The sequence below is a fragment of the Hyaloscypha bicolor genome (assembly GCF_002865645.1).
Source record: "Hyaloscypha bicolor E unplaced genomic scaffold K444scaffold_182, whole genome shotgun sequence".
NCBI lineage: Eukaryota > Fungi > Ascomycota > Leotiomycetes > Helotiales > Hyaloscyphaceae > Hyaloscypha > Hyaloscypha bicolor.
Genome location: NW_020194684.1, coordinates 6,184,550 through 6,452,322, shown reverse-complemented (window position 1 = coordinate 6,452,322; position 267,773 = coordinate 6,184,550). Strand labels below are relative to the sequence as shown.

The following is a 267,773-nucleotide window of genomic DNA, read 5'->3' as shown; positions in this document are numbered from 1 at the left end:
TTTCGATGCCGAACGTGAGGGAGTGAAGTCCGACAAGAATTGTTGAAGCTTCACTGACGATCTTTCCTCATTCTTTCCTGCCATACCCTCACCATGGCTCCCGATTCGAGAAGGCGCAGCAGCCAGGCTACTCCCGCTGAAATATCTCTTGTCCATAATCTGAAGAACTGTTTCGTTAATCTCCCATCCTCTCTGTGTTCACTCCTGGTCAATGTAAACACGGTACGTTCTCTCTCTCTCTTTGCCGACGCGCTTTGCTGACTTCTCTATAGCTAGCACAAAATATCATCATAGAATTGAACTATCGAATTCCACCTCCCCAAAATTCCAATCAAACAAATGGCGCGCCAACACAAAGGTCCATCTACGTGGGATGGACGGGGATGCAAAGCAAGAACAAGCCAGCCCCAGTGGTCAGCAGAGACGGCATAAGTGGCACAAGAGGAAATGCATCTGGTCGACAGCAAGATGTGCCGTTGATTGAGATTGATGCTACATTTGCGCATGCACTGGGACTCTCTGATGGGCAAAAAGTAACGGCGAACATACACGTCGACCCTCCCGTTGCGCACACTGTCAATATTGAGCCTTTGACACCGGAAGACTGGGAGATTATGGAATTGCATGCGACCTTCCTAGAGATTAACCTTGTTAATCAAATCCGAGCTCTGCCAAATCCAAATTACACCCCTTCGAATGCCCCCAAACCTCCGCCACACCCCCTGACACTTCACCTGTCACCAACCTCGACTGCCAACATTATCGTCACATCACTTGTCCCCGAACTCTCCTCGACATCCCCATTCGCGAAACTGTCTCCTGATGCGGAGGTGATCGTTGCCCCCAAAGCAAGGTCAAAACCATCACGAAGTTCGGGAGAGAATCGTAGTGTGTCCTCACGGAAGAGTGCTGGAGGGCGGAGTGGCGTAAGCACAGTGCGCCGAAGAAGTGGTCGTGAAGAGCCAAGACCAGTCATGTTCTTTAGAGGCCTCGATCGAAGTATCTGCGCCGAGTGGTTTGATGACACCAAGGATGCACAAGACCATGGTTTGAAGGTTTGGGTTGACCGGGATGTATTACTTTCCAAAGCCCTGAAAGGATTGACTTGGGCTTCTGTTACTGTGGTCAAACCAGCAAGCTTGCAGGTTCCAATTGACCCCCAGAAACTTCAACAAGAGCTGGAGAAAATGGGCGAAGCTGGAAAAGCTGCGACCAAAGTAGTGGCACGGTTGATGCCATGGGATGACCCGCCAGATAGCCAGCATATCGCACTTTCGTCAGCACTGTGTGCTTCGATGGGCAGTGAAGGGCTTGTTGGTGGTGTTGTGAAGCTAGAGCCAGCCCCTCAACAGGTTTCGAAAGCGCCATCCCCTCCAAAGGATCCTGCTCAACCATCAGCAAAGTCTTCTACCCAGGTTGTCAAAATTTATCCCTTTGAGTCAGGTACCGGGAAGAAATCTGAGGGCCTGACATTTGGTGGAGAATCAAAAGCGGAACGCGAAGAGGCTAGCAGGCGAGTCCTGAAAATGTTCGGCAATGGGATTCTAGATGGACCTCTTACTGATGGCTTCATTCTGGGAGAACTGAGTACTCCTGACCGTTTATCAACCTGGGAAGGTGGAATCCTTCGATTTGATCATCCACCACCAGATTCCGCAAAGCCAACTTGTAATTGGTTTCTAGGCTCAGAACGGAAGTTCACAATTGAATTTCAGGGTACTATTCCGCGTCCCTGGTCCATCTCGAAAGGCAATACAGTCGACGATCCCTTACCAGAACAAGCTCCAGTCCTAGTGGGGATTGACGATTTGATCAACCAACTACAGTCACATTTATCGCACATGTCCTCGGTACTGCTCACCGGAGCTCTAGGTTCTGGCAAGAGCTCTGTTACATATCTCCTAGCGCATCGTCTTCAGTCTGAGATGCTCTTCCATACTACATATTTTTCATGCCGAAAGTTGGTTACAGATGAGACTCGGGTGTCAACGATCAAGGAGACATTTACTCGTGTTTTCATGAGTGCCTCTTGGGGTGCGAGGCTCGGTGGGAAATCAATGGTCATATTGGATGATTTAGATAAGATATGTCCGGTCGAGACAGAGCTTGAGGTTAGCGAAAATGGTCGCAGCAGGCAGATCAGCGAATGTCTTTGCGCTCTTGTTAGGCAGTACTGTGGCAGAGACAGTGGTGTCGTACTACTTGTAACTGCTCAAGCCAAAGAGTCTGTTCACAATGTGATTGTTGGTGGTCACGTTGTCCGGGAGATAATTGGCTTGAAAGCGCCTAACAAGGAAGCAAGAAGGCGAGTAATGGAGATGGTAGTGAAGCAAAATATGGCGCATCCGGAAGTTCATGATAAGAGTGCATATGGCAGTCGTCCAGCAACAGCAGATGGCAGTGCTAGTGAAGGAGAGGATGGAGGATGGATGGAGGGAGCTAGTGTGGCCAGCCATCCAGCATCTACTAGCAAGGACGGATTCGTTGTCTCTCCCGATCTCGACTTTCTCGACCTGGCTGGTGAAACTGACGGGTACATGCCAGGTGACCTGGTATTGCTCGTTGCTCGTGCTCGGAGCGAAGCATTAATTCGCTCAGTCTCACAATCACCAAAGAACGTCGAATCGACGAACGTGCAGCTCAGCCGCAACGACTTCGCCAGCGCTCTTACAGGCTTCACACCCGCATCTCTTCGCAACGTCACACTTCAAACAAGCACTACAACCTTCTCCTCCATCGGCGGCCTTCACGCCACCCGAAAAATTCTCCTCGAAACCCTTCAATACCCTACCACCTACGCCCCCATCTTTGCCCAATGCCCTCTCCGCCTCCGCTCCGGCCTCCTCCTCTACGGCTATCCCGGCTGCGGGAAAACACTCCTTGCATCCGCAGTAGCAGGCGAATGCGGCCTAAACTTCATATCAGTCAAAGGCCCCGAAATCCTTAACAAATACATTGGCGCTTCTGAGAAGTCTGTCCGTGATCTCTTCGATCGTGCCGAAGCCGCCAGGCCCTGCATACTCTTCTTCGATGAATTCGACTCCATAGCCCCGAAGCGAGGGCACGACAGTACCGGTGTCACGGATCGGGTTGTTAACCAATTGCTCACGCAAATGGATGGAGCAGAAGGACTGTCGGGTGTGTACGTGCTGGCTGCTACGAGTAGACCGGATCTCATCGACCCCGCCCTTCTCCGTCCCGGCCGCCTCGATAAATCTCTGATCTGTGATCTACCTGATCTTGAGGATAGAGTTGATATCTTGCGTGCTCTAGGCACGAAACTAAAGCTTAGCCAAGAAGTGATGATGAATTTAGAGGAGATTGCAAGCAGAACGGAGGGTTATAGTGGTGCTGATTTACAAGCGTTGGTGTACAATGCACATTTGGAGGCAATTCACGATGTGCTTGGTGATCATGAGCAAAATGGTGTTAGAACTGCAAAACGCACGAGTGGCACAACTCCAACCGGCACGAAACAATTCATCCAATTCCGCTATGGAGAAGAGGAGGAGCGTCTGGACTCTGAAGCGAGATCAAGAACGGGACATAATAAGGCCAAACTGCTCGCTGAGAAGGCAGAGATCTCCGCCAAGCTTGCAGAGATTAAGGCTGCGAAGAAGAGGGCCAAGGCCGAGTTGAAGGGTGGGAAAGTGGAGGAGAAGGTGAACGAAGAGAAGGAGCAGCAAGAGGTGGTTATTGAGTGGCGGCATGTGGAGGGGAGCTTGAAGAGCACGAGGGCTAGTATTAGCGTACAGGAGAGGAAGAGACTAGAGAGCATTTATCGCGAGTTTGTGGTGGGGAGGAATGGGGAGATGAAGAGTGGAGAGGGGAATAGGGAGGTTGGTGGGAGAACGAGCTTAATGTAGAAGAGACAAAAGTAGAAATGGCAATTGCATCTGTGGTTGGATATGAGACCTTCAATTCATTTGTTGGGACGTTTCTATTTCCTGCTTTGCGTCTTCGCCGTACTACGGGCGCAATTTGAAAAACTACACCAAGCCTTCAATGCGGACGGAACTACCACCATTTTCCCTTTTCCTGTTATTTGCGATATGGGAGCGCCGTGCTCTATGGATGGCAAGGATCGTGCTTTTATTGTTGGTGAGAGTGGTTTTGCGAATTGCACCTAAATTATATGGAACAACGGGCGAAAAAAAAAAAGGAGAAAAGATTGGGGGCTTTGAAATTGGCAGCTGGGAAAGAAAGGTATAAATTGACCTTCTGGGTGGAAGACTCGGAATGGCTGAGTTTCAGGTGTTATTTGGAGTAAGGCTTATTGAATCATTGGACCTGGTGTTCTTTTTGAGATTGTTTCAGGCACCTTTCTTGTTCATTCTACCGAAGCCCTTAACCCCTGTACTGCCAAAACCCCGATTTTTCATGACACTTGCGCATTTGCGCATTGCACATTGCACATTCGCACATTACACTCAGCTTTTGAAATTTTGAAATAAAGTAATTATTTAAATTCCTATTAATTCACTTAATCCTTTATTAAATCCTTAATAAATTTTATATAGGCTATTTTTAGAAATTCTTATATAAGTAATTAAATTTAATATTTTATTAAATAAGGGAAGAAAAATTCGAGGGCGTACGAGCCTTGAAAGCGCACGAGCCATTGCGGCCGTTTTGCGGCCGTTACGGCCGCTTCGCTTAAATCTTACTAGGGCCTTCCCAAAAATCTTTCTCTTATATATTAAGCTTATTAAAGCTCTTATTACTTTTATAATTATAAAAATTATTATTAATATATATATAAGAATTTGAATGACTTTAAAAAGTTAAGAATTATAAAAGTTATACTTAAAGATCTCAAGAACTTAAAAAATAGCCCCAAATTTCTAAGCGAGAAAATAATATTAAAGGAAGAACTTCAAAATTTTACAAATCAAAAAATTCTGATTAGAAGAATTCTGATTAATCTAAATTAAAGAGAATAATTAGAAAAGTATATAAGCTATTTGTAAGCTTATAAATATCTTATACTATAAGTAATTTATTATATAAGAAGTAAAAAGTAAGGAGAAAGTCAAGTGCAATGTACGCAATTAATGTCATTTGCAATGTCATTTCGGGGTTTTGGCAGGAGCATCGCTATCGGCCTCGGTATTGGACAGAAGGGAGGTCCATATTCGATGAGATTACCAACGACATTGATTAGCCAGCCTACCGACAGCCTTCTAACCAGTCCAAATTTTTGGTTCCATGACTGCTCATGCTAATCCCGACCCGTTTGAACACTTCTCTCTCCATCCTGGATATGTCTTTGGACTAAGATACCATCCGTCATATACCGTTCTCTCACGTATCACCTTGGTAAAGGCTAATGATGTGCTAATCCGATGTCCCATGACATAATGACCGACGTTCTGGAATGTCACGATCCCGGAGGGTCAACCGAATCTGACTCTGTCGCAACGTCTTTCACGCCGAGCTCGGAACGATCAGAAGTGGGACTCACTCAAGGATAAGATCTACAGCACATATATGACGGAGATTCTAGCCTTCAAGACACATTGAGAGCTATTCAAGATCACCACGGATTCAAAATTGCTTTAACATAGCCCTCCACGCAGTGTTCATCCCTTTTATTTCAACCCTTCCGACATAAATAGTAGTGCTCTCAGGTTTCCAAGTTCAATCACCTATAACTATATCAAAAGAGTGAAACTTTGCACCCTGTCTTTACAGAACAAGTAACGTGCCAATTTTCCTTCCAGGGAGAGTTATCACGCGACTCTACGCCTTGGAACTCCTGTAGGAGTCGCACGGTCGTGTATGCGATCTCCGTTAGGGCGAACTGCTGCCCTAAGCAGATTCGGGGGCCGCCGTTAAAGGGAAGATAGCCCCATCTGGGATCAATTAGCCTCTTCCAAGACCTGTTCAAGGGAAACGTTTGTGTACTGAATAGGCAACACGTTATGGACCAATCAAAACTTACCCAGGTCGAAGAGCGTCGTCCTCCCACCTTTCTGGTCTGAACACATCTGCATCTGCTCCAAATATGTCTTGGCGTCTATGCATAGCAAAATAATTAAAGATTACTAGTTGCCCTTTCTCAACGAAGACAGGAGAGGAACCGTCTGGCCCTCCTCCGACCGGTAGAATAGTATCTTGTACCGCTGTGCGCATATTCGTTGGAAGTGAGGGATAGAGGCGGAGAGCTATTGTTATATTGTTATTTCTATTCAACAATACTAATTAAACAGTGTTGATGAATCTTACATTCCTGAATTGTGTTTTGCAGATATCGCATCTTTTTCAGCTGTACAAAGTCTGGCCTCTGCCCGGCTAGTTCTGCTACCTCTGCTTGCAGTTTCTGGACAATTTCGGGGCGTTTTGCAAGTGTGAACCACAGTGAAGTCAGTGCCACAGCAGTTGTCTCGCGGCCAGCCACGAGTATGCCGAGAAGTTCTCCACGAATCCGTGGTACATCGTAAGTCTCTTTGACAAGTTCCTGGAGCAGAGAATATTTCCCACTTCCTGGAAACTTTTCGTTCTCGAGAGATGTATTCGATGTTGATGATTGATGCTCCTTGATAGCCTGATGAATGTAACTATCAATCCAGGTGTGGCATAGCCGAGATGCCTCTAGGTACTCCTTTTTAGATTGACGGAGGGGAACAAATGGTAGTAAGAATTCGTCGACAATGAGACGCCCAGCGTCGTCGAAAAGCTTTGAGACGTCGTGATCTAGATACAAATCCTGCCCTGTCAATAGCTCGATGCTGGTGTTCAAGGTGAACGAAAAGAATAGGGGCTCAAGATCGATTTCTGAGCCGTCTTTAGGGAGGACGGATAACATACGGCCAAAGTGTTTTTCGAATGTTGATGATTCGGCATCGATAAATTGGGTTTTGGCCAAGTTCGGTCGGATCATGGCTCTAGAATGCTGCCAATCTGAACCAGTTAAGGTGAATATGGACTTTGATAGAAAAGGCTTTAGTGCGTTCGTGCGTCTTGATCCGAAAGAGTAGCTTGCGAAGTCCGTTGAAAGAATTGATTTCAGGTTCTCTGGTTCAATTGTGCTTAAAGAACGACTTCCACCAAGGCGAAGGGAATATGTGTTGCCATATTTTTGATACCGGGACAAGAGTTCGGGTAGCAAATTATGATTTTTTTGACTGATATAGTTTCTCCATGCAACGTCGAGTCCAAAAACCGGATCCTTATTGGGATATCTAGGTGGTTCCTCGCATCCGTGCTCCTTTTTCAGGAGGCGTCTCTGACGGTAGAGGACCGACCAGGCGTAAAACTTCCATGAAAGTAAGAGCAGAGAAAAAGTGGCTGTCACCAGAATGTAAACTCCGGAAAGTACCATGGACGGCAGGAAATTCTTGCTTTGCTGCATAATCGAAACCAGCACCTGGGGAGGAAGAATATCGTTGTAAAGTTTAGAAAATTTCAAGCCTTTGTCAATGGGGAGACTTGGCAGTATCCACTCTATTTGTACAAAAGTCCGGAGTAATTACCACAGCTTCTATCTTTAGGTATACCAAGTCCTTCGTTGGTCCCAGTTTGATAAGGAGGTGGGTTGGCTTACTGTCGAGCTGACCAGGGCCACGCATCTTAAAACGGCTCCTCAGTACTATCCTCAGAAGCGCTAATATTAGCAACGAGCCACGTTGGTTGACAGGTTGACAGCGGCGCAGCAAGGCGCGGCTTTCCATTAATAGAATGCTTGGCTGCTCCTTATTCCTTTGCCTCGGAATCTTTGCCCGGCTCCTCTAGATGACCATAAGACTATTCTTGTTCGTGCATCTCGTCTGTGGGATAGTGGTTAGTCAGTTCGTAGCTTCGCACTCCATCCAGTAGACATTAATATCTGATTACATATAACTATCTTCTGGGAAACGATCATGGAAATGACAAATTCTAAGAGTATCATCAGGGATGGGTCGAGTATCTGTCTAAATAATGCAATGTAGGACACCGGATTGTGGTATTTTACAGTATATTTAACCATGTCATCCAAATCAACCCATTATATAATAGAATGTTATAGTCTTTGAGCAACCTCTAGAATCTAGCGATACAACAGGTTAAACTGGCCATCCCGAGGATGTATGGAAAGTACACATTATGGGAGAAGCCGGCTTGATGTTCAATTCAACCCTCAATGCTTTTTCTGTTTCTCCAGGATCAGGTACCGAGATACTTTCGAACACCTGAAAGAGACGGCACAGTGTGTATTGGAGCTGAATGAGGGAGAAGTTTCGCCCAAGGCAGACACGGGGTCCGTGGTTAAATGGCAGATAATGCCACTTAAAGGGTTGCCATGTCTCCCAGCGCCCCGGCCTGAAAACATGTGCGTCTTCACCGAAGAAACCAATATTACGATGAAGAGAGACCACGGAGTAGACTAAAGAGCAGTTAGCCTTTGATATTAGCATCAAGTGGAGACTAGGATAGCGGACTTATTTGGGTGCCTTTTAGAATTCCTATAGGATCCTGACCTGAGGAACCACCACCCATGGGAAGACATGTATCTTCAAGAGCCGCGCGTACATTGAAACCGACTGTGAAAGATTTCATTAGCTTAATCCAACCTAAACATTGCGTGGGAAGTTCTTGGGGAAGTGCTGTGAATTTGTGATGTATAAAGTGATTAGGAAATCATACGTGGGGGATATAATCGCAACGTCTCTTGGATTATGTTCTTCAAATAGGTCATTTTCTGGATATCTTTGGGCGTGGGAAGCCTCTCAAGCCCTACACTACAATTCGGGGATCAGCATCGCATCTGATATGAGTGCTTGAGAAAGCGAAGATGCTTACTGGGTTACAATTTCGGCTCTTAGTTTTCGAACTATCTCTGGGTTGAGAGCTAACTCGTGCAAGGCCCATGCAAGAGTCAGTCCAAAGGGGTCCTGTCATCATAGTTAGTGCCCATCGGTTGTCAGATAGATAATCTGCTTTATACTTTGCCCGCGAGTAGAACCGCAATTATTTGATCCCTCATTTCCTAAACAGTTAACATATATTAGCAATTATAAGAGAGATGCTGCCTACCTTCGCATTCCTACACTTGGAGTGTAATGAATCAACCAGTCTGCTACTTTGAGCTTCTTTCCCCAAAGTGCTATAAATCGGCATCGCCATAATTCTTTCAACTTGAAGTGCTAGATACTTCTCCACTTCGATCATAGCCCCCGAGAGAAACACAGTGGGCATTATAGATCCGATCCATCTTCAAAATAAAGTTTTAGTAATAAACGTCAGGACTAGAATTGAAACTCACCCAAAACAAGTTCTGATGGTATTGTAGGCTTGTAGCTTATCCATTGCTTCTCCGAACAGAAATTTTTCAGTTTCCAAGGTATTTGCTGACTTTTCTAAAAAGATGTCGGAAACTACATCTAGGGCGAACCTCGAAGACAGATTGCTGACATTTACTATTTTTTTTGCTGAAAGCTTATCTAGCAACTTTTGGACATGGAGCTCAGTGCGTTCGAAGTCCGAGTCCCAGCCTTTTGAAAGCTTTTTGCAGGTCAGGTTAACTTCTCGACTGCGAAATTACCGACATCAGACGGCGGGAAGAGATGGTATGACCTACGTGAGGGCGAAGTAACCTCTGTGAACTCCGCCATACCTGCCCATCAGCTGAAAGCTTGAATTAGTAACAATTCTTTTAAGCAGAAGTATTTTTGTAGAAGCATACTTGCAAAAATTGAGTCACCCATTAGATTATTCCAAGTCCTATGTAGATTTTCCCCCTTTCCGTATTCTTTGAACTTCAAGATAGTTAGCTATGCATAAATAAGTAAATGGGAAGTAAAGGTGTATACCTTGGTGCTCATAATTGCCTCGAAATTCTGAGGTTCATCGGTAACTACTAGACGCATTCCTAGTATATTAAAATCAAGGGTGTGGCCGAAGCGGCCCTGGAGGTCGCTACAGTATTCCACGAGCCCGTCACAAAACCAGTTTTTGATCAAGCCGAACACAATATGTATGCCTAAAACAGATAATTCAAGGTTAGTCGCAGACCGACTGTCCAAGGCAAACAGCAACTAACCAAAAGGAAGTCCGGGCACAGTTGCTCCTCTACCGCCGAGAGTTTTCAGCCTTTGTTGAGTGTTTTGCCAGCTTCGAATATACCAGCCAACTAGAATAAAACCACAAACCAGAATGAGATCGAGTGAAAAATTCATGACGGGTGTATAACTCGCTTCTCGTAGAATAGGAAACTTTAAATTTAAAGTTTCTGAAGAAGCTCCGAGATACGAATGTTAGAATAACAGAATTTTGTTCATTCAGACTACGATAGCTCGGAGCTGAGAACTATTAAATTCACAAGTCTGCTAATAATAGACGCATGCTTCATTGATTATGAAAACCTCGAGATATGCAACCAATAGGATTTATTTATAAATGGGATTGAATCCTTGTTTAAGACATAAGAAAATAGTTCTCTGTTTTGGGAGGCATGCCGAGGCTGACCAACTGTCACAAGTTTTATATTCATTGATTACAATTTCAAGGTAATTAAAGCAGCTCTAGGAAGCGAGATCAGCTATGGATCACAACGTATTCCAAATCTTTTTAGTGCAGGACGGGCCGCACCAGTCAAACGCATTAAGTATTGAAGTAGCTGCAACTCGTTCCAGATTTGGATCGGCATAGCGATCCACCAGGATGCAATCCGTTTCTGCAGTCTAAGAAACCCAACTAATGGGAACCCGAGTCTTTGATCTTTGGTGGCATTGACTAATGCTCAGTCAGCCTTCTTTGCTCAGCTCACTCAAATCCGGCGTAAGCAAGGGTCTGGAGTAAGCGAGTGTCTGGCGTAAGCAAGTGTTTATTCTGCCCTAAATACTTTTCTGATAAGCAATACCAACTTTTGCTATAATTAATTACACCCTTGAGTATTCTAAAGCACAGAGAGAACCAGTGAATTAGGCCAATACCTAAGTTATCTACACCTAGTTTTTATGTAGAAATTTCTAGAAGTCTAAATCCTCAAGCGTGTGGAAACATATTCAGGACAAAAGTATGCGGCTATTACTCGCGTTGGCCAACGGAGGATTTTCGCCATTACACTTTCTCCACACCACTCATCTGACTGATTCCGCAGAGTTTGGTATACCTCGTCACCGGGGTAATAGTTACGCCAATCTTTCTAGAGACTTCTTCTCAGTAAGGGGGATTCGACGAATAGAATTAGTGGATATAGAGAAATACTACCTTATTCAGTAACCTCCAAATGTGGAGTTTTTGGAATTATTACCCCGATGAATATAGGATTTATTATTCATGAGAACTCAAAATCTTTAGCTTGAGAAATAATAATTTCTACTTTTTGATGTACTGTATATCCCGAATTGAATTTTATTTTGTCAAGAACAAGCAGGTAGCTTCTGGGCTACTCCAGAATTCATCATGTATTAAAATAGCCTTAATATTGTTTTAGGCACTAGGAGATGGATTAATCCAAGTAGCGGTAAGACCAGTCGCGCATGTCAGGGAATTTATTGCTCCACCATAAATGAACAAAGCTCCATGGATAATTTGTAAAGTTCCAGCCGGTTTTCTGATCGACGTAGTACTAAAATGACTTGCAGTTAGTACGTCATCCCTTGAACTGCTAATGACAAGCTGCGGTAGAGGAAATTGAGAAACCTACCGTGGCACAATTATCTGCATAAACACGCGACTTCAATGCGGTTTGAACGTCGTTAACCCATTTTTGTTCAGCCTCGGACTTCACTTCTACTTCAATGGCATGTCTTTCCAAAACTGGTTTGACAGCCTTTACAATGAGGTCGATAGTGCTTCTACTTGTTAGCAATGGTCGCAAGAGTGTGACTTAGTCCTTGCCTCTCGATCGAAAACACCGAAGAGCTGTGCCCGCTAACGGAGTTGGGTCCAGATAACAAAAAGAAATTTGGAAAGCCAGCTAAGGCCGTTGTCTTATAAGCTTCAATGCCCCCAAAGGTTTTCCAATGGCTGACGAGAGTTTCACCACGTCGACCGACCACGCTCATTTCATAGAAGAAGGAGTTGAAGCCATTAGCAACGATCTGGATATTTTAGTATCAGTGGTCAACTATATGCGAGTGAAAACTGGGAATTCATACGATAATGTCTGCCGGGTAATCTTTTCCCGAACTTGTCACCAAGCCGCATCTCTTTAAAGAAATAATTCTGTCATCGGTGAGATGAACATTCTGCCTGTGTAACGATTCCAGATAGCCTGGATCTAAGATTTTTCTCTTGGATTATTTAGTAATCACCCACTCTCAGATTTTCATGATGTACCTTGCATCCAAGGGCGTACTTTGGGATCAAAAGATTCCAATACTCGGCTGCAAACTTAATCAGCGAAGACACCTTATAAAAATTGTTTCCTCTATTTACCTGGTGCAGATCGTTGAACATAAGTATTAGCCTTTGCTCGAACTCGTGATCTCGGCTGCTGTGTAGTTTGACCAAGAGAGAAAGATTGGAAAGTCATTTCCAGATATGCAAATACAAGAAATCGAAGAAGCTTTAATAAGATTGGAATATATTGAAACATTGACTTCCCAATGGAGCCAAAACGCCACCGATCCATGGGCTTAGGAACGTAATATTGAGGTGTCTAACGCGTGGAATGAACAAAAAGTTCTGCAAGTTGAGGTGAAGCATACTGACTCTCATGAAGTGGTATACGTTCTTTGCTTCATCTGCAATGGCGGGGACGATCTGTGAGCCGGAACCTAACAAAATATTAGTCTTACTATCTCGTCACATATCTCTCATCGCAGGTGAAATACATACAACCGTTGCCGATGACGATTATGTCCTTGTCTTTGACACTGATATCGGACCTCCACTGTGCACTATGCACGATCTGTCCATGAAATTCACCTCGGCCAGGAATCTCGAATGAATTTGGTACAACCAAACGACCAACGGCGGAGATGAGGACTTTACAATGGTGCTCAATAATTTCGCCAGTATGACTCACTTGAAGTTTCAAGAGCCAGGTTCCGGTCTTCTCCTGCCACTTTGCGCTTTCACAAGAGATGTTGTATCTGATGCTTGAACAGATGTTAAAGTCTACAGCAAGCCTTTGGAGATAGGACAGAATTTCGTCTTGATCTGGAAATAGTTTTGAGAAGTTCGAATTTGGTGCGAATGACAGACTGTACAATACGGCCGGAACATCGACACCACATCCAGGGTCTATTGAGGTCAGCAATGGAAGATTTATTTAGACAGCGGAGTGATATGCCCACATGTGTTTGAGCGCCAAGTTCCTCCAAGTCCGGACGCGCGTTCAAAGATCATAAAATCAGTGAAATTTAGTTTTTTCTTCAGTTGACACGCAATTCCCAGTCCTGAGAATCCTGCACCAATTATTGCTACAGTTGTGAAAGGCACTGAATTCGCCATTTCGCATGATCTATTCAGTATTTCGCAAGCAAATTGTAAGTAGTAAATGCAAAGGATTTTCAATCAACAGAAGTGTCTAACATCAAAAGTCAGGAAGATGGATCAGCCACATACTGGAATTCTTGCATGTTATCGCGCCGAGATTTTCACTAGAATAGAATCTAAGGGTTTTCTCCTACATGTAAGCTTACAGGGGCGCGGTGACACCCTAAGAATAGTAATTCTACCCTAGTATGATTTCGCGTTACTGCGTTTGTGACAAATACGATCAAAAACAAGGTTTTAGTTATGGACGTAAGACTGAACAGGAAGCACACGGAGCATGCAGTAAATTGTTACAGAATTGGACACTCTGTGGGATCGATTCTGTCTTACATCATCGATATAAGGAATAATGGGTAGGAGGGTAGCATTGTAGCGTCATTCGGTAGCGAGAGGCTTACTAACCAACATCCCTGTATCTAATTATAGGTTCTGACCACATCAGGGCTGTAATCAAAAATTCAGGAAACTGTCGCGGACGGCGTTTTCGATGTCCATGTATAGGTACGGTAATTCTATGCCGGAATTAGCCTAAGCCATTTCAGTCTACATGTTCTTCTGGAACAAGGAGTACTCATGTAGATCAACAGAAATCGCTCATGCTCATTGGAGCGAATGCCGTCTCGGACGTTTACTAGAGCAGACATCTTATGAGAGGATGCATCTGACATGCACTACAAGACATATCCCTCATCATCAGAGCATTTCGCTAGAGGTACTGCAATGTTGCCCTCCTCATCCACATAGTACTAATCCTCGAGTGATCTACCAACACGCTATTTTCCTAGGTAAGCCAGCTTTGATATTTGAAAAACGGACCAGGTATGTACTTTACAATTTGTGGTGCCAACAATAGTCGACTAACCATGAATTCTACACAGGGAGAGACTACGTGGAAAGGTCGAACTATCTAAGCGACTCATTAGTACCGAGATTTGCCATGTCAAAACCACAGACAAGGACCTTCTTATTCTGCATGCTTGGAATTTGTTGTTGGAATTTCAATGCGGCCATCGAAGCAACTGCATTCTCGGTATCTCTGCCAGTAAGTTTGTCCCTTCATCAAGTTTACAAACATTAGCACGTCTTCAAATATGGGTAGTGCCGCACAATTGTGTGACAGCTCACCTCGAACATTCATATCTTTCGAACAGTCAGATACCTTTCAACTGCCTTTGCTAGAATGCGAATTTCTTTTACTTATTATTCGTTTACAGAGCATAGTGAAAGATGTCCATTCGACCAACATCCAAGGTTTTTGGGCCGTTACCGCTTATCAGGTCTGCTCAACCGTGCTTCAACCAACCTCAGCTTCTGCGTCCGGAATATTCGGCAGAAAAACGATTGTCCTCCTTGGAATAATACTCTTTACAATTGGTGCGCTCCTGGCAAGTCTTGCTCAAGATGTCACTCTCTTGATTGTGGGACGTTGTATACAAGGTTCTGGCGGTGGGACTCTGATGACGATGACTTTTGTCGTTTTAACAGATCTTGTTTCACTTAAAGAACGTGGAAAGTGGGTCGGCCTTCTAAGTATGGTTTGGCTTGTTGGTGCTGTCCTTGGACCTATAATCGGAGGTGTCTTTTCTGAGAAAGTGTCATGGGTATGTTGTGACTTTCGAAATTGCCTGTACGTATCAAACTAACTGTTGGTGAAGCGCTGGATCTTTTGGGTATCGATAATGCTCAGTGCAATCAGCCTCACGCTAGTAATCTCATTTCTTCGTATTGATGAAAAGCCCAAAGACTTTCGCCATACCATCGAAGACATCGACTGGTTCGGTGCCTTCCTGTTCGTTTCGTCTCTGACGAGTTTTCTAGTTCCAATTTCTTGGGCAAGCAGACCCGATCCCATTACAGAGCAGACACTAATGGAGACCACAGGGCGGAATATCTTATTCGTGGAACAATGTCAGAACTCTGGTACCCCTCATTTTGGGACTTTTGGGGCTTGTAGGTTGGTGCTTTTTCGAACAGCTTCTAGCCACGAAGCCCATGGTACGATTGGGAGTTCTAGGAAACAGGACGGCTGCAGTCACATATTTTGGAATTCTGATCCACGGAATGGCAGTAGGTTCGTCCTATCGTTGAAATATCCAGTATAGCTAATTCTACGCAGAGTTTCATCTCGATATATTATCTTCCGCTCTATTTCCAGACTGCATTGAATTTTTCGCCGATCAAAGCCGGTGTCGCCTTGCTCCCCCTTTGTTTGGCGTCTGGCTTATCAGCCGTAATTGTTGGAAATACCATCGCACGTATAGGTCTGTATCGCTGGGCTATCTTTGGTGGCTGGGCACTCTTCATTTTCGGCACTGGTCTCCTCCAGCTTTTAAACATCGGAACCTCGACACCTAGCTGGATCTTTCTTCTCGTAGTTAGTGGCCTCGGTTCGGGTATGCTATACACGTCTCTATCATCACCAGCACAGGCCAGTGCTCGTGATGAGGACATGGCTACTGCTGCTGGCTTAGTTCCATTCTTTCGTTCCCTGGGGCAAGCTTTGGGGATCGTTGTCGGAGATGCAATCTTCCAAAATCAAATGGAGAGGAGCTTATCCCAAGATCCAGAGTTTAGTGACAGCTCACTCACATTTGCCAAAAATGCGCTTGCCCTTACCCAGACAATCAAAAGCCTTCCTCTTGATAGCCCGACAAGATTACATATTGTCGAAAGTTTTGTCCATTCTTTGAGAGTGGTCTGGTGGACAACGTTAGGTCTCGCAGTATTGACCGGGTTGCTCTCCCTCCTTACCAAAGGCTTGACATTGAATCGGGTACCTATTGAGGGTCGGGCAGTTTTGGAAGGAAAGAAAGGATCTGAAATGGTAGGGATATTGTCATCAACTCCCACGAAGGATGTTGAGAATCAACAAGAGTCTTCTTAGTCGAAGACTGCATATGTATATAATTGAAGTATTACAAGTAGAAGGATGGCAGTTTAGGTATTTTATCCGGTATCTCATCCATCATTTTTGTAAGCAGAAAAACGTGGTTCTTTTGCTTTTTAGCATTTACATATGCCTTAACAACAGCGCTCACTTCCCTCTGTGCTATGGTATGCTCTCACAGCTTTTTAGGCTGTAAATCGTCGATCTAGAGCATCGAATAGCACAAAGAGAACTGCTGCTTATAAGAAAAGACGACGATATATGGACGTATATAAAAATAACGGGACGGTGGGTGGGAGAATCGAATCGATTACGAAACGCAAAGAAGGTCGAATCGAAAATAAGATGGACGAGGAACTAGGAAGAGGAAGGAGAACGGTGGAAGCTCTGCGGTAGAGATTTCAAGCCAATCTTGCTTTCATCAGATTGATCTATATAAAACAACCCATTTATTGTGTCTAATGGTATTACTTTCAAAGACAAAGACTACAACAACTCGAAATTGGTAGGGAGTGCGATTGAGATTCTGCACAAGTTTCCACCCCAAAACCTATCTTAAAGGACGCCCGCCCTTACACATGCCCGGGCACCTGCGGTGTATCTCCGGGGAGAGACATTTCTACTATAATCTCAGACGATAAGTGATCCCACTAAAGTCTACTTCTGTCTTCGGACCTGAGTAGTTGCCGCTCTAACCTGAGCTAAGCCATAAGTCCTGAGCACGTTGATGAGTCAGCTAGATCACGTTCAGGGGGTTCACTTTTTGGCTCCCTCGAGGATCAGTTACAGTTTCCATATTATTTATATATAAAATTTTGCAAATCCTGTTGCCTGTAACACAGCCACCTCTTTGAGCCTATTAAGATATCTTGATGGTTTCCGTTCTGGCTCCCTTGTCTCACTTATCAAGCGTCCTTGCAGGAGCCGATTTGGATCCCTTCTGGTCCACTCGTCTCACCTCGCCTAACCACCTGTATATTAGGCCTCTTACAGGTATTATTCGCTCCTTATTTTATATATATCACACCCACACCGCACCTTCGTGCAACACTTCCTATACATGACATCTCCATTTAGCATTCCGAGTCAGCCTTCTGAGGCTGAATCCAACACTTCAAGGCAGACTTCAGGTTTATAGTTAAACAGCGAGCGACGACTTAACTACTCGAACAATCAATTGGCTATAACCCTGCAATTTGGAGCAACTAAAGAGACATTCGGAAATATTTGGGACGTTATTTATTATCCATAAGATTATAAAAAACTTCTGAGCACTTTAAAAATATCTCAAGTTTTTCGTGTTTTAACAGGGGTAAAAGTGGGCGTTGGGCCGGTATACCCTTCTCTAGCCGCTCCCAGCTTGGGCATAAGTGCAGCACTGCTTCTGGCTTCCATCGCTGCTCTTTCTTTCTTTCTCGAAAATCCTTCGTCACTCCCTCCCCCACACTTCAATTTTCTTTAGTGCCCTACCCTACCCTCGAACTCCGACCACTGTCGCCGTCATACTCTCCCGGGCTCCCCTTAACTCGACGCTCCTCTGCGGTCATACGATATTTTTATCTAAATAAGCGCGCGGCTGAGACCCACACTGACCTTGCATTGCCCTCTCAAGCCAGTTCGAAACGCAGGCATATTTACATTTACAAGGAAACGGATAAGACTCAACCAAATATTTTAAAGCTTAGGTAGCTTTAGTTTGCCATCCACATGATAAGTTTGATCTTTGGTGATAAGAAGACTCAGACTGCGTTCAGGCACAGTCTCCAGTCCCCCGTCAATACAAAAAAGGTCCTCTATGCCGCCTGAGAACTCCATTAGTAAAAGATCAAGATTATGGTTCTGGTGGAAGTCATAGAGCCAATTAGGTGAGTCTCTGATCCTACTCTCCAAATTCCAAGTGCCTGTCTGCTCACTACTCACATAGCACCATCTGCATTAAACCCAATAGCTGCAGGGAATATATTCAGCTTCTAGTACAATAAACCGCTATAGCACAAAATCAAAGGTATATCTATAGAACTCCTCTTGCTTATCCGAGCCTTTTTCGCAACACGAAAACATCTTTCGTACAAGTTCAGAAGAGAAATATCCTATCACATTTGATATCACCTTTTTTCCAGGTTCAAATTCTTACTCTTTACTAGCCCCTGGCGTCTCCTCGGTTGTTTCGAGAACAATGACTTCGAGGCATAATGACGGACTTTGTCGTACGTGTGCCAAGTTTAACTTTCGCGCTCTCGAAGAAGGTCGTACGAAACGAACGGAACGAGAAACGGAATTTGACGAATTCTGGGATTTACTTCCAGTGTTAAACTAGAATAATTGACCATTATGCCGACTCCTTATTAGTTGCTTTCGGAATGACGACACCTTTGATTTCGCAGAAGCTGGGAAGTTTGACCTCATATGCGGTGTATATGCTGGCCACGAGTTCCAAGTCTCTGTAGCTCAAAAAGAAGGAGTCAAGAGATCGAGTTATAGTATTCAAGTATGTGGAGACAAGAACAGCCAGATTCAGGAGCATTTGGACAAAATTAGGCCAAGAACTTTCGATGTGGGAGAACTCGAGTCCTGGCTGAACAGGTGCAATAACGGACATCGGCAATACAGCACTAGAGACGATTTTCTGGCTTTACCAAGCGGCTTTCGACTCATTGACGTCAAAAGAGGCTGCGTTATTACAGCTAAATCAGACCCCATATACTGCGCCTTAAGCTACGTCTGGGGCGGTGAGAATCAGGTGACTTTAAATAAGCAGAATCTTATAAGATTGGAAAAAGAAGGCGCACTTTTTGGCAACGACTTCCTCTTACCGAAATCAATACGAAGATAACGGCATAAAGTATCGGGAATACAGAGCATTATTTTATGAAGGCCACTAAATGCCCTGTAAGGTCTTACTTTAATCTCCCTGTAGCTCTCCTTATTCCATGTAAGCCCCTATAAGCTTACTAAAAGTGCCCTGAAGGCTTAATATGGGCTTATGCAGCTTGATGGGGGGGAAATGAGCGATGATTAATCATCTGAGCGGATATAAATACCCGCAAACCCCCGCAAGTCATGGATGAGAAGGCTAATAAACAGAAGAGGGAAGGAGGCAAAGGAAACTGGCTAAAGGGATTGGAAGAAGGCTTATGGTAGGGCCCCTGGAGGAATACGGAAGGTATGGAAGCATAACGAGGAGACTGGTGCCTTTGTTGTGAAGAATGGACGAGGAGGGATTAATTAGTATTAATACCAAAAGAGGATCTTGATTAAGAAGCTCTTGCCCTTCGCAAGGGAATACTAAAAGGATCGTCCCAATATCCTTATACAAGAGAATAATACAGGACCTCACAAGTTACATTACTAGGGAAAGGTTTATAATCTATGGAAGATTATAAAGATAGGAACTTATCTGATCTCAATGTAATCGAGAAAGCCTGGTTTTGGATAAAAAAGGAGACTATTAAGCGGGGACCTACTAGCGATAGGAAGAAGTTGAGAGTGAGGTGGGAGAAATGCTGGGAAGACCTTCCCCAGAGCAAGATTCAAGAGTGGATTGCAGTAATTCCTGATTATATAAAGGAGATAATACGTTTGGAGGGGGGGAATAAGTAGAAAGAAGGTAGAAAGAAGGGTCAAGAGAAGATGGCTAATTAGATAGTTATTTTTATAGATAGAATCGAACTGATCAAAAAATAATCGAAATCGGAGGTTTAGCGAGGTAAGCCACATTTCAGGGGACCCTTACAGGGCTTGCAGGGGACTAGGACTAGCTACAGGAAGATTAAAGTAAGACCTTACAGGGCATTTAGTGGCCTTCATAAAATAATGCTCTGTATTCCCGATACTTTATGCCGTTATCTTCGTAACGGATGCTATCAAGCTCTGCCAAGATCTCAGCCAGAACTATCTCCGGGTGGACTGTTTGTGCATTCTTCAAGACGGAGAAGAGGACAAACATAATCAAATTAGCTCGATGGACGTAGTGTATAATTTAGCACTCTTGACGATCGTCGCTGCGGCTGGAGATGGCGCGAATGCCGGCTTGCGTCCTTTTAACTCTCCTCGATTTGTTCACCGCCGTTCGTCAATACGAGCGATTGGTCAATCGGACCTAAGCGAGGAGCCCGATTCGCTAATAAAAGAGCCCGATTTTAAAATAATTTATAACTTTTTAATAAAGGATAAAGGCCAAAGTTTAATTAAATAAAAAGGATTAATACTTATAAGAGACTTAAATAGTTTTTTCTTAGATTAAATTCTATTAAAGATTAAAAGATATATATAATTTTATATTTTTAAATTAAAATTATAATAAAAAGGTTTTAGAGTTCTAATAAAAGGCTAAAGCTAATATTATTTAATTAATATAATTAACTTAACTATTTTTAATAATTTGCATTAATAGGATTTTAATAATTTATGGGGTTTAAAATATTTTAGTATTTTAAAAATTTGCTCGTATTCGATCTCGTATTTATAAACCGGAGTTCGCTTAAGCAAGCGATTAAGCAATCGGGGCCCGCGATTGGGCAATGGGGACCCCGATTGACCAATCGCTCGTATTGACGAACGGGGGGTAACAGATTTAATTCCCACCTTTCATTCCATGTCGAGACTATCTCAGGCATTTACTTTGTCTCTTGTCTAAGCCCTCAAATCGCTACAGAAATCATTGCAGAATCAAAATGGGCCAGTCGTGGGTGGACCCTTCAAGAGTATATACTATCGAAGAGAATGGTCGTATTTACAGGAAGATATGTTTTCTTTCACTGTAAAGAAGCATTATGGGCTGAAGATTTTGGTTTACAATTTTTAAGTTTCCGTGATAACTGGCCCGGTTAGGACCTTCCGTTGTATCAATTTTGAACAGCAGCACAAGGGTCTTCAGGTCAATATCTAGGAAATTACTCTCAGCTCGTTGCTTAGTATGTTCGTCGGGTTCTCACTAAAGAGGAGGACATTTTGTATGCTTTTCTTGGAATTCTCCGTCGTCTTGAGGACATTATCGGCACTCATTTATGGGGCATGCCATCGAAAGAGTTCGGATCAACGCTACTGTGGTCGGCCAATCCGTCGTTCCCAATCAAGAGAAGACCCTTGTTCCCAAGCTAGTCCTAGGCAGGTTGGAATTATACCAGTGACTTTCCACACGCAGGGATTATTCGCGATGGTATCTATTATCAAATTGGTTCGTGGTATGACCATAGTTCCATTCTAACATGCTACAATATTAGAGATGACACTAAAGTCCAATGTTTTGAGCAAAATTCTATTGGCCGGGTTACTTCAATGCGCCTCAGGGCGATAGAAGAAGGAAGACTATCCTCCACGTCCGAGATATTAATCGAGAAAGCGATTAAGGGCCATTTCACTCCACCAAAGAATTATGAGCATCTTCTGGACTCATACATTTCTCTCAAAGACCGCTCAGGGCCACCACTTTCTCATTATGTGTTCTTTTGGACTAGCTGCGACACCTTGTTTGTAGATCGACAACCTAAATACGATAGGAAGGGTAATTCAAGTATCGGGGAATTTACCGTTCGTCTATAACCAGAGAGCTACCAGCCAATCGGGTTCGTTCGCCTGGATTCCGAATGGCGAGAAAAGCAGCCTGAAATGTTAGAGTTCGCTGTCACGACTGTGGCGTTTTATGGTGTGCATTTTGGGGTCACTCGAATCGTCGTAAAATTTGGACTTATGCTTGTAATGAGCTGTACTAACACTAAGCCGGAGGCCTATACTAGGGTAACAGCCTTTCAAGGGAGAGTGGAGCAGGAAGATTGGATTAAATCGAGACCACAACAGCGTCTTCTGGCTCTTATCTAATGTTTATTATTCTTAAGCGCTTGATGATAAATATAACTCAAGTGCTTAGCTCGCTTACTCGATGTATCATGGTACTAAGAGGCCTGCAGATGTGATAGCCAATTGTAATTGAGGTCCCAAAAGTAAATGAGATGACTATCACAGTGCTCGGAGTAGTGTGAAGTCAAAGAAATATTCGGACTGTGTGAGAATCCTCGAACGGCGGCTCCTTGCCCTATTCTGTGATGAACCGTCAAAGACCAAACTCCAAACGTTGGAACCTGCCGTTATGTTGCGCTTACCTATTAAAATAGGCAAACATATAGAGTTGAGCTGCGTTTTAAGGACCTCCAAAATCGGCGTTAGTGCGACGAACTCAATCTGAACCCCATGGTAGTTACCCTGACCTGTAGGTACAACCGATGACGAGGAGAGAAAGAGGCAGTTCTATTAAAGAACCAAAGCTAGAGGGGAAGGGAGAAGGCAAGTCCTTGGAGTTATCGCGACCAACGTATATCCCTAGACTTGTTAAAGGTCTGATTTGAGGCTAGGCTATTGCCTTTACGGGTGGTCCGTGAAGGTTGTTGATTTCAGGCTATAAGGTCACGTGCAACATATAATAAGAGGGTAAAAATCAACTGAATCGATGGCTACTGACAGTGGGAAGTAGCCTGTATTATGGGCCCTGACTACGCTATCGCTCGGCTTCACATGCAGTAAATACATGTCGCAACCGCTATTCAGCTCCCTGTACAGCTGAACCCTTAGCTGTATTCGGGATTTCTAGTGACTTATTTACCACGCTTGACACCCTATAACCCAAGCTCTTCAAGGCTGATTCAGCGGTATTTTTTTTTTTTAGCGTACGTACAGTGGCAAAGGCCACTGTAGCTTAACTAAGCTTCAGTATCCTTGACTTCGGCACTAACAATACAACAAGGGCTGGTACAGTACAATCTGTAATCATGTGACCTTGGAGCATGCCCGTGACATAGAGCAGAAGAAGAGAGAAAGGGAGATAAGCTGTTGTTTATATACATAACCCTAGTTATGTACGGCGCTCACAGGCCCCTCTAGCGCTTCCAGGTCGTGTGAAAGTCACGTGGCGGTATGAAGCGTCACAAATACTACGATAGATATAGTGACTGAAGATGGATATTTCTTAGCGCTTGAGGCTCAACTTTCTGCCTTAGGAGAGGACGTGGAATCCAAGGAATTCTTTTAATTAAAAGCACGAATCAACTACTTAGAAAGTTTTTTTTTTTTAAAGGGCTGGTTTGTGAAGAAACTTTGATATAATCTTATTCTAGTATGCTGAACCTCGGTATGACAGGCCGGAGTATTCTAATTTTAGTGCTAGAATTTGGAGTACTTCGCTCTAGAGTAAGAGTAAGGCACGTATGTCGCCTTGCAGTACGCTTACATGTAATAAGTTAAGGGCGAGTACTCGGAGGTATAGTCTTACAAAACATGCTCGCAGCTATAGTGCTAAAAGTGTACCATGCTGTATTTTTAGGAGGGATCCCGTTTAGGTTCCCTAGGAACCGTGTTAGATGCGGAATGGAAAAATTGTCGTCTGAGATTACCTTAAGTAGAATATAAGTAGAATGTAAGTAGAATGTAAGTAGGGGCCACTACTCTACTCTACTCTATTCATTTCCCACACTGTTCAGACGGGAACTAATTGCTGCATTGTAAATACCTGCAATTCCGACCATCAAGCAAAAGCAGAAAAGTTCATGCAGACCCAGTGCGGTCCAATTGGTCTCGTAAACGCGCAGAGACACTCGATGCCGCACTGCTTCGGTGATATGTATTGAAACATGTCCGAACACCGCGAGCCACCTAATGACACACTGCGGAAACGAGGCCGCAAGTCGTCCTTTAACCTCCGGCTGCATGCTCAGAGGAATAAGTCCATAGCTTCAAATGGCAGTAAGATGGCTTGCCCATTGCACAAGCTGCCTCCTGAGCTGCGAGAGGGGGTCTTCTCACGCCCATGATCCCAACCCCACTTTCGGACGCCGCAAACATCCGGGAGGTGATTCTGAAGTTCAAGGGCGGCGAGAACATTATGAATATTCACTTCCTCCTTCCATTCGTTACCTATGGCAGCACCACATATTCCTCGAACTATTTCCTGGTCTCTTTCCACACACGGGAGGGGGGTAGAACTGAGTGTTCCTCAGCCATATTTCCGGCAGGGAGATTGGTCCCCTCTGTATTATGACTGAGAAGAGAAATATTTCGATGGTATCAAAATGGCGAACGATCGGCTTTGCGTACAAACCAAGTTGTCAACGGTACCAGCATTGCAGATTCGAGAAGGCGATTGGAAGGAAGAGGAAGAGTGGCAAGTAATGAACTTACGCGAAGAGTGGTTTTGGCTAGCAGAGGAAGGGTCGTTCTTGAAGGAACCGAGGGTGCCCGCCTACGAAGTAGACAAAACTTTCTTCTGAAATTCGGACGATTGAAGGGAAGAAAATAGTAGAAGCTTATACGGCGACAATCTGTGAGGCACTGCCCCGGTCTACTCAAGAAATCTTCCTTGTCCACATAGATTCACAATGACTGTATGTCTATCACACATGGTTCTTCATCGCTGACGGAAATCACGCACTAGCAGCCTCCGACTCAATCTCCGCCATCGACTTCACAACCCCACCATCATGCCCAGTATTCTCCCAAACATCCCTAAATGCCTCCAAAGCATCGGTATTCCTCTTCGTCTGCTCGAGCGTCCTCTGCCCAATATCCCTACTCAACACCAACCTGCTATACCCCTCCTTTCCCACCCCTCTCCCCGTTCCCGTCACTACCTCAAAGATCCCCTGACAGCCCTTCTCAACATCATTCGGCGCCTTGAACTCCCCATTCGTCCTAAAAACATCCACCATCTTCTCCACAACCGTGCCCTTGTAGTTCACACTCGCATCTTTCTCCGTCATCGTCACCGCATTCATCATGTTCGTCGTAAAAGCACCCGGTTGGACAATCAAAACCCTGATTCCAAACGGCGATAGCTCTTTCGCAAAACCTTGAGATGCACCTTCAAGTGCCCATTTTGAGGCCCCATACATTCCCATCGCGGGGCTGGGATCCACGCCCGCACCGCTGGAAATATTGACTATGATACCACTTCGGCGGGCTCGCATTTGAGGCAGCACTCTCTGAATCAATCTTACTGGACCAAAGAAATTCGTTTCCATAACCAGTTTTGCCTCTTGCTCACTGCCATTCAATTAGCCCCTACTCAGCTCTCTTTCCCACCAATCCACTTTTCGAACTCACCTAAAGTCCTCCAACGCCCCCAAAATCGATATCCCAGCATTGTTAACCAAGACGTCAATGCGCCCCCATTTCTTAGTCCCCTCATCCACGATTTTTTGCATGTTTTCTTTGCCGGAGGTTAGATCTAGAGGAAGCCATATTCCGCCTAGCGCTTCGACTTTCTTGACAAGGGATGTGGATTTAGAAGGTGTTCGGGAGGTGGCGATTACGTGGTGGCCTGCCTTGAGGACGAGGAGGGCCAGGGACTTGCCGAATCCGGCGGAGCAGCCGGTTATGAGCCAGACAAGGGGTTTGGTTTGGGATGTCATTCTGAGGGTCAATGCGCTGGTAGGTTAAGGGGGTATGGGGTTGGAGGGAATGTTTATAGTGCGCGGAGAAAAGGGAGCGGGAACGGAGAATCGGAAATAGGGGGGGGAGCTCCGAGTTGGTGATTGCATGCCGTGCAGAGGTTGCTTTTCGGAAGGTCGGGAATAACTGTGGTAACTGCAGGTCTACTGACGGGATTTGTGGGCCGTGTGGTGGTGTTTGATTTTGTGTACAACAAACCCTTCTTTTCTACGGAGGTGTATGACTTTTCTACCATTCTCAAAAAGTGTCAAAATTCAGTTGTGAGAATGATTATAATTCGGGAACGGAGTTAAGATGACGAGGAGTTTGTTGAAGTCAAACTTGCAGATCTTCCTTGGGGTCGGCCGCCACTAAAAGTCGCTGAGCGACCAATAACTCGCTAAACTCAGGGTTGTCGCTTAACTTTCAGGGGGTTGGGCCACTCAACCAACGTGACAACTTTGAGTACTGCAGCGCTATAAATCAAATGCCTTTTCGCAAATCCAATGTGCCGAGGCTTTCCCGTGTCGTGCGCACACATTTTCTGATATGGATCTTATTATTGTCGAAGATTCCAGTACATCAGAGAAGTGGCAGCAAGAACAGCGGCAGCTTGCCACAATTTGTTCGAACGACCCGCAAAGAAAGGACAGGGAGCTCCGCACTTTCTCTTCGGCTACTCAAACATGGATGCTAGCCCCCATTTCCTCGAATCTCTTACTATCAGACTAAGATTATTCAAAAGTACTCAGACGTAACACTCGTCGAACCCTAAATCTCGGGCGAGAAACGAAACGGGTCACTTGAGACTGTGCTTATTTCGTCGGAAATCGTTCGACGCAGGGAGAGAGCGCAAGAGCAATCAATGTATTCCCTGATATGCATCGTGTCCAATAAACATTCTGCACAAAGAGTGGAGGTGCATATCACGTGTGTTTCACGTGCCTATGATCAACCTCCCATCGTACCTCCAACCTTCTCATCCGCCATATGGCAGTTGAGTCGTTAATTATTCCTCTGCACCAAACAGCGCCCAGCGGCGCGGTTTTGAGTAATGCGGCGTAGAATTTATGCGATCAAGAACATAAAGAAGAGATGTTGACCTTCGTGGTTCATTTTCGTTTTCCTCCAAGATAATCTCATCCAAGATCGGGATCTCAATTTTTTCTAGAATCCTCACGTTAGTTCCTTCTTCAGATTGGCTCACCTATTACCAGGACAATACACTGGTCGCTTTTCTGAGGGACATGAGAACTGAGGGACATGAGATCCATCCTTCGCAATAATGCCACTGAATGTACGCCATCGGCAGAGAGTATCGTTCGGCTCCACTCCCCCTTATCTTGCTCTGAATTGCAGAGTTGACCTCTCACCGTCTGCTCACACAAATATCACCGGCTTGAGCAGGGCCGGCTGGGCACCTTATCTGCCGTTAAAATATCGAAACAAGGCGACTTATGCATAGCATTGTGGAAATTCTTAATCGCGTTTTGGCTGTGTCGCACAAGAGTCGGGGGAATTCGCTTGGCATCCGTGTACGAATTTTCAGCCAACAACCATCACAGAACATGATCCGTTCACTGCTGCCCCCACTAAACGATCTCCAGATAAATACCCTCGCCAAGATAGAAAATGCTTAACTTGGTTCCTGGGAGTCTCGCCTCTGTTCCAATGGCATGGCTGCTGATAGCTGGCAGCAATATCATTGACCAGGTCGAGTAGTAGTTCTAAGCCCCGTACTCTGCAACCAACCTCACACCGGGATTTTTTAATGTTCAGCTTGCGAGTTATGCACTCTCTAATATTTGCTGTCTTTACTAAGGTTTGGTATGGGAGCCCCTGTGGTTCGTTATCTTTGACGGGACTGCGGAAGTAAGATTCCTTTTCTTGGAATTGGGCACTCTCATGTTGTTTATGAACTCGCCTTTCTCTTGTACCCCTCAGATGAGCCTGCGGAGGCCAGCACTACAGCAGCAATGTCTGGGACACGACCAGGCCGCAAGCCGGCACGCGCTGTGACCATGGATTTGCAGATGTCAGCGGCGACTACATCGTTGGAGAAGATTATGTTGGGAACTGAAAGTCTTGTCAGGTACAAGACTCGGGATTCAGAGAGAGCCGCTGAACCGTTGGTTGCGAATATGGAGACTATTGCCTTGAAGGCACTTCACGTCGACGATGATTCTTCATTGAATCCTTGGACGTTCAGAATGCTCTTCCTAGGTACCGAAGGCTATTGTTGAAGCCCTGCCAGAGTTCTACTGATTGTACTACTAGGTTTTGGCCTTTCTGGATTTGGATCTGCCTTAGCCACAATATTCCTGTTCAAACCACAATCTGTAGCTGTGTCTGTTATCTTCTTAACAGTTATCAGCTATGTCATTGGCAACGCAATGTCCCTTGGTCTCCCGAGACGTGGGCTCATTGGTCGATGGTTCAACCCACACAGCTTCAACTCGAAGGAACACTTGGCAATTGTGATCATGTCTTCGTCCGCATCCTCAGCAGCATATGCCACCGAGGTTTTGGCCACGCAGAAGCTATACTATAACATTGTTCCAAATGCAGTTGTTGCGATTTTACTTCTCCTGTCGTCGCAGTTGCTTGGATACGGCATGGCCGGAGTGCTTCGCAAGAGTTTGGTATACCCTACAAAAATGTTGTGGCCCAGCATTTTACCCCTAAGTTCTCTTATCGAGACCCTGCACCGAGATAAGAGTGAGATGAGGAAGAAATTCAATTTTTTCTGGATCGTCTTTGGTGTTGTCGCTGTTTGGGAACTATTCCCCCAGTATGTCATGCCAGTTTTGACCGGTGTGAGCTTCTTCTGTCTAGCAAACCGAGAAAGCTTAGTCTTCACAAACATCTTTGGTGGATCTAGTGGAAACGAGGGGCTCGGGTTATTGGCCTTCAGCTTTGATTGGCAATACGTGGGTACATCGGCGTTCTTCACCCCTCTGATCACCCTCACGAACGCCTTTGTTGGATTTGTCCTGTGCACCGGAATGTACATTTGGATGTACTACGGCAACCTCTGGAACGCTTTGGACTTTCCATTCTTGAGCCAAGCACTCTTCTCCCAGGCCTCCAACGCGACACAATTCGTCGTCTTCAACCAGAGCGCCATCCTGGATGCCTACAATGAGCTTGACCCATCAATACTTGACGTGATCGGACTTCCATTCTTTGCTACAACTAACGCATCGTTCCTTCTGACCACCAATCTCGGTATTACTGCAACGATCATTCACATTCTTCTGTGGAACGGCGACATCGTTGGCAAGACGTTCAAGCTCCCAAAATGGTCCACCGCAAAGAACTTTCGGCCGAAGATGATGTTTTGGGAGAAGAGTCCTCAAAGCCTCGGAATGGAAAGACTTGACGACGAGAAAGAAGAGTTGGACCCCCATTACAAACAAATGCTCGCATACAAAGAAGTCCCATCCTGGTGGTACCTCCTCATCTTGGGCCTGTCAATGGCCACCGCTTTGTTCTGCATCTACAACTTGAAGTCCACCTTACCCTGGTGGGGATTCTTGGTTGCCTGCGCTCTCTCATTCGGCAGTACTTTGTTCTTCGGTGCCCTGACTGGACTCATCGGCTTCGGCGTGCCCATCACTGGGCTAGTTCAGCTCATCGGTGGCTATCTTCATCCTGGCAAGCCAGTCGCTAACATGTACTTTGTCCTCTTCGGAGCCAATGCTCAGTCTCAAGCTCTGTTCTTGGTCGAAAATCTGAAGCTTGGTCAATACGGCAAGCTTAGCCCAAGATGTACCTTCATGGTCCAAATCATGGGAACGGTGTTCGGCGCCATCATCAACTACGTTCTGATGAGCTCTATTACAACCAATCAGCGCGAGATTCTTCTCTCTATCCAAGGAACCAACATCTGGTCCGGGCAAGTTATCCAATCGTTCAACTCAAACGTAAGTCACTCGTTTCCAACCATGTTTCGCTCCTTTCCTCCACGATAACTAACAACTCTAAGGCAATCGCTTTCGGAGGCCTATCAAGCTACCTCTTCAGCATCGGCCGTCAATACCAATGGATCATTCTCGCCCTCCCCATCGGCTTCTTCCTCCCGCTCCCTTTTTACTTCGCCCACCGTGCCTTCCCAAAAGTCGGCTTCAACTACGTCGTCACACCCGTTATCTCCTGGTATCTCGGTTACCTCTCAGTGGGCATCAACTCCTCCGTCATGGTCGCCTTCGGTCTCGGGTTCTACGTGCAGTTCTACGTCCGCAGACGCCACCCTGAATGGTTCTTGAAATATAATTATATTTTGAGTGCAGCCATCGGTGGAGGAACGGAACTGTTAGTCTTTTGTTGAATTGGTACTAGCTTACTAGTCCTTCCAGTACCAGGTTCAACTACTAATATTAGCTTCGCCACTCTCATTTATAATGGTTTACTATGGAAGCCTATGGAATAGCTCACTATGGAAGCTCAGGGAACGCTCACTAATATATATGAGTCATCTGATTTATAATATACTAGAGGAAATCGCCACCTACTAGTGGGTATATAAGAACTGTACTTTAGATTCCTTCCTCTCCTTTTTTTTTACTCTTTACTCTCCTGTATCTAGTCATTCTACAGATTGTCAAACTCCAATATATCGATTTTCCATCAATAAATCGATTACTTTTCAATATCTTTGTTACGACTTTTGCAGTGCAGGGTGCAAGTGGAAAGGCGGTTCCGTTCCCTCCGTATTGGGGGAATAATTTCCAGACGGGGAACTTTGATTATTGCGCTTCGAACCCTGCATTGGGTTGAAGGTGTAAAGTGGGTATTTTTGAGGTGGTGGGGTGCAGGTGTTGTGGCGTTGAGGAGTGGCGTGGGGGAATTGTTCCCATTGTATTTGTACATTATATACTGCCAAGTGTCACTACCGTTCTGACGTGTCATGCCACATTGTCTCCCTACTTCAGGCGACTTTTGCCATGAGGTTATTCCCAATTTCATATCTTCCTAATCGAGTCCACTCCAAATGCGTTGGAAGCGATTGCTGAGGAGCACGTGACAAACACCCCTATTCGCTCGCTTAACTCGAACTCCGTACTTAGCGGTAAGACGGATGGTGTTTAGGTTATAAACTCCGTGCTGACTCCCAAATACTCCACCCCGCTAGGAATTGCCCATGGTCTCTCGGCCGAGCAAATACAGGTTGAGCATATCGCTTCGCGGAATTAAGGAGAAGACCGAGTCGTTGTCCTTGTTTGGTAACACATTGAGGCCAATGAACATTCTTAAATCCAGGAAAGTCGCTCATTGAGGTAGTCGGTAAAGGGCGACGCGGGCAGCGCAGGCGGCACATTCAACGTATTCGTCAATCTAGAGGGTTCAAGATTGATATCTAGAGATTGTGAACTCCGTACTTCGGAATAAGCCCACTCACTGTCATCCACGGCTGGTATTATAAATTGACCATCCCTTAGAGCATGGGTTATCAGATCTTCTTATCAGATCATTCCCAAATTCCTAGGAAGTCTATCTTTGTACCTCGATTTTTCTCCCCTAACCGAAGGCCAACGCCCGTTCCCACACTCGGTGTCACTCCTATAAACATTATCAACAGCCTCACTCCCAACACCAGCACCACCAAAATGGCCTCCCCCGCAACCGGCCACCTCCGTAAAGCAGGCAAAATCGACGCACAGGCGCAATCCAGCCTCCTCAAACCCAATCCCCAACTCGACCACGCACTCTCCAACTCCATTGCGAATGGCCTGCCGCCAATCACTATATCCGCCCTGCAAGGCCAATACCTAGCCATTCAATGCCAGCTCATCGGCGCCAAATCCGTGCTCGAGATTGGGACCCTAGGAGGTTATTCCACAATCTGGTTCGCCAGCACCGGCGCCAGAGTAACCAGCATCGAGATTAACACCAAGCACCGCTCTGTCGCACTAGAGAACACCAAGGGCCTTGATGTGGAAATCATTCTGGGTGCCGCACTAGATGTTTTGCCGAAGTTGGCAAGGGAGGGAAGGAAGTTTGATCTAGTGTTTATTGATGCAGATTGGGAGGAGCAGTGGGAGTATTTCCAGTGGGCGGTCAAGTTGACGAGGTTGAATGGGTGCATTTATGTCGATAATGTGGTGAGGGAGTTGTTGGAGCATGAGAATGTGGGAGAGAGTGAGAGTTTGGTTACGAAGGTGGGGAGGGAGGAAAGCGTTACTGCTACGCTTGTGTCGACGGTTTCTAGTCATAAAACGAAGGTGGATGAGATGTTTGATGGATTTATGTTGGCCGTTGTCAATGGCGATAAGTAGTTTTTTTTATGAGTTTACTTGGGAAGTGAGAGCGCAAAGAGAGCAACTCCTTTCATAATCAGAAACAGAATTTTGGGGAATAAATGCCCCCAGAAGTGATGTCTTGAAGAATTCCAGTTCTTGATATCAGTAAAACTTTTGGTTAATCTGCAAGAACGGCTACCACTACTCGGCGTACAACTGAGTTCCAGATAATGCCAATGTAGAATAGGTTCTGGTATATTTATCTGTTCCCCTGGTACATCAATACGAGCCGTTAATCAATTGGACCTAAGCGAGGAGCCTGATTCGCTAATTAAAAAGCCTAATTTTAAAACAATATATAACTTTCTAATAAAGAATAAAAGCCAAAATTTAATTAAATAAAAATATTAATACTTACGAGAAACTTAAATAAATTTTTCTTAGATTAAAATCTATTAAAGACAAAAAGATTTATATAATTATATATTTAACAAAGAAACTATTTGTTATAATAAAACATTGTTATTGTATTGTAATAATAATATATAGATTGATGAAGAGGAAAGAGAGGTGTGGCATGAGTGGCCAAAGCTTAAATACAGGAATGTAGTCACGTGAGCCTGCACGTGACCACTAGCACGCAGTTGCCATGCAACACTATTTTATAATTAAAATTATTTAGAGTTATAATAAAAGGTTTTAGCTAAGATCATCTAATAATATAATTAACTAAACTATTTCTAATAAATCCTACTAATAGAATTTTAATAATTTATTATTTTGAAAATACCACAATATTTTAAAAATTCGCTTGTATCCGACTTCATATTTATGAATCGGAGTTCGCTTAAGTAGACGATCAAGCAAACGGGCTCCTCGCTTAGGTCCGATTGATCAACAGCTCGTATTGACGTACCGGGGGGAACAGTGCAATCTCGCGAGTGGCTATGTTTCAAGACTCCCCGCGTGAATCCTTCTGCGCTAGTCTTCACCTTGGCAGCGACGTTGACAAGTTTGACGCATCATGGACGATAATTCTTGATGATAAATCCAAGCTTACGCTTCGTTTCAACGCAAGAATGGTTGAAGTCGCGGGTTCATGTGGCCGTTGTCGGCGCCTTGTGGATTCACTTGAATCATCTCTCCACCTTTTGGCCTACTGTCATGCGCCCAGCCTCGCCACGCTCAGGACATCTGCCAATGAAGGCTGCCCACTGTGCACTCTGCTATGGCAGGCGGTTGAAAGAGAAGCAGAGAAATCGGCTCACTCACAAGATTGGCTTTATCGATCATGTTCATCTGAGCGACCCCAGCAGGTACTTCTGAGGGCGGATATGGATCTCAGTAGAATCTTTCTGGAATGCTCTATGGGCAAGTCATTACCACGGTATCTGGGCTCTGTCGCCCTCTATTCTAAGTCGGGTAAGCTGCTAATTTGATTTATCTTCCAATATATTTCAACAAAATGTCTGCTTACCATTCAAGCGGAGTCAAATATAATGGGTAGGAAGATACTCTCAAAAGCTGATTCAGAGGAGGGTTTCGATATGATTAGCACCTGGTTCAACAACTGCGTGAAGCATCATAATGTTGCCTGCAGTAACACTCAGTTCCCCAGGCCACCTATTGTTACTATCCCTGCCGCTATTACGCAGTCGACGCTTGTTGCAACAAGCTCAATTATCAAAAATTTGAGAAGTAAGCTCAAAGCGGCGACTCGGAAGAGCTCATTTGCCACCAAACCAGCAACAGGTCCTCCAATCGAACCATCAGCCAAGTCAAAAGTTCCACACGGCCTCAGTAAACAGCTCACCAGGCTTTGGCCTAAAAGACTGATATATGTTGGGAACGCAAGCGGGTGTAAGGAAGCGAGGCTGGTTGAAACAGGAAGGTTGTTGAAGCTGAATAGCATCAAGTACACCACTCTTTCGCATTGTTGGGGCAATTCCAAACCTACTATTACAACTAAAGAAACACTTCCGGAGAGAATGAGCAGTATTTCAGTTTCAGCTCTGCCGAAAACCTTTCGAGAGGCGATAGAAATAACGCGGCACCTTGGGATTGAGTACCTGTGGATTGACTCTTTGTGCATTATACAAGACTGTCCCAAGGACTGGCAAACAGAATCAAGTAAGATGGGTCAAGTATATACTTATTCTTCTCTCACCATTTGCGCGGCGGGCGCTCGAGACAGCTATGGAGGGTGTTTTCTTGAACGACCTCCAATGCCAGCAATTCAAATATTATCCGGCGTATATGTTTCAGAGTACGTCGAAGCGATTCCATTCTGGTCTCCGGAAGCAGTGGACACTCGTGCTTGGTGCCTTCAGGAGCTTGCACTTTCGCCTCGTGTGTTGATGTGTGGGTCAAGAATGATGGCCTGGCGGTGCGAAGAGACAACGATAATAGAGCAGGGACAGCAGCCCGAAATTTCGCCGAAATACGACCTTCGTATCAATCCGAAACTGTCAACACGGAATTGGAACGATGTTGTGGCAAATTATTCTCGTCGAAATTTGTCGCAAAGTAGAGACAAGTTAGTCGCAATTTCTGGACTTGCACGGAAGTTTGCAAATGAATCAACCGAACAGTATCTGGCTGGTCTGTGGAGGCGGACGTTGCTCACTGACTTGCTTTGGCGGGTTGATGTTCAAGTTGAGACGAGCCTGCCCAGGATATCACGCTCAACGAGTTATCGTGCTCCTTCATGGTCCTGGGCCTCCTTAGATGGTCCTGTAATGTTCACACGAGAAACTCGCTTCGATTGGGACCCCTTGGCGTTGCTGGTGGAGGCGAATGTAGTGCTAGGAGCAGAAGATCCTTTTGGGGAAGTGGTTGGAGGTTTACTGAGGATTCGGGGGCCACTCGCCTTAGTGACATGCCGGAACACCAACTCAAAGACATATCCGGCATGTTTTCCCTTATCTTCGGATTCCGCAGAAGAAGAGGACTCGCACAGCCGCTGCGCGTCTTGCTGGTTTGACATAAGGGATGAAATGGACTGGTCTAACACCAGCGTCTTTTGCTTACGGATTGCTGAGACGCATGGGCTAGTCCTGTGTCCGGTGGGAGACAGTGGGGAGAACTTCCGCCGTGTTGGAATTGCAAATTGGCTTTTGGGGCCCTTGTGGAAGCTAGATTGTCCTGACACAGAAATATCCATCACCTAACTGCAATAAGCGCGCGAGCACAATAGTTGAGCTTAAGAGATGGTTCATATTTGGTCGAACTGATCTTATCCGAGGGTTCAAGGCTTCAGGCTTCAAGTAAGAAGTTCCTTTCTTTCCCCGGACCCGGTTTCACAGCGGTATCCCGCCGGACTACCACCATCTCGGTGAGCTCGGGTGGCCAGGAAATCCATACTGCGTAGTCACCGGTATTCCGCCGGCCTGATATGTGGCCGGGAATCCGACCAGGGAATTGAGCTGGAAACTAGACCGCAGGTTGTGATACGGTATGGCTGGAGTCGACGCCTTCTCCTTTCAATACCGTCCGCTAGTTCACTTTGAGGCTTTCTAGGTAAGGGTACGTAGCTACCTTTTCTCGCTTCGTGATATCACGCAGAGTAATGACCCCTTGATTAATCACGTATATAGTACGTCTGTACGTCGCGTATCGCGCGTCGCGGTAGCTATTCTGTATCTCTTTAGAGAGGGCAAGAAAGGCGCTTGGCATATAGCTAAGATAGTAGTATATCAAGATCTACTTGCGCTACTAGCGGTTATACCGTCAGACCTTAACTTTCCTATCTTCTCTCGCTTAATCGAGTATTTGCCGGACTTCCGTATACTCCACTACCAAGCGTACCAGCAAGTCTGTTTCCCAAGCGCTCTTCTATGCCACTTAACCGAGATCCTTCATGGGTGACGGATGAAGCTAATGAAATGAAGGATAGGAGGGTGTTGATGATGGATCAAATGTCGAAAGCTCCCAGGAACCAGCAGTTATGAGATCGGAAGAAGAGCATATGGCGAATGACCAGGATCCGTAAATATGCGCAGTTGGAAAAACGGTTTAAAGAACTACTGTTTGTATTGGCACATATGACCCCCAGTCCACCAGCTCGCGGCGAAGAGATCACGCCAATCAGATTCCGGAACGGATTTCTTCAGGAACGTAATATCTATTTGGTCAACGGACGGGTGGTCTATGTCACGTCCGAAAAGGCAATTGATCAAGGGACAGCGCCATAGTATAGTCGCTCCACGGCCAAACCTTCGATGCCGGCGGCGGATATAGAAGCAGAGTTCGCCATGATAACAATGGCAAGATGTCCCTTCACATTGAATGGGTGGGGATTAGCCGTCGACCAATTATTCCTTTCCCGGGAATGATGAAGGCCATGAGCTCACCGAACACATAGGTAATGACTGCGAGGGAAACGGTAGAGACAGAGACGCTTTGTGGCTTGAAGTAACAGATTGCTGAGATCGTTCCTCCGAATGGAGAGATGTGAGTCAGCGCGATTTTCAAGATATTGGCAGCGCAGCATACTGCGTGGAGGTGCTCATACTTGGATACCCTTGTCCGCCTGTTGGGGAGTTACGAACAAAGTTCTGTCATTGACGTGCAAAGCTTGAAGAATTTGTTTCATCTGAGTGAAGACGAGAAAACATCAGATCGGAAGTTCTTGCGGGATGTGAAAATCAAATCGCTTCCTGCGGACCGCGGTTAAGTGAACATTCAAGTAAGCGGAGGCTTCTTGCTCGTGTTATTATTTTGGGCCTTGTTGAACTGCGTGCCACTTGGCAAATTGCACGGGATATGGAATCTGAATTCCGGTTTTAGCGTATGTACCAAGCAGAGACGACATATTCCGTCACTGAGAGCCCTTTCCCTGCTTCGGGAAGCCCACCGAAAGGCGAAAGAAATAAATTTCTGCTGTCTAGTGACTCCAGCCGTCTCTTTATTTTTTGTCAATGTCCCCATCCTCTGAGCCAGCCAGAGCATGTGCTGTGCAACTTCAAGTACCAGAGCCATCAAGGTAAGGGTTTCCCAAGTATGGGTCAGGAAAATTGTGTTCAAGTAGCTCGTCCATCTTCTCTGTCGATTGCAGATGTCCAGTCGGCTCGGGGTTTGCGAACATGGACGGGCTGAGATACTGATCCGGGGCTTCGAAAAGAGGGGAATTGACATGCTGGAAATACCCCTGCGACTGCTGGGACATAGGAGAGGCCAATTGCTCACATACGTTGCAATTGCCCGTACAGTCGATAATCCCACATTTCGATCCATAACCAGAATCTATGGATGATGCCTCGGATGGTTTGTGTCTGAGCACTTGGGATCCATCGAAAGAGCTCGGCGTTTCCGAAGGCTCTACCGAGAGCTCTTTGATGCAGAGGACAAGTTCGGAGATCATCATATTCTTCATTCGCTCTCTGGACTCTAGGTCGGGTATCATATCGCTCAATCGCGTATCGAGTCTTCGCTCAAATAGGCGAGGCAAGTCGTTCTCGCAGATATGGATGGGGATATGCTTTTCTTGAGATGGTGTGGGCGGCTGGTCAAACCCCTGCCGATCTAGGATGAAAAGAGGAATGTGTGAGTATCCTGGACAACAATTATAGCACAGGAGAAGGACATACATGCTCCGGTGGTGGGGGGAAGGTCGTTCGGGAACAGTATCTGATAGATTTTGTACCACTTCTCCTCTTCAGAAATATTCGTTTCGCGTTTCCCTCTCTCTGCCAATTGTGCTACCATATCAGGCGTCATGGATCTCGATGCGGGCAGATCGAGGACGGGGCATTCGGGGCCTTTCTCATTTCTGAGATTTAGATGCACCTCTAGGTCATATTGCTTCTTGAACGCTAACCCGCATCTAGGGCAGGAAATCTTTGGGGAATGGGTTCTTCTCAGATGTTCTCTGACGAGATGCATTAGAGTAGTGTCCATTTACAACGAACACAGAGAGGTCCACTTACTTGACACGGGCAATATCTGCAAATCCCTGTCCAGCTGCGCAGAGAGTATATTTTTGCCCGTGCTCTTCGCTCGTCTTGAAATATGCGGGGTCATGGACGTAAAATGGGCATACAAATCGCCTGTTGGTCCCATTGACCGTCTTTGCCTTTTTGTATTGACTCGGGTCATCCTCTTCTCCTTCACCATCGCCCCCCTCTGAGGCATGTTTGCGATGTCTGCCACCACCATTCGGCGGCGACTGACGAGTTCCACGCGATCCAGATTCCGAGGAATTTCCACCTGCATTCTTCTGTGCGGTTGAGCCTGGAGATGAATTTGCAGGACAGGCTCTGAAGTTCGCTTGCGATCCAGGATCGAATTGGTCTTCCAGTCTTCCCAAATCATTACCAATCGCATAGACTTCACATAGCCCTTCGACGTCTAGGTTGATGAGAAGATTATGAGCATCTTCTTCGATCCAGGAACCTGTGCCAAAAATGGCGTGAGCCATGGAATCGGAACCAAGGCTGGCTGCTGTATCGGGTTTAGACTGCAATTTCGCGGAGGGCAGTTCGATGACTGGAGTCGAAACTTGAATGGTGGTTGTCAATTGAAGGTCAGGACCGCCTAGCCTGACCGTGATTTTTTCCTCTTCAGATTTACTGGCTTTCTCAAAACCGAAGCCGGACGGTGCTCCGTCTATGACCTGGTCAAGCAAATACTTCTGTTCGTGTTGAAGGTTACCAAGCTCCAAATTGCGATTAGCCGATTTTTCGTCGTTTGTGTAGACTGCTGGAAGATCGATCGACACCGGGCCCACCGGGCGACATTTCATTGCGGCTCGAGAACGATCGACTGATAGCGGAAACTTTGGACAATTCGGCTTCTCCGTAGGCTTGTTCTCAGAAATTTCAGCCGGATCAAGTAAGTTGGATTTTTCCCCATCTAGGAGCTTCTCCGCGGTGATAATCTGCCCGTCAGAGCCATCGTCCAACGGCCCACCAGTCCCTTGAAGGTGCATGTCGTATTGTTGGTGATACTCCGATGACGAGGCTGGAACGAGCATCGGAGGAGGCTCATTGCACAACATGTCCGGCCCAGTATCGAGGATCTTGTATTTCAGCCTTTGGAAAGTGTTTCGATTATCTTTGGGAGCCTTTGCATTATATTCATTGTTTCGCTTGTTCTGCGACGGCGACGGCGCGTAACTGCTCAAAATGGCTTTAGGATACGCAGGTACGGTATCGTCGGCTGGAGGTGGATTCGGTAATTCCCTGCCACGGCTGCCCGAAGCTTGACAATCATATTCGGGTTCAGTGCAGCAATGCCTGGCTACCCTATTTGATGCTGCTGGAAGATTGGCCTGCTCCGTACTGTTCCACAGCGTGGAGGCATTTGGAGAGAATGTATAATTGTCCGGTTCGTACTCTTCATCAGAGTCCACCAATATCAAGCCTTGAAACTTAAGCATCAAATCTACGGTATCGAGATGTCAGCAGATTGCCTTTTTGAATGCGTACGTATATGGGAAGGGGTCATCTGGCCACGGGGGGTGCTTGAAGGATGGAAAGGATGGAAAAGGTGGGAGTTTGTCAAAAGAATGTCTAAGCTCACCTGCGTCTTGTCCTCTCCGTGGGGTTTCTGAGGGAATTCCACGGGGCGAGTGTTGGTAGTTAAACAGTCTAAATTGACCATCTTCGCCCGTGCGTGGGTTGTAGTTGAAGACTTGCACATCATCAGGAAGGTCACCAGCTTCAATGCGCCGCGTGTTTTTGGTCAACATTGAAACGGCACGGTCCTCCTGTAAAGTATGTTTGGTTAGCGAGTGCACAAAGTAGGTGAGTGTTTCCACTCCCGAAGGCAAGCCACACGTACGAAACTTTCCGGGAATTCCACGAGATCGTGGCGGATACATGCATCCATATGTACAAATGCCTTTATCTTGAAGGTTTGTCTGGTCCAAGTCTGTCCTCGAGTCGAAATCCTGACGGCACCTTGCAGAAAATGTTTTAACTCAAGTCTGTTAGCAGCATGTTGACCCGACGACCCGAACACGACAGCGATTAATTTAGATGGGATTTTGAGCCCCAACCGGAGATTCGCATGTGGCAAATTGAACTTCAGAGCAACTGCGATGAAAGATCGCGGGCCTGGGGTGCCTCCGGGTCAGCCCCGATGGCTTGCATGAATACGCAGCCACCCCCACCCCCAAAGGGCAACCCCGCACGTTCAGAGCAAGTGCTTTGAAATGTAACGTCATTGATGCCCAAAGGTGCCTTCATGCTTTGCTGCTGATAAGGAACTGTCCCTGGCTCTTGGAGCCCAAGCACTGTCGCAACGGCACGCCGAATATCAAGGTGGCTGAGACGCTAAAATCAAGGGTGCTGGGAGTGCATTATCAATGCCCAATTTTGTGCTGCAATTCAGCCTCAATCGATGCAATCAACTCCCATTGGATTTTCGCATTTCACCATGGCACAAGTGCGTGGTGAGTGGCGTTTCACACTGTCAACAACGCTCTGACCGCCATTTCAAGATTCACGAACAATAAAGAATAATAGAGGTTGCCCCGACAAAATAGCACTTTGCGGCTCAAACAGCCCGCGAGAAAGCGTGGGATGCGCAGAAAATATGGGGCCACGGATCGAACTGATGATTTGTTCAGCCCGCGCGTCTTTGGATTGTCAGCAAGAAACGCCGAAGGACCGTCGAGCAACGATGATCGAGAGCGCTCCATCACAGTCCGGAAGGATCGTGACATGCTCTGGTCTTTCGGTATGAGCTTGTGAGCAACTGCGTAGCTCCCAAAATGCCCTTTCGTTTTCCGTCAAACGTGCGGACAGGGAGGAAGTTCAGACCTTAAATACCAAACGAAAAGCCACCAAGCCAACTGCTGATCTTCTTGAGGGAGTACCACTTCAAGGACAATCTTCAAAGTCATCTGAAGCGCACCATGTCTAAGAAGTTAGGAAAGTCTTCAAGGTATGCACTTGCATTAAGCTGGGTCGTGGCAAATTCTGACAATCAATCCTCAGCAACAAACGTACCCTTGGAGCATCAGCGAAATCGGGAGAGCAGCCCAAATCCAAGATGCTATTGTGCAGTGACCAAACTGCCTTCAGCATGTTAGGTCGTTTCATCTACTCAACATCAAGTCCTGGGGATAGATTGAGTGGGGGAGGTCTTTGCTCGGGGAACGGCCACGTGCTTAGCCTAGAGCAGCAATTGAACCTGTTGGAGCAGCAAATCCATGGAGACAAGTAAACACGCAAGTAAGCCCAAACCAAAGCCAAGAACAAACTCATAGATGCTAATCCACTTTGAGATCTCGGTACGAGGCAGAACAGGTCCGACGGATTGTCGTCGAGAAGATAGGCGAGAAGGGGAGGCGGGATGTTGGGCCCTTGTCCCGTTCTTCAGGGATCGGTCTTGAGTAAGGGTTTCACTTGGAGACCCTGTTTCGGCAAGTTCCGATTTCCACAAATAGAAGCATTGAAATTAAAATGAAACAAAAATCCAAATGATTATGGCTGCCTAAACACTAATCCAAGGCCACAAAACTCTACGTAGAAATCAAGAGTCATCATCTGCTACAACCTCAGGAAGAACATTTTCCTCCTGAACCAGACCTAAACCAAGAAAAGCGTCAGAAATTCTCCATTAAGCAAAACAACGAGGAGGCCAGTGCTCGCCAAGTTAGAAAATCGTTAATTACTATTCTTCGTCCTCAAAGCCCTCAAACGCCCATCGCGTGCTCAAACAGAGTGAAGCGAAATCCGCATCACCTGAGGGGCGTCAATATGACACGGGGCTTGCAGTCCGGTTGCAGGCCCACGCAGTCAATCATAAATTCTCCATAGGCCAACACAGGAGCTGAGGTAGACAGACTGTCAGCGAGTATGAAAGCGGCATGACAACTGTGTCACAAGAAAATGGATGCTTGAAGAAACTCACGTGATACTTATCATCCTACTGAGGCTTCAGAAGAACTTGAAAAGTTTCAAATGGACACCTAGTCGTGAACACGCGATAAGACCTGCTTGACGATCACAAAGAAGGTCCTTTCCTAATAGATAGTAGTTATAATCCTGATGCCGGCCGGCAAATGATGCGAACGTAGGCTTTGTGGTCGATAGCCCTCTGTGTTGCTAGCTACAATCCAAGTAACAATTCAGAAACCTTTCAGTCAAGGCTTGCAGCTTCCGACCTGCCCTCTTCACTCTCAGAGACACTACCTAGACCAGGCATCTCATCATCGGAGTCACTCCCTAGATCGGGCATCTCGTCATCGGTCGTTTCGTCTTCTTCCTCGTCGTCGTCCTCACCGTCGTCCATGTCGCTATCCTCGTCGTCCGGATCGAACATTCCCATTCCAAGTGCAATGGGGAAAGGTATGCCACCCCACTCCCTATCGCTGTCATCGTCGCTGTCAAAATCGCCTCCAAAAAATGCTCGCGGGCTTGCCATGATATCATCATTGTCCGGGCATCTTCTCCAGCCGTAAATCGGGCGGAATGGCACCTGCAATTCCCAATCCTCGAAGTCCTTAAGCGATAGAACCGACAGTGAGGGGAGATCAAACTTGGAATCTGCGAGATCTGACGGCAATTTATCGAACAAACTCAGGTTGTGGTCTCCTCCGCAGCTAATTATCCGCGGTGACAAGTTGTCCACATGGAAGACAATGAGCATCTCCCGAAGTCCAGTAAGACTCTTCACTGCGCGCTGCACGCCCTCGAAAGGGTCGAAATCATCGTCAGTGGGAGCATTGCCATAGTACGTGTCCAGAGCCAGGTATTTCAAGCCGGATATCTCCCGGTCTCTGAATGTGCTGAACACATGCGCCATGTCCTCTTCCAAACTACTGTCCATGTAGAGGGTATCGATGGAAAAGTTGAATCTTATCTTCGCAGGGTGATATATTGAGCCAAAGCAGAGGGGATAGTTGTTGAGGAGGTGATTGCGGGATTCCTGGCAGACTTCGAGGGCAGTTGGCGGACTAACATTTGATAAGAATCCGTCGTCTGAATCGTAACTTATTTCGACGGTTCGCGATTCGCAACTCGTTTCCCATATGAGGCAGCGAAGCTCGAATGGAAGATTGGGAAAGAGCGTAAAGGAGTTGAGTGTTCGGGGATTGTCAGACATGGTCGGCAACCGCGTCTGGCAAACTCTTCTGATTCTGAGGATCGCCAGTGCGTTAAGAGCCCTGCTCAGCAGGACGTTAGCGGAAGCAATTCATCCAAAACAAATTGAGAACCTACTGTCGAGGTGTAGAAGTGTTCGAGAAATTGTTGGTTGGATGAAGGGAAGAAAGACGCGTTGGAGTTCGTGAAACACGAAATTCAGCGGGCGATCATTTGCCATCACGTGCTGACCAAATTAGGTCACCGCCCTGTCTGTAGAGGCTGCAGCCTTCATCCTCTCTCCATTACGCCGCTCGAACGGCCTACAAATATATGCATCGAGCTCAAAACCTATCAGGCCCGAGTTCCCCTGACCTAAATGTTCGGTTGAATTGAAGAATAATCATGGAATCCTCACCACCAGGCTTCACTCTCTTTCGGGAACTCCCCCTCGAACTCCGTCTCAAGATCTGGTCCTTTATCGCACCCGGCCCTCGAACCGTGTCCATCAAATACAAGGGCCTCTCATGCTATTCAACCGGGAAGGGATTTTTGGCAGCCGCCGACTGGCGAAGTCCTGATCCAATTCCCATCGTCCTGCACATATGTCGAGAGTCCCGGACTGAAGCTTTGAAATCTTACCAGCTTGCATTTGGATCATATCTCCACCCTGGAAGAATTTATTTTGATTTTTCCAAAGACACTTTGCGGTTTGGGAATAGTCACAGAGATGCTTATATGACCGTGCCGGAGATGTTGCAGAGTGGACCGATTGATTACTTGCTTGATGTCTTTCTTGGCGGGGACCCTTGTGGAGCGGACGATGCGGAGAAGGTGAAGTACATGATCACCGATATTGATGAGAGTGTTTATGGGAGGAGGGCATTTTGTTGGAATGAGATTCGTCTTTTCACGGGGTTGAAGAAGTTGACGATTATGCCTCGGGATGAGGATGAGATGGCAGACGAACTTATGAGAGGGTATCAGGATACATTGAGAAATGTTGCGAGCAAGCATCTTGAGTGGGTGGTTCCACAAATTGCGGTCGTTTCAGCAACGTCTGGGGCACTATGGGGGACGTTGGAGCTCGAGACGTCGGACTGATGCTCTTCTTGAGTAGGAGTAAATGGGCTTGAGCGGGAAATATACATCCTGATTTTTTGGGTAATGGCTTCCCTGATCATTGTACGAAAGCAAGAGTTGCCAAAACAAAAGCATCAAATCCGGGGTCTACCAAGAGAGCTTTCCACTCTAAGAATTGAATCAAATGAAGTATACCAATACCCTGTAACGCGTTACTCTCTTTTTGCTCAACCAATCAAGGCGTTTTCCAATCTCAACAGAGAGGAACCCCATGCGATGAAGGTGGCCTTTTTCGAACTTTTCCACTATCAGACCACGACAACATATAACCCATTTCTTGTTCGATGGATCTGCCCAGCCGAAAACGTAAAGATACTTGCTTCTGCAGCCAGGACCGAACTTTTCATGGATGGAAATGCGACTCAATTTCTGGCGGTCGGCTTGATCTGCGTCCATGTCGTTTTGCCAAGTCTCTGGTGTTGCCAAAAGGATCGTTGTGCAGCTTCGAGGTTATTGAATAATCCACAACTTCTGCGACGTTGTAGTTCGTCTACACCAAAGAATCGAGGAAACAAATCGGATCGCCAGTTGAATCCATAACCAAGTAGCCATTCGGTGACAGGCAACGAGAAAGGTTCACATCGGGTGTTCGATACCAGCAGAGATTCTGTATCATGAGATTTCCGGGTCCTCCGAAGCATCCAGCGAAATAGGCAAGATCACTTTCGCGTTCTGTAGATTGTTGCCATTTCCTCTCTGTCCCGTCAGCTGCTTTGCTCTTTCGCCACAGCCAGCTATAGCAACGAATCAATCTTCGACAAAGGTAACCTTACGCGTACTATACTCCTCAGCAATAAAATTTCCATTCAAAACTAGTCTCGACGCTTAGTCGCCTGGCCCCATCGGTGACATATGATGCGTTACTTGGAAAGAGTGGATTTCTATTACTAAGAAATTGGAGTCAGCGTAATTCCTCCAGGTATTTTCGGGAATAGAATTTTCAAGGGCTGTTGGACACTGCGATAAGCGGAGTTAGTGCTCCGAGAAGTTGAGACTTACCCGGGGGTTTTGAGATAGGGTAGCAACGGCTGAGAACTAGGGAATGCAAGGGAGGTGAAGTATTTTGGAGAGAAAAGAGTTTAGGAATGCGCGAATATACAACGGGTGCCCAAAGCCATCACGAGATAGTCACCTTCGATACATCGCTATTGTTGTGAAATTTTGATGTCAAAAATGGTGCACTTCAAGTGATGCACTTGGTTCCTGACGAAGCTCAGGAACAAAGCCCCAAGACACTGAGATTATACAGCCTGGGTGCGTAAAACAGTAAATGAAAGGTAGGTTGAATTGTGCTGAATGTTGAAAATGTCCAGAGTACGCTGCTTAGATGAATGGGTTCCTCGATAGTGAGCCGCTCGTCGAGGGTCGAGGGTCGAGGTTCGGTGCAATTTTACGCAGATGTTGACAAACGCATTACAGTCATCAAGTGGAAAGCAGAGTTCTTATTATCAATCTGCGGGCGGCGTTCTTTCTGTGGTTTGTTGGAAACAAGGGAAGACCAGACCAGGCTCGGCAAAAATACCAGTATCGATAGTATCGATACTTGCCCCATATTTTAATTGTTATTTAATTATTCTTATTTACTATCATATTATATAACTTAAAAATTAAAGATTTGTAAGCATTAAGAATGCTAATAATTTGGTTTAAATAAATATGTAAAATAACTAAGTCTTTAATTAAAATATTAAAATGTATTAAAATAGTGACTTTTCGAGTTTTGCAATCCCGATAAGCTTATCGCTAATTGTTTAGCGTGCAGTCCCTAAATTTTAGGCAGTTTATCGCTAAATTTATAGGCTAGAGGCCCCTAAATTTTCGCCCAAATTTAGCGATAAGGTATCGATACTAAAATTTCTGGTATTTTTGCCGAGCCTGGACCAGACCAGGTTGGCCGGCGAAGAATACCCATGCTGGCGCTTGCCCGAGACAGCATTTATCTAGAGTGCCACCCTCAAGTTGAAACAATTGAACCGTTGCGTCGGTACTCCAGACTGAACCCTTGGATTAGAACGTTGCTCTCGGAATGTCGAGATCGGAGAGTTGTGTATCAATAGATGCAGTACTTTAGGACATTAGGGTTGTCCATGTGTTGATCTCTGTGGTCCGTGAGAGATGCCCTTGTCAAACGTGCTTTGTGATATCTGGGCTTTCGCAATGCATCCCTTCACACGTAGTCAGAGAACTTTAAGAGAACTAACCTTTTGATCCGAGCCATTCGGCCGTGTCCTGCAAATTACTGAAAACAAGAGATGGCCAAAACACAGATCTCGATTGGCATCTAGCTCTATTCTAGCCTAGCTTCTATACGGGTCTCGTATACACATTCTCAATGACATAATCTTTCTTCGGCCCTTTGACTTCGTACCTACTCGTCCACTTCGCGAGCGTTGTGCCTGAGAAGCTGAACTCATAAGTAACATTATACAAATCTTCGATACCTATTCCATCGTTAGCATATCTCTCTCCATTCTCCCTCTCAACTTCACTGGACTTACACAAGTGACTCGACTTCGCCCTCCATGGCTGCAGCTCTCCCTCTTTCTCCGAAATAAGGAACTCTAGCTCGTGGAAAAAGTAGTCAGACGTTTTATAGTCCGGCTTCGCGAACCAGACGTCGATTTTGTCTGTTGATTCGCTGTAATGGTATACATAACTGTGACGTCTCAGCTCCTCCCTTTTTATCGGTACGAAAAACAAACTCACCTTCTTTTCGCAGACATCGTCCCGCCCCAACTCGGCCTGAATTCACCCTCCTCAAAATAAAGATATTCCATTTCAGCATCTTTCTTGGTCGGATATCGCGGCAGAAAGCTCGCCTTCCCACTCAAACTCCCACTCGGAAACGTATCCAGTCTTGAACTGATCTTCCTCTCCAAGTGCCAAAACCCTTGCAGCGCTCTGAAAACAGCACGCGCTACGAACTTGCCTTGGTTTGCGGAGTCCGAGAAAATGCGATCAATGATCTCGAGTGCAGTCTTGGCCTCATTCTTCTGTTCGAGAGAGGCGGAATCAGGTAAATATCTTGGAGGTAGAACGATTCCCGTTTTCACGTCTGGGGAGGTGCTTGGGGGTTCTTGGCGACTGATGGAGAGCATGGAGGCGAAAGATTCCATGAGGTAAGCGTAATCGCCCATCGGAAACTGGGCTCTTCTTGGATCAGTCCTCAGTTTCAGCATGGAATCAATGGTTATGTCATCCTCGAGCGCCTTGGCGGCTTTCGCATCACCGGACCAGAGGGCGGAGAGGAAACGGGCTTGCATTTCCATGACGCCCCAGTAGGGGCTGCGATAGAAACCTACGAATCCTAATGATGGGACTTTGCGGGAGATTGTGGAGTGGATGTTGAGAGCAAGTGGGAATTCGTCGCTTGTGTGTGAGAATTGCAATGTTTCCAGGATGTCTGATGGGAGGAACGAAAGGGAGGCGGAAGCATCAAAGCCAGTTGCGCAGACGATTGCTGCTATGTCTGAGATCTGTGAGAGGTTTCCGGAGCTGTCTGAAATCTTGATTGAATTTGGTGAAGAAGCTCGGCTGACTCTCCCGCTGATGGTTTGGATCTTCTTGTGCCGGACGAACTCGGTGTAATGGTCGCTGCATGCAAGTAATGGCGGTTCTGAGCGGATGTCTCCCGTCATTGATAGGTCTGCACCTAGGTCTGCTTGGTCGGTTCCAATATATGTTTCCATGAAGCCGTGGACCATTTGAGCGCCCTCCGGGCTGACGTGGCCTGATGTGTTCTGAATGGGGCCTGGTGGTCGCCAAGAGAGATTGTAGTTGACAAGGTCTAGGGGCAAAATTGTGGGGGAGGGGTTCTTTTTCTACGGTAATATCAGTTCGGGAGTTCAGAGCTGCGGGTCTCCAAACTGTACCTTCGTAATCGCATCCCCTTCAGAGACTTCGACATCTGGGTTTTTGGGAAAGAAAAGTGGCATAACCCAGACAGGCTTCTGCACAACATTGCAAACGATATACTTCTCTGGGTCAGGGAAAGCAGGTATTCCTGGGGTATTGGCAACTGAAGATATCTCAAAAGCAAGTGACCCAGCTGTTTCAACTCCAGACATCTGACCTCCAACAACGACGATGTTCTTCCCAGGGGCCGGGGGCTTGCTACCTCCCTCGGTCAGGAGACCTTTGACATCCCGAACCTTGGAACTGTGCCAGATCGGAACATTGAGGCCGTCGAAGATTTTAGGGATCTTGGGTTTCCCGAAGAAACCTGTAGCGATGATCAAGTGATCAAAATCGTAGGTCTGATGTTGGCGTCAGCAAGATCTTGGAGATCAAGTGACAAGTGAACAGGAAATGCAGCAGCACATACTTTCTCATACTCCTCGTCCTCCCTGACTCTCACCTTCCACCTCTCCTCCTCTATCTCCGTTCCCACGACCCGTGTCTTCAACCTAATGCTCACTCCATACCTCTCCCGATACCTCTCCAGGTACTCCCCCACCTCCCACGCCTTCGGAAAACTCGCCTTCCCCTCCTCCCACGCAAAATCACTGAAACTCACTGTATGTCTACTTTGATTGACGCACATATCCGGATTCACCATTCCGTCATCAACCTTTGAGATAGGCCAGAGACCTCCGATACGATGCGAGGCTTCGAAGACGGTCACGTGAAAGGTGTCCTTCAGTACGTTGTGCGTCAAGGTTTTCGCGGCTACGAGGCCGGAGGGCCCGGCGCCTGGAAAGCGTCAGCTTCATATGTATCAAACTTTGCATGGGGATGTACCGATTATGCACACGCTCTTCGCCATCTTGTATCTGCTCGCCCTCGACAACATCCGGGAGAGAGAAGCCAGATTCAAGCCCTGGACGATGGTGAGAGCATTGAGGGTATACCAAGCGGCTGAGATGTCGTAGCTGATGCCAGCAGCTAGAGCACGCGCTGCTAGAAAATGAGTACGGATTTATCAGCGGTAGGGCTGATATTGTTGTCGATCTTTGCCATGTACTTCGTAGTGCTGATGTTGGGGATGTTGGGGGTGGGATTATTTTGGTGAGTTAGATTGTTAAGGGCACACCTGCTTGGCGAAGCGATCACGTGGAACGCCCCCTTTTCTGAACCTGGAAGAGTTGGCGAGAGTGGCGACTCTAGCGACGCTGGCTTAGCCAGTCCTGCCACACTGCCACTGCCACTGCTGATGTGCAACAAAGGCGCAGGGCAACTGAGATGGCCATTTTCGAGAGCAGCTAGCGAAACTAGCGAGGCTGGCCAAGCTGTCACTACCACTCCTGTGGATGCCGATATGCAACAAAAAGCCATTCGAGTTGGCATGTGATAGATCCTCTTTTTTACGGATTCTGTATGGATTTTCTTCTTTGGAGGGAGAGAGAATGGGGGACTTACAGCGCTTGAGAGCTACATGTACAACCTTCATCTTCTAGATCATACACCATTTCTAAGACATTCAGAGAATTGGCCCAGGATTCTCAAGAATACCGCGAATATAAGCACCAGTGAAAAGCACCAGTGAAAAGCACCTCAGATCTGAAGATATACTGCTACAGAGTCTGGAAAGCAAGACAAAAGCTGGTCAGCAACCACGACGATTTTACCCCGACTTTACCCCGAGTCTCCGAATTTAATCCAACTTTACGCCAACTTTACGCCGAAATCGACGTGCAACAAACTTCAAGTCTTGGGGCTTGAAAGTTACCACGTGATTTTTCTCGATTATACAATGGAAGACTAACTCTAAAGATACAAGCAAGGCACCGAGCAAAGCGATGGAAACGAGCATCCCTGGGGTCTCAGAGAACCCTGACCTTGTTACCAATGCCGCGGGGCGATTCCTCTGTAGGCTCTTCCTTGAACTCCGGATTAAATGAGACACAACGACAAATAGTTGGCATGAAGTTGAAAAGCGGCAGTGTGACTTGGTTTACATAATATAGTATATCTCCAACATGGGTCGCACCTCTCCAGCGCCAGTAGCATTTGCCTATCTTTTGTCAAGCATTGCCACAACAGCCGCTAGGGAGTAAGTTTATGGCCGACCCTACCCCCTGCACTTACCCCAGCCTCCCCGGCTTGGCGTTGTCGGGTGGGGTGAGACAGTTTTTCTCCAAAAACGCCTCCCTCACGCCAACGAAAACGTTATTTTGACGAGCACCACAACAGTTGCACTCGATTCCCACAACTTGACAAGTTTCACAAAGAACAAATGTCACTGCCATGCTTCACTCCCGAGTACTGGGAACCCTCGTGGCTTTGTCAGAATGACAGGCTCTCCGCTATCAATTGGCACCGTCCGGCCGAGCCATGGTGCGGGGTCGAAGCTGGTATCCGGACGTCACGCATGTCGATCATGGCTCACTTCCCAATAGCATCGCCGCTTTGGCATCAAAGGTGTCACTAACCACCCCAAAGCGGAATAACGCCGGCCGGAGGATGTATCATTCCGCGGGCTCAACCTTTTTCCGTCCTTTAACGAGCTAGACACACTGGAGCTTGCTTATTACATCTCGGCTTCCCACTTCCTTTTCCTTTCTTGCACAACCTCGTCCTTCAACGTACCACAAACTTGCACCTTGCAACACCACGTAGCAACGCAACGATGTCGGAACTGAAGGAGTATCCACGTCGCGACAGTGGGCGGAGCAGCAACTCTGCTACAAACGACAAGATCAAGGGCCTGGAGCGGGATCAACTGGAGGCGGGCATCAGCCCATTGGTGGCCGATCTACCTCCGGACCCAGATGCTCACTTGAGCGCTGGCGAGCGAGCAACCATTGTAAGCTCCCAAAGTCCTTGATTCTTTGAAACCACTGACACGCGACACAGGACCGTCGACTTCTCTGGAAGCTAGACCTCGCGTTGATCCCTTGGGTAAGCTCCCTTCTAGCGATCTATCTCGAGCCCAACTGACCGCTCAGCTTTGTGTTTTGTACCTCCTCTCGTTCTTGGACCGGACAAACATTGGTAATGCCAAGATCGTCGGTCTCCAGCAGTCTCTCGGTTCTACTGGCCATCCTCTCTCGGCCGGCGCTTACAATGCTGCTCTCTCCATCTTCTTTGTTTCATACTCCCTCTTCGAACCTCTCACCAATGTCCTGCTCAAGCGCCTTACTCCAAAGCTTTTCATCCCGATCATCATGTATTCGCCTTTGTTCCACTATTCACTTTCAGCTGCTGACAAGAGACAGGGTCCTCTGGGGTCTTATCATGACTTTGATGGGCTTTAGCTACAACTGGTCTGGCCTGATGGCTGCTCGCGTCAGTTTCTCCCTCCTTTCTTTTTGATTACAAAACTGACACAGACAGTGGTTCCTTGGTCTTGCCGAAGCCGGCCTCTTTCCAGGAGTGAATTACTACCTCTCTTGCTGGTACCGTCGCTCCGAGTTCGGCATCCGTGCTGCCATCTTCTTTAGCGCAGCCGCAGTCTCTGGCTCCTTTGGTGGTCTCCTTGCAGCTGCAATTGAGAAGATGGTTGGCCTTGGTGGACGTCCGGGCTGGGCATGGATTTTTATCCTTGAGGGTATTCTCACTGTCCTCTTCGGCCTCGCTTCCTTCTGGGCCGTCCAGAACTTCCCTGACAAGGCAACCTTCCTCTCTGAAGTAGACCGTGCTCGCGTCATCCGACGTCTGAAGATGGATCAACAGTCTTCAGCCGAACATGAAGAGTTTAAGATGCAATATGTAACTTCCGCTCTTAAGGATTACAAGATGTGGTTGGGCATGATGATCTACATGGGTTGCGACATGCCACTCTACGCCTTCTCCCTATTCCTCCCCACTATCATCTCTCAGATGGGTTACACGGCCACCAAGGCACAGCTTCTCACCGTTCCTCCGTACGCTTGTGCAGCAGTCCTGACCATCACCGTCGGCTACATCGCTGATCGCACCCGCCAACGCGGTCTCTGCAACATCTTCGTTTCCCTCATCGGCATCGCCGGTTTCGCCATCCTCCTCGGCAGCGAGAAGCCCCATATCAAGTACGCAGGCACCTTCCTCGGCGCCCTGGGTATCTACCCCTGTATCTCCAACACCATCTCCTGGGTCAGCAACAACATCGAGGGTGTGTACAAGCGCGGCGTCGTCTTGGGTTTCGTCATCGGCTGGGGCAACCTCAACGGTATCGTCTCCTCTAACATCTACCGCACCGGCCCCAAGTTTACCGCAGGCCACTCAACTGTCATGATTTACATGATCGTCTGTCTTCTTGGTGGTAGCATAGCTATGCGTACCTTACTTGTGAGAGAGAACAAGAAGCGCTTGACCGGCCAGCGAGACCACTGGACCCGAGGCATGTCTCATCGCGAGGCAGAGAAGTTGGGCGACAAGCGACCCGATTTCATCTACACTCTGTGATTTCCTCACTTAATGTGTTCCCAATCCTCCACCTCCAGCTTGGTGTCTCGTTTGTTTCCCTCATCTTGATCTTGTTTCATGGATGACGCGATGATACCCGAGTTGAGTTGCTTTGATACGGGAGGGAATGGTGCGTCATCATGGAAGGCTGTCATAAGGGCCAGTTCTTTTGGGAGTCGGGGCTTATAATACACAATCTGCGAGACAGTCATGAGGATTTGTTCGCGAGGCTGTGTTGAATGAAGTCAGTCTTTCGAGGAAGCTTGGACTTATACATAGTCTGCGAAAACTGAATAAAAAATGATCAACGAGATCCATCTGAAAAATTCCCTTCCCTTGCCGTTGCGTGCATTCTGTTTATTGCGTACCTTGCTGTAAGTACTTTTGTTCAACCCCCCTCCGGATTAACTTCGCGACTTCGTGTGCTGCAAGGCAGTGGTTCGTTTTCCTTAAGCATCCTTTGGTTCTTCCGCCAGTGCGGTTGCGATGTGCTTTCAGCTTGTCTTTTTGATCTCTTATTAAAGGCGATCTGAGGAGGTGGCCTGGTAGACTAGAAATAAGCATCGAAGATCGATTCCAGACAGCGGTCACGGAAGTGGCTCACCCACCGAGAAGATTTGACATTTGAGCAGTTTCGCTTCCTCTGCGGCGGATTCATGGAGTCTGAATAAAATATCTGATCCAAAAATAACAGATATCTTGGAAGAGGATTTTAATTCGTTCTCAAAGCTTGAATTCAATTAGAATGAAAGGAATTCAGGGAAAGCTTTGATGTTTGCGGTGTTGGAGACTCGGGCACAAAAGTGAGAGAGATGGAGTCCTCCACCGAGAATTCTTCCAGGAAAGCTAGATCTGCGCTGGATGGGCTTCAGTGAGCTGTCAAACTGTCATCTGGATCTGATCTTTTGAAGTGTCTGAGGTGAAGCTTGGCCGTTAAGCGAAGTCTGTTCAGGCGCCGTTGTGCCACTGGGACCCCCAATGTCACACTCGCTCAGATGCATTCACAAGAGCAATTATATGTCACCAACGGAGAGAGAGGTTTTCAAAGCGGAAAGAACTGGATTTCATACAAGTAAGTGCAAGAATATCTGAATTAAAGGGCCTGCGGGATGACTTCAGCCTTCCCACGGAAAATTTTATCGATGTCGCCAACTCCATCCAATAGACCTTCCTTGAAATCCATACAACGTCGCTAACGAGAGAAAAGTGGTAGCAAGAACGAGCTCCCAGCTTCATCAAAAGAGATGCCGTCGACCCTTAGCCATATTTGTCAAATCATCAACGCAATATAACTCTAAACCAAAACGCCATGTTTCTGTTCCGTCCACAACTACCAAAAGAAAAACTCAGGAACCCAATCTGTACCCGATGTGTCAGAGCGCTATGGGCGATGCTGCTGGAAACCCACTTACAGTTCTGCGACGGGCTAACTTTGAACCAGAAAACCAAGCGCCTCCCGCAAGCATACAATTCTGCCGAACTCCGTGACAACATCTTCACCAAATTTTGGCTACCCCTCAATTTCGACCCCTTTCTTTCTCGATTGAGCACCTCGACGTGCGTGAGCTCGAAATCTCCTTCTGTATCTTTGACTCTTGCACATTCTTCGGCCATTTTGGCGTTGACTTTGGTTCAATGAGCTCCAAGAACTTGCAGATGGACCAGTAGACGTCTTCAATTGGGTTTGGGATTCTTGGGAAGCACATGAGGGCTGTGTGGACTCTGAGCGAGGTGAGGGTTGCGAGGTAGCGGTTGGGCATCTGATGATGTGATATGATATGATATGATATGATTGATTGATTGATAGGATTGAGTTCGGCGGTGGAACTTGGAGGAAGTGATGTGCCTACGAGGGATGTATGGGGAAGTTGGAGGGTGTAGAAGAGGAATATATGTGCACTCTCATGCTGGTCAATGAGGCTTATGCCGAGGGTTGTCCAAGGGGCTGATCAGCCCTATGATTGTAGGAGGCCTGCTGACAGCAAGGTGGCGTGCTGAACAACATTCACGTGCTGAACCCCAAGTTCAGCTAGTTATCTCGCCTCTACGGACGTATAGGGCTCATTTGACCCTGTGTTCAAACAAGCATCTCCTGATAACACCGCATTGAAAAACGCCGCGAGGTGTTATTTGTGTGGCGGCTGGGAGCTTAGCTGAAATGATGGCAAGGCTTCAGACGCCTGGGGTACGATGCAGCTAGCGGAGAAGGGGAAATAGTCCAGGGTTATATAAGAAAATCGGCCGGCTGGCTTATTATGAGTGGGGTGATGTAAGCAGCGTGCCTCAGCTTACTCCGCGTCGCAACAGGGGTTTGTGACTGGCTTGCCCGTAAGCTTCCGTTGCTTTGCGGAACTGAGAAAGGAGGGTCATTATTATTGGACCGTTGAACGCCGCTGAAGGTATAAAGAAGGTCTTAAGGGCGTAAAGGCGACGGAGAAGGAGAAAAGGATGTGTCTCGCTAAGCTCTCAGGGGCAAGGCGGCACTTTTTGCCGGTAGGGCTGGCCGGGGCCGGGACAATATTTTTCTATTTTGTGGCTTGGTTTCATGACTCTGTTCCTCAAGTGTGAGGCCGTAGAAGATTTTCTGTACTTTCTTTACTTCCCACTCAAGTTCTTTTAGTTATTACCTGGACTTTCATGCTCGCGTTTTGTCCTTTCCGAATCTAGTCTAGTCGGATACCCCTGTTCTTTGCCTACCCTAGTTGGAACATTCTCCTACCCGCCGAGAGCAGAATTCTTTACTCGTTTCCCTGTTTCGATAAGGCTCGATTGGAGTGTAGAAGAAATCCTTTCTTTGGTGGCTTGCTGCACTCGAAGCAATGTGGAAGAAATGTCAAACACATCCGCAAAAGGTCATTTCGAGAGCAAAGAACCGCTTTTTCGGAGAGGAACCAAACGAGATATCTGGTAAAGTTGCTTGAGCACTGGACCAGCGTCTGCCTAGTAATTAGTGTCTCGATTCCTGGGATCCGTTGGGTTACTGCTGGTTGTGAAGTCATGCTGATCGTTACAAATTTGGAGGGCTAAAGGGGCATCAAAATTCCCAGCGAAAATCTAGCAGGCTGCTAATGGTAGACGGCTACTCAATACATGGTTCTGTATGTGGTGATTCCCTGAGGTTAGAAATCTTTAAAAGCACATATCGTGGAGGATTGTGGTGCTGGTAGTGAAGTGTTCTCAAGGTGAAGGCTCGAATCCATGACAAGGATGACGGCTCCCTGCATTCTCATGCGTTTGCATTGATTTTATTTATTCTCGGAATATTCAGTTCCTCTTACCTTTAGTGAGAACACGAAGCCTGTATTTTGGCTGCTTCGGCGAGTCGGCTAGTGTGTGGCCGGTAAAAGCAGCCTCGCAGCCTTGTGTGTGAGAGTCTACTTGAGATCGCTTTCTCGTCTCGTCTTCAACCTTTTCCCTCCTTCAACTTCTCCAACACCACCACGTTGGGCATTGAAACGTCGGTCACCATGGCAGGTAACAAGAAGATCAACAAGGCAAAAGCCAGAGCAACAGTCATCACCACCTACGAGGTTCTAGCTGGCATGGATGGTAACCCCAACACTCCTAAGGAGTTCGATGAGTCTCCCCACACTGATGAAGAGCTCTTCTTCAAGGCAGATGATGATGCTACCCAAGTATGTACTCTTCCTCCTTCTCCTCGTCGCTTTCTTTTCCATGCCGTGGCTACGATTGGCTGGCGCGTCGCAGCTTCCAATGCACAACGGCGGTGTCACGCGTTCACATTCGAGCAAACGGAGCTGATGATGTCTCTCAAACAGGCCGGCAAGAACAAGGTACTCATTCTCAACTTCATCCACCAGGAGTTGCACCATGGCACTGAGCGCAAGATCCCCGCATTGACCGAGAAGGACAACACAAACATCGAGACTTACCACCGAGTCAACTACGGTGGTGTCGATCTCGATGTTTGTGTTTACTGGCCTCCACGTGAGGGTGGTGAATTCAAGGCTTGCTTTGCAATGGTCAAGTTCGCCTCCGATGATTTGAGTGCTGAGTATGGCGAGAATGGTGTTGTCTCTACTGATGCCGCCTGGAACGCCGACGCCAAGGCAGACATGTTCACTCTCAAGAATGACAAGTTGATGAGCAACTACTGGGCCCCTCGCTGGAAGGTCTGTTGTCCAATTGCTCCTTTGGCTCTCCCCTTAATATCCTGTATCTGTCTGCACCTTTGATTAACCCATCCCACAATCTACCAGGAGCAAAAGCCAGGTTGTTCATGAAGCTGATCCCTTTTAGTACATCGTCAATGCCCTCCGTGCTACTGCGTACAACCGATTCGAGAAGAATGGCGTCTTTATCCCTGAACCTGAGCCAGAAGTAGCCACCGATGACAAGGGTGATGATAATGAGTCGCAAGTGGAGCGCGAGGAACAAATGGAGGTTTACTGTGGTTCCACTGGAAAGATCATCGGTCTCAAGGGCGCCAAGATTCAAGAGATTAGAAAGACCAGTGGTGTCACCGATATCAAGATGCCGGCCAAGAACGAAGACGGCCCTCGTCCCAAGGCTCGTGACCCGGTCCACCTCACCATCATCGGCAAGGGCCGTGCAATCAAGACCGCTAGAGACTTGATCCAGGCTGTGGTCGACGAATGGGTATGGCTTCTTGCGTTTGATTCAATCTCAAAAATTTGACACTAACCTGGGAATTAATTCAGGCCAACGCTCCGCGTCCTCCTCGCGATGGCGGTTTCAACCAATCCGGTGATAGTGGCTTCGGTGCAGGCGATAACTACGGTGGAGGTGACAACTACGGCGGCGGCGGAGGTAACAACTTCGGCAGCGGCGAGAACACCGTCGGTGGTGGTGATTAGGACACTGGAACTGGTGGTGACAACGGTGGTGGCAACCAGGCTTGGAACTCTGGAGCAGCAAATAGCGGAGGCTGGTAAAGCGACGGATGCTTCCAATGTGCTTCCATGGCAAAGGCGACTGGCATGGCCACTTCGGCTGATGAACTGTCTCTTTTCTTTCTCTGTGGCACAATGGGTTTCTCCGGCAGTGATACTTCATGTCTTTGATGGTGGTGATGGACCTGGCGAACTTCCGTGTGGCAACAATTTCTCTGTTTCGTACTGGGAGATGGTTCAGCTTGCGGATGTATTACGAGTGACGAGTGATGAGCAATGAACAATGGCAATACTGAAAACAACGAGCCCTTGATTTGGTGTGGCTTATGTGAAACGGGGGCCCAGACTTGATAACTCTTGACACCTCGAATCTCTCAGCTAAACCGTACCATTCGAATCCAATTTGGAGCCATCTTGCGTTTCGAAAGAGCTTAGCTCATCGCAGGTTAATGAGGGACTCCCATACTAAATTCTTAGACCATATCATAGACACTACAATAACAGGCACCCATCAACCACCTGCATTTAGATACAAATCATCGATACATGGCCGAGTCGTATCGCAACACATATCTCAGAGGAGAGTTTGGAAATTGCCAAGACCGGCTTTGCTTCATCTCTTTTAGATGTAAGTCATAATGATGATGTAAGGAAAGAAAATTTATGCAGAACAACAAGCCTAGATTGCTGGTGCTCTTCACCCAAAAATAAATACCATCACGATATCTGAATAGGCTCAAAGGAGTGGCTGTGTTACAAGCAATAAGAATCTGCAAAATTCTAAATATAGACCACATAGAAATTGTAACAGATTCCCAATACGAAGACAACGGCATAAAGTACCAGGAATACAGGGCATTTTGACCCTCGGTGCTCTGCAAGGTGCGAATTTAGGGCAGAAGCTCGCTATAAGCCCCTATAACTCTAGGTAGTGCTCTCTAAATGTAAAGAGGCACTATAAGACATTCGCATAGGATAAGTAGATCTTCTAGGGTTATAGCACTATTAGTAGAGTAACTACAGTGCTCGGACGCTAAACAAGCAACTATTATAGGCCTCCTTAGCAAAGACTCCCTTGTAAGTACACTGAAAAGGTGTGGTAGCCCTTATTAAAGGCGTAAATGCTGCTGTTAGGGGAAGGGCCTGGAAATATAGGGCCTTATAGCAAGTTCACTACCTTAATCTGTACGCTAGAGAGCCTAAAAGTCTCCCAATGCCCTGTATTCCTGATACTTTATGCCGTTGTCTTCGTGGAGCAAGAAGAGGCCCCGCACAACAGGGTGACAGAAAATCGATGGAATCAGGAGGGGATATAAGGGTGTGGATTGAGTCCTGTGAGAAGAACTAGCTATATAGACTCTGAGGCCTGATAAGGCAACCACGCATCACTAAGACTACTTCTAATTTCGCTTCTTCTACGACTCCCTCTCATAGGATCGAGCCCCGGCGAAGATATCCTGGGATCCCCGAATCTCCCTATACGAAAGCTAGAATATATAGTAATACTAAAAGAATCTTTCTTTATTTCTATCCGGAAACTTTCTTTCTATATTATATTTAGTAAACGAAACTAGCCAAGCCAAACTCTAGTATATAAATTCTCCTATTCTAATACCAGAATCCCAAGAAGAATACCTATTTAGAAACCCTATTTCCCTATAATTATATATTATATTCTTTTAATATTCTAGAATCTATAATTCGTACTATGAAATTATATTTAGTATATACCGGGAATTATATAAATAGACTTTAGAAGTTTAAATATAGCTTTTCTGAAATAAATATTCTAGAAAACCAGAAATGCCTTTTTTTAATAAGATACCAGATATTCTTTCTAAAGTCGGAAAGGTTTTAAATAATTACTATAATAATATTAAGAAATTAGTATATTATTAATCTAATAAATTATATATAATCTCCTTATATTTCCTCTATAGCTAGTAATTATAAAAGAATCTCTCTAAGCTAGCCTAAGCTTCTTTCTTACTAATTTCTTATCCTAAAGTATAACTATTTAATCGGAAATAAGATTCTAATAAAAATATATACCGAAATTATATTATTTCTTATTCTAATTTTTCTAGAAATTAGATTACTTCTGGATATCTTATTAAATTCTTTCTCGGTTTAAGATAAAATTAATAATAAAATTAGTATAAAGGTTATTATTAGGGAATAGTTTATTTAATTCTTTACTAAAATAGAATACTAGGCTTTTATACTTATAAAAGAGAAATATTATTTTAATATCTCTTTCTAAAACAAATCCTATAAAGATTTTAAATAGAATATAATCTAGATAAATAATTTCTTATTAGTTTATCTTAAAGAATATCTTTTCTAAAAAGGCTTTATATTTTCCTAAATTCCGGAAATACTTCTTAATAATATATTAAATAATATTATTTGCTTTCTTAGCTATTCTAGTTATTTTCTTTATTATAATAAAAGAAGTATATTAGGTAATTTTATAAGAAACTATAAATATCCTTATATAATTTCCGAAATATATTTTAGGATTAGTATAGATTCTAACTAGTTAGCTAAATATTCTAAAGATCTTTAGTAGAAATCTTTTAATAATAATAGAATTCGGACTATTATAAAGATCTCTTTAAATATATTAGAAAAAGTAATTAATTATTAATAAAATATATTATAATTCTCTATTAGCTTCTAGAAATAGGCTAATAAAATTAAACTCTAGTAGTTTTATTAGGGCTATAATTATAACTCGAATTAAAGTTTATATTCTAATTATTATTTTATATTTAGTATATTTCAGATATCTCAAAATATAATTCTTAATATCTTTTACTATATAGGGCCAGAGATAAGGCTTTAAATAATAAAATATAATTCCTAAAATAAAATATCTATTATTATTATATATTTAAATAAGAATTAATAATATTTCGTTTTTTATAATATAGTATTTCTATTTCTTCTAATAATTAAAATATAGAAATCCTTTTTATATTTTATATCTTTTATATTATATTAAATCTTTATCTAATATTAACTAGAAATAGTATTATACTAATTTTATAAACTATTTATAAATATAAGAAGTTTTTTCTGGAAAAAAAATTAAGATTACTATTATTTCCTCTTATATAAAAAGTAATTATATAAATTATATAAAAGGATTTCGAATTAATTTCTAGATTTATTTTTATGAATTTTTATAAGCTTATTATAGGAATTAAAGAATTCCTATCTCTTATAAAAGATTTTTATATCTTTTCGAGTTCTTTTATATTTTCTTTAAGAAATAATACCTAAAGATCTTATTTCTAAAAAAGTTCCCTAATCTTTCTTAAAAGTTCCTTATAATTATTTTTTCTATTTTTCTAAATTTATTTTAATTTCCTATTTATAATTATAAGATTACTAAACTCGAAAAGATTAAGAAAATTCTTATTAAGATCCGGGAAAATAGTTCTAGATAAAGTATTAGCTACTAGATTATATTTCCCAGAAATTTATATAATATTAAAATTAAGATTCTAAAGATTATATATTTATTAAATATAAATTCCGTCTAAATATAATAATCTTAAAAAATATACTAATAATTTATAGTTTATAAATACTATATTCTCGAATATATTCCGGAATATATAATTATATTTCCTATAAAATTTAATAATTAAATAAAGTTTATATTTATAAATATTATAATTTCTTTAGGATTTTAAGAATATAAATATATTATAAAGAATTAGAACCTTAGTAAGCTGTAATGGGCACACGTAATAGCGTATAGACAGGTATTAGATATCGTAGATCTAGTTTCCTATTTTAGGTAAAGCTTATAATCGGAATTATACGAGTAATCGGAATTATACGGATTATATGGGATCATATTTCCTAGTTAAGTAAAGTGCTTTGCAGGCTTGGCTAAGCACTAGGGAACATATAGGGAGATGCTCCTAGCTTTGGAAAGGGGTATTAATTAGTCTTTTATTAGAATTAATTCTTGGAATTAGTTATACTTGCAAGCGTCACTCTATAGCTTATTTACCTTGACTATTTATATATTACCCTGCTATTACGTACCTCACATTCTAATTAATCTAATCTTCAGGGAGCAGTTCATTACGAGGTAGTCAAGCTATTAATAGATAAAATATTAATAGCTGGAGTATTAACCAGGAAAAGCGCCTCTACTACTACTATAGTAGCCTAACCGGGCACCCAGGGGAGCGCCTAGTCAAGTACTCTTCATACTACCTAATCAGGAGAAGGAAATAGAACTCAGATGCCCCCAGAACTAGTAGATAGGATAATAATAATAGAGAAATTGGCGGTGGCTCGCCGTTATATTACTGAGTTAGAAACAGAGATATAATAGAGAGAAGATCTAGAGGAGCTAGAAGCTCAGATCCGTTATCTTAAAAACATTCGGATATCCGGTATAGAACCCGTTATACTCCCGGCGGTACCCTTGGTTCGGAGGGCTCCAAAAACCCGAGAACTGCCTACTTACTGGGGAAAGAATATTAAAGAAGCCCAGGACTTCTTTTATTAGGCAGAGTTAAAGTAGTATAAAGATAGCGGGATTACCTGGGCTACTAATATAGTAAAGGTCATATATTATACTTCCTATTTTAAGGATATAGCCAGGGATATCTGGAAGTATAGGGAGCAATTAGTAGGTATTAATACTATAGATTAGGAGACTATAAGGTATTTGTTAGTAGGTAATAAGATAATAGAATGAATTAGTATATTATAAAACCACAGTATTAAATTCAGTATAGAACTAATCTCTATCCCTCCTATAAGGTCCAGGAAAGCCCCCTCTAAATAGGAGGCCCCGATGGCATATATATAATATAAATAGTAGTTAGTTGGGATATTAAAAGGCTACCGAACTCCCTGATTAATACCTGTAATATCCGAGATTCGTTATATGCCTTTAAGTTATATATAATCCTATATATATTATAACTATACTCCCTTCCTAGGATCTTGTTCCTAAGATCCATTAATCTATCCTAGTAAATATTTAATTAATTATTTATTTAATTAATATAAACTTCCAGTATCTTGGGAGATAGTTTTACTAATATAATCTGGATAATAGATATAAAAATCATCTAATTAGATCGGGGCTAAATAAGCGAGAAGAAAGAGTAATTATACCCCAGATATAGGGGCTAGCTAGTAATTGCAATTTCGTTTGGGATCTGAGTATTCTAATTAGCTTAATCCAAAGTACTAAGATACTATCCTATAAAACTAATACTACCTATTAGATCTCGTATTAGAATAATCTAAATAGCTATATGGAAAGTATTTAATAAATATTTATATAAGAAACCTATATAAATATTTCTAAGGTCCTAGAAATTATTTACGGGCTTCTGGAAGTATATATTAATTAGTTATACTAGTTTCCGATTAGGACTAGTACGAAAACTAGTAATTAATCCAGGTAGTTCTCTATCTCTATAAAAGGACCTCTTTATATTACTATATATTCTCTTTCTTTCTAATAATTATATATATAACTTTTTCTATTATTATCTTCTAGCCTCTTCTTCTATTCTTTTCTAAGTTTTCTTTAATTATTTTTAATTAATTCTATAATATCTTCTTCTGGCTTTATTATCCGTTCTCGTAATAATAAGTATAAAGGTAACCTTATAGCCTTCTTTCCTATTACTAGTAAATACTTGAAATATTTCAAGCATTTACTTATTAATTTCTTTATCTTATATACTATAGTACCTGGTAAGAAGAATTATAACTATTATAATAAGGGTTCTAAGTCTTATATATTAGTAAGTTCTTTAGCTTTAATATCTATTAAAGCTAATATAATTTCAGATTTCTTATTACTTATTAGAGGCTTACTAGTTCTGGGAAAATACTATTATAATCTTTAAGAAATTTCTTAAAGTATATCCTAAATAGTATTATACTAATAAGGATAATACTATTAATTAGGTTTTTAAAGACTAGAAGAATACTAATAAGCTTTAGAATTCTTCTTCTTATCTTAATAAGGCAAATAATAATATTACTTGGATTAGTATCCCAAAAATAAGTTTTTTCTAATATATTTAGATACTTACTAATTTCTTAAAGAAATACTATAATATCTATTTTTAAGATATTAATCTTATTACTAAGCTTATTACCGAAATTACTAAATAGTTTATTACTAGTATTTTAAATACTAATAATATAATATTTATAGCTATTCGGGACCTAACTTTAGAAGTTCAGGCCTTCTATAAAATATATATAGCTATTATAAGTTCCTTACTTATTTCTCTTAATATTCTTAATACTAATATTATTATAGTATAATTATATCTTATTAAGAAATAAGCAGATTCCGGAGAATATTAGCTAATTCTTTATTAAGTCCTAAATAGGGCTAGTATTTAGTATTCTTATTTTGGGAATTAGAAATTTATAAGAATTAGAGTTTATTTATTTAAAATACCTATAGCTAGTCTATCTATAATAAATCTTTCTTAATTCTGAATCTTTTTCTAATAATTTAAATATAATTCTCGTAAATCTTAATAAAACCCTAAAAAACCTTTATAGATAAAAAACCCAGAAAAAGAGTATTTCTATTATTATTCTAGGCCTTTTCTTAGTTATTTAGGTCTTCTTTTTCTTTTAAATAGCCTTTTTCTTAGTAATCCAGAATTCTTTTTAATCTTAAGAGATTATTAAAAGATAATTTCGGATTCCAAGCTATAGTTTTAGTTATATAATTTTAGAAGTTTCTTGGAATTTTTAAGATTAGGAAAAACAAGTAACTAGGTATTATAATCTTTAGGCCAGGCTTTTTATTTAATTAAATACTATTACTTCTTATTTTTACTATCTTATTAATAATTAATAATAGCTTCTATTTCCTATTCTTATTCTTTATTATTATTTACTAATTCCGGAAGTTCTTTAGAAGAATATAAATATAGTTTCTAATTCTTTTTTATTATATACTTTTTAAGAAAGGAAATATAGAAAGTTAGATATAAATAATTATATATATTTAGTAGTTCTAACTTATATACTAAATTACTAATATATTTAAGAATCCTAAATAGACTTATAAATTTTGGTTTAAGCTTTCCTGCCTTAAATTTAATATTTCTTATTAATAATATTATCTAGGCTTTTTTGAAATAGTATTTAGTTAACTAGTATTTATTATAATAAGTTTCCCGGTTATTTTATATATAATACTATAAATCCTTAAGCTTTCTCTATTCTATTTTAAGGATTTCTAGCCTTTTATATATAGCTAATATCTTTCCTATAATTCTATTCTTAGGATTTTATAGAAATTAAGAGTAATATCCGTAATATATATAGAAAGATATATTTTATAAAATCTAATATTTTGAATTATTATATATAAATTCTATAAAAGATAATTTCTTAAACTAGTTATTCTTTTAGATATTATAATAATATTTTAGGTAGTATTTCAGGGTCTAGTTTTGCCTTTCTATCTAATTATTTATCTAAGAATAATAAACTATACTTAAATACTATTTATATATTAAATAGAAGTAGAAAGCAAACTAGAACTAGCTAGTAAATACTATTTCTTAATTAGAAATAATTTTATTAGGGGAGCTAAAGATTAAGAAAACATATTCCTATATAATCTTAGTAAGCTCTAGAGAGTTAATAGTCTTATAGTATATAATATATCTTACTATTTTAGAATACTAGTTAATAATTATAAGAATTATATTAAAATTGGGACCTTTTACCAGATTTTTATATAGTAGTAAATCTATAATAAAATCTATAGAGATCTTATTCCAGGATCTCTTAGGCTATAATAAATTACTAAGTAGACTATATAGCAAATGCCTCTTTACCTTAATTCTCTAGTAAATATTATATTCTTAATAATAATTACAAATATTTCCTTTTATATTCTCCTAATACTAGGACCTTTTAAGAAGCTTAAGAGTCTTCTTTATTCTATAGTATTTAGCTATTAGGTTATTATAATAAAGCTTTATAATTTCTTAATATAAAGCGGGATTATTAGGTATAATAATTCTTAAATAATACCTGAATAGGCCCGAATTATTTTTCTAGATTTCTTTTTCTTTAGTATTTTTCTTACTAAGCCTCTATTTTATAATATTCTAATATTGAGAATTATTTCTCTAAGCTACCTGGATAATATCCAGAAAGAATTTAGATAGAGGAACTAGTACTATAGCTCTTTTAGTAGCCGTATATATCTATATATAGGGAATTAGGTATTTATAATTATCTAATTTAAAAACTCGAAAGACTAAAAAGTCTTTAGTTTTATTAAGTAATATGGTTATAGATATCCTTATTACCTTAGTTATAGTAATAGAGCCTTTAAGGCATTTTCCTATACTTTACTTCTTAACTAATTTTATAGTTAAGGAATCTATAAGATAATTTATTTACTTGTCTTATAATAAATATTTCTCTTTAGTTACTATAGATATAGTAAGTATTAAATAATACCTATTTTAAAAAGGGGACTCTTTAGATATCTATAAGAATCTCTAAATTATAACTATAAAAGCTTCCTTTAACTTATTCTAAAAAGTTAGAAGCCAAATTATATTAATAGGACCTTTTTTATAATTAGGTCTTTTACTAGGTCTATTTGCTAGGTTTAAAGCGCCTCTATAATAAATAATATTAAAATTATATATTATAAGATATATTATCTAATATACTTAATAGCTTTCTAGATACTTTATTTCTATAAAGTATTAGAGGTTATTATAGTCTATAATAACCTCGATTATAAATCTGGACCTTTTAAGGTAATAGTACTAATACTTAAAAGCTTTAATAATTATAAGTAGTTTCCTATTATAGGTATTATAGTTATATTTGGCTCCGGAGAGTTTCCGGAACCAGAATACTACTAGATACTAGTATTTTTTTGGGCTATTACTAGAATTAACTTATTATAAAATAGTACTAGTAATTACAAATTTTGATATATTAGTTTTAATATAAATTTTCTTAGAAGAGTTAAAATAGACCAGAATAGGTATTATAGTAAAAGCTTTTTTTAAAGTCTTAAAGCTTTTAGCTACTTTATCTATTTATATAAAAAGACCGGATTTCCGGCTCTTTTCTATTTCTTTTAAGAGGTCTATTAAGCCTATAGTTATCTGAAAATAATAGTAAATAAACCTATAGTAGAAATTAGTAAATTCAAGAAATACTTGAATATTATAGAATAATTCTAGTTCTGGCTATTTAATAATATTATAGACCTGTTTAGGATCTATATAAATACTTTCTATTCTAATAAGAAAGCCCAAAAATTTGACTTTTTTAATATTAAACTTATATTTACTAAGTTTATAAAACAGGTTATTTTTATATAGCCTAGTAAATACCTAACAAATATAATTATAGTATTTATTCTTATTTCGGGAGTAAATAAGAATATTATTTAAATAAATAACTATAAAATAATTCTGGAGCCCTATAAGTATAGTATTAATATATACTTGAAATATAGCTAGTATATTAGCTAGTTTAAAAGGCATTATAAAATATTTAAAATAGCTATAGTAGGTCCTAAAAGCCGTCTTTTACTTATATCTTTTATAAATTCTTATCTAATAATATATATTTTTGAGATCTAGTTTTATAAAGATCTTAGTTCCTTAGAGCCGGTTAAGGGTCTTATTAATAAAAGAAAGTAGATACTAATTCTTAATTATAACTTGGTTAAATCTATAATAATTAATATAAAGGTATAATTCTTTATCCTTTTTAGGAATAAAAAGAATAGGTATTTCTATTAGGCTTTTACTAGGCCTTATCTAATATTTATAAAATATATCCTATAAATACAGATATAATACTTCTAGTTAGGTTTCTAATAGATTATATAAAGGCCTATATAGGACCGTATTATCTATATTAATAGAATATTTAATATTATTAAGATTAGAAAGTTCCGAAGCTTTATTAGAATTAAAAACCTCTAAAAAGTTTTTATATTTATTATTCCGGAAATAAATAGGTATCTCTAAGGCCCCTTTCTAGAGGGTATTAATTTACTATATTAAAAACTCCTATTTAGTATTACTAGAACTATATAATAAAGTAGAGATCTAGTAATTATTATAAATATATAAAGCCTATTATCTAGAATAGTTATATTTGTTTTTAGTTAAGAATAAGACTTAAAATACTAGCTTAGGATACTAGTTAAGCTCCTTACCGAATTCTTTTAGTATTAGGATTTTAATATTATTAGGCTATATAGGTATATATATCTATTATTTCTTAATATAGTCTATATATTATATAAGAGTTGCTTTATAAAATTCTATACTAAAGATAAGGCTATAAGAGCTAATATTCTTATATCTATAGAACCGGAGCTTAAAAGAATATATCTTGCTATAATTATCTATAATAAATACCTTAAAATTATAGGCTTAATAGACTTTAAATCTATTCCTATAAAAGGTTATAAACTCTTAGTTATACTTAGCTAAGGTAGTAAAATCCCGGCTTTAAGCCTAATTATTATTAAGGAAGTTATAGTCTGATCTAGTATTACTGAGTCTACTATATATCTCTAAGGCATTTATTTCTGGCTATATTAATCTTACTTAAATAGTTATATAAAGTAATATGCCTTTTTTATTATAGCCAAAATTATTAATATTTAAGATTTGGCCTTCTCTTTTCTCTATTCCTTAGGAGGGTCTTCTCTGAAGTATTCTTCTATAGTAATAGTATTAACCTACTTTTATAGATACCTTAATTCTTCTATGGTTTTAGCCTTATTAGGGTTCTACCGAGCCTATTTAGTATATTTGAAATACTTTATATTTCCTAAAAAGTATTCTTTCTATTTATAAATCTAATAAATTATATCTAAAATGGAACTAGTACTTTATTAAGGCCTTAAAGGGACCAAAATACTACCTAAGGGTTTCTTATATAATTTTCGGAACTTATTTTTTCTTTTTTAATAGCCTTATAAATTAGAATTTACTAAATTAGAGTTCTTAGAGGCAGAATTATTCTTACTAGACTTTCTTGCCTTTATTCTCCTTAATTTGGGATAAGTAGTATATTTTACTTTCTGAGCTTTCTTAAGCTATTCGGAAATAGATATTACCTTATTTCCTAAGAGAATAGATATAAGTATTTAATAAGTCTTATAGTTAGATAAAGTAGTATTAAGAGTCCGGATCCGGTTCCTCTCAGGATATAGGTCCTGGTTAACTTTGAGACTAATTATCCGAGTATATAATTTAGTAATTATTTTATTATTCTTCTAATAAAGATCTCGGAGTTCCTTAAAAATATCTTATTAACGGGTTTGAGGTACTTGGAATATATTAGCTAAATAGGCCTTGAATTACTTCTAATAGATCTTATATAATAATAGGCTTTGCTTTATTATAGCCTCCCAAGTATTATAAGGTTTGTCTCTAAGGGTACTTATAGTAGAATTGACTCTAGAAGAGTATTTATTATAAGTCTAAGGCTAGGTTCTAAAGATTACTTCCCAGGAAAATATAAATATCCTTTATTTCTTAAGAGACTTTCTATAATATAAGTCAGATATCCGGATCTTAAAAAGCTTCTCTTGGTCCAAATATATCTTTAGGATATTATATAGTAGCTTCTAATAAATAATATTAAAATTACTCTCAAAGCTTATTATATTAGGAAAGGGAGTAGGTTCTAACCCTATTTCAGGAAGTTCCCTAGTAGGAATTACTAAGGAAGAAAGAATAGACTTATAAATAGAGTTTCTATAAGATATAATAAATTATAAGGTATCTCTAAGGGTATTCTTATATTACTTTAACTATAGGATATACTAGTTAATTATATCTACTAATTTTTGCTTTTATTAGAGTATTTCGACTTTAGTATATAAGTCCTATTCCATAGCTTGGGTAGTAGTAATTCGGGTATTAATCTCGGTATCTTAATTATTACCGGAATTATTTCCGTTATTATTACTGGCTTTTGGAGGCTCCTGAGAGGCCTTATTAAAAGTATTAGACGAGCCTTTGCTATTACTTATATTAGGGTTAATCTGGTCGACTTTCTCTATAGGAATAGCTTTGGTAAGGGGTTATATATTTTATAGATTTCGAGATATAATTACTTATTAAACTATTTTCTTTAAGGGTAGAGAGATTAGCTTATAAGGTATTTATTAGTAGGTAATAAGATAATAGAATAAATTAGTATATTATAAAACTATAGTATTAAATTTAGTATAGAACTAATCTCTGTTTCTTCTATAAAGTCTAGGGAAGCCTCCTCTAAATAGGAGGCCCCGATAGTATATATATAATTAGTAATTTATAAGCCTAATATATATAATATAAATAGTAGTTAGTTAGAATATTAAAGGGCTACTAAACTCCCTAATTAATACCTGTAATATCCGAGGTTCATTATATACTCTTAAGTTATATGCGACCTTATATATATTACAGAAACCTTTATTAAATTTATAAAGAATTCTATCTTGGATCCGGAGAACTATAATAATAATACCCTTACTAAGTTTAAGGATATTAAATAATGGCTAGGCCAGAATATTTAAAGCTTTATATCTTACTTAGATAGCCTATTAAATAACTTGGGATATACGGGTTTATTATAAGAGTAGAATAACTTATTTAGTAATTTGAGATAGGAGATTCGGGACAAGATTAATTATTAAGGAAATACTTTATAAGAAAGGGAAAAGCTTATCTCTATAGCTATAAGAATTAAGAATAATTTGAATCTATTTATTTAACGGGAATATAATAATAAGCTAATAGAATAATAAAAAAAAAGAAATAAAAGAAAAGAGAAAAGAAATAATAAAGAGAAATAGAAGAAAAATATATTTCTATTATAAGGTTTATAAAACCGGAGTAATAAAAGCATAATAATAGGGTCTAATATAGTACTTGTATTAGAATCTATAAAACCGGATATAATTTACTTTACCTATTAAAAGAAGAATTACTATATTATTACTTGCCCTAATTAAGGGAAACCGATTTACTATAACTATAATAAGTCTAGTTATAAAACATATAAGTATCCAGAACTAAAGAAGTCGGGAAATAGATATATCTTATAATAGTTATACTTATTTATATTATAGAAGGCAAGGCTCCTAAAACGAGAATAATAATTAAGATTATTATTAAGATAATAAAAAGTAGGTAAAGAGTTAAAGTATTAGTAAACTCGGATATAAAGGCTAATTATATAAAAAGAAAATTAGTTTTAGATATAGGTATTCTATTAATATTAAAGGCAACTCCTTTATTCTTACTAGAAGAAAAGAGAATTTATTTATATAGAGATTATATTCTTGGGATTACTACTAAGAATATACTAGGAAACTAAAAGAAGGCTAATATATACTTTATATTATATAATTTTAATCTGAACTATATTAATATAATACTTGAATTCTTATAGCTTTACTAGATTAACTCTCTAATTTCCTTTAGGGAAATAATATAGAAATACTAGATTTAATTACAGAAAATTAAAGTTTTAAATACCAGAAAGTTTACTAAAATAATAAAGTATAAGGTATATGTTTTTCTATTAATTACCTATTCTATAATAAATAGCTAAAGGGTTATTACTATTACTACTAATAGAATAATTATACTTTTTAAGAAATATTAGAACCTTTTTCAAGTATTCTCTATAGAGACTATAGGTATACTACCTAACTACTATATAATAGAATATTATATAGATCTGGAACCAAGGTCCTAACTACTATATAGTCCTATATATACTTTATTAGAAAGGAAGCTTAAAGTTTTTCGGGAATATCTTAATACTAGCCTGGAAAAGAAATAGATCTATTATTTTACTAGCCTAGCTAGTACCCTAATTATATTTATTTTAAAGAAAAAAGGCGGCCTATATTTATATATTAATTACTAAAGTCTAAATAAGATTACTATTAAGAACCAAATACTATTATTATTTATTAGTAAGACTATAGATAGGCTTTATAGAATAAAGATATATATAAAGCTAGATTTAAAGAATACTTATTATTAGTTATAAATACGAGAGAGTAATAAGTAAAAAACGGTATTCCGAATATATTATAGATATTTTAAGTACTATATTATGCCCTTTAGACTATCTAATACTCCGGTAATATTTCAGGTATATATTAATTATATACTAGTAAGCCTTATAGATATTATCTATATAGTTTATCTAGATAATATTTTGATTTATTTAAAGAACCTAGAATAGTATATAGTAGTAATCTAATATATACTCGAGTAATTATAATAATACTAGCTCTTTATAAACTTGGCAAAATATAAGTTTAATATAAAGAAAGTAAAGTTCCTAGAATTTGTAATTAGTCCAGATAATATAGAAATAGAAGCTAGCAAGATTATAGCTATTAGAAAGTAGCCGGCCCCAAAAAATAATATCCGAGAAGTCTAAGTATTCCTGGGTTTTACTAACTTCTACTAGAGATTTATTTATAGATACTTTAGGATAGCAAAAAGGTTAACTAATTTATTAAAAACTAGTAGAAACCTATAATATTATTTTAACTAGATAGATAAGGCAGATAAGGCTTTTAAGAAGCTATAAATTACATTTATAATAGTACTAATTCTTTATTATTTTGACCTAGCCTTAAAGATTTATATAGAAACGAATACTTCAGAATTTGTAATTATAGGTATGATTTCCTAGCTCTTTAGTAAAAGGGCGGAAGCCAGGTAATACTCTATTATCTTTTATTTAAAGAAAATAACTATAATTAAGAGCAGGTATAAGATATATAATTCTGAGCTCTTGGCTATTATTCTGGTATTTTATACCTAGTAATATTATCTAGTATATACCTGATATACTATTATTATTAAGATAGATTATAATAACTTGAAATACTTTATAACTAAGAGAAAACTAAATAGTTAATAGATAAAATAGGTAGAGGAGCTAGCTATCTTTAACTTTATTTTAGAATACTAGCCAGGGTATAATAATTCTGCTAATAGGCTATTAAGAAGGCCAGACTTTATAGTAGATATAGATAAAGATACTTTACTACTTATACTTTATAATAAGCTATAGAATATAGAATAGAGAGCCCTATAAGTAGTAGTAATAGGATACTATACTATTCCTATAATACCGTAATTTAAGGCCTAGGAAAGAGGAGGTAGGTACTTCTTAATTAGTAAGATACTAAGGAATTCCGAAAAGGAAGTTTATTTTAGTAATAGAATAGTACTAGAGATACTGCTACTTGAGCCTATTACTAGTATAGCTAGTTATAAATAGTATATACTACGGATTCTAGCTATATAAGTAGCTAGGTCCGAAATAGTATACGAGAAAGGCAGAGAAATATTACTTAAATTACTATTATAGTACTAAAGGCTCGATCTATTAGTATAATACTAGTAATATAAATAATTCTTAAAGGGGATCTTTACTAGAGCTATTAAGACTTGAGAACTTAATATATCTGAGTTATTAAGATATTAGGACACTATCTATATACTAAATAAGCCGGCTCTCAAAGAAGAATTACTATAAGCTAACTATAATAATCCTATAAATAGGCATTTTAGTACTAGTAAGATACTAGAGATTCTTTAAAGGAAGTACTTCTAGTAAAGTATAAAAAAGGATATAAAAGACTATATTAGAACTTGTCCTATATATTAACGGACTAAGGTAAAGAGATATCTATTATATGGCATACTTAGGCTATTCTTTTCTAGGTTTTATAATAAAGTATATAATTCTATACTTGTTATTATTAATAGATATACGAAAATAGTATAATATATTCTAATTACTAAGGAAATCTCGGCTCCTAAATTAGTAGAGCTATTTATATATTATATTATTAAAGACTTTAGTATACCTATAGATATAACCTCTAATAAAGGATCTATTTTTATAAGCAAGTTCTAGTTAAGTCTATATTTCTATTTAAAGGTTTAATAATAGCTAAGTATAGTATTTCACTTATAAACTAATAGATAAATAAAGAATCTAAACCAAACTCTGGAATAGTACTTAAGGTACTATACTAGCTACTAGTAAAATAACTAGATAATAAAGCTTACTCTCGCAGAATTCACATATAATAACTTTATATATTTAATAATAGGAATTTTCCTATTCTATATATTATATGAATTCTATTCTAGTATTAAACTATATATTAAGGATAATATTTTAGAAAGAGGGGCGCCGGTAATATAAGAAAGAATATAGAGAATTTAAATAAAATAGGAAATACTAGAAAAGTAATAGTAAGAAATAATAGATATATAGAAAAAGTACTATAATAAGAAATATATTAATAAGGAATTTAATATATATAATAAAGTCATACTTTATATAAAGAATATTTAATAGCTATAACCTAGTATAAAGCTAGCGGATAAATATCTTGGCTTCTTTAAAGTTTTAGAAATTATAGAAATATATAAACAGGTATATTACTTGAAATTACTACTATTATATTAGATCTATAATATTTTCTATATTTCTCTCTTAGAACTATAGTACCCGCAAGCTAGTATTATAGTAGAACCAGAACTAGTCGAGATTAAGGATAAAGAAGAATTCGAGGTAAAATCTATTATAGCCTATAGGAAAGGCAGAAAAGAAAGGAAGTATCTCGTTTATTAGAAGAGCTACTTACTAGCAGATAATATATAGGAACTACTAAGTAATCTAGAGAATATAGCTCAAGAATTATAAGAATACTTGGAAAAGAATAATATTATAATACTATTAGCCAAATAAAGGCACAAAAGATAAATGCTTTTATTAGGAAACTATTAAAAACTATATATTTATTCTTGGAAAAACCATATAAAAATTATTAAGAACTCTAAAAACTCTAATTTCTGTACCCTATAAATACCCTACCCTCATAACTACTTTCTATTATCCTTATTATTATTCTTATTAGGATCCTCTCGAGAAATAGATAGTAAATTAGCCTCTAAAGCTATTAGCTATTAGTAAAGAACGAGGAAGAAGTAAGCTTACTTAATACCAAAAAATATTAACTATATTATTAAGAGCACTTTGCACTTATACTAAGCTAGTAAGAATTACTTGACCTATTCCTTAAATTATTAGGGGAATCCGTTAGCCTCAAATAATAGCTTTAATATGAGAAGTATGTACCGTTTAGTATAGAAGAAGGGCAGTAATAGCCTTCTCTCTTTCGGGCAAAGGATAGGGAAGACGCTTGTATATGTTAATAGCTTAAAGAAGGCGGTTTAACCGTACTATATATGCTTGAGGAACCTTGGATAGTATTAGAAGAGGGAATTGGAAGGGAACTTGAATAAAGCTTGAATAAAGCTTAAATAAAGCTTAAAGGAGCTTAAAGGAGCTTAAAGAAGGCTTGAAGAAGGAAGGCAAGGGACGAGGAGGAGCTGGGTATGGTATTATGGTTAAGGAAAGGAAGGTTAGTTAGTAGGAAAAAAGAGGCCTTTTTATAATACCCTCTCCCCGAATAGTAATCGCAAATTTGGAACCGGCTCTATACCAGGAATACCCAGAAAATTCCAAAGAAGGGATTTACAAACGAACCAGAAGATCGGATTAACTTTTCCAAGCTCTTGGGCCTATAGAGCAATGATTTATTTGCGAATAGAGGCTGAGTTAGGATTCACGAACCAATCAGAAAACCGGAAGAGCTTCCTGCCTAATAGTATATACCATACTCATACTACCTTTGCAAGGGGGAATCGCCAGAGGCAATTTGCGGATTAGCTGGGCAGGGTTAGTAAACTGTATCCTTAAATCCATTACCTGGCGTAATAATAGGGTAATTATGGGAAGTCTTTAGGGAGGACCAATGGCCGGAAAAGTTTCAGGGAATTATTTATAAAGCTATTTGCAGTTTTCTCAGGCCTCTTGGGGACAAGGGCCTAAAAAGAGGATTAATGTAATAGGCATATGTAATGGCGCATGGACAGGTATCAGATATCATAGATCTAGTTTCCTATTTTAGGTAAAGCTTGCAATCGGAATCATACGGGTAATCGGAATCATACGGATCGCATAGGATCGTGTTTCCTAGTTAAGTAAAGTGCTTCGCAGGCTTGGCTAAGCACTAGGGAACATATAGGGAAACGCTCCTAGCTTTGGAAAGGGGCATCAATTAGTCTTTTATTAGAATCAATTCTTGGAATCAGTTACACTTGCAAGCGTCACTCTGCAGCTTATTTACCTTGACTATTTATATATCACCCTGCTATTACGTGCCTTATATAAGCTTTCTTTTACTAAAATCTCGTATTTAAATAATTATATAGCTAGTATTCTATTTATTAATATCTAAATATAATTAAATAGTAAACTTAAAATCTTATTTATATATTTTAATTATAACTAAATATTTTTTCTTAAGAATTTAAAAAGTAATTTGCTTTTAATTCTTTTATTTTTATTTAATATCTCTTATTAGGTAAGTTAGAGATATCTTAAATTTAATAAAGTTCTTAACCTATTATTAAGTTATTCTAATAGCTTTAAAAAAAGCTTTAATATCTATTAAATTTTTTAGAATAAGCTAATTATAAATCTTCTTAGTTTATTTAGGTTTTACTAATACCTTTTTATTAGATCTATAAATAATTTCCAGAGCTATAACCTTATTTATAAAAAGCTTGAGTTTCTAAAATAATAATTTGAGCTTTATTTATTTAATTCATAGAAATAAGATATTTTTTATATAGAAATATTTCTTTTTAAATATAGTAATTCCTATAAAAATATTATTAATATAAAATATATTCTTGGGAAGTTCTTTTTTACTTTTAATAATAAGAATAAATAGTTATTTAGAAAAGTTTTCTATTATAGGAATTTCTCTAAAAATAATATATATTAGTTTAGTTATTAAGAATCCGGAGCTTATAGATTTTTAAAATATATAAAGAGACTAAATCTAACTAATTTCTAAAATTATAAATATAAAATAATAGTAATTTACTAGATAAACCAGAATTACCTAACATATATTCTTAAGATTAAATTTTAGGAACTATTTATATTAGGGATTTATAAGATAATTATAAACCTTAGATATTAGTTTTAAATAATAACCAGAAAGATTCTCTTTTATATTTTAGTAATTAAAAGTAATTTATAGCTTATTTTAAGGGCCAGAATTATTATTTTTATTTATTAGAATTACCTAAATATTCTAATCTAATAGCTTCCTATTTATAGTAATTATTCTTTTAAAGATTCTATATTTTATTTCTTTAGTAATTATTTATTAAAGCCAAAACTCTTTTCTAGGAAACTATTTTCTTTATCTAGAAATAGAATAAGGTTTTATTTCTGGCTTAAAATAAACTTTATAAATATAGAGATTTATTAGGGAAAAGTTAATAAGTTTAGTAGTATTTAAATATTTATAGATATATAATAGTTATTTTATATATTATTTAAATTTCTTATTAGGAATTTCGGATTCTAGTTTTATAAGAAATTTCTTAAACTATTTATTAATTTCTTTATTTATATTAGTACTTAAAAAGTATTATACCAGTTATTTTTCTATAGGAAATAATTATAAACTAGATTTAATTTCTAATAAGTTATTAAATTTACTATTTCTGCTTATATATAAAATACTAGTAAAATTATTCTTAATATTAGGAAAACTATAAATACTATCTTATATTAATTCCAGAACTCTCTTATAACTTTATTTCTTTATTTAAAGAGCCAAGATTTCCTTAAAAAAAGAATAAAAAAATATCTTTTATAATTCTTTATTTAAAGTTTATAAAATAAATAAGGGAAACCGAGATTATCTAAATTTCTATTTAGCTAAGAATAAGATATAATATAATAGCTATATATAATAAAAGATTCGATTTATAATTATTTTTATCTAGTATAGAAATATATAAAGAATATAAAGAACTTTTATATTTCCGAGACCTTTTTCTGATTTATTTAAATTAAAATATAAAATCTAGTTTTCTGATTTAGATTCTAAATTAGATAACTTATTAATTTCTAATTTAGAAAATTCGGAATTATTTTCTAGAACCTTTTTAATCTTTTCTATAGGAACTTATTAATTAATAAGTCTTATTACGGGTTTTATTTCTTTTAGATAAAAAATTAATCTATTTCTCTCAGATTTTATAAATATAGGTTTTTAGATAATTACTATCTTTTTATTATATTTAGAATTATTTAAATAAATTTGAGATAATTAAATAAGAATTTTAGTATTTACTAAATAAAGCTATAGGAGTCTAAATAGTAAATAGAGCTCTTTATCTTATATATTATTAAGTTAAATAAAAATATTAATCTAATACTAAATTTCAAATACTTTTATTTCGAAACTTATAAAATAGATTAATTCGGAAATATTACTATAAGTTATATTTATTATAAGATTACTAAATTCCCGGATTTTTAATATAATTATTCTATATTTTAATATTTTAGCTAATTCTAAGGAAATTATATTTATTTCTAATTCTTAATTTTCCTAGAAAACCGATTTCGGAAGAGTAATATTTATAATCTTTCTCTAATAAAAGATTCTAGTAATAATAGGACTTCGAAATATTTTTTATTTAATTAATAGAAAAGATTAAACTAGAATAATAGAAATCTTTCTAAATTATCTAGTTTTTCCCAATAGGGATTTTTTAGAAATATTAGCTAATAATATATTAAATCCGGATTCTTTTATCTTTTTTCCCTTATAATTAACTTATATAAATAGGTTTCTAAATACTTTAGAAAGGTCTGGGCTTATTTAAAATAAATTAAAAAGACTTATAGGAACCTGAATTATTTCTATTAATTTTATATAATTAATAGAACCTTTTTCTTTATATTTAATAATTTTATAAAGTTATTAAATAAATTAAGTATCTTTCTTTCGAGCTGCCTTAATTATAGGTTCTGAAATATAATTCAAGATATCTTTAATATTTACTTACTAATATTTCTTACTTAGAGCTAAATTTATAAAAGCTTTAAACTTTACTAGGCTATTTAGATAGCTTTTACTAAGAGAAACCTATTCTAGCTTATAGCTCTTTAATTTAAATTAATCTCCTAATAAATTCTTTCCGAAAATTAAATTCTTAATAAAAGATATAAATTCCTTAAAGAATATATCTAATCTATTTAAGATAAAACTATATAGTAATACTAATTCCGAATATCCGGATCTTAATAAGAATATAGAGACTTTAAGGTTTACTAAATAAAATAAAGAGAATTTTCTATAGACTATTTTCTTTAAATAAATAATCTCTTAAAGTTTCAAAAATAATTCGGAAGTCTTATATTAAAACTTTATATATCCTAATTAACTATAATTAAAATAGATTATATTATTTTACTTAATATTATAGGCTTATATCCTATTAATAAATAAGTTCTTTAATAAAGTATAAGGTAAAAGCTTTTTCTTTTCTTTACTAAAGTCTTAGGAATTTTTCTAGCTATTTAATTTTCTAAATAGCTTTTCTTAAGAAATCTGTTCTGAAACTTTTATAGAATTAGGTTCCGATTCTCTAGCTATAATAGATTTCTATTCTAGTTAGGAAGTCTAAAAAATATCTTAGGAATTACTAATAAAATATTATAGAATTCCTTAGATTTTATACAGAAATTAAAAACCGGATTAGAAAAACTGAAATTCTAATTAAAGAATAAAATAAACTAGATATATATTCTATAGAATAATTAGGAAATATAAATTTTGGATAGGAAGTTCTTAGAAAGCTTATAGAATTTTAGTATTTAAGTTTACTAGAACTAAAGTTATTATATAGCTATAATAAGAAAAGTAAAACTATTTTAATTATTCTAGTTTATATTTTTTTACTAAGTATTTCTGGATTTCCTTTATAATAATAATTCCCTACTAGGTTTCTATAAGGATTTTATAAGATTAAAATAATAATTTATAAGTAATAACCGATTTTCCTAATATAGTATTATAAAGAACTTTATTATAAATTCCTTTAATAAAAGCAGAAATAATAATCTAAAATATAATAATTTTAATTAGAGATAAAGCTTTTCTAGCCTTTAGAATATTATAGCTATATACTTAGTATAAAAGATAAATAGTTCTCTAGTAATATATAAGAAGTAGTTTATTAGCTTCCTAAAAAAGCTATTTAATTTCTAATTAGATATTAATTTCTAAGGTATTAGAAACTTTAGTAGAAAACTGAATTCTTAGAGCTTCCTTAAATTCTATAATATTTTCTTATTTAGTAGAATTCTTCTTATTAATAAGTTCCCGAAACCGAGATATAGAATTTAATTATTAGGTAACTTTATTATTAAATAATATATTTATTGCCTTAAAGAAAAGAGAAGCAAATAGCTTCTTATAGCTAGCCTTACAGAAATTATATCTTAAATATATAAGCTACTAAATAGCTACTATATTACTATTATACTAACTGAACTAAATATAATCGGGAAAAATAGCTATATTTATAATTGGATTTAGGGTTTTTTTAATAGAGCTCGGAAAAGAATTCCTATTAAGATTCGAGATATTTATATTAATATTAGAGAAGCTTCTTTTATAATTCTGGGAACTTCCTGGGCTTAGAAAGGTATTTGAAACAGAAACAGGAATCTAAAGTAATTCGAGCTCTATATAAAGAATTATATCGAGATTCCGAGAGAAATCTTCTAGTTTATATTTCTTGGAAAGAGAAGCTAATATTAATAGATAATAAATTAATTTATTAAATAATATATTACGAAATCCTGAACTAGAACTTAATAGAGTCTTTAATTAAAGAGTAATTAGATAATATAAAAGTATATTTTTCTAATAATCCAGGATTATATTATAGTAATAGTTTTTAACTAGTTAGAGAGTTCTCTAAAGCATATTTCTAATTAGGAATCTCAGGTGTCTTTTAGTAAAATATATTATATAGCTTGACTAGAATCCCGAATTATAACCTATAGATAGAACTAGGGATTCCGAATAGGAATATATAACTTTCTAATTAAGATCTTAGGCTAAAAGAAAGATTTCTAATAGTAGAAAAGGAAATCCGATAGTATAAAGGTAATATTTTAATAGAAATAGTTCCGTTACAGGAAAAGGCCTCGGTCGCAATTTACTAATAAGCCTTTATAAACCGTGAAATACCTTAATATAGTGATCTAGGAAGCTTGAGCTATAGGAAAAGATAGGGAATAATCCTCTTAATAGAAATCTCGAGTCAGAATCGAGATTTTAATAATTTCTGGGTTTCGGCACCAGAAAATTAATAGAATCAGGAGGGGATATAAGGGTGTGGATTGAGTCCTGTGAGAAGAACTAGCTATATAGACTCTGAGGCCTAATAAGGCAACCACGCATCACTAAGACTACTTCCAATTTCGCTCCTTCTACGGTGACAGAATAGCCGAGTCGCTAAATTTGACTATAGTACCCAACCTCGAGCTACCGAGAATGCCTCCGTGGGGCCGCAGGCGTAAATTGCCTGCCCGAAAGCCGGTCTTCTCCTTCCATTAATAAAATTACAAGCTTGTTTTTGAAATTATATCCAATTGCGGCTATGCAATATATAGATGGCCGACCGCTTGTAAACTTAAATTGGATGCAATCGAGTCGCTGTTGTTCTCCCCTTTTGCGAAGGATTTTGAGTCGTTATCATAAATTCGATTGGATTATTGTCTTATTATAGTAAATACCCTTATACCAGTACTCCTTCCCCCGATCCCAATTCTCAATTGAGAAGGTCCATTGCTTTCATTTTATAGCTTCTGAAAGAAAAGGCTTGTAATCGGGGACGTAGTGGTGATATCCGTGACGAGCGAAGGCAGCTAAAATTGTATTATTAGAGGCTTTGATACCGTGCTCTCGCGCGATCTCCTGGAGGGGCATTGCTCGCCGGTCAAAGTGGCCTGTCATCTATTTAATTATCTCTTCTACTTTCGCATTAGAGATAATAGAAGGTCTTCCAGCTCGCTCTTTGCCAGTTCGTCGATCTCCTGTAGATACCCATTCTCTTGCAGTTGTACGAGGGACTTGAGTTAGCTGGGCAGCTTGCTTTTGTATATGCCCCTCCTCAAGATACGCGCGAAAGCGGGACCGCCGAGGGGTCTCGTGCTCTCTTCTGGCAGTGATTCTTTTAGTGTACAGGTCATAATTGCAGAGAATAAGAGGTGGATGGAGAGAGAGAGAGAGCTAAACTGATGGTGGTGAGAGAGAAGGTGGGAGAGAAGGTGCTAGAACAGCGTGGCACTAAGCTCACCGCCTTACAGGGGGGGTGACGCTGATTTCTTGAAACTCCCTTTCGTACCTAAGCAAGCGAATACAGTACCGTAAACTGACACTACCTACCGAGCCTACCTCCTTCTCCGGTGCGCATCCGAGAGAGGCAGAGGAATAATACAACCGTTCACGGCCACGCTTTTTGACTTGTTTATTCGTACAAGGAGGCGCACTAGCTGTTCACTTCTTCTTGCTAAGCATACCCAGTTGCCCGGAACGTATTAGGCGACTATACTTCTGGCCCTTCCTAGCAAGTGCTCTCAGGCAACCTTCTCTCTACAGCCATTTGTCACAGCCTGGGTATCCTAGATTGGATTCCTACACCTCGCTACTGTCTTGACTTCGATGGAGCCCTTTGACGAAGCTCAATCTTCACTGTGCTGTCCACTAAATTGGAAACCCCAGCGGTTCTGCCCTTGGGTCGCCCTGCTGCCTGGATCTCCGGGGGAAGCTGAATATCGTAATTACGCAGAACAAAGATCATGACAATCTTCATGATATACAGGGCGGAGAATCGGCCAGGACATGCGTTCGAACCGTGACCAAAGGTGAATTGTCCTGGGCCAGTGGATGTAGCCTGGTACTTTGCCTCGTTTCCGGGCATTTCACGCATACGAGAAAATCGATAGCCGTCGAAGACGTTGAGGGGAGTACTACCTGTTTCGGCCATGGCCTGCGTGCCGCCGATTGGGTTCTTTTCTGATTGACTGTTTGGCTTCTGTTAGAATAGGGAATTAAGATCGCTTTTATCAAGCATCGACGTGACAACCTGTCTGATGCCATTTTTTTTTATTAAAAAAAAGTGCAATGGTGGGCACGGGAAGGGAAGGAAAAATGGAGCGCTACATACTGGGCGGCATACATGGGGAAAGTCAGTAGCACTCCCTTGGGGAGTCACAGGCCATTCGAGAAGGTGATATTCTTGTGTAGTCTTCGAGAGAGACCGTCTGCAAAAGGAATTTTAGCTGGAGTGAGGAGGGCAAAACTTAGAATCTCAACGTACCAAAAGCCAAGGGAGTAAGTCGTTGGCTCTCCTTTAGAAAGCTGTCGAGCTTCTTCATCTTTGAAACTGCCGCCATTGTCAAATAAAGCTGACCATTTTCATCTATCGACTCTCCATCATTCGCAATTGCTGCCTCAATCTCTTCTCGCAACCCGTCTACGTACTCAGGATAGGTCGCTAGGTCTAGCAAAGCCTGTGACACAAGTCAGCCACGGCTTATCGGAAATGTTCGTAAGCCTCCTTACGTTTGTCGTTGCACTGGTGGTCGTATGAAGCGATGCAAACGAAACCTGCCCAGGTTGGATTAGCAAGTCTACTCATATCTTGGGAAGTTCAAGGCAGAACTTACCTGCATTTGCATGAGGCCTAATTTCGTGGACCTCTTCTCATGGTCCGGCAGATATTTCAAGAGCCACGATATCCATGCGCCGCGGCTACCTGCAGCCACTATCTTTGGTTTCTCGCTGGTGACTGACAATATGTCCCTGATGACAGGGTCCATCCAGCTCTTGGCATCCTGGAGATGAATCTGGACTCTCTTCAGCGAGGACAGAAAAGGAGCGACCCAAGGCCGCAAAATTCGGTTATACTGTTGCAAGTCGTTGCGCACCATAGCCGCATCAGCCGTGAACATTGTGGATGTCCGGAGGTATTCTGGCTGCCGGCACAGCTCTGGGCCAACAAAAATCCTGCCTGAGAGTCGACTGACAATCTGGAGAGCGTAGGGCTGCGCGGGAACCGCTGTCCAGCTCTCCTTGACGTCTTTCATAACGGTAGCAAAGGCGATTCTAGCTTCTTCCTGGAGAATGGGCATGAGACCTCCGATGCTCTTGGTCAGATCTATGCGGATGGCAGAGACGAGCTCGTCGACGTTCTCGCCGAGGTGAGTATGCTTGCCGTCAAACATGAAATGGACAAGCTCTCTGAAGCTCATGTCCTCCTCTGGAAGCTCGATTACCTCCTTAAACATAGACATGGGTAGGACGACTCGAGGGGGGTTGATTGCGAGCAGGAAAGGTGAGCCCGGATACTGCAGTGAACCGTTATTTCTACATCTCCCAATCCATAAACATTTTAATCTACGTACCTTTCTGTAACCTTCAACAATCGCCTCTCTGGTGTCGCCGCTGGGGACTTAGACGACAGGAAAATGCAGTTTTGGCGTCGTCTCACCAAATGCCATTCTGAGGATGAGATACACGACCAGTATAGCAGGTGCCACAGTCCAAGCCCAGGACTGGACAGTGTGTAGCATTAGGCCTGCCATGATGAAGCCGGCTTGAGATCACTGGTCGCACGTCTTAAAAATAACGTCCGAAGCACCGAAGCGCAACATTGGGGCACCAGCGACTTATAAAGTAGAATGGCTGATCCCATGCCGCACGTGATCCTAGCACACTATTACTCATCTCTTTACAAAGTGTGTCCGCTGTCTGTGCGAAATACAGGTTACAGTACCTCGTTAGCTCCCCCACGCGGTGCAGTGGTGCAGTCCCTGGAATACGCTCGGACGAGGACGTGCTTTGTGAAAGGGCGAGTATCTCTTATGCATAAGCTACAGCCTAGTAGCTTACAGGTAACTGACCTCCAGCCCGACCTACATCATTCTGAATGAATATATTGCAAGTCCGGCGCGTAAGGCTACTGGATTGTTGTCTGTGGAGTGTCTTTCCTAAAACGACTACTTGGCGGCGAATATTGTATTGGACCTATTGGTCGGGCAACCTGCATAATCGGTCATGCCGGGGACCATGGGCTTTGCATCCCCGACTCCCCGGGTTTCCCGAGCCTCATGGCTCTGATACCCTGACCGTAATCTTACTTAGCTGTGACCGAAAATACGGTAGCAGTCGGAAATAAGGTTCATAGCAGTTAATGTACTTCGAATTATGGCCATTGCTAGTCATCAAAGACATTCCCGCTAAAGAGCTCTTTAGTTACTCACCTTTTTCAAAGGTCTTTCCCTATTAATGTTTAGTGTAGGTTAATTCGTTAGCATTTCCCACGTAGAGTAACCCTAATTTACGCTTTAGCGGGGATAGACTTTTGAAAAAATGGAGTAGCCATGGAGAGAAATGAGAACTTTCAATTTGCACTAAATGCATTGCAGAATCTCATTACCTTATACGACCGAAGTGTGAACCTCCCTTCCAGACTTGATTCCTGACGGTGGAGGTTGTCGAATCAGTAAACCATTCACTGTCGGCACCAACATCTCGCAGGCTCCATACATCCAGGCACGATCTATAAAAATATTATTCGGAGCCATGCCTCACAGTCGCTCAGTCATCATCACAGGTGGGACAGCTGGACTTGGTTTTTTTGCGGCTCGCGATATCGCCAAAGAACACGGGTCTCCCTGATGCAGTATACCACTCCGCCGAGGAACTGGCTCACCCTCCTGCTTCTGCCGTCAGCATACCAGGTCGGCAGCGTTACTCGACCACCAAGCTAGCTAATGTCTTGTGGACGTACGCGTTGAACAGCCGACTCGTGCGGCGCGTGCCAGAACGTGCCATCACGGTCAACGCCTTTGATCCGGGTCTGATGCCTGGGACGGGCCTCGCTCGTGTGGCCGTCTGGTACGAGCGGATCCTGTGGTTCTACGTTCTTCCCCACATCATGCCGCTGCTGAGAGTGGTCATCCCAAATGTCCACACGGCGGAGGAATCGGGCCAAGCGCTTGCTCGATTGGCCGTGGGGAAAGACGTCGAGGGTGTTAGTGAGAGGTACTTTGAAGGCTTGAGAGAAATCAAGTCGAGTAAGGATAGCTACGACGAGAGCAAGCAGGAAGACTTGTGGGCATGGACTGTTGACTATTTGTCAAGCGGGAGTGGCTCCGAGAAAGCGCATTTTGAGTCGTTTGCTTAGGGCTTTTCACCTTAGTTAATTATTAGAGAGATGAATGAGACTTAGACTTTTTGAAATTTTTGTTTACTAGTAGCCTTCCATTCAGGGTACATTTCATATTTACCTCCTTTTTTTCAAAAGTCTTTCCATATTAAAGCGTAAACTAGGGCTACTCCATCTGAGGCCACCCAACGAATTACCCTATACTCAGTAATTTGCTGTATTTACGGAGACAGACTTTTGAAGAAAGAAAAAGGGAGTAGCATCGCATGTGAGTTTGGATATGAAATTATAGTGGAAATTACACATAAATACGGTCTGTGGCAGCGGTTGAACTAGATAATGAATCTCTGGCAATTGCTAACGTTCCTTTTTACCACTGCGAGCCAACGAATTACCCTGTACTAAGCAGTGACAGAGAGAGATATTTGAAGGGAAAAAAAGGGAGTACGAAGTACAATCTTCACCAGCCCTCGCTTGGCTCTTCCGCGTAGTAAGTGCCCGTCAGTTTCTCGGGATCTCCCTCCGTAGCCGCGCGCACAATGACCTTTGCTCCATCGCTGGCGTCCTTCCGACCCTGACCCCCGGTGAATCGGGTGCGGCACATACCCGGCGCGACAGCAATGACGGCAATCTTGTCACTGGCAAACTTGACGGATTGCGCGGCCGTGATCATATTGAGAGCCGCTTTGCTACTGCGGTAATCGGGCGCGTACCACGCGTTGGCATTGAAAGCGTAGTCCTTCTTCCCCGCCATGGTGATCAGACCCAAGCCGGACGTGACGTTGATCACGCGCTTGTCGGAAAAGAAAGACGCCTTGAGAATCGGCAGGAAGGCTTCGGTGACGGCCGCAACACCAAAAACGTTGACCTCGAAAATCTGACGATATTGCTCGCGAACCGGCTTGTCAGGCACCATACCGAGTCCGGCGTTGTTGATCAGAATGTCGAGATGCCCGAACTGGTCCTTCACGCTCTTGGCCGCCGCTTCGACCGACGCATCATCCGTCACATCGAGGGTAATGGGTGTTACCGCCGCCTTGTCCACCGCCTCGGTCTGAAGTTGTTGAACGGCCGCTTGTGCATTGGACGGGTTTCGTGCGCTGACAAGAACATGATACTTGCCCGAGCTGACTAACTGCTGCGCCACAGCAAAACCGAGCCCCTGGTTAGCTCCAGTGATGAGGACGAGAGCCTTAGAAGTTGAAGATGCCATTTTGAAGTACAGACGGGGGAGCAGCAGCAAAAGCTAGAAGAATTTCCAATTTCGTAGGTAGCTATTCCAAGATTTTGGTCGGATATATGTTCTTTCCCCAAGACAAGGATGGCGACACACGAGTAAGTTTTGGTGTTGCCATTAAGTAAAGGCAGAGGGGTTTCCTTTCATGTATCGGATTTATCGGGTTTATGTCGTAGTAAATGCCGCTGCATGCGCAAAATATGCTCTTCAGCTCCGGAGAAGGCTATATCTTGTTAGATGCATATCGTAGATCATCAATCAGAGAGGCCATCTATTGTACCACCAAGTTGCATGTCTCACAGTTCCCGGTATACTCGGGAACATTCCTCGAGGCAGTCGGCAAACAAGTACAGGCATTAGTACTAATCCTAACCCTGGTGGGGGCTGCAGAGAAATATATTCTACTAATATTTTGGTCACGCGTTACGGTTTTTTTATCACAAGTACTGCAACCGTCGCAGCTATAAGTTATTATTATCTTTGATTAGTATCTTTTCTAGATGACATTTGTTGGGCTGAAATAAGGTTTTGCGCGAGCTAGGGCCCGTTTCGCACGGGTAAGCTGACTAATCCCGCATGCCTGTGGTGTTGGGTTCGTTACGAGTTAAGGCTCGGCTCAGGTTAGAGCAGCGACTGCTTCGGTCCAAAGACGGAAGTGGACTTTGGAGAGGTTCAGATTTGGCGTAGATTATATCAGTAATACTTATTACAGATTGGCCTTGAGGAAAAGGCGAGCGGTCGACTCTAACTGCCTGGTCTGCTCCGCGACTTTTCTCATCTGGCGATTAACCTTGATTCTGTTTTCGCGGAGTTCCTCTTGTCTCTCTTCGTCTTTCTCTCCGATGGCTTCTTCATCTCCTGTCGAATCTCGCGCATCTCTTTGTCGTGTTTCTCCTTGAGCCTCTCGAGCTCCTCTTGGACCTCACAGCCAGCGCCCGTATCAGCCAACTTCAAGACTTAATCGACCATTTTGCGTTGGATGTCTAGCGTTACAGGCTGCGCTCTGTTAATGAGATGGTCTATGATCTTCTGCCCGGAGACTGCACCATCGCCTTGCCGGAACACGCGGGCCGCAGCCGACGAGGAATATCCAGAGGTCGTTCTGGTAGACGAGCTGATCCTCTCGTCTACTTGCATCGGCAGCCAGGCAGAGACTCCACATTGTAGTCGCAAGAACTACGCTCCCAAGGCCCTGCTCACCACAGAGCTTGTGGGACATGCGCAAGTTCTTTATGCCCAATGCGAACGTCGATAATTCGGTGCAGGTAGATAATGCCAGTAAACCTGACCCGGAACTGATGGGCTTGAGCGAGCCAGTCTGCGATCTCTCGAAGGATGTCCGTATCGGACCGGTAGGTATTATCGAATCCCGGAGTATTAACCAAGAAGATCTTTTTGCCATTCGGCATAATGCATGGTACTACTATTTCATCCTTACTGGTACCTGTCATAATTGATTAGCCCGCGTCAACCACGGTGCCTTCCGATTAGTCTAAGTACGAGAGCGATGAAGAGCCTGGGGCCTTCCACGTCACCTTCCAACCACAAGGTCAATCTCAAAATGCTTCAAGAATCTGCCCCGCACTATGTTCTCCTTCTCGCCCATCACAATAGGCCACAACACTCGCCCAGCTCCATCTTCCCATCCGATTGGACACCCCTCCTCCCTTCCTTGCCTCTTCCACGACTCCAAGATCTCAGGGGCTGCGCTCAAATAACCGGGATCCACAGAATTCATCGCAACTTTCCTGTGCCTCCAAGCAGGCTGAGCCTCCGTCTCGGTGAGCATGTTGAGCGCTGCCTTGGCGAGATTGGTGTGCACATGACGACCGTTCTTGTTCCAATGATCTGGACGAGGTTCAAACGCACCCTCACGGGCTGAGACATTGATGATGTATGCCTCGGGCTTCGAAGTTTGGATTTTGGGTTGAGAGTCTACTTGTGAGCGAGGAGAGCCCATAAGGGGAAGCAATTCGCGAACGAGGATGAAAGGGACGAAGGTGTTGACAGAGTGGGCGGTGATTACGTCTTCGTAGGGAATCTCGTAGATAGACTGCATCCATGAGGTTTTCGAATCCGCGGGTTTGGTAGAAAGAGTGACCTCTTCTGATTGTTGAGCTAGTGTCGTACAAGCATCCGTTGAGGTGGCCAACGCAGATCTCAAGGATGTATCCCCTTTGAACCCGAATTCAAGCATCCGCGAGTTTGGAATTTCACCCCGAACCCGTGGCTGATAACTTGAATCTATGAGCAACAGCCTGTCATTGGCCCCTTCCAATGTCAAGTGTTCCTCTCTTTGGACAGCCTTCCGTTCCGTTTCCAAAGAGTCCGTCCAAGTCTGCGCCGCATTGTTGATCAATATATCCAGTTTCCCTTTTCCCTTTTGATGCCATTCTCCCAATTGCTTCCTGATAACATCCACTAGATAAAAGACGTCACTTGCTGCCCTGAAGTCAGCTCCGACGATTCTCAACCGTTCATGCCATGATTCAGAGTCCTGTTCAGACAGATATCGAGTGGCTGCGTCACACGGATATCGAGAGGTGACGATGACTTTTGCACCACATCTAAGTAGTCGGAGTGCTGTGTGATATCCCAGATGTACCCTCGCACCTGTTACCAAAGCAGTCCTTCCATGAAGATGGAAGCTTTCGGGTAGTGACAAGCCAGAGGATGCAAGGTTGAAATCCCCGCATTGTTTACAGAGCGAGTGATACTGTGGGTGACGAGAGACGAGAAGGTATTGACAGGTATAACACTTCTTCTCTTCTGTTGGCCTTTGCATTAATTGGCTGGTTGAATTTGTGCTATGAATTTCGTTCTCTAATTTTTTGGAATGCAGATAGTTGTTCAGAACCCGCACAAGATCCCCGGATGAGGTTCGAAGGTTGACTCCATCAAACTCTTGACTCTTGATACAAAAGTCTAGAACATCCAAAGCTGTCTCAAAATCCTCTCGTGAGGGCATTCTTTGCCCGATTGAGACAGTCGGCAGTCTCCCCTTCGATTGGTGACTCATATGGTCCAGATATGCTTTGATGCTCTGCACTGTGCCTGTGTACTGAACTCTGCTGATGGATCGACCGTACCTGGCTATGTCAGGATTCAACCGCATGGCAAGCTCATCTCCTAACTTGGATCCAGCGGGTGGGAGGTATAAAGCCAAGATGCTAGGGAGCTTTTGGGCCGTACAAAGCTCTTGGTCACGTTGGATTTGCTTGGCGATTGTATCTCCATCCTGAGTTCGGAGGAATTCGCGGCAAGAGGATTCTGAATCCAACATGCCTGTAAATGGCAGCATAAGGTCTCAAATGGGTTGGACAGAACGTTTGCACGTTCTAAAAGGTTGTTTGTAGGATTCAGATGAAGTGTCCATGATTTAAGGTGGCCGGAGGAAAGTTTCTCCGCTTCCGACAACACCCCATCCTTCATCTCCTGACTAACCTTATGAGTCAAGCACTAAAATAGAAAGACATCAACCTCAAAATCTATCACGAACAACCTCCCATATCGTATGCATTCGTTTGCCTTTCACGTTCATCATGGAAGCCAAGTTAAGGGCCTTGCAAGGACCGACACCCGCCTTTGTGATCAAGCTGCAAAGGCTGCCTCTGGAAATCGTCCACCAGATCCTCGACTGCCTGCCACTCTTCAAAGTACTCAATCTTTTGGCTCACAAGACGCCATATGCCGAGAAATGTGTGCTTACGCACAGATACCTTGGATTGGTGTTCAAATCGCCATCCGATATTGCAAGCGTGATCGATTACTTCCTCCTCTTTCGCGACATACGCATCTTCTGCGGCCAGAATTTGAAAGATAATTATCTCATCGCATTGAACTACTCAGTGAGTGGATATGAAGGTTCTTCAAATTACGACATAATAGAGCCCTTGATTGATGAGATGATCTCTGATATCAGAGGCCACCTACGATTGGAGCTGCCTGACATAGACCTGATCCGTTCCTCCACGGACTTCCCTGCTCCGCTGGACAGTTCTTTCCACAACCTTCTGAACCGCTGGTTTTGGATCACTGATGCGAAGGAAAAGATTAATATCGCCAAAGCGAATCAGTGGAACAAGGCCGCCGACTTGTTGGAAGCCTACCCCGCAATGTTGAAGAAAACGCTCGATCCTTCCCAGGATGGCCTGAGGCCCAACACTGCCCATATTGCTGACAGATTCCGAGGCAATGCAAAGCGATGTTTGAGAGACCGCCAATTGGCACATCCCCAAAATAGGCTTCGGGCAGGGTGGCTGCCTTGTGTTCCTGGGGTAGACCTCATCGAATTGGTACCTTACGATCGATACCTGTGGCTATTTTTAGAAACAGTGAAGAAGCATCCTCCCGTGGACGTTATGGACCACATTGCAGCTAGCTTACAGAGTATTACTCTGAGTCTAACTGAGGTCATGGACACAAACCAAATGCCAGAGGGTGCCACAGGGCGAATGGAAGGAGAAAAGTATCGATACCCGCCCGATACTGCTGACAATATCCGAATCGCGATGAATGGTCTATTCTACGTTTACACCGGGTCCACACTGTTAATAGTTCCACGTATTCATTGGCCAGCTACTATGGAGCCTGACTTTGACAACTATGTACAGAATCCACGATTCTTCATTGGCCTCAAGCCACATCCGGCGAACTTACCTGCGGAGTTTCACAGATGTCCCGTGCGGAAATGTAAACCCCACGATGATCGGGAGTACAAGTGGCTAGAGGCATTTTTGAAAGCTGTTAGCTGGATGCAGAAGGAGTTCGGCTCAAGTGGTTAAGGCGAGGTGCAATGCAGATTTCTGTTGAGGCATGTGGAGGATGCTGTATAGAGGCAACGGTGGGGGTGTTGATTGAGGGGAGGACTTTCCAACAACTGAGAGATTGTAAGGGAGAGGGCTGATGAAGTTCATCTGGAGAGCAGGAAAAGGCGTCGAGAGCATGGAAAGAAGAAGTATGGTAGGACAGTGAGCCCCTCGTGCTTGCTTCATTTCTGCGCCTCTTCTGAGATTGAGTATAAATAGCAGCAAGAAAGAATTGCATCTTTGATTGCATGACTGTTTGCCATTGGCCATTACCCCTTTCTTCAGGGGGCGGACTCGCTAAATCACAGCACCCTAGCCCCTGAACGATTACCTAATAAGAGCACCTGAATTCGATTTAACGCGTCACGTCGCGTCTCCACAGCACATCCATCAACCGACCCATGGCATAGAGCCCACACGTCAACATGGGGAAGCCAACTTCCTCGCAGCCCAAAACTCAAAAGTCGATATCAAGTTTCTTCACTCCGAAACCTGCGTCAAGCTCCGCGCCCTCCCAGCGCTCACAGCCGTCACAAGAACCGCCACCCGTCCAAAAAGAGACCAATCTCTACCATGCCGAAAGCGACGAGGAACCTGTGCGGCCAGCTACTAATAGTGTGCCAAAGAGAGCATTGACAGAGGACTTGAGCGGCGGAAATACTGGCCTTGTCGAAAGACCAGCAAAGAGAGTGAGAGGTGACGACGAGATTGGGAGCAGTGGTTTCTTCGCCGAGCGAGAGCCACCAAGACCCAACCCTACACCTTCGAAATCGAAGATCTCTCCGCGGACTGAAAAATATCTGTACAGTTCATCCGCGCAAGCCCCATCGAGTGTACCTATCCCGGACGAAGAAGAGGAAGATGATGCCGAGAAAGCTAGGAAAGCAGAGCTGCACAAGAAATGGGTGAAACGGATGGGTGGCGCCACAATTGGTCGGCGTTGGGTCAGTGAGGAGACACCTGCGGAGGATGGAGACGAAGATGATGAGGATGAGGAGGAAGAGGCACGGCCTGCGAAGAAGGCGCCGAGGAAGGGAGCGAAAACCGGGAAGTTGACTCCCATGGAGCTGCAAGTCCTGGATATTAAGAGGAAACACATGGATACATTGTTGATCATCGAAGTGGGATACAAATTCAGGTTCTTTGGGGACGATGCGAGAGTTGCTGCAAAGGAATTGGGCATTGTGTGTATACCTGGCAGGTTCAGATATGATGAGCGTACGTCACCCCTTTCCTCTGGGCCAGGCAATATTGACCTTAGACAGATCCTTCAGAGGCACACCTCAAGAAATTTGCGTCGGCGAGCTTCCCAGTCCATCGGTTACCAGTACACACGAAGCGGCTCGTTGGCGCTGGTCACAAGGTCGGCATAGTTCGACAAATTGAGACAGCCGCTCTGAAGAAAGCTGGAGATAATCGAAATACCCCTTTTATAAGAAAACTTACCAATGTTTACACAAAGGGCACATATGTGGACGATATAGAGGGACTCGGCCAAACTGATTCTCCAGCTGGGGGCGCTCCTGCAACTGGCTACCTACTCTGCATCACGGAGGCAAAAGCTAAAGGATGGGGAACCGATGAGAAGGTGGATGTTGGAATTCTGGCAGTTCAACCAGCCACTGGAGACATCATCTACGATACATTTGAAGATGGCTTTATGAGGAGTGAAATCGAAACCCGATTACTACACATCGCACCCTGCGAGTTCTTGATCGTGGGAGATCTAACGAAAGCCACCGACAAGATGGTGCAACATCTATCGGGAAGCACATTGAACGTCTTTGGGGATACTATTCGGGTTGAACGAGTTGGCAAGGGCAAGACTATGGCCGCTGAAGCATACTCTCATGTTGCTCAATTCTACGCTGACAAGCTGAAGGCTCAGAAGGACTCTGGAAACGAAAGGGAACAGGCACTTCTCGATAAAGTACTCAAGCTACCCGAAGAAGCCACAATTTGTTTGTCTGCAATGATTACTCACATGACTGAGTATGGACTGGAGCACGTCTTCGACTTGACTACATACTTCCAGTCGTTCAGCGCTCGATCGCACATGTTACTGAACGGCAACACTTTGACCAGCCTGGAGATTTACCAGAATCAGACAGACCACACTGAGAAAGGCAGCTTGTTCTGGACGCTGGACAAGACTCAAACTCGGTTCGGGCAGAGATTACTTCGGAAATGGGTCGGCAGACCACTTCTCGATCAAACTCGACTTGAAGAGCGGGTTGCTGCGGTAGAAGAACTGAAAGATGGCCATCAGACTCTCAAAGTGGACAAGCTTCAAGCTCTCCTCAGGAATATCAAGTTTGATTTGGAAAGAAGTCTGATACGAATCTATTACGGAAAATGCACACGGCCAGAACTCCTGACAGCTCTTCAAACACTGCAAAGAATCGCCAACGAGTATGGAAATGTCAAGACCCCATCAGATGCGGGCTTCGCTTCCCCTCTCATCAATGAAGCAATTGCCACTCTCCCTACAATCGGCGACACTGTGATCTCCTTCCTCGACCAGATCAACGCCGAAGCTGCCAGGACGGATGACAAATACGCCTTCTTCCGCGAAGACCACGAGACAGAAGACATAACAGACAGCAAACTCGGCATCGCAGCCGTGGAGCAAGAGCTCTCTGAACATCGCTCTGTGGCTGCCCAAGTCCTCAAGAAGAATAAGCCCGTGACATATGTCACCGTGGCTGGGATAGAATACCTCGTCGAGGTCCTCCCTTCCGACCTCAAGCACGTCCCAGCCAGCTGGACGAAAGTCTCCGGCACGAAGAAACTCTCAAGATTCCACACTCCCGAAGTCGTCAAGATGCTCCGCGAGCGAGACCAACACAAGGAGTCTCTCTCCGCCGCCTGCGACACCGCATTCAAATCCTACCTTTCCGCGCTCTCAACCTACTATGCACCCCTCCGCGACGCAATCGCCTCCCTCAGCACGCTCGACTGCCTTCTCTCCCTCTCCCTCGTGGCTCTCCTCCCCGGCTACACAAAACCCACCTTCGTCCCCACAACCGAAATCTCAGTGATCGGTGGCCGCCACCCTATGGTCGAAGCCCTGCTCCCAACCTACATCCCCAACAACACCACGCTCTCCACCGCCCCAGGCAGCACCCGCGCCCTGTTAATTACAGGCCCCAACATGGGCGGCAAGTCCTCATATGTCAGGCAGACGGCACTAATCTGCATCCTCGCACAAATCGGCTCCTTCGTGCCCGCCGACTCTGCACGCCTGGGGCTCCTGGACTCAATACACACGCGCATGGGCGCCTTCGACAGCCTGTTCACAAATCAAAGTACATTCATGGTCGAGCTTTCCGAGACAGCGGCGATACTGAAGACGGCGACAGAACGGTCATTGGTGATCCTCGATGAGCTGGGCAGAGGCACGAGCACGCACGATGGGGTGGCGATTGCGGGGAGTGTGTTGGATTGGGTTGTGCGGGAGACGAAGTGTCTTTGCTTGTTTATCACGCATTACCAGGCGCTGGCCGGGGTTGCGAGGGGGTTTGCGGAGAGGAAGGAGTTGCGGAATGTGCACATGAAGTTTACGGCGACGAGGGCTTCGGACTCGGGCAGGATTTCGGATATCGAGGACGAGGATCTGGAGATGGCAACTGATGGTGACGAAGAGATCACTTTCCTCTATGAGGTGGGCGAAGGAGTTGCTCATCGCTCATATGGGTTGAATGTCGCCCGACTTGCACATGTTCCGAAGTCTGTCATCGGGACGGCCGCTTTCAAGTCACGGGAAATGGAGCAGAGCATGAGGCAGAAGAAGGTTTTTGCATTATCAAGTATGATGGTCGATGTGCTATCTGAAAAGAGTGGCGCCGATGAGAAGCTTGAGCAGCTCATAGTCGGCATCGACGAGCTATGACTGTAATGTAGAGAGGAAAAGAAAGGAACCGTTGGTAGCAAATATTGATGCAAGTTAATACTCCCATCACCTCGTGGAAACCATCGCTGATCGTAAGATAACTCCCGTAATTTTGAGCAAAGAAGGAAAGAAAACATAGCGATGCAAAGCTAAAGCAAATAACAGATACTGAGGCGCCGTGCAGTGTGCGCCAAACGCCAAATAATAGCTCTGGCAGTGGCTGTCGAAACGAGCCCCCATGAGGGACAGTGAAGTGAGCAGTCTACATGTTATAGTTCATGCCATTTCCGAAGTCGTTTTGTTTGGTACCCATGCTCTGGCCTTGTGGGTGCTGAGGTTGAAGCATCGAGCCAACTGGCTTGAAGTCTCCCTGAAATCCTGTGCCATACATTGGAACGTTCGTCATAGTGAAGGTATGTTGGGAGAAGCCACCAAAAGACCGAGCGTACGCGTGGTTGTAGAGAGGATTAATCGACGAGGGATCGAGAAACATCTGGGGAGTGTAGCCGTGCGGTGGAGCAGATGGCGCAGACGGGGCTCGCCGAGCTTGTTGTTGGTGTGGCAGTTCAGGCTTTCCGTTTTCTTTGCCATGTGGACGGTATGAAAGTGGCTTGGGCACTGGGGTCGGGGAAATAGGAAAACGGGACGAGTTCTGGAGTTCATCGGGGTACATTGGCAAGCCATGGGTCGCATTTGGCAAGTCAAACCTGGATCAGCAATCAGCCAAGAAGCCTTGGAGGATAAAAATATATCAGACATACCGATGGTCCTCCAAGGAAGCTTCAGTGCGGGTAGGGCTAACTTCCGGGGCGTCTTGGAAAATGCTGAACCCACGTTTCTTTCCCATATCCTCGACCGTCAACCTGAATTCTTCGTCTTCCTCCGCAGTCGGAACGAAACGACCACCAAAACCTGCAGCAAGCGGATTGGGAGTAGGAGCAGGCTTGAAGAACACCGGAGGTGGGGCAAGCATTGAATGAAGTTGTTGCTTTTGTGAGCTTTGAACAGCCGCAGCCTTCTTTCCTCGTGGTGCGCGCAGACGAGGAGCGTTGACACTGACATTGGACAGGGTTGCAGCTGTCTTGCGGGTAGCCCTGCGTTTCTTCGGGCTAGGAATCTCCTGATTCTTCGGTCAGTTGCTGGTTCCATAGGATGAACAGTGGGCGAGATACCTACCGGGCTGTTTTCGGTAGACAAGGGACCAAAGATATCTCGTGATGCTCTGAAATCGCCATTTGGATGGTAGCTAATTTCAGCCGGCTCTGTGTCCCTGGCAGTGGCAAGCATCTGCTCGAGAATGGTACCATCCTTCTTCTGATTTCTCATTCTCTTCATCTCTGGAGTGGCCGAGTCGAAAAGGTCCATTCCTGGATAAATCACACCCTTCAGCTTGGCGCTATCAGTAAGCTTCGATCCGGACTTATCACCTGTTCCTTTCTCCCCATCCTCTGGCTCTGGCTTCCATGGAGTTGTAAGTCTGACACGAAGAGATTAGCCCACGAACATATTATGGCAGGAATGAAGTACTTCGGGTCAAGCGCAGCAGGAGCTGGTGTCTCTTGACGGCTGAAATTGGGAATTTGACGTCTTGCAGTCGGTGTCTCATAAACATGCGCCATAGGGCTTCGATCCCATTCACTGAGAGGACTGTTATTTGCAACTGTTGGCCAAAGGTGCATGCGAGGAATTGGTGCGCGAAATCCTTGGACTGGGGTCTCGGCAAAGGGTGTTTCTCTCATGGATTCGAAATTGGAGGGTTGGCGATTCTCTTTCTTGATCTAAGTTCCACGTGTCAGGTCTGGCTCACATAATAGAGCTGGAAAAACAATGTCAATTATTCTTACAGAGACATTGGACGACGCGTTCGAGTTCCGGCTTTTCTTTGTCTTCTTGTGCTCCTTCGCGGCCATGCGATCGGCCAACAAGACATCGATGTTGCTGCTTTGATACCAGAAATCGAAGTGATCAAGCCTGTTTCTAGCATCAACATCACTTTGGGCCTGGATCTGGAGCTTGAAACGAGCGGCCAGGTGTGACTTGGAGGAGACGTGGGTCAGGAGGTGGGAGACGTCGGAGAACTTGGGGTTTTTGTTGCACAGGATACATTGCAAGTCGATGTTGTGTTCTTGTTTCGGCATGGTGGAGGGGCCTGCCAAAAACTTCTGTTAGCTGTCACGCATGGCAAAGTTGATGGCAATGATGTGCAGAGCGACAAACTTGTATAGGGTGAGGGATCTGGCTCTGGATGATAGAGCCAAGAGTAGTATTCATCCATGGCCGTGTGACAGAAAGGAATGTGAAAAGGGGAGAGGGATGGAGAAGTGTCCCTAAAAGGACGGGAGAAGGATGGAGGTGAAGAAGCGACTAGAAAGGAAACATAGTCTGTATAGCTCTCGAGATAGCTCGAGTGGTGTATAAGGCGGCGATGGGCGGAGAAAAGCCGCCATCAGCCTCGAAGCTAGGAGCAAGCGAGGGCAAAGCAAAGGTGAGGCAACTGAGTTGAACTCTGCCCAACCCTCAACTTGAAGGCAGTGAGGAGCGATTGGCTCAGCCAAATAAGAGGAAAGGGGACGCTGGTGCAGCAAAGGATGTTCGAAGGTCCAATTTGATGATTGAAGGCAGCGAAAGAGCCCAACTTCCACTGGCGGAACTGTGGTGATGCCGGTGCAGCCATCGGCCATTGGTGTTACGTCCAATTGACATCAGGGCAACAACACAGCATTGGCTATAGTGAAGTGTGTCTGTGTGCATGCGACGCGAATGGCTGCTGAAATATTTCACTCACCCTATAGATAGGTCTTAAGGCTGCAAGTATCGATGTGGCAGATTCGACGAAAGCAAGGAGGCTTCTGTTGGGCGTTGGTTGTGGGCTAGTGACAGTCCAAGGAGGCAATTGGGGGAATGAGCAATCGTCTCAGGCCGCCCTGGTGCGACTGAGGTCGATGGCGATGCAACAACAGAGGTGGCTTCTGATTGTGAGGAAGGAAAAGAGGTGCAGGAAGGAAGGACGGATTTTGTCGAGAGTTGAAGTAGCTCTCGTCTGGTGGATCACTTCCTGGAAGAGCAGGACACGAACTCGGAAGGCGCGGTTGTGAGCGGAAGGCAGTAGCAAAACCTGATGAGACGAAACAGAAATTCGTGCAAAATAATTTAGATAAAGGTGCGTTAAAATTGGGCAGTGAAATTAATGTTTTATTGATGGTTGACGCTGATTTGGCCCATAAGAGCACCAGGAGCTGTCATTATCCCGGACTGCTTAGGCCATTGAGTGCAGCAAACCTGAAATGGAGGGGATATCTTCGTATAGTTTTCCAATGTACAAGAAGGCCTGGGACATTGTCAACCGTAGAGACAAATATATGAATGTTCCTCTAGCATCGGCTGTTGCAATGCCCCTGGAAATCCTGCCGGAACATGTGTATCAAAAGATGTATAGCAGCCAAAGTCATTACAGAACTTGGGCACTCGCTGCACCTGTGATTTTTTCTTCTCCTGCCTTGTATCCTTGAACCACGATGTTTTAGGAGCCAGGTTATTAGATGGCAGGAGGCTTGGGTGGGGGGACTATACAAAGTAAAGCTTTTTGACAGAGGAAGGACTCGATCTAGTTTTGAATTTATTCTTTATTCATGCTTCATGAATCATTATAATGCCCTGGCCCTAGCACTCGCTCGATTATCTTCTTCGGCATGCAGCTACAAGAATTGTCAGTAGAAAGAACGGAGGGAGGTGTGAAAGAGCTTTACTATGCGGCATCCACTTCCTCCAGCCCATCAAACTCGAGCAAAGCCAGACCTGCAAGCCCAAAATTCGTATGGAATACATCAACCATATCGCCCGGCCTATCCGCCAGCCCGCCACGCTCCGAATCCTATCTTAAGTCAGCTAAGCCCCACCTCCAGTCCTTCTCCCACAAACCTGGCAATTCAATATAAACTTCGACAACTTCCCCCCATCAATCCAATGCAGCCGCCCAATCATCGACAAACTACTCGCAACCCACCAACTATAACAGACGTCCTCCAACTTCTCCGGCCTCCCATTCAACCCACCGCCCTCCGTTTGCCTCTCACTCAACCACATTCCCAGCTTGTCCTTATCCACGGTATCCAGTCTCCTCGCAATAGTCAACGCTGCGCAACAAGCAAAGATCTGCCCTGAATGCGATTCTGCCCCAGGAGCAACACCATATCCGCCATCGAAGTTCGCGCACGAGATAATGTAGCCAACTGCTTTCCCCACATCCACCAAATTCATCAACTTTAGCAGCGAAAGCCCGATGAACGCACAGCAGATAAATCGTGTGTCTTCTTCTCCCCATTGGTCGCCTGCAAAAGTTCCTGTTTCCCGGTTCTGTAGGTCTGTGATATCTGTTCCGCATCAGCACATCACATCTCCCCGTGCGGATGGAACGGGCAGACATTTCCCCACAGCCATCGCCCCTCCCTCCTTGCCCCTTTTCTCTAACTCTCCAAAACCATCAACCATAGCCAGTATCTGCACCGCACTAGCCGTATACAGCAAATGTGCATCATGGCCCGGCGCAGCGCCAAAACCACCGTTATCCGCCTGACACGAAAGCACAAAATCTATCGTTTCTTTTCTCGGAAGGGCATCCGGACGGTTGAGAAGGTGGAGAGCGTTGAGACCCCAGTAGAGACCATTGAGTCGGAGGTGTTCGGTAAGCCAGTATTCGAGCTCGTCTTTGCGCTGGGAGATGTTAACTAACAGTGAAAGGACAACTGGTGGGGGAGACGAACGGTGTCCAGGCTTTGAATATATTTCACATGTGGCTCGATTGCGAGTTGGAGTTCGTCCGGGAGGGCATTTCCTCCAGCACGGCCAGGTCCTGATACGAGAGACATTTTTAAAAATTGTTGGAAGTCGAGAAGGTTTTGGGGAGGAAGATGGAGACGTCTGGTGAGGTTGCCTTCGGGATTGTCCCACAATTTCGCGAACGAATCGGAATTTTCACCAGCCTCGTCCAATTTCGAGGTTTACACAAGGTTTCAAGACACAGGAAATCCACACAAGTGTGACACTGCATAAATTAAGCCATTTTCGGAACAGAACTAAATTCCTTTTCCTGATATTTCCAATTCAATTTGCTGGTCCAGCTGCCGCAAGCAACTTATTAATGTCGGCCGCCGAAAAGCGATCTGCATCCAATCACAGTCAATCGAAAAGATCAGCCTCGTCTTACCACATTAAATGCTTACACCCTTGGCTTTCCATAAACGAAAGCTTCAATTTCCTAATTTTTCTTTCATAACTGTCAAAAATGAAGATATTGACTTCAACTCAGTCCAAAGGTACAGTTTTATTTCCAAATGTCCGTATGTATCAGCGTTGCAATCCGATTGGTAATCTCGGACTTTGAGGTTGTCAAAGGCCGACGGCTCAATTTATAATCCCAACCCGACGGTGCATCTACGCAAGCTGCGTTGATATCTCCTTCGCATCAACTCGTGTTCATGATTTGACGAATTTGTTATCTTCTCATACTTCTTGCTTTCCAATTGTTCAATTCTCACTATTTTGATCTTATTTTGCCTCAATTGCCACTCCTCTCTTCCAAGACCCCACACATCTCTCCATCAGCCATGACAACCCCAACCCCAACACAACGCAGCGCACAAGCTTGCCCCTCCCTCCGAAAGCTCTGGAAGCTCCTCAGCTCCCCCTCAAATTGCCCAAACCGACCTGTCAAGCTCCCATGCACGTCAACATCCCGCCTCACCCCCACCTCCACCGACGAGAAGACCATCCTCTACCTAGCCTACGGCTCCAACCTTTCCGCCGAAACCTTCAAAGGCAATCGAGGCATCCGGCCCCTCTCCGCCGTCAACGTCCACGTCCCATCGCTATCCCTAACTTTCGACCTCGCCGGGATCCCATACATCGAGCCCTGCTTTGCCAATACACAATACCGCACTCCCCCGCCACCCCCAGCCTCGATAAGCTCGCCCGACTATCACAAAGATCGTTGGACAAAAGGCCTCATCGGCGTGGTGTACGAAGTAACACCCGAAGACTACCGCACAATAATCGCAACAGAAGGAGGAGGAGCAAGTTACCACGATGTTATCGTGCCTTGTTACGCTCTACCCAAGGGGGGCAAAATAGTGGACGCGGCACCGAGCGGAGCACCATTTATGGCACACACCTTGCTCTCTCCGCGAGACTCTGATCCTGCATCGTATCAAAGTACAGGTAATGGGGGAAGAGTGGATGGAAAGGGTGGGATCACCAGGCCGGATCCAAGCTACGCACAGCCTTCAGCACGATACCTGAAGCTCATCACCGATGGCGGGGAAGAGCACTCTCTTCCTGCGGAATACATGGCTTATCTGTACATTATCCGTCCGTACACAATCACCACAAGAAAGCAGAAGGTGGGAAAAGCGCTGTTTTTGGCGATTTGGATGCCGATTGTGATGGCTGTTATGGGGTTGAGTAAGCTGTTTGCGGATGAGGAGGGAAGGGTCCCTGCCTGGTTGGGGGGCGTTATGACGCTGGTGTTTAGAGGGGTGTGGGGGAGCTATGATGTGGTGTTTAAGCGGGTTTTTGGGGATGGGGAGAGGACGATTTATGATGATGAGGACGGTGGTGGTGGAGAGGAGGAGAAGGGGACTAGGTGGGGTTTTGGTGGATGTGTGAGGTTGGAAAGTAATGATGAGAAGAAGATGGGGAGATGAATATGAGTATGTGTTCGATGTGTAATGATTTTAGGTTGGGACTTCTGGTTTCTCGGCGTTGGCCAGATTTTGGTGGAATGGGGATGACACCTTTGAGCGTGATATTGGATACATATGCAAGCAGCACTTTCAATAATCTTGTCATTTGCACATCACCCCTCCAAGTCATCCCTATCAAATGTGGGGCACGCCAGACAGTCTTTCGTGGGCTTAGTTTCGTATAGGGAGGCTTGACTTCTCTTCTGAGTGGGTCCCTTTTCACTTACTTTTCAGGTGAAGATGGCCGCTCGTAATTCATCTCGACTTGAGGCCAACTATTTGTTATTCATCGATGGTGCTGTCAAATAAGATGAATATCATTTCAGTTCGAAGGCCGACCCATTGAAACCTTTTGTAGCTTTTTTTTGCTTATCGCACGGCTACTCGTACCATAATAATGTTTCTAGGGGATACTTACGGCCAGTTCCAGAGAAGGAGGTCGATACACATGATCTCGGCAATATCAGGGATCGAAGGTGCATTACAATCTTAATCTCTGTCTTTTATGACCTCAGTGTAGAATTGATAATTCCGGTTTAAAAACATGGTGAGTGAACCCGAGTGCTAAGGGCATCTTGAGGTCACGTCGTTAGTCCTCGATGTATAGTAATCATCTGCCCACCATTGTGGGCCCTATTACCCTCGTCTTAAGTTGAGGGGGTAAGCACTAGTCTTCCTATCGGCCGACCTATCTATCACCACACTGCACCAATGCCACCAACATCTTCCATAATCATGAGAACAAAGCTTGTTTCGAACCTCAATCCACATTTGTTGCATATCGCACTTCTTTGCTGTGCCACATAACCCGTGATTGACGCCGTTGTAGGCGGGGAGAGGCACAGTCCAATGATATTTTGGGGCGGGCATATTCTCCGATGGGAGCGGGTGCTGAATAACGAGGACACCTGAAGTATGCTTGGAAATATATGTCCAAAATGGGACAACGTGAGTTTGTATATAAAATAAAGTGGCGGAAAAGAAGACATCAAGGGTCTGACTTCTGTGTTACTGTTAAAGGGAAGCCAAGGGAAAACACTTCTTCCCAGCTTCTCCCTAATCGGGTTAAAAACCATTGCGTGATCATATACTCATCTTCGCTTGATCTCTAGGAACTTTTGTGGCACATCGTAATCACGTCCGAATCACGCTAGGGCACGAATGCTTCCGTCCGAAGTCCAAGTAACGCCCAGATCGCGAGATGAAGGGTGAATATCTTATAACTGAGCGCGATCTTCAATGCCAAAGAAAGAGGGGGAAATCTCTTTGTTGCATATCGTAATCGCGTCTGACGCGGTTCACGTTGTTGGTTCTTATCTAGAGCAGGAGATGTACGCGTCGGGTCAGATGGAAGTTAGTTTCTGTTTCTGAATACAGAGACTATTGTTTGACGTCGGCAGAAAGGAGTGTGATATGCAACTGGTCTATAAGGCCAAGATACACACACTCTTGATATCAGAACTCATGGGAAAAGCTTATGATTAAGAATCGTTTTAGGACAGTAGGAGGAGAAGCATAGAAGGCTCACTCCTCCACAGATACTCCTCCCTATCGAAAACTCGTCAAGGCCGAATCTCATTGCTCCGAGAGACCTCTATTCATCGAGGTGACGTGTAATGGTATTTCAAAGTCAGCATTCAGTCTTTATATGCGGGTCTAATGGACTTGAATCTTACGATAGAAATACTTCTGTGCGAGAAACAGAGACCTCTCCCGATTAAAAGGACTTGAACCTCCCAAAGGAGCCACTGCTATTTGAGACACTGAGTTCGATTGAAACACACCTTTGAAGCGTTAACTCATTCACCTCCTATCTGTTTGAAGAGATTAGATAGCCTCCTCGGGTCACTCGGCCGAGGAGCTTGGGATAAGAATGATATTGCAATCAACTTGGCGACGATAACGAACCTCAAAATATTGCACTGGAGTGCGATATACAACAAAATTTTGTTGTTGGCTCTCTATGCCGCTAAGCTGAGAGTGAGGTCTCGGCCGAAGGGTACTGTAGTTGGAGGAGTGAGGGCATCACATCGCACCGCATTGAAGATACTGGCTTCATACTATCGCCGCTGAGAAAGATGCTCAGGGCTTGGCAGGACATCGAATATCACGACGGGGATGTAAGTTTCTGAACCAAGAGAATGTGGAATGAGCAGGCAGTGACAAAGTCACGTGACTTGTCGCATTTTCCCCCTGTGTATATCCAGCATAAGGACTTCCCAGGGTTTCAAGCACTGTAATGATTTAAATGCGTATTAAGGCGCGCAACCGCCTCAATCGAAAGCAAAAGTGCGAGAAAGACTTGATTTCAATACGTCGCATGAAAATCTCAACATGACTCGAACAACAACACTTCTCAGCCTGCACCTGACATCACTCTCATCCATCCCTTCAACCCCGGATTCTCAAAGGTCTCACTTGCAATAATCACGATGCAATGACACTCATCAGGCATTGAAATAATACAGGCAGCTCCAGCGCCCCGGTTTACTTCGCGCTCTGCTCACTACGACTTCCTCTCAACTATGGGTACCGACACGACTCTCGCGGCAGCAGCACTGGCAATCGCCCTCGTCGCACTATGTACAACGATAGGTCAATTGCTTCAGCAATACTTCGCAACCGCAGATGGTTACCGTCGATGCCAGAAGTCCGTCATGGGGGAGTATGCACGCAAAACGCGGTTACAGTGGAGATGGCGAGAGTTTCGTTTCGAGACGCTCTACACCACACCCGAGATCTTCCTTGTGGGACAAGGGGTGCCGAACAGAGTTGGTCAAGTTCTGCTCACCGGGAGTCAGAAATCGAGAGAGAAGTCCTTGGTTCCTTTATCGTCAGTGGAAAATGGGGATGCGGTGATGCTGACGCCGACGAATTTGCATGGTATGAAGCGGCAGCGGAATATGGAGTCGCAGCTTCAGGGAATGCAGCCAAGACCTTCGAGGATAAAAGGGGGAACTTATACGGGGGAGATGGCTTGCTGGGTGCCGTTGCTGCATTGGATTCATGAGAAAACGGGTGTTTCGTTGGACGATCGCCCTTCGATTACATTGCAGTGGACAGATCCCATGCTCATGCCTCCTCTCAATCTGAGGCTACCTGGAATTATCTTCCGCGAGCGGTCTTGGGATTTTCAACCTCCAGATGTGGTTCGACCTCTGGCAAAGACAACCCTCTCCGATATTGCAGTGATCGCACGACGGATGGGGATGAAATGGAAAGACTTCCGGCCGTCTGATGGAATTCTCAGAGCCGAAGGCCACTCTCAGACCATCACTTCTACAATGGTGAGATCTCTTGGACTTGTGCTTCAATATTCATACACCGGTCAAAATCAACGACTTGCTATGGCTGAACACAACCTGAGGAAGCGGCTGGTCACAGGATCTATTTTCACTGAACAAGAGGAGGTTTACATCCCCAGTGCTGAAGCAGATCGTCTGGGCTGCGGAGTTCTGAGGACTGATCGGAAACTTGGCCTACCCGATGTTACAGTCTCCACCCAAGCAGAGATCATAACAGCATTAGGATATCTGGATCGAAGTGGTACATCGGCAGCTGCTCTGACCAAGATACTTCGAGAGAATCCTGAGTACCGCTTTCGAGTCGCCGATATTGTTGCACTCACGACCCAGCCAGCTCGACTTCCTAGCTCTCATCTGGTTCAAGTTCCTGCTCCAAGCGATAACATGGAAGGAGTCACAAGAAGTTCTGTTGGTCGACGAGCTTTCCGGCAATGTCTCGAAGAATATATCGTCGTTCATAAAGACGATGTTGGCCATTATACCCAACAAGCCCTGGACATTTGTCACGAGATCGGCACCAAGTACGCAGCATGGGATCACACGGACGATTCAGCACTCAAGACGAGCAATGGATCGTTACACGAGATCCGCAATACCTTGATGTTGTCCAAGAAAGGCTTGATTCTCTTACCAAAGTTCTGAATCAGTGGGAACAGGCACATTCCTTCCGTTACCACCACCTTCTCGGCATCCATATCAGGATCGCGATGTCTGCTGATGGTGGGGGGACACCCATGCAGCAGAATCTGGGAACGGATTACAAAGCCGATGTAGATGGGTATTTCAGACAATTACCTAAGATTGTGGAGGAGATGAAGAAAGCCGGGTCCCATAATCAGCAGATGATCGTCGATGCATGGGTTTCGATGATGCTGAGGGCGATGTGTTGGGGTGCTTGCTATTTCTTTGTTCCTGGGGAAAGGGTTCCGATTCAGTATTTTGGGAGCCAGTTGCCGGTGTACATTGGATGAAAAACAACAATGCACGTTTGTCTCGAAGGCTGGCATGTCTTGGATTTCGATTTCCTGGATCTGGAACATTTATCGGTTTTACTGTCTTCTCAAAGAGCCATGAGAAAGTATAACTTGTAAGATTGACCGGCCTGCTGAACAAATTTCATCTACAGACAACTCGACATCGAAGTATAGATTCCATTAGCATATTCAAAATAAGTCTATGCCTCCAACATGCCAGCCTCTTCAGCTCTTGGATCCATCTCAATATCTTCGGAGAACACCTCCAGATCCAACAAGTCAGCCTCTCCAGCTCTTGAAGCAGCACTTTCGATCAGAAGCAAGCCGTGCAACGCCGAACGTACTTCCACAGAACATTCTTCTGACTCTACGTCACAACTATCCTCCCACACTTCGAGTACCGAAGAGCGGACCTTACAGGAGCAGATTGCTATACTCAGCAAAAAGGTCCGCAGATGCTCAGGAATGATCAAAACTCAAGGAAACCTACTTGCTGCCGGTGTCGTCTCCCGCCTCGAGAATGATCGACTGGGGGCAGAGAAGCGGAAGCTGAAGAAAGACATGGATAAGCTCATGAAGGAGAACATCAAGTTTCAACAAAGATTCAGGAAAAAGAAAAAGTCAACGCAGCTCTTTTGAATCTTATCCCTGACGAAAAGTGCGAGTTGAGGATCATCCACGATATCAGGAGAGAAAATCCGGCACTCCAAAAGGAGTGGGAAAAGTTTAGAGCCAAGCGGGAGAAGCGGACGGCTGAGGAAAAGCGAATACTTCAAGCCAAGACTGATGCATGGCACCGCCAATACTACCCTGAATGTTACGGTCCACCTCCTTCGAATCTCTTTGCTGCTCCAACTGTTAGCGCATGCCCTGAGATTAGAAATTTAGGAGGAATTTTGGTACAGTACACATGTTTTGCTTAGCTCTTGCTTTCTTTGTTTTCTTAAGTTTCTACTTCTCGTTCTGGTATCTGGATTTCTGGGTGTATCTAGACTGTGAACTTGGGCAGGACGCCTGATTGGATTGTCTTTGCCTAACTTGTGCTTTACCTCCTTTCTATTCCTTATCCAACATCTATCCATCCTTTTCGATCAGCTATTGTGGCAATTCGTGGGTTGTAGTCTTACCACGGTTTACCCCGAGATCTCCCAAAGCTAGTGATCTCTTCCACCACATCCTCTTCCGCCATTTATCAGATCTTCAACATCTCCCTTCGCCTACGCCGTAACCCTGTTCCTCTGCTACAGATATACATCGGCACGATACCCGTCATATTCACTCCCAGAAACAGAAGCAGCTGCTTCCACCACTTCAAGAGTGTGTTCTACCAACTGGACAGCTCGGTGGGGTACTCGCGAGGGTTGTTGCTGTTGTTGTTATTGTTGAAGGAGCCATCGTTGTATTTGAACGCTTGGATAGCATCAGCACCACCGATGCGCCGGTAGTCAGGCTCGGCAACGATTGCTGAGCAATCGATTAGTAATCGATTGTGTGCACTATTGATTAGCTATCGATTGTAATCGATTGGTAATCGATTACTAAACGATTATTACCCCGCACCCCACGAAAGCTAAGCACTAAATTTTTAGTACCTATAGCCTATAATTTAGCGATCGTAGCCCTAAAATTTAGCGATAAGCAGCCTATAATTATAGGGCTCCCTTTTCCTCGCGACCACAAGCCTCGAAGCTCACTTCTCACTTTCTCTCTCCACTTATTGCTTTTTACTTTTATATACTCGCCCTCTTAACCCCTCCCCCATTAAAAGTTGCCAAGCTTATGGGCCCAAGGCAGCCAGCGTATGGGAGGGCTAGTGGGAGACTAGTGGATTTGTACTATATTAAGGGGCCTTTCCCTGCCTTTAATAATGAGAACCAAGGCTTTTAACTACTTAAATTTAATATCCCCTAATTCCCCCTTTTACTTTTATACTTTTATATATATAGAGAGAGAGAAGAATTAAAGAGAGTGTAAATACTGAGAGAAAAGGAAGGAGGGGCAGTAATATGTGAGTGCGGCCGATTTTTGGTAGGGTAAATCGTAACAGACCCCCTTACTAGTATAGACTATGTCTTACCGGATACAGGAATAGCTATTAATATCATCTCAATAGTACTAATGAGCGATAGGCCAGAGGGAGTCTTTTCAGGGGCTTATCGTACGGTAAGCTACCTAGAATAGGGGGCAGCTTGAAGCCAGACAAGATGCAGGAGTACCTTAAGTACTAGAAAAGGAGCAGAGTTCTAGATACTTTCTTTAAATAAGTAAATAAGAGAGAGCCTTACCTTTATTATATATAGTATAGTACTCTACTAAACTTCTGGATCTTCTGGCATTAGAAAAGGGGTAAAATCATACGTATGTAGGGATTAGCTCGCTAAACAATCGATTGCACTATCGATACAATCGATACCTTACGATTGTGGCATCGATTGTTATCGATAGTGCAAAACGCCAATCGTTGCCGAGCCTGCCGGTAGTATTTCTACGAGTTCATTTGTAGTTGGCTCGGACGGTGGCGCAATAGGGGCCGCAAAGACGAGAACGTTGGAGACAATGGACGGGATGCTGGAGGACCTCGCCTCCGTGTTGGGGGGTGATGAGTTTGCGAAGTGAGAGCGAGTGAAATCTTGAGGCCGGTTTCTTGTTCGTTACTGATAGGGGATTATGAAAGCTAGGTCCGTGGGCTCGAGGATATGGCTTCCCAGGTGAATCGCGGTGACGGAGCAATGTCGAGGGGATTTTAGATGACAAGTAAGGTTTCTAGTTCGATGTGGGCGTGCCTCGACTCTCAAGTGAGTCTCCTCCATTTTTCGTTGTGCTTCTTCACAAACGTTGCGTGGGCATACCGGCAGAGTTCAGCTCTCTCTCATTACTATATCAAGGATCCAACGAGGCTCGTGTAGCCTTTCTTTAAGCCGGTCAGATATATCCCCGACCCCTCAGATTTATATCTCTCACTCATTATTGCCAGTCGCGACCCCCCAGAAATATGCTACCCAACTTCCAAGGACTAAGCACATCAACGCCCCAAAGCAAATCTTACTCAGCCTCTTCATCTCCCTTCCCTTCTCGCCGTAACCTTCCTCTCCACCGCCAACGATAAGCTTCCTCTCATTCATCAAGTCTCCTTTAATCAATCTCTGTTTTCTTGTCCATTGCAAGCGGCCAATATCGACATAGATCGAGCTTATCTTACCCGTCGATGTCTTAGAGAGTAGGAAGAGCGTGAGCATCGCGAGGGATACGATAAAAGAGAGGACGGAGAGCACAACGTAGACAGGCGTGACTTTCTTATAAGGGTCTGATTCTGGCGAGGAGTCTTGGAGAACTCCAGTTAGGATGCGCACTATGATGTTCATCCTATCTTACGTGTAAGTCAGGGGGTGGAGGTGGGGTAGAGGGACAAGCGCATTGTTCATGGTTATCTTGCATGCGTATGCAGAGCCGAAGACTGATGAGTGCCATAATGAGGTGCGGATGCTGTCTATGATTGTTGTAGGGCCGAAGGAATATGCCACAGCCTGGATTTATTTCCATTTAGTGGGGATATTAGTTTAGAGGCAGTGGATACATACGTATATTCCAAAAGCAGCTGCTGTTCCTCTCGTGGTTGTCGCCCAGTTCACGAGGCACATGGAAAGGAAGACTCCAGCTCCGCAAAGCACCACTGCAAGAATTCTTGGTCAGTTTGGTCCCTCCTCTCAATTGAATCATAATACTGACTGAGAGTAATGCGATTGCCAAGCAGATCAATGAAAATCCCAACACAAGGTACGACAAAGAACCCTGTTGTTCCATTAGCATACTTTCTCCTCACCAAGACATCCACCTACCAGCATATTGCAACACACTAGTATACCACCCGGCCGTCACCGCATCCGTGCCAAACCGCAACTGCGCCAACTCGGTTGCATTCTGCTGAAACACAATCGCGGTACTCGTCTCAAACAGACTGAACCCCATCACACCCCAAAACACCCACGGCAACTCCAACACTTTCCCCAATTCAAACTTCTTGTTCTTTTCAGTTAGCTCTTCGCCAGTGGCGGGATCGGGAGTGCTCTTGAAGGTGCGCTTGCAGTAGCGAGTGAAGAAGTAGAAGATTACTGTCATGAAATTCGTGAAGAGGTTCATGAAGACCGCTGTCCAGAAGACCCAGGAGAAGTCTCCGGTTTTCTTGGCGATGATGTTTGCTGTTGATTTGCCGACGAAACCGCCGATCTAGGGCACGTCAGCTCATCAATTCAATCCGTGTATGATTTGAGGGAACATTACCTTCCCAATTCCCAACTCAAGCCCAAGAGTAGCAGCAAACCCATGACTGGGAGGAAACCAACTAGAAAAGATCTTATACCTTCGGCAAATCAGCAACATATTTCTTGGGAAAGTGGAGCTGGGAGAACGGAACATCTCCTCGACCGGACCAGTGAGGTAGGGAGTTCGGGGCATAGGAAAAAGAGATAGGTTGGTTACTGTGCGATTTGAGTGGCGATATCTCCAAGTGCGAGCACAACTCGGCCGAAGATCATGAATTTGTACGAGCGGACTGTTGTTGCGGCCGCGACGAGAATGGAACCAACTGTATAGATGACGTTTCCGTAGAGTATTGCGCTTGCGCCGCCGATTCGGTCTGTTACCACGCCGCTGAGAAGCACGAGTGCTGTGACCATGAAGTCCTCGCTGGCTTCGAGGAGGGCGAATTGTGTGTTATTGATATTGAGGCCCTGTAAGATTTAGTTCTGGTTGATCAAAGGTGGTTGGGAGAAGGCATGGAAATACCTTCTTGAGTGTTGTCTTCATCGCCCCTGTTATGCCGCCGCTCCATGAGGAGCCGAATCCAATTGCTGAGACGAGCAGAATAGAGGCAAGTTTGAAAGATAGAGGGACTGTGACCAGTGTCGAGTTCTCGTTTGTTGACCCATCTGCTGGAATCGAGGACACTTCAACCCCAGAATTTCCTTTGTGCCCTTGGCTTTCAGCAGACATCTCGTTTGAGCTCCTCTCGGAAGAAACATTGTGCTTATCCATTGTACAGATGGATACTAGAACAATTTTCTCCAAAAAAAGGGTTACCTATTGCAGGAAAGACACCAAATGAACAACGGCTTGTGTCGAGGCTCTCCGGGGAACCGTCGCTTTAATAAGTCACGCATTTACTTACTCTCAGATCGACCCGGCGGTGCAACAAATGCGACATCGGATTCCAGCGAATGCCTCGCAGCACACTTATGCCTTTTAGGTTGTCCTCCGGTGAGACATCTATACGACGGTGAGCACGAGTGGATGTCGTGACATCGCCAATCGCTTTAGACTGGGACAACATCTTATCAGATGGATCTGATAAGATCCGATGCGGAGCTTGGCATCTGATTAGGAGGTGTTCATTGCCAGTAGGGCCCACTTTCAGGGGGTGAAGCGAGAAAATTTGAGAGAACGGGTGGAGAAAACCTGTGTTTAAAGCTTGGCAAAAGGGGGTTGAAAGTGGGGGGTGTTCGTGGAAGAGATGGGCTCATTGGTACGTGGAGTACGTTGGGTGCAAGTGAAGTCACAAAGACGAGACGAAAATCTTTTATGTTCTGACTCGAACGAGTTCATCTACATGTTCCCAAGTTTGGGAGTGTAACATGCAAAATTCGCTCCCCACTTGAGACCTATTGACTCTTGGTCTCAGAATTCAAAAGAACTCCACTGCTGATGGTTGTTTGCTGACGAACCCCGAACTTTTTATCAGGTTCTCAATTCGCCTGCTTTAAGTCAGTAGTACAGCCAAGCCCTGTTTTCACTTCCACGCATCAGAACAAACTTACAAATGCCGTCGCATCATGCCCGCACAACCTCGCCTGCCAATTTCCACTATCAATGGCAGGGAGTTCATTAGTATGAAATCCATCCCAAGGCGTCACACCATTACAAGCATTGAAAGCTTTGAACTTCTTGTCTCGCGCCTCTTGCTTTGGTCCGTCAGGAACAGTCTCTCTTTTGGATTGTATGAAACTCCGTTCTTGAACCAACTTGTATCTCGGCTCTCGAATTTCTTGAAATGCTTTCAGGACCTTTGGGATACCGTCCGTTGTTTCAACTCGCTCAAGACACTCTACTAGAGTCGCCGCGTCTTCTATAGCTATGCCACCTTCCTACTTTCGTGAGTATCTTACCACAAGCTTCAAGTGGGGGAGAATACTTGTCCCACCCATGGCAGAACGGCATGAAGTGCATCACCGAGAAGTACCACCCCCCTACTCTTACACACCTACGGCGCTGGCATCGATTCCACCATCCTCCAAACTTGTGATTTTTCCACATACTACAACACCTTCTGGATAACGGGAGAATAGTCCTTGAGGTATTCTCTGAGCTTCTCGATGTTTTGCGGTTTGCTCACTCCCGTCTCCATCAGCAGGACTTTCATCTCTGCCATGTGTAAGTTCATTCCTCTACATTGAATAACATCTCTTCGTCGTTCCTTCTATCAAATGGCTTGTTTCGCAGGCTTAGCAATGATAACTAATTTCCGGTATTGATCCGTATTGATACCAGAATCGTAGAAGAATCCACTAGCCGACCGCCCCAAAAAATTTTTGACTGCCATTTAAATAATGATTATTTAACTACCACAACTCAATTTACTACCAAATAAATTGTTTTCTGAATCTTTTACTACCTGCCGAGATGCTTGTCAAGAAAAATCACTATTCTGAATGCGAGGGCGATCCCGACGAGCTCCTTAAAGCAATAAGGCTTCAAATAGCCTATCCGTTCCGCTGCCACCAGGTGCGCCCCCCCTATACGATTTTCTCTCAACTTCAAACTTAAATAAATCTTCACGTAATAATATAAGACTTAGGTCCTCTTATTAAACAATAAATAGCCTTTCAGTTAGCTCTTATACAAATTTTTATATTGTTTTTATAAAGTATCTATAAATTGAAATGCATTAGAAGAGTCAGGGTTTTAATGTTTCGTATATTTAAGCGGAGGGCGTAGCTGGTGGCAGCGGAACGGATAACTATTATCTCGACTAAAACAAGAAGAAATTAATACACCAAGTTACTACGGAATATAAAGTTTATTAGGAAATACTTCGAGATCAAATTAAGGGAGTAGTACTAAAGGCAAAGGTTATAATAATATAATAGCGACTATTACTAAGGGAAAAAGCAGTAATCTAATAATATATTCTGAAATTAGAAGTATAAGAATAGCCGCTAATAGTTTGTGAGTTATATATATATACGAGTATAATAATAATTTATAAGAAAGGGTCCTCGATTTTAGTAAGGTGGTATATATAAAGCGGGGTGCTACTATTTCTAACAATTTTTAGTGGGTGCGGCGCAGCGCATACTAAAAAATAAAAATAAACACTACCTTACGAGCGATTCTAGCCGCACTATAAGGTTAAAACATATATATATATATATAGCCGTCAGGATATCGAAAATACTATAAAGTATTAATTTGTAATAGGATTTGTAATTATAATGAAGGTATAATTAAAAATCGAATGTTTTGGGGTAGGCGGTTGGGGGGTATGGGCTTTTATGCCCCAGAACTCCACTGACTTTGGGCCTCAGGCTCGTTAGCGTGGCAGTATTACTTCACCTCAGCCAGCCCACGACGATCAACCACGCATACCGGTGGTTACAGGAGGACTGTGATTACACGGACAGGTTTAGCAAGCCCTCCAGGTGTCAATACTAGTCGAAGTTCCTTTGGACATTAAAGTCGTGTTCTAAAGAAAGAAATTTGTTGCCAGCACGGCGCTCTTCTTATGCTGAAATCCGCACAGTTCGAAAAGACGCCGGCCGAGCCGTTCCGTCCCGCCAAGTTGGGTCGCCATACCTCGAATAGAGTCGTGTGCCGCTGTACATTTTTGGAGGGAGGTGCAAGGTCACCTTCCATTTACGTTGAATCTTATTCGTTGCTTTTGGTTTTTTTCTGTCTACCTCGCCCTGATCTGGTCTGGCGCTGGCACGCCTACCTTTGCCAACGAATCACAGTTTTGTTGTATCATTCCATCCACAATCATGACGAATTCCAGGTTGTGGGGTCCTGAAGGGTATTATGGAGTGGAGAAGTCTTCAATGAGGTTCTAATGTACAGTACAAAATGCGGGTGATGTGCCCCTGCGAGCTTGCCAATGACTGCATAGTAGAGATGTTTCCTCAGCATTCCAAACGCCTGCCTCTTTCATAACCCCTTGCTCATATCGTACAATTGGATCGTCCACCATTAAGAATCGATTCTCTCATCTTTTTTTTCGTTCGTCCGTCTGTCTGGAATATGTTAGTTACCTGCTCTGGCTAGTTGTAGCACACTTGGCGGACTTTAAGAAGAAGTATGCAGAACTACTGTCCGTTTCCTAAGTCGAGTTAGTATTGGGATGGGAAAGCAGGAGCTGCATGATGGTACCTGGATCGCCGGGCTGTGGGCGGGGCGGGGTGCCCCCTTCGCCCCCTTTTGAGCTTCCCGCCCCTCCATTCTCCCCCTGTCTATTGACAAGCGTCTGTGGCTGTGAAGCCCCACACTTCTGAATAGATAGATGGAAAGGCATAATTGAAGTGTTCGAAGTTCCTCGCGATGCATATTTGATGTGCATTATTGCTTCTGAAATTAAGCATGTGTTTGAACTTTGAATGTTGGAAGGCATTGTTGCCACGCACTGGATGCAAACTCTCTTATAGTGTTCTGTCATTGTAACATCCTCTCTGCGATGCTTCGCGCGTGAATTCATGACAACCGCTTCGAAGTTCCTCGCAGCAGAGAAGAACTCGATTACGGGTCTGGTTTAGGACACAAATTCACCAAAAGAGTGGTGACACAGAATGGCCAGAAGCGAAAGCTCGCGACGCGAGAGTGAAGTTGCTTCTAGATCCATGCTGCCAAAATCACACAACAGAAGACAGGCATATCGAGTCGAATGTAATTGTACAAGGATGCATTGTTTGATTGTTGATATCTGTACCGGTACTCAATGTGTATTGGAAAAGAGACTCTCGTCTGTTTATCTAGCACAAGCCTGTCCATTCACCAATGCGAGTATGGAAGCCCGATTGTCACGGGCTCCGGGATTTCTCGGTGGCAGAATACGTCACCGACTTGAAAATATGTTTGCTTCAATGTGGAAAGTGCGAGACATCGGCGTGGTGTCGCGAGTGCTCGCGCGAAGGTGCGCCCCTCTCGCCCCTTCTCTTACTACCCCTGCACATCTTGACATGGAGTGCCGCGAAGTCTCGCGGAAAGCCTGACAACGCCAACTTTGGTGACAAGACCAGAGATAACCCCCCATAACTTTGGGCCGAAATCTTCAGCAGAGTCTTTCAACATTTTGAGGTCACCGGGTTTTCTTAAAGACACTATCTGTAGAAGCGTCCTTGTGGGTTTGTCACGAGTGAGCCCTTTACTAATTTTTTACCGCTCTAAAATCGGGATCCGTGTTGAAGACCGTGGCCATCATAGGGCTGGCCAGATGGCAAGAATGATCGCACATGGAGCTATTCCAGCAACGACACAAATCGGTAAGTCCTTAAAGTTACCTCCTTCATGCTTAATGGCAAGCCAGCGCCACTCTGTGTATATTTTTTAATACAAGAAGAGTAGACTAAAATAAAATTTTCAGGGAAGATAGCCGAATGCAGCTCTGGTCTTCTCCAGAATGGTTGCATGCAGGCATATTGCAATACAGCATACCCACATGCTATACTAGCCTCGACGATCGACAGTTCTCCAGAACTAGTTGTTCGTCTTCTGCAGTTCCAAATTTGGAGTTATGTTTTCCTGAGGGAATTCAAGCATCATGCCCGGGTTGCCGGGCTCACCGAGCGCTGCATAAGATGCTCGCAAAAGTGGCGGCAGCAACACACTCACAACTCAAGCTATTCATCGACGATGGCGAGTGACAGCAAATTTACGCCACGTCCTTTGGTTTCTAGCTTCGACTCCACTGTGCGGTTGAAGAAATTTAATGACGATGGTCGCGAAGATGACCAGGACCAAAATTCTCCAGATGGTGATAAGGACCCAACAACTGCCACGCCTAGGCCACTGGATACCCTTCGTTTTGCGTGCCACTTCCACAAATATTCGCCGTCAAGGTATTGTGCAGCAGGATGCAGAAACAAGACATGTGAGCATCCTGGGTGGGAGAATATTGCTGGTGTGAAGTAAGTCTTGACCAATTTCACATGCAAACTAAGTTGACCTTGCAAAGGCAACATCTCCAACGGCAGCATATTGCTTCAGTGGATTCCCTCGCCTGCAGTCGCACAAACGGGCGAAACCAATGTGACTTGCATCCGGAAAATGGCCAACCCCTCAGTCGTACCGAACCAGAACAATGTGAGAGTATCGATCAGGCACAATGGCAATTGATATGTCGCCTTGTGATACCAGACAGATGCCGTGACGAAAATATTTGGTTTGAAATATGGGCAATTCTCTTTCCTGGGACCCAGGCCCCAGCACATCCGTGTAAGAGCAAGATTCAGCCCTAAAAGCCCCAAGTTGGACATTAACATCTTCACAGGGCATGAGACCAGAATGCAAACGATTTCGAAACCCTCCAAAATGTCAACAGATTCAACAGAGTCATTTCTAACTAGTTCTGGGACAACACACGACCATAGGGCGCAGACCAGGCCTGATTCAGATCACAGCGCTCTCGTCGAGACAATAACAGAACCCAACACACCCTCTCTTCTATCTGGAGGCTCCCAAATACATTCAATTACGACGATATTATCCTCTGCTTCATGTGAAAAGTCTGAAAATACGTTTCTGGACAGTACAACCGGAATTTTGGTTGCTTCTCCCCCTTTGGGGACGAATTGCTACCGAGCTACTATTCCCCAATATAAATCTCCATCTGCACGTGAATTGGGAGATTCCCCAGGTGATTGGTCTCAGTTTATTGCAAATCCGTCTTGGGATGATAGCCAAATGTACGCTTTTCTTCTTTTTTTCTCTTTAGATTCGTGGATTATTGTAGCTGACAAAATTTAGTTTGAAGAGTATCGTGAATGATTTGAATCATGACCCGACTCATTTTGTGAGAAACCTTGCCTCCGAATATTCAACGGTGTCAGCGACTTCGCCGGATCGGGGTCTTGAAATTGATGACAACTTACTGGACTCCCCTCAATACCTGGAAAACAGAACTGTCTTTGATCCATTTCCGGAACGCAAAATAGCCCTGTGCACGGCTTGGAACCACTCCGTTGATGCGAATCGTCTTGTAGAAGCTAACGAGAAAGAGAGCATTTCTGAGCAGAACATCGAGCCTAAATACAATGATAAGCAAAATATGCACTCCGAAGATTTAGATTATATGGATCCGATTTCCAACACAGATTTATGGACTCAGAGCGATTCCAATGGCTTTGAATCTTTTGAGTACTGGGTATTACAAGATGCTCTAGCATCTGAACCTGATCTCTTCGCTCGATCACTCTCTTTATTTCAAGCAGAGTGGCAACGCAAGAATATACCTCGTTCTCCCGGGGTGGTTAGTTATGCCACCACAGGAGATTCTGCCTCAGAAACTGGTGCTATCTTATCTGAAGCGAATGAAGGCAGGCAAAAAGAAACAGGAAGGCACCCTAGAAAGCATAATATACCGAGGAGAGACCCTGATGAAGGTGATGAAACTGACGACGAGCCAAGACGAAAACGGCAGAAGCAAACTCGGGACTCAAACAAGGCATATAATGGCCCAAGGTTTGCTTGTCCTTTCTATAAGAAGGATCCGTCCAAGTACTGTCCCAGCGCAACAGCAGGAGGAAACTACTCGGGTGACAAGTTTGCACATTGTCATAAATACGGAAGTATAGAATTGCACCACCTTGTTAGGTAAAGCCACTAATGGATTTTGCTTTTTCATGTTTTAGTTCGCTGATTGCGATTACAGTGACCATTTAAAGAAGCACAAGATTTTCGATTGCGCAAAATGCTGTGAAGAATTCGATGGCGCTGAAGCCGCTTTGAATCACGCCGATGTATGCCCTCGTGCTGGACAGCCGCCGGCCCGAGCGCCTCGTAGAGATGGTATCGACAAAACACGACTGAATGCGATCAAGACAATAATGAGTAACCGAGGAAAGAAAGATCAAGAAAAATGGATGCAAATCTTCAATGTGTTATTTCCATCCACACCCCAACCACCGAGCCCTTGTAAGTAGTCCTGTTCATGCTCTGCCAATTTACACTGACTTTAATGATGAAGATTGTGAACCCATCGCTGTTCCATTAACCTCGCCCGCTGCGGAATCCTTGATACGGACCTGGGAGATGTTGGTCCAGACCGAGTGTAGAGATGGTAAAATGTCCATAGAGAAAGAGACATTCGATAATTGTGTGCGCCTTCTCAGGCATGCTTTACAGATAGAAAGCACAAGAGCAGACCCGAGCATTTTTACAGCAATTCCCACACCAAGCTCTGGCAGTATGGTTGCAAGCACCCCATTGTTTGCAAATGAAAGATCTAGTCAAGCTGGCACGCCATTCCTTTCCAACCGAAGCTTGTCGAGAGTAGGCTCAAGCACAAAAAACGTAATGTCAAACACACCAACTTCATCATCCAACTTTTCCGGCCGACAGAATGTTGGAGCACCCGAAACCCTATCGAACCGTCTTCCGAGTTTTTCATCTTCCCCATGGTTACGCGACGAGAGAGATGGCTACACAGATGGTGCTTTTCGATCGAATTGGGGTGAGGGAGCCTTATCAAACGAAGGTCTCCAGACGAGGTCCCAACCTCAAAATGTATACAATCCGCCAAGTCAAGGTTCATCAATTCTGCCCGGAGAATCCTCAGGTGGGTTTGAAAATACGACTCTACAACTACGGAATTACGAGGACTCTACTCCTATTGAAGGCAACACTTACATTCCAGAGCAATCAGGCTGGCAAAACCTATCCGCTCAGGGCCAACAGTTAGTAATGACCTCAATGCCTGCAAGATCGACAGGAAACCAAATTCAGGGGCAACCGGACATGGTGCACCAGCTGGCAAGTTACCTAGCACAGGGACAAGATCTGCTTCGAACTGTAAGACAATCTATTCCAATCGAGAGCACAGGAGCCACTTCCAGCCAGGCTCCGTCACGGGAGACCATTATGGGACCGCCAGCTATTCATGAGAGGTCATCAGCTGGGCATAGCCTTTCATCGAATAGCCCTTCCCCATGTATCAGTGGTAGTAGACCAATCTCTCCCATACACGAATTTGCGCTATCTCAACAAGCGCAAACCCAACAGCAAACCCATCCACATCAGCCAAATCCGGTCCATTCAAGCCATGTACACCGCCCGCCAGCCCTCCAACGAGAGCATCATCGCCTTGTTTCGTCGCAACCCATTCTATCAACACCCTATCATACCATCGAGAGCGATATCTACGCAACATCTGCAAATCAAGGCTTCTCGAACAACAGCAACAACGGCTTGTGGCAAGAAATGCCGCCACGGTACCCTCCAGGACATCGATTTGGTGTGCCGACTAGCATGGCAACGGATATGATGAGCAACAACGACGACCTTACCAGACTGCTGGACCCCAATTACTCCATTGATGACAACCCCACCAGTATGGCCTTTGGGTCAGCCCCCAACAACAACCAAAACAACAGTAACAATAACGGAACGGATCTAAGGTTCGGGAGGAGAAGCTAGAGAGAGGTGGGATGTTTTGGAGAGAGCACTAATGGCCCAGAAAGTCACTGTTGTGAGTAGGAGTGCATTTTGAGATCTGCCAAGGTCAGTAATACTTATGACTGTCATAACCTCGCAGTGAGTAACCCACCGCACTTAAAGCGATTAAGCCACAAGAAGGGGAAAGTGCGCTTGAAACTCCACTAGACGATCGTCGGGATGAACCACAGCTGAAATCGTGCCTGCCTATGCCTGATTTACAATGACATTTCCTTGTCTCGATGTATTGATGGAGATGCCTACCGGCTCCCGAAGAGCAACCCGAGATTTAAAACTTACATGGGGATAATGAGGAGGATGAGGAAGGAAGATGGGCTGAGAGTCAGATAATATTGTACTTACTACACTTGTACAGTGGCGTGGACAACAAGACGTCGAAAGATGACAGGATACTGCAACAGAATTTGAAGACTGGGAAACCTTTTACACAATCCATGTTTCCTGATCGGCGGACACGATAAATACATCGTGAAGATGACCCCAGAAACGGGGAAGCCGTCTTGGGAAGCTCTGCATTTCAATTGATTATTCCATGCCGCACCCCTAACGAGCCTGATCGCATAAGCCTATACTCTTAGGGCATTTCGCTAATAATTATTTACTAAAGAGAACTTTAATAATTCCAACTTTTTTTATAATTATTTAGAATAAGATTTCTAAATCTGATTTAATTTCTTTTATCTTATATATTTAAGTTTAAAGAAAATAGAATTAGTAATTCTTAAATAAATATAAAATAAAATTATTAATTTTAATTTTATAAGGCTTAGAAATATTACTAAAAATATAAATTTATATAATTAGATTTATAAATAAAAAAGAGTTATATATTTTAAAATAATTATTTATAATTATATATAATATTTATTTTATATTAAAAATAAATTAATATTATATTAATAATATATAATTAAAATAAATAAAATTTAAATTTATTTAGTAAAAACTTTTATTATTTATAATTATCGGTTTACTAGTAATATATAGTACTATTATATAGTTATAGAAGTACTATTTATATAAGATTAGTAAAGTTATTATTTAGAAGTAAGGATTATAATATTATAGTATTAATATATAATTTCTAAATCTACTAAGCCTAAAGGAGTCTAGTTTACTAGTCGAGTTACTAATAAAATATAAGGTTATATAACTATATCCCGTATTCTATATCTTATTACCTATATCCTGTATCCCGTATCCTGTAACTATATATATAACTCCTAAAGAAATAGCTATATTAATACTAGAAACTTTCTAAAAATGCAAAAAATAGTATCTTTTTCTAATTATATATAAATTCCCTAATTCGGCCTAGTACTAGATTTCCCAAATACTTTATATATTTATATTACTTCTAAGGTTTTAGTTATATACTAAGGGCCGTGGCCTTTTATATATAACTTCTCTTTCTATAATATTTTCCTATCTTATATATCTATTTTTCTATTCTATTTGTATTTAATCTATTTCTTTATATTTAATTATATAATATTCGTATTAATAAGGTACTTAAAGGCATTTAATGGCTTTGATTTTATTATAGAGTTAGTAGGATTCGATTCTCCCTTAATTTACTTGACTTCTATAATCTCTCGTTATTTATATACCTGGTAGAGGTATATTATATTGATTATTAGGTATTTCTCTCGAGTAGTACCTAATTTAATAAGGTATTTATATAATAACTTTGAATTCGTATAAATAACTAGTAGTAATTCCATTTTAAGTATTTTATTAATTATAGATTTAACTAAAGTACCTATATTAAAACCATAAGCTATATTATAAAGTTCTAAAGCTAAAATACTTCTAGTAATTCTCTTATATTTAGTAGAGAACTAGTAGATAATATTAGTATATCTAGTTCTATTTACTAGAACTAGAATATATCCGATTTAGGAGAAGAGATCTCTATTATTTATAAATAAAGCATCTATAAAAATAATTAAATATAAGAACTCTTTTACTAGCTTTATAAATCTTAGTTCTCTGGCGGTATTCTTAATTTACTATTAAATATACTTATTAAATACCTTTATATTAGTTTCCGAGGATTTAATAGCTTGAGTAGTAATTAATAGATTATATAAAGCTTCTAGTTAATAGACTAATATAATATATATTCCTCTAGTATATTAGGTAATATATTAGTTTTTAATAGAAAGATTTTAATAAATAGTACTTCTATTACTTATAGTAGTAATATTTTTTATAGAAATAGTTCGGAGGTTTTTATACTAGTATTCCTATATAAGGATAATTCTAGTAGTATCTATATAAATAATACTTCTATTAAACTTGAGATTATAATTAAAAGTAAGGGATTTATATTCCTTAGCCAAGAACTTAGTCTTATAGAGCTTTAGTTATTTTGCCTTTATAAAATTATTAGTTCCGACAAATAAGGTATTATTAGTTTAAAGGCTAATAATTCCGAAGGGTTACTTATTATAGAGGAAATAAGGGTTATAAGTCGACTATTCTATAAAAAGCTTATTAATATAATAGAAATAATAAGTTTTAAACTAGTAGTTCCTAGCTTCCGATATATTATATAATGGTTTTATAACTTTTAGAATAGAATTATACTTTAGATTTAACTCTCTAGTAAGCTTATAAGATAGGTTAATATAGAAATTATAATTAAGTAAGATTATTAATTAGATATAAGCTTATAAGATATTATATAAATATAATTCTATAGTATTTATTATTATAATAGTAATACTAAAGATAATTCTCTAGCTAATATATTAGATAATAAGTAATTATATTAATACTATATATTTCTTACTATTATTATAAGCTTGGATAACTAGTTTCGATTTCTTAAGTTCTTTTTCTATATCTTTATTCTTGATCTTATTAATAAACCGGGAGTTAAAGATATATATTTCTTTTAGTATCTGAGATCTAAGAATAACCTTAAATATATTCTTTTTCAGGAAATTAGTAACTTTAACTTAATAGGAATCCTTATATAGTTTATTATCCTATAGAAATACCGTAATATCTGAGGTCTTATAAGGGTATTTTCTATTATATTTTAGTAAAATAATAGAAGGAATTATACCTGTATTACCTTTAGCCTTACTATTAGATTCGGAAACAGGTTTAGGTTCGGGACTATTAGTAATAACCTTAATATCCCCTATATAAAAGGGCTTTATAGAAGTCGAACGAAAGATAGTATTACTATATAGTAGAGCTAGTATATAGTTCTTTCTATTAATAGCTACTAGCTTATATAGTCTATCCCAATTACTAGGTTAACTAGTATTTCTTTTATACTAAATAAGAATATTTGAATTTAAAAATAGTTTATAGATATTAGTAGTACTAGAACTATTTCGGGTATTTAAAGTATTTATAATTTAATATTTAGTTTAAAGCTTCTGAATTTCTATTATTACTTTTTTAAATACTACTAATTACTATAATATAGTAGGTAATAAGATATTATATTTAGTTATTCGAGATAAAGTATTATAAACCAAAAGAGTTAGGATAATACTATTAGGTCCTATAGAGTTATTAATAGCCTTAAAAGCTATTTGAAATATAGTATTCTTATTAATTCTATTAATTTCGGCTATAATAATAAAATAGATATATTAGATTAGGCTATAGTAGTATTTTATAATTCCGATAAAGTTATAAGCTTTTATAGAAATAATCTTAACTTTAGTTTTTATAATATTTATAAGCTAAGCAAACTTCTTACTAGTAAACTACTTTCTAGTATCTATTATAATTTAATTAGAAGGGCCTAAATAGTTATTAATTTAGTATTACTTAAATATATCCCAAATATATATTATACTAATATTCTAAAGCTATTAGCTGGCTTAATATCGAGTATTTTTATTAATAATATAGAATATAGACTTACTAGAAATATAGAAAATATTAATAATAATAGAATAATTAAAGCTAATATTATCTTTTAGGTTAAATTTAAATTATTCGAATAATTAGCTATATTTCTGATATTACTTATAGTACTTTATAAGATACTTAAGGGCTTCTATATTAATATTATAGCCTGCTTATTCTAGTATATTTTGAAGCTTACTAATAAATAGATAACTAAAATAATAATATAGATATTATAATTTAATCTTTATAAAAAAGCAGGAATTATAAATAAAGAATTCGAAAATAAAGCCTTATAATATAGTATTTCAAAGCAGGAAAGAGTATCTGAAATATTATATTATAAGTATATATTTTCTAGTAAAAATAATAAGATAATTAGTAAGATTATTAAAGTAGACTCTTAGCTTATCTATATTAGCTAAGCTAAATAAAAATAGAATTTTTAAAGATATAATATAGAATTATACTTACCTAATTAGTATACTTACTATTATAGATCTAATAGAAGATATAGATCTAATACTAAACTAGATATTAATTTGACTTTTAGTAGTTTTATTAAGTTTAATACTATTATTAGTTTACTAGAGAGCTTGAAATTAGTTAGAATTAGTAGTTAAGTATCTGGAAGCTCTAGTATTAATTATAATTCTATAAAAGCAGTAAGTATTATATTTTAATATACTATTAACTATAAAAGTCTGGGCGTTTTCTATTAAGAGTTTAATAGGCTCTAAGATATGGTTTTTGCCTATTATCTAATATATAAGGAAAAGAGAAATAAGGTTATTTATAAGGATATTAGCTATAATTATTAGTAGAATAGGAATAGTAAAAGTAGCTAAAAAGCTTTTAACTAAAATAAAATAGGAATCTGGGTAGTATTTTTCTTTTTTATTCGTTTTTACTAATAAAGCCTTAAAAGTATTATTTACTAGTTTATTCTTATTATCCTTATTATTTTCTTTGCCTTTAGCTTTAGTAATATACTATATATAAGTATTACTAAAGTATTTATTAAAGTTATAGGTATTTCGGGATCTAAACTAATAAATATTTCTATTTCTAAATTAAGCCTTCTTAGCTTTTTATTTTTCTAATATATATTTCTATAAGCGGTATTCGGGTTTCTTATATATAAAATACGATTTCGGGATATAATTATTATAATTATAGGACTTGAAGTAATTATTACAGGTTCCGAAATTATAATTAGGTCTGTATTAATAATTTCCGGAGGAATAATAGCTTAGAGAATTCTAAGAGTAATATTATTAATTAGTAAAGAAGGTTTCGGGATTAGCTTATTATTTGCTTTTATATATAGTAATAGATAACTAGAGCTTATTAATAAGCTAGCCGAGATTTGTAGGAAGGTCTGAGATTATATATTTATATATCCGGAAGCCTTAGTAAGAGGTAATAATGTTATTATAGAGGAATTCGGTATTTTATAAGTTAGATATAAGACTATACTATAATTAATATAATTCGTTAATTAGTAATTAAATAGTTTTAAATATTATCTTTTCCGGAAATTTAGCTATTATAGAAGCTAATATAGTAGTATTTCACTTATCTAAATTTTGATATTTGAATTTAGGGCCTTTAAAAAAGCTATAGATATTAATATAAGCCTCTTTATATATATATTAAGAGAGCTAGTTACTATAGAAATAGTCTTAAGCTAGTTCCTTTAGTATAATAGGAAAAGCTCGTATTAGTATCTCTTATAGAAGCTTTATATATTAGTAGATATTAAGGAAAATAGTAAATTTATAATTAAAATTACTATTAGATCTATTATATTTTTATTCTTTAATATAGATCTTAGTAACTTCCCTAATAAGTTTTATAGTTAAAGGAAATTAGGGATTATTTAGATATAATTATAGTAGTAATAGTAGTAGAAGTATACTATTTGTTTCTGGAGCTTCTATACTAGTATATAAATCTGGTAGAGATATAGGATATAATAGTAAAAGGAATAATAAAGGAGGTAATAGTAGTATAGGAATATTAAAGATAATAGGTTCTAAGTACTTATTCTTTATAAAAGTAATAAAGCCTAATAGGATTAGTTCCTTAATAAGGTCTAGTCTGGCTACTAATATATTCTCGTTTAACTATATATACTATTTATTCTTTTTTATAATAGTATATAAGATATTTATAATAGTATTAGTATTACTATTCTATTATATAAATATATTACTATACTAAAGAATCTTATATAGGTATAATATTTCTGGGAGTTTGAATTTATTAAAGTTCCTTTAATAGGTAAAGTCCTTAAAATTATATCTAAATAGCTCCCAAAGGTTATTATTAACTATTTTATAGAAAATATATTAAAATAGCTTGGTATCCAAAAATTTAATTATCTTATTTACCTTAGTAAAGTTTAGATTAATTCTATATCTTTACTTTCTTACTAATTTCTTGAAATTATTATTATCTATAAAGTAATCGGATTAGATAGATCTAATAAAAGAATTATTTATTATAGTATATTCTGCTATTATATATTCTATAGGCTTATATCTAGTTCGAGGTATAGTAGTTTATAAAAAGGATAGGTTTATAAAAAAGAGAGTGGTTTATAAAATAGGTGATTTATAATAGGTATTATATTTAAGATAAAAATTTCGTCTATAATAAGAAATTTAGGAAATAAAATTTAAAGAGTAAAATATCGAGATTCCGGAAGAACTTAATAGTTCTAAAGCTCAAGAGCCCTAGAAGTTTAAAAGAAAGTAGTTTTTAAAAGGGTTTTATAGAAATTAAATAGGAATGAAATAGGATAGTTAAATAACTAACCGTTTTAATATTTAGTAAGATCAAGTATTCTTTCTGCCTATATAATCGAATTATAGGTAATAGGACTAATAGATATTCCCCCCTTTAATATAGTATAATTAGGCTTTAGTAAAATTAAGTATCTTTCCTGTTTATATAACCGAATTATAGATAATAGGATTAATAGTTATTTTCTCTTTAACTGGAATAATGGCTTTGCCCTTAAGTAACCGAATCTTAGGCAAGTATAGTTTAATTCTTTCTAATCTATAAGTACTAACTAATTAGTATTAGTTTATTAATAATATATAGTACTATTATATAGTTATAAAAGTACTATTTATATAAGGTTAGTAAAGTTATTATTTAGAAGTAAGAATTATAGTATTATAGTATTAATATATGATTCCTAAATCTATTAAGCCTAAAGGGGTCTAGTCTACTAGTCGAGTTACTAATAGGATATAAGGTTATATAACTATATCTCGTATTCTATATCCTATTATCTATATCCTATATCTCGTATTCTGTAACTATATATATAATTCCTAAAGAAATAGCTATATTAATAATAATAAAAAAATAAAAACTAATATTATTATAATATTTTTAAAGGTTTTAAAAAATAATTATATTTTAAATTAATATATATTAATAATAATTATTTTAATTAAAATATAATTAATATATATTTTTAATAAATAAATTAAATTAATAGCTAGTATTTTAATTTAATTATTTAATATATTATTAATAAATAAAATTAAAACTAGAATAATTATAAAAATAATAAAAAATATATTAAAATATATTAAAAAAAAATTTTATATTTTATTATAGCCTATAAAATCTAAAATTAAATAGTTCTTAAAAAGTTTTAGCTAATAGTTTTATTTTATAAATCTAATTATATAAATTTATATTTTTAGTAATATTTTTAGGTTTTATAAAACTAAAATTAATAATTTTATTTTATATTTATTTAAAAACTATTAATTCTATTTTTTTAAACTCGAATATATAAGATAAAAGAAGTTAAATTAGATTTAGAAATTTTATTTTAAGTAATTATAAAAAAAGTTGAAATTATTAAAGTTCTCTTTAGTAAATAATCATTAGCAAAATGCCCTAAAAGCACAGACTTATGCGATCAGGCTCGTTAGTCGTTCCCGTACCGGTGGCCTGCGGTACAAGGTTTTGCATTTTGTAAGAATTGTTCCCTGGATAGACTGGCGGAAGCGGCCATTGTGAACCCGGTTGCCCATCTTGATTCGGTGGTCTAGGGTCAGGGCCTATGTCACCAGGAGTCACTTCGAGATTGGCATTCTTTTCGTGGCCATCTTCATGCTCTTGAGAGGGGCCTGTAATGGTTTTGCGATCGTCTTCCCAACTGTCGCGACTTTCTGATTTCGACATTGTAAATATAGGTTCTCGAAAAACAACAGAATACCATCAGTGTGAAGTGCAATCAAATCTAGTTCAGATCGGTGTGACTTTGGAGACATATATGTAGACGGCGGAAGCTCAGGCAAACAAGAATAAGGGCAAGATTTCCAGGGGATCGGCTTTCCAGTAATAAATATTTAATAATGCGCGTTGTTTTTGCTCGTGCTTCATCAAAACTCCATACGATAAACAAAGCCATTGTTTGGTCAAAAACAATCAACAACCATCTCACGCTTCTCGGACGTGTTTATGGGGCGATTGTTCCCACGAAGAAACATCACTTTATCTTTATCAGAAAGTTGAGGTTGTTCTAAAACTCTCGGTTCAACGAATCGGTCCCGTCTAAGCCACACCGGACCCTTTTTGGCAGGAGGTCCCTGCTGGTGCTGCAAAAATGTTCGGATCGGTCCATCGCAAGGAAGGTCTACACTTCTCCGATTGGGCGTCCTGCAGGGCTCCAGAACCTTATTAACTTTCGCCCAGTGATACAGTAAGAAAAGGTAAGCGCCAAGTAGCGCCAAGTAGCGCCTCGTATTTCAGTGTGCACACCAATTTATCATCGTCGAATACGTTGCAGCCCTGCTTTAGCTGAATCATCCAGATACTGCTAAATAGCTGTCGGCCGACACTTCTTACGTACCATTGGGTCCAAGGAAAGCAGATGTACACCACGTACAAGGTATAAAGCGAGCCCCGCTCCATGGATGAGCTTAGTATTTTTCTTTTCTTCAACTTTCATACATTTCTTCGAAATGGGTTCAAGTAATGCTCCTTGGGCAGATGCGCCCTTCGCCCTCATCTCGAGTCCAGGACGAGGTGAGAACCTCCAGAAGCTTGATGATGCAGTCTTCATTGCGCGCGAAATGGCGAATGCACACAATGGGATGCTTCGAGCCCTCAATTCCATTTATCAGCAGTGCATCTTTGTCAAAGAACCAAAGGATGTCAAGGACTTGCTCCTGTATGCGACGTTCTGGTGTGATTGGATTCATGAACACCATACGGGCGAGGAGACGTTCCTCTTTCCGCAAATCGAAGAAATTACTGGAGTGAAGGGGTTAATGGAGGTCAATGTTGAACAACACCATGCGTTCATGGAGGGATTGGAGGCGTTCCATAAATATGCGAAGGAAACCAAGGTCGAGGAGTATGACGGGATGAAGCTGAAGGTGGTCATTGATCGCTTTGGTGGGAAATTGACGAAGCACTTGACTGAAGAAATCGGGACTTTGTTGGGCTTGAAAACATATGACGGGCCGGCGTTGAAGAAAGCGTATCTGAAATTCGATGGAGAGATGAGGAAAGGAGAGAAGGTGAGCGAGACCTCTAAGATCGAGGGTCTATTACTGACCGTTGGCAGAGTATACTGTATCCGATTGTTTTTGGTTCGTCTGACAACAGCTATGAAGAGGGCTTCGAATGGCCTGAAGTACCAGGGCCTATTCGAGCTCTTGTGCATTACTGGTTCGAGAGGAAATATCAGGGCGTTTGGAGGTTTTGTCCATCGACTACGTGGGGAGAGCGTCGACCTCTCATGTTTACAGAAAAGCAGAGTTGAATAGCAATTTGAGATGGGTAATGAAACGCTTGATAGGATTTCATACTTGGGAGGACAACGGTGTCACTGGGAGTTATAGTATTGGCACTTGCCAGAGGGTTTGTAATGATCTTGATCAATTTGAAGAGACATCACTTGAGAAGCCCTCGTGCAATGTGATTGCTAATTAGACAGGTTGCTTAGCAGCTAGACAGATCTGCATCTGGGTATATAGCGAGAACAGAATGCCAACAACCCATCTTTATGCAAGCTCATCCTCCAAATCTGTAGAAGATCTCACACGTGGCGTCGATACCTGTGACTTGTCCCCATCACTATCCGACTTTGAAGGACTTGCACTCATAGGTTCATCAAGGATCCTCATGCCTCCCTGATCATCCCAAGCAATTCGCCCCTCCATCGCAGCTCTCATGAGCTCGGGACGAGCAACTTCCTTATCGCCCGTGAATGGATCCCACTCAAATCCCTCCTTTAACCACATCCATCTCAAGTACGCTCTCAGCTCCTTATCTTCGGGCACAACCCGCATCCATTCGGGTTGGAAGCCCTCTCCCCTTCCCTCACCATTCCATCCATCGGCCTCGCTTCTGAGCTTATCTCGACAGAAAATCCTCCAAGAATCAATGGCGTAGGGTCCTTGCGTCATGTGTCCAATCTCCCAAGCATGTCTTTCATCTTCATCGCTCAAGATCTCACCCTTTTTCACATCTCGGCCAGCCTCTGGATTCGGATACCCACGAACAAGATATCGCTTTCCCTTCGTGGGAGGATCCTCCAGCCAGATCTTGGCGTACATTTGATAAGTGCTGGCTCGCTGATTCTGGAGACCGAGATGTCTGATAATGGGAACAATCTCTTCTTTGTCTGCTGCGACCAGAGATTCGGGAGTCGGATATTTCTCCATTAGTTCGAAGAAAACGGGAATTGCATGCTTGCCATGCGTACGGATCAGGAAAGTGACAGCGATTAGAAGGCGGAAGGGGTCGTGCGCAAGCTTTTCCTGGATGAGTCCAAAGTGCGGTGCCGAAAGAGGTGGGAACGGAATACAAGAGATCGTTTTTCCTGGTAGACGCTTCTTTTCGGATCCTGGGGAGGCTGGTACGTTCCCGTTCTTCTTTCGTGGAGTTTTGGGCTCGTCGGCCATGCTTGCTTTGTTAGCTTTCTGCCCTTGGCTTTTCCGAGTGATCTCTGGAGAGATAGGAGGTGTCGGAGGGACGAAGTAAGGTGATTTGGCAGGCGCTTTCTTTGCCTTAGCTGGCTTTAATGCCGACTTTGCCTTAGGTGGCTCATCATCATCCATGATAGCTTCAGGCGAAGGACTTTCCGAGTCTTCTCCCAACATTGAGCTCTTTGGAGACTGTACGGTAGTCTGCTTCGGCGCAAATTGGCCGTTTTCATCTCTTGTGAAGGCCGGTGTCTCTTCTGGGCCGGCGCAGACGGGAAATCTTCGCTTGGCCAAAGGTTTTGGTGGGGGGATTGGAGTCTCTTTCTTCGGTGCAAATCTACCCTTCGAATCTCGCTCAAGAGAACCTAGTGGGTTGTCCGAAGATCCCATGGAGGCACGCCTCTTCGCAGGAGTAATAGTTGAAGCCCCAGGGTTTGGCGCGAATTTTCCATGCTTATCCCTAAGCAGAGGACGTGGTGCTTTATCCACCACTGAAGACCCCATAGAAGCTCGTCTCTTGGCGGCTGTATTGCCAGGAGTCCCATCTTTCGGTGCAAATCTGCCGTGCGCATCTCTCTTTAACGTCAGCGTTCCAGAATTCGAGGACGCGGATGTTCTGCGGCTTTTAGGTTTGATGGAGCTGGACGCCGAGGAAGAATTCTTTGGTGCAAATCTTCCTTGGGAGTCACGCTGCAACGAACTCGTTTTCTTCCCTGACGTAGAAGTTGAGCTTGTGGAACCTCGTTTGTTCTGAGGAGTTACGGGATCAAGTTCATAGAAGATCCGGGCCCGATTATCGGGTGAAGCTGTCGAACCCTTTCTTGTAGTTTTCGGTGTGAACTCCATTTCATCCAACTCATCGCCAGTATGGTCCCAATCCATCGAACCGTAATGAGTCATGCTGAAAATAGAAGTGTTATCATCGCCTGCTTCTGGAATTAGATCTTCCATTGGAGGCGAAGGCTGAGAACTGGCTGACCCGTCAACTGGAATCCAAGTTTTGGAGGGCGTGTAGATAACCACGTTAATGTTCCCCTTTGGTGTGCCTGAGGGCCCAACATTGTGCTCGTCATCACTCTCACATCCCTTCCAGGTTGATTGTGTTGCCGTGTACTCCTCTTCAGAGTCTTCCATCCTAGCTAGAGCATCTGCTTCCCCACCATCTCCGGTATCAAGAATCATCTCGGTGTACTGAGCACTCGTGTCGACATCCAGGAGCTCACTACCACTCGCAAAGTCCTGGCCTACTGCGAGTGGTGGACTTTTGACGACTGATTTGATGGACGAACGCTGACCTCCATCGCATCTGCACTCGTGGCTCTCTTCTCGGAACAACGAATTCTCCCTCCCAGCTTGACATTAGTATCAGGAAGCTCAGTTAGAGGCTCAACTGCAGCTGCTTCGCCAACGTCTGCTGAATCGATGTTCCCCTCTCCAGCCTTAGCTTTGCTCCGCTTGCGCTTCTTCTGGGAGGAAGGCTCAATTGTCTCAATAGACTCCAAGAGATAATCGGAAGCAGGCATAGGAGCTTCAGCAATGGCGGGCTCGCCAGCATCGCGCATTTCCGAGTCCCCATTTTTGGTCTTGGGTTTTCGTCCTCGTCCACGGTCACGGCGTTTATTCGGTCGGCCAGTGCCACCTCCAGCATCCGGAGCAGACTGGGAGAAGCTTTTTTGGCTGTTGTCTTCATGCTTCACGGCTGATGTCTTGGTAGAAGCCAAACCGGGCATATGCACCTTTACAGTATCTTCGGCAAGGCTCGACTTCTGATATCCATCATGACTTCTCTTCTTCGACGGCATGTCAAGTGCCTCATCTGCGACCACCACACTGGCAGTGGTAACATTGTTGACAGATTGTTCATCCACAAGGCGATTCTTGTTTCTGTGCCTCTTATGATTCCTATTCTTCTTTTTCTTTTCGACGGGCTCAGGCTCTGCGGTCGTCTTGCTCAAGTCCTTTTGATCCTGCTCCTTTGCAGATACCTCTTTGACCAAAAGAAGGACCTTCTCCACAGCTTGTTTAGCCTCTTGAGCCATTTGCTTGACTCGGTCCAGGTGAGCTCCATGCCCTTCGTCTGCTACCTTTGCCAACAGCTTCTTTGCCTCCTTCAATTGCCTCTCCTCCTCCTGACGAGACGGTTGAATAATTGGAGCTTCAACATCTGTTGACTTTGGAGAAGGGGCTAGATCAGCTCTGGGAGTAGTGGGGAAGTATCCGGATTTCTTTGGTCCCAATTTGGCCTTCTTCCTGAGGCGCTTCTTCTCGGCCTTATTTCTTCTCTTCTCCTTTAAGGCGAGACCAACTGACTTCTCAACCGTTGCCGACAAGGAGACATTGTCGCGAGTAGAGTTTTTGGAAGTGGAGGCGGCTTTTGGTTGCTTGACATAATAAGTTTGCGAAGTTTGGAGCTTCGGGCCATCCAGAGTGAGAAGATTTTGCGAGCTCTGGGCTTTGGTCTCTGATACAGAAAGAGACGCGGAACATGAGCTCTGCTTTTCGATTCTTGCAAGTCTGCGCCGAGCTTTCTTCTCCGCCTTTCTTCGCCTCTTGAACTCCTGAACTGATTCCCCTCTATCAGATTTTGTCTCGTCAGTTGTGGCTTCCATCAAGAGCTGGGAAGGTAGAGTAATGCCTCTCTCGATCTTCCAAGCCCCTACGGCCTTCCCTACCTCAACATCGGCCTGTAGATCCGAGAAGCCAGCAGCTTTAGCAAACTCGTGAATATCATCCTTGTATTCTTGAAGCTCATCGTCGACCCACTTCTTCTTCTCCCTGAAGGGATGATCCTCTGCAAATAGCTTCACACGCTTGGTCCTTTGTACATCAGGAGCGATGTCCGAGAGCGACTCGACTTCTGCAAAAATCCTGGCACGCTTTGTCTGCTGAGAATCAGGGGCGACCTTCGAAAGAGCTTGAGGTGAAGTTCGTCGAGTTTTGCCAGTGAGTTCCATGACTGCCTCCGGTGGCGCGATGTGCAGCATTTCATTGAAGAACTCCTTCTCCACTGGATTGACGTCGAAGCCTTCAAACTCGTCTTCCACGGCCGATTCAGCTTCGATCTTCTTGTCTTGCTCCTCTCCCCTCTCCCCTTCAGCTTCAGCTTCAACTCGATTGTCTTGTTCGGCTTCATATTCCTCTTGTTCTTCAGCCTCACTCTCACTCTCTTCCTCCTCGTCACTACTAATCTCTATCACTTCTCCAGCTTTGAAGCCTGGCACACGGTATTCCTCAACCACTTGCCCAGCTTCCTGTTCGTCCTCGGAGGCAGAAGCACTCGAAGGTCGAGGTTGACTCGAAGGCGGGGCATCGTCTTCCTGCTCCTATTACCTCGCATTAGCCAATTAATCTCCTAAACCCCTCCTTCCACCATCATCTCGCCCTGTAATCAGCAAAACACTAACCTCCTCACTTTCCACATCTGAACTTGGGATCTCCCTCCCCGGTGAGCCCGTTGCTTTCCCCCCTCTCATCGCCCCTCCTGCGAGTATGCGAGTCCCAAAACTCAACGGATGCCCCATCCCCCTCTCTTGTGCCTCCTCATCACTACTCCTAGCATCGTTGCTACTATCCCGATCCCCCCAAATGCGCCTCCTCTCTGTCCTTTCCATATCCTCTCTTTCGCTCTCCCCAAGAGATTGCGAAGGATGCAGAGCTTCCCAGGCCGCGAATTCGGAGATATCTGATATTGATCCTGTAGGATCGGAGGGGGACATCAATTCCTCGCTCTCGATCGCATCGAAGGAGAAAAGAATTTGCAGAACAGGTGTTGGTGGTGGAAAGGAATGCGAGTATGGTTATTGAAATCGAAGAGTGAGGTTGAAGCGCTGGAGATTTGATAATTTTAGCGACAGGGTTGGTGGAGCTCAGGGTCTCTTCTTATCACAGTATCACAGGCGTGGATTTTATTTGATCGGAGGGAAAAGAAAGGAACGGGCGATTCACGGGTAAGAGCATTAAGAGAGGGTTGATTTCAAGTATTGGCACAGACACACGTCTAAGATCTCTACGGCATGCTTCCAGATTGAAGCTCCCATCACATCCCTCTCCCCACCCCTTTGTACAAATAGAACTAATAGAACAATTCTTCCCCTCTGCTTTGCATACGACAAAATAAATTCCCCGGAAGAGAGTTTAGTGTTTCCCGCCTCCTTGAATAGGTGGGTTATATGCAATCTTTCTTGTCTTGATGGGAGACCATTTGTACCGCTTGACCCAGACGCTTAACGCAAACAGAGCCGTTCCGATGACCAAGACCTTCATGCCCATCTTCTTCCTTTGATCCATTTCCGGCTCTGCGGACCAGTTCAGGAACTCCACGACGTCCTTGGCCATTTGTGATGTCGTTGCCGGAGTTCCGTCCTCATATTCGACCAATTCATTGTATAGAACTCGAGCCATTGCAATACCAGTGCCAGGGAAGTAGGGGTTAAAGTTGAGTCCATCTGGAAGCTTGACTCCTGGTGGAGGCTCCTCGGGGTATCCGGTCAGCAAGCTGAAGACGTAGTCGCAACCACCGTGGCGGGCTTTGACCATCAAGCTCAAATCCGGAGGCAAAGCACCGTTATTGGCAGCACGGGCTGCTTCATCGTTCTTATATGGACTAGGGAGGTAGTCGGAGAGCTTTCCTGGTCGCTTCTCGATTTCACCCTCATCATTGGGTTCGCTATCGTACTCGTTCTCTTCAGCCATTGCTTTGGCTTCGTCAACGGTGTGGGTTACGCCGACCAAGGATCGGTAGGGAATTCGGCTGAGAGAGTGGCAGGACGAGCAGACTTCGCGGTAGACCTGGAAACCTCGACGAAGGCTATGAAATGTCAATTGGGGGGTCCTTCTCATCTTATATGGAATCGCTTACGTCTGGTGGTCGAAAGTCTTTAAGTGTTGTGTATGAACCCATGGGTACTTGGTTGCGTGAAGGCTGTTACAGAGTCAGCTGTATGTCCTTTTCCACGACTGAATGTCGTCTTCAATTCAAATTCTCGATGGCTCCAGCTCGATTTGGGATTAGATCACCGGTCCAAAGCAATTGAAGCCCCATCATGTAAACTAACCCTTCTTCTGTTGGTGTCATGGCATATAATTCTGAGCCGTAGAGATGATAGTACCATGCCAATGACCCAATGGCCACAGCAGTCGCAGCCGTTCCAGCCATGTTCAATTGGAAGGGAGAAGCGTCGGCGGAGGAACTTGAGGAGGATGCGGCACGCTGTGATACCCATTGTCAGCTTTCATTCCAGGTGCCAATGATCTAATCCACATGCATCGAAGCTTCATCGAGACCATGTTGCTTGCTTTAAAAGGTTGTGGTGTCGTACCTTTGAAGTGTGAACCGCCCTATTCCGAACAGCTCCGACCGCGCGCGCCGAGCGTAGAGCTGATCTGGCCAACATATTGAGCACAATATGCCTCAGCTGGAGATTAATTCGCAGAGGAGACGGCAGCTCAATTGGATGGCGGGAGTAGGGATTGAGGTCGTGAGGGGTGGAGTTGCGAGTCGTTCAAAGATTTGACCTCCCGAAAACAGCTCGCTAACGACTTACATTTGATTGGCCCGGAGCGGATGGGCTGATCTTCCAACTTCACGTGATCTGAATGACGATGAATCGACCAATCATTTATTTCAAAAGTTTATAGATGCTATCTCATGTTTGCAAGGCTCACATCAGAGCAATCTTATAAAGTGTAGTTGTAAATCTGCTCAGGACGAGGTTAAGGTAACTTTATTCTGCACTGCAGTTTTCATCGACTAGTCGTAAGAGCTGGTAAATAGATGTAGGTATTTATGGATTTCATTTCAATTACGGATCTAGAGAGTCAAATATGTACAATTCGTAAAGTTTTTTTCCTCCTCAAATGAGAGCTTTTGTTGCCCAGTTCTAGTGAAATGGTATTCGAGAACGTTTTCCTGAACGCCAACAAGATATCTAAACAGCTTCAAGAATGTCCATTGGGACTCTTCAAGATCTCTCGTCTTTGAGTGACAGCTTTTGCGAGCATCTCGAGGACTGCTTCGGTATCTTCCCAGCCGATGCATGCATCAGTGATACTGACGCCGTATTTCAGTCCGGACTTACCCTCCTTCGGTACTTTCTGGTTGCCTGCAAATGGTCAGCTATGGTTCAAGGCAGAACCTTGAGTATTCTTACCTTCATTGATATTACTCTCGATCATTACACCCATGATTGCCTCCTCTCCTTTCGAAATCTGCTCTGCCAACACAGCAGCAACCTTGGGTTGATTCTTGTGGTTCTTCAATGAGTTTCCGTGACTGCAGTCGACCATCAGTCTCTCCCGAACCCCAGCCTTCTTCAACGCAGCTTTCGCCTCTTTAATGCTCTCAACATCATAGTTGGTTCCCTTGGTACCACCTCTCAGAATAACGAAGCAGTCCTCGTTGCCCGCAGTTCCAACAATAGCTACCACGCCCGGTTTTGTGACTGACAAGAAGTGATGCGGGTGTTTCACAGCGCCAATGGCATCAATCGCCACTCCAAGCGTACCATCCGTACCATTCTTGAAGCCCACTGGGAAACTCAGACCACTAGCCAATTCTCTGTGTAACTGTGATTCTGTAGTCCTGGCACCAATTGCACCAACACTCAGTAAATCGGCCAAGAACTGTGGCGAAATCGTGTCCAGCATCTCACTTGCAAGCGGCATTCCCTTCTCGGTCAAATCCACGAACAATTGTCTACTCGTCCTCAAACCCTTGTTAATCTTGAAACTGTTGTCGATGTCAGGGTCGTTGATCAGCCCTTTCCAGCCAACGGTTGTGCGGGGCTTCTCCAGGTAGGAGCGCATGACGATCAGGAGGTCATCTTGGTATTTCTTCTTCAGCACAACCAGCTTGTCGCAGTATTCTAGAGCAGCGGGAGGATCGTGGATTGAGCAGGGACCGATGACAACTAACAGACGTTGCTTTTCATCTGTGCCTGTCACGACTTGGACAGCTTCATTGCGACCTTGCAGAACGGTTTGTTTCGACTTTGGCGTCTGGGGGATTTCGTGTTGAAGGAGGTCGGGAGGAGTCAGAGGGTTATATCCTCGAACTGTAAACCCGCGTTTCAGTTTCATCAAATGTATTCTGGACGTCCAATTGGTAATTTCTTACTGCGCCAGTCTTCTGTATCCTCCTTGTTGCCCACATTTGGGTTCGTGATGTGGTAGCTCTGCAAGAAGGGATTAGAGGATGCACTTGAAAAAGATTCCGGGATCTGGAGGTCAAATGGAACTTACTGCCATAGTTGAAGATCGAATTGTGCTTCTCAACTGCCAATTGAAGGTGGAAGAGAAGGTTTACAATTCGGTGACTCAAGTCCAAACGGCGGGGGATGATGAGGCGAGTTCTGAGAAAGGAAATTTCTGCCGGAGTGCAGCCGTTGCAGATCCATGCAGCACACGTGTTTTCTTGCAGCGCCACCTTTCTATTCTCACCATTCTCTTTCTGCTTCCTCCATCCCTTCCATATCACCCCTTACTCAATTCTATATGCTGCTTTACCATTGATGTGTTCGCCGTCAAGAGTTTCTCATGCGTACAAGCCTCTGTCAGAGCCGCTACGGAACGGCCCCATATTGGTATCTCTGCACATCCTCAACACGGCCAGAGCTGGCAAATGTGACAGAGCCTCTCCCGTTCTTGTACACTTCTGAGATCATATGTCTGATATTGCCAGCAAGAGCGCCCCCGCTCATGCAAGAGAAGGTTTGGGCCGTCACCTCGACCTGAACACACCACACTCCTGGCTCTTGAGTAAGAGTCCAAAGGAGTCCACATTGCCTCAAGCGTCCAACGTTGGAAACCAAACCTGTATTTGCCCAGATCCTCTAACTATTCCACTATGCCTCGCACTATCACGAAAAACTACAATTCCTTCACCCGGCAGGGTTCAGTCACCTACGCTCTCCCCTCACCACCGTTCTCCTCGCCAGTCGTGACCATCACCCTCCCTCCGAAGTCAACATGGACTTCTGGCCTTCATTGGCACGAAACCCACACCGAATATCTTCAAATTGTCCGTGGCACCGCGCTGGTCACGCTGAACAAAAGCACCAGGACGTACACCGCCGCAGACGGAATCGTCACTATCCCTCGATTCGCAAGGCATGAGTGGCAACGAGCGACCGCCGATGGAGAGGAACTGGTAGTGAAGGAATGGACAGACCCTGCAGACGGAGCGAAAGAAGTCTTCTTCCGGAACTTGAGTTCTGTGGTTGTTGATTGTACGAAAAACGGGCCGCCGAAGGAGTGGTGGCTCACATGGCAGCTGGCAGTTGTGTTTTGGGGATTGGATAATTATCCTGTATTTCTGAAAATAGCGTGGGTGCCATTGGTCGGCTCAACGCTCGAGTGGGCTCTCACGCATTTCTTGTTGTTGGCAGCAGTGGTTGCAGGGAAGATTGTTGGCTTGAAGAGCGCTTATGGAGAATATACTCCAAGCAATATCTTGGTGAAGCCTGCCGTGGAGAGAGCTGTGAGAAATAGGAAGAGTGAGTGAGAAACTCTGGTCAAGTGAAAGAAAACTTATTGTTTGTTCACAATAAGAGCTCTGTTTATCAGGTTCCGTGCAGGTTCCGTGCAGCCTAGTACTGTGGCATTCGGCTGACATTGATTATTGCATACTTGACAAAGTTCTGCTTCATTCCAAGCAGCCCCTCATCACCTCGAACATTGAGGTGATGTGCCTAGTGTGCCACAAATCCACACATTCTCGAGTCGTAACCATGCCATTGCTTCATGCATTGGCATTTCATACGATGATTGCCAATTATATTTGGCACCATCCCATCCTGTAAATCGACTTCGAGGCGCTTCAATAAATTCCCTGTCGTCCCATTTTCCCATCTCAAACTCGAAGATAAACAAATGCCTTCCCAGTGGCGGGATCCCGTCGGGGTAGAGCCTGTGCCATTCTGCGGGGTCCCAACCGTCCTTTATTGAAAGGTCGTCTATCCTGGTCTGCGTGTGGGACTCGTTCAATAGCCCTATCCCCAAAATTTTCAGTTTGTCGTAAAAGTTCTTGCGACAAATATATCGTTTCCAGTCCCTCATTCTCCATGAGTTGCAGCTTGGATACTCCTGTCCGAGATTGTATGGATTTGGAATATTCTCACCCAACTGGATCCGCCTGTTTTGCATTTTGGCCGACAGTGGGTTGAGCGCTGCCGTCAGACGATAATCGCCATTTGAGTTCAGCAATGCCCAAGGGTTACCGGTCCGCCCCTCCGCATTCTTATAGATTCGCTCCAGCTCATCGAGGTACTTTGATTTGCCATAAATTTCATTGTCATACCACGAACTGAAGCGCTCCAAGCGCATCATGTTCGCCGTTAAGCCTGGAACATAGTCCAAAGCTGCATCAAGGTGATGGAACACCTTGTCCAGTAAATAACGGACTGCTCTCTCGTGATCGTAATTTCTGCACTCGATTTGAAACGGAAATCCACGACCGGTATTGATACCGAGGAGCGACTTTGAAGCAGAGGATCTCTTTGTTATACATAATTGGGAATACTTCGCCATAAAGCTGCCGGCATGTGTGAAGGACACCCATACTTGGTTTTGGGCCGGATTCGTCCTGCGGCCCAATATTCTGCCAGATCATCTGTCGCAGTTCAGCCGGCAGTTTGGCCAGCTCTCCGAGATTTTGAGGCGCCATGTCGATGGTAGGGTTTGTTTGTCCCGGGCCGCGCCGTACTTGGAAGAAAATTATGCAGCTATTCTATTGGATTACTTGATCTGACTGGATGATAGCTTCTGAAGATGTAGGCCTGAAGAGACGAGGGATTGTTAGGGTATTGGGGGGAATGGTAAGCGCAAATTCTCAGGAAACATCACAAATTCACAATTGAACTTGAGATGGTCTAGGGCAAGAGAGTGTCAATTGCGGGATCTACTGGTAAGCTTTTCCAAGCACTTTTCAAAGCTGTAACCCAACCAAATCGCCAAATGCGCCACCCACCAAGCCCTTAGACCCTACGCAACTCCATCCCCACATCTCCACATCCAAATTTCCAAGTCTCAGCAAGCTAGACTCACCACTTAAGATTCCCGTACGTCGGTCCTAGTGAAAAACTGCCACCACTGATAGGATCTTCGACGTAGAACCCGACATTTCTATCACCGGTCAGCGTCCCCAGTGTGAGCTTCACCTCCTTCAGTAAATCAGCCGCAAAGTTATGGATTGATCGTGTCTCTTTATCAAACTTGTGCTCGTTGGACCGTAGGTACCCTTCAACGGAGGCTGCGGCGAGTATATTGCGAACAGCATGGTCACCCGGCAGAAAGCTAGCCCATAAAATTGCTCGAGATGTGATATACTTCGTGTTGTCCGGCGATTGGATCCAATCCAGATCAGCCTTCGTACCAATTAAGGCCTTGATGCGTTCCGCCACCAGCTTCTCCACGCCTTCAACTTGACAGAAGTCGGCAAGTCGCGCAAACTCAACGATAGCCTCAATCTCCTCAGCCAAAATTGTTGTTTCAACAATCACCCGGCCGGTGTAGATCCATTGAATAAGCAACTCGAAACTCCGAACAGAAACGGTACCCTCCAATTCGTCCAACTTCGCAATATCCTCTTTGCCTTCCTTGAAACCACCATCGAACATGTTTGCGAAGTAACGATAGTGTTGGCATAGGATCGCCTTTGACAGCGTATATTCGTGGTCTGGAGAGCCGATCTGGACTTTGACTTGAGGGCCGGAGTAGTGGGGAAGATATCTGAGGGCGAATCAGCAAGCTGCAGGTTTCTAAAGTTGGGTGAGCGCTTACGTCTTGACGAAGTCTACGGACGAAGCATCCGTGATCTTCAGGCTCTTCTGTGCCTCCATGATTCGTTCCTCTTCTGCCTTCAATTCGAGGTTCTGAGTTGGTGTTTTCGGCTCAGGTTCTTGTCCCGTCGAAGTTCAAGTTGATTGAAGAAAGGTCGCGGGAGTTCGTGGGAAAGGTTTTAGTTTGTGTGGGGGGGTCATTCACCAAGGGCAATCATGTGCTCTTCGGAAGGCGAAGCGGTGCTGCCTTCAAAAGGCAACTAAAGAGCAAGCTCGAGAGTCTTGAGCCTGCTCAAGTGGGACCTTGGGGCGCTCTATTCACTTTTGAAAGGTCTCTTCTCATGTATGCAACTTTCATAACGTGCTTCACTTTCAACTACAACTCTTTCATAATAAGCTCGTCGGACGTAAAGGACGACTTCAGAGGTAATTCAGAACGTGCCAGAAGTCCAGGAAGTAGGAGATCCTGAACACGTACAAGATTGACACCTTCGATTCCTCGATTGAAGCTCGAAATTCCGCAGCGGGAGGCGAAATGACACAAAATCTCCAAATCCAAGTATGAATCCAAGATCAGTGAAAAGGGAAGCTATCTCCAGAATTCTGCATCTCAAAAGGTCAAAGGATTCAAAGTCACATAGCCCTTACACTCAGTAGGTCTCCCAACCCTCACCGAAGCCTTCTTCTCCTTCAAATCCATTACAATACCAAACAGCGTCAAGCTCGGGCTCTGCAACGTTGCAGCCCTATTGATAGCACCCGGAAGGCCCTGTTCATCTTCCAGCATTTTTTCAATCATGCGTATCGTGGGCGGTTTCTCCGTCTCAGCAGCAGCCGCGGCCAGAAGTTCCCTCGCTCTCACAATTCTCTCAAGCGAGTCCTGAGAGAACGAAGCAGGCTTCACCCCTTCAGCATGTGGTACAATAAAGTGATTTGAATGCGCAATCTGGCCATCTTTCATCTCGAATTTGATAATGTCTAGATTGCTGAACTCGACAGATGTTGAGCCAGTGGCATCGCCGATAAACAAGTGGACAGCTGACGCTACGCCTGCTTTGTCGAGTTTGGCGAGTGCTTCAGCTTTTGAGGTGGAATCGAGAGCTGCACGGACAGAGAGATGAACTGGAAGACGACTGAAGTCGACTCCTCGGGCTCGGATAGCGTTGATGCAGACGCCTACTCCCATTGAGTTCAGACCTATCTTGCCGATGATTCCTGCCTCTGTGACCATACTGATTGAGGGCTTGGAATCTCGTTTAATGTTGAGGTGAATGAGGTTTGCCTGTTGAGCTTCCTCCCACTGAACTGTATTGTTAGAATGCTGAAATGATATGGGGGTCGTATGACGTACATCCCAGTTCTGAGCGAGAAGGGAGACATCATCTGTCTTCCATGCAAATGAAGTGCAGCCATCAGCTTCGAGACCCATTGATATTTCTTGACGTAAGTTCATCGCCAACACCGTCAGGAATGGAAGCCCAGCTCCCTGCCCGATTCCTAAACCCCCAAATCACTACATTGTACCACCAGACATTGGGGCCTGCGTTGAGTAGACTTACCTTTCATTTCTTCAACAAACTGGGGCCAGTCTTTCTCTAACAAAGGAACACATTCCTCGGCTGTTGTTGACGCTGCTGCCCAGCTCGTTTTGGCTTTCCTTTCATAGTAGGCTGTGTAGAATGCAAGTGAACCCAATACTTCTTTCTTTGCGATTGAGCCATGCTGGAAACCTATCTATAGATCATCTGTTAACTCATTTATAGCAATATGTACGAAGACCAAAGAAATAAGCTGACCTCAAATGGAGACCCGGAGACCGTGAGTTCGCGCATATTGTAGGTTGTTTATGGCGAGCGAGCAATACCTGATCAGGGAGCGTTATTGTTCCAAGAGAACTTGTCAGATTTTCAAAGAATTAGAGACACTTGGAAAATCCCTCCGTTTCTCTTCGTCTGATGGGTTCTACGACACGGAGAGAAGCTTATCGGTTCCAAGTTAAAAGATCTCAGGGCGATTCCTGGATGGAGTCGGCGCCGACCAACCACTTGGAGAAGTGCGGGGGGATACGTTGTCGCTTTTGACTTTCCAGAATCTCTGTCTGAAAACGGTGCTAAAGTTTTCCCGTTTCGCTCCTCGTATGTACGTCAAGATGATAAGCAGATTCGGCGCCGAAGGGTTTCTTGAAGTAACGTTGAGCCACTTACTGGGGAAGTGCGGGGAAAGTGGGATGCCACCAGGTGATCGGCAGCATTTAACAGCTTGAACGCATCCTCAACTTCATCAGATAAATGTGGACTCATGACTGCTTATATGGTCAAGCAGAGACTGCATATCAGTTTCTCAAAGGTGCTAGAGAGGTAGGTCTGGCTCATGAGAAAGTATGGATGAGGATCAACTCACCTGGAAGTCGACTCACTTTTCTCCAACCAGCATGGAGAAATGTCCATTTTATTGCTCAATAGCTTGAGAGTGAGTCGAAGGAAGGCTCTTTCCGGCGGTCATTTCTCTTATCGGATAGCTGAAATCAAGATCTCTCCAAAAGTTGCAGATCTCGAAACTCCCTTCTTCGCTTCTACCATTGGCTCAGGTACCTGTGCTTCAGTGGTACGAACGCTACGAGCCCACAATGCATTTCTTATCTTCCTTTTCACTCAAAACTTTCTTGGTGCATAAATTCTCCTTTCAGATCTCTTTCCTTTGATTTTAAGTGTAGACCATTCTCCGAATAGTTCTCTCTAGTCGAAATGTCTACTTCGGTCGGGCCAGTGGCTCCAATATCCAGAACACGACATCCCCAACAACAAAGCCAAAGAAAATAAAGTAAAATAACTCTAATCAAGTCAGAAGCGGAGGGTGAGATATTCAAGGCTGGTCAAGATCACACAGACATCGGTTATGGCGTCTAGTGGTCTACCAAGAAGCCCATGAGAGAGGTCCTGGCGAGCGAGAAATCCTCATGAAAAAGTGAAGAAGAACCTCGACCTTGTCTTGCTTACGGTGTTGCGCTCACCATCCCCTTATTGTTGCTAAGGAATGAACTGACTATCCATAAGATGTGCTTTGTCTACTTCCTCTCCTTGCTGGACAAGTCTTCTCTCAACTATGCAAATGCTTATGGATTGCAGAAGAACCTTAACCTCGTCGGTCGAGACTACTGTAAGCCCTCGCCACTCTACGAAGAATATAAGAGTGGGAGTTGACAAGAGACAGCCTGGATCGCATCTGTCACAAACTTCGGTTACCTCTTCGCAGCATGGCTTATGACTATACTTCAGAAATTCCCGATTGGGAAAGTCATTGGGAATATGCCGACTCTCTGGGGTATCATTCTAATGTTCGCGACGCTGGCTAAGAACTTTGCTGGTATGATGATGGCTTTGAGGATTATTCTTGGTAAGTCCAAAATCCTGATCTTATTGTAGCCTTACTAATTCGGATAATACAATGTTTTCTTGACAGGTGCCACGGAAGATGGTAACGCACCCGCTTGGATGCTCTTGACTACCATGTTCCGGATACGAGATGAGCAGCCTCTGGGTTGTAACATTGTTGACGCTGGTGTCTCGTGGGATTTGGGACATACGAATAATGCTACCCGTCGCCCGTGGCAGGTTGTCTTCATGGTTCGTCAATCTAATGCTCCTACCCATAGTCGAATTTTGAAAAGGTATTGATTAGCCGCGTCCCAGACTATGGGAGCAGCAATTTTCCTCTTTGGCATAACCCTGGTCTCCATACTCCCCTCCACACCCATCGACTGCATCTTTTTCCTCCTGCGCCGAAGACCTCGCCTCCGTCTACTGCGTCAGCCATAACCGGACTGGGGTCAAAAATTCCAAAATCCTCTGGTATCAAGTACGCGAAGCATTCGCTAACTCAAAATGCTACTTAGTCTTTGCTTCCGCGGTGTATCTCGAGACCATCAAGGGCGCAACAGCGAAGATCTGGACTACTATCCTGAAGAGATTTGGCTTCAGTGATTTGAAGAGCGCCCTGTACCAGATGCCCTGCGGATCCTTTCAGTTAAGCGGCAGAATAATTGCAGGGATGACCCTAAGCAAGTTGCTGAGTTCTCTGGTTACTATTGTGTTTCTGGGTTATGTCCCAGGTATGGTTAGTCTGGTAGGGATCATGACTATCCTGCTGGAACATCAAGTGAACCTCGCAGCCTGTGCATAGATCATGCCGACCACAGATCTTTGTATTATCCTCATCTGGCCTCTTGCTGCTGAAAATCTTGTTGGACACATCAAATGCACCTTTGTTAATGGCCTTGAGTTCGTCGGGTATGCTGCGGGGAACATAATTGGGCCGTTTTTGTTCATTCCGGCTGAAGCTCCGAGATATCCGAGCGCTATCAAATGATTGTTGAGTGTGCATACTTATGCGATACTTTTCAATATTCGTTTAGGACTAGTAATGTTGGGGGAGAATAGGAAGAGATCGAGGGATGGCCTGCCGAGTGAGGCGGTGGACGATGCTGAGTAACTCTAGTCCAGTAATTTTGAGATTGGAAGTGCTAACCGATTCTAGCTTTCATGATTTCACGGAATTTGAAAATCGAAGATTTATGTACAAATTCTGAAATACCTTATAAGCAAATATCGGAAAACTGAAGTTGAGATCTCTTGATTTGCACCAGCAGATGGCGTGAAATCGAGGTGGCGATCCATGGTTAGAACTTGCGCAGAGGGGGCTCTGAGAAAGGGATGGGCTAAGGCGGTATGACTAGAATATGTTTAGGGTCGATAACATTTTATAATGCTAATTATCGAGAGTAATACATGTCGAGTACTCTCGGTAGTAGCTTCCGTGGCTTCACCACGAAATTCCCGCCTTCAGCTTCCAGAGTTCGGATTCGTGATCAACGCTCAGAACAGTCAAGTCCCAATGTGCTGCCCCAACTTTGTACGTCAAAATTATTCGTATGGCAAGACCCATAACTTATGGATGTCGGGCCCTCCGTTAGACATTCAAAGAAAGGACCATATAACCATGCTACCATGTTTCAAAAAGGGGCTCGCTTAGTACCAAATGAACTTTGGGTCCGAAATCTCTACTCTTTAAAATGCCTAGCTCGTGACTCACTTTTCACTCGCTCCCCAAAGGATTTTCATCCTGACTGAAGCAGCTTGATCATTTAAACAATCCCCCGTCCATCAACCAGCTAATCATTTCTACCAACAATTCCACTAAATCTCGCTCTTTAACATTCTTTATGAAGAAGGCTTTCGTCACTTCGCTTCAAATCTCCCGATTTGGCAATACCACTACTTCAAAGCAATTAGCAAACCCCGCATCTCGCAGAGAACGCAAATATGGCGTCGAACAATTTTGGAAAGTTCACGGATCTACCATTTGAACTTAGATCCCAAATCTGGGAAGGCCTTAGGCCAAGCAACGATCCTATAAAATCCGACCTTCGTATCCTCCGCACTTCCCGCAGCGTATCATTAGAAATACTTCCTCATCTATACGATAAAGAAATCCTGACTTTTAAGCTACTACCCCTCTACCGCCGGAACTCTTGGATCATAGTAAGAAATCAGCTAGGAGCAACCTGGTTCTTGGAAAGCCTCTCACACGCAGTATCGCTTGGTTTCGCCGACATTCCTTACGAAAAATTGAAGGGCATTGAAATCGAAATTCCAGCACCAGATGTGACAGATCCCGGTCAGTTGATAAACCTCTGGACAAAAGTCCGGGAGTTCCTCCAGCTTCTCCAGGGGAAAGAAATGCCAGAGGTCAACATACATCTCCTCGGCACAGACTCTACTTCATGGATGGCACCTGACGGAAAGCCCCAAATATCAATCAGAGAAGAGGGGCCCCTCGGCTGGCTACCAGGGGTTGATCACGACTATCATATCATCCTTCTCCCCTTCTGCCGCCTGCGCAACTGCCGGAGCGCGAACATCTTCGCTCCGAAAGACATTGATGTTAGAAGGGACGGGAAAGACCACCGAACCCCAATTGAATTCTTTGCTTTTTCCATGCGTTTGAGAGTTCCTTTCGGCGAATTCACGGATGAAGACGGAGACAGCGATGCAGATATGAAGAAGGAGCTCGAGGAGGGGTTTCTCCAATTAGATTCTGCACTTGATGTCATTCCTGGAAAGACGGCCAGGTGGCTGAGGTTAGAACGATTTAGTACCTGGTTTGATGAGAAGGTGTTTGGGGGAAGAAGTAAGTACACCGATGAGTGGGAGAGTATCACTAAGGAGGGGCATTTCTCAGAGGAGATTAAGCATTTTAGGTGGAGGTGGAAGTGCATGGCCGCTTTCAATCCTTGTTCGGCGAAGATGAAGGGGCTGAGGGATTACGACAAGCAGGTTGCAAGAGGTCTTACGATCAATAAGTTGTTCCAGATGTGGTCGGAGGGACGCCGCCTGGTATCTACACGCTTTGAATGGTGGTGGTGGACTGACAAGCATTGGGAGAATCTTTACCGTGCTCAGTGCGATCCCGAGAAGTATAAGAAGCTCGATCGGGAGGAGAGAAAAATGGAGAGAGAAGCAGAGAGTGGATGGTTCCTGGATCTAAGTATCCTGAGCATAACGGAAGGATACCAGGTTCAGGAAGAGGCGAGTCCGGAGGATGGTTGGGATATAGAAGAATGGTTCCGTTTTTATCCGGAGGGGATACCGCCTTTGGATGAAGACTTGTTTATCTTTGAGGCTGAGATGGGTCATGTGTGGTCTGAGGAGTCACGATTTGAGCCGAGGGACAGGTTTCGGAACTGGAACGATGCCACGTTCTTCTGGGAATATAGTTGGAAATCGAAGATGTTTCTCAAGACTAGAAACCGAAGGTCCGGCTGTTCGTGTTGTGGTGAGCACTGAGGATCATGGACTGTCTCAGACTGGAAAAAGAGTTCCGAAGACGCCTCGGCCTAGAATGATGGGTTTGTCTCCTGTATCCAAAGAATTAAAAACAAAGTAGATGATAACACCGGACGCTATTCTTCAATTCTGTCTCGGAGCCCTGAGATATCACAGAATGCACCTGACAGATGCCTTGACTCATTATCAATTGAAGAGCTATCAATGAGGGGATGTGAAGCTAAATAGCAGAGAATCACATGAAATTAAGCAGTGAAGCCTAGCGAGAGCCGGGGGGTGGTATAGAGGCAGCTGCACTTGCTGCCACAATCGTATGGTGATCCGACAGCATATTTATCAATATCCCTGCAGGCTCTTGAAAACCAAGTACGGTCCATGTTATAACAAAACCCTTTCTTTCTTTGGCCGAGAGTATTTGAGCTGAAATGAACAATTCTTGTTCCGTGAAGACACCCGTTAGCTTTGGAATCCGGACTAAAGTTTGACTAAAGGTATGAAATGCTGCAAGTGGTGCCCGAGAGTAAGATAAGCAGGAGCTTCTGAAGTGGACACACTATCCATCCTGACATCCGGTTCCGAGAATGGGTTCTGTTGGGGGCAAAGAAGAAAAGAGACTGGAAATTTATGCTTGCTTTGTTCAAGACTTAAGCCAAAGAATTAGCTCAATTAGAACACCGATATCTTAGAAGTATACGCCGAAACCGAAGATTTGGTTTTCAGTCATACATGCATCTCTACTCAATACAAGATCATCTCAAGCCTATCTTGCTTGCCCGTCCTTCAATGTCATTGTAAGAATTAAGATCATGTCTAAACGTCACGAATTGAACTGAGGCAACGAGCAAAAGAAAATGAAATGTTTGGCCTCTGGAAACTGCTGAAATATGTACAACGGAATAAGCAGTCCACTCCTGTGCATCCTTTCAACTCCCAGATCTCCTAGTTCAAATCCAAGAGTCACATACTGTTCGGGACGCTGAATGTTTGAAATAATTACCTGCGGCTATGAATTCGCCTGCACCCTGCGAGTAGTGAAGGGTATGTCGTACTAAGTGGAAGTGGCTTGTCCAAAAGGCATTGCGGGTAGAATAAAGCTAGAAACCGTGGCTTCCTGCTGTCCAGAGCCAAGACATAGAAGAGGAGGACTGTGGCACTCCGGTGGTCCCGTATTATGCTCTTCGAGGAGTGTGCTTGCACTGCTTGCTCACCAGAGAGATCTACTAATGCGAATGATCTCAGGTGGTGGTCTATCAGGTGAACCGGGAACTGCGATGTCGTGTTAGCAAAGCCAATCACGCCAATCCCAGTGATGCTGAACGCACCGATAAAGGTCTTTGAAGTCAATATTTGGCTATCCCACGAAGATATGCGAATACTTCTAGTTGAAAATTTGCAGGCTTGAAGTGGATTGAGGTTGCATCAACGTTGAAGTTCTGGCAGAAACGTCTGGATAGCGGCGGGCGTTGCTCTCAGTGGAAGGGTCCAAGTCAGCTATGATTAGAGTCCGTTCATGAAATTAAGAGGGAAGGGAATCGCTTACCTGCAACGGTCATGTTTCATCACATCAACAAGAAAATCGAGTAACGTATCCACCATTGTAATGTCAATCAAGGGGAGAATCGCGATTGGTAAGGAGAGGATAGTTCGTTAGCTTCACCACCTTAGTGGCTACTAGTCTCTGGCACCACGAAGAGGTGAACCAAGCCAGAGGCTAAACGAATGTGGGGGAGTATACAGTATACTAACAATGAAAAGCACAACGAGCAAAAGCAAAACACATGACGAAAACAAAAGAAAAGAGGCACTTGCCGAATACTTACCTAAACCCCACTCTTACGATTCTCCGCCACCTTCTTGACTCTCCTATCTTTCTTCAATTCCTTTCCCGTTTTCGTCTCTGTTTTCCCTGTCAAAGTATCAATGGTTACTACTTGGAGCTTGAGATAGTTACCAAGCTCCTTCAAGGCCCTCTCCGGATTTAGTCCGATTATTTGGATGAAACCATCACGAAGATCCTTCCACAGCGCCGAGATCTCCTGGCTGGTCTCACTATTCTCCGATGGGTCATTTACAATCTCGTCATTGTCCTTATCATCCGACTTCAGGACTTTAGCTGGCGGTTCGCCGTCAAGAGAGCCCGAAGGCCCCCTTTTCCGGTGTCCCGTAGCCTCCGGATCGGACCGAAGCCCTTTCCGGCGCCCATCCGTGGTCCAAGCACTCGAAGGCCGAAAAGAACCACCTATGAAGGATTGCCTTAGAAGGACTTCCGGAAGGCGTTTAAGTTGTGCGAGGGGGGCTAGGTTCCGGCACTATGGGATTGGCGGAGAGTTTCCCCTCGAGACGCTCCATCCAGGCACCATCCTCTCCCTTCACGATTGCCCTGTCTCTATAGAACTCGATAATTCCCTCCCACTTGTCTAAGTGCTTCATTTGGTCCTCGGGGAGTATATCCGGCAGCGCCCGAAGATCCTTGTCGATGTGATGGGCCAGGGCTTCCCAATCGCGAGCTATCTTCAGGGCTCCAGCCTCTGAGTGGCAGACCAAATTTCTGTCACTATAGGCCAAGCATGCGAGCTTTGCTCCTTCGGGACCCGGAAAACCCTCATCTTGCGCAGCCAGTCTTACCATGGACTTCTCGAGTACTTCCATTGCCCGAGCATCGGCCTTCGAAGAGCATTTGCCGCGCAAGAGAGGTCCCAGATCCGTGGCTCGCGTAACTTTTGGAAAGTCGGGAGTCGAGTTCTTCAGGTAGTTGAAGACCGCCCCTGCGTAGTCACCTAACCGACAGTGTGCACGCAAAGTTGCGAGGTCTTGCTTCGCCGCGACCAGCTCTTGGTTGCTGGCTTGGATGGCTGCTGCTTCGGACTCGGTCGTTCGTTGAAGGCAGCGGACCAAGTCATGCACCTCAACCCGCGACAGAGTGACAGAGTCAGTAGCAGATCCAGCTAACTTACTGCTGAGAAACGCAATCATGAATTGCGTGGAAGCTGGTGGTGTCTGACTCGCTCGAAATTTTGGACGGAAAGCAAGAGAAGTAGAGTCGGAGGATGCCATCTTTGCCTTAGTATTTGTTTCTAATTGGAGCTTTTACTTACTCAGTTTCAATTCTCAAACTGGGAGTACAATGGCCTATTCAGAACGTTAGTAGTCGCATACGCATGGCCACAAGTAGTGGTGGTGGCGGCTTACTGTCGTAGTCGCAATGGTGATGAAGGATGGAAAAGATAAGAAGCGGGCGGAGGAAGATCAACAATTCTTTCCAAAACGTGGGAGGTACCTACCATGTTGGAAATTTCTGAACCCGACGACGTTTTGGTTAAAAGTGGCAGGTCCGGGAATGACGACTCAGTAGCGTGAACCTAAAGCCAACCGCTATTCGATATTAAGAGCGCCCAGTGGTAATAGGCCCCGAAGCAATGATATTGAATTGCTCGCCGGGCGACTCGTTTGTAGAAATGATGAACTTGATGGGGGATGAGGGATTGCTTAATGATCAAGCCACTTTAGTCAGAATTTAAATCTCTGGGGTAGTGGGTGAAACGTGAGTCACGAGCTCCGCACCATGAAAGTCGAGTTTTCAGACTCAGAACTCGGAAAGAAAACGCGTTTGATTTCGCATGGCGGATCTATCGCCTCTGGATATTTGAGCCCCTCGTTGTATATTCAGACTCAAATGCGCCGCTCAAAAAGGGGCTCGCTTGCCAGTTGCCGAGAGAGAGGCAATAGAATGAAATCGCCAGAATTGGGACATCGCAGCCATTGTACAAGGAATTGATGCAACAAATTAGTGAAATTGAAATCGCCGTCTTCAATTAATAATGTTCAGTCCCAAATCTTGTATTTCTCAAAATGTGGGATCTTCGAACTAGATAAATCAAATTTCACACACTATTGGATCACCCGTTGTCAAATGGCCCACTGCGTAGCCGCAATTGATTAAGGTTGTCAAAGATTAATAACCGCAAACACCAAGTGCATACGGTTACACAGATCACAGCAGCAGGCAGTAAGGTCTGAGTTTGATGAGAAAATGGGGATTATCACGTGATCGGTGGTGATTGGAAAGGGTGTTGAAATTAGGGGCCTGAGGCCCCTAATAGGCTTAGTAAGCCCTGGAACAGAGCCTTAGGGGCTGTGCACTAATGGGGCTTAAGCCATAGGCTTATTACTGAGTATATTATGCCCTGTGAGGGTAAATCGGTTCAGCTGAGGTTGAATGGTTCAGTATAAGGCTCTCTGGTTTAGGGGTTTAGTGCATGTGACTGGTCTGCGACGACTCAACACCTCCTCGCGGTGCAGACTGGAAACCTATAGCTTTCCGAGGATAAGCTATAGGGCTAAGATTGAGTCAAAAAAACGACGCTCCTTGAACGGTGCAATTCGACTGCGTCGTCCCGAATCGACTGTGATACGACATGATCTCGAGATCTTTCTTCGATACCCTCCCGCTCGCGCACCGGGCGCTCCCTCGACGATACCTCTCGATCTCTTACCGGAGTCCTCTCTTTTCAGCTGAGATGGCCTGCTAGCCTTGGCGATACCGAGCAGTAGTGGTCGGCATACCTCTCAGAACAGATCAGCATCTTACGGACATACCTTGCCGCCTTACATGTCTGTATAATACATCCCTTCGCGGAGATCTTCTTGTGGCACAGGGCCAAAGGTGCCAAATTATGCCGTAGCTTATGCCCTTAAGCCGGCAAGTACCTCTTGAAAAAGAGGCAGTTTCAAATCTTTGAATCGGAGGGATATGCCCGGACAAATCTCTATATTCACGAGTAGTAACTGAGGTGTGCAAGGCTCAGGGTTATTACGGATAGTAACATGGAGTATGGATGGAAATTCGTTGTGGATGGCATATTCGAAATAACTCAAGAGAGTGCTCTATATTCAATATAGTATCCCTGGGCATGGGCAAGGGAAGAGCCTCTCGAAGGAGGAGAGCGGCCAGAATGGGTTCGATTCCCTAGTTAGGTGGCCACCTGGCCAGGCGTAGTATACAAGAGATAGAGTGGCCGGGGTCCTCCTTTCTTGGACATTATCCCACCTACGAAGCACTATTAGTGGGACCGCTTTTGTATATATTGCAGCCTGAGGCGCGAGCTGTTCCCCCCCGTTCGTCAATACGAGCGATTGATCAATCGCCCCCTCCCATTGATCAATCGCCCTCCCGATTGATCAATCGTAGCGCCCGATTAATCAATGGGGGGGGATTACGATTCGGGTTCCACAGTGGGTCCCGATTGATCAATCGGGACCCCGATTGCCCAATCGGGTAATATTGAGGTTTCGGGAATGGCAAAAGCAGTATATATTAGTATACTTTACCCAAATCAAGCTTTATTATACATGCCTCCCACTTCGTCTAGGTGCTTTCATAGCTACCCTAGCCCTTTTTGGTACCCTCACACCCACTTGTTCACCTGATTCCCCTTCTCTAGCTCCATCCTCACGTGCTTGCTCAATAGCTACTCTCTTCTTTGCTCTCTCAGATACCCTTCTAGCCTTCTGAACTGACGAAATTGAACCCCGATTATTCTCCTTTGCCACTGCTTTGGGGAGGGTAATTTTGTCTTTCTTGTGGGCCGTACTAGTAATAGGCAAATCAGGATAAGTTGATTATGAAGCAACTTTATTGAGAGTATTGTGCGGCCAGAGGGTTATAAGCTCACCATGCTTAGTAGTCAACCGGTAGCCCTGTTTTTAATTAGCTTTAGCCAAAAGTATATCCTCATAAGTTATATACCTTTGAAGTCTTTTCCAGAACTCTCACTGGAATCCGAGCCATTTCTGTACTGAATCGATATTGCTTTGGGATCTGTAGGGTTGCGATCTCCTGAATATCATATTTAAGAGCTTTAGTACTAGCCCTCTTTACCATCTTCTCTTACTGTTTCTTTATATGCTCCGCAACTCTCTTAGTTAGTTCAGATAAAATCATCTCCTCTGCTACTTCCTTCTGTTCTGCTTCCTTATTAACGAATAAGCTATCCTCTCTATTCTCTTCTTCTCCTTAAACCTCAATGGTAGATGATTATTCAGAAGCACCACTCTTATTAATATCGATTTCCCTCTCTCCTAAGGCTATACGTATACGGCAAGCACTCTCCTTATGATTCAGGAAATTAGTAGGTGGCTTTCGTCCAAACCAGACCTTGTACGGCGTATTACCCTTAGGAAGGGCAGATATAGCCGTAGTATTGATTACCCATGCAATCAAAGGAAGTAATTGTATCCAAGATTGGATACCAGTATCCGCTCGTATGGCCCGCAGTCGTTTCTTGAAGATTCGATTAGTAACCTTAATAGAGCCCTGAGATTGGGGGTAATAAGCTCGTCCGCAAATAATCTTTACCCCTCTCTTCTTGCAAACCTCAATTACTTTCCCCTTAAACTCGCCCCCATTATTACAGGCTAGAATGGCAATATACCCATTGTCATTTAGCCATTTAATAAGCTCGTCTGCAGCTTCGTCCGCAGTCTTAGCCTTAAGCCCACGGATCCAAACGAACTTGGAAAAATGGCATTTTAATTACCAGATCTACGTATATTCTCTATCCGGATCATGCTATAATAATATTAGTAAGTGGTATAGATAAAAATCGCGATTTTTATGATTTTCGCGAAAATCGCGAAAATCGCAGGAAAAGCTCAAAAATGCAGGAAATGCAGGAAATGCAGGAAAGGCTAAAATAGGGGCAAATCATATGACTTAGGGAACACTTATACGGAAATCTATTAAATCCAGAACTATACGCTGGCCAGGATAATAAGATTTAATGGGTATTACCCCTGTATTATTCTTTTGAGCCTTCTCCTTATTGCAATGAGCATAATGGGCACTTATCCAAGCGTAATTGTTACGGGATGGGCCATACCAAAGTCGTCTTGTATACTCAAATACAGTATTAGAAGCTATTATATAATTAGTATAAAAATTAGTAGCTTTAAGGGAATACTTACCTGTCTGTATTAATTTCTCATAAATAGTAGTCAAAATCTCAAAGGCATTATTATAGCAAAGAGTATACCGGGCTGGAAGGATCTCATTGCGGCGAGTATCATGGTACTCCTTATGATATACTTGATTATCCTGAAGCTCGTATAAGTGGGATTCGTACTTGATATTAGCCTGGTAGCGCTTCTCTGCCTTAGTTCTACCAGGAAGCGGAGTATTAGGATTTTGAAGCCACTATCTAATATCCATACGTTTCCTAGTAGTAAGAATTTTCCTACTACCCCCCTTAGCAAGCCTCTGATCCCATGTAGCTTCGTCTTCGGCAGACCAATTATTAGTAGGCTCTTTAGTAATTAGGGAGGGCAAAAACTGGGTGCCAGACGAACGAGCTCCTGGAGTAGTAATATCAAAATATTGCTCTGCTCGCCCATAAATACGCTGACGAGGCGTATACGGGATTGGGGATGAACGAAGGGTTGAAAGAGACATATTGGAAGTAAGGTAATTGATTAATTGAGAGGTATAAAAATCAGTGGTTGTGCTTGGTAAATTGGTGCTTGTGGTACTTGTAGTGTGAACTGTGTCTAGAAAATAAGGGAGTAAAGGCCCCATACATATCTAGAAGCTCTGGAGAAGTATCTTTACCCCTATTATTACTTCCCTTAATGCCTAGAAAAAAATTAAATAAACTATGTAATGCTATAGGTATAGTATAAATAAGTGAGGTATAAGCGAAATAAGAAAATTAGACTTGAGGATATACTTAGTATTAAATATTAGAAATCTATATTATAGCATAAAGAGTAAGGCTTAAGCAAAGTGAAGAACATAGAATTGAGGATATATTTAGTATGAACTAGTAAGTAAAAGCTTTCAGCTCCCTTAGCCCCATTAGCCCCGAAACCCCAATATTATGCGATTGATCAATCGGGACATCGATTGATTAATCGGGACCCACTGTGGAGCCCGAATCGTAATCCCCCCCCCATTGATTAATCGGGCGCTACGATTGATCAATCGGGAGGGCGATTGATCAATCGCTCGTATTGACGAACGGGGGGTATCAGAGCAACTCTCCTCTCTTTAGCCTGAAAAACGTACGAGCTAATAAGGAATCAAAAACAAGAACTTGCCATTAGTGCATGTGACTTAGGGGGTTCAGGGCTATATATACAGGCTACCTACCACTATAGAACAGTAGTCAATTCAGTACGTTTTACTTGGTTTATATTATAAGCACGTGACCCTAGCTTTATTATTAAGCTAGTTCAACAGGTTATGAGTACCGAACACTACCTCTACATACTATAAATCACTGAATTAGCTCACTTGTACCTACCGGAAATATCCTTTAGAATATATTATAGAAGACGACTTTAGTATAGAGAAGCCCCGAATCGCCAGGCTTATAGGGCCCAATTATAGGCCCTGGAGCGTTCAGGTACATAGGCTTTTGATTAATCAAAGCCTATGGAATGTGGTTAGCCTAGGGGTGGAAACTACTATAGAACCGGGTTCTATAGGGGGTTTAGCGGCTCAAAGCTCTGGAGATGGGAGCAATCCTAAGGCTTTAGGGCCTTCCGATTATATAAAGGTAAAGGATATTAAAGCAAGTACTATAATCATGAGTTTATATACTCAGGAAGCCTTATAGCATATATTATTTCTTGGAATAGCCAGGGAGTAATGAAATATACTAGAAGTACTATATGTTCCCTGGATATATAGTAGCTTAATACTAAAATTCAGGCTTTTACTAGCTATAAGCCACCGGAACGGGGTGCTACTATTACTATAGTAGCTACGGAATTAAGTACTTTATAATACGAAATCGGAACTATTAATTCTATAGAAAGGCCCTCTAAAACCCTCAAAATATTAATTCTTTTTGGGGCTATTAGGGTACTAGATAAGCGCTTCGCTCTCCTGATATTATAGCTAGAGATTAGTAGAACTACTACTAATTATAATATAATAGTAACTTGCTTTAATAAGTATAAACGGAGAATAGAACTAAAAGAAGCCCTAAAGAAATCTGTTTTACTAGCTAAAACAGGAGAAAAAGGCCCTAAAAAGACCTCTTAGGAGAAGTGCTTTAACTATAGTAAATAAGGCTATAGAAAATCTGATTATAAGAATAAGAAGATAAAGAAGTAAGAAAATCAGGAAAAGAGCCCTAGTATAGGGCCTTTGGTAATTTCTGGAAAAGGTAAAGAACTCTTTTTAGGGCCTGGAAAATTAATTAAGAAGCCTATAGCAAATACTAGTAGTATTAAAACCAGTTAGATAGCTTTAGTAGAGACCCTACCTATAGTAAGGATTTACTATAAGTTATTAATTCTGGAAGTTCCCGGTATATAACTTATTTACGGAAGGCTTTTACTAAATATAAAATACTAGATATTTTTATACTAGTAATTATAGCAAATGGGGCCAGGTATTATATAGTAACTGCAGGCTAGTATGGGAGGGAAACTGCGACAAGACAAAAACCCATATAAAGTATACCAGAGCGCAAAACGTGACTTGATAGCAAAATAACAAATCAAAAGCGTAAATAGTAAAGCATAAATAGTATACAGTGTGCAAAAGCTCAATTAATTAAATTCTCATGAAGGATTGTTCTCTAAGTCTACAGAAAAATTAGCTTTCTTATGTGATTTCCGCAAGTCACGTGCAAAAGGCCGCGGCCTTTGCCATGTGACCTAAACCTCAAAACCGCCAAAACAATATGATTTTTGACGAGTACGGCCTGCCGTACCACACTAGTTACTCACGTGACTATATATACTATATTTAGCTCTAGCTATTTATATTATATTTTTCTTTCTCTTATAATCTAATTATATTATAATACAATTATATTTAATATAATACCCGGATTCCGGCTATTATAAAAAGTATTATATTTTTATAAGTAGCCCTAGAGGCCTCTATATAAATAGTAAAGCTTACTGGAATACTTTATATATCTAAGCTTATTAAAAGCTTAATTTCGGTATTATAGCTTTAAGATAAGAATATTACTATATATATTATTATTAGTTTTATTAAAAAAAGGTTTTTAATTAAGTTTTAAGAAATAGTAATAGAAGTTACTAGTTATTTAGAAAAAGTATATATTCTAAATAGTATTTTATAAAATACTAATATTAGACTAAAAATAATTATAATACCAGAAAACTAAACTAGTAATTACTTTTAATATTACTAGTTTAACTATTTGAGCTCTATAAGCCTAAAGCTAGAATATATTATTTCTATAAAACTTAAAGAACTTATTAAAGCTTTTTAGAAGCCTTATAAATCCTATATTAAGACTAAAATAATAAGAGTAATAAATTAAAAAGCCTCTAAAAGAGCTATAACTTTATTAGAACGGATTTATAATAATTTTTAGGGCCCTTATAATATATTTATATTAGAGGAAAATACTTATATATTTATATTTATAAATAATTATATCCGGAAATTATAAATATATTTTACTAAAACTAGAAAATAACTAAAAACTATATTTTTATAATTTAAAGCCTTAGTATAGCTAGAATTAGAATATAGAATTAAGGCTATATATTATAATAATATTTCGAAATATAAGTTTTTGGAAACTTTATTATTAGATAACTATAATATATAATTTAAATATATTATTATTTATATTTCTAAATAGAATAAAGTTTCTAAATACCTAAACTAGAGCTTAATATTAGTAGCTAGAGCTATATTATTAGATATTAAGCTCTTTATATAATTCTAGAAAAAAGCTATAATTATAGTTTATTATTTACGGAATTAAATACTTATAAAGCCTATTAAAAGAATTTCAGAAAAAGCCTATAATAGAAAATATTCTAATATTAGATATTTTAGAATATATAAATATATAATATATATATAAGTCTCTAAGAAAAATTACTTAAAAATAAATAATATAATTATTAAGGCCTATTTTATAGGCTATATATTTATATTAAGGTAATATAGGCTATATAAGCCTAAATAAAAACAAATTATAGTATTTATAATACCTGTTTTTTATAAAAACAAATAATTAAAATAAAACTAGAATAAGAAGCTTATAAGAAAGAAAATAGTTCTATTTAATCTAATAGAAATTATTATAATTCCCAGATATCCGGTATCTGAAATATCTTATTAGATATTAGATATCTTCTAGATATATATAATATAGCTGCTTTATTAGAGAAATATACTTGAAATATACTAGAAATATTTAGAAAACTAAGCCTCTTTAAAACTAGTATATTATAGGATATATATACTTCCTTATAGCCTCTTATATTCTAGTTTTCTCTTTCTTAGCTTTGAATTATTTTTATAAGAAACCTTTTATCTTACTTTCTAAGCCCTAAATACTATATTTATAATAGTATTTAAAGCTTACTTTCTTTAATCTTATAGAGGATTTCAAATAAACTAATTTAGAACTATTAGTAATATAGGTATTACTAAAATAATAGAATCTCAGAAATACAAGTAATAAACTCTAGAATAATAAAAGCAAAAAGCTTTAGAATTCTTAGAGAAATTAGGTATTTATATTTTTATAAATATATACTAGTAATATATTAGAAATCCTTTTCAAAAACCCGAAAATCAAAGAACTTTAAATAAAGGCTATTCTTTAATTAAGTTCTAAAGTAATAGATATTTATAGACTAGTAATCTAACTACTATTCTTAAGCCCTATCTTATAACCTTATAGGCCTTATATATATACTAGTAATAAGATTACTAGAAAGAATATAATAGAAGAAAAATATAATAGGTTAATTTCCTAGAATATTATATAATCAGGAATTATATTAACTTTTACTAAGGCTTCTGGTAAAGCTCCTACTAATTCAGGTTATCCTATTAGTAGCTCTTTCCAAACTAAATATCCTATTAGTATTTCTAAAGAATTTATAAATAAGTCTATAGAAATAGAATTCTCTGCTTTTATTATAAAGCTTCTAGAAACTAATAATTATATTATTACTAGAGAGTTATATAAATGGGCTAAAGAACCCAATATCTTATTTTTAGATATTAATATTATTATAAAAAGCTATTTTATATAAAAACGCTTATAATTATAATAAAGCTATTCTCGAGAATACTAAGCTTTATAATATTAAGCTTAAGAATAATATTAAATACTATATAGCTATAGTAAATTAGCTTATAGTAGCTCTAACTATTTCTGCTTTACTTACTCTAGCTATTTCAAACCTTTTTTAAAAGAATTCCGAACTATTTCTCGCTTATTTCCGTCTAAAATCCCCTATATTTTATATTTTCTTTAGAAGTACTAGAGTTACTAAACTCCTAGATTTAATTCTCTTTATTAGAGATTATACTATCTTTAATAACTAGCTAGTTTAGATTAAAAATAAGCTATAAGAAAATACTAATTTATATCTCTTAAAGAATCTCAAGATTATTTATATTTCTAATAAACTTACTAGTAATATTCTTATTCTAACTAACTTTTATATAAATAAAAATAGTCCGAATTAGTACTATTAGCTCTTAGAGCTCTATTTCTATCTAAAAAAGCTATATTCTAACCCTAATAAAATATAGAATACTTATTATAATTTTAGTAAGCTTTAAATATATTCTAGTTAAATATTTTAGAAGTTCTATATTTTCTTTTTATAACTATTTATAGAAGATAATATTAGTTTTTAAGATATTAAATATAAACTAAATAAGAAGCTCTTACTAAAGCTCTAGAAATTAGTATATATATATTATAATAATTCTTTTATTAATACTATTTGCTTTACTTAATATTATACTATTAATAATTAGTAAATTAAAGCTATATATAAGAAAACTAAGAAATATAAGAAAATAGAAACTATTTCAGTCAAGTTTATTTCTAGTACTATATTTCTAAAAAGGAGTTCAAAAAGCCTATATTAACTATTTTTATTAAGTATATATCTCCTTATAAGTACAAGTAATATTTTATAAAAACCGAGAATCTCTTAATTATTAAGTATTTTAACTATAACGAGTTCGGCTATTATATTAGATATTATCCGGTTTTATATAATAAAGAAATTAAGATAGCTCTTTCTAGAATCGAGCCGGGCTTAGTTTCTATTTTACTAGAATATACTATTCTAGTAAAGTATTTAGAGAATTTAAGCTCTAATTCTAGTATAGAACCAAGAAACAAGTACTTCTAAAGAAAGTCTCTATTTTAAGGACTTATAGTATAAATTTAGTAAAGATTAACTTGATTTATTTAATAAAAGAGAATATTCTTATAATATCCTATATTATTAGTATAAATAAATTAGGAATTAAGTCTTTTTTCCTTATTAATACTAGAACTAATAGTTATACTTTTATTAATATAAAGCTTACTTAGCTTATAAAGTAATTCTTAGAAATAGAACTATAACTTCTTTTCTTATCTTATATTATATATAGTTTTAATAGAAAGCTAGCTAAGTTTATTAAGAAATATATAGAAGTCTTATTTCTAATTAATAAATAAAATATTAATATACCTATAGTTATTATAAACCTTAGAGATTATAATATTATTTTTAGTAAGAAATAAATAATATATATTAATATTCTAGTTAATTATAAAAATATAGGCTTATATAGCTAAAAAAAAAAAAAAAATCTAAATTTATATAATTCAGTTATATTATTAGTATTTTATAATAATAGCTAGAGAAGTAATCTAATAAGAAATATTAAAAGAATACTAATTAATAAGATTTTATTATAAGCTATTTCTAGAAACCTTTTATTCTAAAATAATTTTCTTTTTTTAAAACTAATTAGAGAAAATTATATAGAATTATAGAAAAGAAGCTTTTATAGCCTAATTAAAATATAATATCTAAGTAAAAGCCAAAAAAGCAAAAAAAAGTTCTTAATAAAAAGTAAATATTAGATCTAGCTATTCTTATCTCTATAGTATTTAATTATATAACTAAAAGAGAAAATAATATTATTAGTTAAATCTCTATTTATAAGATTAATAAGAAGCTTAAAGCCCGGAAAAAAGAAGTTATTTCTAGCCTAGAGAATTAATAACTAGAAGAAATAGAGCTTTAGTAGCTATAAAAAATATTACTTCTGGAATTTAAGAAATATATCTTTATTTCCTCTAAAAAGAAATCCAATATTTTTTCTTTCTATAAATTATATAATTATAAAATTCAGATTAAAGGCCTAAAAAGAACTAAAAGTATTAAATATTAACTTTTCCGGTAATAATCTATTTAAAAGCTTCTAGAAATCAAGTATTTCTTAAAAGATAATCTAGCTAAGGGCTTTATTAAAGCTAGTTAGGCTCCCTTTATTTTACTAGTTCTTTTTATAAAGAAAGTAAATAGAGGTTTATATTTCTATATTAATTTCTGTTATCTAAATAATATTATCTAAAAGAATTAATATTTTCTTTTATTTATTAATAAGACTTTAAGTTAATTATTTAAGGCTAAGATTTATATTAAACTAGATATTTATTAAGCTTTCTATTATATAGCTATAGACCCGAATTCTCAGGAGCTAATAATATTTCGTATTTACTATAAAATATATAAATATAATATTCTCTAGAAAGGCCTTATAAATAGCCCGGCTATATATTAATATTATATAAATAATATATTCTTTAAATATCTAAATAACTTTTATATAATATATTTTAATAATATTTTTAGTTATTTAGAGAACCTAGTAAAGTATAAATAGTATATATAAAAAGTACTAGACTATTTATATCTTATTAGCCTCTAAATAAATATTAAGAAATCGGAATTTAAAGTTATATATATAAAGTATTTAGGCTTTATTATTTCTATATCTAGTATTAAAATAAATCCTAATAAAGTTAAAGTAATATATAACTAGTAATTCCTAAAAATAATTAAGGATATATAGTTCTTTCTTAGCTTCTATAACTTTTATAAATACTTTATTAGAGAATATAAACAAATTATTAAATCTTTTATCTTATTTATAAAAAAGGAAATTTCTTTTAAATAATTTAAATAATATTAAAAGGCTTTTATTTGCCTAAAAAAAGCTATAATTTTTATTTTAATTTTATAATACTATAATTTAGATCTATTTATAATAATAGAAATAGATATATTTAAAGAAGTAATTACTAGCCTACTTTTTTAATAAAACCCAGAAATAAGCCTTTAGTATTCTATAGCTTATTTTTCCAAAACTGTATTTCTAATAAAGCTTAATTATAATATATATAATAAGGAAATATTTATTATAATATAAGTACTAGAGAAATAAAAAGCTAAGCTAGAGAGCTTTTAGAATACTTCCTTTAAGGTCTATTCTAATTACTATATCTTAAAGTACTTTATAACTACTAAGAAGTTCTTTTCTTAATAAGCTAAATAGGCTAAGCTTTTATTCTACTATTATTTTAAGCTTATATATTATTCTAGAAAATTAAATAAATAAGTAAATATTTTATTATAAAAATAAAATAAAGTAAATACTTAAGGCCAGATTAAGAAAAAGCTATAAACTCAAGTACTTTTCCCTAAAAATAAGATTAATCCGGAAATTATTTATAACTTATAGCTTATAGTAATATTTTATAAAATCGGCTTATTTCATTCAGAATTTGGCCCTAAAAACCAAGTATATACTAAAGACTTTTCGGAAGAAAATACCCTTAATAGAGATATAATTTCCCTAGAAAAAAGTATTTTCTTAGAAGCTTTACTAATAAACTCTATTATAGTAGCCCCTATAAAAGTATTATTAGAAGCTTCTATTAAGTATAATAGTTTATAGTTTATAAATAAGATCCTATAAATTAATTATATATTACCGGATTATTTTTATAAATTATTCTAATTTATAAAATATATAATAAACTTCTTTCTAGATATTCTGGATATATAAAGCTCTATTAATTATTAAAAAAGTAATATTATTAGCTATTTATAAGCAAGAATATTAATTAATACTATAATAATTATTATACTTATAAGAGATTATATATATCTAGAAATAAAAAGCCTAATTTATTTTATTTCTTTCTAGTTTCTAATTACTTCTAATAATATATTATTATAAATTTTAAGAGCTATCTAGAAAATAAATTAGGCTATAATATAATTACTATATTTATAAATTACTTATCTAAATACCTAATTATAATTCTAGTACGAGATATAATTATAATTAAGTAGCTAATACTTCTATTTTTATTTTATATAATATATTAAATAAGTATTTCAGAAATAATTATATTAGATTAGGAACTCTAATTTATATCCGATTTTTAAAGCAAATTCTATATAAGAATTAGTATAAAGCTTAAGCTCTTTATAGCTAATTATTTCTAAATAAATAAATAAATAAACGAAAATTATTAATTAGTATTTTAATTAGAGATTATATTTATATATTAATTATTACTAGAATAACTAAAATAAATAAGTTATTATAATTAATTATTAATAAGCCTCTTTTTAGTATAAAACTATTAGCTAGTTCTTATTTATAATTAAAAAGGGCTATAAGCCTTATATTTCTCTAAACTAGAATTTCTCTATTAAAGCTAATTTACCTAAAAAGAAGCTAAATAGAAATAAAGCTAAAGTATTAATAAATTAATTATATAAATTATAATAACTTGCCTAAGGCTATATAAAATAAATATAGGAATAATATATAGTATAAGCTAATAAGTATTATTATCTAATTAATTTCAAAGTCGGAAATAAAATATAGATTACTATAAAGTACTAGAAATTCAATTATCCGAGCCAGAAGCTAGGGAACTAAATAAAGGGCCTATTTGAGATTCTAGAATAGTATAGCTATTTATTTCTCCTAAAATTACTAGAAATTATAAAGATATATCTAGTTTTTTATATAGAGAAGCTATAAAAAGACTTCTAGAATTCTTTATTAGATTAAGTAAACTCGGAACTATTCTTATTAATACTAGAGAATAGTAAATAAGAATATAGTATTAAACGGGTTATTATAGTTAAGCTAGTAAGAAATAGGCTAAAGTATAGAATTTAGTAAGTTAGTTAGGATAAGAATCTAGTATAATATCTAGTTTTAGTACTAAGTAATAGTTTTCTGATTTTATAAAGTTTCTATAATAATAATATTAATATATTAGAACTTTTATAAAACCTATAATACTAGCTAGATTATATAAAAAATAATACTTGTCTAGAATTATACGGAAATAATAATAAATTCTTCTAGATTATATAATAAAAGTACTAGTCTTTTATATATAATATTTATATCCGAGATATTAGTTTTATTTTAGAAAGAAGTATAATATGAAATTAGATAAATTAATAGCTTTTATAAAGCTCGGGAATAAGCTTATTATAAAGAGAAAGGTAATATTATAATTTTCAGATATTTGGTATTTGAGATATCTTACTAAATACTAGATATTTTCTAGATATATATAATATAGCTACTTTACTAGAAAAGTATTCTTGAAATATACTAGAGATATTTAGAAGACTAAGCCTCTTTAGAACTAGTATATTATAGGATATATATATTCCAGTTTTCTCTTTTTTAGTTTTAAATTATCTTTATAAGAAATCTTTTATCTTACTTTTTAAGTCCTAAATATTATATCTATAATAGAAACTATAATAAAATAGCCTATAATATCTAAAGCTTTTATAATTATAGGACTTTTAGGAAATATATATAGTTCTTTTATTTCTATTTCTTTATTACTTAATTTCTAATAAAGTATTTTAGGAAAATATAGAAATATTATAATAATAAATATAAATATTTTAGATTCTAATTTAGGAAATATTAATTCAGGAGATTCTAATTCTTATAATTAGAAAGAACTACTAATTATAGGATATTTAATTTCTAGAATCTATATTAAGGCTATAAATAACTTTATTTATAAAACCTATTAGAAATAAATAATTAGTAAAGAATTTACTAAATTATAAGTTCTAAATACCTAAAAAGCTATTTTATTACTTTCTAGAAAAAAATCTATAAATTATAAATATATATTTATAAATCTAATTAATAAATATAAAGCTTAACTAATAAGTTAGAACTTTAATTAGATTTCAGAAAACGATTTCCTGAAAACTTTTAGCCCTATTATTAGAACTAAAAGCCTAAGAATTTTACTAGCTTTAGAAGCTTATAAGAACCTGGAAATATATTAAATTAATATAATTAATATCTATTTATATTTTAAGCTTTATACTAAAATATATATATAAGTTTCTCAAGTTCTAAAATATATTAAAGGCTTAGTATTTCTTTTATTTAATTCCCTATATAGACTTAAATAATTAGAAATAAAATAATATATTAAAGCCTATATAGAACTAAAATCTTTTAGTTTTAATTTCTGTTTTAATAAGCCAAATATCTTTATTATTATAGATTATAATATAATTATAAAGCTCTATATAAATAATATACTAGGTCTGGGCCAAAATCTATAAGCTATTTAGAAGATTATTAATAGAATAGCCTCTTTATAAGAAATTAAGAATTTAGGAATTTAAGAATTTAGGAATTTAAGAATTTAAGAATTTAAGAATTTAGGAAATATAATTCTAATTTTAAATATTTAAATATATAGAAATTACTTTAAATATATTTTATATCTTAATTAAAGTAAGTATATTATAGGCCTTATAAAGAGATTTAGACTAAAAGAAACTAAGCCTATAAATCTTTTTATAAATAACTGAAATATCTTAATTATAGAATAATTAGAAAAGAAATAAATTAATTAAAATTTATATTAGAAGGCTATAGGCTATATTATATAAGTTTTAAAGAACTCTCATTCTAATATTATTTATATAATTAAATAGTTTAGCTAATATTATAATAAACTTATTATATAATATTAGAATATTATATTAAGAATATTCTATTACCTGAAAAATACTATAAATTATAATATTTTATATAGTATTAGAAAAATTAAAAGTATTAAGCTTTAGGGCTTTAGTAATATAAATTATATAAATAATATAATAAATAAATACTTTATTATAAAGTATTTATATTTATTTAATAAAGGATTTATTATATGGTTTTTTATTAAATAGTACTATATAGCTATTTCTATTATTTAATTAGAATATATTAGCCTATTAAAGGCTAGTAAATAGGGCTAGTAAATTAGGGCTTTATTTAGAAAGCTTAAATATATCTAATATTTAAATATTATTCTTTTAATTCCTATATTTAATAATAATTAGAGATATATAATATTAGCTAGAAATTCTATAGCTTATAATTAAATTAAGTATATTAATATCTACTATTATTATATTAGAAAGCTAGTAGCCTTTAATAAGATTACTATTAAATATATTTCTAGTAAGAAAATAATAACTAATATATTTACTAAGCCTCTATTTTTAGTAGCCTTTAGGTATTATATTATTATAATTCCATGCTTTATCTAGCCTAGTATCTGGTATTTAATACCTAGCCTAGTATCTAGTATTTAATATCTAGCCTAGTATCTAGTATTTAGTATCTGAATCTAGTATCTAGTATTTAGTATCTGAATCTAGTATCTAGTATTTAGTATCTAAATATCTAGTATCTAGAATTATATAATAATTATATATAATAAAGCTAGGGAAAGCTATATTTTAGGAAATTTAGGATACTAAGCCTTATTAGGCCAAGCTATAAATAAAGAACTATAAATACTTAAAGAACTTTAGCTCGAGACTTCCTTTTTTTCTTAGCTTAGTTTTCTTAATAAATAATTCTCTTATAAGTGCCTTATTTATAGGCTTTCTTTATAGATTTATAATATTAAACTAAACTTATTCTTTTTATCTAGAAAGGCTCTAGAATATCTTTCTTAAAATATTTATTTATTTCTAAAAAATGACTTCCTATATATAAATTATATATATCTAATATTTTTAATATAGCCTCTTATACTAATGGCTCTTCTAAAAGTCTTTACTTATATTTTATAATTCTATCTCTTATATCTAATACTAAAAATACCTCTGAAATAGAATCTTTTATTTTAAGAGAATTACTTACTTTATCTAATATTTATTCTAATATACTTATATTATAATAAGCCTAAATCAAGATCTAGATAAATGCCTAGACTAATTATATAACCCTAAATAGCTTAGCTACTAGTCTAGCTTACTTGCTTAATATAAAGAAGCTTTCCCGAGAATATTTTATTAGTAAAAGTTATATTTCGGGTAATATTTATTTCTAATCTAAATATTATAATATAATATCTAACTTTCTAGTTTCTTTTATTAAATAAGTATATCTAGCTAGGGAAGTTCCTAAATATAATAAGTTCTGTTTTATAAAGGTTCCGGATTCTTTAAAGCTTAGTAATAGTAAAAACCTAATTTATAATTATTAGTAAGTCTAGATTATTAATAAATTTAAAGTTAATATAGACTATTATATAAATAAGAATACTTATATATATTATATTTTTAATTATATAAAAAGTAATACCTAATATTACTTATATACTTAATATAAGTCCAATATTATTAATTCTTTTAAAATAGCTATAGAAATAATTAATTATCTTAATAAATACTTTATTAACTCTTATTATATATATAAAACTAGATATAAATATAAGAAACTATAAATAAACGAGATTTAGATCTTTTATAAATTCAAGATCAAGTTTATTTACTTAGTAAATAAAGCTTAGATCTATTTATAGAACTATAATAATAATTTATATAATAAGCTAATACTTTTTCTTTAAAAATAACTTATAAGCTAGTATTATTCTATTTATATATTCTATAACCTATATTATATAGCCTTATTAATTAATTCCGAGATAAAAATATTATAGACCTATAAGAGCCTTAGAAAATATATTAAGGCTCGAGCTATTATTACTTTTCTAATTTCTATTATTTCTAATACCTCTATATTTATTATTCCCAAACTCTATATAATAACTTCTTATATCTTTATACTAACTCGAATACTTCTAATTATTAGTAAGCTAGCTATTAAAAAAGAAAGCACTCCTACTTTAATCTTAACCTATTTTAATTACTTTTAGACTAGTTATATAGCCTGTAATTATCTAGTATTAAAATATATTACTAATATTAAGGAACTAGAAAAGAATAATAAGCTTATAGAGGCTAATATAAATAATATACCAGGAAATAAAAATATCTAGGAAAAGACTTTTTCTTAGATAAACTTGAAATTAATTTCATAGAAATTAACCTAAACTAGTTAATAAGAGAATTATACTTAACTATATCTTATAGCTTATCTTATAATAAATATTTAGTTAATATCTCTTCTTTTACTAATTCCGGAATAAATAGTTTTATATTTATTAATATTTTCCTTATTATAAATATTATTACTTTCTTTAACCTCAAGTTCTAATACTTATCTAAACCTATTAGTATTAAGAAATATAATAGTAAGCTAGAAACTCGTATTATTTACTTCTTAAGAATATATCTTACTATTAACTAGAAATAATAATATAATATTTCCTTACTAATTCTTAAGCTTGAATTCTATAATCTTATTCTTAGTTATAAGTAGCTAGAATACTTTAAACTACTTTTTAATATCCGAAACTAATATTTAATATAGCCCGAATTTCTTTTTCTATTACTTTTGGTTATATAAGAGATTCCTATATCTCGAGAAGCTTTATTTCCTGCCTCAAAACATATTTCTTACTTTAATTATTAAATAGATATTAAAATCAGAAACTATATATTTAATAAAAAGAACTAATAATAAGCTGCTAGGAAATAAGCTTTTATTAAAAACTATAATATAGAAAATAACTCTGCTACTAACTCCTTTCTATATACTAGCTTTACTAATAATATTACTTCTAAATATAATTCTACTAATTCCGAATTAGATCCGGATAAAGAGCCTAAGCTAGTACTAGTTACTTCTATTTTATAGAAGCTAAAAATTAAATACTTTTATAAATAGGATACTTAAGATAGCTATTATTAAATAAAAAACTCTTTAGCTAATATTATTTATCTTATAAATATCCTATATTAAAAGAAACTATATATAGAAAAAAAGCTAATAGAAGCTCCTGCTATTAAGATTACTAGTATTAGCTTTATAGGTATATATTATAAGCTCTAATAATCCGAGAATAAAGCCTTTACTATAAGCTTTTATAAGATTAATAGCCTCCTAAAATAATAAAGAGAGCTTTTTCCGGGAGCTAATATAGAAAACCCTATTATTTCCGGATAATATACTAAGTTTAATAAAGTCTTTTCTAAAAAAGCTTCCGATATTCTATCTTTCTATTAATTATATAATTATAAGATATAATTAGAAAAGAAAATAAAGAAATATCTGAAATATAGCTCTTTATATAAGATAATAATAGCTAAATTAGAGATTACTAAGAAATACTTTCTAGAGAACCTTAATAAAGGCTTTATTACTTCTAGTTAATTACTATTTACGGCCTTTATTCTTTTTATAAGAAAGTCTAATAGAAGCCTATAGTTCTATATTAATTACCGGAAGCTTAACTAGATTATTTATAAGAACTATTACTTTCTTTCCCTTATTAATAAGACCTTAACTAGAATTAGTAAAGCCAAAATCTTTATAAAGTTTAATATTTATTAGGCTTTTTACTAAATTTATATAGATCCCGAATTAGAGAAATTAATAATATTTCATATATATTATAGAATATATAAGTATAAGGTTTTATTCTCTAGATTAACTAACGGGCTAGTTACTTATTAGTATTATATAAACGATATCCTATTTAATTATTTAGACGACTTTTATATAGCTTATCTAGATAATATTCTTATTTATTTTAATAATAAGTTAGAATATAAACTTTATATAAAAAAAGTCCTTTAGTAGCTTTAAAATATAGGCTTATAAGCAGATATTAAAAAGTATAAATTTCATATTATATATATAAAATACCTTGGCTTTATTATCTTTATAAAGAATATTAAAATTAATTCTGAGAAGATTATAATTATAAAGAATTAGAAAGCTTCTCGAATTATAAAGAAAGTATAAGCCTTTCTAGGATTCTATAACTTCTATAAGAAGTTTATTCGTAACTATAGCAAGATTACTAAGCCTCTATTAAATATTATATATATAGATATTTCCTTCTTATTTAATAAGGTTTATTAGAATACTTTTAAAAAGCTTAAAGCTTATCTTATATTATTAGTCTTATTTTATTACTATAACCCAAAGTAATAATTAATAATTAAAACTAATATTTCGGATAGTATTATTACTAGTATTCTTTCCTAATAATATAATAATAAGTAATATCCTATAGTATTTATAAAATATAATTATAAAATATATAATAAAGAAATACTTATTATTATATAGTTTTTAGATTAATAGTACCCGGAATTTTAAAGAACTACCTATTAAATCCAGATCTATATAAACTATTACTTATTAGAATACTTTATAATAATAAAGAAGCTTATAAGTAAATAAGCTAAATAGGCTAAAGCCTTAGCCAAATACTATTTTATTATCTAATATAAATCCGGTAAATAAAATATAAAAGCTAATATTCTAATATACTAAAATAATAAAATTATCTAGTAAAATGAAATAAAAAAGAAATACTATACTAAGGCCTTCTTTTCTTAAAACCAAATTAACCTAAAGGTATTCTAGGACCTTAGTATTAAAATTAATTCTCTTTTTATTTTCTAAGATAATAATAATAATCTTAATAAAACGAATAATTTAGTTAAACGAATTTTATAAAATAACTATAAAGCCTCCTCTTTATAAGCCTTCTATAAATAGGCTAAACGGGATAATACTAACTTTACTATAGAAAATAAGTTACTATTTTATTATAAATAACTTATAATACTAAAAGAATAGTTATATATAGATTTAATTTATAAGACTTATAACTAAGTTTCTATAATATATTCCGGTAAAAATAAAACCTATAAGCTATTATAATTATAGTATTACTAGAAGAATATATAATATAATATTACTTAATATATTTGTAATTACTAATTATATAAATAGATAAATATTTCAAGAAATAAAACCCCTAATTTACTTTACTTTTTACTAGTTCCGAATTACTTGTAATAATATATTATAATAGATTTCAAGTTAATACCTGGTTTAAAATCTGGTTATAATACTATATATATTATAATTAACTAATTAAATAAGTAAGCCATTTCTATATCTTGCTATAAGATAACTATAATAGAGGATATAGTAAAGATATATCTCCGAATTATTTATTATTACTATAGCCTTCTAGCCTCTATTATTTCTAATTATAGTCTGTAATTTATATTAGTATTCTAAAAAGAATTTAATAGAATTCTAGGTATAAGATTAAAGCTATTAATAGTATATTACTTATAAACTAATAAATAGACGGAAATTATAAACTAATATATTAATTAATAATTATATCTATATATTATATATTACTAAAATAACTAGGATAAGTACTTACTAATAATTAATTATACTTAACTTATTCTCTTATATAGCTCTATTAGTATGTCTCTATATGAACTTCTTAATAGTAGGCTTCTATAGACCTCTTTTAACTAGTTAACCCTAATAACTATATCTTAAAACAAGCTAAGTAATATAAAAGCTTAATAGATTACTAGATAAATAGAGGATATTATAAAGAGAGGTAAAAAGAATATAGAACAGGTATAAAAGAAAATAGAGAAGTATACTAATACTAAATATTACTCTATAGATTTCAAAGTAGGAAATAAGATATATATATTAATAAAGAAGTAAAAGATATAATACCCTAGCTATAAACTAGATTACTAAATAGCCGGGCTTTACCTAATCCTATATTAAGTTAATAATTTCTATAAGGTCGAATTACTCGAGAGTATTAAAATTTATAATATATTCTCCCTAGACTATCTATAAGGCTACTAATAATCTACTACCTGGCTAGAAGAATGAATTACCTCTACTAATTCAAGTAATAATAGACCGAGAATACGAAGTATAAGATATCCTGGTATTAAAGGCAGAGCAGGAAAAGCTCCTATATAGGGTTAGTTAGGTTAGATATAATAAAGACCTTAACTAGTATCCGGCCTCCGATCTGAAATACTCTCCCTATAAGCTATAAGACTACTACTTGGCTAATTAATAATAGCCAGGCCTACTAAAGAAGCTAGTTGACTAGGTACGAGCCTGGGAGAACGGGACGGAGGACTATAATAATTTGGATAACGATTCTATAATGCCTACCCGCTTGAGGATAAGCTTTTTCCAAGGGGGGGGGGGGGGGTGATATTACGATTCTATGCTTTACCTAGCCTGGCATCTGGCATTTGGTACCTAGCCTGGCATCTAGTATTTGGTATCTGAGCCTGGTATCTGGTATTTGGCATCTGAGTATCTGGTATCTGGAGTTATATAACAGTTACACGTAACGAAGCTAGGGAAAGCTGCACTCCAGGAAATTTAGGACGCTAAGCCCCATTAGGCCGAGCCACAAGCAAAGAACTGTAAATACTTAAGGGACCTCAGCTCAAGACTCCCTTTCCTCCTTAGCTTAGTTTTCTCAATAAACAGTTCTCCTACAAGTGCCTTATCCGTAGGCTCCCTTTATAGGTCTGTAACATATATAAAAGGGTTATTTGTATTATAATTATAGGATTACAGGCTATTTTTGAGCTGTTTTTTGATTTTTGGGTACTAAGGCTCTAGGGGCTTTAGTAAATAAAGCAGTAATTTTTGGAATTATTTCCTTAGGGCTATTTTTAGGAATATATAAGGGAACTATTAAAATTAGGGGCTATATACTAATAGAGCTTAAGCTATAGGCTTATTACTAAGTATATTATATCTTATAAGATTAATTTAGGATATAATATGCCCTATAAGAGTAAATTAGTTTAGCTAAAGTTAAATAGTTTAATATAAGGCTTTCTGGTTTAGGGGTTTAGTATATATAACTTAGGGATTTTAGGGCTATATATATAGGCTATCTACTACTATAGAATAGTAGTTAATTCAGTACGTTTTACTTGGTTTATATTAAAGCACGTGACCCTAGCTTTATTATTAAGCTAGTTTAATAAATGGTATTACCCCCTCCCTTGAAAACTTATAGTGGGCCCAAGGATAATACCACCCAAGTACTGGCCATCTCAAGGGTGTATAGCCAATAGCAATTCTGGAAAGCACCTGATATTTCCTGGTTGGGGGTTATAACTTATAAACGAAGTTTCAAGGTGGCGTTACTAAAGGGCCCACTGTAAGTATTCAAGGGGGGGGGGGATAGTAAAAAGGACGTAAGGTTTATATTCCTGCACCTTCGGGCCCTTTTAAACTGGTCTCGAATGAGCTTACGTAGTTCCACGTGTGCTTGATTACGTACAAAAGCATGTTCTGAAATCACACCGCGCACCCCCTGCAATAACCTTCTTGAACCTCAGCTCCTTCGTCTTTTCGCCTCCACATCCTGCTAGCAATAATTCATCACCCACTTACTATCTAACCACCTTCGAAAATACTTGAAGTTGGAACAATCTCAAACCTCCGTCTTCTCTTCTCATATCGCTCGCATCCTCAGTGATACTCTGAACCGCTATCACACACGCACACTCCCACGCACGCACACTGTCTTTCAGAATCCTTCTCTGGCTCTCCATTGAAAATATGGAGGAAAATGAAAGCAATTTCGAGGCCAACATCCTGTCCACTTGCAATAAAACCCAGTTCACTAGCGGAGCCATCCGACTCCTCAAATTCGAAGGGCGCATTCAGAATGGACACGCCCGAGAGCAACGGCCGAGCCTCACACTCTTTACCGCTGCTCTTCCCAGTGCGGATTTCTAGTCTGAAGAACCCCCTGTGCGCTATTTCACATTGTCTTATGTTTGGGGCGAAAACGAAAGCAATAACAACCCAGAGATATTCATCAACAAACAGCCTTTCAAAATCTTGCCCAATCTCCAGAAAGCCTTGTCGACATGTCGAACGACAACCCTTGGTTCAGACGAGTGTGGATCATTCAAGTGCTGTCGGTCTCAGCCGACTACACTTTCATGTGCGGAAAATGGAGTGTTCCAGGAGACCACTTCAAAGTCTTCAATGCCTCATTCCACTTCAGCTTTCTTTGGATGAAACACGAAGTCTTTTCACTCAGCAGTATCACCCAAGTGGACCAGTATTTAGACTCCCATCCAAACTTGTGTCATTCTGGTGGCGATTGGGCGGCACAACGGATGGGCATTTATGAAAATGTTTTGGGGCCAGCGCTGAATATACGGGCCTGCGCAACCTTGGAAACTCGAAAAACGTGGCGACGAGACCGCCCAGAAGATTGTCCTACACTGAAAGCACAACTTTTTCGGGCATCCGCCAAAAGATCCGCTAGCGGTCTGTACCCCACTGACCCGAGGGACAGGACCTATGGTTTGCTCGGGGTTGCAAGTGACGCCAAAGAGCTCGGAATGGACCCTAAATCCTACACAGTTTATAAAGGAGCGAACACCGAAGAAATTGTATACACTGAGGTTCCAAGAATACTAGTCCAGCATGGTCATTTGGATATTTTGACCAAATGCCAACCCCTCGACCCAAGGACTCGAAATGCCAAGTTACCATCATGGGCACCGGATCGGAAGAACGAAATACCATGGCCTTGGGGAGGTTTTATCGGAGATGATCTGTATCATGCTTCTGGTAAAAGCTCATCCAGATTAGTCTGTTGCAGTGAAGATCCTGAAGGCATTCTCACAATCAAAGCTATGTTTATTGGGAAGGTGGCTGAATTAGGAACAACATGGAAGGGTGGATGGAGAGAAGACTTCGACAAGGAAAGAGCCAGCCTCCTCTTCACCGAAATTATTGGCTTCCTCCCGAAGAGCACTATCTTCAATAAGCTAGGGAAAGCCGACAAAGTACTCTGGCGAATACCTATTGGAGGTATGGTATGGAATAAGCTTGGAATTAATCGCCGGGCGACTGAGAAGTCTCTCGGAGAGTGCCAGGTCATGATGAGTTTTTTTTTTTGAGGCATTCTTTAAGCACGAAAGCATGCATAAAGGATGTGCTGGCACACAAGCAAAATCCATTCGAGATCCCGAACATGATGTCTTACTTGGGCTCAATGTTGGATATGTATAATGCAAAACCTTTTCTTTCTGAAGACGAATTTGGAGGATATGTTAGGCTCTCTGCTCTGCCCGGGTGAAGCGGAACAAGGAGATGAGATAATTATTCTGTTTGGATTGTACATTCCACTTGTGTTTCGTAAAGATGTGAATGGTTTCTATCGAGTTATTGGTGAGGCTTATGTACAAAGATTGATGGATGGGGAGGCATTGGAGTTAGACCTCCAAGTTTCAGATATCCGGCTCAAATGATACCTGTCGCGGAAGCCGACGGAATGGATGTGGCCAATCAAGCTGCCAAGCCAAACCTCGCTCCGAATTCTCTGAGCGTCAACATGGTAACCGCGACTTGGTACTTCGAGGCTTCGTCTTTTCGCATCCATGAATGCGTACGGTACATGAGAATTTGTCGACGGCCATCACTCTCCAAACTTCTAATAACTCTCTATACAACCAGATCTAGGAACCCCAGGATGTTCGAGTGACTCTTCGAAAATTGAATGGGGTTGTTCAATGATCCTGCTTCGAAAAAGGACTCTTTAGCTGTCGATGGGACCTTGAAAAAGCTTCGCTCGAACACTTCCCGATCCCTGAATTATGACAAGGACATCAAATCAAGATATAAATTCTGAAGGTAGCCCGAAGACGCTTCGTTCGAACGCTTATTAGCCTCGTACTTCTTCGTCTCGACCATCATTCTGTATCTCAGCTCCTGTTCCCAAGAAAGCTTTGCATACTCCCAGTCCTTGAACTTCTCTCGGGGCGCCAATGGCGAGTCCTCAGACCACAACTGGCCCATGGAAAGCTCAAACTTGAACAACGCTGCACCCAATAGCGGAATTCCTCTGGGGTAAAACTTGAACCATTCTTCTCTGTCCCATCCGTCTTCCTTAGGTTTGGTTGGAACACCATGCCCCAACGTCGTGAGCTTCACTTTCTCCTCATTTTTTCGTATCTTCTTTCGCTCTGTTCTGTCCAGCTTCTTATAATTGTCGTATTCCCAACCCCGACGCTCATCCTGTCCGGCGAGCCAGTATCGTTCCCATTGCTTCTGAGTCCACATACTCAAGCCCGACCATCCCTCAAAACACCTCATGATCTGAGCACCATCTATAGTCAACCCAAACAACTCCTCCCTCTTAGCGTTGAACTGCTGCATTTTCGCAGACAAGGGATTGAAAGCGACCATCAGACGATGTCGCCACTTGATACGGGCAACCTTGTCATGAATTACCCCATCCCCACCCTCTTCCTCTTCCCCCACAGAAGTCTTCAGAACCCTCGCTAGCTCATCGAGATAGCTTGACGTTCCGCCCAGACAGTTGTCATCATACCAGTCCCTGAAGCGCTCCAGACGCATCATCGCAGCCGTCGGACCGCGCAGCTCGTCAAGCGCATTGTGAAGCTCGACAAAATTGCTATCCAGACACTCCGCCGTTGCATCGTCGGCCCATGTCCCATCGCCCTCTTTGTGAAAGAAAGCTCCAAAGGGCTTATCCAGTCCAATCACGAACTTGAAAAACGCGAGGAATTTGTCAAGTGTGGCATTCCCCTTGAATGCGGGCGGAACATGGATCTCGGCTTTGCAGTTTCGGATGCGGCACAATTCTAGAAGGATGACGCCGGCATCGATGTAGTCTCCTAGCGGGTGCGGGATACTGGATTGTAGGTTTCCATTTGAAAACCATGAGTCGGGAGATGTGGCGAGGAGGTGGATGGCCACTTCTGGAAGCCGGCCACGTTCGCTGAGGAGGAGGTCTACAAGCGAGCGGGCTTTTGCCCAGAGGTTGAACAGCTGGCCGGGATCGCGTGGGTCTGGTGCCTCGATCTGAATCTCTATCCCTTGGAGTTGGTGATAGGGGAGGTCTTTAAAGCCAAGTGATTTTGCATGGCTCGAGCTCTCGAGCATGGTCGTGCCGAAGGAGCTGGTTACACTGATCCATGATCTTCGGTCGTAGATGGGACATAGATTGAAGGTGAGGATTTCTTTGGAGTAGATGTGATGGGATACCTCGTGGTACAGTTGGCGGCATGTGCTGAGGATGCTCATCGAAGTCTTCATGTTGTCGCCTTGTGATCTGAGATTCTCCCAGACTTTGGCTCGGACTTCTGCTGGCAAATTGGCCAGCTTTCCGAGATTAGTGGATCCCATGATTGTTGTTTATGGAGTTCGAGGCGTCTTTTGGGTGCCTTGAATGTGTTGGTGATTTGTGTTGCGTTTCCGATCGAGAGCTTTTGAGAAAGTTGTGAGGTAAAAGTTTTGTAGAGGCTTTTAGATGGATGTGGGCGCAGGCGTCAATAAACCATCGGGAGCTTCAGTCAGTTTCGAAATCTTTTTTTACCTCAGGTGCGTATAGTTGAGTCACGAGAATTGCCGTGTAGTCGAAACAGAAGTTTGGTTCCAAACCTCTCAAAAGTCGGGACCTAGGAACATTAGATCGGTGTAACCAATGTTCCGAAAGTGTAGGACAATTGTAAGATTACAAAATGGAGAAGCTTCCTACATGAAGCCGAAAAAAATTGGGGGGTTTGAACCATGAAGAGACGAGTGCAAGATAGGAGAAAATAACAAGGCAAATCCCTCACACATCTCAAGCGAAGTGAGGCTTGGTTATTCCAATGCAATATCCGTACACTTTTCCGAACACTGACCGAACCAGGAACAAGCTCTCGGGCGTTATCGCAAGAGAAGGGATACCTGACACGAGCGCGAGATCAAAATATCCCAACTTCTTATGGACTTTAAGTACCAAGTCTACTCCGCAGATGAGAATGCCATTAATATCATAGCAGACCCCAGTGGAAGATTTTCACGCCTTCCAGTAAATGAAAGTCTCTTCCAAGATGAGTGTGTCAGATTGAGTGTCACCACCCCAACTTCTGTTACACATTTCCTCGACGTCCCAAACGGTGGCACATTGAATTCGTCGGAGTAAATGTTATCCATCTTTTAAACTTTTATTGTGCATGGTTTCACCGTCCCAACTTTTAGGTACATTGAGAATATAGATTTAACACCGGGTGATCTCAGGGAAGGGGATTGACCTTAAGTAAATAGTCTCCACGAACTTGTCCTGCACTTTGCGAGCCTTTCCCCGTTACTGCGATGGAAGCTGGGTTTCATCCGATATTTGGAGATGGGGGTGGTTAAGGTTTTTGTAGCACATCGGCTCAATGTTTGAGAGAGCTTTGGGGCGTTGAGACGTTCTAGAGGCTGAACCCGAATAGCTGAATGTCTGACTTGAATTCGGACATGGGGCCAAGCCATGGACTTGATGAACCAACCACTGCTTGACAACAATCTTCGGGCCAGATTGGCTAACATCATTCAACATTCGAGCGGGTGATCTTTCATTTCAACTTGAGCAACGTTTATAATTCGCGGTGGTATCATGATAATGCACCAAAACAGCCTGAGCGCCGTCCATTTAAGCCCAAAGCTCGTCTTCAACATCATACATCGTCTACTCTAGCCAGTAGTGCGGGGATATCATCAACTGTGTTGCGGCCTTCCAAGATATCTGATTACTTGTTAGCATTCTGTCACATGCCAGAATATGGAGGGAAGGGAACTTACCCAGCACAGCCGTAAAAAGCGGATACTCGTCCTCCCGGCCCTTCGCCTTCAAAAAGCTATTAACCTCCTTCGCCGTACTCGTCCCCTGCAACTTCTGCCCATTCAACTCTGTAGCCTCGACCTCATCAACGCTCACCCCCCTCTCGACTGCCATCTTCGCACACCTGAAATTCCTGCCTCCGGAACAGGACGTAATCAGATCCGCGACGCCGCAACTCTCTTCCGTGAACGTGCCTGCATGGACTGTCTGCCCGAAGAACTCTTTGCCGAATTTCACCATCTCGAGGAGACCGACGCGCATCACGGCTGCTTTGGCGTTGTCGCCCCAGCCTCGCCCGTCGACGAAGCCTGCCGCGAGCGCTACGATGTTCTTTAGTGCGCCGCCGAGAGAAACACCTGCTACATCTGACACCATGCGGACGTGGAAATATGGTCTGTAGAACAGCGTCTTGAAAAGTCCGTGATCCAGAGGTGGGTAATCGGACGGCACGGCCCTCAATCGCACCTTACTGTCTCTGCCCAGAACATCCTTATGCGGCATATCCGCGGGCGTAATCGTCAAATTGACTGTTGATGAAGAAGGAGAAGGGCCAGTCGGCGTCGCTACACGGGAGTCCACAGGCGGAGGATCATACGCGATTGTCGTCTCGCACCACTTCTCTTGCGCGATCTCGTTGGCAATATTCGCGCCCGACAGGGCGCCGCAGTAGATTCCCAACCCTTCACCGATCCATTCCGAGAACAGGGAGATCTCAGATTCCGTGACTTCCACGCCTTTGATGCAAGAGATCCCGCGCGCGAAGGGCAGAATGTTGCCGACTAGTTGCTTGGAGATGCGGCCGATGAATTGGTGGGGCAAGTTGAAAATTAGGACTGTGGAGTTGGTGGCGGCGTCGACGACGGAGGGGTTCGCGATGATGTTGGCGGGCAGCTTGATGTTGGGCAGGTATTTGACGTTTTCGTGGTATTTGTTTATTATATGGGTGAGTTTCTGAGGTTGGTCGCCGATTGAGGGGTCGTAGTGCTTTGAATCCTTCTCAATTATGACTTCCTCCTCGTATACCCACATTTGTACTTCCTCCTCGAAGAGTTCTGGATGCGCCTTCGTGTTCTCGGCGATGATCTTTGCAATTGTCGAACCCCTTTGCAAGTTAAAATTGTACTTCAATATAGAACGGGAGGTCTACCAGTTACCAGACCCAACAATGGTGACCTTGTGCTTCTTCGTGGGCGCGCCGAGGGTTGCCATCTTGGCTCGTTGAGGGACTTGGAAATGGTTGGAAGACTGTGTTATTCGTCTGGCAGCTTGACTTGCTCTTGCTGTCAATCTTATAAGCATATGATTGCTCGCAGATGTACTAAAGCATCAATTGAAAGTCGCGACGAGAAAGAGAGAATTCAGGGACACGGCTGAGGTGAGACAACGTTAACGAATGTTGGTCTTGTGCCCGACTGCTTGGTTTCATGTGAGAATTGGCTGGCAGATTTTGGCGGCCGTTGAGACCGAGGATAGGCGGTCATTCCGTGCAGGGGTACTCACCGCCCGCTGTATGAGGTCTAGCTCCAGATTGAACTGCAGGTCTTGCATGTGAACTCGAATCAGGAAATTCGGTGGGACAAAACAAATCGAGGGGCCGAAGCAGCATGGTGGCAACGATTTTCAGGGTGGAGGGGCTGTCCACTAAGGTGTAAAGTGTTCTCAACCAGCACAGTATATGTGCACCCTCGACGCAGGTGATGTATCGCGGGGAATAACAGCAAAAGGGAGAGTGATGAGCAGATTTAGTGGTACTTGTGTTGGTGGACTGGCGGGAGCAATGCTCTAGGGGAAGGCAAGGGGTCAGGAACTTACAACCCATGCTTCTCGGCGGCCGAATCCTTGATATCCAGAAATAAACAATTCCTTGTTGACACGTGAGATCAAGGTAGGAAGTCTTGAAGGCGTGTAAATATCTTTGCACTTCACTGCTCACCCTCGGATGCAGTTTCTTTGGGAGGATTCTCGGCCACACCCGAAGAATGACGTAATGCCGAAAGTGAGCTCTTGCCGAGGCCGAATACTCTATTCCTACCCCACGAAGTGCTTTATTCTTCTTGCACTTCAAAACATTAGACTTCAGTGCAATAATCCTGCTCTATTTGACTTCAACGGGCGTGCCCCCGAAACCAAAGCTGAAGCTCTTATGGGCGCTATGTGTGCTCACGCTAGCAATGTTACTTGCTGCCAAAGTCGGTATCATCCCGGAACACCGTAAGCGAGCCCCTTTCTCGAGCCGATTCTGCCCAAGAAGAGACCTCAAGTTCCCCGGAAAGGTAGATGTGGTGTTCTCGTTATTTTGTGCCCTATTTCGAAGCTCGCTTGGGGGCAAATATGATGGTGGCTGGTTATGAGTCATCATTGCCATAGCCTTCGACGAGGCTGCGCCTTCAATCAACGGAAATCGACGTGCTCCACTTGAGGGTTGAAACGATTACATCCTGTCTTTCCATTCTTTGATCTATTCCATTAAAGCCACTCCTACACCCGAAAAGTTGTTAACGACTCTTGCTTCTGTGGTGTCAGTGCATTATGGAAGACGAATCGGCTCTCATTAAACAGACAACTGAGACAGGCTGGTCGAGCAGCGGGTCCCTCTGTCCGCGGTGCTACGGTCTCTTTTCCACCACTTCAAGCCTCAAGGCCCTTCTTTCCGACGAAGGCATTGCCCACACCTGCATCGAGTCGTGGGGCTCAGAGTACACTGGTATTTGCGTTCTGTGCGAGCTCCTGTCGCGACCCGCGCCAATCATCTTTAAACCATGCATTCCAAGATTGAAGGCGGTTTTAGGCGCGGCCTCACAAACTAAAGAATCGTTTCGAAATCTAGATGGAGAATTTTCCTTGATTCCGGATCTGGAGTATCCGGTGAATGCGTTGCGGATTCGCGATCTGGAGGTGTTAGGCTTAGGCTCTTTGTACTACGAGGAGCTTTATCAGCCACATTTGCTCGCTGTCCCAGGTTCGTCGGGAGGTATTTGCACGTCGCAGATTTTGTGGTGCTAAGCAATGTTAGGTTATCCATCAAGACTATTATCCATCCCGTCGCAACAAGCTCACATGGATTCGCCTTGGATCATGCAGGAAACTAGGCTCCGAATTAGGATCTGTCAAGAGGAGCATCCACTCTGCCCTGGCAGCACAATGCCTCTTCTCCCGAGAAGAGTCATTGACGTTGGCGGTAAGTGCGGAACCACCCTAAAGCTATATGCGCCCAAGCAGAACGAGCGGGCGAATTATGCAACTTTGAGTTACTGCTGGGGGACAAAACCACAATTTACCACAACGCTCGATTTGATGGCCGATCTGCTGCGCGATATGTCAAAGTGCAACCTATCACAGACTCACCTCGACGCTATACGAGTCACTCGAGGGCTCGGCATTCGTTATCTGTGGATCGATGCACTCTGTATCATCCAGGATAGCCCAGCAGATATGATGATGGATATGCCCAACATGGGCAACATCTACAAAAACTCGACAATCACCATTGCGGCGAGCGAATCCCAGTCAGCACACTCGGGGTTTCTGGGCACTCTGAAGTATCCTCCAACGGTTCCACTGCCATTTCTCCTCCCAGATGGTAGCAAGGAGACCGTTTGGTTAAGCTACCATGAAGCCAAATGGCCAGTTAGAGGCCATCTGGACACGCGCGGATGGACGCTTCAAGAATCCTTGCTCTCCCCAAGACAGATTACTTTCGGGGATTCTGAAGTGCTATGGCAATGCCAAACAGAACGTATGCAACCAGTCTGCCAAGGCGCGCAAGAGTACCGCGAAACATTAAAGAATCAGAACAGACTACCTGGCGCAATCTATGGCATCCCTACGTCGCTAGACAAGAAGACCCAGCGTCCCCAGTACCTCTGGAAATTATTCGTGCACGACTACAGTGCTCGGAAGTTTACCGTTGTGGAAGATCGGTGGAACGGCATGGCCGGCATCATCAGCGAGCTGTCGAAGCTCTGGATCGATGACGAATGCGTTGCAGGTTTCTGGAAAAGTTCCATGCTGGAATCGTTAGTCTGGCGTCGATCAAACCTGGAAGAATATCAAGAACCGGCGTGGATGCCCCCTCGCCAAAAGCTGATGAACGCTCCAAGTTGGTCGTGGTTGAGTCTTCCCTCAGAGGTTTGGATACAGAAATTCATCCCCGAAGATTTTGAGATCGTTGACTGTGCAGTCACGCCTCTAGTAAAGACAGCACCACATGGAGCGTTGAAGGAGGCGGTCCTGATTCTGAGAGGGAAAGCAATCACTTTGGCAGAGCTCGAACGCCTGCCAGCCCGTGCTCTGAATCGTTTCCAGCCATACTTCGACTCTCAGGTGCCAGGGCTTAAGGCGTGGGATCCCTTACCATCGAAGGCGTCGATACAGGGTGAGTGGCCAGATGGAATCTTATTTCTAAGAGCTGGGAGGAGAAGGCTGCTTCAGGCGCCACCAGTAGGTATCATACTTGAACAGCTCGAGGACGAAACCGGCAGATTCAGGAGAATAGGAGCCTGGATCTTTAGGAATTCTCACGATTTTGGGTTGAAGAAGTCGGTCGGGGAGGAATTGAGGTCTGCGTGGCAAGATGCGATGACTAGAGAGTGGAAGATAATTTGAGCAAGGGCAAGCTTTGGAAATCATTGAGCTGAGAAGTCGTTGTGATGGATGGAAAAGTTGTGCGGCGGTTGCAAAAGTAATGAGCAGTTGAGAGTACTGATTCTCTTTCCTTATTCATTTCAACTCGATCTGATCCGAGTCTCTTAGCTTCGATTCGACGACTCGACTCGAGTTGCACGAGCACGCACCGTCCTTCGTCTCCAAGGAAGCTTGGTGGGGTTGAAGGGGGAGTAGGGCATCTGGAGAGTGATGATAGTGCGATTCAGGGGTTTGGAGCTCCCATTCAGAGCAGCTGTCTCACGCCGTAATAGGTGGCAGGCGGCCATGATCGTTGCCACATGGCCTATGTTGAGGCAGAGGATAAGAGTGATGGCAGTGAAGGATAGATCAGATAGAAGGTTGCGTGATGGGATGTTTCACTATGGTGCTTAGCGGAAGGTTTCTGTATCCGGCGGGCAAGTCGTCCCGGGTGAGACTTGGCGGGGTTGAGTGAAGTGACGCAGAAGGGACGAACCCCGTGATTCCAGCTCTGGTTGCACGATCGAAGGATTTCTGGCTGACACATGGAAGATCAAGGAACGAGAGTCAAAGCCTGTCAAGTCCTCCACTCTCCTTCCATTCTTCAAGCTTCGCGACGTTTCAAGTACAAGCTTTCATGGGGATGCGCTCTGTCGTACCTGGAATGACGTAGCTCTGCCTAACCACGACCAAGACCAAACCTTGCCGAATGCACATCTCCCGCTCCAACCCATCAACCTCCTAGTGCGCGAAATTTCCTCGCCGCGTTCTTGTACATACTGCTCTCGATTGTTGAAGAATGCTATAATTCCCCTCCTCGTCGCTCCTTACTGCTCACGTTGCATCTGCTTTTTCAAAGATCCTGGCTCTCCGGTGAAGCTATCCCACGCAAGGTGGTGCGGTTCTCCCACACACTCAACGATGGCCCCGAAGACAATGTTGTCCAGCGAAAAATATTTACTCCCTCTCAAGGATGATGGGAGCCCAGATGTCGCCGGAGGATATATTTACCTCACTCCCAAGAGCACTGCCCCGATCATTGTCAGATTCGCAATTGAAGGTACATCCTCAATCTGCAGACATGGCAGCCTTTGGGTGAATATCCCAGAGGAGGGCGCAGAGTTCCGGAGAGAGAAGTTTCGAGAGTTCAAGTAAGATATCTGCATTATAGATAGGGGCAAGACTGATAAGTCGCAGGCTTGAACCAGACTTCAATCGAACAATCGAGATCTCCGTCCCCATCCACGGCGCAGGCGCATTTGCCTTCTACACGACCTACACTCCTCTTCCCGACCTTTCCGAAACTACACAGAAACCCCTCGCACCTGCAAAGACAGAGACATTCTATATCGATGTTGCGCCACGACTCACTCTCGATGGAAGACAGATGCCCTTGGCGGCACTATCAATATTCTCGATCATCTCCAAGTTCATGGGCAAATACCCCAAGGATTGGGAGAAGCACCTTCGGGGCATCAGCGAGCGAGGCTACAATATGATTCACTTCACACCTTTACAACATAGAGGGCAGTCGAATTCCCCATATAGCATATACGATCAGCTGAGTTGGGATCCAGAATGCTTCCCAAACGGTGAGGCTGATATCGAGAAATTGGTACAGAACATGGAGACGCAATACGGTTTGTTAGGGCTGACGGATGTCGTTTTCAATCATACTGCGGACGACAGCTTATGGCTGCAAGAGCATCCCGAGGTGGGATACAACGTTTCGACGGCACCTTGGCTACGTTCTGCCTTGGAATTGGACACGGCTTTACTTGCGTACAGCAGTAATCTGTCGAAACTCGGCTTGGCTACCACTCTCAAGAGTGTGGATGACCTTATCAAGATTATGGATGGGATTAAGACTGAAGTTATTGCCAAACTCAGACTTTGGGAATACTATGTCATTGATATCGAACGTGATGCTGATGCTGCTATTGAAGCATGGGCAAACGGCGATATCAAGTTCCCTCACGGCGGCTTCGGTGGCGATGGTATTGGCGGTCTGGAGGCTATCAGAAATGCCACTCCCTTTGAAAAAGCACAGTTCTTAACGAAGAAGGGTTTATTGAACACGGACACAATGGGCGAGAGGTACAGGAGGCGAATAGACCCTCAAATTGGCGCTGCTCTGATCACTGCCATCTATGGTCGATTTGAAGGAGATGATTCCGACTCGGCCGATCGCGCTGTTGCTAGAAGCAAGTTCACCAGCATTTTGGACGAAGTTAACCTGCCGCTCTACAAAGAGTACGATGCAGACGTTGCGGAAATTCTCGAGCAGATTTTCAATCGGGTGAAATATGTCCGGCTTGACGACCATGGGCCGAAGCTTGGCCCAATTGACCAGAAAAACCCTCTCATTGAATCTTACTTCACGAGATTACCCAAGAATTCGATCACAGCAAAGCATAAGCAAGAGGATCTTGCATTGGTCAACAATGGTTGGATCTGGGCTGCTAATGCTTTGATTGATAATGCTGGTCCTAACTCTCGGGCTTACCTCCGTCGCGAAGTCATCGTGTGGGGTGACTGCGTGAAGTTACGATACGGCAGCGGGCCAGAAGACAGTCCGTATTTGTGGGAGCACATGGCCAAGTATACTCGTATGATGGCCAAGTATTTCCAAGGATTTCGCATTGACAATTGTCACTCGACTCCTCTACATGTGGCGGAATTTCTTCTAGACGAAGCAAGACGAGTCCGACCAGATCTCTTCGTGGTCGCCGAACTTTTCACCGGGTCCGAAGAGATGGATTATGTTTTCGTCAAACGTCTGGGAATTAGCTCCCTGATCAGAGAAGCCATGCAAGCGTGGGGGACTGGAGAACTCAGTCGACTGGTGCATCGCCATGGTGGCCGTCCCATCGGCAGCTTTGAAGTCGATGAGATTTCTGGAAATGAGCCGAAGAACACTCCGAACGGTACCACAAATAATCAAACCCAGCGCGAGATCATTCGCAAGATTAAGCAAACGCCAGTTCATGCCCTGTTCATGGATTGCACTCATGACAATGAAGTTCCAGCGCAGAAACGAGATGCTCGTGATACTCTCCCAAATGCGGCATTGGTCAACATGTGCGCTAGTGCGACTGGCAGTGTGATGGGTTACGATGAAGTCTATCCGAAACTGGTGGACCTCGTGCATGAGACAAGACTGTACACTTCGCCATCCTCAACGAAGCACGTCGAAGTTGGCGGCGGTGAGGGTGGTATTGGGGGTATCAAGAAACTCTTGAACCAGATCCATACTTTGATGGGGAAGGATGGGTATGATGAGACGCATATCCATCACGAGGATCAATATATCACCGTCCACCGAGTTCATCCTGAGTCTAGAAAGGGGTACTTCCTTATTGCTCACACAGCGTTCCCAGGATACGGGAACGGAAATGGTGGGCTCAGTCCTGTTCATCTCGGAGGTACCAAGGCTCGACACCTGGGCAGTTGGATGCTCGAGGTTGATATGAGCGACGAAGCCAAGAAGGCAGCCTTAGAGGACAAGAAGTTCTTGAGAGGTTTGCCGAGTAAAGTCATCGACCTGCCTGGAATTCGAATGGAGGCCAGACAAGACGAGACGGTGATTTCTGTCCGGGACAAGTTCCCTCCCGGAAGTATCGCTTTGTTTGAGACTTGGATTCCTGAAGCAGATCACACGACTAGTCTAGATACATACGTCACATCGGGAGGAAAGGCTGCATTTGCGCATGTTAGTCTCATTGATTTGAACTTCGTCTTGTACAGATGCGAAGCAGAGGAACTCGATGCGAGCGACGGAAAAGATGGAGTTTATGATATCCCAGGGCACGGCAAGCTTGTCTACGCTGGCCTTCAAGGCTTCTGGAGCATCTTGAAGGATATCATTGAGAACAATGATCTCGCTCATCCTCTTTGCCAACATTTACGGAATGGCCAGTGGCCTTTGGACTACATCTCCGGTCGCCTGGAACGGATATCCAAGAAAGACGGATTTGAAAATCTGATAAAGCCAGCGGCCTGGCTGAAAGACCGCTTCGATGCTATTCGGAAGCTGCCCAGCTTCTTACTACCTCGATACTTCGGTCTCGTAATCCGTACAGCCTACAACGCGGCCTGGAACCGTGGCCTTGACCTCATGAACGAAAATGTTCAGAAAGGCCAATGGTTCTTGAAGGACCTTGCGATGGTCAGCGTTCAACAAATTGGTTATGTCAAGTCTGCATCCTTGTATTCCAAGAAAGCTGTTCCGTCAATGGCAGCTGGCCTTCCTCATTTCGCAGTTGAGTGGGCACGATGCTGGGGCCGAGATGTTTTCATTTCCGCTCGTGGTTTGTGTCTTGGCACTGGTCGATATTCTGACTGCAAAGAGCATATTCTTGCTTTTGCTAGTGTGCTGAAGCACGGCATGGTCCCCAATCTTCTGTCAAGTGGCAGTAACCCTCGGTATAATGCTCGAGATGCAATTTGGTTCATGCTTCAAACGATCCAGGATTATACCAAGATTGTGCCCGGTGGTGTTGAGATCTTGAAGGAGAAGATTCCTCGAAGGTTCTTGCCTTATGACGATACTCACTTTGAGGCCAACGATCCTCGAGCATACTCGAAGTCTTCAACTCTTGAAGATATCATTCAAGAAGCGATGCAACGGCATGCAGCGGGCATGAAATTCCGCGAAGCCAATGCTGGCCCAGGTCTGGATATGCAGATGAACTCGAATGGGTTCAATCAGGAGATTAAGGTTGACTGGGAGACTGGCTTAATCTTTGGTGGAAACCAAGATAACTGTGGAACTTGGATGGACAAGATGGGTGAGTCAGGCCGTGCGAATAGCAAGGGGGTACCTGGAACTCCTAGAGATGGAGCTGCGATCGAAATCACAGGACTTCTCTACAGCACGCTCGTTTGGCTTTCCGAATTGCACAGAGAAGGCAAGTACAAATATACCGGCGTCAGCACCTCCACCGGGAATTCGGAACCCGTAACTTTCGATGATTGGGCCGCGAAGATCAAGGACAATTTTGAGCGCTGCTACTGGGTTCCAATGGAAGCCAAAGACGATTCCAAGTACGACATCAACACAAAGATCATCAACCGCCGGGGCATCTACAAAGACCTCTACAAGAGCGGAAAAGAGTACGAAGACTACCAACTCCGCGCCAACTTCCCCATCGCCATGACCGTCGCCCCCGACCTCTTCGTCCCCGCGCATGCTTTGCATGCCCTCACACTGGCCGACAAGGTCCTGCGCGGCCCCACTGGAATGGCGACCCTCGACCCCAAGGATCTCAATTATCGCCCTTATTACAATAATTCTGAAGATAGCACGGATTTTGCGACGAGCAAGGGACGGAACTACCATCAGGGACCGGAGTGGCTGTGGCCAACGGGCTTCTTCTTGAGAGCACTGTTGAAGTTTGATCTAATGCGGAGGAAGGGGCCGCAGGAGAGGACGGAGGCATTCCAGCAGATTACTAGACGACTCAAAGGTTGCAAAGAAGCTATTCAAAGCAGTCCGTGGGCTGGGCTTACTGAGCTGACAAATAAGAATGGGGAGTTTTGTGGGGATTCGGTGAGTTTTGAATTCCCAAAACGAGTGAGAGAGAGGGATTGCTAATTATGGTATAGTCCCCAACGCAGGCTTGGAGTGCGGGCTGCTTGATTGATCTTTATCATGATGCGGCGCAGTATAATGTTAGCCAATTGTCGGAGTCGAGTAATTGAGAGGAGGTGGACTGCATTCGGGATTACAGTGTCTAGAGAGACTGAAGAGTAAGAGGACACCGAAAGAAAGAATATGGATGAATGATTAATGAAAAATGAGGAATACAGTACACGAGGTGGGGTATTTTGATCTGGCGAGAACTCCAGAAGTGGAAGCGGAAGGATGAGAGGAATCAGAGCCAGAATCAGAGTGGTAAAGGAACAGGCACGAGGAGATGGTAGATAGAACTCATGAAAATAAACGGCTTTTGGAATGGTTACTATAATCGCTATTTTTGTCTGTTGATTGTGGGATGGTGAAGGAAGACAGGGGAGAGGGAAAGAGAAAAGGGGAGCCAAATCACATGCTCGCTTGCCTAGGAAAGTCAGATGACATCCCGCATGCAGCTATGCCTAAAGCCGCTCAGCCTCACATCCTCATCAGCTCTCAACTCATCCAAACTTCTCCCCTCCTGATCAAAATCACAATCAGACTCAGCTGTGTCTCCAGCCGGATTCCCATCTCAAACCTCAGTAATTCTTGGCCCAGCTCGCCTCCACCGTCACGAAGCCCATCTTCCCGCCCCATGATCGTCCGGAATCTCGCGGGGCTGCCTTGAGCTTTCTCACCACAGAAATGGCCGCAATCCTAACAACCAACCCAGAATTCACAACCCGCTACCTCCTCACCCTCCGCTCACCATGGGCCTTCATCCACCGCCTAGTCGACATCGCACTCCGCTTCGCGGCCCTCGGCTATGTCGACGAGGCCGTCGAACTCCTCGAGATGGCAGACGCCTACGTCCCCATCCCAGCCCGCTCAATTCATGACATAGGTCTCTATTTTGCATTCCAGGCTGCGGATTGGTGGCCGGATTTCACGCCCGATGAGGATATGGAGGACGAGGATTTGTTGAGGAGTCTAGATGTTTTGACTGTTAATACAAGTGTTGGGAAGTTGCTTCTGGATCAGCAGCCTGGTCCCCGGGATGTTGGGGAGGCGAGGGATAGGCGGGATTTAAGCCGCGTGCTGCAATTTTTGAAAGATAGAGAGGGGAGTTGGGAGGATAGGGAGGGATTTTTCACTGGGTCTGAGAAAAGGGAAGAGGAGGACGTTGGTGATGAAGGTTTACATCGCGGACCCGTGAAATCAAGGCTCACGATGACTTTCGACTCTGCGGTCCTTTTTGGGTTCCATCTTGCCATTAACAAGCTCGATGACCAGGAAGCGACAGAGACGTTGTGTGAGGTTATTGGAGGGGATTTGGAGCACTACCTTCCGAGGCTGGCGAGGTATAGATTCGTGTGGCGGGTCCTTGTTAGGGGGATCCTGGGGCCAAAAACCGAGGACGGCAAAAAAGAGGTGCAAGCAGAGTTCGAACGTCTCAAGGGCGTGGTGAAACGGCGGATGAAAAATGGCGTCGAGTTCCCGTTTCTGGACGACGGGATGAGAGATCTCGTCAAGATGCTTGATCAGAATACGAGGCGGCATGTGCAGTTCCTAGAAGATACTTCCAGTGACGAAGACGGGGAGGAAAAGTGGTCACCATCAATACCAATTTCTTCTATCCGCCACCCCGGCGCAAGCAAAAAGAGCATCGAGGAACTGGAACTGAGACTCGATGTCGAGTTACCAAGCGACTATAAGGAGTTCCTCAGCATAAGTGACGGCATGGATGGGATCTGGAACGGCCATTACCGACAACGCCTCCTTGCTCCCTCTTCCAAGATACACCACAAAAACCCCCCAAAACCAGATCCCGACTCTGCCCCCTTTTCGCAGCTCATACTCCTTTCTCTGATTCCGGGCATGGAGTTGCCAGAAAACTTCGGCGTTGTCTGGCCCATTTTAAAGCCGGAAGCTTGCTTGGTTATAGCCGGGGATAAGGAGGGTGGGGGAGAAGGGAGTTTGTGGTTAGTTCGCGCGTACGTGGTGCGGAAGGCGAGGAATCGGTTGATGAAGAGGATTGAGATGTTGAAGGAGGGAAATGATGGAGAGGAGCAGAAGAAGCAGAGGAGGTGGGTGGAGCGGCTTGTGGGGGATTATTTTGGCGGGTTGGAGGAGCTGGGGGAGTTGGGCGAGGGGGAGAAGTGGGAGAAGGAGGAGGGTGTGGATGTCATGCATTGGGCGGTCGTGTGTTGGGATGAGCGTGGGTTGCCTACAGAGGTTTGGAGCAGCTTTAGGGAGTGGATGGAGAATGCGGTGGTGAAGAGTGAGTTCCCGGACATTGTGTTGGAGAAGAGGGATTTGCGGAGTTGAGCGATGACGCTCTCGAGTGAACCAGCCACCTTTGGGCCGATTTTTAGGTCTGTGGAGCTTCTCAAGGTGTTGCCCGCTTTCTTCATGGCGGCGCTCAGGGGTGTGTCTCTACAGTATTTTTCAAGACGTCGACTTTAATATTGCCATTACGGCCACGTTGCCAATACACCTCACCCGCCAACCCTACCTAGCAACAACCCCATCTCCGACCCTCGGCGTAGCACTTGGTGAGAAATACCCGTGCAGCTCCCTCGCAGCCGCCTCTTGCTCTGCTTTCCCAGCCTCAGCCATTCCCACCCCTCCCGTTGCAGCAGGGCCAGGGGGAGCATAATACCCATAAACCTCCGACTGAGGAGCTGGTTGGTCGGCTGTGGGCTGTAGTTCATTCTCTGCTGCGGCAGCCTCACGTGCTGCAATGCGAGTTTTGCGGGTCCTGCAGCAGTAGATGCTTGGATATATTAGAGAAGAAGATGGCAGGGGATATGGCAAGAGGAGATTACACAAAGCCCATTCCGAGCAAGAAGATGATTATCAAGATTGCTAGCAGGACGAAGAAGAGGAGGGGGCCTGTTGCTCGATCAGTTGCTGCTTTCAAGGGTTATTGGATGGGAATACAGAGGGAAAGGTACTTGATGTCGGACCAGATGCTGGACTAGATTTGATATTGGTTGTGAGGGGTGTGGATGTTGCTGTTACAGTCGTGGGGGCAGGAGTCGCGGTTGCGGTTACAACTTGGGTGACTGTCTGGCTGCCGCCGAGATCGCGCTGAGACAGCGCCTTGAGGGGTAGACCGAGGGCCATAATATTGGTCTCTCTGTTTGAGAGAGGGGAAGAAAGAGACGGGGACAAGCGCGGAGAGTGAGGTTATCGTGAATGATGGAGAAGCGCATGTCTGTGCTACATGCCGGCCAATTCAAGATTTGGTCTCGTATGTTTTGCGGCGCAGCAACCCCCTTTTCCAGGGGTTCATTTGGCGACAATCGGGCCTGGTTACGTAAGTGGTGGACTTGGGAAACTAAGCTCTCAGTGGTCAGAAGCTAAATTATAGGCCCATCAGCTTAATTTCACGGCTGCTGGAAGAGGGGAATAGATTCTAGGGGCTTGGCGCCTATAACTCTAGCGATGACGGGCCTATGGGAAGTCAGGAAGCGCTCTCGTTTAGCAATATCACCCCTAAAATTTTAGCGAGCTGGAATCAGCTTGTGATGCCTACCAACCTGCCATGATTCCCGCAAGTCTACTCCTTTCATTGTTCCAGCCCTATGGTATACATTCAATTGAATGCTTCATTCGAAACCCCTTTGCTATGTTTTCAACTCCGCGCTGCTTCCAAAGTTCCAACACTTTTCTGTACCTCCAAATCAGTATTGCTTGCAATGTTTCAGCGTTATCACTTATAATTCACATCCCATTGGAATGCAACGCAGTTTAGAGTATTTTTTGACAGGGCAACTCATTCCTAATTTTGCTGTTGACTTGCTTAGATTCCCTTCTTTGAAATGTTGCCGCTTCCACAACGCTTTGCCTTTCTTTTCCTCCAGTGCCTCCACTCCCATCCTCTGGCTCACATCTCCTCAACTTAAAAATAGAATAACAAGGTTCCATAAGTTGTTCCCTCCTAAATTTCCTCCACCACATGAGTTCAGTTGACACACCTTCGAGGTGTTTCAACAAGCAATACACTATCCAAAGTCTTTACTCGAGATACAGCTACATGAGAGCGGTAGTGTTTACACATCCTCCTCAATACTTTATTTAGACATATCAAGCAAGCGGAAATCAGTATAGGAATGAATTCAACATCTCACAAATCACAAGATTGCTTGCACTAGTGCCCTAGACACTTTCAACGATCGAGTAAATCAAAGATTGTTATATTATTGAGTATTATTTTATTACCTATTCCATCATCAAACCTATTAATATCGAATCCATATCTCATATAGCCCCGTAAAATACAATCGATCTCAAGCAATATGCGGCACATTCGTCGCCCAGGTGGCGATATACGCACTTGGCGGTAAGAAACACAAGCACCTAAAAGTCTCTACAACCAAAAACAACCTACAAACCACATAACTCAACGGGATCAGAAAGACTGAAAAGAATTGAATCACAACCATGGTGTCATATATATACCCCGACGAGCCAGTATTAAAACTAAACAAGATTCTTATGACAACCCCGAAAACCAAACCCATCGTCGTACATAAGACAGCAGCGATTTTCCACAAAAGGCTTTCGACGGGCGTAGGGAAGACGAAATTCCATGCCGCGATGTGCACAGCACCGAAGACCGTGGTGCCGAGGAAAAGACCGAAGATGTCGCCTTGGGAGATACCGAGATCAGATATACCCATTATCCGATCTATCCAGGGGACGTCGCGGTTGTAGAGGTTGGGGATGGGTTTGCCAAGTGGCCATTTTCTAATCCTGTTGCTACCGGCTAGAGAGGTAACGAGTTGTTCTACTATCAATATTAAACCGCTAAAGAAGCTTTCTGCTGCGCCTCTATCTCTTTCTACAATTTCCATAGTGTCTTTAGGGAAAGGACCGGGGTAAGAGATGATTGTTATAGGCACTTGCACAGCCTTAGGCTTCTCCCAATTTATACCGTAAATTATAATAGCGCAAGTCGCGAACGCAAGGACGGAGACCTCTAGTTGTGAGATTGCAAGGGAGCGGAAGGCGCGGATGATGATCTGGATTACCATCCATGTTATTTGGACTACTGTAATGGCTCGCACAAGGCTATCGAATTTGGATTTGTCGTTTATTTCTTCTAGCGTAATATAGGGTAGCTTTGGCAGAAGGCCTTTTGAGCGAAGGAGGACGATATCTTGGGTTAGGAGGTGTATTAGGACGGGTTGGGAGGATGTATTGGCAGATAGACCGAGCTCGGCCGTTGATGGCTCTTTGCTCTCTGCTGGATTCTGCTCATGAGCATTAGGAGGGGCGAACGCAACATCAGAGTTTGATCTCCATTCCATTCTGCGGCGGAGTTTTGCTTTCCAGCCCGCTGTCTCTCTGGTTCGAGGTAGAGGCTTTTGTCGGGCTGTCCCGGTCCTGGGAAATGTTGTAGTTACAGCCCGTTCAGGTGCACTACTTCGAATGACAAACCCTCCCATATTTGCGAACAGCGAATGGGTTCTGGTCCATGGTACTCCATCCTGAGCTGCCCAGTCTTGTAGCTCCTCCAAATCCAGCTTGACCGCATTGAGATCCCCCACATTCTTGGCTAGCAGGATTTCTGGTGCGAGAACTGTGACCAACATCCATTTTGCGCTTGTCCACCCCCTTTTTATAGCCCACCATATAGTGCCCCATTTGCCTGGATTGCGGTCTTCTCGTTGTTCGGGGACATTGAGGTGCAGAACTGTCCATGTGCAGGTGATGATTGTGAAGAGACAGCTCCAGAGGATATCCATCGTACCTCTTGTGCCGTTAGCGGATACGAAGTTGGTCGAGTTCGTTGGGATAGAGCAGTTGGTTTCGAAGGTGGTGTATGCATATGTGAGGCTTGGGAAGAGGAGGATGACGAGGCTGCGCGCCATTGCGGAGAGATTCGGCGGCAGGTTGTGGTTATATATGGTGATAATTTAAGCGTATACAACGATTAAAGGAAGTTTCTATCGAGGGTGCATATGTTGTGAAGAGATTTGGGAGACGTGAGTGAGCATGTTGAGCTGAGAGATGCTTCGTCAACGAGGCTAGGGCACGATGCATGTGATTTGCCTTTTCTGGCACGTGATAGAAATGGAACCCATGGCGGGCGCCACGTCACGCGGGGGGGGGGGGGGGGGGGGGGGGGTTGGAGCTTAAGAAAAAGCTGCGCTTTTAATAAACCCCTATCCAGCTGAGCCTTCAGCTATATCGACAAAGCCAATATTCACCTCCTTTCAACCACCATATCGGTGACCACATGATTCAAGATTACTTGCAGAGAATCAAGAGATTAAGGGGTAAGGTAACTTCGATCTCGGCAAATATTCGCACGCGGAAAGGGCAAGGCTGAAGGTCTCTTCAGCGACCCGAGACTTGGAAGTTCCACAACTTGTAGAACATTTGGGACATGTGTTGAGATAACCCGTGTGTGGTCGTATTCAAAAGAGTGTGATTCACAGGCTACATGGATACATCGAAGACAGTTCCTTCCCCAGGCTTCGCATCCCTGTCTCGAACAACAACCTCTTATTCCAACATCACCACATTCATTACTCGAATATCCAAAGAGGTGGTGCGATCCAGCCGCGCAGCGCTCATCTAATCTTCTCCAAACTGAATCCTGGACCAGTACCTCTTATATATGTGCCTCGCAAAGTCCGCCCCTTTCTGGGACTTAGCGTCAGAATGGTGTTGTTTGCTGCTTCGTGTCCAGGCTTCGATCAAAACTAAGAGGCCAATCACAAATGCCGCTAATATGAAGACGACGATCGCAAATGCGAGTCCATCTTTCCAGACTGTGCTTGTCGTGGAGTTGATGCTGGTTGGAGGGGAGTGTTCTGAATGAGGTGAGACACCGGATTCTGGGTCTGCGTCGGCGTTGGTCATTGTTGATTGGATTAAAGGGGTGGAGATAGTTGGATAGATACAGGGTGCGGTGCGGTGTGTTGTAGTGTAGTGTGGTGTTGGGTGGATGGAGTCGAGGGAGGAGAATGGGTTTATATTCTCTGCGAGTCATCGAGGTCTCGGAAGCTGAAACAAGGACAATGAAATCCCCAAGTGTGTCTTCCTCAGATGATCTCCGGGGGGCGGATCATCTTTTCTTTTTAGAAGATGATGCCAGAGGCTGGAACATTTAGACGGAACAAAGAAAATTGTTTCAGTATCCTCAGACTTTGAGAGATACTCAAAACGAAGACCTCGCTGACGGTTGTTGGATTCTTCCTTGCCCCCTGCCAAGTCTTCGCTTTTGTGGTCTGAGAGCATCATGTTGGCGAGGGCGTGGACTCTTCTTTGGAGGGAGATCTTCTTTGAGCAGCTCTGCATCCAGTTGCTGCAAAGCGGCAGTCGTCAGTGGTCTGGAATTGATGGGACCCAGAATATATCCTGGCCCGTGCACATCAATATTGACAACTGCTGACCGCAAGGGGTCGTTTTGCCCTGATGTCGTAAATGCCCACCACTCTTCCGACTCCTCGAGGGTCTGGTACTATCACGGCCAAATATTAGCTCAACGATATCGAAGTTACCGGAGGAGCGGGAGGAGATTTTTACGTTCATAGCTTCTTGAACTACCCTATGAGCCCAGATTCCCCTTGTCCCACAAGAATGAGTGCGGCGGTAGGGCGGCCTCTCAGCGTCTCGATATAATTGCCAGACCGCAAGAGCCATCTTTCTATAGTTGTCGGGACTTGGTGGCCCCAGGCAAGAATTCAGTGGCCCAGATGGACAAAGCACTTTTGAAGCTTCTCCAAGTTGCGATTCATCTGGCACATCGTCGAGGAACACGCCTTGCAATCGATTCAAAAGGCTTTGGAACACTCGAGTAGAACAATTGTATCTCTGCTCAACAGACATTCCGTGTAAGAGGGCCAGAGATTGCTGGACAGGACGTAAATGAGGGAATCTTGTGCGTATCATCTGAGAGATGAATTCAAGCATATTCAGTAGCACATCCTGCTGTTGGATTTGTTGCCATGGCAACAAAATGTGATACAAGTATGGCAGAAACAGCAGAGTCCCTTTCTCCAGAAGGCCCTTGATGAGGCCGAAAGCCCTGTCAAAGTGTTCGAAGGCAACATTTACTTGGCCAGCATTAACCAGATTATGGCCGTCGGATAGGTTGTGATAGAAAGATTCCAAAGAGGTGATCTCGAAAATCTCTTGTTGTATTTTCCAATCTCGCCCTTCAAAACAGCTGTTGTAGTAGTCGCGACCACAATGTAAGAGTTGATCGAGTTGGCTGAGCTCTAGAGACTGGCGTAACACACCCCCCACCTGGTTTGGATCAGGTATCACCGTAATGCCAGAGCTGGATCGACAAAGATCGTTCTCGAAGGACTGGGTAGCAACAATACTAGAGACAGGGCGATCTCCGCTTTGAACTGGGATATTGGCCGGTTCAGGTGTGTGCCATTCAATGCGAGTCGTTGGCCGCGCGACATCGGCATCCTTCACGAGAGATCTCAGATCCCGAACGCCTTTCCTCCGGAAGTAATGCTGCACCTCATCAAAAGTGACCACACGACCCCGGATGAGGAACGCCGATTTCTTCCCCTGGGATTCCCTTTCAAGGGCAATCTTCACAGCATACAACATATCTGCCTGCTTGTGGTTCCGATCTAAATCCCATTTCTTGATGCGTTTCTTGAGCATGGCGGCCCTGGGAGTTGTCAACTCTTGAACCGCGAGAGAGATAGTCTAAGGGACGACTCACGTTGGTCGAAATGATTGCTGTCCAAGAACGGACCTGACGTTTTCAAGGGTCTTCCCTTCATCACGGTAGAGTTGCGTGATGAGGGGACGTTTCTGCTCCCATTCGTCTTTCGAATGCGACTGAGCAGGCGTCAAAGGAATGGACAGCGAAGTGCTAGGAGCGAAATCCATGATGAAAGCTCGTTTGGCTTGGAGTATAAATCTTGCAGAAATAATGATGATGATAGTTCGCTATTTCCAGCGGATGTAAGAGAGGTATATATGGGGGTTGTTGGCAAGGCTCTCGGAACCTTGATGGCACTCGCGATCCAATCGCTTGCGTGGCAAGAGATCCTGCCGCGCAAAAGTATCTTGCATAACGCCAAATTCCTCCCATAGGCCAGAGGACGTGAGGCTGCACCGTCGTGGCTGGCACTCGCCAATGAGATCAGTGTGGCTGCGTCTGGGATTTGGCACGAAGACTTAGCTCTTGCAAGGAAAGCAAAACTGCAGAGTTCAGACATCTGGGTGTCCTGTCAATTCCTGAAGTGATTAACGCATCATCAAATCAAACCATCCAAGCGCCAACGCTGCCCAAAGAAACCCCCCACCTTCTCGCTTCGAGCCCTCAAGGCTTCACAACATTCCCTCCCTCCACGGCCCCCTTCGCCATACTAACAAAGAACGTCCGACTCTTCACCAACCAAACCAACCAACTCGGGATCCACCAGCCAAACAGCTGTCCCACGCCCCCACTAGGTCCGGTGGGGACAAACTGCGTCTCCCCTATCCCCTTATACGTCTTCTGCGTAAACGGAATCTCCTTCCCTGCAGCCTTGGCAATATCAATCCCAATACTCGTGCAAACCGGCGAAATGCCGTTACCAGTCGAGACGATGCCCCCATCGCAGTAGTTCGCCACATCACCAACAGCATACACACCCTCGATCTTCGTCCTCAGGGTCAGGGGATCAACAATCACGTGCCCTCGAGTATCAACCCACGATGGAGGTAAGAACGTCGTATTTGGCGTGGGACCTGTAGCATCGATGAACACATCAACCGGTCTCATTGACCCATCCGAGAATCCCAGCGTCGTACCCCCTTCTTCATTCTTCTTCACAGACGTGACACGCAAATTGTGCAGCGTCTTGACCCCGAGAGTCTTCAAGTTCGACTCAGCTTGTGCGCTATTGTATGCAGTGAGCCGGATCAGAAGACGGGTTGTTCCGGAGAGCAAGGTGATGCTTTTGTTCGGGTAGTAAGAGCTGATTTCGCCTGCAGTTTCAACACCGACCGCGCCACCTCCTGAGATTAAGACTGATCGGGCGTTCTTCAAGGAGCCTCGGATGCGTGCGATCTCTGTTTTGGTGACGGAGTCGCTTTCGTTGATTTGCCAGAGCGGAGAAGCGTATGAGCTGCCTGTTGCGATGACGAGTGTCGAATAAACCACATCTTGGGTCTGATTTGTTGATGTTGTGATTGTTACGGTTCGTGATTTGGGGGTGAGAGCTGTTGCTTTTCCTTGGATGAATGTGATGGTCTTTTGATCGTATTTCGCAAATGCGGCGGCGATAGATAACCACACGCTTTCTGAAGGAATCAATTCCTCGCTGACGAGATGGCGCGGAGTTGCAACATTCCAGTAGAAGTCGGTGTTTGGAGACACAATTGTGATGTGATATAAAACATCCGGTGTCAGCTTTGAGAGCGGTGGGATTACGTGTCGAAGCAGATAATGGGCCGCGTTCACCCCTCCGTGATGGGCTCCTAGGATCACGATCTCGTGTGTCGTCGACATGGTGCTGGTTGAATTGAGTTTGAAATAGGTTTTTCAAGTAAGTTTGGGGAACAATGATGGAAGAAAACACAGAAGGGAGGTTGTTTTAAGATGTTAGACCGAGGTAGGGGGGCACGGAATGACACCTGCCGATGAGCTTTCAAACGGGTGACTACGCGGTCGATCTCAAACGCCACCATACAGAAAGAGTCCCGAAAAGGTGGCCCAAATTCGGGGCCTCGCGGTGCATCAACTGAAATAACCGGTAGATGAAGGAGAGAGCAAGCTGATTGGGATTGGCTCTTTTCCGAGCAAAAAGTTGGGGCTGAGAAAGCAGGCAATTTAGCCTTTTTAGTTGGCAGCCTGTGCAGGTGGATGCGGCGGGATGATGATGCGGGAAGGCGGGGGATGCGGCATACCTGCATGCAGAATCCGGCCACCACCTTCGGACCTGCGCTGGCACATCACTCGCTTCCGGCCCTCCGTATCACGGCCTTCCGCAACCACCGTAAAAAAAATTCAAATCACGAAGGAGGCGCTTTCATCGGAGAACGAGAGCGGGTTGGTGTTATGTTCCAGTGGACCTGAATGAATCCGACGAGGAGGTCCCTGCACAACATGCTGACAGCGATCGCCGGAGCTGCTGGTCCTCACTCGCCAGTTAGACCAGTTCTATATCGAGATAGCCATTGAGGGCCACTCGGTGAGAGTTGGCACCGTAAGCTTCGTACTGGTGTTGATGCGAGTTGATCATGCCTTGTCTGCTGAACAGGTTCCAGAAGTGTAGCGAAACATGAGAGCCGCGCCGTTCAAAGGGGCACATACATGTCTAATGTGACAAGCTTCGATGTACCGGTGATTTTTACCAGAATCCGGGGAATACACGGCTCACTGACTAGCGAATGACCCAGTGGAGTCCGGTACAATCACCTAATCCAAAAGGTCGACCACACTTCTCAGTATCTCACATGTCAAGTACCGGCGGGAAAGCTTCGTCGTTCGCTTCAAGCCCTCGGACCTCAGAAGTAATGACTTTCCGACTTCACTATGCCATCGCCGCCCCATGAGGAGTATGCTTCAGAACATTCATCAGACTCACTGATTAAGCCGTGTACTATACCTTTCGATGCCTCAAGATACTGGGACGAGTGCGGAACCTCGTACACAAGTGTCGAATTTTTGGACGGTCGGTGCAGTAGTTGGATGCGGCACACTCAAACCTCACCAACCTCACGCTTCATTTTCAAGCATGCCGAGATGGGTAGTTGTGGAAACTTTCCGAGAAGTCAAGTTGTCGATCTAGAAGAGACTGGAGGTACAACGGCACAGCCATATGTTTTGGTTCTCAAAATAGGTTCGCTCATACTTGGATATGATGGGAGAAACCGTGCTGCACATATTAAAGCCATCTTTCATCCGCGCCTGCTTCTTGCAAGGCACATACCTCATCCATGCCACCATTCACGAACACCACTCCATGTCCAAACCTCCCAATTACTACAACAAGTTTTCGCAAATTAGTGGGTATGTAGCGAAAACTCCAGCAACCCAACAACCAAACTCCTTGCTTATGCTCAATTTCTGAACATGCATTAAGATGAAAATGCAATGGCTCCAACCTGGCAACGTCGAATGAGACTCGACCCTACAAAGAAACTGATATTCCGATATGGGCCTGAAGTCGACGGATTTCGGACCCTTCGGCACAATCACGCTGAAGTTGGGCACCTCCCTTCCCCTCGCAATTGCCTTCGCAAATTCGTCCGCTCTCTCATTCCACTCTCTAGGAATCCGCCAGAAAACTACGTTTGTACCATCCGATGGAACTGTCGAACCGCTGTGAGAAAAAGTTTCCACAAGTTCTGGTTCTTGATGGGCGATGATTCGCCTTGTAGATTGATACCTTTCCATCCCGGCTTCTCCCAGCGCTCTCGACATTATATAAGTCATCGTGGTACAAAGGAGCACGCTTGCAGATTTTCGACCTGCACTGGGCAGCCACCAAATGGGTGCCCGAAAGAATCACCTGACGCACCATCTGCGACGGGTTCATAAGACTTCCATATAATTAGACCAAAAGAGGCGGGACCCCTTGGGAAGGCGGGGAGCACCGGCTTCGATGCTTTGGCCGTCGACTGACTAATAGCCTTGTCTTGCAATTCGAATGAGTTGTTGAAAACCGCTTCATGCAGACGAGGTAATGAATTTTGGAGGTGCCATGGTGTAGATTCGAGTAAGAGATAACCAATGTGGAGCGTGGCCTGAAATTTGATAGAGATCTGGAGCAGCAGTTTGTGAAGATAAGCGAGGTTGTAAGCAGAAAAGATGAGGAACGATGCAAGTGGGCTGACTTCAGCAACGAGGGAAAGCCCATGAATAGGATAAATGAAAGCCATAAAGAGAATAATTGTTTCGGCGAGATGTTCTTTATGCGGGAACGGGATTTGTGTTTTCTAGTTCTCTAAGTCTAACACCCACATGCATCTATTCACCCTTCACATTCCCTGGCACACTTCTCTTTTCTCTAGCTGACAAGCGATTGACCTTCCTATAAAGCCATCGAAGCATAATCGTGCTCCCAGTCATCATAGCAGCCGCACCCGCAAACAGTAAAATCCTTCTAGGCGTATCTAAAACCTCAAACAAAGGATAAGGGTAACTGTTTCTCATTAGCCATAATATTCGCAAGAGGTTTTCCCCAGCACTCACAATCCGTTATGCTTGTAACATTGCTCCACCCAAGCCCAATATGCCACCGCGATCGCGGAACTCAATCCCATGGCGGGCAGCGCATTTATCGTCCACGGCGGGCTCAGAAACAATAAATCGATCACCAATAATATCGACGGCGCAGCATGGAAGCCAACATCTGCCAGTGGAGCAAGATGGATCTCGGGCGGAACGACCAAGCCCCTATCAATCGCACATAGTCCCCAATACAAGATACTGATCAAGACTTCCAGCGGCGCGCTGCAGAGTGAAAGCGTGTTCTTGATCAAGAAGAACTTGGGGGAGAGTGTCAAGTCGGCGAGCAAGCCGACTACGAAGGTTGCGTACGCGACGGTGAGGCCAAGGATCGTCAGGTGTTGCCAGTGCCAGCCATAGGAGTCGTTGATATGCGTTGGGAAGTCGATGAGGTATTTGTAGGAGAGGGTGAAGGAGACGATGCCCATAAGATGGATCACGGCTGACACGCCTCGGGAGGGAGATGCGAGGCGTTGGAGAGGGTGGTAGGTCGCTAGGCTGGGAGATGAGGTTGCCATTGTGTGACGTCTGAACAATGTACAAGAAAGGAATCTATTGCGAACGCGATTTGGGATGGGAACGATTGCTGACGGAGGTGTGGAGCCTTGAAGCGGTGGTGTTGTTCTCTTCAATGTCAGCCGCGCGCTAGGCCGCATTTGGTGCTGCAAAATAATTTGCCTTTCTCAGCCTTACATGAAGTTCATTGTTCTCGTTGCATGTCATTTCTCAACACAGATCACCAACCTAGAGATGACAGGAGATGATTCAGAAACACAATCCAAGAAGAGGAGTCGATCGGACGACGACAGTAAGCCAGATCCCAATCCCTCAAGGACTCACCTGATGTTTAAAACAGACTCCTCTTCGGACGACGACATGGGACCACAGCTCCCCTCTACTGATGCACCCAAGAAGAAGCGTCGCAAGCTTCCCTACGAAAAGCTCTATATTTCAGCCCTTCCAACTTCGGCGCGCTACTCGAAATCCTTGATGCATAAAGAGCAGCTGGCTTTCGTGACCATGACACCCCTGACCGACTTCCTAATTACCAGCTCCGTGGACGGCGTTGTCAAGTTCTGGAAGAAAGGTGCGGAAGGAATTGAATTCGTTAAGGAGTTTAGGGCGCATAATGGGGAGATCAAGAGTGTGTCTGTGAGCGCGGACGGGAGGAGCTTTGCCACAGCTGGAGCGGACAAGAGCATCAAGATTTTCGATGTTATGACTTTTGATCTGCTGTCTATGTTGACTGTGGAGTTCACTCCAAAATGCGTGTGTTGGATACACAAGCGTGGGGCTTCCCTACCTTTGCTTGCGGTCTCGGACGAAGTCAACCATACGATTAGGATATATGATGGGAGAGGAGAGAACCAGGAGCCAATACATACGATTTCAGGGCTTCATAGAAGCGTGGTATCGTTAATGGCTTTCAATGATGCATACGACTGTGTCATTTCAGCGGACGAGAATGGGATGATCGAGTATTGGCGCCCAGGAAGCTACGAGAAACCGAACAACGTCTTCGAATACAAGAGCTCTACGGATCTCTTCGAGTTCAAGAAGGCGAAATCGACCCCCGCCTCGCTGACGATTTCTCCTTCGGGATCACAATTTGCGACATTTTCCTTCCCGGACCGGAAAATACGGGTGTTTAATTTCCCAACAGGAAAACTCTACAGGACTTACGACGAGTCACTACAGACGATAGAAGAGATGCAGCAAGCTGGTACAGCTCTTCAAAAACTCGAAGACCTTGAGTTTGGACGTCGGCTTGGAGTAGAGCGAGAGCTTGACAATCCAGCCTTCCGAAATAAGGTCAATGTCATCTTCGATGAAACTGGACATTTCATCATTTATGGATCGATGCTGGGAACCAAGGTGTTGAACACCTACACGAACCGGGTGGTCAAGGTGTATGGAAAGGATGAGAATTTCAGACCTCTCAGCATTGCTATGTACCAAGGACAACCGCAAAAGAAAGGGATCACGACTGTTGCTATGGCAGCCTCGAATAACCCACTTCTTCAAGAATCGGAAGCACGAGATCCAATTCTCTTTACGACTGGAGTTGGTAAAGTACGGTTTTATATGTTTACCAATGATGAGAACATCTCGAAATCCGAGCGAGATGTCCAGAATGAGAAGCCCACGAATCCTCATGCGAAAAAGGCTGTTGAGGCCAAAGCAGCTGAGACTGGAACAGCTGCCATTATCCACACTACTTATGGGGATATCCACATCCGTCTTTTCCCAGACGCTGCTCCGAAAGCTGTGGAAAACTTCGTTGTGCATTCAAAACAGGGGTACTACAACAACACCATTTTCCACAGAGTTATCCGAAAATTCATGATTCAATGTGGAGACCCACTTGGAGACGGGACAGGCGGAGAGAGTATCTGGGGAAAGGAATTCGAGGATGAATTCAGTACCCTCAAGCATGACAAGCCATACACAGTTAGCATGGCCAATGCAGGCCCCAACACGAATGGAAGCCAGTTCTTTATAACGACAGATAAGACAGTAAGTTCTCACATCATACACTTATTGACATCTGCTAATCCCGTGCAGGCTTGGCTTGACAATAAACACACGATTTTCGGAAGAGCTATTCAGGGGTTGGATATAATCCACAAAATTGAGAATGCGAAGGTGTACAAGGAGAAGCTAGAGGAGGATATCAAGATTCTCAATATAGAGATCATGTAATGTAAACATTCAAAAACACAATTTATGAATGATGCCTCTTTTCATTCGGGAAAACTTCGGTTTGCTATTATTGCGTCCTAAATTCCCAGGCGCTTATCGCAATCGCCAAATGTCAAGCCCGAGTGGAGCCTCCTCAAGCCAAAGCCCTTCCAGCTTCAAGCCCCGCCCATCCTCTTCCTTCTCTCTCGACTCCCACAATTCCTTCGGAACCCGCATTGTCCCAAATGCAGGAGAGACCCCACCTGAAAATGTCTATGCAGACCCTGCTCATCATCAGCCGGTCAAGTAAGCACGAGGCTGTGCCCTTCCGCATTTCCGCCACACTGTGAAGACGGACGGCAGACGGGAAAGAGGAATCAGCAGATGCTGCCATGCCGCGGCCGAAGAAACCCGGTGCTCCTGAGCCAAAGCGGAGGAGTCGTGCTGGTTGTTGGTAGGTAGCAGATTCCTTTTGTTCTGGTGGAGCTGGTGCCTTGGGCTGGATGGGGGCCTGAATTGGGCTCGGTGAAGCATTACTCCCATCTTCACAGTTTCGTTCCTAATCTTCTATTTTGTCGAATTACCTATGTGCCATTTATCCAAAAATCTATTCTTCCATGGCATCCTAACAATAAGATATAGGCCCTGCAAAACTCGAAAGATAAAATGCGACGAGGCAAAGCCATCATGTGTGAACTGCCAGAAGCAAGGCGAGACCTGCGACTATAATATAAGGCTAAATTGGGGGGGCAGAGTGAAGAAGAAACCCGAATTCGGGGATGTGATGGTCACTTCAGGAACGAGTCGCCCGAGTAGCAGAGACTCAACAACTACACCAACACCGAACATGCTGGTCCCACCCAGGTCATATACAAGCCAACCGTCAATGATAAAAACAGAAGAATACCACCCGCTCCCGCCTGATGTTGCCTATTCTGCGGCCTTGCAAGAGTCTTCTTCGCAGTATGGCCGGCTCCCACAGGTTGGAATGAGGATGGAGGACTACGGAAGACATCCGCCTGATGTTTCCTACGCAGGGACTTTACCAGAACCGTCCTTGCAGTATGAACAACAACCTTCAATGAACGTCGATCCGGCCTTGATGAGGCCTAGCCTTCAGCCGATATTGATGTATGAACAGCAAGATTTTGGTAGTGTTTATGGCCGCCCGGATCTCCAACATGCGCAAAGCTATGAGAGATACCGTTCGTTGACTCCTAGTACTCCTGATACTCCCCTATCAGCCCAACTACCTCCACTCGCCCGGCTCCGGCACACTCAAGCTCCGGAGGAGTCTCTCTCTCCAACCGACTCGGGTTTTGGAAGCCCTAACACAACCACTTTGTCCCGAAGTATCACTTTGCCAAACATTGGTAGCCCTGGTCTAACCCCACCGTTTTATGGAAATGGTAAGGATGACGGCGAGGTTTTGGCACCTGAGATGGCAGCCGACGACAGACCTTTGAAGCGTGTACGTTATTATACTGGCCAAGATGCCAATTCTCCCTATGATACGAGAATGCCACCCCCTAGCATGGCATCCCTTACGTCCTATAATGTCGAATCCCAAACCTCTTCTCTTGCCATGCCTGTTCCTGCAAGCTCTGTTGGCACACCCCTCACACCGGCTTCAAGTCTCAGTGATGATGGATACACCAAGCCTTATTCGGCTAAAACATCACCACATGGGGCCCAAGATTCTCCAGATTTGCGCAGGCTATCTGTCAGTTCGCTCCTTTCTGGGCCACCTGGTATGCCGCACAATAATGATCGGAATCATGCCCCAAGAAGCAACCCGGAGGTGCAGGATTGGTCTGTATTGTATCAAGATGTCTATCAGGAGACAACTACATGGGGCATTGACCGAGGAATTAAAGATCTCGACATTGGCAAGAACGATGACATGAACGCAGTCACGGGAGTGTCACCAGTAGCTTTGAGAGACCACCTCGAACTCGTCCTTGACGAAGATGGTGAGCTAATTCCGGTGGAGTTTGGATTTGGTATGGAGACGAACAATACCGCATTTGATAACGGCGGCTACTATGACAAGCCAGTTGCTATTTCCATTCCTAAAGCGCTGGAGCCATTGCCTGGCAAACTTCTTGAGAACCCGATGAATCTACTAGTAAGTAGTGTCCTTTCTTGACAACCTGAGTTTTGCTAATTCGGGTTTTAGTACTTTGTGAGCGGTCAAACTATGTCATTAGGGCAAGACTAACGCTTCCAGCATCATTTTTTGAACCATACGGCTGGGTGCCTTATCCCACACAACTGCTCTTCAAATCCTTTCAGGAGCATCCTCCCTCAGATGGCCGTTCAGGATGACAATCTTCTGAATCTTCTTCTCGCATACTCCGCGTCGCACAGGGCACGTCTCCTCCGGCAGCCTGAGCCTGCCACTCGAATCGCGCTATGGGTTCAGGATATTTTCCCCAATCTGCGAAGAGCTCTTGACGATCCAAATCAGATTATCACGAACTCAAATCTTGCTACCGCAATTATGCTTGCATCTCTTGAAATCATCTCGCCGAAAGCCTTTGGAGTTGAAGTCCCATGGCAGAAACACCTCGACACAGCTCGACAGATGATTGCTGCGAGAGGTGGTCCTCAGCGAGTGCAAAGCTCGTCCCGAGGTGATAAAGTGTCATCATTCCTGTGGAGTTGGTTTGCATATCTTGATGTCCTTGGAAGTTTGAGTGGAGGTCAAGCAAATTCGTCATCATCGGTAAGTCATCCCTCGTACTACCTGCCCATTTCATATCCAATCTAACTTCGTCAAGGCCTGGATAATGGACTATGAGATCGACGAGGAGAATGATTATCAGATCGATTGCATCCTGGGCTTCACTAGCAGATGCGTCCGAATCCTTGCCAAGATTGCAGAGCTGTCCAGAGTTTGCGACGGTTACAGAATTGGAGCTGATCTCGAGATTCGACCTGATTGGAAACCCTCAGAAGACACTATCACTCGGGCAGAGAAACTCGAGGCAGACCTTTCAGAGTCACGACTTCATCCTGCCAAACCCTGTACTCACATGCAATCGACGGGAGAAGGTGCATACCAGTGGGACAGCCTCGAGATGGCTGCAACCAATGAAGCCTTTCATTGGGCTGGCCTTGTTCATCTCCACCGACGAATTCTAGGAAAGCCTTCAACCCATCCAGATGTGCAAAAGGCGGTTCTCGAAATCTTCGGCGCTCTTTACAAAGTCCGGCGAGGAAGTAGTGCTGAAGCCTGCTTACTCTTCCCGATGTTCACTGCTGGATGCGACACCGAGGACCAGAAACGGAGGTCGGATATCCTGGAACGTATCAAAGGTGTGGAACGATTTGGAATGACCCAAGTTCACAAAGCCCGTACTTTGATGGAACGAGTTTGGGAGACTGGAAAGCCATGGGAAACCCTAGTTGCTGGAGAATTTTTTGGCTGAATGAATCTCACTACGACGAGTCACGAATTATTGACGAATACACCAACAAACAGTAGCGGTGATTTACGACATTACGAAGAGCAAGAGAGATACCCGAGAAGTACAAAAATACTCGCGATTCTTTTCGCAGGAAACTTCACGTTCTATCCGCTCCAGATGCACAGTGGCGAGAACAATCGCTTTGTCCTGAGCAGCGACGGTAAAAGGCTTCGTTTGTCCTGGGCAGGACTGTAAAAGGCCCTGGATTTGTCCTGTTCCTAGAATGAGGTTAAGTGGAATAAGAACGGTGCGCAAGGTTGCTTGTGCACCCGGACGTCGGCGGTACCGGTCAACGGTGTTCATCTGGGCAACCTTTTAGCACACTTGACTGGTCCTGGGGCCGGCGGTACCACCTGTTTGGAATCCCTTCTGAAGGAGATAAGCGTGATAGTAAGCATGGTCTGGCAAGCCGTGACTTTGCTCCGGAGCCAGCAACTCGGACTCGGCCGAGGGGGATTTTTGGAGCTGTTCTCAAGGGCAGTCCAGAACATTCAGGAAGGAACGCAGCTTCGGACTGCGGCGGGTTGGGATGGTCACGTCTTCCTAGGAGTGCTCAAACACTCTTCAACGCCTGCACCACTTTTCCAAGAGCTGAAGGGAATAAGGACAAGGCAAGAGGGGCAACTGGTTATATGTAGATGAGCGGATCTACAGGCTTGCTTTTGCCCCGAACTCTCGTGAGCAGACGAGATTCAGCCACCGTTTGAGAACGGCGACGGTAGGAATACTGGGTATCTGTTCGAGAGATGGTTTGAGAGAGATCATTTGATAGCGAGGATCTTGAGTCTGTCCTTGTACGTTCTCAAAGGCTTGAGGGCAGAATTCGAATGCTAACAGAAAGCAGTGACCTCAATCCGTCAGGATCGCTTTCAATCTATGGGCTGAAGGCAGCTTCGGGTGGGCGCAGGTTGTAAGTACACCTCTACGCGCTGCGCGGGTCATCATTAACGACTTGCAGCACCGAAGCATTGGATTGTCCGGAGCTCACATCGCTCCATCAGCATGGGCGTCGATCAACGGTTGAAAGTCTCTCTACGTACGCCACTGTCATGCCGCAGTTGAGCGATAGAACCTTTCACCAACGACATCTCAATCTCTCTCATCCTCTCCTGCTCTGCTACAGAATACCACGTGCACCTACGGCCTGACGGATAGTGGCACAACTCGGGTCACTGCTTGGCCAGCGCTCCACACTTCTGGCTGAACCATAGTTGCACACGAACTGTGAAGCTGGTATCGAACTGTGGTTCCCTCGCCAAGCACGGCCCTTTCCATTGAGGAATGTTAAGATTTCTTTAGTCGTCGTTTTTGATACCAGGGTGTCCCAGCGCCTCTTGCGATATCGCATATAGTCATGTAATGCTTTTACTATCCCCATTTGCTTTTTTACTTCTTTTTGTACACACGGACCAAGTGCTGGAGAATTCGTGAGCATGGTTGGAAGAGAGGGTAGGCGAGCAGCTTCATCCTGATGACCAGCCCAGGGCTCGTTGCGTTGTTTTTTGCGTTGTGTTTTGGCGGAGGGGGGTGCAAGGGTTTGGATGGTGGGAATCTTTTGTCAATTGGGAGCCCGAGGCGGAAATAGGAGGGTCAAATTCGGCTGGGAGGGCCATACCCGGTTGGACGGATCTGGAATGTTTGCTCGGCTTGCTTCTATATATATAGTATAGTAGTGTCAACGGGGGGTCTGGGGATCGCTTAGGAGGGTTCGTGTTGGCTGGAGAGAGATGGGTAGATTTCTCACACAGAGGTATATGCGCGGACCTGGAATAAATCCTCGGCTTGCTTCCCACCTTTGTGTCTATGACGCTGATTGTGAATGGTTCGATATGGTGATTTGTCTATGACGCTGATCGTGAATTATTCGATGTGGTGATTTGACTTCCTAACAGGGCTAAATGTCCCAAGTCACTGTGGACATTTGTCTTACTAATCATATGAACATGATCTCACCTTCGGATTCCCCTCCTCCCCTCTTTCAACTATCGGAAATATACTTACGAGGTTCCTTGCATCATGCGGCTGCCAAATTTCTAGCCTACTAGGACCCCCCCCAAAAAACTAGTTCGTCCTATGTCCTAGATCGTTCGCGGCTCCGCCTTTCACCCCACCTTTCTACCCCGCATCAGACTAAATCCAGCATCTAGACCTCATCGTGGCAAATCCTTTACCCGTTTCCATTGGCTTGGATCTTGGCCAAGAAAACGGTGAGCAAAGCATGTAAGTGGGGATATGATGATATATATTTCCAAGCCCCAAGTACCCATTCCTACTGGTTTTTCTCTCTGTCTCTGTTTTGAACTCTCAACTTCCTCAAACATCCAGCTCAAATTTGTGTTCTTGAAATTTGAGTGATTGCCATCACAATGAAGTCACAAGCTATCAAGCTCCTGGCACTTGTCAGTTTTCAACCGCTGGTCACAGCGCATCCCCACTCTTCACCAATCAAGCCAAGGATTGTCGTCTCACGTCAATTCGATGTTGGCAATGTCTACGCAAACTGGCCCTCTTATGATCAATTACCGCTTGATGCCTCCTACCCGACGAAAGCCGCTTGGGGAGTATGGGTTCGTTCAATCTTCAAATCTCAACCTGAGCATTACTGAAGGTCGGCAGGGAGCGGATGATGTCCAAGGGGCATTGAATCACATCACCAATGCAACTATCCTTGCCGCTGGAGATGAGATCAAACTCGGGAGAGCAATCAATCTGAAGTAAGAATATATGAACAAGATTTGAGGATGAATAGCTCATGATCGTTGAAGCATGGACCTCAACGCTTTCGTTACACCAATTAACCCGAATCGCAAACCGCTCAATCATGTTTTCCAACCGGGTTCGGGGTATACGGATGATGTTGTGGTGTTGAATACCCAGGTTAGCACTCAGTATGATGGACTTCGCCATTTGTGAGTTTTGATCTACAAAACATGTGAGGCTTGGCTGATGAATCGGAAGTCCATATTCGACGGATAGCAATACAAGTACATATCAGTGAGTCTTGAATTCCTCCTCTTATCAGATAATCAAACTAAACAAATCAAGGTGGTACAACAATTTGATTGAAGTAAGTCATCGCTGTGTATCTCAATGGACAATTTCTCACCCACGTGCGTACAGAACTTCGATCAAGTTGTAGGGCCCTCACCAACAGAAGTACTCGGAATCCAACAAGCAGCCCAAAAGGGCATTGCAGGCCGTGGCGTTCTCCTTGACTTCGCAGGCTGGGCTGAGGTCAAGAATATCTCCTACTCCGCTTTCGCCGTGCGTCCCTCCCCTCTCCCTGCCCTCAACTCAACTAACCATCTCCAGGGCTTCGGCATAAACAGCACGCACCTCGACGCCATAGCCTCCTGGCAAGGCCTCCCCCAAAACTGGTCAAAGCCAGGCGACATTCTCCTCGTCCGCACAGGCTGGACTAAGCAATACCTGAACCTCACCTCCTACTCGCAAGAAATCCTGCCCTGGGACCCAAACCTCGGATCCGTCGGGATGAATTGCAGTGATGATTTGCTGGCTTGGCTTTGGGAGAAGAAGCTCGCGCTTGTGGGTGCGGACAATCCTGCTTTTGAGAGCTTGCCCTTTGATAAGACGATTGGAGGCGTGCCGAGGAGCATGCATCAGGTTTTTATTGGAGGTGAGTTTGGGTACCCTTCTTGATAGAAAGAGATGAGGAGAGAGAGAAAGGGGCTAATGAAAGACAGGTTGGGGCCAAAGTATTGTCGAGTTTCTGGACCTCGAGACACTGGCTGAGGAGCTGCATGCTCTGAATCGATCAACGTTCTTTCTGACGATTCAGAATCTGAACATCAAGTCGGGTATTGCCAGCCCGCCGAATGCTTTGGCGATATTATAGGTAGGTGCGCTGAGGAGGAAAGCTCGGCAGGGAAAAGGCGGTATCCTGTACACTTAATCATCTCTGTGAAAAATCTGATATGATTACGTCCAAGCTGTCAATTGTAATTGCTGTTCTTGCCTCATCGCGGAGCAAATTCGTCCAGTTCATGGCCCTCAGGATCCGGCCTCGGAGCAAAACCCTCGTATGCCACTCATGACAAACAATCTTCCCCTTCTACACATAGTGCTCTGAATCCCTCCTACCCTACACCACTAACGCTCTTCGACTGACAACCAAATTCGTGCCTCTCCTCCTCTCTACCCACTCCAACCCACCCCACCAAACCACACCCCACAACACCGCACTCATCCTCAAAGTCAAAACAATCCACCACTCAATCCTGCCAAACTTGAAACTATACGGACTCCCTTCGCTCGGCTTGAAAACGCAGCAATCAGCAAGAACGTAGAAAGGCTGCTCAACCCCGGAATACGTATATACGATAAATAAGAACGAATCGGTATAGCTGACAAGGCCGTGGCGCGAACCCTGGAACGCTTTGGTGGGTTTGAGGAGCTACGAAGAGATATTCAGTTCCACAGTCAGAAAATTGCTTTCGTCATCGAACCAGTTAACCATCGCATGCTTGCAAGGAGGGAAGTAGGTATGAATCAAGTATGGACATTCATTTGAGCTCCAGAGGGGCAGGAACTGATATTCTAGAGTACCCGAGAATACCCGAAGGGAGTAGACTTTAAATGTACAATAGCCTATGTGTACATTAAGAGAGGAACCGTTTGCATTGTCCCGCTTGACTCGGGACGTTGAAAAATTTAGTGCCGCTTTTTCTGTCCATCGCGAGGCGGGGCAAGTTCAGGGGCAATCTCGTAACGCTACAAGTTTTATCCTGAATGCTTCATTAACCCCAACATCCGCCAACATCCAATCGATCTCATTTCCATCCATACAAACACACCATCCATTGCTTCACCTTCAGGTGTTTGGCAAACAACTTTCGAACCCTTCAACACGTGACCTCTTACCCCAGAACCGACAGTGCCTCGGCTCGGCTGCCGTCCTCCCCCATCTTTTCGGCATCTCAGTGACAGAGTGACGACTGTGGAGAATCCAGCGAACCAGCTACGCGCCTAGCTACAGCCGCGTCGAAACACCACATTACTCGGCCGCAATGCCTCTCAGCACCGGCAAAGCCGTCGACATTGCCTTCGGCATCTTTCTCTCCTCCCTCTTCGCATTCTATCTCCCCCAATACGTCGAGTGGGTGCCCGAGTTCAGCATCTGGATCTTCCTCCTCATCGTTGCCATCAACTTCGCATCGTTCCTGACTTAGCAACATGCCTACCGAGTCAACATACCCGAAGCTGGCCATCCCAGATGTTGACCTCTGGACCTTCCTGTTTGAGCGGAAGGATAGAGCATATCCGGACTACAAAGGTACCAATTGCACTCCCTTGCCTCCCGAGAATTGAGCTGACTGAGGAATACACAGTGATTTACGTCGACGCCGATACCAACCGCTCCTACACCTACGCTCAAGTCCGCAGCACCGCACTCGACTTTGGCACAGGCCTGAAATCCGTCTGGGAATGGAAGAAAGGGGATGTGCTGGCCATATACTCGCCGAACTGTATCGATACACCAGCCATAATATGGGGGACACAATGGGCAGGAGGGATCTTGTCCCCAGCGAACCCAGGTTACACGGCTGATGAGCTAGCCTTCCAGCTCAAAGACTCTGGGGCCAAGGGTTTGGTAACACAAAAGCCGTTCCTGAAGTCTGCGATTGAAGCTTGCAAGAAAGTGGGCATCGATGAGGATCGAATAATCTTGATGGGCGATGAGAGAGACGAGACGATGAAATTCAAGCATTTCAGCCACGTCCGTAATCTGGCCGGTACATCTCGATATCGCAAGACGAAGATCAATCCCTCGAGAGACCTTGCGTTTCTGGTTTACAGCTCTGGGACTACAGGGCACCCGAAAGGGGTTATGTTGTCGCATACCAACATTGTTTCGAACGTGTCAATGCTGGTAACTGGCGAGGGAAAGAATCTTAGCTGGAAAGGAGGGATTAACAACGAAGGGGACAAACTACTTGCGTTCCTACCATTCTTCCACATCTACGTAATTCCCCCCTCCCTATTCCTGAAACTGAGACTAACACATGTACAGGGCCTCACGTGCCTCATCCACCAAGCCATGCACGCAGGCCTCACCTTAATATGCATGTCCAAATTCGATCTCGCAAAATTCTGCGAACACATCCAAACCCACAGCATAACGTTTGCCTACGTGGTTCCTCCCGTCATCCTCCAACTGGGAAAGAACCCCATCGTCTCAAAATACGACCTCTCCTCTATCCGCATGATGAACTCCGGCGCCGCCCCTTTGACAAAGGAACTTGTGGAAACAGTCTACAACCGCCTCAAGATTCCCATCAAGCAAGGCTACGGGCTTTCTGAAACCTCACCCACAACACACACCCAACCCTGGGAAACCTGGCGAACTTATATCGGCTCAGTTGGTCGCTTGCTCCCGAATCAGACAGCGAAGTACATGTCTCCCGAAGAAAAAGAGGTCCCGGCCGGCGAAACAGGCGAGCTCTGGCTCAAAGGGCCGAACATCTTCCTCGGATATCTCAACAACCCCGAAGGCACGAAGAACGCTTTAACGGAAGATGGGTATTTCAAAACTGGAGATGTCGGCCACCAGGACAAAGAAGGAAATTTTTACATCACCGACCGCGTGAAAGAGTTGATAAAATACAAGGGCTTCCAAGTCCCGCCCGCCGAGCTTGAGGGGATTCTTATCTCGCATCCTGACATTAACGACGTAGCCGTTATCGGAATCGAGGACCACGAGCAGGCTACTGAGGTTCCAAGGGCGTACGTCGTTCCTAAGAAGGGAGTGAAAGGAGGCAAGGAGACAGAGAAGCGGATCGTAGAGTGGTTGGGGCAGAAGGTGGCGAGTCATAAGAGACTTAGGGGAGGAGTCAGGTTCGTGGATGCGGTGCCGAAGAGTGTGAGTGGGAAGATTTTGAGGAGGGTGTTGAAGGAGATGGCGATGGAGGAGAAGAAGGGCGCGAAGGCCAAGTTGTAGATCTATGTTTAAAATTTGAGAAAGGATCTGGATAGTGTAGATAATTTTAGATACGAATCAGGGTTTAGAAATGAGACCAAATTACACAATGCGAGTGGGCTTCGTTGACAGCGCTCCAACTTCGTTTCGATGTGAAGTTATCATGTCGAGGGTCCGTCAAACTTGTTGTCCCAAAGGCTCTGGAATGCCGATGCTTTCCGCTCAAAGTCGAGTCCTTCCTGTTGCACGTCAAGCTTCGCGTGTATCTCACGTGCGGCGCTGCCTGTCAAGACTCGACTACTGCAAGTTCTTATCCTAACACACGCTAACACCTTTGCATCACGAGAGCTGCTATGAATCAGCAAAGCAATATTCAATTTCTTGGAGGGCGGCAATCCAGAGCACGTAGCATCCATGGACTCCTAGAAAAGTCCTCAGAGCCCCGAAGATGAGGTGGGAGGATGGGCTATGAATCCAGGATCTTGTTGTATCCCCCCTGCCTTAACTTCGATGGTTGCGCTCTGTGATGGTTGCACTCTGAGTGGGAGGACCGAGTTGGAGCTCCGCCATTAGTGGCAGGGTTCAGAGCTGAAGGAACTGTTAAGTTAGTCGCTCGATCTCCTTTACAAGGTCGAAAAAAACCAGGCCATGCTGTGTTTCGCTCACTGCCAACCCTGCGGGCTTGGTAGCAGAGTTTTGCTGTTTTTGACCTCCGAGCTTTTGTTTGTTCCCCTCATGTCAGAAGAGAAGAGAAGAGTGCGGCTGTTCTTGTTTTTATGCATTTAGAACTCGGCCTTGTTGCGTGATTGTAACCTTTTTGGTATCTCTATCTCTCCATATATATTTTTTGCTTGCCTAGATCCTCCCTCACAAAATTTATTCAAAGGTAAAGGGTGAATCGACTTTCCGCCTCTTTGAATTTCATGTGTCCGTCCAAGAACCTTTCAAAATCTCTCTATCTTACGCAAGATGCAAGTGATGCTCCCTCCCGTTCAGCCTCCGTCTTCTACCTTACCACGAGTCTGCCGACGATCTTACAACTCAAATCAAGATGAGCGCGCCGAATACACCGAAAGCGGAGGCCGTTCACCCTCTTACAGAACCACGGCTTCCAGACTGCGAAGCATCGACACAGCATGTTCGCGAGTGGATCAAAACATGGCATAAAGACCACGGAGTCGAAGTCGACAAGCTCACTTTGACACAAGTGACATGGACCGGACGGTGGATACACGAGCAGCCTCCTGCGCAACTAGAGTCTGATATTGTGTCCTGGGGCGTACCTCAAAGACGGGCACGCATGATGGTGCTACACCTCGTTCGCGAGAGAAGACATCAAACGAAGCTTAAGCCGGCAAGTTTGAGAGCCATCATGATGTGCAGACCAAGAGAGGCTAACTTTGAGAGCAGAAATGGAGCGATCAGATATCGTGGACCTCAGTTATGTATCCGCTGGTAAAGGGATTCGTCAAATTTGAGGGTACTGTACCTTCTCGAAGCGGCCCGAGTGATTTGGATAACCTTGGAAAATACGGCGATGAGCTCTCTTGAAAACATTTACGACATCCTGTCTAGTAACTTGTGGTTTCCCACTTGCACTAAATCACTGCCCTGATCATAAAGCAGGCTTTGACTCTAGTTCATCTCGAGCGGTCGAATGAGGGGCATTGTATGCTGTCCGGGCTGCCTCTAGATTGCTGAAAGAGCCTTGTTGGAGAGCTCAACTTCCGGTACATATCACACAAGCGGCAAGTATCAGCGCAAAAAATGGCTGAGGTAGGCTGTGCTCACTTTTTTTTGGGAGAAGTTCAAGGAGGCGAATTACGGAGGAATATTCGCACAAGTATCAAGTCTTCACCAAATAGTAATAATAAATGTGTCGCCGTCTATGAGAGAAATTGAAATCATAATGCTGGGGGTCATATTCACTTGAGATCGTTGATCGTGAACGAATAATAGTTGATCCGTCTCAATTCTTCAAACAGTTTCCGTCAATATTCTATTTTGGACGTTACGATGTCGAAACACAATATGCTTCGCCAAGCCAAAGGTTTGTTCAGTCCCTCCTTCCATTTGCCGGACTCCAAGTCTAGAATAGGACAAAGTGGTACTCTAACCTGCTGCGATTAAAGCGCACGAACCATCTGTCTTCCTAAAAAGGGGGTGGGATCCAGCGTCATAAAACTGCACCGCCCCAGCTTCGCTTGGAATGGAACTAGGACCGAGAAACGGGGCGAAGCAAACACGAGGCAACGGAGTCACGAGTGGCTCGTGAATGTTTGATGACGACTGTTTCGATGCGACATCCGAGTTCAGCGAGGCTGAAGCGAGTCCTGAAACCAAAATAGGGCCGACAAGGATGTGACAGCTCTGGCCCAATCTGGGGACTTACCTTTTAAGCTTAGTTGCCTCTTCTACAATGACACTTCCCTGCTAGGTCCTGAGACTGGTCTGGTATTTAGTTTAGGTAATTGCGGGGAGGATAAAAACGAAATTGATCTGGGTTTGCGCCGGAGCAATCACGGGTGTGGAATTAAGTAATGCAGGGTATCTTCTGTCATGTTGGCTCGTCATGCGGATTTCAGTCAGGATATGCTCTACTTTCGGGACCGAGCTGCTCGGCATTTGACGAGGAAGTATCTACAGATTCGTTAATAATTCCCCAGAGTTTATTGTTATTCCGCTTCAATACGCGAGCATTCTATAGGGCTGTTTTGAATCTTCAATGTATGCTTCTAAATGTTCGTGTTTGAGTGACCTTGTAACTTGGGACGGACGCGTACGAGCTTCACACTTCTCAGACCAAAAATATCACCTCTTGGGGAATCAGAGCGGCACCTAGTGAATCGTGAAGCTGTTCGCATCCACTTGTAGCTAGTACTTGAGTCATATCTGTCTCTCAACCCAGGAAGATTTCATCACGAAGCTTGAGGAGGTAGAGGCGTAATGGTGACAATGAGCTCGCCTGCATCTTCGGTATTGCCAGTTTACTTTCGGACGGTGCCGATTTCTCTTGGCGATTATATTTTGGTAACCGAGTATGATCGTCATCACGGCATTGGAAATAATCCCTGAGGCCTACGAAAGTGTTTCTTCGCTCGTATGTCAATATCAGTTCAGACGGTACGTATTTGCGAACATTGTCGCAATTGTAAATCCCAATGGTCCTAGCTTCAGCTGATCCACTTCTATTCATTCCCCCTCAGACTCTCGCTATTTGCTCGTACGTTTCTATGAGGCGTGTTTCAATGAAACATCCACGTAATCCCAGAAGCTTGGGGAATACCTTCGAGAACATTTTTCATTGCATCTGAAAATAGGAGTAAGAATCGGCTTGGGAAAAGTATTAAAGGAAGGGAGAGCCACCCAACGAAATTCACTCCTCACCCTCATCACTTCCATTCATCTCTTACATTCATCATTTCCATTCATCGTTTCCATTCACCGTTTCCACCAGTCACTTTATCAATCACTTCTACCAATCATTTTCTACAATCTTGTATCCACGGCTTGCAGATTCAGCACCAAATTTCACTTATTACATCATTATCTAAAAGGCCATTCCTACACTACTTTTTTCCCCAAGTAGACCTCTTCCGCAACCAATATCAAAATGCACTCCTCATTTGCCGCCACTCTCCTCGCCGTCTCGGCTATTTTTTCGAATGCTTTAGCAGGCCCTCTCTACACTCGTCAAGTTTGCGGGGCAGCCCCCGGAGGGAATGTCGCCCAGAGTCCTCTTTCTCAGCCCGCTGGCATTAGTAAGCTTTCCCTCCCTTTCTACCAAACTTTACATTAACAGCCTTTAGCCACCGCAGCCGACTGCGCCACTCAATGCAAGGGCAACCCAAGTTGCTTGTCCTTCCTTTTCGGTCTCGTTAATAGCGTCGACAAATGCATGCTCTTTTCCGTTGCAGCCGCTTCCATTCCTCCCCAGACCAATATGGTCGCGTACGATATTGGCTGTTCTAGCATACCATCCGTCGTTCCTACTGCTGCCAACCCCGGTGGACTCGCCAATGGAGGTGGAGCCGCCAACGGAGGTTCTCAAGGCAATCAGCACCAACGAAGACAGCAACAGGGTGGTAATGGAGGAGCTCAAGGTGGTGCGACTGGTAACAATAACGGGGGCACAACACAGAACGGAGCTAACAACGGCGGAACCAACAACGGCGGAGCAACTGCAAACCAAGGGACTCACGCCAACCCGATGAATGCTATCCCAGCTGGAAACCCAAATCCTATTTCCACTCCTGCAGCGACGAGTTTGGCTGCCTGTCTCGCTGCATGCCAGGGCAACCCAGCTTGCGTGGCCTACACCTTCACGTCTAACACCTGTAAGCTCTTCTGAGCGGCCCAAGTTTGGTTGACAGATTGACTTGAGGTGTTCTTAACGAATGATTGGCCTTCTTAGTCATGGCGTGGGGAAACGGGACGGAAATGACTGTCGTTACGGGTTGGAAAATGATGTTTAAAAGATCTTGGCTATTTGTTTTGGGGGTGTGTTTGATCTTTCGCAATGTATCTGTCGTTAAAACCACATAGAAAAATTAGCAATTTGAGCTCTCCGTCTTCTTGGCTTGCCCTGTTTTCTTGAAATTCTCATAGCACGGATTTGCCGCGCCGTAGGACAAAGCGGCAAAGGTCGTATTCTCTTCGATGTCAGGATTCAAAGTAAGTCGCAATTCATTGGTTTGGATCCCCGTCACGTTGAATCATCGTAACTCGAGTGGCCAATCAGTAAGAAGTAGAAGGGATATTTCGCGCATTACTAAGCGTGGCGTGGCGGAGTGTGCGGATGGACACAACCAGGAACATTTCATGCGCTCTGAAGACGGCTGAATTAGGGATACTCGTCGGCAATTCCTCGCTTTGCTGGGGCCGACTTGTACTACCACTACGTACGCTAGCCCGAACCGGGTGCGGAAATGCCTGCGAGTATCCCTGGCTAAAGGGGTTCTCTCTCGCCGTCAAAGCGGAAAGGGGGTCAGACACGTGATCTATCGTTATTTTTAAATTAAAGTTTTCTTTGGTTGACCGACGAGAAACTCTATTTGGACATTTACACAATGGCATGAATTTCAACAACACAGTTAGGGTTAGCTCAGGCACCCTGAAATTAAAACAGACGGTATTGTCTCGGGTTCTATCTAAGTTCTCCGCAACCCTGGGTGGTGGAAGTCTCTACCTCGGATGGATTAATATCTAAGTAGGGAGCATTTCCTTGGAGAGTCGATGAGAGTCTGTATGAAAGATTAGAGGCGTTGAACAGATACCATTACTGACCGTGGAAATTTAGAATGATTCAGTGAATAGTAGATTAATGAATGCAGCTGGTGTTAGGGAAGGCGGTGTTCTTGAAATTTTCGGCTATGTTCCTTGTCTCGCGGACCGAGCAACCACTGTTTCACCAGGCATCTGAGCGTTACCGGCATGTCACCCTCCCCCCTTTTGACTTTTGTTCCGACAGCATATCCCTGGTGTCCTCGCCACCGAGTAATCGATAGTGGTTTCTCGCTAGAATATTTCTTCGTTCCTTCCTTCTAGAAGCTTTCCTTCTCTACTTATGTCATTTCAATCGTTATAATTTGTTGATTGTCGCAGCACCTATCAATTCGGCGGTATACATTCGTTCTTGGCCTTGGCTTTGTAGATGAACAGTCTTTACCATATAACTCATCGGGTCGGATGCACGAATTCAAGAACACTTTCCCCAAAATAAACGCAACCACAAACTCCCAAAGAAGATGCCAAATTCTTTCTCGGTATATACACAGATCTTCCTTCATACTAGCAGCTCTAGCTAACATCATAGCCCGGCGATGACAAGTTTGTACTGGCACGAGAACGCGATCAGTTTCACCCGCCGTCGTATGAATATAACACAACATCAAGCAGTGTATCATCAACGAGTCCTTCAGAATATGTAATGGGGGATGAGGAGAGATATCCCACGCCAGTGGAAACCCAGCCAGATTTACCTCCTTACTTTGGACAGAACCGGCCAGCGAGTCCCAGGGACAACGAAGCTCTGTCCCAGGTCAGCATCTACCTACAACACTGGCCGCCAAGTTCCAGGAACGATGAGACTCTGTCCCAGGCCAGCATCAACCTACACGATCTTCAGAAGCCTCCGCCCCCACTCCCACCAGCTCGTCGCAAATGTTTCGGCTTACCACGTCCAATATTCTTCTTTGTTATCGCTGTTATGTTCTTGGTTATCACTGTTGCTATTGTAGTCGGAGTTGTCATCGGCTTGAGGTTAAAAAGCAAAAGCATTGCTAGATTACCTGCAATCACAGTCTCAGGTGTCTTTGCGGGCGAAAACAATACAGATTGGAATATGCAACTCTGCTATACGAACAGGACTACTAGCAAGCTCGGTCTTAGGTTCAACACTGGCAGCGCGGGTTGGGGTGCGGAACAGAGCCTGAACCTTTCTATCACCCCGGAGTCAGATTCTCCAATGGCAGCCACCAGTATGTTGGGAAACGATGGAAATGTCTACCTCAATCTCTTCTACGTTAAAAACGCAGCCATTATTCTAGCCAACTTCACCTGCGTATCTACGGCATGCACAAGAGTGTCTAACGAAGCCATCACGAAATTTGCCACTTATTCCTTATCCTCGGACACATCTCTCGCCGCTGTATACGTCGGCCCAAGCCAAGGTTATCGTGTCTTCTATCACAACACAGATCATTACATCGTTCAACTCACGAGCCCCGGGGATGGAACATGGGATCGCGGGCAAACTATCTCGGGCAAAGCTCTTGCTGGGAGTAGTATTGCAGCAGCCTCAATCGGCACTGGGGGTGACATTGACGTATTGTACGTGGATTCGTCGACCCAGGTGCTTGTCAATGTGCAATGGGAGGGCAACACCTGGTGGAGTCGTAAGTCATAACAAGATCATTGCCCCCATCTTGGAAGTACAAGCTAAGATTCATGAAGCCGCGCCGGTAACGTTTCTCTCAACTCCGGACTGGGACCCCCTTACGGCCCTCACATTATCCTGGCAACCCGCAAGCGACGTCCTGCGGGCCTACTTCACTGGCACGGATAAGTTCATCTACGAATTCGCCGGCACGAATGCCTCGAGCACAGCCTTCCCAAGATCCAACCGAGATGGCGTTGCGCAAAATTCCACCTCTGGGGTGTCAACTCCAGGGTGGGCTGAGGCGCCTACACATGATCTTACCTGGATCCCGAGTGCCTCTGTGGCAGAGGAAATCACGTCTGTAGCTTGGCTGGACCAGGTCAATTTTTATCGGTACGTTAATGGGCAAATTGTAGAGAGCTCTTTGGCGCAGGGAACTTGGTCGGCAAGGTTCATTTAAGATTTATAGATCGGGATGGAGTAACGGTGGGACTTTACGGGGTTACAATGGGAAATCAGGCCAAATAGACAGCGTCCAAAATTGTAGTTTTTAATAATTTTTGCATTTTCGCGATTTCATTCAAAATTGTTATTGTGAATGTGATAGAATGGTGTAATATGCAGATTACGTGTGTAACGCGAATTGTGTTTCTGCAGAATAAAAGCTGAAAATAAGAAGACGGGTGAGGGGACGCTAAGAAAATAGGAAAGGAAAGATGCGCAGGGAATATAAAGCACATTACGAGACGTAAAACGACGCGGAAAACGCCCTTGCCTGTGAAAATTTTGCATTTTGCGTTGGGCAGACTGGGATAACGATCTAGGGATATGTAGCAGTGCCAGAATTCGGTCCCCCGGCTAGGAGAAGCCGGCTCCCCCAGGAGAATATTCTTCTTGACCATGTTCCCACTATCCTCGCCGTCTCTTCTGCTATTGGCCACCTGATTCATCAGCTTCACCAACACCTGCTCGGCTCGTAGAAGTGCACCTGGATCGCCTCTAGGGTCCGGTGTGAGAGGGCTTTAGCGATCTCTTTTCACGAGTACTATAGCCATCCTCCCCCCTTATCCCGAGTATCGTCGCATCCTATTTAGGTATCCACTAAATGCGCTTTATCTCTTTTAATTCCTTCATTTATTAAGCATATTGCAATATAAAGCTATATTCACGTGCAAGGCTCTATTCACGTGCAAAGATATATTTACCTATAGACAGTGTGTCAAATGATTAGATTAGATTAGATTAATGGGCATTAATCTAATCTAATCAAGGAAATTTACCATTAATCATATTCTAATCATAATCTAATCAGATTAATCGATTATTAATTGATTAATTTGATTAATGTAGCACGTGACTATACACGTGATAGCGCTAGCCGCATCGGGAGCGCGCTTTACCGCATTAGGGCTACGGCCGCAGCTTACCAAGCTGTGAGGCACACAATAGCAGGGGATGCACAAGTAGTCAAGGTAAGTAAGCTTTAGAGTGACGCTTGCAAGTGTAACTGATTTCCAAGAGTTGATTCCAACAAAAGACTAATTGATGCCCCTTTCCAAAGCTAGAAGCGTCTCCCTATATATTCCCTAGTGCTTAGCCAAGCGTGCGAAGCCCTTTACTTAATTAGGAAATGCGATCTCATGCAAGCTTTACCCAAAATAGGAAACTAGATCCACGATATCTGACACCCGTCCATATGCCATCAAGTGCGCCCCTCACAAATAATCAGTTTATTATTATAGAAAAGGAGTAATTAGTTAGTTATTAGCTTAATTTAGATTTTTTTATTATAATATTATTAGTTAGTTATAAGGTTATTTAATAATTAATAAGTAAAAGTAAAAAAAGTCAAGAAACTCCGGTGTCACGTGATTAATCAAGCATTAATCAGATTAATCAAGATTAATTAATCTAATCTAATCAAAAAAAGTCTGAATCACGTTAATCATAATCTAATCACATTAATCAATTAATTAATCGATTAATTTGATTAACGTGATTAATCCTTTGACACACTGCCTATAGAACTGTATCCACGTTACGCGCGGAGCGTATTCACACGCACAGGCAAGTAAAAGTCGCGTGCCGACCCGCACGTGGACATTAAAAGTGAGGATATACTTCTTAAGCGGGCTGTGAGGGCAAGGGAAGAACGTGCTTCTTGCCCGCCTTATATGCGCGCGCCAGGGGCTGAAATGTAGCCCAAAAAGAAAGTCTTATTTCAGGATAAAATTACAAAAACTGACCTCCTTAGGAGCGGGGAAATGGGGCCAGAAGGGAATCGAATTCTCCATTGCATAAGCACAGGGCTGCCCTGAATGGGCGCTAGCATATGAAAGAGAGTTAACTTCTATTTAGGCACGAAAATTTCTCCTTTGGGTAGACAATCCCTGGTTTTGGAATGCTACGCGAGTTGAACAGGGGTTTGGCAGGGGTTAGCAGGGGCATACTCCTTTTGAATTTATATCTAGGGCATTCCTGTAAGGAGCACGGTGTAAGGGTTCGAGTCGAGGTGCAATAGCGACGAGAGTTCGTGATTAGTGGAAGAGACTTCAGGTTGAGAGTGGTGAGGTGGATAGCACTTGTGCCGCGCTGTTACTTCGGCAGTTATGCTCACACGCGGTACGAGCCGAGCCGTCTTTTACAGAGGTACCCAAGTATTGCTATCACATTACATGTATTTCAATATGATTTAATCCGACGAAATTCTCACTACCCTCCACTTCCTATTACAACTCTGGGAATCCCATTCCTATCCTGTAACATGATACCATCCTCTGAGAACTCTCAGACGCTTAGCAGACAACGGCTGAGGGGCAATAGCTTCAACTTCCATGGCCGACAGAGCATTTGAAGGGAAAGGGGGGCCCAGTACGCTTTGAGATGAAGTTAACAATGGACATGGATATGGAGAAATAAAATTGTCTCACCCTAGTCTGCATCGGGTAGTCTGCATCGGGCAGCTACCCATCAAGGTTACTTAGAGAGCCAAGGGCATGTCTACCCCGCAACAATCTGCATCAACCAACAACCAACAGCCAGCAAAAAACAAATATTTTATTCCTAGTTTCCCAAAAGTCTTTACTTTTTTTGGTTTTGTGTAATCCCCTACGATGGCCACCTAGCTAGGCCCAACTGAATGCTTCGGACCGGCCACCTCCGCGCCTTAGCTGCCGCCTTGCCTCTGGCTTGCCGCATACGAGGTCAGATAGCTTAAAATTCCTCTCCGCGGCTAATTATTCCCTCTTTACGTCGGTCCTAGCTAGTCGTTGCTGTGGCCTTTCTTCACCCAAGTGCTGGACCCTGCAGATGCAGAAATCCAGCCTATCTGCTTCAAACGACTGTGGGAATAATGGCATCAGGGTCGTCCGGCCCCCAGCTATTTCCCTTGGGTCGTCCACCTGATGTCTATCATGTTGGCATGTTTCTGTCGGGTTTAGTGCGAAATCCTACGTGGGGTCGGATATGTGGGTTGCATACGGTATGTTGTGATGATCTTTGTAGAGTGGTGACATCCTGCTGACGTGGGTCGAGTGACCGCTGCGGGCAACGAGGCACATGGGCTGACGTGACTGAATGATTGGCATGGGCATCCTGAGGCCTTTCTGATCGACTCTAGTGGTAACGCTCTTGGCAGACAACATGGAAGGGCACTCAACGAGAAGTGGTTGTCTCATGGCTACTTGGAATACAAAGTACGTAATACACCCTTGAGTCTTTATCTTAACCAGAGACGAATTCGGTCGTCCCCGTGGGGGTTCGGGTCACTTGCTAACTAGACTTGCAGGTCTTGGTAGAACATATATTGCCACCCAATCTCCCGTTTGCTTTACAACCAGATTTGTACATCGCATACACTTCAAACGCGCATTCCTATTCGAACAATCAAAACCTCAAGCTCTTTACACGCTATACATACCAGTTTAACTGTTACTAACAGCGAAAACCTGTCAAAATGGGTCCATGCTCCTGCTGCACTCACGATGGTGACTGTGACAACTGCGGTTGCTCTACCTGCGGAGTACGCTGATCCAACTGTGTTGCATTGCATGCGTTCCCGAGGCTCACAGTTTCGTAGCATTAGTGTCGTACATTAGTCGCATCATCGCGATGCTTTCAGCTACCACTACTTTCTTATAACGAAGTGCTGAAGGTGGGAGGGTAGGGGGTCGTTCCTGCTTGTGGTGATATCGCGGATGGTTGGTCATTCACTCTTTTGGCTGAATACTGGTGGGCGAGAACCCCTCTGGACCACGGCCATTCACTCCTTGATTTGGCAGAATGCTGGGAGTCCAGACGAAGATAATTGGACATTGGTGATATTTCAAATTCCACAAGGCTCTCATCCATTCCTTATTGGCCTCTATTACGAAATACGCAAAGTGAAGCTGCTTTTATTCCTGACCTTTATCGTGACGAAAAACCCGCTCTCCCCCTCCAGTTAATGCTCTGCTGGAAGACGTAACCACAGTCCATTACGCCCATTTCCCCAACAAAGCCATCAAAGCTGCACCAAGGAAAACATTGAAAACCATGAACGCTAAGCGTCTTGAACTCCTCGTCAGCTCAGGGTTGAACAAGAAGTCCCTCGCCAACAATTCCACCAGTCCAGTATAGATCAGAATCCCAGCCGATGTAGAATCCAGGACTCCCGAGACGACCCTCGCTATAAATGAGCCGCTATTGTAAGTCGTCCGCAATCCAAGACCGATGGCGATCGAAATTGGTGTCGTGAGGCCGTATCCGGCGCACAGGAACCACGGGAGCCACCAAGAATAACGTTTTGGGAACGGAATAGCTGACATCCGTGCCCCGATTCCGAGGCCTTCAAATGATTGATGGAAGACGAGGACGGGATATAGAGTGTTGAATTCGGAGCCTGCTACGCCCAGGTTGAGGCCGATGATCACGCTGTGAAATATCACACCGAACTCGAGCACGAGGAACGCGGCGATTTGTTGTTGGAAGTAGCGCTCTTCTATCTCTTCGGTTTGTTTTAAAGATGACTCCTCGATGTCGGCATTCTCAGCAGCTTTGCTGGCGGGCTGGTCCTTGCGCTCCTGTGCACGGGATATGGCAATATGAAGTTCTTCGTCTTGATCGCCTGAATGAAGTTGCTGATGGGTGAGGGACCGAGATCGAGATGGAGGTTCGGCGCCTTCCGTATCACCGGGATGATCGGTGACAAGCCTCTCGACATTCGGCTGGGTATGTGCAAAGCCGTATTTGCGTTCGACATACTGCTCTGCTACGAAGTCCAAGAGAAAGATCAACATCACAGATACGAGGACAATAGCTGGCGGCCAGGAATAGACGGCCCAGTGGCCCGTCATTCCTACGCATGTATTAGGGCCTATCTCCGCATATGCCGGATCTAGGAGACTGTTGATTGGTTAGTGACAGCGCGAAGGTGAGGGAGGATAACCTGCTGGATAAAAGCAGTCGCAATGATGACTCCAGCTCCAAAGTACCGAGCGAAGAGATACACATAGATGTTGATTCGAACCCACGAGACTCGAGCTGCGATGACCGGGAAGAAGGTTGCAGCGGAAGATACGATGAGAATCACGAAGAGTGCCGAGATGCGTGCGCCTAAGCGGCCATTGTATTCGTTTCCCGCAGCTTCGAGGTAGCAAACCACTGCCGCTAGATCTGCGGTATCAAGATTGACATTTGTGGGATCGAAACCCGAAGACATTGCCGCGGAGAAGAAGGTTGTTTGCAGGCGATTGGTGGGAGGTTTGAAAGGAGTAAGATGGAATGTGAGGAGGTCAACGTCAAGTCTTGTATCGATTTTTATGATTGATAGGTGGCCGGGTACTACGGCCTAATTCGTGTGATCGTAGAAAAGAAGGCGGGAAGGAAATTTGATCTGTGAAAAGGTGGCTAAGGTGACGGGTTCGTTCTCTTATTGTAGGAAATGATGGGGGTCGGTACAGACACCTTGATGGTCACGCTAGTAAATACCCTGCTCTTTCCACACGGACTTGAAGCCATGGACACCGTTCAATGGCTTGATAATCCTTGTTTAGAATAACCAAAAGAAATTAAATTACTGGGGACTTGGAAAGTCATTGTGGTACGGCAAGCCGTATTACATAAAAAATCGTGTTGTTTTTAGGTAGACTTGGGTAGTCACATGAATTTGGTTTTCCCCGAAGCAACGTGATATCTAGACTATATTTGTGGGCTTACCTTTTCTTTAGTTCTAGTTTAAGTAACCTTCTATCGCAAAATAGCAAGGAACAGTGATTTGCATAAGTGGTTGTCTGATTAAAAGAAGCTCTAAAGGGAGCCTCTGGATCTAGCTAAATAAAAGGGGCCGCTGAGTAAGCTCAGCTAAGCTCCCTAGTACCCGTACATACGACACCTTCTTTATATATAATTAATTCAAGCTTTTATAATTATACTAGGCTCGACTAAAATCCGGGTTTCCAGGATTAAGGAAGGATTAAGGAAAGATATCTGCCCATAAGAGCAGCAATTTTGTTATAGCTCTTTATTTGATTCCTGCTTCTTGTCTTGAACTGGGCAGACTATATCATAAGTACGAGTGTGCCTTCGGCTGAGCATGAAACAGTGGCGGAATTGATTGGATGTTGGCAACTCCACGTAACACACAGCCTTGCCATTCGAAGTCCGATCCTCTGTCGAACTTGGACTGCTAAGTTTGTATTGACACTAAACATAGAACCATAGTCCAAACACACATTCATCCAAAGCCTCCTGGACAGCAACCTCGAGACGAATTTTGGGCCTTGAGGGATCAGCTTGTAGCTCTGCCCCTCGACCTGACAATTGCATGAACAAGGTAGTATTTGGCATGTAATTAGGCTTTTAAATATGAGGGTCAAGTTGATATAGATTGAAATGTCCAAAATATAAGAAGTGCGGTTTAGCGGAGGGATTATATGCCTCTGCAGCTGAGCTAAACAAAAGGGGAGAGTCACCTGCATGGCAACTGACACGACCATACCTGCATGAAGAAAGCAGAGACGGAAGATAATGGAGAAGGAAAAAGCAGAAAAAGCGGATTAAAATTCGTGGATCAAATATGGGATATCAACATCCATAAATACAACTTGTTCAACAAAGTTGAGGCGGAGAGAGCTCCGATTTTGACGAGAATCTTTATGTCTGAAGAATATTTGATTGGGAGGGAAAATAAAAGTAAGTAGCCATAGGGCAGTTTGTTTCTATTGCTGCTTTCTAATTTCTAGGTGCGGTGTCTTTGAAATCCAAAGCAAGCTTGTAGATGTATCTATGAACTCATCCGCAGATAGCGATGGGATAGGTAGAATGACCCACCCCTACGATTTCAGTAATGAAAGATTTCGTCGCCACCGCCGAGATCATAACCATCGGGAAAAGAAGTCCAGTTATACAGGTGATTGGGCTGAGGACCTCCGAGACAGGGTAAGTTCGCCCTAAAGGGCTTCACTTGAAGCTAAAAGATGTGACCAGGACCCTTTCAGATGTAAATTCCATTTTGGTTCACTAGAAAAGGGTCCGACTATTCCCGGAGTTTGCTTGCTTGATTCCCAGTTACAGATACCGCTCGCCGTCTCATGGGTCATAGAGGCAGGAGGCAGGATGCAAAGCCAAGATTTCGATAGACTTTAAGGAACCTTGACGCAAAGTCTCAGTGGTCATCCGGTTACCTTTAATTGTATTATTAGGAACATGGTATTTCGCCCGACTGCCTCCAACGTGACTTATCGAAGAAACTTTCTCGTATTAGAGCAGCTAGATACGGTAGCTAACTTTATTGTCGGTACCAAATTCATGTTAGAGCAATGGCCTGTGCTATTTAGGAAGATGAAGAAGACAATTACTAGGTGGTTCAAGCATAAGAAAGAGACAACTGTTGAGCCTCTATTACGGAGAAAGCGTTCGCTGCCTCCTCAGCCTTCGTCCAAAACCAATTCTTGCCTTTGCAATAAAAGAGAAAGCAGAAGCGGAAATCCTCATAGTCGAATAAAAGCGTGAAGCCCACAAAGCAGGACTCCGACGTCGCGAGAAGAAAGCTCAGATAGCGAGAGCTAGAGAATAAATATAGAGGAGAAAAGTTGAGCAGGCCCTGAGGCCAGACTCAGAATAGAGTATATCTATGCTTTTATTAGATTGGGCGAGTGGACCGACGCACGGTCGATCCTCGTTGCCATGGCCTCGCTCCCTTTTCTATTCATTAATGGCTGAAACCTCCGAGTAGAATTGCGAGAAGGTGTTTCGCGAGCTGTCTAGCTAGATGGCTTGTCTGGTGCTAGGTTCGTATCACAGTTCTGGTTTAGCTGGTTTGGTCCGGCTTCACTGTGCGTTTCCGTTTTAGTAGTTCTTGGGATTGGATGTGCGACCATGTGTGGAGTAGGACATTCTTCTGTCACGACGAATAAAGCGTACGAATTCGGAATTGAGTTTCTGATAATCACTATTGAGATACACAGCAAAATGCGTCTTGAATCTAGGACATGTCACTCGAATTACTCTTTGGCGTAGGTGACTGATTCAAGAGGCACAAGCGTCCTAGAAAAAAAATTTTGACCCCACTATCGGGTAAATCAATAAGTAGTTCTTTCGTGAAAGCCGTATAGCAAGAACATGACGCCCAAGCGAGAAACATGAAACCATGATTCTCCCTACCAAAAATGGCCCATGCCCACCATCATGGCCCCCCTTTCTCTAAGCCTCTACTATTTTTAAAATCTTTACTCTCTCTCTTTAATTCTTATATAATTATAGGAGTAAGAGATGGGGAGGGGGCGGCGGCGTAAGATAAAACTCGAAATGTAGAAAGCAAGAAGTAGAAAGCGACTTTAAGAGTCGCGTATAAAGCGCTTTAGTTAGGCTTCTAATCACTGAATTATAGGGCCACGGTCGCTAAATTATAGGTTATCAGTACTAAAAATTTAGTAGTTAACTTTTTCGTAGAGTTGCGGCACAGGTTTTGGGAGGAGTGAATCATGAAATCCGGTTTCGTGTTTTGCCTTTCTCGCTTGCACGTCACGGAAGGCCATGAGCATTTCGCTAAAGAAAGGGGGGTTCCGAAAACAAGGGGCCGAAGGTAGCCGGGTCATATGATGAAGCGGCCGCCTCGGCCCAGACTTTATTTGAACCGTATCAAACATTCAGCAGAAACACCACTCTCATCTCTGCACCATTGTTCATCAACTTTCGGCATGGCAAGCTTCAGAGTACCTGTGCTGCGCCATGTTATATCTGGCGCAGCTCCGTATCTACGAGCGACCCAGCGAAGATGGGCGCAAGTCCACGATGTTCGATTCCTTGCCACCCAACAATCAGACAGAGTGCTTGAGAAATACAGAGAGAAGCTAGCCAGAAAGGCCCAAGAGTACGGCGTTCATCAAAAGTGTATCCCATGAGATGATTGCTGACTGCGCAATTATTCAGGGAAGGTCTGCGGGACATCAATGAATTGAAGGAAGCCTACAAAGATAAAATTCAGCATCTCAAGAAGAAAGCCTCGATCCCACTTCCCATACCCAATGCCCCTACTGCATCCTCGATAGCTTCATCACCCTTTCCCCCGCCTCCTCCAGCCCCACAAATACCCGCCGAGAAACTCCCTTCGTCGACGCCGGGCATCAAGACCCTCTCGTCATACCTCGACCTGGAAAAGACCAAGGCCTTGCCCCAGAAAGAACTGGAAGCAATATGGCGTCTGCGGCACATTAATGATGCCCAATCACTATGCGCCGTCATTCCAATTGATGTGTACCGGACGCTCGAAGCTACAGCAAAGAAACATCCCCATTTCATCCTCCCCTTGCCAAAAGAGGGGCGAGGTGCCGAGATCCACTTGTTGCAATGGACGTTCCCTGCGGAGAACGCTGTGACAGTACTTTTCACACATCTTGCAGAATTCAAGTTGAGGGGCGAGTTCAGCCAGCCACATACGACTATCACGCACCATTTAGAGCTTGCGGAAGATAAGGGTGTGGTGTTGCTGCAAGGACAGGTGGTGGAGGGAAGGGGAGTGAGTGTTGATGAGGCGAAGTGGTTGGTGATGTGCTTGCAGAAATTTTATGGATTTGGTGGAGATAAAAGCGAGAGGAAACGACTGCTGGAATTATTTGGAAAAGGGGACCCGGCGTTCAAAATAGAAGATCTGGTCGAAGAAGCTGAGAAGATCGTTTAGACTTGGTGTAGGGATATGTTGTATATGGACAGGTGTACAAAATTTAGAAGACCTGGGGTTTGAGTGGCGTCCGGAGTTGGTCATTGATGTACGATTCTGGCTCTTAAGGGCACGAAAATAAAGCAGGAGCACAGAGTTAAAGTCCGAACCCCCGTAATCTTGGGAAGAAGGCTGCACGAGGACGAGGCGCCGGCAGCTCGTGCGTAAGCAATCCACTCTTCTTCCTTTGCCAATATCTCTTTCTCTGTAGATCGCCGACAAAGTTCCTGTTAGAATGGATAGCGTGGATGCCCAGAATCTCAAGTGGTCGTTTGCAAGCCTTTACTTCTCGAATTCTTCTCAACAGTTCCTTGTTCGCTCCTAATATTTCTGAGAGATTTATTGATCATATAATCTCAGCTTGCCACTTTCGATATTTATCACTTTGTGACCTTCAAAGTTAATTCATCTACCTGTGCCTTTCCGAAACGACTAGGACTTCTTAGGGTTCAAGCAATTACCGTTTCCCAAAGAATTCAAATTCTCTAAGACTATAGTCCTGGCAAGAAGTCTTGTTAGACTTCAATAATCAAGGATCTCCCGGGCGGAGAGTTGTTCCTTGACTTTTCCCTTCTGCTGTTCATCTTGCAAGGCCATTTCGTCTTATTTCAATACCAGGTTAGTGATGTCGACGATGTTATTTATGCGAACATCACCAATTTGAACAGGTCCCCTCGTAGACGGGAAAGCCCTCCCTCGAGGAACTCGCAAACGGCGCTAGTACCCCCTCGATCTAGATCATCCACCAGCACTTTCCCGTCTATAAAAGGAACCTCTTCCACCACACAACCTCGTCCAACAGCAATCTCATCAGAGAGCTTCAACAAGACCTCAATATCCTTGTTCATACGCTCAGACATCGGGCGCTCTTCATGATTCCTGAGCTCGCAATTGCTCACTCTTTTACATATCTTCACTTCCAGCTGGCAACCCTCTTGATTCCCTTGCGCTCATCCGCAACGTACCTCAGCTTGAACAAGTCCTCGACTATCTCTTTCTTGCGCAGAAACCGCTTCTCTAGCAATATATATACTTTCTCGACTAACATCTCCCCGCCGAGCCAACCTCCCCCCTGCAACGTCCTTCCCGGCAGATCTCTTCTCTATCGAAGGCCCATGCATGTCTATAAATCGCAGTTCTTTCTTATTTCCCCTTCCCCATTCGTTTTAGTTCCTTTGCGTGGATATACACCCGTCCTTTCTCCCTGCGGGCCGTCCTCCTCCGCAAACCTCCATCTTTCCCATAGCGTCACAACCAGTGAGCCCCTTCCATTTGGACAGCAAGCCTGAGAAGCCCTCGCGCCATTCAAGCCCAGGGTCTTGAAGCCCTTCTTGATCCGACCAGCTTCTGATGAACAATCGTCTTTGCCCTCTCTTGTTCATGTGCCCAGCTTCTTTTGAACATTCAGGGGCGGGGACCTAATATGTAGGTACCAAGCTCCGCTGTTTGAAAGACCTGGCCAAGATTCTAATATCCGCGAGGATTCTGATGATTCTACAGCCGCCGGAAGGGACGTTGCCGAACAAAGTCCAGGTCCAAGCCAAGCCACCACCCCGATCCTGTTATTATCAATCCCAGGCTCAACCGAGGATATGGAAGCCATCGGCCTTGCAATCGACCAAGCGCCCTCTTCGCTGAGCGAAGAGGCGACGAGCGTCCCACGAAGCGGCTGTGAAATACCATGCCACTCGATAGAAAAGCCGGGGACGCTTTGCTAACAAATAAACAACCTATGCTAGATTTTTCTACAAGCAGATGCCCGCCAGATTTGACCGATGATAGTACAGCAACGCAAACGGAGAGAGAGTGGAAGGGAAGAAATCGAAGAATTGATTCTTTCTTGTTCATTGGACAAAATTTCCTTCAACACCTGAGCTCTTTTCAAGTATGATTCCACCGCCAATACGAGAAGAGAACAACTATGGCATGGTGTACATGTGCAAATGAACAAACATGGGTGATATTTGGGACGAGTTGGTGTTCGCAGTTTCATTGTCAGGATGTCATTGAAGCCCCGCAGATCTGAAAGCAATAGGGAATGCACAACAGACCTTTGAAACCAGGGCTTAACTACTCGGAGAGGCCAGGAGAGAAATTATGGAACAGTTCAGTACGACGTCGTCTTTCTGCCACATCGCCTGTGAATCGCGCTCTCCTGGTCTTGAGTTGCCCCCATGGAGTGCAGATGAAGCTTGTCCCTTTGCTTCACCCAACAGCTTCTGAGATGTCATGTCTTCCACCTCTTCAGACTCAATCCACAGGGACCCTACATAAGGTGCGCCAACACTTGGAGCCTCTCACATATCGGAACGGATCAACCCATGGCCGGTTTGTCGGCTCCCTTATTTTGTGGTCCGTGCGTACCGAGTCGCCCCCCTTTCGAGCGTCCGGCTTTGTTTTCGAGATCCCAAATCCGGCCTTTCAGGAAGCTGGAGACATTTAGAATAGAAACGCAAGTGTTCCAAGTTAGTGGGTCGAATCCGGAAGCGTACCGGCCATTTACTTTGCAAGCTGAGCAACTTAAGTGGTAGGGTCTCTTGCACTTGCAGCCAAATGTACAAGGCCGAATTAGACATCAAACAGCGTGATTTTTTGGACTTCGAGGGCTCCTTGGAGTGGTACCTCCATAGCCTCCGTATAGACTCTCATGTGAAAAGCTAACTCGGCAGGAAAAGAGATACTCCGAAATCAAGAGCGGGGTTCCACTTGTATCAAGCGCTATCGCCTGTTTGGACAGGCTGGCACTTTTGGAACGAAGCTCTTCACGAGGCTACCCCGTGTCCCCTGCCGATAACCCTCCGATCGGGTTTTATATTTGCAACCAGGTCACTGACGCGAAAGTTCTACCAAGCAAGTCATAATATCGCTCCCTCCAAGTCGACCAAGACCACAGCTCACAATGGCTCCCCAAGTCTCGGGCTGGACTCCAATCAATGTCCCAACAGGTCGTCACGAAGTTTCCTATCAGGCGAGGATTCCCGGTGTCAGCAACGAAACAGCCAGCGAGGAACGCGCAAACCTAAGCCTGTCCATGTCTGAGCGTGTTCGGAAGACAGGAAGGTTCCTCTTCACGTCCGAAGAGCGCAACCATATTATAAAGTGGATGGTCAAGGAGAACGCCGCTGGGGTGATCGGACACGAGCAAGCGTTTCAAGCGCTGATTACTGAGCTTGGCTTTAACGACTCATCTCTCAGCCCTCAGGAGAAGACTTTGATCCGTCAGAAAACTTCGCGCAAGATCAAAGACTTGGTGGAGGTTATGGTTGGCAAGCAGGCGCTCACTTACACCCAAGAAAAGAAACGTGGAGTGTGGATCGCAAAGTACGCACCGTGGACCGCTACCTGGTTGCATCCGGAATGGGACGGGGAACTAACGAACTCTGATGGGTACCACGCCGTGGATCGGATTGAAGAAGATCTTGGACCAGAAGTTCTTGAGGTCGAGGCTCTCACGGGGAGGGAGGATGAAGTTCCAGCATACGAGCTTGATGTCTACATGCGTCCCTATGTCAATGAGTTAGACCGCACCATTGCATATCGCGTTTTCCAACTGAATCCATACAACTACGACGCCTTCACTTGCCAATTCCAAGCAATTTGTCAACGCGAGGGCATCTGGGACGTCTTCGGCGGCAACACAACTCATCCTTCACCACCTGTCGAACCTGTTGGTGTGAACACTGCAGAAGATCAGGATATTGCACAGGGTTACAAAGCCACCTGCCGTATCTACGAGGAAGAGAAAAAGGAATTTGTCATTATGCAGCGAAAGTGCCTAGGCTGGTTGTTTTCCACGATTGGGGAGGACACTCGCGAAGCTTTGGTGGGATACACAGAGCCGCTTGAGGCGCTAGAGATTCTGGCAGAGGGAATCGACGTCGTCGACATTCAGGCTTTGATGGCAAAGATCGGAGAATTGCTGAAGAAGGCATAAAGCTCGGATGATATGAGATTGTGGGGAGAAGAGACTGTAGTTGAGATGGGTTGAATGCACTGGGGTGTCTGATTTATATGTTGGACTTGATAATTAACAAGAGGTCTTGATTGTTCCCGACCACGGTGGGTACTCTCTGAATGTCATAACTGTAGAATAAATTCAATGAAAGGTTTAGATATCGCCAGCAACCAGCAACGTCTGCTACATTTTTTATTGGTCCTTTTATGTCTATCTCCGTGCCATAGGTTACCACTCCGAGATTTTCGTCCATGCCATCTCCGAATTGAGTCCTGCTCCCCCACTTTTTTTTCGCAAGTTGCGTCCTGTTACTTAGCTCCGTTCAGATAGCACTCCTCCTTATCCCCGTGGGTATGAAACTCGCAGGGACCAAACATGTCAACCATTGCCATTATTTTGCTCTCCCTAGACATATTTATCTTTTTTCCATGTTCAACCTGCCACCATGGGTTCTTGAATAGATGTGAGCGATGTGGTTGGGCGTAACCAGCCTCCCAGATAAGCTAGAGTAGGAATGAACAGCGTCGCAAGCTTTGTCCATTAGCCTCAACAGACACAGCTTTTCAGCCAAGATGCAGAGCTTCACCAATAGGGTGGCACACTGATTATCCTTGGCCTCGGGGAGAACCCCACGGTACAAGTAATCGACGAGTGGGGAAAATGCATCCGGATCATCTTCAGGAAGGTACATCTCTCCTTTCTCCGCCTCTCGGAAGTTGCCGCGGAAAGCTTTCGAAAAGAATTCGCATCGATCGCACAGTAGCTTTTTATGCACAGTGAATTGCTTGCGCTCCGAACCAACGTAAAGGGTGACAATCTCGTTGCCTAGAACCCTATTCCTAGTTAGACAGCCATGTCGCACGTAAAACAAGAAGCAAGGCTTGCCAAACCTACTCAGGAGTCAGAATCATGGTGCTTTGGGGACTCGGGGTGTTCCGTGGAGTCTGTGATGGTGAAGGCGACGCCATAATGCCCGTTGTAATGTTCCAGTCCAGGTCGGTACAATCGTCAAAGCTGTCTCAACCCTCGATAAGGGTGACCTCCCGATGGAAACGACTTCGAAGGTAGGTGAGAATTGTAGCCGAGGTCGAATCAGCTGCAATCGAGTAAAGGCTACTAGTCCAACTAAATCGCGATTGCTGGCTGATTATTGTTGGAGAGGAGGAACAATGGAGGTTGAGCTTTTGTTGCGGAAAGAACAACAATGCTCTGGCGTCTCGGCAAATCTCGCTAACCCTTTCATCCACCACTTCCAAGTAAAATCTCAGAGGTGAGGGGAAAGACTCTCTTTCACCCCTTGAACCTCCAAGAAAACCGCACTGCGGGTTTACTTGGACTCAAGAGGTCTTATGGTTCGTCAGCAGAATGTCGGAAAGTTCTGAGTGTGTTTTCGAGAGAGAACTAAAATGCCTGGGCTGGAGAGGTGATTCTGTAGTGAAAACACACTTGAAACCTTGTGTAGCCTGGGATTTATAAAACAGTGACAGTGTGTCAAAGGATTATTCAAGTTATTCAAGTTATTCATGAATAACTTGAACAAAATATGAGTAACGAATATCTTAAATAACTTGTGTAAAATAAAATAATTATTTGAAGTCACGTGCAAGTTATATAATTATAATAAATTAACATATATTTAAATGTTTAAAAGAACTAAGGTATATATTAAGCAGCCTTATGTAAGCTAAGCTAGTACTCATAGAAGGTTAATTAGATACTAATTTTCTATAATAATAAACTAATTATTTTCCTCGGAATTATGATTTTTCTTAGTTCTAGAAGTTCTTTAGTATTATTGAGATCCGATTTGCCTACTCAGCGCCACTATCACTTTATTGGGTAACGAGGTGGCGCTAGGTGCGGCCCCCCCCCCCCCCCCCCCCCCAGAATCTTACCCGACTAGGCTAGCCTTATCACGTGCATAGAACGTGCCTAATTCAAGCTATTCATGATTATTCATAAATAACTTGAGTAATATTTGAATAAAATAAGAGTAACGACCATTATTCTATTTTACTCTATTCATTTGATACACTGAATAGTGCGGTGTAAACAAAAGCAGTGTTATTACTATCATATTCTTCACTAACATTGAAGTTCTGACATAAACGCCTCGAACTCATTCTTGGCCCATTCAACTTCAACCAAACAACACTTTTCCCGAATCCACACGACGTCAGCTGCGACCCATCCGTAGTCAAAGGGCAATCGTCAAATGATTGCTCTAGTCTCTTATGTACAACGAACCTGTCGATACTCGCAAGGCACCACCGATAGAAATCAAGAAGAAAGCCCTCTCCATCGCATTAACTCCTTGAGTCAAATTATCACAACCACAGGCACAAACTTGCCACTTGTTCCCACGATATTCCTGCCGTTCTTAATTACCGAACTATTACCATGGCGTCTCCCAAGGTATCGTGAATCAATTTTCTCTTTCTTGTGCGTCGTATGGGGTTAGTAAGCTTGCTGCTCTTGCTCAGTCGCTAATCACTTTCAGCTCACCCTCGGCTCAGTCAACTCGCCTGAGCAACCTGAGCTACTTCAAGCCAAAGCAGCCAATAACATTACTGGATTTCGGACTACTTTGACTTGAAGCAAAGAAAGCACATACGCCGTCGTATAGTATATTAACCTATTATTCTTCGGACGCAGTTACTTCAAGGTATAACTAGCCATTATACTAATTCTGGAAGTTCTAAGCTCATTTCTACTAATACCGGGAGCTTACATGACCATATAGGCTTGGAATACCCAGTAGCGCGCCGAAGGCGCGTGGCTACGTGCGGAGCGCATTCATATTTAGAGCATATTTATATTTGGAGTGCGTTCACGTGCAAAGCGCATTTACGTACGAAGCGCATTTATATACGGGGCATATTTATACTTAGGTAGATTTATAGGTATAGAAAATAAAGCCATTTGTAAGGTTTGATAAAAGGCATACCTTAGGGAGAAGCAATAGACGTGCGTTGTATCTAAGGAGGCAACTATGTACGTAAGGCCGCGAGATCGCATATAAGAAACAGGGCGTTTAAAGGAAAAACTCACAGAATTAACGAATTTTAAATGTGAGGGGTTAGAAGGGGCAAAATAATACTCTGTTTGCATAAGCACCCTTTTAGGGCTGCCCTAGAAGGGTGCTTACATGCATCCTAAAGAGAGTCGAGCACGAAAATTACTATTTTGGGCGGATAACCCTAGTTTGAGAATGCTACGCAAACCAAACAGGGGGGTTGGCAGAGGCACACAGATCTTGTATCTATTATTTCAAACCGATGTGTACGCAGTTATTATACTCCGAATCTAAAAATATTTTTGAGTAGTAAAATATGTACAGTTATTACTAACTTACAAAGTGATACGTTGTGAAATTAGTGGCGCGGCGGATGGACACGCTAGCCCATCGTCTAGTGAGACATGACTAGCGTATTAGCCAGAGCTGTGGCACCTAATAAAATTACAGAAGCCATAATTTATGCCCAGTCAACCAAGCGAGACCCCCCGCCCACGCTAGTAATTTCTCACCAGACGAAGGGATACAAAACTTGATAAGTTCGCCTCGATCTCAATTCTCAATCCTTTAATCCTTTTTCTCTCTGCGACCAAACCACTCTACCAGACTCATATTTCCACCGTTCTCCTGAGAATAACGCAACTAGCCGCGATGACAGCTCAATCCCGTCCAACTTTCCATCCCGTCCTTTCACACTGACGTTCTAGCGGATACGATACCGAATTTTACACTTTCAACTACGTCTACCAATACAATAATATTGTTTTCGACATTTTACTTTCTCCCGATACTCCCCTTGGCTACGATACTATAAATTCTATCGAAAGGCGGACCTCCAAACGTTGGAGTCAGCCGGACAATGCGATGGCGACAATGAAGAAGACATACAACGGATGCTCGAAGAAGCAAACCTTGTAGTGGCAGAGATCGAAAAGGATGTACTTAAAGTCTGTAAATCAACGATGCAGGCACCTGCCCCAAGTACAGAAGCGCTAGGAAAGAAACCTTCACTATATTCATGGATGTACCCGAAAACCATCAACCTACAACTCGTCACTAAACAAGGGGTATTAACAGTCGTGAAGCGAGACGACCTCCCTGTACATGATTCGCATGCCTACATCACGGACCCCCAAGTACTGGCCTTCAATCTTCCCCATCACATGATTTCTGACATCCAAGTTATCACTGGGTTGTATCCATTCGTATACAAAGTGAACGTCGAAGGTCAAACCATGGTTGCCAAACTGGGTCGAAGCGAGCCGCACGATTCGATAACCGACGAAATAAAAAAGCTGTACGGCGTTCAAACTTCGGCGCAAGGGCCGCTGGCTAGGGTTCCACAACTCAAGGGCTTCGTATCATCGCCAATGGGTGTTGTTGGGTTTCTGACCAACTATATTCCCTCTCTTTGCCACAATCTTGAGTATCTCTTGGCCTGTGCAAGAATCACAGGTGGTACGGTTCCCAAAAACAAAGACGCTCCTTCACCAGCAATCACTATCAGCAAGGCACGAAAGGAGAAGTGGACGAGCCAGATTCAGGAAACGCTGCAGTCGCTCCATGCTCGCAATGTCATTTGGGGCGATGCAAAGTTGGCGAACATTCTGATAGATGAAGTGACTGACGACTCTTGGATTGTTGATTTTGGAGGGGGGAATACGCAGGGTTGGATTGAACGTGATTTACATGGCTCAAAAGCTGGAGATCTACAAGCGCTTGACCGCATTACGGCAGAGCTAGCTGCTGTCTGGCTATAACATTTAAAATCATGATACGATGAAATTTTGTTTTTTTTGGACATGGTATACGCGGGCCATGATTCGTCTTTTCTTTTTCTTTCAAGGGCATGTTTTCATAGGAGTAGTAAATATACTTTCAGTATCTCATTTTTCGCAAGCCTTTTAAATACCTGCTGTACTAGACGTGATGTAGTTATGCTAGGGAATCAGCATTAGGATTTCAACAGAAATGAATATTTGGGAAAGAATCCCGGTTGTAAGAGAGCCAAAATAAAAATTGCGCTTTAGGACGGGAAATAACATAGAACTTGGAAAGTATAAGCAGGCTTCAAGGGAGCCAGATCAGTCGCCTGAAGGTATCAAAACAGCTCCCTAATGCATGCTCATGCTTAGTCAGTGTTTTCTCAGGCTTTTCTCGGGCCTTGCTCCGGCCTGCTCACCCTCGGCTCAGGTCAAAGCGGCTGCTGCTCACGCCCAGAGACTAATAAAACGGAACGAGCGAAAGAGAACATTGATCCTGAGTCTGTGGGCATTGCCGATCAATTTTCTCTCTTTCCTGTTTCCCATGCGGTTAGTGAGCCACGAAAGCACCGACCCAAGCTGCAACGAGAGCTGCTGTCATCTTGACCTCAATTGTAACGCAGATTCCTGGGATTATGAAAATGCGTAAAAGTACAGAAAGTTATCATGCGTGCAATGAAACTTTCGAAGGTGGTGGAGAGAGAAAAGAGGGAAGAGAGAAGCCGATCGTGCACTTACGTGTCGAGGACACTAGCGCCCCTTCCGATCGGGATGTCGCGAACCTTAGCTGTGAGAGAATTTGATCAGTGCCAAGGAAAGTTGACAAGAATCAACAATGAAAAGATGCTATGATGCATCATCCTTAGGGGTTGTTTTACTGGCAATATTTACTTGACAAGGATTGAGAAATGCGAGCAAGGACCCATCCCAAGCTCTGCTCTGCATGCTCAAGACACCACCGATGCGGGTCACTACAAACCAATTTCCAAATAAACCCATCTGCTCTGCGAGTAATGAGCTTGCGTTCACGCCTTGACAAGAGATTGTATATGTTCCTAGCAGTAAAGTCTTTAAACGGTATTGCAGTCCGGTTCTCGAAGCTCGAGCGAATACTGCCCAGGGCGTGCGGTTCATAAGTAACTTCTCGAGGCAGCGATTTGCCGAGATGGCTTCGCCATTTTGGATCTGCTGGATGCAAGCCGGCACCAAGATTAATCCACCTTGTGAGACAGCCCGCGATACCTCTTTCCCCAAGATCTACAGCATCCATAACGAAATCCATTGGACATTTCAAGCACTGCGCAGTCGAGGTACAACACCGACCTTGTTCTTCGAGAAGATCAAGTCGACTTTTCATCAGGGTCGGTAAATTGTCCCCTGCCTTACCCAGAGCCCATATATGATGACAGATATGATGGAAGAGACGCTTAGTAACGAGTTCGTCGCGCCTGTTGTGTGGCAGCAGTACCCACTGTTGGGATCGCATGAGAAGCTCGTTGGAGACAATGTGGGCGTCAACAGATAGAAGTACAATGTTCCCATACAGATCGCTCTCTATAACCTCAGCGCTCTGAAAAGCTTCCAAAGGAAACCCATGGCTAGGCCCAAGATGATGTCGATTCATTGCCAATTGGATATGGGGAAATCTTAGCAGTGATGCTGACTGCGAACAATGCACAAAAGCAGGTTCTTCCCCCAGGCAACGAGTGAGGGCCTTTGGAATGGTTCGGGGCCATTGGACTGCACTGCTGGCATGTAGCTGAACGCAGCGATAGCAGACAAAGTGCTGTGGAAGATCCTTTGACAAGTCAGAGAGGAAGGAAGCACGAATTCCTGGATTTTGAATTTTCAAGCAACGCCAGATATTGGGACCAAGGATTTGGCTCATAGCTCGGTTACAGAGAGAGAGACATGCAGCGGATTGAGTCGAAAGCATTCTTGCTATCAAAATAATCAATTCGGGTGGGAGATCAGAGAGTTTCAGCGTGTTCGTGTTCGTTTTGGATCTCGAGTCTGGGAAGCCCGTGCGGTCCTCCTGTTGGCGATGGCTTTCCGTCATCCGTTCCAAGGAACGCCAAAGCCACCGCCATGCCATTGTAGGGTAGGGAGTATCTGCCGCCGAGAGAGAAGGGTATGATGAGGCGCAGCGTCGAGGACGGTGTGTGTTGTCGGTTCGGAGGTGATAACGATGGTGAAGGTGAAGGTGATGTTGGATGCAAGAAGTACGGGGAAGAACAATGATCCTTGGCCATGAATTATCCCCTAAAAATTTAGTGACGTAAATTTTTAGCAAGGTCCCCATGTCTTGCCCCTACTCTCCTTTTCCCCATATCTCCCCTCTCTTACCCTTATACTTATAGAGAGAGAGAGAGAGAGAGAGAGAAGGATTAAAGAGAGTAAATATTTGAAGTAGTAATAGAGGTACAGGGAGAGGGCGTGATATATGGGCGTGGTGTGTGGGTGTCTGCGATTTCTGGGGGGTGGTCACGTGCCGAGTCGTAAGTCATAGTCATCCAGTCGTACGCTCGCTTGGTCAATTGACGGCTTTCCGTAATTGATCCTTAGTTCCACAGCCTTCCGTACACAGCGTACGGAAGGGGGTTGACAAAAGTCATGACCACCCCCTGGTTCTGCCACTGCTAGAAGTGGAAATTTGTGGGGCAATGTCCAGCATCCTATCGCTTTGATTGGCCCAAACCTCTCACCGCCTTGCCGCGGGTGGTCATGACTTTTGTCAACCCCCTTCCGTACATTCAGTCATGACTCATAACAGAACTTCGACAAATTTCTAGTCACATGACTTGCTCGACACTTCGTCATCTTTTCTGTCTACCCCACCCCCCTCACCAACCATGATCTTTGGCTCCGGCTCCGCCAGCTCCGATCTAGAACGCAGCTTGGGATTCCTACGCTTCGATTTTATATCGTGCGGGAGCAGGTTCACTGGCACCGGGTATGATAGTTGCTACCTCCCCGTTAGTTACGCCCTTTGAGACCTTCAAAGCTAGGGCTAGTGTCTACGATTTGCTCTTTAGACGGTGCCAATAAGCGCCTAGCATTTTCATTTTTCGGCGGAAGTGCAGGCGCACAGAGGGGGTCAGCACTTCACTCGGAGCTTCACGCCGCTTATTTTTAGGCGTTCGAGAGCCAAAAGTTCTCCGATAACCTAATTCAATTGTCACTATTCAATCTCCGTTCCAATGGTATTCAAGCAAGCATATTAGTCAACTTGATGTTGTTTTAGCTTCGCATAGCCAAAACCACCTGACCGAGCGTTCTGCCGTTGATTGGGCAGGAAATGCAAAAAGAGCCATAAACGCCGGGCTCCTGCATTGTTTTGCAAACATCCAAATTATTTCCGCACAGTTTTTGCAGCTCTTCCGTTCTCTTAATTTCGTCTCAACTGTTTCATGGTCTGCGCAACATAGACCATCATTTGGCGTGTTCACCTCTTCCTCGAGGGACTTCTGCTAAGAAGCCACTGACGCAAGAGGCTTCCCTAGCCCAACCCCGCGCATGCGCAGCAAAGTATCAATTCCTATCTTCTCGGCCAGAGAGTAACAATAGGTCCTTTGGCATCATGTCATTTGGATTCTCTGTAGGTGACTTCATTGCTGCTTTGGAGGTGATCAGTACAGTCATCAACGCATTACGAGAATCCGGAGAATCCGGTCCTCAGTATCGAGAGCTCGTCAGCCAGCTCTACAGCCTCGAGACAGCTTTACTCCAGGTGAAGCAGATGGAGCTCGAAGAAGAACAGCGATCTGAGTATATTGCTCTCCGTCAGTCAGCAGCACAATGTCAGCGAACGGTAGACGCTTTCTGGACGAAGGTTCGGTCATATCAAAAACACTTACGAACGGACGGTTCGACGTCAAGATTGAAAGATGGCTGGATGAGAATCAAATGGGCAATGTGCCAGCAGGAGGATCTTGCCAGATTTAAAGCCGATTTGGCAGCTCATACACAGTCTATCACTATCATCACCACAGCTTTGCAAACGGTGCGTGCACATATTGGAAGTTGAGCGAGAAGAACTTAACGTTGTCAGAACAATCTCAGGAATCAGGATCGCAGACGCATTGCGGAACATAAAGCAATAAGCAGTTTTATTCAAGATGCTACATTTCGTTGTATGGCAAAGCTGGTAAAGATGACTGCTGTCATTGGCCAGTATGCTTCTCCATCTGTGCCCATCACACTTGAATAACCAGAAAATCGTAGAGGCGTTGCACTAGGACAAGAAATCATTCAGAATACCGCCAGGATCATGTAAGTGCACAGCAAAATTCTTCATCCGGTCACTAAGAGATTTAGGGCTACTAATATCAGAATTTTTCAAATCGTATTATCGATTCAGAATATCATCACTCGAATACCAAGGCAGATTGAGCGTCAGCAACCTGTCTATATGATCGACGCTCTCGGAAGACACGCTCCCTTTTACCTGGAGTTTATTCGATCTAGGGAGGTAAGCAGGCGTTACTCGAAGATTTCCCCTACTCACAATCCCCATGTAGGCCCTCCAAGCTGTGCTGAAAATCAATTTCGAGAACATACCGTCTGGGCCAAGAAAGATCGATAATGGTGAATATATCCTCTTGGATGCCACAAATAAGCGCCCAATTAACCTCTCAACACATTGGGATGCTTGCTTAATGCCTGGTCAACGCGTTGAGATGCGTATGATTTTCCAAAGGCAGACCAAGCAGCTCAACTCTTGTCCAAGTTGTAACTACACATCTGGACAACATACAGACGAAGACGTCGAATGTACTAACTGTGGACTAACATTTAAACGAGTCATTCAGATTGAAGAGCCACCCACAGATCCACGCGCTGAGCCTAAGAAGAGAGGTGTTAGAGACCTTCTGGAATTATCAGCAGCTCTATCTCATGCTCGCAAAGTATCGGAGAGGCTGTCGCCTCCACGGCCACCGATGACAGTGTACGACGAAACAGAAGATGTCAAGTATTATCGCCGTGTGAATGTTGTGCAGCGACAGAGACGAGCTGTGTGGGAATTGGGAAAAGAATTTGACTCAAGAACAGACCAACAAATCCATCAAGCCCAGGAAAATGAGGATAAAATGGTATTGGACAGAATTGCTACAGAAGATTCGAGTGACGCTGGCGATATAGAAATCCTGGAAATTTTCGGTGACTCTGTCGATGCAGCAACCTTTGAATCTTTTATGGAAATGGACGACGACGATGAACGCGAATTCTCTAAAAGCATAATGATAAATGGATTGGAGCAGATCGAGTATGCAATAAGGAAGATACAGGAAGCCTTGTGAGTTTCGAGACTTCTAGCCTACTCGCCCTGGAGATCCCGGGTCACTATGAATTTGAAATTGCTAATGCATTTCTCCGATTTTCTCAGAAATGATGGCAGTAATAATCTATCTTCTATTTTCAGCCTCGCACATTTTGCCAAGGGTTCATGTCATACGATGGGCATTTTTAAGGTGGAAGGTGCTGCCGAAGAGATCCAGTGGGCTGCCGCTGACAGTTCGCGGGATTGCGAAGAAAATATCCAGCTCATTACGCGATTACTAGGAGAAATGAGGGATTCATTTGTGGATGCAGATGACAAGCTGCGGGCGTTTTATAGGGAGTCGCAGAGGGTGATTGAATGGTAGTTGTTTCTGGGCAACGAGGAAGATGTGTCTAGCTACTGTGACACGAGCTTCCGAGAGCCGAAGGCTCTGAAAATATTGTTCCGGGGAGATGCGCGGCTTGTATCTTAGTCAGAGTGAAGAACTTCCTAGGGATAATTCTGACCGGAAGAGAGAATTAAATATTCTTTTATTAATTCAGGGGGCCAGATTGCAAAAGTTAGAAAAAGTTTCGAGATTTGAAAGTTTCAATATTTCGGTTCCCTATCCGTTGCGCTGCCACCAGGGACGAATTTCCGTGATCAAATATACCGCAAAATTGCAGCAAATCAGAGGTCTTAAATCAATGAATCTGGCGATATGATTTGCTGATTCAGTTCGCTTAGATGTGCACGGGCCAATTCGTCCCTGGTGGCAGCGCAGCGGATAATGACGTACATTTCAGTTCCCCTCATTGGTTGATGACGTTTCGGTTCCCGAGAAGAAATATTTAAGAGAACACTTTATCTCTCCTACTCTAAAATTATTTTAATTTTTTCTCTCTCAATGAAAATATTCCCCCCGCCCCCAAAACCAACCGAATAATGGCAGACTTAGAGTCTCTGTATTTGAGTAATACCCAGGTGAGGAGGAAGAGGCTTCGAAGTATAAAGAATACACTTACGAGTTATTTCATAGGAAACCAAGGAAATGACAGAATCAACTATATTGATTCCTAGACTACAGCCACAATCACTGTCATGGCGGCGGCGGCAGTTCCGCTGGTGGAAGGAGCGGCTTCAACCAGCCCTGATCGCACGGTGGCAGTAAGCAAGCACCTTCCCTCCTTCCTTCCTTCTTTTCTTTCCCCTCAACCTAGAGGGCGTAACTGCCCACCTCTCCCTCTCGTTTCCATTTTCTTTTCTCTTTTCCCTTCATAGCCACCACTACCACCATCACCACTACCACCATCACCACTACCACCATCACCACTACCACCATCACCACTACCACCATCACCACTACCACCATCACCACTACCACTACCACCACCGCAATGGGCCTTTCAAACCATTGCTTAACTCTCTCGGGGTGGGGGATGACGATTGCAGCCCTCGGGCTTGCAGTGTTAGGACCTTTTTGGTCCTCATTTATTTTCTGGGTTGTTCGATTGATTAAGAGAGCCTTCAGGTCATTATTTGTTAATACTTTTGATTACTGTTACTAATCCTTTACTTTTATAGTCTCGCGACCCAGACAGAAACGGAGAGGGCGAGGGAGCAGTGGGAAAGGGAGAGGGAGAGGGAGAGGGAGAGGGAGAGGGAGAGGGAGAGGGAGAGGGAGAGGGAGAGAGAGAGGGAGAGGGGGGAGAGGGAGAGGGAGAGGATGTGGGAGAGGTGGGACAGGGAGAGGAGGGAGGAGAGGGAGAGGTGGGAGGAAGAGAGGGAGAGGTGGGAGGAAGAGAGGAAGAGGTGGGCGGAGGAGCGAAAGAGGTTGGGGGGAGGAGTGGTATCTCTTAGAAGTCATCACCACTAGTATTAATACTTCCCAGTCACACTGGCGCCCTACTCAGATTCATGATCTCAAACTCTGGGGGGAAAAAAGGGGACGGGGGTGGGGAACCTTGGTACAGCATTAGCATAGCATTTGGGGGAAAAGAGTAGGCCTTCAATAATCAATATTGATTCTAAGGAACATTGGAAAGCTTTTGAGATTTGCAAGTTAGAGATTTGTGACCAAGATTTGTGACCACGAGTGTATTACAAAACTTTTGAGATTTGCGACTAGAAAACATTCGAGATTTTTAAGCCATAATTTCTTCCAGTGCCACCTGCACCCCTCTTTATGCTCCCTAACAAAGACCCCTGCCCAGGAGTCTCTCTAATAGACCATGCTCGTGAGACAGACTATATTGGAAGTGTTCTCACTATAGGAGCCTTCGTCTCCGGCGTATCGTCTGTTGGGATCCAAAATCTCCTGCGAGGTAGCAAAAACGGATTCCCGGGCAAAATTCTGTAAGGAATCCGTAGCCGGGGCACACAGGAGGCTAAAATGGGTTCCGCGTTATGGTGCGCAGGCTGACTCAGGGTGAGCTCAGGATACTCAGGCTCTGCTCCGGCTCTGCTCCGGCATGCTCATCCTCGGCTCAGGTATGCTCAGCCTCAGCTCAAGTTAAAGCAGCAGTTGCTCACGTTCGCAGACTAAAACAGAACCAGCGAAAGGGAAAATTAATCCTGAGCCTAAGGGTATTCCAACTCAGTGCCGAGTAAGTAATTCAATCTCATTACCCAATACCCCTGAAGAGCCATTTTCGCGCCTAGGGAGCTTCGGGGCTACATCGGTGTCTTATGCTAATACTGGAGTAGGGCAATGGGTACTGAAATTGTCACTATTCACGTTGGTCTAAAACGAAAGGCGTTCGCCATGCACAAGAAGTTGATTTGCGATCGATCCGACTACTTTTCCAAAGCATTCAACGGAAGGTTCAAGGAAGCTGAGAGAGTGATTGTACCTTCCGGATGACGATGTCAAAGCTTCCGAGCTGTTCATCAACTACATTTACCGGGATCGACTGCCTCAATATCTCCTCTCCAGCTCAAAGGCAGAAGAAATGCATCCACGCTTTGAGATGACCCACCTCCATCCACTGTTTTTTCTTGCCGAAAAATACAGCATAAATGAGCTTAAAAATAAAGTAATGGATGCAATACAAGACTTTGGAGCCCAACACCGTATACTCCCTGGTCCAAAGAACATTACACGGATCTACACCAACACACACGAGGGAAGCACCCCCGGACTCTACAGCGTCCTCACGCGCTCAAGTGTGAGAGCACTCAGCGACGGCGAATCTGAGGCGCAGAAACTTGCTTATCTCGCCAGTACTACTCCCGATTTTTTGGGTGATTACCTTGAAGCTCAATTTAAGTACAGTGCTCGTTTCCGTCCCGAGGGCGTTGTTGACCCTAGATTACGTGGCGAGAAAGGTGGATTTGTGAGATGCTTTTTCCATACCCATGCTAAAGGAGAGGTCTGTAACCTTGAGGGAGTTGGTTCTGGAACGAAATAGTAGGCGGAGAAAGGGAGGATATCAGCACATGATTGTTTCTTGGCTTGAGGATAGATTTCGTTTTCACAATCACATTTCTGCAGTGAGAGGATTCTTCTGACCGTTGACGGAACATGGCCTGATAGGTGAAAAGTAATTTGGGGATTAGATCTTGCTGGTAGATAATCAAATGCGCTCAATTCGTCTCGTAACATCCACTTCAGCTGATTTTTATTGTTGGTAAAAGGTCTGGTAGAATGGCGACCTCTCGGTCTATTAAATCTGGGGCTGACAGGAAGTTGAGTTCATCAGGTGAATCTTCGACAACTTTTCAAATTGACTTTAGAAACTTTTCCTTGTCAAGGGAATGCACCAAAAACTTCGAGGTTAAATAGTTGAGATCCGAGATCTCCTTTGCCCGTACCGCAACTCCTTCCCCCACCAACCAACAATTTTCCAACTCTGGAATCAACTTCACACTTCTGGCATCCTCTCGAGCCGTCCAAAATGGCATCTGCAGCAGATCAATCTGCGGCCAGCAGGTCTTCAAGCAGTGCTTTCGCAATAGCTGCTCCCAGCTCAGCGCCATCTGCAACAATCCTTTCTTTGGAATCATAAGTTCTGATTGTTCCAACATCCGTAGTACAATGAATCTAACATAAGACGAGGAATCTTGGCAAGGAGATGGTCACTATTTATGTTGGCCCAGAACGCAAAGACTTCATCGTCCACAGGAAGCTACTGTGCGAATCAGCCCAGTTCTTCAAGGGAGCGTTTATGAGAGACTTTGAGGAGGCACACAAAGGCGAAATTGTAATGCTTGAGGACAGTCCTGGGGCATTTTCCTTGTACGTCGACTGGATCTATCGATCAACCTTACCCACGGGCAATACCGAAGAGCACCTTCACAATCTCTACGGCCTCTACATCTTCGCCGAGAAACTTTGTCTCGTGGAGTTGAAGGACAAGACGATGGATTCGATTCAAGATATGGCTAAGAAGTACGACCTGAAAGATGAACTGATAACGGTGGATCTGGTGTCCAAAGTCCTGCTAAACACGAAGTCAAAATGGGAGGGACTTCGAGACTTCCTCATCTATCAAATGGTGTTTGCCTACCTCAACAGATACTTGGATGAGAATGAGGAGAATTCGCAGAGCGAGAACGAGTATGATTCCAGATCCTCCAAGGATGAGGACGATGACATTGCCACGACATATGTGATGAAGAGAGATATGAAGAAAGTATATGAGATTGCTATCAACTGCAATGACTTCCATTTCTTGGAAATGCTAATGAAACGACTCATATATGCGATTAAGGGAAAGGCATCTGTTCATATTACAGACCCCCGCGATCGGGATGAAGAAGACGAATTTGATCGTTGTTACTTTCACTGCCACGGAAAGGAAGTTGATTGCCGGGTTGTGAACAGAGCAAGCGATTCCTGAGGAAGTCAGATATAAACAAGAAGGCCTCATCTCGTGGGGTGGGAAGTTGCCAATTTGGAGCGGGCGGAGTTGGGGTTTAGCAAGGCAGGAGAGCCAATACCCATTGTATGAAGAAAGAGAATCAAGTTGATCGTTGGAGCAATGTCCCGCTTTGGGGTACGTACAATTAATGATTTGATTCGCTGTGATATGCTTAAATCGATCTTGAAAGCCTTGAAAAAGAGAAGTCCAGCGCTTTCCAAATCCACTTACTCTCAAAGCTAGATTCAATCCAGAAAAACACACCGTTGACAGTCTTTGGACCCTAAAAGCTATGGCAACATTGCCCCAATCGCACGCTCTACCTTCGCCGTGAAACAAAGCTTAAGTCACCTCGTGTCGTTGACTTCTCTCACCTTGCCAGCAATTTCCTGCCGCACATTCACCAATTCAATTTTCGCACTAACCTTTGCTTTAACCAGAAGCTCAAGCGAATACCTATCAAGCTGCAAGCCCATATCCTCCAATCATCTTCGAGCCTCCTCTTCCCCTCGACAACCTCAACCATCAACGAACCACTACCTCTCAATTTCAGTGGACTCTCAACTTTTCTAGAACCGCAGAGCAGAGCCAAGGTCAGTATCAGAGAAAATACTATTCAAGAGCGCTCGCTGATTGGTCGCAGTCGCTGAGACAGCCAGTCTCTTCACCTTTGAAGAGCAACAATCTGTTCACCATGGCTTCCGAGGCTCCCCCCGTAACAACACCAGTGGCTCTGGAACCGTAAGTTCCGATCGTTCCAAAATCCTAAAGTAGAATGGCCATGTGACTGATAGCAATCCTAGCAACCTTGGCAACAAGATGGTGACCATTTATGTTGGTCCGAAACGCAAAGAGTTCACAATCCACAAGGAGCTCATTTGCGGATCCGCCGACTATTTCGAAAAAGCCTTTAATGGAAAGTTTAAAGAAGGCCGTGAGGTGCGTTGATTTGGAGATACTGTTTCATTTTTCTGCAGTTTCACTACTCTTTGCTTAACACAGCATCTAGATTCCCCTGGAACGATGTGTTTTGCGCCAATGCTGACTTGTTCGAAATTACAGGGAATCATGTATTTGCCCGAGGACAATCCTGGAGCTTTCTCGTTCTTCGTCGATTGGCTTTACCGATCCTCACTTCCCGCTGGACACCCTCAGTCGTACTTGGTTAATCTGTATCATCTGTGGATCTTTGCGACCAAGATCTTCCTTACAAAACTCGCTGATGATGTTATGGACCGAATCCAAGACACTTGCAAGAAATACAATCAGTTTATCAGCGATGAACTTCTCAAAGAGATTTGGGGACTTACGGAGACCGATTCTATGCTCCGGACGTGGGCCTTCGATTTGAAGATGTACCAGATGTTCGAGAATAAGAAGCGTTCGGAAGATGGAGGCGATACCTTCTATTTCAGCGAGGACAATCGGTGCAAAGGTCTGTGGGAAATATTTCAGAATGACTTCAAGCTATTTCAGATTTTTCTCTCCGGCTTTGAATATATGGCACAACACAGAGACAAAGACCATTCCGACCCCCGAAGATACCGTGAACGGAATAGGTTGCATTGCTACTATCACGGCCATAAAGAAATAAACTGCGTCGCGGCTTGTTCCAACCCGAACTGATGAGTTAGCGATAGCAAGAAGGGAAAGAAATAATGGATATGGCTGGGGCGTATTGGATGAGGAGAGGATAATCTTGCAAGCAACATATTGACACTGGGGGAGAAAGGACATGCATTTGTGTTTTAGAGGAGTTGCATCGCCCATCACATTGATGGTTTAGCCGAGAGAACAAGGGGTCCGAATTGGCGCTCGGATTTGAACAGAGCAATCAAGAAAATCAAGCACGCCTGCATTGAAAAGAACGTGGACTTTCTTCCCAACTCGCCCGTGAAAATGCTTCCTCGTTACCCATGCTGCTAACATGCCCGCCTTTAACTTTCAAAGGCAACCTAAAATGGAAATCTGCTAATCTCATTATATCCAGGCTATTGGAATATTGAGCCGGAAGCTAAGTCTACTATTGCTTATGCTATCCCCTATTACTAATTAGCGTAAATACCCTTGTATTTTTCCATAGTAGTAATTAACTTCTTGATTATGCTCGACCTTAAGATATAATAAATACTTATTTTACTAAAGGAATACTACCCCTCTCTTCTATGGCCCTCCTTTAATCCCGACCTCCTCCCAACAGCCCGCCAGGCATGCTCCTAGCATATGCTCGACCTTTCGCCTCTGGCATATATTCGGCATATACCAACCCCTAACCCCGCAGGGTCTTTACACTCTAATACATCCCAATGCGGGGGCTCTCACCGCCCTTTCAACCCCCGGGACTAACCCGAACCTTAACCCCTAACCTTAAGCCCTAACCTTAAGCCCTAACCTTAAGCCCCCCTCGCAAGCTCGGGACCACCCCTCTCCTTCCTCGCCCGTGCATATGCAGGGCTTAAGGAGAGCATACGCTAAATCATAGTAGGGGACAGCGTCAGCAAGAGTAGGGATCAGCTGAAACCCCCGGAATATTCGACATGCTGTCCGATCTCAGGAAGCTAGCCCAAGCCTAGCTGGCGACTCTCTTCCTCTAATAAAGGAGCTATCTCAACAATTCTTAGCTGGGAAGCTACTTATTAAAGCTCTTCTGCAGCAGATGAACAAATAAAGTACCCTCAAGAATCACCAATCTAGACACCATAGGATCCAATATCAGCAACACACAGCAATGCCAAAAACCCCTTAGCACTTACTAAGCCGCTTCCTTGATTCTTGGACCTCGTCAAAGACATCGTTAAACACCTAGTTCCCAATTCACAACCGAGGAATCCCTCGAGCACCTTCCCAAATTCCTCAATCCCCTTCACCTAGACGGCCACCTTCGCCAAACACCCCGGGAAGCCAGCGCTTGCCGCTCCCCTCTCCCACCCTCTCCCCAAACTCAAATATCACCAACACACATTCAGAACAGCATTCATAAACTCTTTGTATTCGGCCCCTATCTCCACTTTACAAAGTCTATCCTCTCTCCCCCGCCCCTCCCCTGCCCTGCCCCTCTTTCCTATCCACCTTCCACCTAACCACCATTTCCCTTCCGAAAGTGCGAAGCCCCCCACCCAAACGCCAAAACACCACCATTCTATCCATCTGCACACACCAATCGCTTGCAATGTCGATTCAATGCTCAAGTTCAAAGTGCCGACTGTATTATACGTCTCCTTCCCTTCTCCTTTCCTCTCCCTTTACGATCCAGTCATATGCACGCTCAATCATCAACGTGCGCTCAACATCTCATCTCATCTCATCTCATCTCAAGTCGAAGAAGAAAAAAACAACCAACAAAAGGAGGAGGACGTCATGATCGCTAACAGACAAAGCGCACCACCGTGAAAGTTCGTGGTGAGAAGGAAAGTAGAGAAGAAACCTGATGCCTAGGCCTGGGTATCTGACGTGTCGAAGAAGTCTATGTCGTGCCATTCATTTCAATGCATATATGAGCGCCCTTATCGCCCGTCCGCCCTCCCACCCGCTCGCCAAATTCCATGTGTAAACCATGTCCCTCCCTTTACCCCACCCCACTGAGAAAAAGCTGAATGAAGGCCAAGAATCTAATATTTCAGAACCTAGGTTCGTGAAGGATTTGTGCGGGGAAAGGGTATCAAGGACTAGTCGGTACCATCATCTCCACGTCTTCCGGGTACGCCATATCAACCGGCATAGCGCCCTGTCGTTGAGAGATGACTTCTCGGGCGTAGAACTCGACGAGCATGGTGCCGTATGCTTCGAGCTCTTCGACGGGGACGGAGAGCCGGAAGTCGTTGAGGAGGAGGAATTGGAGTTCGAGGTGGTTGAGCTCTGCTAAGGGGAGGCCGCCGACCTATATTTTTTATAAGATTTAGAAATTTTGGATAGGGAGGAGGGGAAAAGGAGACATACTTTTGCGTAGCGGGAGTTGGTGTAAAATACATCGGAGAAGAACTTGCTTGCGCATGTTACCCCTGCTATGACCAGTCGGTGGATGTTGAAGCTGTCGACCACAAAGAAGTGGGATAGGGGAAATTCAGGGCTATTCTCTGCGGGCGGGGCCTGAGTGTATTGTGCCTTTTCCAGATCTGCTTGAATCTCCGGTACACTTCTCGAAGATGGCGGGCTATCTGCTAAATCTGAACCTTCAACTGAGTATCCTGAAGACGGTCGAGAATTCTCCTGGTCCATGGGCTCTCTGCCTAACGCCTGCATGGGAGTTGCATTGACCCGCTCCGTCATACGGTCAAAGTATACTAGCAGACTCAGAAAGACCTCGTAAGTCGTCGGACAGTACTTGTGTATGCGGCTCAAATAACTCAAAATGGTAATGCTTGGTACATTCTTCCCATGAAATGCGAGCACACTCGAGGAGAGCGGAGTCATGTTAACATTGTCCCCAGACGGTATGGGGCGGTGCAAGTCGTCATGTTGCCGGTCGTTTGTTGTGGTGATTTTTGTAAGAAGCCCTGCTACCATCTCAATGATGTCCGTGATAGGCATCCCACTAATCTCGTACTTCAAAGTTGGATCATCTGCGGTCCGCCGTCGCCCGGAGTGCCCTCTGTACGACAGGAACTCCTCCGTGGCAAAACTTTGGATATGTGCAAGGTCTCGGACTTTGATTGTATTTCCGCCATACTTCTTAACATCATCCAGAGATCTGGCCGATCTCGAATAGGGCAGGTAGGAGGTGGAAGGCGAGGAGGTCGTTCTCGTTCTCTGATCTAATGGTACATTGTACGGTGGGGGCGATCGCTCAAATGGCGCAGAAGAATGGGGAAAGTTCTCCTGGCTTGTGAACCGTTGTCGGGTGGTGTATGAATATATGTTCGGACTGGAGCTCGACGGCGGTGAGGGCGGCTCTGTCTTTACGGAACCCGTTCTTTCTGCACTCTCCTCGGTAGCTTGTTGAGATATTGCCCGTGCAGACGTGCTGGGAGGAGGAGTTTCTGCAGGTATGCTGGTAGGCTCTGGTCGCGGACTTGGAGGAGGTTCAGCTCGTGATCGAGAGGGTTGACGGTATTGTGATTCAGCTGGAGAGAGCTGTTGTCCAGGACCGGCTATCATCGTATGATGATTGTGGTGAAAGTGTGAGGAGTCTGATACGAAATCACTGATCACCGCAGCCATATCAGCCTGCTATCCGAATGGACGTTGGTAGACACTGGCAAGATGAGATTAGCGTTGATCTGGAGAATTCCGGTCCGGGCGCGATGAGTGCAAGATGACACGTAGGCAGCAGGAGGTCGCGTGCAGATTGGAAAGGGAAATGGAGGTCGAGTAGAATTTGTTGTTTGCCAAAGGTGAATTCGAAGGCAAGCAATCACATTGATCTGTCGAGGCTCTGCCCACAGGCAGGCGAACTTTACAACCAAAGGCCAGCGCAGATTCACTTGACGGTTGTAGAACGACGCCAGGCTCTTGGCTCCTCGAAATCTAAATCCTCTGCAAAAACCTCAGGGTGCTCGAATCATGGACGGCGCGTGAATTACTTGATGTCGTGGGGGTACCTCCACCGGGCTTATCTCCTCAGCGAGACGGGAAACAGCTTACCTGCAGCATTAGAATTACGGAAATAGGAGATCCAGGCTCGATGCAACTCCTGAAGACGCCAGACGATGGTGTCTGCGGTGGTGGTCGATATCGTGGACTTTCGTTGTTGGGGTGGTGTCGATTCTGGGAGCTGGACGTCCGCTCACAACTGCCCAGGGTCCGCCAAGAAAGTTGCGCCTAGCAAAGTCAGTGTCCGTGTCAGTGCCAATGGGCGAGGCGCAGGATGACGAACGACGACCTGGCAGGAGGCGAATCGCGGCGGATCTGATCTGCCTCTGGCTCTAGGTCGACGGGCTGGCAGGCTGGCGGGCTGGCACCACTGGGAAGGACTAATCGGCGTCGTCGCTCCAATGCAACACTCTGATCGGCGGGCTCGATATTGTCCTCAAACAATTCAGGAATCAAAAATCACAGCCACGCGGTCAGTCGGCGCACGCGTGGAATAGGCGGGCAAAAAAAAAGTCTGGGAAGGACAGGACACACTCTGGCAGAATCGCATGCGGTGCACTTGCATTTACATTTGTTGCATCCGGGAGGGATGCAGGAGGTCGGGATCCATGGGGGTTACGGCCTCCGAGTCGAGCCGTTGGATCTCTCCGGCCAACAGATTCCCAGGAGGCTGACACGAGGCACAACGAACGGAGTGCGTCGTGATGAGGAGGGCCAGGTTGGCCAACAGATCGAGACGCCCCCCATGCTGGACCTGTCCCCGGCTGGGCTCCCTGTCCACCGTGTCTTGTGCAACTCCAACTTGGTGCCGAAACCTCGACGCTCCGTGGCACGCCGGCACTTGATTTGACAGCTCGATATTTGATACGAAAAGGTACAAAGGCATATCGGCGGGATGCTTGCTTTTGCTCGCGGAGCCATCCGTATATTCCGACAGAACACCTTTCATGATTTCGTGCTTTCATCCGAGAGCCGTCCCTTCATCTCACCGCTGCTTTCGAAAGGATAGGAGAGCGCTCGACTTGACCGCTACTGCAACCCTGCGCGGGTAACCATCGGCAGCCAGAACACCGTGCCATTTAATGCTCCTCTCTATGGTACAAGTACATGCTGTGCCTATTGGTGACGCACGGTGTAATTCGTATCTGGCAGATACAAATGCCTGTTCGCGCCCTTCTTGGTCAAGACCACCATTCTGATAACACCGCCAGAGCTTCCATCCCATTTGATCGCCTCTTGCAGTGCGCCCTTGACGAAATTGACAGCCTCTTCTTCGTTCATTCCCTCCTTCCAGTTGGCGTCGCAGTATCCGTAGATATAGGTTGATCCCGATCCACCGATGGCATATGATTGCTTGTGTAGTGATCCTCCAAGAGGTATCGAGTATACTTGTCCTCCGTGTCGCTCGTCCCAACCTGCAATAATCAAGCCAGCACTATCCCCGTCAGCATCCGTGCATATTATTCTGGTAATTCATCCTTACCTCAATCTATCCTTATTCTCGTAGCACAACTCCTGAAACATGGCAGCAGCAGTTTGGGTTGTTGGTCGTCTGCCATTCTGGATGTCGTACATTCCCAACTGATAGTGAACGATGTCCGCGACTGCTTGAGTATCTGCAGCAGATCCTGATCTACAGCACCAGATGGTATCGTGAACTTGGGTAAGCTTGTCGGTCACTCGGTTGGCAATGTATGCTCCAGTCGTGGTTCTGCTGTCTGCGCCTGCAATTCATCACCATCAGCCTGCTTTTCTGTATTGAATAGGTTTGTGGGTAGAACAAACCCAAAATAACACCATCCTTGAAGTTGATTGCCATGCTGGATTTGGGTCAGGTCGGTGGTTAGGGTTTTGTTGACTTTGGGGCGAGCTTACATCGAAGTACCTAGACTACAGCAGAGTCAGTAAAGATTAAACTCTTGTTGCCTGCAAGAACTTACTTGACTTCGCCCTTCTTCAAGCGATCCATATCGACGTGAATGCCATCTGGGGAAAGCTTTGGTTAGCTGTCGTGTGCCAACAGAGCTCCAAGCAAGTTCGAATTACCTTCATTCAGCATGCCTGAAGTACCGAACTCCATCTTGCGAGGCTGGGTGTCTGACGAGGAAGATTGGAATCGGTCGGAATCGAGTTGTGAAGAAGTTTGTTGAGAGAAACTTCTCGTTGATGCTTGATGAAGGTTAACTCAGGCAGCATGGGCGACGCGGAAATCGTAGCGCGAGGCTGTCAACACGTGACCTGGCTTTCCCGATTTTGGTACTCCCCTGAATTTATCTTCAGCCTTGGCAATGGACGACTGGTTAGGGAGTTTATAGAGGCATACGAGAATGGCTAATCAATGTGGCCCTCAAATTTGAAGAATATGAGTCACACCTTCACAGTATTTGCAATAAGCTGTGTCTTCGCATTCTGAATTCTGCTCCCAAGCGTGGAGCGATTTTGGGAAAAGGCGCTCAAATGCAGACCCAGCAGTCCTATGATGGGAATAATGCTAAACCAGCCTCCACCATAAACGCCATGCTTCACAACCCCGTCAATGCTTTCCCATATATGTTACAAGAAACTATCAGTATCAACCTCCTCTCGTCAATCTAGAACATGTCAGCATAATTCCTCCCACAACAATGCACAAAACTCACCCTTCCTTCTCCAGCTCCAGCTTTGTAAAACCGTCCTTACTCTTCCCTTGCTCATCCTCTGCACAACCACAATCATAAAAGTCCCCAATCTTCGAGCAGTCAAACAGGTCCTTCTTCAACCTCTGATTGATCTTATTATGAACGTGGCAAGCCCACGCGGCTGCGGTCGATCTCGACGTAACCTGCGGAGGAAACTTCTTCAATAGCTTCTGGAAATGCCGGGCGCAGTCTCCACAGGGATAGAGTCGTGCAAAAAGGTGGATGTAGGATTTTAACGCGTCGCTGTCTTCTTCTGTCGGCCGATCAGGGAACTTCGCCATCATCGTGTGGAGCACCTTCCATGCTGCGTTTCCAAGCTCTGCCCTTTGAAGAGGTTAGCAGAAGCAAATTCCTTTTGGAGATCGGACATACTTCAGGGTGGCGTTCTCGAGCTTCGGTGCCGTGGCTTCTCCATGTAGAATCCCATCATCAATCTTCAAGCCGCCGCTGGGTCCGTTGTACTGTGGAAGGTAGTCGGGATGTCGCGTGCCCTCTGCGTTGTTCCGAAATATGGACACGAAGGAGATCCCAAGGAAAGTAGCCACGCCAATGATAGTGAGTAGGGTGATGTGCTGTCGCCGAGGCATGTCGAGACGATTGTTCTTGATGCGCGGTCTGCGTCGTGGCCCAGTTCTTACTTGCGCAACGTCAGCCTCACCTCGCCGAGGTCAGCATGTGGTGAATTATTGATTAGTGCGTGAGTAGTGACAAAGAGGTCTGTCGAGCGATCACCACAAAGCCAGCTCGTGGGTCATTGAAGCCACGCCTCGTCCTCGCATTGAAATTGTATAGCGCAACAGGCAAGGGATCCACCGTCCAGTATGATGGTAGTGGTGGGCCGATTGATCGTCCCAAACAGCTTGGCTCCGAGGGAACCCCTGCAGTTCCTGCAGCGGCGAGATCCCATTCCCCGCCGATGTCACTCCGAAGCCGCACAAAAATAAATACTGTCTTGCTGACAACTCCTCTTACTAAACATTCTTCACCTCCCCTTCCTTTGTCTTTTCCTTTCTTTATTCCATAATTACTTCCCTCCTCCTCGAAATCTATCAGAATGGTCTTCCCACCGCCCCCCGTTAACACGATTGACTGGGACGACATTGGATTCAAATTTCGAGAAGGTATTTCCACCCCGCACTCCGCACTCCGCACTCACTGTCATGACTCACTAACCTTCTCCGCAGTCAATGGCCATGTAGAATCCCACTACAGCGTCAAGACCGGCGTCTGGTCGAAGCCCGAATACATAACGGACCCTTTCCTGCGCCTCCATGGCATGGCACCAGGGCTTAATTATGGCCAGCAAGCCTACGAGGGCTTGAAGGCTTTCCGCTCTCCGAACAACGAAATCACCATCTTCCGACCCACCAGCAATGCTGCACGCATGGCACACTCTGCAAGCTTCATCTCCATCCCTCCAATCCCCGAATCTGTTTTCAACGAGTGCGTACATGTGGCTGTCTCGCTGAACGCTGAATATGTGCCCCCTCATGAGACTGGTGCTGCGATGTACATTCGACCTCTGGTCTTTGGCTCGAGTGCTCAATTGGGTTTGAACCCACCAGAGGAATATACTTTCTGCGTCTACGTGCTCCCAGTCGGTGTCTATCATGGTGTCCACCCTGTCAAGGCTCTTATTCTGGAGGAATTCGACCGAGCTGCCCCAGATGGAACTGGAAGTGCAAAGGTTGGAGGAAACTACGCGCCAGTCTTGAGATGGAGCGACAAGGCACGGAATGAAGGCTACGGAATCACATTGCACTTGGACAGTAAAACAAGGTCCGAAATCGAAGAGTTTTCTACAAGTGGGTTCATTGGTGTGAAGAAGGACGGCGAGGACATCACATTGGTGGTGCCTGATAGCAAGAACGTCATTTCAAGTATCACTTTGGATTCTTGCTTAGATATTGCCAAGAGCTTCGGATGGAAGACGGAACGCCGCTGTGTAAGTCCTGTTCGGTGATTTCTCGGTCAAGGCTGACTCTCCAGATCAAATACGAACAACTCCCGAGCTTCAGTGAAGTCTTCGCCGCCGGTACAGCAGCTGCTCTTGTTCCCATCAAATCGATAACCCGAAACTCCCGCAACGAGACGTTCTCCTACATCCCGGCCGACTCCGAAGAGCCAGGCCCAGTCTGCGTCAAGTTGCTTACAACATTGAAAGGCATCCAGGCGGGCAAGATCAAGGATACATTTGGATGGAACAGTAAGGTTGAGCAGGTTGACATCAAGAAATACGCCGCTGGCGAGACAATAAATGGCGTTAACGGTAAGAGTGTGGATGCATTGCCCTAAAAATTACAGTGGAAAAAACAATGTTGGATTACCAAATCTCGCCTTCGCTATTATCATTTCATGCATTGGCCGTCATCTCATATCTCATGTTCCCCTTGCCCTGGTCGCCCAGGACAAGCTGTCATCATGTCTACCTACAAGTGTACCGATGCCGCTCAATGCCGCTAGAGAACAAACAAAACCATGCTCCGAAAACCAGAGATTATTGCCTTATTATGAAAGGCGTTGAGATTAGTTACCAGGCAGTGTAACGTTGACGGAAAGTATCGGGCCCGTACCGTTCTGCATCGACAACGTCAATCTCAGTCCAGTCTGACTTGAGGTCTACCTACCATACGAAGAATCCATTCGTATATCCTGCGAGTATCTTCTACCAACATGGCGATCATCCATGTATTGATCTCGGCCATATTGCGTACCAACATATGAAGGAGGAATGTGGTTTGGATTCACATGATGTGGATATTGGATGATAGGGGGTCGGCGTTCGCTCACATATCTCTCTGGTTCCTGGCTCCTGCAGACCCGTTAGTATTGGGACAGAAATATATAGATCCTTCGAATGGCTAACATACCCCTGAGAGTACGATTCCTCAGACCATTCTTCAAAACCCGGCCTCAACCGCTCAAACGAAATCACATGACTCGGCCCCTGCGGCAACGAGCCCCTTTCCAGAGCAGCATTCCTCATTCTCACCGCATTCGCATCCCGTTGTCCTGCTTCATAAGCCGCACGGATATGGTACTCATTCGGCTGCGCAGGCTGATATCCTCTGATCGGGTACTGTGGCGGTATAATCGTAGGCTTTTCCCATCTCGGTTGTTCTGCCCTCCCATACGCCATTGGATTTACCTCCGAATGCTTCGGCTTGAACCTCTGAGAAAGCGTCCTGTGTTTCGAGCGCCTTAGATTTCGACTCTGAATACTAATCGTGGAATCCGAATCACAAGAACCATCATCCGAATCGTCCCCCAGAGCCTCCTTCCTAAGTCTCGATTTCGAGCTTCTCCTCCGACTCCTCTTCTCTTCCACTCTTTCGATCTCCTTTCCCTTTCCCTTCGACTCCCTTCTTTCCCTCTCTTTCGTTGATTTGCGCTTCTCTTTAGGAGAGTCTTCAATAGCCTTCTCCTTCTCCTTCTCCTTCCCCCGACTCCGACTCCTACTCCCTTTCTTCTCTATCTCCTTCCCCTTTCCCCCTCCTCTAGTGGACACCTCACTCTCCATCTTATTCCTCTCCTTCTCTTCCACCTGCAGCGGGGCCCGCACAAAGAACACCCTAACACACCTCGTCCTCCCCTTCCTCTTCTCATCCCTTACCTTAGCAGCCTCACAAACACTCCACTCTAACTTCTTCCCCTCCCCATCCATCGTACTCGCCCCACTATCCCCCTCGCCCACCAGATCCACGAGAACATTATAAACCGCGCCGCTCTGCTCCGTGCTCAATCTCGCGATCTTATCCGCGATACTGGCTTTGTCCTTATCCTGAAGAGAAGAGAGTTCGGCGATGAGTGAGGATTGAGGGAAGTTGGATTCTTTGACGAGGGGCGTTGTCCAGCTTGGTTTGGCCTCTGGTGCGGTGGAGGGAGAGGAAGAGGAGGGGTAGATGGTGAAGGCGCGGTAGATGGATGGGTCTGGGAGCGGCGGTAGTACGCCCATCTTTTCTCTTGGGGTGCTGCGAACCCCCGAACCTGCGAGGTCCTCGCTCTTGGATCCCTCAAATCCTCGCTCCGTCCCTCCAAATTTTATATATATATCAGGTTACCAGATCTGAAGCGCAGTACCCACTTCTCCGCTGAACAATAAGAAAGAAATCGAGCAGCGCGCAAGGAAAGATCAGTCGGAAGAAAGGAAATCACAAGATGAAATACGAGCCCGACGCAGACCGACCTTATCACCCGGAGTCTCCAATCAGTCCAGAATTAATTTTTCCAGTGACTGCAGTTTTTGAAGAAAGCGGATTCGTGCGCAGGGCATGCATGACATGTGGATCATTGGAGGCGAGGCTGCCAGCGAAGCTTGCGCCGTGCAGACCGCTGCATGTTCGCCGGCGAACAGCCATTCGGTCTCCAAATGCCGGTGGGGATTTCATGTTTCCATTGGAATTTGGAAGGCTGAGTGAGATGTCTGGTGATCGTAGAGGTGCCAATTGAGTGAGTGTGGCGATGATTTGGGAGCAGGTAGGATGTGGATTGGTTTTGCGAGTGAGGGGTGAGTGGTGAAGAGTGAAGAAGTAGAGTCGGAGATTATGCAGATGTGGTGGTTTGGTTTGGATGGAAATGCCATGTGTGGGTGATGCACAGTGTGTCAAAAAAAAAATTAAGGTAATTAATTATAATGAGAGTAAAGGTTAATTGATTTCCTAAGAAGAGAGAAGGAGAGCGAGGTAATATATATGTGAATTATTTACTCCGGATATTACATGACCGCACCACGTGACTAGGGGAGCCAAAACCCCTACCACAATACTTATATACAAAGATAAGTAAAGTGAGCAAAGGCGGAATACTAGCTATTAAGCCTATTATAGTAAGGCGATATCTAAATTAGGCTAGAATAAACTTTACTTTTGCGCCATAATGCTTGTATTATCTTTATAGTCACGTGTAACACCACGTGATCCAATAATTAATTATATTTAAGTAAATTAAGTAAATATTTAATTATAATTTGATTACTAGGGGTTTGACTTAATTTAATTTAAATACTGGCCAATAATTATAATTAATTAAATTATTTGACACACTGGTGATGCATGCTTACTTTGCGTGAAGTGTCACGTTTTGGGGTACGTTGCTGGCAGCCTTCAATTATGTTTTTTCTGCTTGAGGTAAAGCTCTGGATAGAGCCGCTTCTCACTTCGTTGTACGGGGAAATGTAAAACGACTCCCCCCCGTCCGGACATAGTTCGTACGCATCATTGCACGCAAGGTTGTACCACTGCAGTGGTGGGTTTCCTTTCGAGTCCCTGTCGACCACAAGAGTTCGCCAGTATATTTCCTTTAAATACTTCTGTTATATATTTGCCCCCTTGAGACTATTAAGTCATAAGTTAGGAATTTTTCCTTTCTCGGCTCGGCCTCCTATCCAAGCAATAGCTGGGAGTTGAAAGCCTTTACAGGTAAGAACGAAATAGGTATCATCATCGTTAAAGGATACAGAGGCACAACGACTCCCAGAAGTATAGTATATGCGTTAGTGGGGTAAGCAAACTAGAGTATCTGCGTGCTATCAAACGTAAATGCCTTGGTAATTTCGTCTATATGGAAGGGCAGAGCGCGGCAAAACCTAAGACGGCAAGTTTGTTAAAGGCTGCGCCCAAGGACGGCAGATAATCTTTAGGGATCGTGAACTGGTAACCGCTTGTTGGATAGCATTTTTATAGACTTGAACAATGGACTATCTATAATCTGGAACGAACCCTATGTAGTCCTTAGCCAAAGATGCCAAGGCGAATACCACATCGCGACCGTCTATTGCTTTGAACTCTGCGAGGTAGGAAAGCAATGCTTCCATTATACAAAGTCGGCGGGGTTATCGCCATCTCTTATGCGAGGCAAAACTCTATCGTAAGCTACAATGAGGGAATGTACACCAACGCCACGAAGTTCGCCGAGAGAAGAAGGGTCAAAATAAGAGAGTGCTCCCGTGGCTATTATAGGGACGACGGAAGGTGTTCCAAACATAGCGATTGAGGCGATAGCTCCCAGCAAGCCAGGGGCCCAAGGATTTAACTGAAGTTCCGGCCAAGAGTTGCGAACGGATTCGTTTATCTCATCCAATTTCTCAAGGAATAATCCAACTGCCTCACAGAAGAGTGCCCACGAAACTAACGCTGACCCACAGCGCAACACGGCGTGTCTTGCAAATGCAACTTCTTGGACCACCCATCTACGCGTGAGCCAACTTCTTAGCGTCAGATTGAAAAGAGCCTTCCATGAATTCAAAGATCCTGGATCATCAGCTAGTCTGTCGATCCCTTTCGCGGAAATATTCATTATGAATTCCATTGCAAAATCGCTGTCGTTTGTATCCTCACCAAGCTATATTACGTCCTCAACCATACTATTGTCCCTAGAATATTGGACAAGCTTATTCCCAGGATCTACGATAGCTTCGGGTCGTAGCCCGAATATCTACGTGTGAGAGGTAAGAAAGATAATAGTTCAGAGGTTATAGCCACTGTTTCCCATCCGACCAGGGCATAGAAGGGAAGAGTCATCGGAGAATGGAGAGATAGCAGGTGAAAGAATGGGCACCAGTGCCCGCAGTAGTCCAGCGTGTGAGTTCATAAAGTGTGGAAGTAATGGGAGGTGTGGGGGTACTTACAGACTATAAACAGGGATTCGAAGGAAGAGGGGGGGG

At 43.5% G+C, this 267,773-nt stretch overlaps 77 protein-coding genes across 77 annotated transcripts; 38 read left to right on the top strand and 39 right to left on the bottom strand.

The window, feature by feature from the left end:
• The first annotated feature begins 57 nt into the window (after positions 1-57).
• K444DRAFT_575434 (putative peroxisome biosynthesis protein PAS1) lies at positions 58-3,993 on the top strand. Its single transcript, XM_024877476.1, has 2 exons — positions 58-222; positions 273-3,993. Exons 1-2 carry the CDS (start codon positions 94-96, stop codon positions 3,864-3,866), a joined length of 3,723 nt encoding a protein of 1,240 aa, XP_024729245.1. The 5' UTR covers positions 58-93; the 3' UTR covers positions 3,867-3,993.
• A 1,666-nt stretch (positions 3,994-5,659) lies between these two features.
• Positions 5,660-7,324, bottom strand: K444DRAFT_544483 (putative cytochrome P450 alkane hydroxylase; the record flags this gene model as incomplete). The annotated part of the gene is made up of 3 exons (XM_024876053.1): positions 5,660-5,855; positions 5,945-6,167; positions 6,229-7,324. The coding sequence occupies 3 exons, from the start codon at positions 7,322-7,324 to the stop codon at positions 5,660-5,662; spliced, it is 1,515 nt and encodes a 504-aa protein (XP_024729244.1).
• Positions 7,325-8,119: 795 nt separating this feature from the next.
• K444DRAFT_637512 (cytochrome P450) lies at positions 8,120-10,157 on the bottom strand (the record flags this gene model as incomplete). The annotated part of the gene is made up of 11 exons (XM_024884130.1): positions 8,120-8,365; positions 8,512-8,522; positions 8,626-8,720; positions 8,782-8,873; positions 8,927-8,968; positions 9,016-9,193; positions 9,245-9,483; positions 9,596-9,606; positions 9,665-9,737; positions 9,792-9,961; positions 10,022-10,157. The coding sequence occupies 11 exons, from the start codon at positions 10,155-10,157 to the stop codon at positions 8,120-8,122; spliced, it is 1,293 nt and encodes a 430-aa protein (XP_024729243.1).
• A 1,274-nt stretch (positions 10,158-11,431) lies between these two features.
• Positions 11,432-14,032, bottom strand: K444DRAFT_657235 (4-hydroxyacetophenone monooxygenase; the record flags this gene model as incomplete). Its single annotated transcript, XM_024886137.1, has 10 exons — positions 11,432-11,551; positions 11,630-11,777; positions 11,824-12,026; positions 12,084-12,218; positions 12,265-12,311; positions 12,364-12,562; positions 12,640-12,704; positions 12,766-13,173; positions 13,227-13,370; positions 14,014-14,032. The coding sequence occupies 10 exons, from the start codon at positions 14,030-14,032 to the stop codon at positions 11,432-11,434; spliced, it is 1,488 nt and encodes a 495-aa protein (XP_024729242.1).
• Positions 14,033-14,365: 333 nt separating this feature from the next.
• K444DRAFT_657234 (MFS general substrate transporter) lies at positions 14,366-16,711 on the top strand (the record flags this gene model as incomplete). The annotated part of the gene is made up of 7 exons (XM_024886136.1): positions 14,366-14,417; positions 14,507-14,523; positions 14,643-15,029; positions 15,084-15,260; positions 15,310-15,495; positions 15,545-16,252; positions 16,505-16,711. The coding sequence occupies 7 exons, from the start codon at positions 14,366-14,368 to the stop codon at positions 16,709-16,711; spliced, it is 1,734 nt and encodes a 577-aa protein (XP_024729241.1).
• Positions 16,712-18,866: 2,155 nt separating this feature from the next.
• On the top strand, positions 18,867-21,079 carry K444DRAFT_487209 (uncharacterized protein; the record flags this gene model as incomplete). The annotated part of the gene is made up of 4 exons (XM_024873139.1): positions 18,867-19,055; positions 20,060-20,165; positions 20,194-20,386; positions 20,887-21,079. Coding segments are annotated over 4 exons (681 nt in total), but the record flags the coding sequence as incomplete, so codon positions are not given.
• Positions 21,080-24,290: 3,211 nt separating this feature from the next.
• K444DRAFT_258833 (uncharacterized protein) lies at positions 24,291-24,646 on the top strand. Its single transcript, XM_024871384.1, has one exon. It carries the CDS (start codon positions 24,373-24,375, stop codon positions 24,568-24,570), a length of 198 nt encoding a protein of 65 aa, XP_024729239.1. The 5' UTR covers positions 24,291-24,372; the 3' UTR covers positions 24,571-24,646.
• Positions 24,647-24,654: 8 nt separating this feature from the next.
• Positions 24,655-25,710, bottom strand: K444DRAFT_603186 (NAD(P)-binding protein; the record flags this gene model as incomplete). Its single annotated transcript, XM_024878762.1, has 2 exons — positions 24,655-25,342; positions 25,403-25,710. 2 exons carry the CDS (start codon positions 25,708-25,710, stop codon positions 24,724-24,726), a joined length of 927 nt encoding a protein of 308 aa, XP_024729238.1. The 3' UTR covers positions 24,655-24,723.
• Positions 25,711-27,870: 2,160 nt separating this feature from the next.
• Positions 27,871-30,712, top strand: K444DRAFT_603184 (oligopeptide transporter; the record flags this gene model as incomplete). The annotated part of the gene is made up of 4 exons (XM_024878761.1): positions 27,871-27,952; positions 28,007-29,655; positions 29,718-30,047; positions 30,329-30,712. 4 exons carry the CDS (start codon positions 27,871-27,873, stop codon positions 30,506-30,508), a joined length of 2,241 nt encoding a protein of 746 aa, XP_024729237.1. The 3' UTR covers positions 30,509-30,712.
• Positions 30,713-31,206: 494 nt separating this feature from the next.
• Positions 31,207-32,103, top strand: K444DRAFT_657231 (S-adenosyl-L-methionine-dependent methyltransferase). The gene has a single exon (XM_024886135.1). It carries the CDS (start codon positions 31,339-31,341, stop codon positions 32,005-32,007), a length of 669 nt encoding a protein of 222 aa, XP_024729236.1. The 5' UTR covers positions 31,207-31,338; the 3' UTR covers positions 32,008-32,103.
• A 1,195-nt stretch (positions 32,104-33,298) lies between these two features.
• Positions 33,299-35,641, top strand: K444DRAFT_621471 (HET-domain-containing protein). The gene is made up of 3 exons (XM_024881917.1): positions 33,299-33,393; positions 33,457-35,496; positions 35,568-35,641. Exons 1-2 carry the CDS (start codon positions 33,339-33,341, stop codon positions 35,139-35,141), a joined length of 1,740 nt encoding a protein of 579 aa, XP_024729235.1. The 5' UTR covers positions 33,299-33,338; the 3' UTR covers positions 35,142-35,496; positions 35,568-35,641.
• A 1,029-nt stretch (positions 35,642-36,670) lies between these two features.
• Positions 36,671-40,026, bottom strand: K444DRAFT_621470 (uncharacterized protein). Its single transcript, XM_024881916.1, has 5 exons — positions 39,754-40,026; positions 39,493-39,679; positions 37,899-39,354; positions 37,560-37,840; positions 36,671-37,494 (listed from the first exon to the last, which is right to left on the bottom strand). Exons 1-5 carry the CDS (start codon positions 39,799-39,801, stop codon positions 36,935-36,937), a joined length of 2,532 nt encoding a protein of 843 aa, XP_024729234.1. The 5' UTR covers positions 39,802-40,026; the 3' UTR covers positions 36,671-36,934.
• A 1,867-nt stretch (positions 40,027-41,893) lies between these two features.
• K444DRAFT_669906 (uncharacterized protein) lies at positions 41,894-43,182 on the bottom strand. The gene is made up of 2 exons (XM_024887573.1): positions 43,143-43,182; positions 41,894-43,087 (listed from the first exon to the last, which is right to left on the bottom strand). The coding sequence occupies exon 2, from the start codon at positions 43,024-43,026 to the stop codon at positions 42,061-42,063; it is 966 nt and encodes a 321-aa protein (XP_024729233.1). The 5' UTR covers positions 43,027-43,087; positions 43,143-43,182; the 3' UTR covers positions 41,894-42,060.
• Positions 43,183-43,312: 130 nt separating this feature from the next.
• K444DRAFT_621463 (uncharacterized protein) lies at positions 43,313-44,381 on the top strand. The gene has a single exon (XM_024881915.1). The coding sequence runs from the start codon at positions 43,410-43,412 to the stop codon at positions 44,106-44,108; it is 699 nt and encodes a 232-aa protein (XP_024729232.1). The 5' UTR covers positions 43,313-43,409; the 3' UTR covers positions 44,109-44,381.
• A 1,967-nt stretch (positions 44,382-46,348) lies between these two features.
• On the bottom strand, positions 46,349-49,274 carry K444DRAFT_575414 (flavin-containing monooxygenase-like protein). Its single transcript, XM_024877475.1, has 6 exons — positions 48,888-49,274; positions 48,472-48,839; positions 48,020-48,403; positions 46,854-47,968; positions 46,646-46,803; positions 46,349-46,588 (listed from the first exon to the last, which is right to left on the bottom strand). Exons 1-6 carry the CDS (start codon positions 48,937-48,939, stop codon positions 46,452-46,454), a joined length of 2,214 nt encoding a protein of 737 aa, XP_024729231.1. The 5' UTR covers positions 48,940-49,274; the 3' UTR covers positions 46,349-46,451.
• A 972-nt stretch (positions 49,275-50,246) lies between these two features.
• K444DRAFT_575410 (MFS nicotinic acid transporter-like protein) lies at positions 50,247-52,793 on the top strand. The gene is made up of 5 exons (XM_024877474.1): positions 50,247-50,892; positions 50,943-50,987; positions 51,035-51,255; positions 51,305-51,374; positions 51,423-52,793. The coding sequence occupies exons 1-5, from the start codon at positions 50,716-50,718 to the stop codon at positions 52,470-52,472; spliced, it is 1,563 nt and encodes a 520-aa protein (XP_024729230.1). The 5' UTR covers positions 50,247-50,715; the 3' UTR covers positions 52,473-52,793.
• Positions 52,794-55,939: 3,146 nt separating this feature from the next.
• On the top strand, positions 55,940-57,634 carry K444DRAFT_669902 (uncharacterized protein; the record flags this gene model as incomplete). Its single annotated transcript, XM_024887572.1, has 4 exons — positions 55,940-56,107; positions 56,252-56,605; positions 56,733-57,092; positions 57,155-57,634. The coding sequence occupies 4 exons, from the start codon at positions 55,940-55,942 to the stop codon at positions 57,308-57,310; spliced, it is 1,038 nt and encodes a 345-aa protein (XP_024729229.1). The 3' UTR covers positions 57,311-57,634.
• A 24,383-nt stretch (positions 57,635-82,017) lies between these two features.
• Positions 82,018-83,959, bottom strand: K444DRAFT_648127 (cytochrome P450; the record flags this gene model as incomplete). The annotated part of the gene is made up of 7 exons (XM_024885428.1): positions 82,018-82,396; positions 82,588-82,636; positions 82,693-82,885; positions 82,938-82,982; positions 83,042-83,722; positions 83,780-83,826; positions 83,866-83,959. 7 exons carry the CDS (start codon positions 83,957-83,959, stop codon positions 82,018-82,020), a joined length of 1,488 nt encoding a protein of 495 aa, XP_024729228.1.
• Positions 83,960-85,035: 1,076 nt separating this feature from the next.
• On the top strand, positions 85,036-85,563 carry K444DRAFT_544836 (uncharacterized protein; the record flags this gene model as incomplete). Its single annotated transcript, XM_024876085.1, has 1 exon — positions 85,036-85,563. A coding segment is annotated over one exon (528 nt), but the record flags the coding sequence as incomplete, so codon positions are not given.
• Positions 85,564-85,637: 74 nt separating this feature from the next.
• Positions 85,638-86,885, bottom strand: K444DRAFT_621456 (NAD(P)-binding protein). Its single transcript, XM_024881914.1, has one exon. The coding sequence runs from the start codon at positions 86,756-86,758 to the stop codon at positions 86,006-86,008; it is 753 nt and encodes a 250-aa protein (XP_024729226.1). The 5' UTR covers positions 86,759-86,885; the 3' UTR covers positions 85,638-86,005.
• An 874-nt stretch (positions 86,886-87,759) lies between these two features.
• On the bottom strand, positions 87,760-88,307 carry K444DRAFT_621455 (uncharacterized protein). Its single transcript, XM_024881913.1, has 2 exons — positions 88,283-88,307; positions 87,760-88,226 (listed from the first exon to the last, which is right to left on the bottom strand). Exon 2 carries the CDS (start codon positions 88,182-88,184, stop codon positions 87,789-87,791), a length of 396 nt encoding a protein of 131 aa, XP_024729225.1. The 5' UTR covers positions 88,185-88,226; positions 88,283-88,307; the 3' UTR covers positions 87,760-87,788.
• A 6-nt stretch (positions 88,308-88,313) lies between these two features.
• On the bottom strand, positions 88,314-90,065 carry K444DRAFT_545034 (short-chain dehydrogenase-like protein; the record flags this gene model as incomplete). The annotated part of the gene is made up of 1 exon (XM_024876102.1): positions 88,314-90,065. The coding sequence occupies one exon, from the start codon at positions 90,063-90,065 to the stop codon at positions 88,314-88,316; it is 1,752 nt and encodes a 583-aa protein (XP_024729224.1).
• A 199-nt stretch (positions 90,066-90,264) lies between these two features.
• On the top strand, positions 90,265-91,896 carry K444DRAFT_621452 (uncharacterized protein). Its single transcript, XM_024881912.1, has one exon. The coding sequence runs from the start codon at positions 90,325-90,327 to the stop codon at positions 91,564-91,566; it is 1,242 nt and encodes a 413-aa protein (XP_024729223.1). The 5' UTR covers positions 90,265-90,324; the 3' UTR covers positions 91,567-91,896.
• Positions 91,897-92,015: 119 nt separating this feature from the next.
• Positions 92,016-95,482, top strand: K444DRAFT_544346 (DNA mismatch repair protein msh3; the record flags this gene model as incomplete). The annotated part of the gene is made up of 2 exons (XM_024876043.1): positions 92,016-92,808; positions 92,856-95,482. 2 exons carry the CDS (start codon positions 92,016-92,018, stop codon positions 95,480-95,482), a joined length of 3,420 nt encoding a protein of 1,139 aa, XP_024729222.1.
• Positions 95,483-95,601: 119 nt separating this feature from the next.
• On the bottom strand, positions 95,602-97,620 carry K444DRAFT_709451 (uncharacterized protein; the record flags this gene model as incomplete). Its single annotated transcript, XM_024888200.1, has 5 exons — positions 95,602-96,189; positions 96,244-96,584; positions 96,659-96,959; positions 97,010-97,260; positions 97,333-97,620. The coding sequence occupies 5 exons, from the start codon at positions 97,618-97,620 to the stop codon at positions 95,745-95,747; spliced, it is 1,626 nt and encodes a 541-aa protein (XP_024729221.1). The 3' UTR covers positions 95,602-95,744.
• Positions 97,621-99,227: 1,607 nt separating this feature from the next.
• On the bottom strand, positions 99,228-100,347 carry K444DRAFT_543985 (terpenoid cyclases/Protein prenyltransferase; the record flags this gene model as incomplete). The annotated part of the gene is made up of 4 exons (XM_024876014.1): positions 99,228-99,353; positions 99,401-99,852; positions 99,904-100,192; positions 100,243-100,347. The coding sequence occupies 4 exons, from the start codon at positions 100,345-100,347 to the stop codon at positions 99,228-99,230; spliced, it is 972 nt and encodes a 323-aa protein (XP_024729220.1).
• Positions 100,348-100,918: 571 nt separating this feature from the next.
• On the top strand, positions 100,919-102,435 carry K444DRAFT_621445 (uncharacterized protein). Its single transcript, XM_024881911.1, has one exon. It carries the CDS (start codon positions 101,086-101,088, stop codon positions 102,178-102,180), a length of 1,095 nt encoding a protein of 364 aa, XP_024729219.1. The 5' UTR covers positions 100,919-101,085; the 3' UTR covers positions 102,181-102,435.
• Positions 102,436-104,744: 2,309 nt separating this feature from the next.
• On the top strand, positions 104,745-106,166 carry K444DRAFT_669894 (uncharacterized protein; the record flags this gene model as incomplete). Its single annotated transcript, XM_024887571.1, has 1 exon — positions 104,745-106,166. The coding sequence occupies one exon, from the start codon at positions 104,745-104,747 to the stop codon at positions 106,164-106,166; it is 1,422 nt and encodes a 473-aa protein (XP_024729218.1).
• An 863-nt stretch (positions 106,167-107,029) lies between these two features.
• K444DRAFT_258469 (uncharacterized protein) lies at positions 107,030-107,953 on the bottom strand. The gene is made up of 3 exons (XM_024871383.1): positions 107,626-107,953; positions 107,402-107,581; positions 107,030-107,344 (listed from the first exon to the last, which is right to left on the bottom strand). Exons 1-3 carry the CDS (start codon positions 107,685-107,687, stop codon positions 107,092-107,094), a joined length of 495 nt encoding a protein of 164 aa, XP_024729217.1. The 5' UTR covers positions 107,688-107,953; the 3' UTR covers positions 107,030-107,091.
• A 1,502-nt stretch (positions 107,954-109,455) lies between these two features.
• K444DRAFT_648119 (major facilitator superfamily transporter) lies at positions 109,456-111,487 on the bottom strand (the record flags this gene model as incomplete). The annotated part of the gene is made up of 8 exons (XM_024885427.1): positions 109,456-109,791; positions 109,906-110,022; positions 110,077-110,168; positions 110,225-110,287; positions 110,335-110,722; positions 110,777-110,855; positions 110,975-111,225; positions 111,281-111,487. The coding sequence occupies 8 exons, from the start codon at positions 111,485-111,487 to the stop codon at positions 109,456-109,458; spliced, it is 1,533 nt and encodes a 510-aa protein (XP_024729216.1).
• Positions 111,488-112,425: 938 nt separating this feature from the next.
• On the bottom strand, positions 112,426-112,742 carry K444DRAFT_511621 (uncharacterized protein; the record flags this gene model as incomplete). Its single annotated transcript, XM_024873470.1, has 2 exons — positions 112,426-112,635; positions 112,683-112,742. Coding segments are annotated over 2 exons (270 nt in total), but the record flags the coding sequence as incomplete, so codon positions are not given.
• Positions 112,743-116,806: 4,064 nt separating this feature from the next.
• K444DRAFT_621441 (uncharacterized protein) lies at positions 116,807-117,133 on the bottom strand. The gene is made up of 2 exons (XM_024881910.1): positions 117,027-117,133; positions 116,807-116,971 (listed from the first exon to the last, which is right to left on the bottom strand). The coding sequence occupies exons 1-2, from the start codon at positions 117,090-117,092 to the stop codon at positions 116,816-116,818; spliced, it is 222 nt and encodes a 73-aa protein (XP_024729214.1). The 5' UTR covers positions 117,093-117,133; the 3' UTR covers positions 116,807-116,815.
• A 1,271-nt stretch (positions 117,134-118,404) lies between these two features.
• K444DRAFT_258426 (uncharacterized protein) lies at positions 118,405-120,350 on the top strand. Its single transcript, XM_024871381.1, has 2 exons — positions 118,405-118,669; positions 118,722-120,350. Exons 1-2 carry the CDS (start codon positions 118,582-118,584, stop codon positions 120,167-120,169), a joined length of 1,536 nt encoding a protein of 511 aa, XP_024729213.1. The 5' UTR covers positions 118,405-118,581; the 3' UTR covers positions 120,170-120,350.
• Positions 120,351-129,087: 8,737 nt separating this feature from the next.
• Positions 129,088-130,023, top strand: K444DRAFT_603148 (uncharacterized protein; the record flags this gene model as incomplete). Its single annotated transcript, XM_024878760.1, has 2 exons — positions 129,088-129,648; positions 129,696-130,023. 2 exons carry the CDS (start codon positions 129,088-129,090, stop codon positions 129,891-129,893), a joined length of 759 nt encoding a protein of 252 aa, XP_024729212.1. The 3' UTR covers positions 129,894-130,023.
• A 111-nt stretch (positions 130,024-130,134) lies between these two features.
• Positions 130,135-130,797, bottom strand: K444DRAFT_544974 (uncharacterized protein; the record flags this gene model as incomplete). The annotated part of the gene is made up of 1 exon (XM_024876095.1): positions 130,135-130,797. The coding sequence occupies one exon, from the start codon at positions 130,795-130,797 to the stop codon at positions 130,135-130,137; it is 663 nt and encodes a 220-aa protein (XP_024729211.1).
• Positions 130,798-132,180: 1,383 nt separating this feature from the next.
• Positions 132,181-134,983, bottom strand: K444DRAFT_258372 (uncharacterized protein). The gene is made up of 2 exons (XM_024871380.1): positions 134,463-134,983; positions 132,181-134,375 (listed from the first exon to the last, which is right to left on the bottom strand). Exons 1-2 carry the CDS (start codon positions 134,772-134,774, stop codon positions 132,303-132,305), a joined length of 2,385 nt encoding a protein of 794 aa, XP_024729210.1. The 5' UTR covers positions 134,775-134,983; the 3' UTR covers positions 132,181-132,302.
• A 38-nt stretch (positions 134,984-135,021) lies between these two features.
• K444DRAFT_621435 (cytochrome c1 heme protein) lies at positions 135,022-136,265 on the bottom strand. The gene is made up of 3 exons (XM_024881909.1): positions 136,113-136,265; positions 135,917-135,979; positions 135,022-135,865 (listed from the first exon to the last, which is right to left on the bottom strand). Exons 1-3 carry the CDS (start codon positions 136,211-136,213, stop codon positions 135,193-135,195), a joined length of 837 nt encoding a protein of 278 aa, XP_024729209.1. The 5' UTR covers positions 136,214-136,265; the 3' UTR covers positions 135,022-135,192.
• A 568-nt stretch (positions 136,266-136,833) lies between these two features.
• K444DRAFT_669889 (phospho-2-dehydro-3-deoxyheptonate aldolase) lies at positions 136,834-138,388 on the bottom strand. The gene is made up of 4 exons (XM_024887570.1): positions 138,298-138,388; positions 138,173-138,230; positions 137,208-138,110; positions 136,834-137,159 (listed from the first exon to the last, which is right to left on the bottom strand). Exons 1-4 carry the CDS (start codon positions 138,301-138,303, stop codon positions 136,996-136,998), a joined length of 1,131 nt encoding a protein of 376 aa, XP_024729208.1. The 5' UTR covers positions 138,304-138,388; the 3' UTR covers positions 136,834-136,995.
• A 132-nt stretch (positions 138,389-138,520) lies between these two features.
• On the top strand, positions 138,521-139,667 carry K444DRAFT_669888 (uncharacterized protein). Its single transcript, XM_024887569.1, has one exon. The coding sequence runs from the start codon at positions 138,902-138,904 to the stop codon at positions 139,556-139,558; it is 657 nt and encodes a 218-aa protein (XP_024729207.1). The 5' UTR covers positions 138,521-138,901; the 3' UTR covers positions 139,559-139,667.
• Positions 139,668-140,930: 1,263 nt separating this feature from the next.
• Positions 140,931-141,883, bottom strand: K444DRAFT_258297 (uncharacterized protein; the record flags this gene model as incomplete). The annotated part of the gene is made up of 2 exons (XM_024871379.1): positions 140,931-141,783; positions 141,835-141,883. Coding segments are annotated over 2 exons (737 nt in total), but the record flags the coding sequence as incomplete, so codon positions are not given.
• A 288-nt stretch (positions 141,884-142,171) lies between these two features.
• K444DRAFT_603133 (putative acyl-coenzyme A:6-aminopenicillanic-acid-acyltransferase 40 kDa form) lies at positions 142,172-143,987 on the bottom strand. Its single transcript, XM_024878759.1, has 4 exons — positions 143,630-143,987; positions 143,393-143,567; positions 143,185-143,330; positions 142,172-143,133 (listed from the first exon to the last, which is right to left on the bottom strand). Exons 1-4 carry the CDS (start codon positions 143,663-143,665, stop codon positions 142,444-142,446), a joined length of 1,047 nt encoding a protein of 348 aa, XP_024729205.1. The 5' UTR covers positions 143,666-143,987; the 3' UTR covers positions 142,172-142,443.
• Positions 143,988-144,131: 144 nt separating this feature from the next.
• K444DRAFT_657212 (uncharacterized protein) lies at positions 144,132-146,580 on the top strand (the record flags this gene model as incomplete). The annotated part of the gene is made up of 8 exons (XM_024886134.1): positions 144,132-144,190; positions 144,865-144,989; positions 145,044-145,226; positions 145,293-145,460; positions 145,618-145,955; positions 146,013-146,152; positions 146,207-146,295; positions 146,333-146,580. 8 exons carry the CDS (start codon positions 144,132-144,134, stop codon positions 146,416-146,418), a joined length of 1,188 nt encoding a protein of 395 aa, XP_024729204.1. The 3' UTR covers positions 146,419-146,580.
• A 571-nt stretch (positions 146,581-147,151) lies between these two features.
• On the top strand, positions 147,152-148,790 carry K444DRAFT_669886 (uncharacterized protein; the record flags this gene model as incomplete). Its single annotated transcript, XM_024887568.1, has 1 exon — positions 147,152-148,790. The coding sequence occupies one exon, from the start codon at positions 147,152-147,154 to the stop codon at positions 148,673-148,675; it is 1,524 nt and encodes a 507-aa protein (XP_024729203.1). The 3' UTR covers positions 148,676-148,790.
• Positions 148,791-150,336: 1,546 nt separating this feature from the next.
• K444DRAFT_637477 (uncharacterized protein) lies at positions 150,337-151,959 on the bottom strand (the record flags this gene model as incomplete). The annotated part of the gene is made up of 4 exons (XM_024884129.1): positions 150,337-150,416; positions 150,513-150,914; positions 151,033-151,759; positions 151,957-151,959. 4 exons carry the CDS (start codon positions 151,957-151,959, stop codon positions 150,337-150,339), a joined length of 1,212 nt encoding a protein of 403 aa, XP_024729202.1.
• A 23,713-nt stretch (positions 151,960-175,672) lies between these two features.
• Positions 175,673-176,719, top strand: K444DRAFT_637476 (uncharacterized protein; the record flags this gene model as incomplete). Its single annotated transcript, XM_024884128.1, has 1 exon — positions 175,673-176,719. One exon carries the CDS (start codon positions 175,673-175,675, stop codon positions 176,717-176,719), a length of 1,047 nt encoding a protein of 348 aa, XP_024729201.1.
• Positions 176,652-177,180, top strand: K444DRAFT_621431 (uncharacterized protein). Its single transcript, XM_024881908.1, has one exon. The coding sequence runs from the start codon at positions 176,831-176,833 to the stop codon at positions 177,068-177,070; it is 240 nt and encodes a 79-aa protein (XP_024729200.1). The 5' UTR covers positions 176,652-176,830; the 3' UTR covers positions 177,071-177,180.
• A 233-nt stretch (positions 177,181-177,413) lies between these two features.
• K444DRAFT_637475 (uncharacterized protein) lies at positions 177,414-178,970 on the bottom strand (the record flags this gene model as incomplete). The annotated part of the gene is made up of 1 exon (XM_024884127.1): positions 177,414-178,970. One exon carries the CDS (start codon positions 178,968-178,970, stop codon positions 177,414-177,416), a length of 1,557 nt encoding a protein of 518 aa, XP_024729199.1.
• An 839-nt stretch (positions 178,971-179,809) lies between these two features.
• Positions 179,810-180,228, bottom strand: K444DRAFT_258045 (uncharacterized protein). Its single transcript, XM_024871377.1, has one exon. It carries the CDS (start codon positions 180,144-180,146, stop codon positions 179,865-179,867), a length of 282 nt encoding a protein of 93 aa, XP_024729198.1. The 5' UTR covers positions 180,147-180,228; the 3' UTR covers positions 179,810-179,864.
• A 43-nt stretch (positions 180,229-180,271) lies between these two features.
• On the bottom strand, positions 180,272-182,254 carry K444DRAFT_637474 (NAD-dependent glycerol-3-phosphate dehydrogenase; the record flags this gene model as incomplete). The annotated part of the gene is made up of 5 exons (XM_024884126.1): positions 180,272-180,339; positions 180,396-181,537; positions 181,583-181,715; positions 181,936-182,076; positions 182,248-182,254. 5 exons carry the CDS (start codon positions 182,252-182,254, stop codon positions 180,272-180,274), a joined length of 1,491 nt encoding a protein of 496 aa, XP_024729197.1.
• A 621-nt stretch (positions 182,255-182,875) lies between these two features.
• K444DRAFT_257988 (HET-domain-containing protein) lies at positions 182,876-185,192 on the top strand. Its single transcript, XM_024871375.1, has 3 exons — positions 182,876-183,394; positions 183,449-185,133; positions 185,188-185,192. Exons 1-2 carry the CDS (start codon positions 182,965-182,967, stop codon positions 185,038-185,040), a joined length of 2,022 nt encoding a protein of 673 aa, XP_024729196.1. The 5' UTR covers positions 182,876-182,964; the 3' UTR covers positions 185,041-185,133; positions 185,188-185,192.
• A 353-nt stretch (positions 185,193-185,545) lies between these two features.
• On the top strand, positions 185,546-191,186 carry K444DRAFT_258181 (glycoside hydrolase family 133 protein). The gene is made up of 4 exons (XM_024871378.1): positions 185,546-186,209; positions 186,256-190,609; positions 190,666-190,809; positions 190,870-191,186. Exons 1-3 carry the CDS (start codon positions 185,980-185,982, stop codon positions 190,759-190,761), a joined length of 4,680 nt encoding a protein of 1,559 aa, XP_024729195.1. The 5' UTR covers positions 185,546-185,979; the 3' UTR covers positions 190,762-190,809; positions 190,870-191,186.
• A 1-nt stretch (position 191,187) lies between these two features.
• K444DRAFT_257991 (uncharacterized protein) lies at positions 191,188-193,329 on the top strand. The gene is made up of 2 exons (XM_024871376.1): positions 191,188-193,047; positions 193,115-193,329. Exon 1 carries the CDS (start codon positions 191,378-191,380, stop codon positions 192,998-193,000), a length of 1,623 nt encoding a protein of 540 aa, XP_024729194.1. The 5' UTR covers positions 191,188-191,377; the 3' UTR covers positions 193,001-193,047; positions 193,115-193,329.
• A 1,525-nt stretch (positions 193,330-194,854) lies between these two features.
• Positions 194,855-196,673, bottom strand: K444DRAFT_621425 (uncharacterized protein). The gene has a single exon (XM_024881907.1). The coding sequence runs from the start codon at positions 196,552-196,554 to the stop codon at positions 194,968-194,970; it is 1,587 nt and encodes a 528-aa protein (XP_024729193.1). The 5' UTR covers positions 196,555-196,673; the 3' UTR covers positions 194,855-194,967.
• Positions 196,674-197,411: 738 nt separating this feature from the next.
• Positions 197,412-199,875, bottom strand: K444DRAFT_621423 (uncharacterized protein). Its single transcript, XM_024881906.1, has 3 exons — positions 199,380-199,875; positions 198,218-199,325; positions 197,412-198,152 (listed from the first exon to the last, which is right to left on the bottom strand). Exons 1-3 carry the CDS (start codon positions 199,547-199,549, stop codon positions 197,850-197,852), a joined length of 1,581 nt encoding a protein of 526 aa, XP_024729192.1. The 5' UTR covers positions 199,550-199,875; the 3' UTR covers positions 197,412-197,849.
• Positions 199,876-199,971: 96 nt separating this feature from the next.
• K444DRAFT_621422 (FAD/NAD(P)-binding domain-containing protein) lies at positions 199,972-201,473 on the bottom strand. The gene has a single exon (XM_024881905.1). It carries the CDS (start codon positions 201,156-201,158, stop codon positions 199,986-199,988), a length of 1,173 nt encoding a protein of 390 aa, XP_024729191.1. The 5' UTR covers positions 201,159-201,473; the 3' UTR covers positions 199,972-199,985.
• Positions 201,474-203,551: 2,078 nt separating this feature from the next.
• K444DRAFT_621418 (integral membrane protein-like protein) lies at positions 203,552-204,469 on the bottom strand. The gene is made up of 2 exons (XM_024881904.1): positions 203,847-204,469; positions 203,552-203,796 (listed from the first exon to the last, which is right to left on the bottom strand). The coding sequence occupies exons 1-2, from the start codon at positions 204,398-204,400 to the stop codon at positions 203,622-203,624; spliced, it is 729 nt and encodes a 242-aa protein (XP_024729190.1). The 5' UTR covers positions 204,401-204,469; the 3' UTR covers positions 203,552-203,621.
• A 130-nt stretch (positions 204,470-204,599) lies between these two features.
• On the top strand, positions 204,600-206,635 carry K444DRAFT_575354 (uncharacterized protein). Its single transcript, XM_024877473.1, has 3 exons — positions 204,600-204,690; positions 204,739-206,399; positions 206,448-206,635. Exons 1-3 carry the CDS (start codon positions 204,633-204,635, stop codon positions 206,583-206,585), a joined length of 1,857 nt encoding a protein of 618 aa, XP_024729189.1. The 5' UTR covers positions 204,600-204,632; the 3' UTR covers positions 206,586-206,635.
• Positions 206,636-206,956: 321 nt separating this feature from the next.
• Positions 206,957-209,998, top strand: K444DRAFT_648105 (uncharacterized protein; the record flags this gene model as incomplete). Its single annotated transcript, XM_024885426.1, has 4 exons — positions 206,957-207,018; positions 207,207-208,692; positions 208,795-209,292; positions 209,348-209,998. The coding sequence occupies 4 exons, from the start codon at positions 206,957-206,959 to the stop codon at positions 209,996-209,998; spliced, it is 2,697 nt and encodes an 898-aa protein (XP_024729188.1).
• A 2,405-nt stretch (positions 209,999-212,403) lies between these two features.
• Positions 212,404-213,893, top strand: K444DRAFT_544463 (uncharacterized protein; the record flags this gene model as incomplete). Its single annotated transcript, XM_024876052.1, has 5 exons — positions 212,404-212,604; positions 212,654-212,751; positions 212,803-212,946; positions 213,106-213,674; positions 213,742-213,893. The coding sequence occupies 5 exons, from the start codon at positions 212,404-212,406 to the stop codon at positions 213,891-213,893; spliced, it is 1,164 nt and encodes a 387-aa protein (XP_024729187.1).
• A 1,010-nt stretch (positions 213,894-214,903) lies between these two features.
• Positions 214,904-217,029, top strand: K444DRAFT_621414 (acetyl-CoA synthetase-like protein). Its single transcript, XM_024881903.1, has 3 exons — positions 214,904-215,330; positions 215,386-216,020; positions 216,069-217,029. Exons 1-3 carry the CDS (start codon positions 215,231-215,233, stop codon positions 216,993-216,995), a joined length of 1,662 nt encoding a protein of 553 aa, XP_024729186.1. The 5' UTR covers positions 214,904-215,230; the 3' UTR covers positions 216,996-217,029.
• Positions 217,030-220,587: 3,558 nt separating this feature from the next.
• On the top strand, positions 220,588-221,616 carry K444DRAFT_603102 (uncharacterized protein; the record flags this gene model as incomplete). Its single annotated transcript, XM_024878758.1, has 3 exons — positions 220,588-220,735; positions 220,784-220,981; positions 221,069-221,616. 3 exons carry the CDS (start codon positions 220,588-220,590, stop codon positions 221,323-221,325), a joined length of 603 nt encoding a protein of 200 aa, XP_024729185.1. The 3' UTR covers positions 221,326-221,616.
• A 973-nt stretch (positions 221,617-222,589) lies between these two features.
• On the top strand, positions 222,590-224,392 carry K444DRAFT_257818 (uncharacterized protein). The gene is made up of 3 exons (XM_024871374.1): positions 222,590-222,739; positions 222,790-223,870; positions 223,929-224,392. Exons 1-3 carry the CDS (start codon positions 222,722-222,724, stop codon positions 224,312-224,314), a joined length of 1,485 nt encoding a protein of 494 aa, XP_024729184.1. The 5' UTR covers positions 222,590-222,721; the 3' UTR covers positions 224,315-224,392.
• Positions 224,393-228,329: 3,937 nt separating this feature from the next.
• K444DRAFT_648102 (ZIP zinc/iron transport family) lies at positions 228,330-229,552 on the bottom strand (the record flags this gene model as incomplete). Its single annotated transcript, XM_024885425.1, has 2 exons — positions 228,330-229,236; positions 229,284-229,552. 2 exons carry the CDS (start codon positions 229,550-229,552, stop codon positions 228,330-228,332), a joined length of 1,176 nt encoding a protein of 391 aa, XP_024729183.1.
• Positions 229,553-232,992: 3,440 nt separating this feature from the next.
• Positions 232,993-234,330, top strand: K444DRAFT_621409 (F1F0 ATP synthase assembly protein-like protein Atp11). Its single transcript, XM_024881902.1, has 2 exons — positions 232,993-233,203; positions 233,263-234,330. Exons 1-2 carry the CDS (start codon positions 233,031-233,033, stop codon positions 234,008-234,010), a joined length of 921 nt encoding a protein of 306 aa, XP_024729182.1. The 5' UTR covers positions 232,993-233,030; the 3' UTR covers positions 234,011-234,330.
• A 2,618-nt stretch (positions 234,331-236,948) lies between these two features.
• K444DRAFT_637460 (uncharacterized protein) lies at positions 236,949-237,983 on the top strand (the record flags this gene model as incomplete). The annotated part of the gene is made up of 1 exon (XM_024884125.1): positions 236,949-237,983. The coding sequence occupies one exon, from the start codon at positions 236,949-236,951 to the stop codon at positions 237,981-237,983; it is 1,035 nt and encodes a 344-aa protein (XP_024729181.1).
• Positions 237,984-238,521: 538 nt separating this feature from the next.
• K444DRAFT_509970 (uncharacterized protein) lies at positions 238,522-238,824 on the bottom strand (the record flags this gene model as incomplete). The annotated part of the gene is made up of 1 exon (XM_024873429.1): positions 238,522-238,824. A coding segment is annotated over one exon (303 nt), but the record flags the coding sequence as incomplete, so codon positions are not given.
• Positions 238,825-241,857: 3,033 nt separating this feature from the next.
• Positions 241,858-242,799, top strand: K444DRAFT_669872 (uncharacterized protein). The gene has a single exon (XM_024887567.1). The coding sequence runs from the start codon at positions 241,914-241,916 to the stop codon at positions 242,778-242,780; it is 867 nt and encodes a 288-aa protein (XP_024729179.1). The 5' UTR covers positions 241,858-241,913; the 3' UTR covers positions 242,781-242,799.
• An 842-nt stretch (positions 242,800-243,641) lies between these two features.
• Positions 243,642-244,985, bottom strand: K444DRAFT_621408 (uncharacterized protein). Its single transcript, XM_024881901.1, has one exon. The coding sequence runs from the start codon at positions 244,876-244,878 to the stop codon at positions 243,658-243,660; it is 1,221 nt and encodes a 406-aa protein (XP_024729178.1). The 5' UTR covers positions 244,879-244,985; the 3' UTR covers positions 243,642-243,657.
• Positions 244,986-246,363: 1,378 nt separating this feature from the next.
• Positions 246,364-248,083, top strand: K444DRAFT_544613 (uncharacterized protein; the record flags this gene model as incomplete). Its single annotated transcript, XM_024876068.1, has 5 exons — positions 246,364-246,786; positions 246,835-246,956; positions 247,008-247,055; positions 247,101-247,254; positions 247,304-248,083. The coding sequence occupies 5 exons, from the start codon at positions 246,364-246,366 to the stop codon at positions 248,081-248,083; spliced, it is 1,527 nt and encodes a 508-aa protein (XP_024729177.1).
• A 2,773-nt stretch (positions 248,084-250,856) lies between these two features.
• K444DRAFT_257684 (uncharacterized protein) lies at positions 250,857-251,628 on the top strand. Its single transcript, XM_024871373.1, has one exon. The coding sequence runs from the start codon at positions 250,995-250,997 to the stop codon at positions 251,451-251,453; it is 459 nt and encodes a 152-aa protein (XP_024729176.1). The 5' UTR covers positions 250,857-250,994; the 3' UTR covers positions 251,454-251,628.
• A 1,971-nt stretch (positions 251,629-253,599) lies between these two features.
• On the top strand, positions 253,600-254,401 carry K444DRAFT_637454 (uncharacterized protein; the record flags this gene model as incomplete). Its single annotated transcript, XM_024884124.1, has 4 exons — positions 253,600-253,646; positions 253,709-253,844; positions 253,968-254,340; positions 254,382-254,401. 4 exons carry the CDS (start codon positions 253,600-253,602, stop codon positions 254,399-254,401), a joined length of 576 nt encoding a protein of 191 aa, XP_024729175.1.
• A 2,162-nt stretch (positions 254,402-256,563) lies between these two features.
• K444DRAFT_544043 (cyclin-domain-containing protein) lies at positions 256,564-258,062 on the bottom strand (the record flags this gene model as incomplete). The annotated part of the gene is made up of 2 exons (XM_024876023.1): positions 256,564-256,782; positions 256,842-258,062. The coding sequence occupies 2 exons, from the start codon at positions 258,060-258,062 to the stop codon at positions 256,564-256,566; spliced, it is 1,440 nt and encodes a 479-aa protein (XP_024729174.1).
• A 1,488-nt stretch (positions 258,063-259,550) lies between these two features.
• K444DRAFT_544349 (proteasome-domain-containing protein) lies at positions 259,551-260,514 on the bottom strand (the record flags this gene model as incomplete). Its single annotated transcript, XM_024876045.1, has 6 exons — positions 259,551-259,869; positions 259,918-260,158; positions 260,220-260,254; positions 260,310-260,324; positions 260,375-260,420; positions 260,481-260,514. 6 exons carry the CDS (start codon positions 260,512-260,514, stop codon positions 259,551-259,553), a joined length of 690 nt encoding a protein of 229 aa, XP_024729173.1.
• Positions 260,515-260,761: 247 nt separating this feature from the next.
• K444DRAFT_575329 (FAD dependent sulfhydryl oxidase-like protein Erv2) lies at positions 260,762-261,925 on the bottom strand. The gene is made up of 3 exons (XM_024877472.1): positions 261,485-261,925; positions 261,074-261,436; positions 260,762-261,025 (listed from the first exon to the last, which is right to left on the bottom strand). The coding sequence occupies exons 1-3, from the start codon at positions 261,697-261,699 to the stop codon at positions 261,007-261,009; spliced, it is 597 nt and encodes a 198-aa protein (XP_024729172.1). The 5' UTR covers positions 261,700-261,925; the 3' UTR covers positions 260,762-261,006.
• A 241-nt stretch (positions 261,926-262,166) lies between these two features.
• On the top strand, positions 262,167-263,407 carry K444DRAFT_648095 (branched-chain amino acid aminotransferase II; the record flags this gene model as incomplete). The annotated part of the gene is made up of 3 exons (XM_024885424.1): positions 262,167-262,233; positions 262,297-263,057; positions 263,102-263,407. The coding sequence occupies 3 exons, from the start codon at positions 262,167-262,169 to the stop codon at positions 263,405-263,407; spliced, it is 1,134 nt and encodes a 377-aa protein (XP_024729171.1).
• A 235-nt stretch (positions 263,408-263,642) lies between these two features.
• On the bottom strand, positions 263,643-265,067 carry K444DRAFT_637449 (uncharacterized protein; the record flags this gene model as incomplete). The annotated part of the gene is made up of 3 exons (XM_024884122.1): positions 263,643-263,689; positions 263,740-263,924; positions 263,983-265,067. The coding sequence occupies 3 exons, from the start codon at positions 265,065-265,067 to the stop codon at positions 263,643-263,645; spliced, it is 1,317 nt and encodes a 438-aa protein (XP_024729170.1).
• Positions 265,068-265,409: 342 nt separating this feature from the next.
• K444DRAFT_621398 (uncharacterized protein) lies at positions 265,410-265,699 on the bottom strand. The gene has a single exon (XM_024881900.1). It carries the CDS (start codon positions 265,692-265,694, stop codon positions 265,497-265,499), a length of 198 nt encoding a protein of 65 aa, XP_024729169.1. The 5' UTR covers positions 265,695-265,699; the 3' UTR covers positions 265,410-265,496.
• Positions 265,700-267,773: the final 2,074 nt, after the last annotated feature.

Coding starts and splice junctions, on each gene's coding strand:
- K444DRAFT_621452 (XM_024881912.1), top strand. CDS start 90,325: ATGGAAGCCAAGTTAAGGGCCTTGCAAGGACCGACACCCGCCTTTGTG.
- K444DRAFT_575329 (XM_024877472.1), bottom strand. CDS start 261,699: ATGCCTCGGCGACAGCACATCACCCTACTCACTATCATTGGCGTGGCT. Junction 261,437..261,484: donor CTCGAGAACGCCACCCTGAA/GTATGTCCGATC, acceptor ACCTCTTCAAAG/GGCAGAGCTTGGAAACGCAG.
- K444DRAFT_621470 (XM_024881916.1), bottom strand. CDS start 39,801: ATGGATGCATGTATCCGCCACGATCTCGTGGAATTCCCGGAAAGTTTC. Junction 39,680..39,753: donor TGGAATTCCCGGAAAGTTTC/GTACGTGTGGCT, acceptor CATACTTTACAG/GAGGACCGTGCCGTTTCAAT. Junction 37,495..37,559: donor TCCCCCCACCACCGGAGCAT/GTATGTCCTTCT, acceptor TTTTCATCCTAG/ATCGGCAGGGGTTTGACCAG.
- K444DRAFT_621398 (XM_024881900.1), bottom strand. CDS start 265,694: ATGGCATTTCCATCCAAACCAAACCACCACATCTGCATAATCTCCGAC.
- K444DRAFT_669888 (XM_024887569.1), top strand. CDS start 138,902: ATGCCTCGCACTATCACGAAAAACTACAATTCCTTCACCCGGCAGGGT.
- K444DRAFT_258469 (XM_024871383.1), bottom strand. CDS start 107,687: ATGGCGGAAGAGGATGTGGTGGAAGAGATCACTAGCTTTGGGAGATCT. Junction 107,582..107,625: donor AGATCTCGGGGTAAACCGTG/GTAAGACTACAA, acceptor CTGATCGAAAAG/GATGGATAGATGTTGGATAA. Junction 107,345..107,401: donor CTAAGCAAAACATGTGTACT/GTACCAAAATTC, acceptor CAGTTGGAGCAG/CAAAGAGATTCGAAGGAGGT.
- K444DRAFT_621456 (XM_024881914.1), bottom strand. CDS start 86,758: ATGGCATCTTCAACTTCTAAGGCTCTCGTCCTCATCACTGGAGCTAAC.
- K444DRAFT_621423 (XM_024881906.1), bottom strand. CDS start 199,549: ATGGATTTCGCTCCTAGCACTTCGCTGTCCATTCCTTTGACGCCTGCT. Junction 199,326..199,379: donor CAGCAATCATTTCGACCAAC/GTGAGTCGTCCC, acceptor GACAACTCCCAG/GGCCGCCATGCTCAAGAAAC. Junction 198,153..198,217: donor TAGTTCAAGAAGCTATGAAC/GTAAAAATCTCC, acceptor TGGCCGTGATAG/TACCAGACCCTCGAGGAGTC.
- K444DRAFT_621431 (XM_024881908.1), top strand. CDS start 176,831: ATGCAAAACCTTTTCTTTCTGAAGACGAATTTGGAGGATATGTTAGGC.
- K444DRAFT_603133 (XM_024878759.1), bottom strand. CDS start 143,665: ATGCGCGAACTCACGGTCTCCGGGTCTCCATTTGAG. Junction 143,331..143,392: donor GTTTGTTGAAGAAATGAAAG/GTAAGTCTACTC, acceptor TTGGGGGTTTAG/GAATCGGGCAGGGAGCTGGG. Junction 143,134..143,184: donor TTCTCGCTCAGAACTGGGAT/GTACGTCATACG, acceptor AATACAGTTCAG/TGGGAGGAAGCTCAACAGGC.
- K444DRAFT_258833 (XM_024871384.1), top strand. CDS start 24,373: ATGGCGAACGATCGGCTTTGCGTACAAACCAAGTTGTCAACGGTACCA.
- K444DRAFT_575410 (XM_024877474.1), top strand. CDS start 50,716: ATGTCGGAACTGAAGGAGTATCCACGTCGCGACAGTGGGCGGAGCAGC. Junction 51,256..51,304: donor CTTTTCATCCCGATCATCAT/GTATTCGCCTTT, acceptor GACAAGAGACAG/GGTCCTCTGGGGTCTTATCA. Junction 51,375..51,422: donor CTGGCCTGATGGCTGCTCGC/GTCAGTTTCTCC, acceptor TGACACAGACAG/TGGTTCCTTGGTCTTGCCGA.
- K444DRAFT_621471 (XM_024881917.1), top strand. CDS start 33,339: ATGGGCAAGTCATTACCACGGTATCTGGGCTCTGTCGCCCTCTATTCT. Junction 33,394..33,456: donor CGCCCTCTATTCTAAGTCGG/GTAAGCTGCTAA, acceptor TTACCATTCAAG/CGGAGTCAAATATAATGGGT.
- K444DRAFT_621418 (XM_024881904.1), bottom strand. CDS start 204,400: ATGGCAACCTCATCTCCCAGCCTAGCGACCTACCACCCTCTCCAACGC. Junction 203,797..203,846: donor TGTTACAAGCATAACGGATT/GTGAGTGCTGGG, acceptor AATGAGAAACAG/TTACCCTTATCCTTTGTTTG.
- K444DRAFT_258426 (XM_024871381.1), top strand. CDS start 118,582: ATGAGTAACCGAGGAAAGAAAGATCAAGAAAAATGGATGCAAATCTTC. Junction 118,670..118,721: donor ACCCCAACCACCGAGCCCTT/GTAAGTAGTCCT, acceptor TTAATGATGAAG/ATTGTGAACCCATCGCTGTT.
- K444DRAFT_257818 (XM_024871374.1), top strand. Junction 223,871..223,928: donor GGGCAACACCTGGTGGAGTC/GTAAGTCATAAC, acceptor AGATTCATGAAG/CCGCGCCGGTAACGTTTCTC.
- K444DRAFT_257684 (XM_024871373.1), top strand. CDS start 250,995: ATGCATCCACGCTTTGAGATGACCCACCTCCATCCACTGTTTTTTCTT.
- K444DRAFT_657231 (XM_024886135.1), top strand. CDS start 31,339: ATGGCCTCCCCCGCAACCGGCCACCTCCGTAAAGCAGGCAAAATCGAC.
- K444DRAFT_575434 (XM_024877476.1), top strand. CDS start 94: ATGGCTCCCGATTCGAGAAGGCGCAGCAGCCAGGCTACTCCCGCTGAA. Junction 223..272: donor TCCTGGTCAATGTAAACACG/GTACGTTCTCTC, acceptor ACTTCTCTATAG/CTAGCACAAAATATCATCAT.
- K444DRAFT_621409 (XM_024881902.1), top strand. CDS start 233,031: ATGGCAAGCTTCAGAGTACCTGTGCTGCGCCATGTTATATCTGGCGCA. Junction 233,204..233,262: donor CTAGCCAGAAAGGCCCAAGA/GTACGGCGTTCA, acceptor GCAATTATTCAG/GGAAGGTCTGCGGGACATCA.
- K444DRAFT_669872 (XM_024887567.1), top strand. CDS start 241,914: ATGCTCGAAGAAGCAAACCTTGTAGTGGCAGAGATCGAAAAGGATGTA.
- K444DRAFT_257991 (XM_024871376.1), top strand. CDS start 191,378: ATGGCCGCAATCCTAACAACCAACCCAGAATTCACAACCCGCTACCTC.
- K444DRAFT_575414 (XM_024877475.1), bottom strand. CDS start 48,939: ATGTTGTCGAGGGCGAGCAGATACAAGATGGCGAAGAGCGTGTGCATA. Junction 48,840..48,887: donor GAAGAGCGTGTGCATAATCG/GTACATCCCCAT, acceptor GACGCTTTCCAG/GCGCCGGGCCCTCCGGCCTC. Junction 46,589..46,645: donor GGCGAAGTCGAGTCACTTGT/GTAAGTCCAGTG, acceptor ACGATGGAATAG/GTATCGAAGATTTGTATAAT.
- K444DRAFT_258045 (XM_024871377.1), bottom strand. CDS start 180,146: ATGATGTTAGCCAATCTGGCCCGAAGATTGTTGTCAAGCAGTGGTTGG.
- K444DRAFT_258372 (XM_024871380.1), bottom strand. CDS start 134,774: ATGTCCCCCTCCGATCCTACAGGATCAATATCAGATATCTCCGAATTC. Junction 134,376..134,462: donor CAGATGTGGAAAGTGAGGAG/GTTAGTGTTTTG, acceptor TAATAGGAGCAG/GAAGACGATGCCCCGCCTTC.
- K444DRAFT_621435 (XM_024881909.1), bottom strand. CDS start 136,213: ATGGCTGGAACGGCTGCGACTGCTGTGGCCATTGGGTCATTGGCATGG. Junction 135,980..136,112: donor ATGACACCAACAGAAGAAGG/GTTAGTTTACAT, acceptor ACTCTGTAACAG/CCTTCACGCAACCAAGTACC. Junction 135,866..135,916: donor AAGACTTTCGACCACCAGAC/GTAAGCGATTCC, acceptor GACATTTCATAG/CCTTCGTCGAGGTTTCCAGG.
- K444DRAFT_621408 (XM_024881901.1), bottom strand. CDS start 244,878: ATGGCATGGCGGTGGCTTTGGCGTTCCTTGGAACGGATGACGGAAAGC.
- K444DRAFT_621445 (XM_024881911.1), top strand. CDS start 101,086: ATGACAACCCCAACCCCAACACAACGCAGCGCACAAGCTTGCCCCTCC.
- K444DRAFT_621463 (XM_024881915.1), top strand. CDS start 43,410: ATGGAATCCTCACCACCAGGCTTCACTCTCTTTCGGGAACTCCCCCTC.
- K444DRAFT_621441 (XM_024881910.1), bottom strand. CDS start 117,092: ATGACTCTGTTGAATCTGTTGACATTTTGGAGGGTTTCGAAATCGTTT. Junction 116,972..117,026: donor TTGCATTCTGGTCTCATGCC/CTGTGAAGATGT, acceptor TCTTGCTCTTAC/ACGGATGTGCTGGGGCCTGG.
- K444DRAFT_621422 (XM_024881905.1), bottom strand. CDS start 201,158: ATGTCGACGACACACGAGATCGTGATCCTAGGAGCCCATCACGGAGGG.
- K444DRAFT_669889 (XM_024887570.1), bottom strand. Junction 138,111..138,172: donor GGATACAGAAGACTGGCGCA/GTAAGAAATTAC, acceptor GCGGGTTTACAG/TTCGAGGATATAACCCTCTG. Junction 137,160..137,207: donor CGAGAGTAATATCAATGAAG/GTAAGAATACTC, acceptor GACCATTTGCAG/GCAACCAGAAAGTACCGAAG.
- K444DRAFT_258181 (XM_024871378.1), top strand. CDS start 185,980: ATGGCCCCGAAGACAATGTTGTCCAGCGAAAAATATTTACTCCCTCTC. Junction 186,210..186,255: donor GAGAAGTTTCGAGAGTTCAA/GTAAGATATCTG, acceptor GATAAGTCGCAG/GCTTGAACCAGACTTCAATC. Junction 190,610..190,665: donor GGGAGTTTTGTGGGGATTCG/GTGAGTTTTGAA, acceptor ATTATGGTATAG/TCCCCAACGCAGGCTTGGAG.
- K444DRAFT_669906 (XM_024887573.1), bottom strand. CDS start 43,026: ATGTCTGACAATCCCCGAACACTCAACTCCTTTACGCTCTTTCCCAAT.
- K444DRAFT_621455 (XM_024881913.1), bottom strand. CDS start 88,184: ATGGCAAAAAGATCTTCTTGGTTAATACTCCGGGATTCGATAATACCT.
- K444DRAFT_621425 (XM_024881907.1), bottom strand. CDS start 196,554: ATGGCGCGCAGCCTCGTCATCCTCCTCTTCCCAAGCCTCACATATGCA.
- K444DRAFT_575354 (XM_024877473.1), top strand. CDS start 204,633: ATGACAGGAGATGATTCAGAAACACAATCCAAGAAGAGGAGTCGATCG. Junction 204,691..204,738: donor GAGTCGATCGGACGACGACA/GTAAGCCAGATC, acceptor TGTTTAAAACAG/ACTCCTCTTCGGACGACGAC. Junction 206,400..206,447: donor TTATAACGACAGATAAGACA/GTAAGTTCTCAC, acceptor AATCCCGTGCAG/GCTTGGCTTGACAATAAACA.
- K444DRAFT_621414 (XM_024881903.1), top strand. CDS start 215,231: ATGCCTACCGAGTCAACATACCCGAAGCTGGCCATCCCAGATGTTGAC. Junction 215,331..215,385: donor AGCATATCCGGACTACAAAG/GTACCAATTGCA, acceptor AGGAATACACAG/TGATTTACGTCGACGCCGAT. Junction 216,021..216,068: donor TACCATTCTTCCACATCTAC/GTAATTCCCCCC, acceptor ACACATGTACAG/GGCCTCACGTGCCTCATCCA.
- K444DRAFT_257988 (XM_024871375.1), top strand. CDS start 182,965: ATGGAAGACGAATCGGCTCTCATTAAACAGACAACTGAGACAGGCTGG. Junction 183,395..183,448: donor ACATTTGCTCGCTGTCCCAG/GTTCGTCGGGAG, acceptor AAGCAATGTTAG/GTTATCCATCAAGACTATTA.